Source organism: Gorilla gorilla, chromosome 13 (genome assembly GCF_029281585.2).
Source record: "Gorilla gorilla gorilla isolate KB3781 chromosome 13, NHGRI_mGorGor1-v2.1_pri, whole genome shotgun sequence".
Taxonomy (NCBI): Eukaryota; Metazoa; Chordata; class Mammalia; order Primates; family Hominidae; genus Gorilla; species Gorilla gorilla.
In genome coordinates this window covers 85,400,868-85,689,225 of record NC_073237.2, presented here as the reverse complement: position 1 = coordinate 85,689,225, position 288,358 = coordinate 85,400,868, and the positions used below count along the sequence as shown (strand labels likewise).

Sequence of the window (288,358 nt, the reverse complement as noted above, 5' to 3'; positions counted from 1 at the left end):
CTCCTTGACCAAATGCTAGTCAGGCTCCTCTCCTCTGAGCCCTCTTCCCAGCTAGTTCTCAACGTTTAGACTCCTGTTCTTCTTTGCTGCACTCAGTGCTAGCAATAATCCTGTCAAGTGGGTTTAGCCAGAACCCCTCACCCTCAATACCTGATCATTCTCCATATCCAACTGGGTTCTTCATCCTCCACCAGCCCTCAGGTCATGTGTGGTCACACCAGCCTGTCTTCTGCAAGAATCCTTTTAGGTCACTTTAGCCAGATTCCCCCATCACCCCTGATGTTCCCTCTTAGTCATTTTCCATCCACTGGACCCCATCCTGCTCTTTGGCTATAAACTCCCATTTTTCTTTATTGTATTTGGAGTTATAATTCGGAGCCCAATTTCTCTCTCCAATTGCAAAACCCCACTGTGGTGGTCCGTATACCTGCCATGATCGTTCCCTCTGAATAAAGTCTGCTTTCCCATGCTTTAACGAGTGTCATGAATCACCTTTTTCTTTACCCCTTGCTACATGTTTAGATGGATCCTGCACCTGGATACCTTCTCATGAATCTGGGCATGTCTAGCCTCTGGGGACAGGGGAGCAAAGCTGCCCTGAAGCAGCTCTGAGCACCTCTGCAAGTCCACTGGCCGTGCCCACACTTGTTCCAGTTCACTTGCTGGCTGGGATGTGGTGAGCCCTTTCTTATTTTTAAGTCTTGTTTTTAATGTAAGCCTGTGCTTACATTATGAAATTGTTTCTTCAGCTACTCTGTGGTAACATAGCTTGTTAAATTACATAGGTTTATGAATATGTGTGTGTTACTAAAGATTAGCAGTGAGCCCAAACAGGATGAAATAATGGAAGTGGAAGTCTCTGATGTTAAAACCTTCGAACTGATTTTTAAGACTTTGGAAATTGCTTCCTTCTGATAGAGCAATACTTATTTTGTGGGCTTTTTTTTTTTTTTTTTTTTTTTTTTATGGAGTCTTGCTCCGCCAGGCTGGTGTGCAGTGGCACAATCTTGGCTCACTGCAACCTCCACCTCCCAGGTTCAAGCAGTTCTCCTGCCTGAGCCTCCCAAGTAGCTGGGATTACAGGCATGCACCACCACGCCCGGCTAATTTTTCATATTTACTAGAGACGGAGTTTCACCATGTTGGTCAGGCTGGTCTCGAACTCCTGACCTCAGGTGATCCACCTGCCTTGGCCTCCCAAAGTTCTGGGATTACATGTGTGAGCTACTGTGCCTACCCACGTGGTGTTTCAGTGACAGTATTATCTGTTCCTTTAAGTGGGGAGAACAGTAAGACTATGGGTCAATGGAGATAATTTTAGTGTTTAAGTTTTTACAATTTGGTACATTTGTTTTAATTGCTTAGAAAGTTTACTGACTGGATGAAATATGAGGAAAATAAAAGCAAGTTTGTTCAGGGTGGATCAATGTTTTTCCCAGCTTCCTCTTTAGACATTCTTTGTCTTGCCTCTGAAGAGAGTGGAGAGGGGACCTAATAAGTGGGGGGCTCTGAATGCCTTCTGGGGAATTTGGACTTTATTTGATGTCCTTTCATGTGCCATTGTGTGTGTTTAATTTTCTAGTCCTGCTTTACATGAATTATGTTTACAACTTAATGAGGTCTATTTTTAGTGACTGCATCAGAACTTTTGTAGCCAATGATACTGACTTTCAAAGTGAAACTGCCTTTGCAGAATTATAATGAGAGAAATCTAACATGACTGACTCCGTCTTTCTTCCAACCTCACAGGCTAAACTATTTTTTTTGCATATTTTAGCACAGAGGCCAAGATAACCATAAGAGGAATGTAGTTTATAGTTCAACTTAGAGGCGAGGGAAACTGACCTGCCTCCTTGTCAGGAGGCTGAAGCCATTCATAAGAGGAGGTTAGAATTATGATAGGGCCTGAACTTTGCTAAAGAATAGGCAGCATTGAACAATGACCTGCCATTGCTAAGCATGTTTTCCTGTAAGTTGCTGACTGCCCTGGAGTCATGTAACTGGGGGTCACAAGATTCATAACTTCCTCAATTACTCCTATAGATAACATAATTATAGTGAAAACTAAAGAACTGGTCTTTGGGACATTTTTTCAGATTTAGCATCTTAGTAAACCAAGAGACACCACCTGGTCTTGAGAACCTCCCTTTCCCCTGGATGACTCAGCTGCAGGAAGACAGCTTTAGAGGCTCCTGTGATTTCATCCCCAGCCAATCCATTGTTCCAGTGCCCCAGCCCCCTGCTCGCCAAAGTACCCTTAAGAAACCCCAGCCTCTGAATCCTCAAGGAGACGAGTTTGAGAAATTTCTCCCTGTTCTCCTCGCTTAGCTGGCCCTGCCATTATTAAATTCTTTCTTTGCTGTAACACCTACTGTTCTCAACAAAACTGTGGTTTTGTTGTTGTTATTGTTTGTTTATTTCAGGGAATCAGGCAACAAGAACCTGTTGGGCTGTGACAAAAGTAGGCATTAGGGAAACTACATTTTTATTTTAATAATTTTTGTGATTTACCAAAGCATTTTTAGAACCAGCTAATTTTTTTCCATTCTTCCCTCTCCCCTCCCTTCCTTTATCACTTATTGAACATCTAGATGGTATAAAATGGATGTGGTTAATTTTAGGTGTCACTTTGACTAGGCTATGGTACCCAGATAGGTGGTCAAACACAAGTCTAGAAGTCACTGTGAAGGTATTTTTTTTTTTTTTTAGCTAGATTAACATTTAAATCAGCAGGCTTTGTGTAAAGCATATGGCTCTCCATAATGTGGGCAGTCCTCACCGAATCAGTTGAAGGACTTAAGAGAACAAGACCAACCGCCCCTGAGAAGGAGGAATTCTGCCTCCAGACTGGCTTGCTACTTAAGCAGCAGCATAACGCTTCCCTAGGTCTCCAGCCTTCTGGCCCATCATGCAGATTTTGGACCTCACGTTATAGGTTCACAATTGTGAGAGCCAATTCTATAAAATAAATCTCCCCCCCCTTTTGCTACACACACACACACACACACACACACACACACCCTGTTGGATCTGTTTCTCTGGAGAATGCTAATATAATAAATGAATTCAAGTCCATTAAGAAGCATTTGTTGACAACCTGATGGGAATGATCCTGACCTTTGTGCAAGTCCATGCAACCAGGGAGCAGACCATCACAGACCAGTGTGATGGGCACAAAGAGATATGTGTGTGGAGTGTCAGGGGAGACCGTGGCTAGAAGCGACAGTGTTGGCTTGGTGGTAGGATAAGGCTTTTTAGCAAAAGGCATGATTAGGGCTGGGTATTGAGTTGATTGATGCTCATGTCCTGTAAGAACACCAGTCATGGCCCACACCTGGAGGGACAAAGTGAATGAGGACTGAGGGGCCTCCAGGGGATTGAGGGGTGATTCTGGTCAGCACACAGAGCTTGGTACACACAGTGGGGAGAGTCAGTTGGATTGCTGCCTTTGGAATCAACCAAGCCATAAATCCTGACCCTCAGGTGACTTGACTGATGGCTTTTGCAAATAAATTTTCTCTAACTGTATAAATCCAGAGTATTAGGCAGTAGGCAGAGTTCCTGGGAGGCACAGTGGACCATGACTTGCTGCTACAACCAGGAACAACCAGGAACAGTGCAGCCAGAGAAATCACCCAGCAGCATCACGGGCCCTGTCCTTGAGGCCACAGTCACAGGGAGCAGATCCTGAACTCGCTCCCAGTCGTAGCTTCCTGGACATGCCAGCCTCATTTGCCTTCTTATGAGCGTTCCACACTCTGTACAGGGAAGGCATGACACAGGTGTGGGAAGACTACTGGGGGAGCCTGTCTACAGCAGGAGCCATGGTCAGCTGCTCAGAGTAAGCCCAGGCCACAGCCCTGCTCCTCTGCTCCTCTCATCTTTTTTTTTTTTTTTTTTTTTTTGAGACAGAGTCTCACTCTGTCACCAGGCTGGAGTGCAGTGGTGTGATCTCGGCTCACTGCAACCTTTGCCTGCCGGTTTCAAGTGATTCTCCTGCTTCAGTCTCCCCAGTAGCTGGGACTACAGGTGCACGCCACCACGCCCAGCTAATTTTTGTATTTTTAGTAGAGATGGGGTTTCACCATGTTGGCCAGGATGGTCTCGATCTCTTGACCTTGATATCCACCCTCCTTGGCCTCCCAAAGTGCTGGGATTACAGGCATGAGCCACCGTGCCCGGCCTTCTCTCATCCTTTAATTTCTGCATTCAGTACATGTCCTGCAAATGCCTGCTTAGCACAAGTCCTGGTCAAAGGAAGTTTTCCTTGGAAAAATAAGTACCTTAAGTTACACTTGGAAATAGGTTAGAAATGGTGTCACATTGTGCATCCCCAGTGTCCACTAGCCAGCGATCACTGCAGGCTGTTTCAAGGAAACCTTCTACAGCAAGTGGAGGGGAGACTCTCATTAGAGATGAAACTTCCTGCCAAATACAGCCAAAATACATGCTATTGAAGCACGGAACACTTTTGTCCCTAATTCTAAGCTATTTTCTTTATCTCCATTGATTATAAGTTCTCATTTTCTTTACAACATAAAATTTTAATACTATATAATTCTAGTGATTTAGTTATCACTAGAGAATTATTTCTATGAGTGTGTGTGATTTCACCTATTTTTATGTCTAGGTGGTTCAGGATTTACTTATTCTGTGAAAAATCACTTGTCACTGTGGTGCCATCAGGTCAAAATATAGTTTTGATGTTACAGATTTTGCAGCCTCATTGTGGTGGACGTCTGCCTGTGGACTTCCCTTCCTGAAATAGATTCCCAAGGCATTCCAGGTAATACAGGTTAGGGTGGTAAATCACACTTTCCCACCTTCCCCATGCCAAGGATGACCCGTGGCCTCAGTTGGCCCTGCCCAGCTCTTTTCGGGGATTGGTGTGGTTATTGGCGGAGGGAGGATTTTGCTCTTCTCCTTGGATGTTGTATATGGTAAACAATATGAGCCTGGAGTTGCCCCTGGCAATCTTTGCCCTCAAGTGGAGAGAGCTGGCCTGAGGTGAACGTGACAGAGAGGAGAGCAGCCCCAAAAATTGGAGAGGACAGGTCTCGGTGACATCATTTGAATCCCCAGGGCCAGCCACACCTGAACCCAGACTTATGCCTCTAAGCCAATGAATCACTTCCAGTTTTTCTTTGCTTAAGCTAGTTTTAAAAAATTATTAAAGTTAAAAAATTTTTAAACTGTGGTAAAACACACACAACATAAAATTTAGCATCTTAACAATTTTTAAGTGTATAATTCAGTGGCATTAAGGACATTCATATTGTTGTGCAGCAAACACCACCATCCATCCCCAGAACTCTTTTCATCTTGCAAAGCCAAAACTCTGTTCCCATTAAACAGCACATCCCCATTCCTCCTCCTGCAGCCTCTGGCAATCACCATTCTACTTTCCATCTCTATGAATGTGACTACTCTAGATACATTTCATATGAGTGAAATCACACAGTTTTTGGTTTTTTGTGATTGACTTATTTCACTTAGTATAATGTTGTCAAGGTTCACCCCTGTTGTAGCATGTGACAGAATTTCCTTCCTTTGAAAGGTTGAATAATATTTCATGGAATTGATGTAACACATTTTGTTTATCCATTCACCTGTCAATGGAGGAGGGTGACTTCCACATTTTGGCTATTGTGAACAATGCTGCTATGAACATGGGTGTATTATTATTAAACTTTTAAATTTTGAGATCATTACAGATTTGTTACAGTGGGTAGTCAGACACGAGCAGGGCAGGAGAGGGCCCCATCACCCAGGAATGTCAGGCGACCATCAGGTGATGGTCAGGTGGTTGTAAACTGTCTCTCTAAAATAATAATTGCTCTAATTGGTCACAGCCGGTGCCAGGGAAAGGCAGTCTCCTAGGAAACAGAAAAACACCTAAAGCTGGTGATCAGCAGCTTCCTGATAAGATCTCAGGAGTTGAGTGAGTGGGCTCAAGCATGTGCAATAAGAGGCAAAATGGCAGAGTTTAATTGGTATATGACCTTCCCCAAGGAACACTCGACTGATAAGGGGAAAACGCTTCAAGTGAGCATGTGTACAACTTCAGCAAACACACTGCACATGCAGCCCCTTCCACGTGCTGGCAGGTCACTGCACATGTGGACAGCCCACCCCAAGGGAAGAATTAGGGGAGAGGTAATGCAACCCTGGAAGCATGCCAACGTCTAAGACCCAAATCAAAGGTCAAACCATACCCTTGAATCTCTCAAGTTGCCTCTTGGCCCTCTTCCAAGTGTGCTTTACTTTCGTTCCTGCTCCAAAACTTTTAAATAAACATTTACTCCTGCTCTAAAACTTGCCCCAGTCTCTCACTCTGCCTTGTGCACCTTCGCCCAATTCTTTCTTCTAAGGAGGCAAGAATTGAGGTTGCTGCAGACCCATACGTGCCGCTGCTAACATACTTTGGTGCTGTGTGACTTGGGTATGTTCCCTAGTGCTAACAGATTCACATTGTAAACAAAAATAAAATCCTAAGCTCCTCAACCAACCAAATAGACACTTTCTGGGCCAAGGGAAACCTGAAAAACTAAATTTCAGGCCATAATGGGAAGGGAGAGATTAGACACCCTCATTATACCCCCTCACTTTTGGAGTCTAGGCACAGTTGACCAGCATTAATATTAAAATAGAGACCATAAGACTGACAAAACAGACTCTTTGGCAATAAGGTACCAAATTCCAACCTGACTCTGGTATAGCCTCACATACAGATAACAGGCCCTAAAGGAAATTAAAGTATTTCACCCCAAAATATATTTCTTTGACATATTTTGAAATGGTCCAGCAAAGCCGTGTGTTGTGGGGAAATTTGCCTCTGCAGAGAATTTCCTTTCCTTTCTAGTATTTCCTAGATCTAGGAGAGATTTAATGAAGAATCTGATACCTTTTCGGGTCTGAAAGGAAACATTTACCATGTACTCTCTCTGAAGCTTGCCACTTAAGAGGCTTCATCTACATGACAGCTTCATCTACATCTCAGCTCCCACAATGCCCCTCGTCTTAACTTCAAGCGTTTCTTTATGCTGACTTTACCTCTTTTGGCAAAGTTTAACTTTTCAACCATTTGCCAATCAGAAAATCTTTGAATCCACCTATGACCTGGACCCTTGTCTCTGAAATATATAGGCCGAGGCGGGTGGATCAATCAGGAGTTCGAGACCAGCCTGGCCAACATGGCGACACTCGTCTCTACTAAAAATATAAAATTAGCCAGGCATGGTGGTGCGTGCCTGTAATCTCAGCTACTCAGGAGGCTGAGGCGGGAGAATTGCCTGAACCCGGGAGGCAGAGGTTGCAGTGAGCCGAGATCACGCCATTGCACCCCAGCCTGGGTGACAAGAGCAAAACTCCATCTCAAAAAACAACAACAACAACAACAACAAACTCAAGCTATACCTCACCATCTCTGGTGCACTTTCTCAGGACCTCTTGAGACTGTACCCCAGACCATGATCATTCATAAAGTCTCTGATAAATCCCTTTAAGTATTTTACAGACTTTGGCTCTTTTGTCAACAACATGCAGTTGTAAGAAATAATAGAGATAGAGAGATCCTCTGTATTGTTTACCCAGTTTTTCCCAGTGGTAACATCTTGACAAAACTATAGTACAATATCACAGCTAGGGAAACTAATAAAAAAAATAGAGAAGATCAACAAAATTAAGTTTTTTTTTTAACAAAAGCAATAATGAAGGAAAATGTTGGCATTGATACAATCCACTCCTTATTCAGTTTTTTTTTCTGTTTTATTTTACATGTACTTGTTTGTGTATGTGTGCCTGTGTGTAGTTCTGTTACCAGAAAGAGGTCCTGATCCAGACCCCAAAAGAGGGTTCTTGAATTTTGCAAGAATTCAGGGCAAGTCCATAAAGTGAAAGCAAGTTTATTAAAAAAGTAAGGGAATAAAAGAATGGCTACTCCATAGGCAGAGCAGCCCCGTGGGCTGCTGGTTGCACATTTTTATGGTATTATCTTCATTATATGCTAAATAAGGGGTGGATTTTTCATGCCTCCCCTTTTTAGACCATGGAGGGTAACTTTCTGATGTTGCCATGGCATTTGTAAACTGTCCTGGCACGGATGGGAGTGTAGCAATGAGGATGACCAGAGGTCACTGTCATTGCCATCTTGCCTTTGGTGGGTTTTAGCCGGCTTCTTGACTGCAACCTGTTTTATCAGCAAGGTTTTTATGACCTTATCTTGTGCTGACCTCCTATCTCACCTTGTGACTAAGAACACCTTAACCTCCTGGGAATGCAGCTCAGTAGGTCTCATCCTCATTTTGTCCAGTTCCTATTCAAGATGGAGTTGCTCTGGTTTAAATACCTCTGAAGGTTTTGTGCAATTTTATCATATACGTAGGTCTGTGTATCCACCACCGCAGTCGAGATATGGAATAGTCCATCCCTACGAGCATCCCTGTGTTCTTCTGTCATGCTCACCTCTCACTGCCTCCCTCCACCTTCCATAGTGCTTGGCAACGACTAATCTGGTTTCCACTTCTATAATTTTGTCAGTTGGGGAATGTTATTAAATGGAATCATACAGTAGGTAATCTTTTGGGATTGGCTTTTTAATTTAGCATAATCTCTGGAGATTCATCCAAGTTGTTGCTTGTATCAATCATCCATTTAAAAAAATACTGAGTAGTATTTTGCACTATACCACACATACTGCAGTTTATTCACTCATTGAAGGACACTTGGGCTGTTTCCAGATTTCAGCTATTACTAATAAGGCTGCTATAAATATTCGTGTGTAGGTGTTGTGTGAATATAAGTTTTTATTTCTCTGGGATAAATGCCCAAGGATACAAATTATGGGTCATATGGTATTTTGCAGGTTTGGTTATATAAGAAACTGCCAAACTGTTTTCAGGGTGGCTGTACCATTCCATATTCCCAGCAATGTAGGAGTGACTCAGTTTCTCTGTATCATCCCCAGCATTTGGTGTTGTCACTAATTTTTATTCTGATAGATGTATATGTAGTGATATCCCATTATGATTTAAATTTGCATTTCCCTAATGACTAATGGCATTAGACTTATTTTCATGTGTTTATTTGCCATCTGTATGTCCTCTTCGGCGAAATGTCTGTTTACATCTTTTACCCATTTTCTAATTGACTTTTCTTAATTGTCAAGTTTTGCAAGTTCTTTGTTTATTCAGGATACTAGTCTTTGGTTAAATACATGGTTTGCAAATATTTTCTCCTGATCTGTAGCTAGTTTTTGCCCTCTTAAAATTTATTTTTGAGTTTTCAGTTTCTCTGGTGACTTTTTTTTTTCTCCCTCAATTTTTCCGAATTATTTTCTCTACTTCTAGTCTCTCTCTGGTTGTTTCTTCCTGTTAAGGTTGGTGGAAGGATAACAGGAATAGGGGGAAAGAGGAATACAACAGAGGGGGAAACTGAAATAGTAGATTTGAAAATTAAGATGAAGAAGAATTAAAATTTCTATCCCTGGAAGGAACCTCGGGGAACTGGTGACAGTTGGTGCCATTTGGGAGACAGGCTGGTAAGTGGGGCATACTTTCCATGATTGAATCTTTGATTCCTCATGATGTGTTACTTACTTGTAAACATCTCTGTGTCTCTTTTCTTTCTGTCTTAGCAAAAGCAGAATATAACTTCCAAACAAATACAGAAGAAAAAGAATAGGAAGAAAGGATTACCAATTTAATTGAAAGTAAACAGAAAACTAAATCAGATTAAATAACCAACCAAATATGTCTGTAATCACAAGGAATGAAAATGGAGTAAACACATCCAATAAAAGAAATTTCATTTGAAATAAGAAAAAACATTTATGTTCTATGGTTTATGAGAGAGACACCTAAAATATAATAAGCAAGATATGTTGCCAGGGATGTGGTATACAACTTTTTCTGATAGTAACCAAAAGAAAAATGGTAGAGAAATACAAAATTTGGATAAAGTAGACTCTGTCATTACTTGATGATGAAAGAATAATTTACCAGGATGACACACCAATCTTGAAATTATGTGACTTAATAACTCATCTTCAGGGTCTATAAAGCCCAAATATACAAAGACAGTGGCAGATTTTAACATCTCTTTCAGATTAATCAGACAAATATTTAGTAAAGATATAAAATATTTGAAGGGCAAAATTAAAAGCTGCAACTAAATCGTATTCTTAGAATCTTGTGCCAAACAAATAATTGCTAATATTTGTTGACTACTTACCATGTGTGAGGCAACATTCTAGGTTCTTTACATGACCAACTCATGCTAAATCAGAATGTAATGAGGAAACTGAGGCAGAGATAAGTTGAATAATTAACCCAGGCTTACTCAGCTAGTAAGTACAGAGCTGGAATCCCTACTCATCTGATTCTGGAACCCAAACTCTGGAATTAGAAAAATTAGATATTAATGAATCAGCCATTCAACTCAAGAAGGTAGACAAAGAGAATACAGTAGACCCAAAATAGTAGAAATAAAGAAGTAATAAATGTGAAAATGTAAATTAAGGAAATTGGACACTAATTTAAAAAATAGAGATGATCAACAAAATTGTTATTTTTGAACAAAAGTAATAATAAAGAAAAATACTTCGCTAACCAAATCAGGATACAAAAGACAGAAAGCTTTTAAACAATGTTATTAAAGAGAATGGGGCATAATTATTAATATAATACAGACAAAAAAGAGTAAGAGAATACAAGGATTAGGTTTGTGTCAATGAATTTAAAAACTTAGATGAAACTGGCAATGATCAAATAACCAAAGCTGACACAAGAAGAAAGAAAAAACTTTAATGGTCCTGTAATTGGTTAAGAAATTGAGTTTGTAGTGAAAGGTCTATCCATAACTTTCACCCTTCATCTTTTTCCCAGGGTCAGATAATTTATTAATGTGCTTTGTCAACATCAAGGAACATATAATCTCTATTTTATAATAGTTCTGGAGAATGCAAAATGAACTCTGGTTCCCTAAACCACGGGATTGGTATATAATATTTTTCTTAAAAAGATATAAAAAGCATAACTGACATACAATAAATTGCACATGTCTAAAGTGTAGAATGTGATTAATTTTGACATATGAATATGCCTGTGAAACCACTACGATGATTAATATAATTAACACATCCATCATTCTCCCTTCATAGTCTCACTCCTGCTGTTCCCCACCTCCCCTATCCCTAGGCAGCCACTCATCTGTTTTCTGTCACTGCTTATGAGTTTGCATTTTCTAGAGTTTTATGTAAAGGAAACTCCCTTTTTGTCAGCATCTTTCACTTCACCTGATTACTTTGAGATTTATTGATATTGTTATGTGTATTAATATTTCATGCCTTTTCATTGTTGAGCAGTATTACATGGCTATGCCATGATTTATCAATTCATCTGTTGGGTTAGTTCCAGTTTTTGGCTATTACAAATAAAACTGCTATGAACATTCATGTAGAAGTCTGAGTATATTTCTCTTGTGTAAATATCCTTCATTTCTCTTGTATAAATAGGAGTAAAATTGCTGGGTCATATGGTATATGTGTGTGTTTAAATTTTAAATAAAATGCCTCACTGCTTTTTTTTAAGTGGTTTTACCATTTTACATCCCCGCTAGCAGTGTATGAGAACTCCAGTTTCTCTGCATCCTCATCATCAATTGGTATGGTTTTCTTTTTAAATTGTAGATATTCTAATAGGTATGTAGTGGTATCTCATTGTAGTTTCAATTTGCATTTCCCTAGTGATTAATATTGTTGAACTTCTTATGTGCTCATTTGCCATTTTTATATTTTCTTTGGGTGAAATGTATGCTAATATTTTGTTCATTTTTTATTGAGATGTTTGTTTCTTACCTGCAAAATCATGATCAAAATAACATGATTATCTTTTTATACCACTAAGTTTTGGGGTATTTTTTGATGCAGCAATAATAACCGGAACAGCTTGTCAGGCTAGAGGGTGCAAGAGACTACTCTACAATTGGCAAGAGTGCAGGAGCCTGGAGTGCCTGACCACTGGGAGGACAATGGGCCTTCCCCTGGTGAGTCTGTGAGGGGACCACCAAAATCCAGGGACACAGCAAGAGCAGTCTGGGAGACAGGATGTGTTGCCCACATTCAGGGAGTTGCAGTAGGAGGGATCTCGCAGGGCCGCCACCTAACTGCTTCAAAAGGGCTTGTTTTAGGTCGGGCTGCTATAACAAAGTGCCATAGACTGGGTGGCTTAAACAATAGGAATTTATTTCTCATATTTCTGCAGACTGGAATTCCTCAATCGGGTGCCAGCATTTTTGGGTTATGGGGAGGGCTCTCTTCTGGGTTGCAGACTGCCACCTTCTTGTGTCCTCACATGGCAGAGAGGAGAGGCAAGCTGTCTCATGACTCCTGTAAGGGTACTTATCCTGTTCGTGAGGGCACCACCCTTATGAGCTCATCTAATCCTAAATACCTCTCAAAGACTCTCCCCTCTAATACCATCACGTTGTGGGGTAGGGCTTCAACATAGGAATTTGGTGGAGATACAGACATTCAGTTCCTTGCAGTGCTTCTCAGAGGAGGAGTTGGCATTTGATGGCAGCCAGTCCCAGAAAGGACTTAGTCGTTTTGCAATAGTTTCTGTCAGGTAAAGACTCTTGCCCCATCACCTTTCTCTGGCTGAGCCCAGGTAAGTCAGAAAGACTAGCCAGCCAGTGGGGGCGACAGTGACAAGCAAGAAGGAGGAAGCATGACAGCAGGTTCCTTCTGCAGCTCTGCTCAGGGAGAGAAAACAGGGCTACCTAAATGAGACTGCGCTGGTCACTTAAAATGACTGTAAGATTTTTTTTTTTTTAACTTGGAAGTGGTCTGCAAGTTTGGGGGCCTGCCCAGGCAGAGGCAATGTTGATGAACATCCTCTGCTGAGTAAATTTTTAAAGAGATAATGGGAAAGCAAAAACAAAGTTGTGTTTTTGTTACATTGTACCAGTTGAGCTTGTTGGGTGTGTTTTATAAACATGCACAACATATGCCTTTTTAAAGGGTCTGTAATATCCAACATGCAAAGGAATATTGAAAAGCATTTACTGTCTATTTAGGGCTGGCTAAGTAATGCACAGCAGTCAGCAACTGGTTGAAAATAATTTTTCCTCTGGCATTTCTCTATTATTGCTATTTATATGCAGGGCGTCTTTATTTTCATATGATATTGCACACCTATAGGAGGCAATGCTGGTTGCTTTTTCTCATTATACTGAGGTAGGGAGATGGAGAGTTGGGATATAAGTGGGTCACTAAAGGGAGCCTGGAGAGGTTGTCCTCAGGGAGGGAACAAGCACTGATTGCAGGAGTCTTTGGAGGAAGTGGGAGGGAAGGCAGGCAGAATGAGCCATCCAGATAGGCTCCTGGGAAAATGGTGTCTTCCCCGAGGGTCTGGACCCCACGCGCTGCACTCAGGGGAAAACCTGGGTCCAAGGTGGCAGAGCTTAGCCATGGGGTGGTTAATCTAGGTGAGGGCGGGCAGTTCCAAACACCCAGAGCAAGGAATGGATCCAGAGCTGGTAAGTGGAGCAAGTCAGTGCCCCCGAAGCTAAGCTTTCATACCGCATTGCACAGACTCACCTGATGTTTCCTAAGACCATTCCTTTTGAAAAAGCCAAATACTGTCTTGAGAGAATTAAGGTGAAAAAGGCAGAGACAAACAATGGTGGGGACCAGAAATCAAGGAAAAATCCAGAAGGGGAAAAAATGTTAGTGGTGTCGATCCCATCCTCCTCGCTCTGGCAACCACTTCCTACCTTTGGAATTTTGGGAACCTCAACGGGAAAAATGCTTTTTTTCCTCAGCGTCCATCCACTTAATTTTATGCTGTGTTGCTATTTCGTCCAGTGTTGAATGTTTATATATTAAGTTTTCAGGTGTTTAAAATTAATAGAGTTTATGGTACCAGAGATTCCTATGACAACATTGGAATGTTTCAAATAACATTGCTGATAAATATGCATGCAAAACTCATGTTTCTGTGGAAGAAAAAGTCTGATGGAGGAGTTTGCATTTTCATTCTCTTGCCTTGTGGGAAATCCAGAGGGAGGATGTCAAGTACGATGATAAAGACATGAGATCGATTCTCCCACACTTCACCTGGTGGCAGCCTCCTTCCTTCATAGTCACTCTCCACTGAAAATTCTGCTTTAACAGGTGAGGGGTGGGATGTTGTTATCTAGGTGCTATACCATCTCAGAAATGCCTCATTAGGGGATTTTGTTGTGGGAGCATCATAGAGTGTGTTTACACAAACCTAGATGGTCTAGCCTACTACACACCTAGGGTATATGGTTTGCTCCTGGGCTACAAACCTGTGCAGCATGTGACTGTACTGAACACTGTAGGCAATTGGAACACAATGCTAAGTACTTGGGTATCTAAACACAGAAAAGGTACAGTAAAAATGTGGTATTATAACCTTATGGGGCCATGGTCATATATGCAGTCCATTATTAACCAAGATGTTCTTTTCAGTGCATGACTGTATTGTAATTTGCAGGAATTTTATTTTATATTTGCAGTCCCTGTAACACAAAATTTGAATAAACGAACCAACTATATCAGAGCTGTTAAAAAGGGGCGTGAAGTAGAAGCAGCGTGGAATATGGAGTCATTTTTTCCCAGGAGAAACACTGAACAATGGAAGCCCACTGACAACTTCAGTTCCCTCCCCAGCACCGCCTCTCTTCTTCCCTTTTCATCTTTAAAAAAAGAAAAGGCAGATTTGGATTCATGCCTTGGGAAGCCCTTGCTTGAGCTCTTTATTGCCGAATGGTCCTTGCTAGATGATCTTTCTCTCTTGGGAGACGCGGTAACGAGATGACAGGACAGATCTCGCTGTGTCACAGTTCTATGTTGTGTCAATAACATCTACTTTCCCCGATGGGAAAGATGAGATTCGCTCTCAGTACCTTTGGTTAGAGCATTTCCGATTTCAGGGGTTTCTGTAGCCAGCGCTGTGGTTTTGGGCGAGACGAAGCGCACGCTCTTTGGGTTCGGTGAGGTCTCTCGGTGCGCCCCCGTGCGCCCTGGGCGTCCGCCGGCTGCTGCAGCACCCACGTGCGCCCAGCCTCCGCCGCTGCCTCCTCAGCCCGCAGGGTTTACCCTTGGGGAGAATTTGACAGAAATAGTCACGACTCGGCAGATTAACCCTATGCAGATCGGGCTCCGTTTCCATAACCACCCAAGTCAAACCGCTCCTGGAGTGCAGGGTGAGGGTCTAAGTGGCACACGTTCGCCATTAAAATGACAAAGACCCAGGGCCGAATAGGAATCGCTTATGAATCGGATGAGCTTCTCGGTGAAATTAAAATGGATTAAAATCCTCTTACTAATAAGAACTTAGAAACGATAATGCAGAAACAATTCATAGCCTGCTTTGCGCGTTGACATGAGCAGTGGCATTTCAGGAGATAATGGTACAGCAATGGGCGGTGGGGGGGGGAAGCAGTCAGATCTTCCCAGGGAAAAATGTCCTTAATTGGCTGCCATGGGTGGTGTGTATTAGCAACCACTAGAAAAGGCAGTACAGACTTAGAAATTGGCTTCCTTTTTTATTGTTGCCTTCTACCAAAATATAATTAGTACACTATAACCAAAGTACGTTTATACATAAAGTATATTGCTGCTATATGCAGGACTAAACAGTTCAAATTTCCTGCAAGTAATTTAACTATTTTGCATTCTCAAGTTTCTTTTTTAAAAATGAGGTTAGTGAAACCATATTCAACAATCATTTAAAAACAGACATGTTTTGTAAATGTATTTTAAAATATATGTGTAATGTCACAGTGTTCACATATAGTGCTGCAAATAGCTTTTTGAATTATTTGTAATTTCAAAAGACATTTTCATTTTAATCCTGAGGTTAGTTTGTTCATTAAGAAAAAACAAGTGATATATTAAAATAAGTATAGTTTAATAGAAGGAATGAAAGATGGTTAAATAAAAATATAGTTTACATAAAATTTAACCTTTTTAAGTAGACTATATGAAATCACATGACTTCCCTTGTCTGATCCCTCCATCTATGTTTAAGATCAATCCCTATTGAATGGAAATTTTTATTCTTTCCTCTTTTTATGACTTTTTATTTTGCCCACTCACAACATGAGAGGATTTAAAATTTTTTCACATTGAAAAAAATGTTCAAATATGATAACAGATCATTTTCTAAAGTGTGGATAAAAATATTTTTAATGTATTTAAGTATATTATGAAAAACATTTTAATTTTTAAAAATTTAATGCCAAAGTCTAAAACTCTCTCAAAATTAGCTGTTTAGACCTGGGAAAGTAGACACAGCAGAGATATTTGAGGTGAGAATTGAAGGATGAATAACTTTTCAGAGTGGAGTGGGCAGGAGATAGAGAAGCCAGCCTGTGTGCAAGAGCAGAAAAGAAGGACATAAAGTCTGAGTCTCATACAGCAAAAGGGCCACGGGGCATCAGACTCAGGTTTCAGAGTGAATCCTGTTTAACTAGCAGGTGACCCTGGTAGACAACATAGCCTTCCTAAGCCTTAATTGCCTCACACTAAAATGCAGAAAACAAAAGTAAGTGTCCCATAGGATTGTTGTGAGGACTACATGGGCATAATTACCTGAGGCTCATCCAAGGTGCTGCTTGACTCAGTAGCTCATTCCTTTTGATTACTGAGTTACTACTCAGCATGGATGTATCACAGTACCACACACTGAAAGGCACTTCGGTAGTTCCCCCTTTTTGGTTATTGCAAATGAAGCTGCTGCTGTGAACATTTGTGTACAAGTTTCTGCATGGAAATAAGTTTTCTTTCCTCTGGGGTAAATGTGCAAGAGTGCAACTGCAGGGTTACATGGTAAGTCCATTTTTAGTTTTGAAAGGAAAGGCCAGACTACTTTCCGGAATGGTTGTACCATGTTGTATTCCCACCAGCAACATATGAATGATCCAGTGTCTCAGAATCTTCATGAGCATTTGGTATTATCACTGTATTTTATTTTAGCTATTATAATAGGAATGTAGTGATAGTACCTTATGGTTTTAGTTACATTTTCCTAATAACTAATACAGTTGAACATCTTTCCATGTGCTTGTCACTTGTATATTCTTTCCAACAACATGTGTCTTTATATCTTTTGTCCATGTTCTGATTGTTCACACTTTTTAAGGTCAAGTTTTGAGAGTCCTTTATATATTCTTGAGATGAATCTTCTGTCAGATATGACACTTGCAAATATTTCCCCTATTGTAACTTGTCTTTTCATCTTGTTAACAGAGCCTTTTGCAGAGAAACATTTTTCATTTTGAAAAGGTTCAATTTTTTTAAAATCAATTTTTTCATCCATGCATTGTGCTTTTCAGGTCAAATCTAAGTACTCTTTGCCTAGTTCTAGTCCCAGATTTCCTCCTCTTTTTTTTCTAGAAGTTTTATAATTTTACACTTTAAGTTAATGATCCAATATGAGTTAATTTTTAAAAATAAGGTATGAGTTTTATCTGTATTCCTCCCCCAACTCCTTGGAAGTTCAATTACTCCAGTACAATTTGTCAAAAAGACTGTCCCTCCACCATTGAATTGCTTTGGTTTCTTTGTACAGACCTAGTTTGGAATTCTCTATTCTATTTCATTAATCTATGTGCCTATCTCTCTACTAGTACCACACTGCCTTGTAGATATAATCCTGAACATCAGGAAGAGTGATTCTTGCCTCCCTATTCTTTTTTTTCAGAATTGTTTCTGCAATTCTAGCATCTTTCCCTTGCCATAGAAATTTTAGAATAAGATATTATATATATATATACCTTTTCTGATAAGAATTGTGTTAAGTCTATAGATCAATTTAGGAAGAATTGACATATTTTCTATGATGAGTCTGCTGATTTATGAACAACACTATGTCTCTCCAAATATATATGTATATATTTTTTTGAGATGGAGTTTTGCTCTTGTTGCCCAGGCTGGAGTGCAATGGCACAATCTTGGATCACTGCAACCTCCACCTCCTAGGTTCGTGTGAGTCTCCTGCCTCACCCTCCCCAGTAGCTGGGATTACAGGCATGCACCACCATGCTCGGCGAATTTTGTATTTTTAGTAGAGACGGAGTTTCACCATGTTGGTCAGGCTGGTCTCAAACTCCTGACCTGAGGTGATCCACCCACCTTGCCCTCCCAAAGTGCTGGGATTACAGGCATGAGCCACTGTGCCCAGCTCCAAATACTTAGATCTTCTTTTATTTCTTTCATGAGGATTTAAAAAAAATTTTTTATCATAAATCTATGATATAAATGCAAGTGACTTTTGTGTGTTATACATAGATCTTATATCCTGTGATCTTAAGGATTTATTAGTTTAAGAAGGTTTTTGCAAATTCCTTGGGATTTTCTAGGTAGACAATTATGTCATTTGAAAGTAGGAACCATTTTTTTTTCCTTTTCCATCTGAGTGCCTTTTATTTCTTTTTCTTGCCTTATTGCAATGCCTAGAACTTCCAATGCTCTGTTGAATAAGAATGGTGAGAGTAAATATCCTTGTCTTATTACTGACCTCAGTCTTTCACTGTTAAGTGTGATATTAGCTGTAGATGTCTTTTATTGGTGCTCTTTATGAGGTTGAGAAAGTTTTATTTTATTTATATTTTATTTCTGACAAACTGAGAAATTTTAATTATGAATGAATGTTGGAGTTTCTCAAATATTTTAATTGCATTCATTGACATAATCATATCAATGATTTGTAGCCTGTTAATATGGTAGATTACATTGGTTTTCATTGGTAGATTTCACTGATATTAAACCAGCCTTTTTATACATTGTTGGATCCAATTTGGGTTGGATTCCAAACAAGGGATTTCAATTCATGAAATATTAAGGAGATGCATGAGAGATACTGGTCTTAGTTTTCTTTTTCTATGCTGTTTTTGTCTGGGTTTAGCTAAAACCCAGTATTACCCTAATGGTTAGTACTGGCCTCATAAAATGACTTGAGAACTATACCTTCCTCTTCTATTTTCTGGAAGAGAGTGTGTAGAATTGGCATTAATTCTTTACATGTTGGTAAATTACTCCAGTAAAAACATCTGACTTTGAGATTTCTTCTGTAGGAGCTCTTAAATTACAAATTCAATTTCTAGTGGCTATAGGACTACTTAGGTAATGTATATCAATTTGGCTGGGTTTTAGGTTTTTTGTGGTTTTTGAGGAATTGGTACATTTCTTCTAAATTGTTGGCTATATGAATGTAAAGTTGTTCATAGTAATATTCTCTTATTTTTATTTTAATGGCTATAAGATCTGTTGTGATATCCTCCATTTCATTTCTCATGTTGGTGATTTATATCTTCTCTTTTTTATCTTTGTCATTTGCTAGAGGTGTATCAATTTGATTGATTGTTTTCAAAGAACCAGCTACTTGTTTTGTTGATTTCCTCTATTGTTTTCCTGTTTTTAATTTCATTGATTTTTTTCTCTTCACTTTATTATTTTCTCCCTTCTGCCTTCCTTGAATTTGTTTTCCTCTTCTTTTTCTAGTTCCTGAGGTAGGAACATAGATATCTGATTTGAGACCTTTCTTATTTTCTAATAAAACTATTTAGTAGTATAAATTTAACTCTTGACACTATGTTTATTTGCATCCCACAAATCTTGGTAGGTTGTATTTTCTTTCTCATTTGATTTTGTGTTTTAACATTTCCTTTGAGGCTTCCCCCTTTGACCCATGGATTTGACCCACACATTTAGGACCGCTATGTTTTTTGCTGGATGGATCATTTTATTATCATGCAAGGTTCCTCTTGATCCACAGTAAGTTTCCTTGCTTTGAAGCCTACTTTATCTGATATTGATATAGCCATTCTTATTTTCAATGTTTGCAGGATATATTTTTTTCTAGCTTATGTTATTTATTTGAAGTGAGTTTCTTATAGATAGCATATAGTTATAGTGTTTTTTAATCCACTCTGCTCATCTCTGTATTTTCTTTTTTTGTTGTTTTTGTTTGTTTTGAGATGGAGTTTCGCTGTTGTCATCCACGCTGGAGTGCGATGGCACAATCTTGGCTCACTGCAACCTCCGCCTCCCAGGTTCAAGTGAGTCTCCTGCCTCAGCCTCCCAAGTAGCTGGGATTATAGGCATGAGACACCGCACCTGGCTAATTTTGTATTTTTAGTAGAGACAGGGTTTCACCATGTTGGTCAGGCTGGTCTCAAACTCCTGACCTCAGCTAATCTGCCCTCCTTGGCCTCCCAAAGTGCTGGCATTACAGGCATGAGCCATTGCGCCCAGCCCACCTCTGTGTTTTCACTGGTGAATTTAGATAATTTATGTTTGAACTTATTATTGATAGTCTCAAGTGTACTATTTTATTATTTGCTTTCTGTTTATTCTTTCTGGTTCTCATTCCTCTGTTTCTTTCTCTCTTTCTTTTTCTCCTTTCTGTGGATTACTTGAACTTTTAGTTTCATATTTATTTATTTAAACTAGAGTGTTTTAGTATATTGCTTAGTACAGTTTACTTGGTGATTGAGGTAGGTATCACAATATACATATGTAACTTATTACAGCCTACCGTTACTGACATTTTACTAATTCAACTGAAGTGAAGAAAAACTAATTCCACTGAGATCCCTTTATTCTCTGCAATTTCTAAGCATAATTGTCTTAAATATTTCCTCAACATACATTGAGCACTGCATCAGATGTGTTATAAGTTTTGCTTCAATCACAAAACATAGTTATGGAAACTCATGATGTAAGGACAGGCTATCATATTTACCTCTAATTTAAGCCATTCTGTTGCTCTTTTTTTCATTTCTAAGGGCCCAGCCCACTTCTGTTGCCATTTTCTTTTGTTTGGAGAGCTTTCTTACCTATTTTTAAAGGGTAAGTCCTCTAACAACAAATTATCTTAGTTTTCTTTCACCTGAGAATGTCTTTATTTTCCCTTCCTTCCCAAAGGATAGTCTTTACCAGATATTGAATTCACAATTAATAATTCTTTTCTTTCAAAACTTGAAAAATGTTTACTTCCTCTGGCCTCCATGGTGTACTATGAGGAATCTACTGGCATTTGAACTGGGGTCTTTCTATAAGTAATATGTCATTTCTGTCTGCTATTTTTGAAGTTTTTTTTGCCTTTATTCATCGGAAGTTTAATTATAATGTGTTTTGGTGTGGATTTCTTTGAGTTTATCAAATTTGGATTTTGCTCAACTTCATAGGTATATGGCTTCTGCCAAACGTAGGAAGTTGTCACGTGTTATTTATCTGAATACTTTTTGAGCTTTACACTCTTTTTCCTCTCCTTCTGGAACTCCAATAATATGAAGATTAGATTTTTGTTGTTGTTGTTACTGTGTCACAGATCTCCAAGACTCTGTTTATTGTTATTTTTTAAGTATATTTTATCTCTGTGGTCCTGGCTAAGCAAATTCTACTGATGGGTCCTTACGTTCATTGATTGTGTCCTGTCATCTCCACTCTACTACTGAGTCAATCAGTGTGTTATTTAAAAATTTCAATTACTACATTGTTTAGTTGTATAATTTTCATTTGATTCTTTTTATAACTTCTAATTCTTTGCCGAGATTTTCTATTTTTTAACACTTGCTTTGAGATAATTTGTAATTGTTATTCCCAATTCTTGGTAGGATGAATACTTTTCAATTGTATTGGGGCATATGATTTATTATGTTAGGGGGATCTGTATTTATTATTTTTATAGATTTAGGGGTGTGAGTGCAGTTGTGTTACATGGATATATTGCATCTGGGCTTTAATATTCCCATCACCTGAAGAGTGTGCATTGTACTGAATAGGTAGTATTTCATCTGTTAGGAGACTGTTGATCCTATTTAAGCCCTCTATTTTGGCAGGTAGTTATCCTGTTTAAGTTTTTAATATACCGTATACTTTTTAAATGTCATATTTAAGTTTAGTGTGTAGGTTCTAGTCTACTTTCATGGGCTATGGATGGCAGGTGTTTTTTCAGAGCTTTTACAATGTTATCCTGATCTGCTTCATCTTTTGGTGCTGCCAGAGCTCCTACATGATCCTGCTGTTGTCACCTGCAGGAAAAGAAGACTCTTCCATGGGCTGCCTGGTGTTGCTGGCCACTTTTGAGGCCACTTTGTAGGGTAAGGAGCAGGCTCTGCTGGGCTTGGGTTTCCTTCCCTGGCTGGAGGGTCGAGAGATGCTGGTCTCCACTGTTGCAGGCCCTGCAGGTGGACTGTTCCAACTGCCTGTGCTCTGGTTGTGGAATTGTGTTTGGGTTGCCTGCTGGGGCTCTGAAGCTGCCACTGGGTACAGGATCAGCCAGTCAAGGCCATCAGGTCCCTGTTGGAGGTCCCTACTAGGTCTCTTGGGATCTTCTTTCCCTTGTCCTTTGGTGGGGGGTTGGGAGGTGGCTATCTTTATTGTTGGTTTTATTTTGTGGTTGTTTTATTTCCTTTTCTGTGTTTTTCTTTTTGCCTATACCTGTTGCTTCCAGGTTGCAGATTTTTTCAAGGCCTATTCTGAGATATATGAGAGTTAAAAAGAAAACCCAGGGAACTCACCACATTGTCATTCCTCAAGTCCTGAAGTCCATAGTCAGTTGCTTTCTTTATTCCTGCTTTCAAATTCCCTTTGTCATTATCTGCTGAGTTATTTCCAGGGTTTTTAATTGTATTTACAGGGGAGGAACAGGGACAACTGAGTCTACAAGATCTTCTTCTGGAGCCAGAAGTCTGCAACTGACATTTTTAAAACCTAGATTATTAATTTTGATAATATGTGTCCAATTGAGCTGAGGGTTTTTTCCAAGCAAAAAGATCATTGCAAAATAGTAGATTTCTCTGAAAGGTTTCCAGAGCTTACTTCTAGGCTCAAGGTAGGGCAGAGGTCCAGGTAGGTGGGATGCCCAGAGTCACCAGGAAATTCCTCTGGGTGGGAGGCATGGCCTGGTTCTGGTGCTCCACTGTTTCCCGACACTCGATGAAAAGCAGTAGAAAGGCTTTTTCTCCTTTCAAGAAAAAGAGGCAGTGGTGCATACACACATATTCCTCACTTGTAGGTATTTTATTTTTGAACTTTTTCCTCTATTATTAGCAGTTTTTGATTTTTATGACAACAGCCTACATACTGAGAGGTCAAATTTCAGTAACTTTCATTAGTTAGAAAGGCGGGGAACAAAACTAATTGAACTTGCCCCCTGTGAGAAGTTCTGGGCCAGTTTAAACCAGTCAGTATAAATCAGAAGGAGGTTCACTGCATGGATGGAGAGAAAGAGAGCTCCTAAGCTAACAAGAAAGGGTCACCAGCAGACTTAGAAAAAGGCTGGTCGGTTGGCAGGTTTTAGAGAGGAGCAGAGGGAAGCAGCAGGAGATGCCCGGTGGGAGGAAAAAGGGTCACATTTTTCTGACTACAGGAGTGGTGAGAGCGAGTCTAGGGCTGGATGGAGCAAATGCTTGCTAGGTTTCCTGGGCAACAGGCCCCTCCCTTCTGGCAGTCTATTAGGCTCTGAAAGGCTACAGGCAGATAAAGCTACACAGTGATAGAAGAGCATGCCTGGATCAGCTGACTCCTCAGAGAAGGCCCTGGGAAACAGCATTTCAGAAAGGCGCCCATGAAGGAGGACTTGGGGAGACAGGGGACAGGGAGGCTGGGGGCCCACTGGGCCCTGCATGGCTGCTGCAGCTCCTTCGGCTTGGGTGCATGGATGTACACACAGACTGGGAATTTGTGAAGCCACTTTGCCTGGCTTAGCAGGGCTGGGAACTGAAAGCCACCCTGCAAGGCAGGGACTGCCATTCTCATTTGCTAAAGAAGGGTCAGCCAAGGCAGGATGCCTGCTCGTGGCTGCCCAGCCAGCAGGCAGCAGCGGGACAGGGCATCTTCTGGAACCTGTGGGGCTGCCTTCCTCTGGAAAATGGTGACCCAGGAGGAGAAACAGAGAAAGAGAAAAATCATAGCCTAATTACCAAGCGCTTTTGCATTCCACTCGGTAGGGGTGGCCCTGAATCCTTCATTCCGACCTTTTTCTTTCCTGCTGCAGAGAAGTCCAGCCTGGGCAGTTGAGGGATGTTTCAGACAGCATGGATTAAAAGCAAGGGAGGAGGCCAGGGGCTGCAGGAGGCAGGCGTCCAGGAGGAATTCTTCCAAGGGGAGGTTAGAAATATCACTGCAAAACAATGTCTGTGTATAAATTATAAAGTACTGTGATGTCAGAGAACATGGAAAGTGCCCTGTATACTGTTACAGAAGATGGTTGACTCTTTAACATATTTGAGAGAGATTCACACCCTCAAAGATAAATACAAAAGTAGAACCCAGTATTCATGCCTGATACCTTTTCTCCCATTGTGTGGCCTTTGGGGGTAAATAAATAAAATGTGTCCATTTCTTCTGTGGAAAATGTGGCAAATCAATGATGAAATCATAGCAGTAAGGTCCCCAGAACCCGTCAAAAATGTCATATGTCCAGTCAGTATGAGAATGTGGACTCTACTCACCAAGGAGGCTGTTGTGGAGAGGGCCACAAGAGCAAAATGGCCCAGAGTCACGTGGTTTTTTGAAGAGTGGGGAGAGTCTCTCTTTGGCATTCTGGAATAGTCCTGCTCAAACCATGTGGTTTATGTGGCACTGGTCCAGCCCTGGATAAGCAGATGTGTGTCCTTCGGGCACAGTGATGGGCTCAAGGTCTGGCCTGTCACTCATACCAGACAAATCATTTTTCCTGGGAGTTTAGCTCAGAAAATCCCTCACTCTCTCTGGATGGTGATGACAAAAGGAATCCCATGCATCAGGAGCCAAAGGAGCATCTTGCTTCCACCTGGAGAGAGAGTACCTACTTGAGAATGAGGCCAAGGAAGGCCAGCAGGGAGGGAAAGACAGAGAAGAGAGAAAGAGGAGTGCTGATACCACTTGAACACCTGGATCCTGCCGTGTCTGATGCTAGATACACCCGCTTTGGATTTCCCAGCCACACAAGCCAACACATTTCCCTTTTTAAAAAAGCTTATTTGAATTGGGTGTCTGTCACTTATAAATGAATGAGTCCCGATGAATACTGTTAGTGTAAAATATAACTGTTGTGCCAGAGTGGTCTGGAATTCTCAGCTGGGTTGCCCCTAAATGGATTCCACTGTTAGACTAAACACACGAACCTTTCACGAAGGCCTCATAATACTCTTAATAGCTGCTCAGTTGGCTAACTAGAGTGAAGATGGCTCTGATCACCAGCTAGCAGCAAGAGGGCCACTGCCTTAAACCTAAATAGTGAGGTGCAGTGCACTGAATTGTATCCCCCACAATTCAAATATTGATGCCCTCGCCTCCAATGTGATGGTATTTGGAGGTGGGGCCTTTAGGAGGTAACTAGATTTAGATGAAGTCTAAGGGTAGAACTTCCATGATGGGATGAGTGTCCTTATAAGAAGAGACAAAAGAACTTTCTCAGGTCTCTTTCCCTTCCCTACATCAAGAAGGTGGCTGTCTGTAAGCCAGGAAGAGAGCCTTCACCAGAACCTGACTATACTGGCACCCCAATTTTGGACTTCCAGCCTCCAGAATGGTGAGAAATAAATGTCTGTTGTTCATGCCCCACAGTCTATGGTGTTTTGTCATAGCAGCCTGAGAAGACTAAGACAAGGGACTTAGAGAAGTCCCAGGAGTGGGAACTGGCCTCTTCAACTCTTGACGTGCTAAATTCTTTCCTTGGGAAGTGTAGCCCCACACCTCAGAGGGGAGGCTTCCTTCAGATGGAATATGACTTTAGCGCAGTGGTGTGAGCCATTTCTTGTTAAGCTTCATCTACTGACCATTCCCTTCCCCTGTCTTCCTTGTGTTTTTCTTCCTGAAGACAGAGAGAGGAGGAAGCAGGAGCCAGCACCATCAAGAGGCACTCGGAACATTGTGGAGGGAGGGAGGGAGGGAGGGAGGGAAAGAACTGAACTAGTGGAGAACAGCCTGTGACTTCTATCAAATGATGAGGCCCATAGGTCCCCAGAGACGAGAACCTCTGCCTTCCTACGCTGGAGGAGCTCACCCAAACTTCCTGTGTCCACAGTGTGCATTTGGGCTGTGAAGTGCACTGGGAACAATCCATGTTCAGGGCTGACTCAAGGATCTCTCACGTTTTCCATGGAGACGTCCCTCCACCAGAGATATAGAATCAGTGTCTACCCTGTTTGCTTGGGCTACAGAAGAGACCAACAACCTTTTTTTTTTTTTTTTTTTAAATAAAAAGGCAGATGGTAATATTTCAGTCTTGGCAGGCCATGCAGTCCTGTCATAACCACTCAGCGCTGCTGTTGCAGTGTGGACAGTATGCAGACAGAATGTGAACACATGGGTGAGGCTCTGTGCCCAGCTGCCTTTATTCATTAGTTTGATTTTCATATAATTTTCATGTGTCATTAAATGGTATTCTTTTGACATTTTTCTTCACCATTTAAAAAGGTGGGAACCATTGTGTCACGACCAAATTCATGACACTTTTGAGACTTTCTTCTCTTAGTTTTGGTCATTTCCTCGAAGTTGCTTCTTCCTGTTAGTCTCCTGATCTTTCTTTAGGAAGAGACTTGCCCCAGATGCATGTGGCTGCTGCTCACTTTGGGGGAAAGGCATTGCAGAGGTGGTTGGGAGCTTTGGGGCTTGTTCTGGGCATGTCACTTGCATATTCTGCCACATGGGGATTTAGGGGGCCTTCACAGGGGACTCCCCAAGGTCAGCGCCCTTTGATTTCCTCTTGGGCCCCTCTTGGGACAGAGTGCACACAAGGTTAGTTTTCTGTCAGAGGATCCCAGCCTGGCTGCCAGTTTCTGGGAGCAAAGTGGAAGAAGAAAGCTGGCAAGTTCCCCACAGTTAGGACTCAAGCATTCCTTAGACCCCCATTTTCCCTAAGACTCCCCCCACCCTCAACCATACCTGGCACATGCCAGCCCAGAAGCCTCCAGAGAACTACCCTTCAGTCTTGTGTTGGGTTGGAGAGGAGGACAGCTGGGATCTAGTGGGTCCTGTCCTGCCAAGCCATCTTCCTCTTCAGGCCACCTGTTACCTCACTTGCAGAGGTCTCTGGGGCCTCCAGTTTCTGAGCCTGTTAGGTGCTCTATAGTGAAACTCAGGCTGCTGCTCATTTCTGCACAGCCAGCTTAGAATCCAGCTCTCCTGGGCCTGCAAAACCAGATGCTTGCCAATGCCCCCAGTTCTGTTGCTGTTGTCTCTCTCCCATTCTCTTTTATCTTGTAGATTTGTGCCTTAAAAAAATCTATTTATTATTGCTTTAGCATAGTCTTGGGAGGGGATGGAATTAAAGGCATGTGTTTAATCTGCCATCTTTCCCTCAAAATTCCAGTGAGTTTTACTGAAATACTCCATGTGCAAAATGTTTATAATTAACACCTGACTATAAAGTAATGAGACTGAGATAGCTTATGAAGTCTATGTTTTTACTTTATAAGCATATATGACTTAAAAAGATTTTTGTAAGTCTACCTATTGGGTGATTGGGCCAATGATCTATTTACCATCTATTTCCTCATCTTCTTCCTCATGAGCACTCACCATCTGAGGCAGCATTGTGCAGCCAGTGTGCTGAATTTTGCAGACTCCCTTGTGCCGGAGGTGGCTCCATGGCACAGTGTTGGCCCTTGAGACATAAACCTGCTGTAGGTTTCTGGGAAAATTTGGCTAGCCTTTCTTCCTTGTTGCTTCCTTCTCCTTTCTGAGTGGAATGTGGAAGTGATGGCTGGAGCGGCAGAGCCATCTTTCACACTTGACTTGAGAAAAAGACCACGATAATACATACTCTTCTGCTCCTTGACCTACTGATATAATGCTAGGACTGCGTGGCTCCTGATGGCTTTTTGTATAAAGAAAAAATAACTCCTAATTAGTTTAAACCTTGGTTTTGCTAGGTTTTCTCTTACAGCTCCAAATACATTCCTCAATAATATTTTTGATGAACACAAGACAATATGGAAGTCTTCCTTAGAGCCTGACTGGGCTCTAGTTGCCTGCCGGCTGCTGCTATTGTCTGTTCTCCTGAAGTCAGCTGCTCTCTAGTATCTAACATCAATGTAAAGAACCTAAAATGATGCTCTATGGCTTTCAGAGTCTTCAGTAGCCTAGAGAAACCATAACGGATAATGTTTTCCCTGGGGGAAAAAAAAGAGTGTGGCGATTAAAATCTGCAGTGGTCCTTTCTGTCCTCAGGGAGATGATAATGTCTGGGAATGCAATGGCCTGACAGGGACAGGTGAACTGTGTTTCTGAAGCTGATGCAACTGGCTGTGATATGGTACTCCAGTGTGTGGGAAAGACAGCACCTACAGGAGGACCTTTCTGTTCTGCAAGTTACAACTTAACCCTCCCGAAAGGGCAGTGATCGTACACTGGAAGCAAGTATTACAATGGTAATTCTTCACCTTAATTTTAGGATAAAAGGGGGAATAACGCCAAAATAAAGCTAATGTATGGAGCTTAAAGACAAGGGAAACTCAAGATTGTATCTTGGATGGCATTCATATTTACAATAATTTCCCATATCATCTACTACACACATCAGAAGGGTTAATTATGACCATAGCTGGAGGAAATCATTCATCACAATAATACTTAATCACACTTTGTAATTTTTATTTATTAAGGCAAGGGAGTTTGAAACACATTTAAGAAAGTTTTTCATGAGAAAGAATTGTAAAAAGTTTTATAGTTTTACTGCATGGCTCTGCAAATGATTGAGTAAGGCATCCAGATGATCCCTGTATTCCTTTGCTGGGGCTGCCATGACAAAGCACCACAGACATTTATTTTATGGGCTGGAAGTCCCAGATCAAGGTGTCAGCAGGGATGGTCTCGCTCCTTGGCTTGTAGATGGCATCTTCTCTTGTGTCCTTACATGATTTGCCCCTCTGTGGGTGTCTGTGTCCTCATCTCCTCTTCTTATGAGGACATGGGTCATACTGGATCAGCACCCATCTTAATGGCCTCATTTTACCTGAATCACCTCTTTAAAGGCTCTGACTCCAAATATAGCCACATTCTGAGGTAATGGGGTTGATGCTGGTGTGGGGTGGGGTGTGTGTATGTTTGCATGTTTTGTGCAGGTGTGTGCTGCGTGGTGTGTGTGTAGTGTGTGGTGTGTGTCTGTGGTATGTAGGGTGTGAGTGTGGTGTGTAGAGTCTGTATGTGTGTAGAGTCTGTATTTGTGTGTCTGTGTGACATGGAGTCATGCACATGGCCTGAAGACATCATCCCTGGACAAAGGAGGCGGACATGGTCCTGGGCCATCTCTATTTAGGGAAGGAAGGGCGCACTGACTGAACATGGAGAAGTTGGATAAGAGTGGATGAGATTCTCACCTTGGGTTGTGTGATGTGCATTGCGGTAGAGATGGGGTCCTGTAGCATTTTGCCTCTTCAGGATGAGTCAGCCCTCAAGAGCCAATCTTCCTATTTTGGAGTGGAGTTATAAGGAAGGTGGTCGCCTGGGGTGGGGTGTCTCCTGGAGCCGCTGACTCAGTGCGTCAGAGCCAGCAAGTTCACTTCTTGGCGTCCCCTCACCTATCCCTCATCAGGAAGTTTCCTTGGCCTCTCCATAAGCCACCAGATGGGGTGATGACTGCCTTTGGGTTTGTGAGAATGCTGTGGAGCAGGCCTGTGAAGGGCTTGACAGCCCACCTGCCACGTGGTCAGTGCTTGGCAAGTGGCTGCTGATTTGAGTTTTTGTTTTCCAGCCTTGGGGTTGTAGAAACAGGGAGGGCCATGGAGGGGCAGGTCCTAAGACCCACGCACACTCCCCCATCACCAGCCCTCATTCCCCATCAAGACAGGCCAGCTTCAAACCTGTTTCTGTGAAGCTCGGTCCCTCTGGCTTTTCATTGCTCTGCTTTTTCTGCAGGGAAAGTTCATTGGTTGCTTTTTAACTGTCCTCACCAAGGTCACACACAGCAGCTGCTGGGGCCAAGCACAGGGCTTCCTCCAGGTTTTCAGAAGCTGACCTGACCAGGCACGCAGGGCCAGGGCCAGATGTTCACCCAACTTAGGCCTCGCAGGGGCTTGTCAGTGTGACAGCTTTCCCACAGTCATGAAGTGAAACTGTTTTTCTTTCGCAAATGAAGAAAGGGCCAGTGAATTACAAGGGAAACACTTGGGCAATTCATTTTCACTTTTTTCCACATTCATTTTTCATTTTGCAGATATTTGTATTTCGAATCTGAATGTTGAGATACAGTTTCTGAGTGAAACTGAAGGCCGACTGCACAGGAATAGCCTGGACTTAGCCAAGAAGGAAGGTTGGGACTGATGATAAAACTGTCAGCTCTACAAGGTGCATATTCATTCATCAGCATGGAAACCAGAAGAGCTTCAGGGGACATAGGGTTCTTTGGAATGGGGAATTTCAGGTGCACTGTGATGGCTGGTCATCCTGAGGCAAATGCCCTGACCACTAGCTCTCTTCTCCACACCTTCCCCTGGTCCGGGTGAGTGTTGAGAGTGCAGGAATAGGTCCAAGGCAGCCGGGAAGGAGGTGGGGCAGAACAAACCCCCCAGGAGTGGGCATTCATTCTGGGCTGGATGAAACTCCACGCTTACACCCGCCTGAGAGTTCCTGGGTGGCTAGGCTTGCCCTGGCCAGTTGTGGCTGCCTCTCCTGGCGCTTCAGCATCCTGGCTTCTCGATTTCACCAGGTGGCCCCAGAACAGGCCCCCTGGTGGGGATCGGCTGAGGCATTGAGAATTGCATCTGGCTGGTACTTCCCTTTCGTCACCACACATGTAGCTGAAGGGTTGGAGATTTGGTGTCAGCATGGCTCTTCCAAGGCAGTGGGTGCCCAAGGTAGCTAGGAAGGCCTGTCTCCTGATGCAGTACGTTTTCCCAGTTTGCACTGGATGAGTCCCGCATAAGGTTTTCAGGGGTTTTCTGATCAAAGACAACCACCATAGTATGAACAGGAAGGTCCTCTTTCATTATACAGAGTCAGGAGCTAAAGAAAATGCAATCAGGAAATGAGCCACTTTAAGGAATTATCCCTTACAATAATAAAACTTGTCCCTAACAAATAACACAGTCCATGAAAGTTGACTGGGTGGAAGATTCTGGATTCCAATCAGGATTTCTGATGAAATGTTACACAATCTGTTTGCCAGAATACGATTTCAGAGACATTGAAAGGGAGACTCCAAAAATATTTTGATTTGCTTCATTTGGGGCTTTCTAAACATTTACTGTTTAATATCTTTCAGATTAATGATTCAAATGCTATTTATTTCTGACAACTTATGTTTGGTTTATACTTGCCATTTATAAACATTCAACAAAAGCAGTCTCGTGGCATTTTAGTAGTGTTTGTAATTGCTATTATTGTTTCCTCTTATGATTCTAGCGTCGCTAAGTCACAGGACGATGGTGAACAGGTTCTAAAAGGAAGGTCGATGTAATCGAAACAGCATGAAAGCTCAGAGGATAACCTAGGAAGTGGCCATAGTTCTCCTTCTCACAGGGACAATCTCTAACAGTTTCTGGTGAATGCATTGTGAGTAGATGAAAGAAAATGGCACTAAATTAAATCTAAATATTCCAGCCAACCTGGCTTCTTGGGCTAACACCATCTCAATGCTGCAGATAACACGCTGATGTACTTACAGGGTCCCCCCTTAGCAACAGAGTTGCCATGGAAACACATTGTGACTCGCTGAGAGGAAGCAGACATAAGGAGACAAGAGGAGTTCGCAGGAATTTCTCATTGAAATAATTACAGTAGTTCTCAGCGTGTTTAAGAAATGAATGCAGCATGTTTTTTTAAAAAAATTTTTTTCAAAGCCTGCTTGTGACATTCTTGCATCCAAAGAATTTTGCTCAAATGCTTACTATTTTAAATCTAAATCATAATGTATTTTTTGAAAAGCATGATTGAGAAACAATTGGAGGGCAATTATTTTTTCTAGAATATGGAGAGACATATGTGTTTTAAATGTTTACCTAGATATGAAAATCCCATGGAAGGGGCTGGCTGTGTTTGTGCACAACAGGAAGGAGGTGTATGGTGCCGTTTGTTTGCTTGCTTTGTTTTTTGTTTTTGTTTGTTTGAGACTGAGTCTTGCCCTGTTGCCCAGGCTCGAGCGCAATAGTGAGATCTTGGCTTACTGCAACCCCCGCCTCCCGGGTTCAAGTGATTCTCCTTCCTCAGCCTCCTGAGTAGCTGGGATTACAGGCATGCACCACCATGCCTGGCTAATTTTTGTATTTTTAGTAGAGAAGGGGTTTCGCCACATTGGCCAGGCTGGTCTTGAACTCCTGACCTCACGTGATCCGCCCGCCTCGGCCTCCCAAATTTCTGGGATTACAGGCGTGAGCCACCACACCCGGCAGGTGCCACTTTTATAACAGGTTTGTCAAAGAGCTAACTGGATTTTGTGTTCATTGAGCCACTATGTACCATTTGTACTTTTGCTTAAATACTATTTATAATGAGTGATCACTTTTTGTGGTTGATTCCATTTATCCCAGCATAGGCGGATCATGTCAGTGCTGGAACTAGGGTTGACCTTCAAAATGTCTGATCGTTTAAGAAATTTTATGGTTGCTATGAGAATATACAATTGAGTCTAAATCCTCTACCATTTAGGGATCCTGGGTGTGGTGGTTTTAGTTCACTGTGTTAACCACAGCAGCATTTTAGCTGAGAGGTGCTGTGTCCACCTGCCCCTGGAGCTTCTGTGGGCTCTGCCATCAGAGTATCATACCTTGGTCTAGAAACCAAAGACCAGCTGGAGTCAAGGCTTGAAAATCAAGTAATGGTACAATTCTAACTAAATCTAGTTAACCAATGGCTGGGTTCCTTTTTCTGCAAAGAGACTTTGGAAGCTGATTGTGTGACTGTGGACATCTTAGAGAGTCCCTTGACCATCACTATGTACTGCAAAGAAAGTGCTTGAGATACTTTATTCTTTTTTCATATTTACCAGCAACAGGATAAGGGAGGATTTTTAAAAACTGTTTTTGTATTGTGATAAAATATACACAACACTTGGCATTTTAGTTGTTTTTAACTGTACAATTAGTGGCATTAAGTACATTTACAGTGTTGTGTACCCATCATCACTATCCATTTCTGGAACTTTTTCATCATCCCAAATGGAATCTCCATTCCCATTAAACACTAACTCCCCTCCCAGCCACCATTCTACTTTCTGTCTCTGTGAATTTGACTACTCTTGGTACCTCATATAAGTGGAATCACACAGGATTTGTCCTGTGTCTGGCTTATTTCACTCAGTATAATGTTCTCAAGTTTCATCCATGTTGTAGTGTGGGTCAGAACTTCCTTCCTTTTCAAGGCTGAATAATTTTCCGTCACATGTATGTCCACATTTTGTTTCTCCATTCATTTGTTAATGGACATTTAGGTTGCTTCCACACTGTACCTATTGTGAAAAACAGTGCTGCTATAAACATGTTTCTACAAATATTTCTTTGAAACCCTGCTGTTAATTCTTTTGGGTAGATACCCAGGAGTGGAATTGCTGGGTGCTGTGGTAACTCTGTTTAACATTTTGAGGTACCACCACAATGTTTACCACAGCAGCTGCATGATTTTACATTTCCACCAGAAGTTCATGAAGGTCCAATTTTCCCCCTACCTTTTTGATGGTAGCCATCCTAATGGGTATGAAGTGGAGGGGGAAATATTTTTAGGAGAAGGTGGTTGGAGTCGGGGCAGAGACCCAATGGCCAATGTGGCTTTGCCCACAGGACCAGCTCTCCCTCATTCTGGAACAGACGAAGGACACTGTCTATCCTCCAACCCCTGCCATGGCCATGGGGATAGCCTGGCTCCCCTTCTCATGGAGAGCCTCCCCTTCATGTTTTCACTTATCTTTTTGAGCCAGGGAGGATCACGGTAGGAAATCATAGTTTTATGTCTGGGTTAATTGAGTCTATACTGTGAATAAAAAGAAAGTGTTTGTATAGAAAAGTGTAACTTTTGAGAAAAGAAACTGAAAAGCAAACTCAAGTGGCGTGCCCCTCTGCTGTGGATGTGGATGGAGATTTGAATGGCCACAGCCCCTACTATTCACCACTGCTGCCATCTGTCCACACTACCCTCGAAGAAAGAGACACAAAACTTAGCAAACTAAACTCAGTGCTGACTCAACTCCTTGAAGTCTTTCCCAGGCCCTTGGTCAGTTGAGAGTCAACATTGGATTTCTAATATGGTAAACATCTAAAGGAAAGGACCCCTCTGGAGTGTTTTCATGAAGCTATTTGTTGAGTTCAGATGCCACCCAAGGGGAATTGTCCTGAAAATTCCTAGGAGGAATGTGTTACAATCCCGCTTCATTTCCTCCAGAACCTCCTGGGTTGTAAAACCCTGTTTTGTTTCAGAAATCGCAATCACTTGTGGGGAATGGCTGCTGTTTATGCAGGACCTTGTGGGGTTAATGCTGGTCTAGACTGAGAGGAAAAAGCCCTTGTTGGAAGTGCTTTCATGGTGTCAGCAGAAATTTTGCCTTGTACCCTTTTAAAAGGCTGGAAGAAACAGAGGCTTCACAAATTTTACTAGGGCTAAGCGTGTTGGCTGGCTCATCTTCCTGCTTCACCAGGTGGAATGCCGCAGGTTCAGGGATCGGGCCCCCCTTTCCTTTTTGTTACAGAACTCTGAAGTGGTGCTCAGCATTTCTTTAAACACTGTCGTTTGGACAACTGCGGCCTGGCCTATCTTCTGCGTCCCTGTCTTCCACTCTCAGGGAAGCTCAAGCCCTACTCTTGATCTTCTCTCCTTGCTGGGCTCTTCTTCTACATCCTTCCTCTTGGTACACAGAACATCTGCCCACTCACACTCTGAACCTGTCCCTTTCTCCATCCTCACCACTGAATCCAGCCCTCCCTCCCTATCACCTGGCTGCCCCTCCACGCCTCAATCCAGTCTTGACCCAGCACTCAGAGGGACCCTCTGGAATGCAAATGACAACATGGCAGTGCTGGGCTTCATACTCTTCCATTGTCTCCACTCCCAGTGCCCCTGCCTGGGAAGTCTCGCTTGATCTAGTCCCTGGCCTCCTTGCCTCCTGGTCACCTGCACACTCATTCCCCACCAGATCCAGCAGAGCACCCATCTCCCCTGCCTCCAGCAGTTGCTGGGGACGCCTTTCCCCCAACCTGAGGGGCTCAGTGGCAGTTAGAAAGGCAAGTCATTGGAAAGGCCCCCAGCCTCGCCTGGTAAAACCCGAGCCTCGAGCCTCACTTGCTATTCTCCAAAACCACTCCTCACTCTCATATTGTTCCTCAGCATTCCTACCACAATGGTGGAATTACATGCTGATGTAAAAAGTTTTTACTTCCTCCATTCTATTATCTAAATGTTGCATGCTAAATATATTCTATCTTGCATTTTTTGGGGGAATTACTTTGTATTTTTGTCTGCATTTAATTTTCAAATGTTTGATTGTACTTTTAATTTTGATAATTAAAAGTACATGATAATTGTGGATTTGCATACAATTGTAAGAAATAATACTGAGAGATTCCATGTACCCTTTACCCAATTTCCTCAATGGCCACATCCTACAAAACTGTAATAGGGTATCACAGCTAGAGTGCTGATATTGATACAGAACATTTCCATCACCACAACATGATCTCTCATGTTGCCTTTTTTTTTTTTGAGATGGAGTCTAGCCGTGTCGCCCAGGTGGAGCACAGTGGCACGATCTCGGCTCACTGTAAGCTCTGCCTCCCAGGTTCCTGCCATTCTCCTGCCTCAGCCTCCCCAGTAGCTGGGACTACAGGCACCCGCCACCACACCCGGCTAATTTTTTATATTTTTAGTAGAGATGGGGTTTCACCTGTGTTAGCCAGGACATGTTGCCTTTTTATAGCCATGCCTACTTCCTTCCACTGTCGTCCTCTCTTTAACCCTGGGGCAAGCACTAATCTGCTCTCTATTTCTATGATTTTGTCATTTCGAGAGTGTTACGTAATGAAAACATACAGTATGTAATGTTCCGAGATTGGCTTTTTCACATAGTATAATTATCCAGAGATTCCATCCAGGTTGTTGGCGTGTATCAACAGTTTGTTATTTTTATTGTTCAGTCGTATTCCATAATATGGACACACCAAATTTGTTTAACCATTCACCTGTTGAAGGACACCTGGATTGTTTCCAATTTTTGGCTATTACAAATAAAGCTGTTATAAACATTGGTCCACAGGTTTTGTGTGCACATAAGTTTTCATTTCTCTGGGATAAATGCCCAGGAATGCAATTTCTGGGTCATGTGGTAGTTACATATTTTGTATTTTAGGAAACTGCCAAGCTGTTTTCTGGAGTGGCTGTACATTTTACATTCTCACCAGCAATGTCTGAGTGATCTAATTTCTCATTGTGGTTTTAATTTGCATTTTCTAATGGCTAATAATGCTGAATATTTTCTATGTGCTCATTTGCTATCTATGTGTCTCCTTAGTGGAATGTCTGTTTATGTCTTTGGTCCATGTTCTAATTGGATTATTGGGTTTTTCCTGTTGAGTTTTGTGAGATCTTTCTATACTTGAGCTAGTAGTCCTTTGCTGGATATGTCATTTGCAAATATTCTCTTCCAAACTTGCCTGTTCATCCCTTATTTTCCTAAATGTCTCCTTATTTGAATGTAAATTCTATGAGATTCTAGGGAATTTCATGAGATAGACCCATGTCACCTTAGTCACTACAATGTCTCAGTCACCAGAGACATGCCAATTAAATGAAGAGTGAGGAGTAAATGTAAAAATGGTAGAATGCCTTTAATGAATTTTATTTACCTGAAATCATTGTACACATGGTTTTTTAAATTTTGTTTTGTTTTGAGACTGAGTCTTGCTCTGTTGCCAGGCTGGAGTGCAATGGCGCGATCTGGGATCACTGCAACCTCCGCCTCCTGGTTCAAGCAATTCTTTGCCTCAGCCTCCCAAGTAGCTGGGATTACAGGTGCCCGCCACCATACCCAGCTAATTTTTGTATTTTTAGTAGAGATGGGGTTTCACCATCTTGGCCAGGATGGTTTTGATCTCCTGACCTCGTGATCCACCTGCCTCGGCCTCCCAAAGCACTGGGATTATAGGCGTGAGCCACTGTGCCTGGCCATACACAGTTTTAAAAGTGTTTTTATTGCTTTGTTTCTGATTGCAGATAATGCGTATCAGTTATAGAAATGTGGAATGTGAGCATAAGAAAAAGAAATGATTACTTGTGACACCATCATCAGAGGTAACTATGTTTGTATACATATACTAACGTACAATACATATACATATTTGGATCTATGCATATGTATACAAACATTACATAAAGAGATAGTTGGGTCTGGCATTTGATTTTATCCCTGTTAGTCTTTTGTGGATTCTGACAGTTGCTACAAGACTTCTAGGTCAGAGACAACATTATTACTCACAGCACAGCAAGCAGCCGGACTATCAGCATGTTTGTGTCAGTTCCTCTTGCTCCCAAGTCCCATGAGGCTGACACAGTGAACCCACACAGCACTTGCACAGGCAGTGAGTTGCACACAGGAGAAGAATGCAAGCTTGGAGGAATCTGTTGCTTTTATAGCAAGCAGTAAGCAAACCTGCTCCTTATTCCAGAGGGAAACATGATCTCATCCTTCAGTGCAGCTTGCTGCAAACACAACCTTGAGAAGTGGCCTTGGCAAAGAGTATTTAGGGCCTCTTTTTTTTTTTTTTTTGAAATGGAGTCTCGCTCTTTTGCCCAGGCTGGAGTGCAGTGGTGCAATCTTGGCTCACTGCAACCTCCGCCTCCCGGGTTCAAGTGATTCTTCGGCCTCAGCCTCCCAAGCAGCTGAGATTACAGGCACCCGCCACCACACCCAGCTAATTTTTGTATTTTTAGTAGAGACGGGGTTTCACCATGTTGGCCAGGCTGGTCTCAAACTCCTGACCTCAGGTGATCCATCTGCCTCAGCCTCCCAAAGTGCTGGAATTACAGGCGTGAGCCACCATGCTCGGCTTGGGGCCTCCCATTCTTGTCATACCTGGTAAGATGTGTAGAAGCATGAGAGATGCATACAGGACTGTCTCTCTCAACACATACATTTCATATAAGGAGCATAGTTCATAACGTTTTGTAACAAGATTATTTTCCATGTAGCAAAAATATATTAACATTTTGTATAAAATGCATACAACTATAATATACATTACATGTACACGTCTATGTATATATCACTTTAAATATTTGAGATCAGAGTACTTGATGTTTCCTTTTTTTCTTTCTTTTTTTTTCTTTTTGAGACAGACTCTCGCTCTGTCACCCAGGCTGGAGTGCCGTGGTGTGATCCTGACTCACTGCAAGCTCTGCCTCCCGGGTTCACGCCATTCTCCTGCCTCAGCCTCCTGAGCAGCTGGGACTACAGGTGCCCACCACCATGCCCGGCTAATTTTGATATTTTTAGTAGAGGTTGGGTTTCACCGTGTTAGCCAGGATGGTCTCCATCTCCTGACCTTATGATCCGCCTGCCTCGGCCTCCCAAAGTGCTGGGATTACAGGCATGAGCCACCGTGCCCGACTGAGTACTTGATGTTTTCTGATGTGCTTTTTAACAAGATACATTAAAATAATTTATAATTTTTAAAGATTGCATATTATTGCAAATGAGTATGCTGTAGTTTATTTAAATGAATTTCTATTGTATGTTTAAATTGACAATACAACTTTTATAGAAAATTTTCTTGATCATAACATGATTTTAGAATAGGAACTAGCTGGGAAGTTCTACCTTACTTTGGGGTTGTTAATGAGACAGGATGGGTTGGAGGTTAAAAGCATTGGGTCTGCAGTTGAACATACATGGGTTGGAATCTGGCCACCACCTACAGCTGTGTGGCCTTAGCTATGGTTTTAACGTCTTCTGAGTCTATTTTCTCATCTGTAAAATGGAATAACAATTCCTACAGGTCTGCTGTGAGGCTTAAAAGAGATTGTCTTTGTAAATTCTTACCTCAGCTTCTGTGCTATGGACTGAATGTTTGTGTCCTTCCAAATTCATCTGTTGAAATTCTAATCACAATGTGATGGTGTTAGGAGGTAGGGCACTTGGGAGGTGATCACATCATGGTGTGTCTGGAATTGGTGGGTTCTTGGTCTCGCTGACTTCAAGAATGAAGCCGCGGACCCTTGCAGTGAGTGTTACAGTTCTTAAAGGTGGCGTGTCCGGAGTTTGTTCCTTCTGATGTTCGGATGTGTTCGGAGTTTCTTCCTTCTGGTGGGTTTGTGGTCTTGCTGGCTCAGGGGTGAAGCTACAGACCTTCGCGGTGAGCATTACACCTCTTAAGGCAGCATGTCTGGAGTTGTTCGTTCCTCCTGGTGGGTTCCTGGTCTCACTGACTTCAGGAGCGAAGCTACAGACCTTCATGGTGAGTGTTACAGCTCGTAAAGGCAGTGTGGACCCACAGAGTGAGCATCAGCAAGATTTATTGCAAAGAGGGAAAGACCAAAGCTTCCACAGCATGGAAGGGGACCCCAGCAGGTTGCCACTGCTGGCTCTGGCAGCCTGCTTTTATTTCCTTATCTGGCCCCACCCACATCCTGCTGATTGGTCCATTTTACAGAGAGCTGATTGGTCTGTTTTACAGAGAGCTGACTGGTCTGTTTTGACAGGGTGCTGATTGGTGCATTTACAATCCCTGAGCTAGACACAAAAGTTCTCCACCTCTCCACCAGAATAGCTAGATACAGAGTGTCGATTGGTGCATTCACAAACCCTGTGCTGGACACAGGGTGCTGATTGGTGTGTTTACAAACCTTGAGCTAGATACAGAGTGCTGATTGGTGTATTTATAATCCCTTAGCTAGACATAAAAGTTCGCCAAGGCCCCACCAGAGTAGCTAGATGCAGAGTGTCCATTGGTGCATTCACAAACCCTGAGCTAGACACAGGGTGCTGATTGGTGTGTTTACAAACCTTGAGCTAGATACAGAGTGCTGATTGGTGTATTTGCAATCCCTTAGCTAGACATAAAGATTCTCCAAGCCCCCACCAGACTCAGGAGCCCAGCTGGCTTCACCCAGTGGATCCCGCACCAGTGCTGCAGGTGGAGCTGCCTGCCAGTCCCGCGCTGTTCGCCGGCACTCCTCAGCCATTGGGTGGTGGATGGGACTGGGCACTGTGGAGCAGGGTCGTCGGGGAGGCTCTGGCTGCACAGGAGCCCACATGGGGCGGGGGTAGGGGGGAAGGCTCAGGCATGGTTGGCTGCAGGTCCCAAGCCCTGCCCTGCGGGGAGGCAGCCAAGGCCTGGCGAGAAATCGAGCACAGCAGCTGCTGGCCCAGGTGTTAAGCCCCTCATTGCCTGGGGCTTGCGGGCCAGCTGGCCACTCCGAGTGCGGGGCCCACCGGGCCCACGCCCACCCAGAACTCGCGCTGGCCCGCAAGTGTGCACGCAGCCCTGGTTCCTGCCTGCGCCTCTCCCTCCACACCTCCCCTCAAGCTGAGGGAGCCGGCTCTGGCCTTGGCCAGCCCAGAAAGGGGCCCCTACAGTGCAGCGGCGGGCTGAAGGGCTCCTCAAGCGTGGCCAGAGTGGGCACCAAGGCCGAGGAGGCACCCAAAGCGAGTGAGGGCTGCAAGGGCTGCCAGCACGCTGTCACCTCTCAATGGGGGCAGAGCTTCAGGAGGGGATGAGGACCCTCATAGGCTAAAGAAACCAGAGTGCTTTCCTTCAACCATGTGAGGACACAGTGAGGAGGCACCATCTGTGAACAAAGAAGAGAGCCCTCACCAGTCATGGAATCTCTGAGAACCTTGATGTTGGACTTCCAGCCTTCAGAACTGTGAGAAAGAAATGTCTGTTGTGTATAAGCCCCCCAGTCTGTGGTATTTTGGTATAGCAGTCTGAATGGACTGAGACAATCTGACATTTAATAATACATACTTGCATAGTTGAGAGGAATCAAGCTTCTTGAATAGAGCAAACAGCTATGGACTATGCTTGCCTCAAACAGAAGCTATTGTTGATTGGACCCATTCATTCTTGCTTTTGCTAAACTACATTTTCAAGAAGTTGGGAAACATTGCAGATGCATCATCTGCTTGAGTGTAGAAAAGATTTTGAACTAGGAAAAGGTGCAAAACCTGCCAGGTGAGAGTCACAGTAATGTGGTGTGTTAGTCCGTTCTCACACTGTCATAAAGAATCGCCCAAGACTGGGTAATTTCTAAAGAAAAGAAGTTTAATTGCCTCACAGTTCTGCATGGCTTGGGAGGCCTCAGGAAACTTACAATCATGGCTGAAGGGGAAGCAGGCACATCTTACATGGCAGCAGGTGAGAGAGTGTGTGAAGGAAGTGAAGGGGAGAGAGTCCCTTATGAAACTATCAGATCTCGTGAGAACTCACTCACAGTCGTGAGAATAGCATGGGGGAAACCAGCCCTATAATCCCATCACCTTCCACCAATTCCTTCCCTCAATACCTGGGGATTACAATTAGATATCAGATTTGGGTGGGGACACAAACCCAAACCATATCATGTGGTCCTCCCTAGTACTCAGCAAGATTGGGAGACAGGTGACTGAGGAGAGCCTTCTGTAGCTCAAAGTCTTCATCAGTACTGACCATTTCAGCCCAGTGCTCAGGAGAAATTCAGGGAACTGTTGAAGCAATGAAGACCAAGAGATAAAAGTGCTTCTGTGGAAACCTCTGTCACAAGGGTTGGAGGCTATGGGGATTTGCACAGCAACACTGTGTGACAGAGGAGAGAGGATATGAGGGAGCAGCTGCCAACGTTCACAAAGATTGCCATGGATGGGGTCATCTGCTCAACACATTCTCTAGGTAGAGAGCACATCTGTTTTTGAAAGTGAAATGGTAGTCCTTGTTTCAGAAAAGAGAACAAGAGTTTAGCATTTTTGAGGGATCACCGCCTTTGGTGGAAGTCATCTGATATGAGTGAATTTGGACCTGTGAATAATGGAGATAAGCCCATTCCAGAGCAGGGCATGGGGTGACCATGTGGAGGAGATGACAGTGGATTCTACTTCACAGGGTGGACCCAGGCTTGCCTGCACTGCTCTGGCCTTTGCCACCTGGATGCCAGGCACCTTCCAAATAGCTCATGGTGATTCCTAGCAGGCACTCAGTTCACATTTGCCAAGAACCCAGCAAATGGAAGGAGTGCTTCAGCGTTTCCTGCACTTTGAAAATATCACTGTCCCTAACTCTGGCATTCTTCTTGAAGAAAGAGAAAAAACTTTGCAATCCTCCATTTAAATTTAAAACTAGGGGTATAAACATTAAAAAAGAGAAAAAAAGAAAGGTCAATATGAACCTCTTGGTTTCCTGGAGGCAAAGGAGAGCAGGAAGATTCTCATATATTGTATAGATAAGGGTATGAGGATTAAAAATGCAGTTGTTGTCAATTGCTTTGTAATTTACAAAGCACTGTCATAGTCACTGTCCTCATTTAGAAAAAAAAATGGCTGTATGGAATGGAATGGTGATTCTCATTGTGTAAATAGAGAAAAAGTTTAGAAAGGTGATAAAACTGGCACAAGCCCACCTGAGCAGTGGCAGATGGCCAGTGGGTGCTGGTAAATGCTTAATAACCACTTTACTGGAAAGCAAACCAACCAACCATGATCAGTAGTATTTGTTGATATCTGTGGTATAAATGCCCTACTGTGGCCAATTTCAAACTACTGATGATTCAACATGAAGCTCACGCAGTCAGTAAAAATTTAACAATTGGCTCTAATGAGATGATACAGGCTGGCTACCTCATGCCACTGGTTGGCAAAGAACTTGAGTTCGTGCATGTCTGTCTTTGTCCCAAAAGCTTCCGGTGACACCTCACTGCCAGGGGAAAGTTAAGAGTAATAATTTGCATCCAGAGGAAAGAATGAGGAAGGGCTTAAAATTGATAAGAAATTTTGCATGACATATGGTATTGCATGAACCAGTATTTGAGACCACCTTTGTAAAAATTATGACAATGAGAGAAACCTGACATAGCTGACTCCATCTTGCTTCTAACCTCACAAGCTAACTGTCTTTGCTCATTCCTGGGTGTAGGCCAAGCTAACTGTAGGAAGAATTTAGTTTATAGTTTAACATTAAAACAATGATAACAGTCCTTTCCCAAAACTAACCCCCTCCATGCTCAGGGACTGAAACAACCTTTGTAAAACTAATACATTAGCCACAAGGTTAGAATTATGGTTCAGGAGTCATGTAGCTAGAGGTCACAAGATTCGTAACCTCCCCAATTGCTCCTATAGATAACATCATTATGGTGAAACCTAAGACTGGTGTTTGAGGTACTTTTCAGACCTTGCATTTTGATGGGCCAGCTGGGGCCACCTGAACAGGTAATCCTTACCCAGGAACTGACCCAACTAGTCCTGTGACCCCCACCCAGGAACTGACTCAACATAAGATGACAGCTTGAACCCCCTGTGATTTAATCCCCAACCCAACCAATCAGCACTCCCCATTCCCCCTCCCGCAGCCTGCCAAACTATCCTTGAAAATCCCTAGCCTCTGAATTCTTGCAGAGGTGGATTTGAGAATTATCTCCAGTCCTCCTTGCCTGGCTGGCCCTGCAATTATTAAACTCTTTCTGTCCTGCAACACCTGCTGTTCTCACTGCATTGGTTTTTAAGGGTGGTGGGCAAGCAGAACCCATCAGGCTATAACATCTTTCCTGAGCCTTTGGATGTGGAATTCTTTCTACTTGCATTCTAAGGCTGAGCATCAGTTCATTTACATGAGTTGTGTTGTTCCTCCCTTTAGTGTGATGATAACACAGTCGCTGTATCTACTGGTTTCGTGGCAGACCTTGGTTTTTATCAGCCCAACTATATTTCTCACATTTCTGCAAGACCCCCACAGCCTTCACAGGTGGGAAGGGAGTGGCTGGACCTCTTGTGAGGCTCCTGTGGCAGATTTTCTGTGTGTGTTGAGCTGCTGTCCATTGTGTTTGGGTTTATGGAAGGCATGAGAGCGTGTTGCTAAGGAGACAGCCTTTCAGGGAGGGACCCAGTGGGAGTCATTCCACAGAGTGTCATGGCTGGGGATGGCTGCACATCCTGCAAATGCAGGGTCTCTGCTACCTGATAATGCAGCAGGAGGTATTGCCAGCGCAAGTGGCAAGTGGCCCACCACTGTGATAGTGGTGACCCTGCTGCATGAACGAGATGAGGCTACACCAGATGCTGTACCAGGGAAATCTCCCATCCTCGCTGTGGGAAAATCAGTGTGCCATCTTCTCAGGGCTTTGACCGTTAGAAACATAATTTGTAATTTTAAAGTCATCTCAATCCCACCTGTGCCCTTTAAGGAAGAAGATAGAGGTAGTTAATTACTAACATTGATATTTGCAGTTAACCTGGATGCAGAGTTTGGCTTCCTGACTATAGGCTACTCATCAGCATGCAATTCTGTTGGAAAAATAGTTTTTTCGGGCTTTCTGGTAAAATAGACTCACCCCAGAGTTAGAGTGTTGTGGAAACATGGTAGCTATATTAGTTAGGGTTTTTTGGAGACACAGAACCAATAGGATATGTGTGTGTGTGTGTGTGTGTGTGTGTGTGTGTGTGTGTGTGCATGTTCTGTCTGGCTGAACTCCTGGTGGAGGCACCCCAAAAACAGTGGCAAGGGAGTTCCCATAAGCGACTGCCCCATGCTGTCCTGAGATGGGACTGATTAGAGTTTCTAAGAAAGAAACACTAAATGCCCGGGTGATAAGTCTAAAGCATGAATTGGGGGAACTTACATACAAAGTGCTTCCATGATCCTCACAATGTACGGCAAGAAAAGAGATGTTCTACCTAGATATGTATACAATGAGGGAATAGGGTTATGCAGTTTATATGAGAGTTTAAGGAATCTGACTCAGGGTAGAGGGTTCGTTTTTACATGTTTAGCAACATGTTTGATCTTTTCATGTTTTGGGCACAACCTTAACAACTTTATCAGTGCCTGGGAACATTCAAAGTGTCCGCATGAGTTCGAGCCTGCAGGAGAAAACATGCAGCCAGCTGGGTCACAGAGTGGTCAGGCCTGTATTTCTCAGTCAATACAAGGAGAGGAAGTAGGGGAAAACTGAGAGGCCCTGCAATATGTGATGGGATTTATTACAGGAACTGGCTCATGATTACGAAGGCTGAGAAGTCCCATGACATGCCACCAGCAAGCTGAAGGCCCAGGAAAGCCCATGGTATAATTTCAGTCTGAGTCTGAGGCTCCTGGTGGTGTGGAGCTCCAAAGTTTGAGGGCAGGAGAAGACAAATGTCCCAGCTGCTCCAGGAGAGACAGAGAATTCACTCTTCCTCCACCTTTTTCTTCTATTCAGGCCCTCATGTGATTCGAGGGTGCCCAGGCTGGTACGGGTAGATCTCCTTCACTCAGTCTACCAAGTCAAATGTTAACCTCTTTCCGAAACACCTTTCCAGGCACACCTGAAAATAATTTTCTCAATTAGTTCAAAGGCACCTTTTCTGTTTGCTTACATTGGGATCACCATGGCAAATTTTGGTGGGGGATGAGGATAATTGCCCCTAATGAAGTGTGACTGTCCGTTAGAACATGACAGACCTTGGAGAGTGAACTCTCACTCTCCTCTCCCCAGCCTGGACTGGACTTGAACCACAAACCCAGGTGATTCCTTTAGATCCCAAGTTGCGATTCACGTTTCCCTCCCTGTTTTTAATTGATGATTGATAATACCTCCATTTGCTGAACAAGCTCTGTAAGAGTGTGCAAAATAGTAGTGTTCTACACAGGTAAAGAATATGCATGCCACTTTCATGCTCATCATTGGTGTTTTTGGATCTTATTCAGGACTTTAAAAAATCCTCAGAACTTTTTTCATTTTTCCGTTTTAGTGTGGGAATGAGGCATCAGAATTGGGTGGAGAGACTGAATGAAAGTCTTCAACTCTGATTAAGTTAGTATTTTAACCCTAAATAGATTCACTTTTTTTAAGGGAATTGTTAAATTTTTCTTCTCTTATATATTTATTTTTAAAATAAAAATTGTGTATATCTAAGGTGTCCTATGTGATGGCTTGATATACCTAAACAATGTAAAACAATTACTATAGTCAAGCTAATTAACATATCCAGCACCTCACATAGTTACCTTTGTTTTTGTGTGTGGTTACAACACTTACTACCTCTCTTAGCAAATTTCAAATGCATGGTACATTATTATTAACTATAGTCACCATGCTGTTCTTTAGGTCTCTAGACTATTTATCCTACATAACTGCAACTTTGTACCCTTTGATGTCTCCCCTGCCCTGCCCACTTGCCCCTGGTAACCCCATTCCATTTGGAATTTTTTTGTCTTTTTAAATTATAAAAGTAATACAATATACAATACAGAAATGATGGACTTGGGTTACACTTTGCTGGCTGACTCTATTGTCTTTTCTCACTCTGCCAACATCCTTGTTCTGCACTAGCCTCAAGCATCAATGAGATGGCCTCTCTCCTCCCCACAACTGGAAGATGCAGGGCAATTCTGATGGTGGCCGTATACGAATAAGAATATGTAACTAACCTGCACATTGTGCACATGTACCCTAAAACTTAAAGTATAATAAGAATAAAATAAAATTAAATAAATAAAAAAAAGAAAATAGAATGAGAGAAAGTCGCAAGAAGTACTGTGAAAGCAATTAACTGAAGCCCTCAGGAATGGGCTTAGTCCCCTTATTATAGAGGTCCCATTGAGCTCCCTCACCCCTTCCTCCATGTGAAGACACAGTGAGAAGGCGCCACCTATGAACCAGGAAGATAGCCCTCCCCCATCACCGAATCTGCCAGTGCCTTGGATCTTGGACTTTCAGCCTCCAGAATTGGGGGAAATAAATTTCTGTTGTTTATAAACCACCCAGTTTTTATGGTATTTTGCTATGGCAGCTGGACTAAGACACCTTCTCTTCTGCTCCCCCAGGCCCCCAAATTCTAAGAAGCCCCAAACCGGCCTGCCAACCCCTATCTCTTAGGCAGCATAATTACTCTATTTGTGCTCATCATCTCTTAATTCTTACCATTTATTACATTGTGCCAAGCTGGCTGTATACATGGAGTTCCTGCTTAGATTGAAAGGAAGTGTATTAGTTCTCATGCTGCTGATAAAGACATACCCAAGACTGGGCAATTTACAAGAGAGAGGTTTAATGCACTTACATTTCCAAATGGCTGGAGAGGCCTCACAATCATGGTAGAAGGTGAAAGGCACATCTCACATGGTGGCAGACAAGAGAAGAGAGCTTGTGTAGGGAAACACCCCTTTTCAAAACCACCATCAGATCTCGTGAGACTTACTCATTACAAGAACAGCACAGGAAAACCTGCCCCCATGATTCAATTACCTCCCACTGAGTCCCTCTCACAACACGTGGGAATTCAAGATGAGATTTGAGTGGGAACACAGCCAGACCGTATCAGAGAGGTGCCTGCTTTCATTACCATTGTCATTGATTAGCATACTGCAGGGCACGTGATGGAAGCACTAGGAAGCTTTGTATAGGAATAAAGTTTTAAACAAAATCTTTTGTGTCACAGTGTATAAAATGTACAACTTGGTGCTTTTCCCTCCTTTAAGCAAGCCAAATATCAGGATGGGATAATGCTGTAGCCTAGTCCTCTTTAGGCAAATTTAATGTATGAAATCAGCACTAAAAATGCTTTTCAAAAAGAATCTCGTGTTACAACTATGATTTCTTAAAAATGAAGGATGTTCTGGTGGAGAAATCTGGTGGGCATATCTTTCACCAAAAGCTTAAACTTAACCAATACTGGGTCAAACGAACATGATGAGATGCTCTAGGGATGACATGGCACCCTTGTTATTGGGAAATGCATGGAGAGAGTTGGGGGTGAAGTGCCATGATGTTTGCAGTGTGCTTTCAAAGGGTTAAAAATGTGCTTAAATAGGAAGACAGCAAGCGAATATTGCAGAAGGCAAACAATTGTGAATCATGTGAAGGACACATTCCTCTTTGATCTACTCTTCCAACCCTTCTCTAGGTTTAAAAATTTTCAGAATGGAAACTTGGGGTTGGAGAGGGTGGATGGAGAAAGCTGCAGGGAGACTGAAGCCTCTGATGGGGGGGGGATGCCCAGGAAGCTCTGACTTGGAGAATGTATCATGACAAGGTGTCTGGCCTTTGGTCTGCAGACCAGGCGTTTCATGTGGTAATGACACCCAAGTTCTTCTGTCCATCCAATCACCATCTCTCATCATGGGAGATGGCAGGGGGCAGACATTTCCGAGGGGGTCATTCTGCTTCCAGTCTCACCTGTCCAGTCTATTCTCCATCCTACTTTCCAATGCTGTAAACCTAGTCCTGTGACCTGATGGTTTATCATACTTCCAGAGGTTCCCCCTAAACCAAAGAGTTAGTGCAGATCCTTAGTTCTGCCTGAGGGGCTCTCTAGCCTTCTCTCTGACTCTCCTCCAGCAGGCAGATATCCCTGTGACTCGGACTCAACATCTAGCTTACAGGCTTGGTTAGCCTCCAGTCTGGTGACCTTCTTGTCACATCACCTTGAGGCCTCTTCTGGGTCTGACCTTGCCCCAACCAGCACAGTTGTGTCCCCTCCTCCATTCCCTGTGCTCTGTGAAGCTCTGATGCAGATGCCCACTCTCTGCAGTGCACTCACCATGCCTTACCAGTCTCCCCATGTGTACCCAGGCTACCTGTGTGAAGGCAGGCTGTGTGGTTCCCCATACGTGGTGTAGTGCCCAGTGAGGACTGAAGGGAAGACACCTGTAGGTCAGAATCCTGACTAGGTAATTTACTGGGAACTACAACATGCAGTTCAGGGTTCTACCAGTGCAGAGTTCCCCAGGCCAACACATCCTCCTCCTACAGGAAACAACACAGTGACACTTGGGTTACTTCCACTTGGAGCAACTGTGTTACTTGAAGGACACTTGGGTTACTTCAACTTTGGGCGACTGTGAATAATGCCGCTGTGAACACGGGTTTACAAATATCTTTTCAAGTCCCTGCTTTCAATTCGTTTGGGTATAATACCAACTAGTGGAATCCTTAGATCATATGGTGATTCTATGTTTAATTTTTGGAGGAACTGCCATGTTTTTCATGGTGGCTGTGTCATTTTAAATTCCCAACAACAAAGATTCCAATTTCTCTATATCCTTGCCAACACTTATTTTCTGAGTTGTTTTTTTTAATAGTAGCTATCCTAATGAGTGTGAGGTGGTATTTCATTGTGGTTTTGATTTGTATTTCCCTAATGATTAGTGATGTTCAGCATCTTTTCATGTAGTTATTGGACATTTGTATATCTTTGGAAAAATGTCTTTAAAATTCCTTTCACCATTATTTTTATTTTATTTTGTTTTATTATACTTTAAGTTTTAGGGTACATGTGCACAACGTGCAGGTTTGTTACATATGCATACGTGTGCCATGTTGGTGTGCTGCACCCATTAACTCTTCATTTAACATTAGGTATATCTCCTAATGCTATCCCTCCCCCCTCCCCCCACCCCACAACAGGCCCTAGTGTGTGATGTTCGCCTTCCTGTGTCCATGTGTTCTCATTGTTCAATTCCCACCTATGAGTGAGAACATGTGGAACATGCGGTGTTTGTTTTTTTGTCCTTGCGATAGTTTGCTCAGAATGATAGTTTGCTCAGAAGTTTCCAGCTTCATCCATGTCCCTACAAAGGACATGAACTCATCATTTTTCATGGCTGCATAGTATTCCATGGTGTATATGTGCCACATTTTCTTAATCCAGTCTATCATTGTTGGACATTTGGGTTGGTTCCAAGTCTTTGCTATTGTGAATAGTGCTGCAATAAACATACATGTGTATGTGTCTTTATAGCAGCATGTTTTATAATCCTTTGGGTATATACCCAGTAATGGGATGGCTGGGTCAAATGGTATTTCTAGGTCTAGATCCCTGAGGAATCGCCACACTGACTTCCACAATGGTTGAACTAGTTGACAGTCCCACCAACAGTGTAAAAGTGTTCCTATTTCTCCACATCCTCTCTAGCACCTGTTGTTTCCTGACTTTTTAATGATCACCATTCTAACTGGTGTGAGATGGTATCTCATTGTGGTTTTGATTTGCATTTCTCTGATGGCCAGTGATGATGAGCATTTTTTCATGTCTCTTTTGGCTGCATAAATGTCTTCTTTTGAGAAGTGTCTGTTCATATCCTTTGCCCACTTTTTGATGGGGTTGTTTGTTTTTTTCTTGTAAATTTGTTTGAGTTCATTGTAGATTCTGGATATTAGCCCTTTGTCAGATAAGTAGATTGCAAAAATTTTCTCCCATTCTGTAGGCTGCCCGTTCACTCTGATGGTAGTTTCTTTTGCTGTGCAGAAGCTCTTTAGTTTAATTAGATCCCATTTGTCAATTTTGGCTTTTGTTGCCATTGTTTTTGGTGTTTTAGACATGAAGTCCTTGCCCATGCCTATGTCCTGAATGGTATTGCCTAGGTTTTCTTCTAGGATTTTTATGGTTTTAGGTCTAACATTGAAGTCTTTAATCCATCTTGAATTAATTTTTGTATAAGGTGTAAGGAAGGGATCCAGTTTTGGCTTTCTACATATGGCTAGCCAGTTTTCCCAGCACCATTTATTAAATAGAGAATCCTTTCCTCATTTCTTGTTTTTGTCAGGTTTGTCAAAGATCAGATAGTTGTAGATATGTGGCATTATTTCTGAGGGCTTCATTCTGTTCCATTGGTCTATATCTCTGTTTTGGTACCAGTACCATGCTGTTTTGGTTACTGTAGCCTTGTAGTGTACTTTGAAATCAGGTAGCTCCTTTCACCATTTTTAAATCAGATTGCTTATTTTCTTTGTTGTTCTTGAGCCATAGTATTTTTTAGAAAAGTAATCTAGATATTAATCCCTTATCAGGTGTATCATTTGCAAGTATTTTCTCCCATTCCATGGGTTGCCCTTTTACTACATTGATTGCGTCCTTTGATGCACATAAGTTTCTAATTTAGATGCAGCCCAATTTATCTATTTTTTCTTTCATTGACTGTACTTTTGGTGTCGTATCCAGGAAATCATTGCCAAATCCAACGTCCTGAAGTTTTTCCCGTTTTTTTTTTTTCTAAAAGTTTAATAGTTTGAGGTCTTATATTTAGGTCTTTGACCGATTTGGGGTTAATTTTTGTATATGGTGTAAAGTAAGGGTCCAACTTTATTCTTTTGCATGTGAATATCCAGTTTTCCCAGCACCATTTGTTGAAATGACTGTCCTTTCATCAATGAATGGTCTTGGCATCATTGTCAAAAATCATTTGACCATATATGCAAGAGTATATTTTTGAGCTCTCTATTCTGTTTCATTGGTCTATATGTCTGTCTTTATGCCAGTACCACACTGTTTTGATTACTGTAGCTTTGTAATATTTTTGAAGTAAGAAAGTGTGATATCTCTTTTTTTTAAATTAAAAAATTTTTTTATTTCAATAGCTTTAGGGGTACAAGTGGTTTTCACTCACATAGATAAATTGCATAGTGGTGAAGTCTGGGCTTTTAGTGTATCCATCACCCAAATAGTGTGCACTGTACCAAACAGGTGATTTTGTATCCCTTTCCAACCTCTCTCCCTCCCCCATTCTGAGTTTCTAATGTCTGTTATACCACTCTGCATGCCTTTGGGTACCCATGGCTTAGCTGCCACTCATAAGTGACAACATGAGGTATTTGGTTTTCCATTCCTGAGTTACCTCACTTAGGATAATGACCTCCAGTTTCATTGAAGTTGCTGCAAAGACATTATTTCATTCTTTTTTAATGGCTAGGTAGTATTTCATGGTATATATATATATATATCACATTTTCTTTATCCATTCATCTGTTGATGGGCACTTAGGTTCATTCCATATCTTTGCAATTGTGAATTGTGCTGCAATAAACATATGAGTACAGGTATCTTTTTAAATATAATGTTCTTTTTCAAGAATACTTTGGCTATCAGATCTCTTAATATTCTGTATGAGTTTTAGGATGGACTTTTCTATTTCTGCAAAACAAAACAAAAGCACCATTGAGAGTTTGATGAGATTGCATTAAATATGTAGATTACTTTGGGCATATTGACATTTTAACAATATTAAGCCTTCCAATCCATGAACATAGATGTATTTTCATTTATTTGTGTCCTCTTTATTTTAGTAACACCTTGTAGTTTTTAGTGTTCAATTCTATCACTTCCTTGGTTAAGTTTACGCGTAAGTATTTTATTATTTTTGATACTATTATAAATGAAATTGTTTTCTTAATTTCCTTTTTGGATTGTTCATTTTTAGTGTACAGAAACACCACTGACTTTTGGATGTTAACTTTGTATCCTGCAACTTTTCTGAATTTGATTATTAGTTCTAACATGTGTGTGTGTGTGTGTGTGTGTGTGTGTGTGTGTGTGTATAATCCTTAAGATTTTCTACATATAAGATCACATCATCTGCAAACAGGGATAATTGTACTACTTCCTTTCCTATGTTTATGCCTTTTATTTCTTTTCCTTGACTAATTTCTCTGGCTAGAACTTCTAGTACTATATTGAGTAGAAGTGGTGAAAGCTGGCGTCCTTGCCTTGTTTCTGATCTTAGAAGAAAATCTCTTAGTCTTTTATCATTGAATATAATGCTAGGCGTGGGCTCCTTGTATATGGAATTTATTATGTTGAGATTGTTTTATTCTACTTCTAGTTTGTTGAGTGTTTTTTTGTCATAAAAAGGTCTTAAATTTTTTTGAATGCTTTCTATGCATCAAATCAGATGACCATGTTGGGTTTTTTTCCTTTCATTTTGTTTATGTGTATATTATATTGATTGCTTTTCCTATGTTGAACCATTCTTGCATTCTAGGAATAAATCTCACTTAGTCATGGTGTATAATCCTTTAATGTGCTGTCGATTTCTCTGTGCTAATATTTTGTTAAGGATTTTTTTCATCAATATTTCTCAGATATATTTATCTGTACTGTCTTTTTCTGATTAGTGTCTTTGGCTTTGGTATCAGGATGATATGGTTTGGATCTGTGTCCCCACCCAAATCTCATGTTGAACTGTAATCCCTAGTGTTGGAAGTGAGGCCTGGTGGGAGGTGATTGGATCATGGGGTCAGTTTCTCATGGTTTAACACCATCTGCCTTGGTGGTGTGGTGAAAGTGAGTTATCATGAGATCTGGTTTTTTAAAAGTGTGTTGCACCTTCTCCACTCTCTCTTCCTCCTGCTCTGGCCATGTAAGATGTGCCTGCTTCCCCTTCACCTTCTGCCAAAATTGCAAGTTTTCTGAGGCTTCTCTGAGCAGATGCCTGCCTCATGCTTCCTGTATGGCCTGCAGAACCATGAGCCAATTAAGCCTCTTTTCTTTGTAAGTTACCCAGTTTCAGGTATTTCTTCATAGCAATGTAAGAACAGACTAACACACAGAGCAATGCTGCCTCATAGAAGAGTTTGGAAGTATTCTTCCTCTTCTAATTTTTGAAAGAGTTTTAGGAGAACTGGTGTTAATTCTGTTTTAGATGTGTGGTAGTATTCTTGGTAAACCCATTTTGCCCTGGGCTTTTCTTCACTGGGATGCTTTTGAGTATTGATTCAATCTGATAACTAGTTATAAGTTTGTTCAGGTTGTCTATTTCTTTATGATTCAGTATAAGTAGATAGTGTGTTTCTGGGAATTTATCAATTTCATCTAGGCTTTCTAATTTGTTGATCTATAATTGTATAACAATTATGTATAATCCTTTTAGTGTCTGTAAAATTGATTGTAATCTCTTTTATTTCTGATTTTAGTTATTTTAGTCTTCTCTCTTTTTAAATCTCAGTGTAGCTAAACGTTTGTTTTGTTGATTTTTTTGAAGAACCAACTCTTGATTTTGCTGATTTTTCTCTGTGGTTTTTCTGGTCTCTATTTTGTTTAATCTCTGCTCTAATCTTTTTTGTTTTCTTTCTTGTGTTAGACTTGGGCTTAGTTATTTTTCTTTTTCTAGTTCCTTAAGGTAGAAAGTTAGATTGTTGATTTGTAATTTTTTTGATTTTTAAAGAAACAGCGATAACTTTTAAAATTTTCTTTTTAATTGACACATAACAGTTGTACATATTTATGAGGTACAGCGTGATGTTTTGATACATATATACATTGTGTAAAAATCAAATCTGAGTATGTAGCATATCTATCACCTTATACATTTATTATTTCTTTGAGGTGAGAACATTCAAAATCCCTTCTTATAGCTATTTTGAAATATACAATGCAATATTGTTAACTGTAGTCACCCTACTGTGCAATAAAACACCAGAACATTTTCCTCCTATCAAACCAAAAGATAGTACCCACTGGCCAGTCTCATCTTATCTCCCTCTCCCCTTCCCAGCTTCTGATAACCACCATTCCACTCCCTACTTCTATGAGATCAACTTCTTTAGACTCCACATATGAGTGAGATCATGTGCTATTTATCTCTCTGACCCTGTTTATTAAACTTAATATGACGTCTTCCAGGTTCATCCACATTGCTACAAATGACAGGATTTTACTTTTTTTTGTGGATGAGTAGTATTCCATTGTGCATATGTACCAAATTTTATTTATCCATTCATTTGTTGATGAACTCAGACTGATTCCATATCTCGGTTATTGTGAATAATGCTACAGTAAACATAGGAGTGCAGATATCTCTTTGACATACTGATTTCATTTACTTTGGACATATACTCGGTAGTTGGATTGCTGACTCACACATAGTTCTATTTTTAATTTTTTGAGGAGCGTCCCTACTGTTTTCCACAATGGCTGTACTAATTTACATTTCCACTAACAGTATATAAGAATTTTCCTTCTTCATATCCATGCCAGCATTAGTTATTTTTTGTCTTTTTGATAATTGCCATTCTAATTGGAGTGAGGCGATATCTCATTGTAATATTCATTTGCATTTCTCTAATGATTCATGGTGTTGAGCATTTTTTCATATATCTGTTGGTTATTTGTATATCTTCTTTTGAAAAAAATGTCTACTTAGGTTTTGCTATACTTGGGATGTTTGCCCCCCCGCCCCGAAACCTCATGTTGAAATTTGATCTTTGGCCAGGTATGATGGCTCACACCTCTAATCCCAGCACTGTGGGAGGCCAAAGCAAGAGGTAGGTGTTCAGGAACAGCCTGGGAAACATAGAAAGACTCTCTCTACAAAATATAAAAAAATAAAATTAAAGAAAGCAATTTGATCCTCAATATTAGAGGTAGGGCCTAATGAAAGGTGTTGAATGGCTCATGAATGGCTTGGTGTCATCCTTGAGGTAATGAGTGAGTTCTTGATCTATTAGTTCCCATGATTGCTGGTTGTTAAAAAGAGCTTGGCACCTCCTTTCTCTCTCTTTTTCTTGCCATGTGATCTCTGCATATGCCAGCTCCTCTTTGCCTTTGGCCTTAAGTTGAAGCAGCTTGAGGCCCTCATCAGAAACAGATGTTGTAGCCACGCTTCTTGGCCTACAGAACTGTGAGCCAAATAAATCTCTTTTCTTTATAAATTACCCAGACTCAGATATTCCTTTATAGTAACACAAACAGAGTAAGAAAGATCTTTTACCAATTTTTAAATTGGATTTTTTTTTTTTTTTTGCTATTGAGTTGTTCAAGTTCCTTATATGTTCTGGATTTAACCACATGTCAGATGCATAGTTTGTAAATATTTTCTCCCATTTTATAGATTGTCTTTTTATTCCATGGATTGTTTCCTTAGCTGTGCAGAATATTTTTAGTTACATATAATCTAATTTGTCTATTTTTTGCTTTTATTGCTTGTGCTTTTCAAGTTACTGAAAAAACTCTTGCCCAGACTAATCTTATTAAGCATTTTCCCTATGTTTTCTTCTAGTACTTTTAGTGTTTCAGGTCTAACATTTAAGTCTTTAATTCATGTTTAGTTGATTTTTGTATATGGGGAGAGATAGAGGTATACCTTTATTCTTCTGCATGTGGATGTCCAGTTTTCCCTGTACCACTTACTGAAGGGATTGTTCTTCCTTCATTATGTGTTCTGATGCTTTTGTGGAAAATCAGTTGGCTACAAATATATGAATTTATTTCTGTATTCTCCATTCTGTTCCATTGATTTATGTGTATATTTTTATACCAGTATCATGCTGTTTTGGTTACTGTAGTTTTGTAATATATTTTGAAGTCAGGTAATATGATGTCTCCAGCTGTGTTATTTTTGCTCAATATCACTTTATTTGAAGTATTTTGTGTTTTCACAATAATTTGAGAACTGTTTTTTGTATTTCTGTGAAGACTGTAATTGGTATTTTTATAGAGATTATATGCAATCTGTGGATCACTTTGGGAAGTGTGGGCATTTTAACAATATTAATTCTTCCAGCCTATGATATGGAATATCTTTCCATTTATTTGTGTCTTCTTCAATTTCTTTCATTAGTGTTTTGTTTCAATATGAAGATCTTCTACCTCCTCAGTTAAATTTGTTTCTAAATATTTTATTTGTAGCTCTTGTCAATGGGATTGTTTTCTCAATTTCTTTTTCATATAGTTTGCTATTAGTGTACAGAAATACTACTGATTTTTGTATGTTAATTTTGTATCCCACAATTTTGCTGAATTTCTTTAATAATTCAAAACTGCGTTTTAGTGGAGTCTTTAGGGTTTTCTACATGCAGGATCATGTGGTCTGCAAATGAACAATTTAACTTATTTCTTTCCAATTTGGATGCCTTTTATTTTTTTCTCTTGCCTGATTACTTTTCTTTTTTTCAAATGTAATCATTTACAGGTATACATTTTCCTCTTAGTACTATTTTTGCTAGACCCCATAAACTTTAGTATGCTGTGTTTTCATTTTCATTTGGCTCAAGATATTTTCTTATTTTCCTTATAGTTTCTTCTTTGACCTATTGGTTATTTAAGAGTGTATTGTTTGATTTCTTCATATTTGTGGATTTTTCAGTTTTTCTTCTGGTATTGATTTCTAGTTACATTTCGTTATAATTAGAAAAAATACTTTATATGATTTCAGTGTTTTAAAATTCATTAAGACTTGTTTTGTGGTCTTACGTATTGTCTATCCTGGAGAATGTTCCATGTGTACTTGAGAAAAATGTGTATTATCCTTTTGTTAAATGGAGTGTTCTCTATTTGTGTGTTAGTTGATTTAGTCTATAGCGTTGTTCAATTACTCTCATTCTTTATTGATCTTCTGTCTGGTTTTATTCATTATTGATAGTGGAGCATTGAAGTCTCCTACTATTATTTTAGAGCTATTTCTCCCTTCAATTCTGTCAATGTTTGCTTCATTTATTTAGGAGTTTTGATGTTTGGTGCATGTATGTTCATAATTATTATATCTTTTTGATGAATTGACCCTTTTATCGTTATATAATGTTCCCTTTTGTCTCTAGTAACAGGCTTTTGACTTAAAGTCTATATTTTTCTGATGTTAGTATAGCCACACCTTCTTTCTTTTGGTTACTATCTGGATAAAATATCTTTTTCCAGTATTTCACTTTCAACCTATGTGCATCCTTAGACCTAAAGTCTCCATTATGTAGCATAGTTTTAGACAGAATACTATCTTAAAATAAAATTTATAGAATTTCAAAGGCAACCAATTAAGTTGTCCCTCAGTATACATGGGTGCTTGGTTCCAAGACACCTCCCCTCACAACCTCATGGATACCAAAATCCACAGATGCTCAAGTCCCACAATCTGTCTTGCTAAACCTGTGGATATGAAGAGTTGGCCTTCCATATCTATCAGTTCTGCATCCCTCAAATAGTGTATTTTTGATTTGTGATTGGTTGACTCTGAGGATATAGAGCTTGCAGACATGGAGGGCTGACTGTGTATGAAATGTAATTATCAATATTAAAAAACATGTCATATACTAATATAGATGCTTCTTTATTAATTCATAAAATATCCAGATATAGTGGTGGTAATTATTACTACTATAATTTTGGGGGAGTAAGAAACATAAATGATATTTTAAAAGATATGTAGCAACTGTACTGTGATAACCAACTACTGTGGCTATTGCCTGCATCTATATGTTATTGAAATGCTAAATTACAGTTAATGACTCATTTTCCTCCCACTGACATTCCATGGACCCCAGGTTAAGAAGGTAGCTTTCTTAGAAAAATGTCCTTTGGTAAGGTCAAATACTCACAGTATCACTAAATGAAAAAAATGGGAAATGAAGCCATGTGATTTTATTCATGTGGAGAAATATACTCAGAGAATAAAAGAGCAGACAATGTTAGCCATGGTTTAATTTTCTTCTTTATGTGTGCCTGTATTTTAGGTGTCTATTTAAATGATCCCAGAAGCCCTGTTCTTCTCGTTTTATAACACGTAATTTCATGATTACCTGTTCTACATTTATCTTCTCACTTGGTCATGGGGCCATGTGGGCAGGCCCCGTTGCTCTTGAGCATGGTAGGTGGCATTCCTTCATAGTAAAGGCTCTGGGCCTTTCTTTAGTCAAGCTCTGGACTATGTGGCTTTAGGATTTATTGTTCTTCATTCATTACCATACATTGGGGTGGTCTTTCCTGGGATGTGAATGAGCTTGTAATGTGTTCCAGGTAGAGCTGAGATGATGAAGATACAGAGATGCTTAGGGCAGCCTAGCCAGTAGACATGAGTGGCTGTGGAACACTGCATTGCCATTCACCAATCATTGCTCTCCCTCCCTGGAAGGATTGTGTAGCTCCACCCTGCTGTACTCAGGCATGGCCATATGACTTGCTCTGGCCAGTGAAATGTAAACAACTGTGATTTATGTTGCTTCCTGGTGGAAACTTGAAGGGCTGCATGAGCATTGTCAGCACTCTTTCTTTTGCACACAATTGTGTGCACAAAGTCCAGATAGAGTTTACTTTGTCTGCTTCATTCCAGAGAGTAGACAACAGGGGACAGAGCCCCATCTGACCAGGGATGGATGTGTGGAGAGAGCAGTAAATGAGCCATGGAGATGTTGAAGTCTTTTGTTGCCATAGTATAACCTAATCTATCCTGAAAATACCAAGCCAATCACATGTTGACCTATAGCTTTATTCTGCTATCAATTAACATAGTCATTACAGGTGGCGTGGATACTAGGTAGTATTAAGTAACGGTTGTTCTAAACCCCCATTTGGAACATTTGGATTTGAAAGGCTGTCTCCTCCTGGAACACAGCCCTAGAGCCCTAGAGCCAGTGTCTAATGCAGGGAGGGAAATACGAGACCTATAATCACAACTAAATATTATCAGACAGTAGCCTGCAGGCTCAGGGTATGAAAATGTTCACATATATATTACAGATTATATATCACTCATATATTATTCACGTATAGCATTACAGATTACTGTGGTATTACAGATCATTATCTATCACTCATGTTTTATTATATTATTCATATGTAGCATTACAGATTATTATCAATCAGTTCTCTGCTATTCTCTGTCTTTGAAAGGGAGATTTCAGGTGATGCTAAATGCAGTCATCTCCTTTTAAATCCATCCTAACTCTTTAAAGATATTATACTTTTCTGGTTTGATAAAAGCTGCCAGGAAAACCAAACACAATCAGCAAAACCTGCAAGAAGGTCACACAAAAATTGTTCAAGTTTTTAAACAAATGACTTTTTAGGGTAGGTCATGGATTAATATTAGGCACCAATTTTCATTAGTTTTTGTGCGAATTATTCTCTCAATGTTATATTTTTGTGACTATCATTCCACATTTGCACACTCCAAGACTCTCTCCAGATGGGAGTCAGTCACACCACCACTGACTAACCTTTAATGTTGAGAAGTACCCTAAGGGAATAACTTCTACTGCAAAATTTAATGTCATGGGTACAGTTCCTTCAGAGAAACCTCAAAGTATAGGGCACTTAATTTCAACAACTTAATAATTATCTCTCTTTTGCTAAAGTTGCAGATCCTTTATTTTGTCAGATCTCTTTCTCCCTATCTCACGCCAGTCCACCCCAACAGCTACGCTGCTAGCAAGGTGCAGGGCAGCTGACTTGATGTAACATCTTGTATGAGAAACAAATGATTATAAGGCCTAGCCCATAATATCACTGGGAGAATCACAATGGAAATGGTTTTATATAAAGTAATATCTTAGTTTCTGTTTTTTATAAATATATTTCCACACACCTTTTCTTAAAACAGGTTTTTTTCAGGCATGAGTTACATGCTATAAAATTCTCTCATTTCAAATGTACAATTCAATATCTTAGTAAACTTTCAGGGTTATAAAACCACCACCACAACCCAGTTCTAAAATGTGTCCTTTACCCTTTGTCATCAGTTTCTGATCCTGCCCTGGACCAAGCCTCAGGTATGTACTGATCTGCTTTCTGTCTCAATAGATTTGCCTTGTCTAAACATTTCATAGAAATAAAAGAAATCATACTGGTGGTCACCTATGGCCTGGATGTGTAGAGTGGGAAGGGGACTGGGGAGATCAAACTGCTTTTTAAACAGGCTTCCATCCAAGCCTCCTCATTTTAGCACCTGCCCTGCTTTTGCACTTACTTCCCAAGTACCCGGTGTTACTCACTCCTAAAGCTGCAGAGGTCAGTCATTCACAGCTAAGCCTGGAGTCAGAGTGGCTGGAGCTGAGTCCTGACTATAGCCTTAACTGGCTGTGACCTTGGCAGGTTACTTAGCTGCCCCATGCCTCAGTTTTCTTATCTGTGAAACAGGGATAATGACAGTACCTACATCATTAGCGTGAAAACACATTTAAAGTACTTAGAAGAGTGCCTGGCACATATTTTTTGGCTATTCCTATTATTTTGAGGGGTTCTTGGTTTAAATTCTTGGCTTTTTAAATTAGGATGTGGCCAGGGCTGGGAACTCTGTTGCAGAGGGACTTTGCGTCACGGGGTTCTCCTGAGCTCCACGAAGCTGCCGTGTCAGGAGCTCCGCTAGGATTTTGTCTTGCTAGCCCTCTCAAGGCTGACCATCTTGCTGTTCCCCAGATTCTGGGCAGGCAGATATGTTCAGTCTATTCTATCCTATGCTTGGAATGTGTCCAGAAATTTTATTTTCAGTTTGGAATTACAGAATTTCCCAGTGGCTGAGCAGTCAGAAGGCCTTGTTTAGGTGGGAATCAACTGAGTGTCACTGCCATCACCTGGGAGCCACCCACACCTACTGAGTCAGGAACCCTGGGGTGGGACCAGCGGTCTGTAGGTAAAGAGCTTGCTGGAGCGTTTGGAAGCTTGCTTAGGTTTGAGAACCACAGAACATGGAATGGCTGCTCGTGGCTTGTAGTGGGAAACACAGCATCTTGGTGGTCTCTGCCTCTCTAAGTTCTTCAGGTAGGGAAGGCCTTTCTGGAGTGTCTGCTATCTACAGACTGACGCCCCTGTTTCACTGTTACTGATTCTTATATGAAAGACAAATAGAACATATGTAAATATTGTACCAATGTAGGCTTTCTATGCATATGAATATATAATTATGCACATAAATTAACCACATGAAAGTAAAATAATACATATAATTAATTTACATAAATATTATACCAATATAGGTTATGTGTAAGTATATATAATTATGTATATATCCTAATGCATAGCATGTTATATATGTATAAATTGTATCACATAATGTAACTATATTATACATAATTATATGTGCAAAAATATTTATCAAGAAAGATAAAAATGGTAAATATTTGACAACTGTAGGGAAAGCTCACATAGAGTCCAGCAGAAATGATCTAATTAAAAGTAGCTTAAACATTACTGTGTCTCCAGAACTGAGACTCAAGTTTAGAGCAGGCCACTAAAATTTTTTTTGTATTTAAAATAATTTAAAATACGTATTATATAATTATAAATTAATATATGTTTATATAATTATAAATTAATATATTTATTCACATATATAATATTATATAAATATATACATAAATTTAGAGGCAGGCTGTCACTCTGTCACCCAAGCTAGGCTGCAGTGGGGCAATCATAGCTCACTGAAGCCTCGAACTGCAGGGCCATTTGTTGATGGAAGGTGTAGGTAAAGTTAAGCAAGGTTCAAGTGCACAGGCAGACTGCCTCCCACTGAGGTCTGGTAAATCTCTACACTTTTTATTTGGAGCCAACCAGTCAGAATATAGTCAGAAAGTTGACATTCCTTCCACCAATCAGAAGCCACAAATTCTTGAATAACCATATTACAACTACTCAATATGAAACACCATTTGCAACTATGAAGATAGCAAAGATAGCAAAAACCAAAGCTGCTGAGGTTGCAGGAAAATTCATATGCTCCTAGTGATTACTGCCAGTGGTGAAAACTGACAAAACATTTAGCAACATCAATCGAGAGTTGTAGAAATGTTCATTTCCTTGTGAATTAGATTCAGAAATAATTCAGTGGATATAATACAAGCTGCATGCGCAAAGGCTCTCTTTTATGTCAACATTTGCAGTACTGATAAGTTAGAAACAACCAAGTGTCCAGTGATAGCAGAGGGCCTAAGGGAATGATCATGTCTTGACACCATGGACTATTATTCAGCTGTGAAATGTATTTGTGGAGATTATATTATACAACAAAAAGTCTCTAAAAGTAGGTCTTTTAGAGGGAAAATGAGGAAACAGTAAATTGTTTCTACATAAAACCAGATAACGCATATAGTCAAGGAACTGAAAGGAATACAGAGTCTCGTTTAAATTTTTCTAAATGAAGCAATTCTTCTTCAGGAAAAGCTGTAATTTATTGTTTTACAAATGACATAAGGTTCTTACATATTTCAATTCAGCAACTATTTTTGAGCACACAGTGGCCTCCTAGCTATACCGTATAGTGCAAACTCTTGTAATTCCCTCTTCTTTTTCTGATGAATTGTCCCTCGGGATTCTCCCTTCTGAAACAAGAATTGATTTCCTAGCATTGTCTGCTTTACAGTGTTTCTGTTTTCTTCCTCTCCTCTCGTATCTCCCCTAACTAGGCCAGCATGGGCCTGGGGATGGACTTTTCCCGAGATTTATTTCATCCCTTTTCTACATATGAAGTAGGCAGCGACTTAAATGTTAAATATTTGAGGTAGTGGATATGTTGTCTAGCTTGATTGAAATATTCTACATTGTTTTCATAAATCATAACATCTCTTTGTGGCCTGTACATGTATACAATTATAAATTATTACTTTACAGTAAAAAAGTAGGCAGTGACATGTTGATCTTTCCCCAATAATAATAAAAATACCTCATGCAGAGCCCACATGGCTCTTGTGTTCTGCTGTCTGATAACCATGGCAACAGTGTAAGGCAGTGGTAGGCTGTGTTTTTTTTCTCCCTTCATAAGGGTGGGAACTGAGCAGTGGCAGAGCTGAAATGAGGACCCTCTTTGTGTGTTATTTTTGTGGGAGCACTGGGTCAGGCTGGCTTTGGTGTGACTCACTGCTCTGTTGCCTGCTAGAAAGTCACCTGGTCCCTCCTGGCCCCATTGTTCTCATCTGTAAAATGGGGTGATAATAGGACTGTCATCGTAGGGTCATGAGGAATAATGGACCCACAGGAAGTGCTCAGCATGGTGCCAGGCCCAGTGAGCAGTAGCCTTTGAGGAACTGTGGCCCCCACCCCAACTCTCACATGTGTGTGGGGAGTTGAAGCTGCTTGGAGGGAGGGATGATAATTTGAAACTTACATCATTGGAACCTTAGAAATACAGAATATGGAGGGCGATGAGGGCTGGTGAGCCAGCGCTCTGACCCATCCTTGGAGCTGGCTGAGGCTCAAGGCCCTTCTCTGAGGACAGGAAGCCTGGCCCCGGCCTCCAGTTGTGAGGAACTCTCCTTGGTGCTGAAGCATTGGGTTCCACTGTTGGGAGCCCTGTTCCAGATTATTCTTAACCACAGGTATTCCTACATCCAGTCCTGCTCTCCATTCTCACAGCAGGGAATGGGCATGTGGTCCCCTGAGGGTCCCTGCAAAGAGTACGTCTGCCCCTCTGCCTTGGGAACCCCTCCCTCTACTGTCAATACGAGGTGTGGCTCTTCTGTCTTCTAAACAACTTGTGCCCTCATTTGCTCTTCCCTGAGTGCCCAGCCATCTCACCCTTCCCACATTGTCCTGGAGAAGCTCTCTTCTGTTTCAGCCTCCTCCCAGGATGACTCCAAACTCTGGCTTCAACAAAACTGGAACTCCCCACCCCCCAACACTGTGGTGAGGCTGATCCTTCTCCCCACCTACACCTCAAGAGGCACCATTAGGGACCTGCTTCCATGCACCTCTCTGTGATGTGCACCCCAAGGCCCCAGGTTGCAATCTTCCCAGGGCCTTGAGAGCACTGTGCCTGCATTTGATCCTCCTTCAGTGGCCATCCTGTCCTTCTCCACCCCACATCCATTCCTGACTCCTGCTGGCTGTGTCCTCCAGGCCCTCCCTCCTGTGCCTTCATCCTAGAATGGACCCTGTAGCTAATGATTCACTGTCTTCCATTTCATACACAGGCAGATGGATGCCCATATCTGGGCTCTCTATGACTGGTTCATGGTGCCATGCAGCAATCCCTTGCTTATCCTGACGCATTGGCAGCACCTTTCGCCCCCCTCAGCAGCCATTCTGTACCTTCAACTGCAACTCAAATGCCTTACAGAAATGAAATCCTCTCACTTTTTAAGTACAGCCCTGCCTTTTATTCATGGTGAAAATCAGGTGTAACGTCCAAATCAGACATAAAAGCTTTGAGCTTCCTACCATCGCCACAGACAAATTGACGTGCAGGCACACTCAGCATGCACTTCCCCTCAGCCTTCCAGTCTGCTCTGTGCCTGGGGGCTGCCTCTCCCCATGGTCCCATCACCAAGCTCCCTGGACCTCTGGCTTCCCATGGATGTGGCCAATGGGAGGCACCAACAGGAGATAAGAGTAGGGAAAGAGACAGTCTGGGTATTTCCTCTCTCTGGCCTCCTCTCTGTCAGTAACTTTTGCCCTCTGAAACTTCAGCTGCCTCTGACAACCTCCACTCCAAAGTTCCAGCTGGGATTCTACTGGCTCCAGTGACTCAATTCCCTTTCTGTTGCTTTGGTCCTAGAGCTGGAGATGGCCTCTGAGTCTTGTGACTCAGAGGTGATATATCCCTGGTATATCACCATCCTTTGGGGCTATGTTAACCTCATCTTTATGTCTGTTATATTAAAGTCTCTGCCTTTGAACCACTTCAGAGGGGAGGGACTCTTGTTTCCTACTTTGGACCCTGAATGGTCTGCTCATCAAGTCCTCCTTCCCACCAGAGGATGAGATATCCCACCATCCCCACAGGGCAAGAGCTACCCAGGCTCTTGACCTGTCTCCTTCCTGCATTGATTTCTCCCACTCTGCTCTGCTCCCTGCCCCTAAACACACTCCTAACTCTTCCATCCCCTGCTTTGTACTCTTCTGCTCTACTGCTGGCTACTACCCTATGTCCTACCTTTCATTTCATTCCATCTTTTGGAAAGTATGATCTTTTCATTCATTTCTGGTCTCATTCAGCTGGCACCATCCTGCTACCTAAGTGGAAGCCTCTCCATCCCCATTGTTAAGATGTCGGGTGATGGCTGATCACCACCTGCCAAGGATGGGTCTCAGCAAGTACCTTACACAAGCTGTCTGAATAGGGGTGATGCTGGATCATGAACGTGGCTTTGGAGTAAGACTATTCTGTCAGTTCCTCACTGTATTAGTCCATTCTCACACTGCCATAAAGAAATACCTGAAACTGGTATTTATAAAGAAAAAAGGTTTAATTGGCTGACAGTTCTGCAGGCTGTATGGGAAGCATGGCTGGCGAGGCCTCAGGAAACTTACAATTATGGCGGAAGGTGAAGGGGAAGCAGGCACATCTACATGGTAGGGGCAGGATGAAGAGAGAGCAAAGGGGGAGGTGCTGCATACCTTTAAACAAGCAAATCTTGTGAGAATCCTATTATGAGACAGCACTGGGGGACAGCTAAACCATTAGAAACTGCCCCCATGATCCAGTCACCTCCCATTAGGCCCCACCTCCAACACTGGGGATTACAATTCAAGCTGAGATTTGGGCAGGGACACAAATCCAAACCATATCACTCACCCAGTGTGGCTCTGGCACATTTTGTAACTCCTCTGATTCTTGGTTTCTTTTCATTCAAAACAGGCTGTAAACCATCTATCTATATCTCTCTATAGCAGGCATGCATTGGTGCCTAGGGACACTCAGTCAAGGTGGTTATGACTGTCATCATTACATTTGTTAACTATCACTGGTTTTTCTCTTGAAACTCTCCTCCATGACATTCATCAAACCAGGTTTCCATATTTATCCTCCAAATTCTGACCATTTTTTTTTCTTAGCTCCCATCTGGGAAGTCTGGCATTTGCAAGTTTCCACTTCCAGCCCTGACTGCTCTTCGGCTCTGGCCATCTCTACATGGAAGATCCCCACCCCTCACACACATTCAAAGCCCAGCCCTTGCCTTTCCCCATGACCTGCCTGTCATGGGGATGCTCCTCATCCTCATGGCCAACACTCAGCTCAACCCAATGGTCCAAGTTAGAAACGTGGGCTTTGCTTGGCATTCCTTTCTTTGGGAGAAGCTGGGCTGCAGGGTGCCATGGGCACACAGCCTTCACATCAACTTTTTCTGGGGGTGCTCAGCTGCAGGGTGCCACCTGCTGGAGGCTGTTCCTCCCTGGGCAGCCCACACTAAAGAGGTGAATGTGGGAGAGAGTGAGGGAGTGCGTGAGAGTGAATGAGGAGCCCTGCAGGCCAGGGGATACTCTCTGTGGATGGCACTCTTTCTCCAGAACTCTTGGCAGGACGAGGTGTGTGGGGCCTGGGTCACAGCCCATTTCTGCCTCTGCTCCATTCTGCAGCCTCCTCTGCTTTCTGTGGAGCTTGATCTCTAATAAGCATCTTGCATTCCAAACTCTGTCTTAGCTTCTGGCTGCAGACAGCCTACCCAGCCTCGCTCTCTCTTACACTTCTCATCACAGAGACAGATCCTTTACCTTCCCAGCTATCTTGAATCCATCCCTCTCTTTCCAGCTCCACTGCTCTTGCTTTCATCCAAGCCCTTGTTCTTTTTAACTTGTCCTGTTGTCTCCTACCTCCTCTAAACTTCCCAGAGCCACCCCAAGTCACTATCAAAGTGGTCTCCATAAAAGGCAAACCTGACTATGTGACCCTCTCTCAAGCCCCTTGTGTCCATTTGTTCTTGCATTGCTAAGAAGGAATGCCAGAGGGTAATTTATAAAGAAAAGAGGTTTAATTGGCTCATGGTTCTGCAGACTGTACAGGAAGTATGGTGTTGGCATCTGCTTGGCTTCTGGTGAGGGCCTCAATTGTGGCAGGAGGTGAAGGCAGAGCAGGAGTGTCACATGGCGTGAGCAGAAGCAATAAAGAGAGTGAGAGGGGAGGCGCCACATTTATTTTATTTTATTTTATTTTATTTTATTTTTATTGTTTTTGAGACAAAGTCTTGCTCTTTTCGCCCAGTCTGGAATGCGATGATGCGATCTCGGCTCACTGCAAACTCCTCGTCCTGGGTTCAAGCGATTCTCCTGCCTCAGCCCCCCGAGTAGCTGTGATTACACGGGCCTGCCACCATGCCCGGCTAGTTTTGGTATTTTTAGTAGAGATGGGGTTTCACCTGTTGGCCAGGCTGGTCTCGAACTCCTGACCTCAGGTGATCCATCACCTCGGCCTCCCAAAGTGCTGGGATTACAGGCGTGAGCCACCACACCAGGCCGCCATATTCTTTTATCCAAGCAAATCTCATGTAAGCTCAGAGCAAGAACTCACTTATCACCAAGGGAATGGTGCTAAGCTATTCATGAGGGATCCACCCCCATGACTCAGTCACCTCCCACCAGGCCCCACCTCCAACACTGAGGGTCACATTTCAACATGAGATTTGGAGGGGACACACATCCAAACCTCATCACCCCTCTAAGCCTTTTTGAGTGCCCAGCCTCCTGACCTCCTCACCAACCCAACCAACCTACCAGGGATTCTGGGAGACTCTGGACTGCTCAGGCCTGGAGCCCTTGCCCACACGGTTTCCTCCTGTGAAGTCCACCTGGAGGATGCCTCCACTGGGATCAGGAGTCACCTCCGCATCCTCAGGACAAGCTCACTCCTTTGGTCAAGTTTTTGTATCTCACACATATTACAAAATTCACATAGTCTTAACTAGGTTATAACATTAATTCCAGATCTTCTGCCTTCCAGAAGGCAAAACCACTTTCCCCAGGGCCCAGCTCATGGCACCTTCTCAGAAATTTATGGATTCTCCCTCAGAGCCTCCAGAGGAACCAGCTCTGCCCACACCCATGCTGGATCCCAGCATGACCCATTTGGACTTCTTACCTACAAACTGGAAGATAATAAATTGTGTTATTCTAAGCCATTGATTTTGTGGTCATTTGTTACGACAGCCATAGAAAGCAAATACGTGTTTAAGCATTGATTTAAAAAAGAAAAACCACAACATACTGGAAAGGCTCTCATTGTAAATTGCCCCAGACTGCCTGGCTTTGGTGAATCTCAAGGCTGACTTTAAAATGGAGTTTTTTTTCCTGCTTCCTTCCATGGCTATCAAGCAAGCCAGCAACAGAAAATTTCATTTACATTTAGCATTTTCTGTCCTAGTGGTCTCCTCTCTCATCTGTCTCTATGTTGATCAAGAAGATATGTGGGCTTTCTGGTACAGGGTCTAAAATAAACATGAACAGCTCCCCAGAAAGGGCAAAGGGTTTTCTCATGAGTAGGGTGTGTGAGCTTCTGTGTGGGCTGCACAGCCTCCTTTTGATGCTGAGAGGCCTTCGGGTTTTTCTTTTTCCATCTTTCTGCTACATTCCAAAATGTTGATACTATTTTCCAGGTAAGTGAGGTTTTACCGTACTACTGTGTTCTTGGAATATTAATTTCTGTCTTTGATTATATATCTTTTCATATATAGTAAATTTATGTTGCTATTTATATTTTAAAATGACCAATTTCCCTCCACTGGCCTCATAATAAAAGAAATAAAAGTCTCCTGTTGGCTAAACGTTAAGTACATAGCTTTGGATTTTTTTTCCTCCCTGGAGCCTCAGAACATGTACAGGTGTCCTACATGCCTTTCACAAAAAAAGAATCAAGGGCTAGGAACCTAGGTTTTGAACGTGCATTCAATGTACATTCATAATAAAAGCTGAACGACTGGCACATTCATGGTTGCTCCTTGATGTAAATGAACGGCTGAATGAAAGTTTAGGGGCACAGCTCACCTCCAAGAGAGACCCTCTTCACACTTAGACCTGACCAAGGGATCTTGAATTCCCTTGTAAAACTAGCTTTTCCTCTCCATAGCAGCTGGCCTCTTCCTCCCGGTATCTTTGTAATCCGGCTGGGTGTTTTTTTTTTCTTTTTCTTTTTTTTTTCCCACACTGCCGTTGGATAAAAGATCCCGCCTTTGATTGAAATGGAATCTTCCACTATTGAGCAAGCCTTTGTTGAATGAGTCATCGGGGCGGCCGCTCATTGGCTGAGGCCGCTGGAGCCCAGGGGATTGCCTGGCACCGGCTGCAAGGCCCTGCTTCATTCACAGAAACGCTGGCTCGCTCGCTAGCCTTTTCATTCACACAAACAGCATTTCATTCACATTTTGCTGTTTTTGTCTGCATCTAATGAAGATCTTGCTTTGGGAATGATAGGGCTGTTTCGCTACAGATCTGGGGAGGACTCTGATAACCATCAAAATCATCTATGGGGTGTGCAATTGCTGTTGCTATGCAAGCTAGGGAAAGGGAACAAATGAGTGCCGTGTGGCTGTTCTGCTAGGGCTGCGGCACAGGAGGCGAGCCGTGGGGACGCGTTTCCTGTACCGGGGACGCCGCGGCTCCTCTGCGCTCTTGCGTCCTAGGGGTTGGCCTCACTCGCTCGCCCGCCTTGAGTGGCGCTTATTAAACTCTGCTCCGTAGAGCAGGGTTCAAGACTCAGGACCTCACGTGCCCCACATGTTCGGTCATGGGAGTGAGAGGACTCAGGGTGACCTGAGAGTGTGCTAGAGCTGAATTTATTCGCTTGCTCAGAAGTTGCGGGAAAACTTTGATAGTGAGTGTTTCACTGTGGAGCAGGTGATCCTAATGCATGAGAAAGCCTGGCAGAGCCCACTGAGGTCAAGAGTCAGAGGGCTTCAGTCTCGGGCAGACCTCTGGGGACAGCGAAAGCCTTGCTCTCCTGAGAGGAAGAAGGCCTGTGCATTTTACTTGCAAGCCCGAGCCTGACTCCTGAAAAGAAGGCATATTTTCCTCCCTGTGGATTTGATGTGCAATAAGAACAGCTGCATTTTTTCCTTCCTGACTGCAGGGTTGCAAGCAGCAACTGAAGGAACATTGAAATGTATTTGTAGCATTTCTTAGGCGTTTTTCCAGAGCTTAAACACATTCAGTAGGATTAAAGCTTCAAATGCAGCCCCTTTTTTGGAATGGATTTCTGGAGCCTGTTGCCACTCGTGAAAGAAGCACTCTTCTTTTTTGGAAGTGGATATTCAACTTAACCCTGGCTGAGAAAGACTGCTGTAAATGAGCAGGGAAGACCCCTTGATTGGCACTGTGCAGAAGTTCATATGCAGTTTTTTTTTTTTTTTTGAGGAACTGCACTGCCACAAAGACACTTGTCATCGCTGCTCTGTTAATTTGAAAAGAAAAAGCAAAACCCAGGAAATTGGTATTTTACAGTCACCTGGGGGTGAATATCCTTTTTGTTTTTTTCTATTTAAAAATTCCTGCTGCCTTCCAAGTCAAGATTCATCAGGATTCGCTGAAGATCTGATTCTTAAAAAGCCTTCGTCACATTTTAACGCATCGCTGTTAGACACTTTTACAGGCTCACACAGATGGGCTGAGCAGGGACGAGCAAAACCTAACAGAATAATGGGTTTCAGAAAGTTCATTTGACGATTTGAAGGAACTGGATTGGATTTACCTTTGGCACAAATGCAGATTGCAGGGGATGCGAAGGTGAAAAATCAAAGGTTGGAAGGAAATATCTGGGAAGGTAGAAAAAGGAAATTTGAGAATTGATTGGCTATAGTGTGCTGTCAGCGGGTGGATGTCGTTTTTTTCTTCTTTTTTTCCTTTTTTTTTTTTTCTGCTACAGGAAGTGATTTGCAGTGCTCACCGAGCCTTTGTTGAGAAGGGTCTCCTCTCAGAGTGAGTCATGCTTTTGCTGTGAGCAGCCCCAAGCAGCTGGGCGCTCCATCAGAGGCAACTATGACTTTTGCAAAGCAAACGTGCAACCCCAAGCAGCGGTCTCCCGGGCCGGGGCTGCGCGGCCGCCGCTGTGCTGGCTTTTAATGGTGGGAGGGCACCATCCTCTTGCTCTGCTCTCATTCTCCAGAAGGCTGTCCCGGGGCCCCCACTCTCCGTCCCGCTCCGGGGACAGTGGCTCGCCTGCTATGCGCGGCAGCCCGCGCCGGGGCCGGCACCAGCAGCGCCCGGGCGGATGCAGCGAGCCCACGGAGGGGCATGCTTCCACGCACCAAGTACAACCGCTTCAGGAATGACTCGGTGACATCGGTCGATGACCTTCTCCACAGCCTGTCGGTGAGCGGCGGCGGAGGCAAGGTTTCGGCGGCGCGCGCGACCCCGGCGGCGGCTCCCTACTTGGTGTCCGGCGAGGCGCTGCGCAAGGCGCCCGACGATGGGCCCGGCAGCCTGGGCCACCTGCTCCACAAGGTGTCCCACCTGAAACTCTCCAGCTCGGGCCTCCGCGGCCTGTCGTCGGCCGCCCGGGAGCGGGCGGGCGCGCGGCTCTCGGGCAGCTGCAGCGCGCCCAGCCTGGCCGCCCCGGACGGCAGCGCGCCCTCGGCGCCCCGCGCCCCGGCCATGAGCGCCGCCAGGAAGGGCCGGCCCGGCGACGAGCCGCTGCCCAGGCCCCCTCGGGGGGCGCCGCACGCCAGCGACCAGGTGCTGGGGCCCGGAGTCACCTACGTGGTCAAGGTGGGTGCGGGCGCGGGCCGCCCTGGGGGTTGGGGGTTCTGGGGCCAGGGAGGGGGCCAGTTCGGGTCAGACTCCTTCATTCCCTGAAGCCCGGGGTGCGGGGCGCACCCGCGACTGTCACGTTAGAGGCAAGCAAATGCGCACTCCTTAGCAATCAGCTCGCTTGACAGCGGTGAGGAGGGAACTACAAATGCGCTTTTCCCGCATCCATTGGGAAAAGGTTTACCACTCGGGTGAACCGCTCCGTCCCGGTTTTCCCTAGGCTCCACTTTTTTGGCACGCCTTTGCCACCTGGCTTACCAGATGTCTGACCAGTGTCATGGGCGCCCAAACCTGGGCAGCGGGGGTCCGGCCTGCCTAGTATCTAGGAAACGCGCTGGGGAGACCTGGGCAGCCCCCGGGAGGAGAGATGCACGGAGTGGCGGCCCTACTCCTGCTGTGTCTTCCCCGGCGGGAGGGTGGGTATCTTGTTGCCCCCCGCAGCAAGAATTCCCAGCTCCTTGCAGAGCAGGCCAAATGCTGTGCTGCTTTCTCTTCGACGGGCTTTACTTTCTCACCCAGGCCAGGTTTTCTTGGGGTTTGTCTTTCATTCCCTAAGGAAAGGTTCTGGTTTACAGCAGCGGAATGAGAATTCTGGGACTATTTTTCCGGTGACTGTAGTCTTCCATTTAAATGTGCTAAAAGGGAACTAGGGCGCTGCGCTTGGAGCCACAGGCTGGAAAGGAGTTTTTTTCCTCCAACACAAAGATGATAAAATCACGATGTAGTCAATAAAATTCCACCTTATGCAAGCATGTTATGATATTTAAGGAAAAATGCTCAGCACAGTTCAAGTAATCTGCCACGCGGTTATTTCCTTCTGCCGGTTGGGCAGCTCAGAGCTTTAACAGCCTCCACAGCCGAGCAGACAGGGGTTAAGGATGGAAGTTGCAGTATTTCAATCCTGCCACTCCAAGGCATGGCTTTGTATTGAGAAAGAAATGAGACACAAACTCTATCCCCACGGTGTCCTCAATAACACTGATAAACCCCCAGGATGTCTGTTCCGTAAATATTGGCTGCAGATTACAGTGTAAAAATTAAATAGAACACATCCTCAGGTAAAATGCAGTGTCTGGTAATTTCGGAACCAAAATATTAACAGAAATACTTAACTTTGTGGATTGCCTTTAACTATATAAAAAGTACTTACAGATGAATGTGGCCATTGTTGTTAAAAGAGGGCTTCTTCACCTTTTCAGTCTGCTTTTTAATTTAACCTTCAAACTATGGATTATTATATTTTACCAAAGGGGTATAGATGAGCATAATATATGCATATTTGGTTGAGTTTATTTTAAGAGGTACTGAATATTCTTCCTGTTTTGCTTATTTAAATTATATAACCAGGGGCCAAAAAAAAAGAAAAAAACAAACCAAACCAAAAATCCCTGACAGCTTTGAGGTTGTGTTTACTTCTGGGGTGTTAGCATAATTGCTGTTTTAAAAAGCCTACATTTCAAATAGACAAATAGACCTTGGCAAAGCTTTTTCTACCTGTCATATTAAACAGAGTAGTTTTCAAATTGAGGGAGAATTCTCAAACTTATGGCTTTAAATTTTTGTTTTAAGCACTTTGCTTAGAACTTTGCTTTTGCTTTTTAAAGAAGGAAGGCCAGCATCCAGTTTGAAAGGTCAAATGTGGCAAAATAATGATGAATGTACGAAAATAAGACGGCTCTGCGTCGACAATCTGTTGCTGTAAGGTTTGTGACTTACTGGGAGCATCAGCAGTAGTATTCATAGTCAAAGGGCTGGATCTGCACAGAGCTTGTCTGTGTCTTGGGGTTACTTTGTGTTGCCTCAAATTTAAGGGGTTGCAGTGATGGGTTGAGGGGTGCATGGCATGACTAATTAGGGCTCTGTACCATCCATGTTTTGGTTCCTTGTTCATTAGCAGCCATGAATGGTGCTGTGATGTGAACATAAACGCAGGCATTGTCCTCTGCTGTCCTGGAGAAGTTTGAAATCACGCAGAAAGAAAACCAGATGCTAAAGTGTGTGTGCATGTTTGATTCAAATTATCACATGGCCCTCTGTTGGCGCACATGTGCAAATTTCTGCATTGCCCATGTTGAGTTTAAAACCTCGAACTTATTTTACTGAAAAATTGTTAAACTGAAAACTATCTTAATTTGGCGTTATTTAGAATTTTTGAATAGTTCTACCGGTATCCTTACTTTAAAAGATTTCTGGTAGATAGAAATGGGCCATCTTTATCATATGACTAGATACCAATAGTAAAATCTAAAGGTTTAGGGTTTGGGAAAGGATGCATTATTCTCTTTGATGTAATTTTTTCTAAATTAAAAATAAAGCCCCCAAATGTTTTCTAGTTTCCTGGAAAATTTATATACTGTATTATAGATTTTCCCCCTCAAAGAAATACCTACTTACAGGTGATATTAGGATATTGCACATATGAATTATAATTCAAAAATATTTCAACTTAATCTGAGAACAGGGACTGTAAAATACAGAAGTCTGGTGAATTTTGATCATCTAGGAAACATTAAACTATTTGAGCAACAGCTTAGAATGTGAATTAATGAAGGACTTAAAATTTAAACATGGAAGAAGTTCCTGAGCAACAGTAGAATTCAAAGCTCAAAGCATGTCTAATTGGTCCATCATTGAGTTTGCTGCTAAATAACAGAATGGAGCTATGCACACAGAAAGGCTGCAGCTTACTCTGCCTAGAGGTTTATATTCTTTTCAGCTGGGCCTCATTGGCAGCACCTTTTTACTCCCCTAAGTATCTTGACATTTCCTTTTTTCTTTTGGTGACGTAAAAGAAAGAACAAGGAACTATGCTCTTGATAGAAAAGAAAAATCCAACAGCAAAGAACAATGACTATTTTCATTAAATTTCCATTTTAAAAGTATTTGATATTTGGACCTAAAAGAAATACAGATGAGTATTGATTACGGTGCTGCCCACCTTTAAATTATCTTATCCTAAAGTCAAACCTGGGTAGGACCCCAATCACTCAAGGAGGCTGCTGGTCTTTAGCAGGTTGAAAAGGCAATATCCTGGTCCTCCACCTTCTCTGTCCTCAGATCCACGGTGGGGAAACTGTAGGAAGGAATATGAACAGTGCAGGGGACAGGAGGCAGGGGTTCAGTTTTTAAAGAGCCAGTGGGCCATCTGAAGACAAGCACAGCCTTGACATTCAGCTCTGAAACTGCCTGCTGGAGGGGCGAGGCTGGAGCAGGAAGCAATGCTGTGTGGGCTGCACCGGGTTTGCCTTTGGCCCCAGCGTGGTCCCCAAAAGACGGGCTCCTTCTTAGAGCACATCACAGCACAGACTTCAAAAGGATAAGAAGTGACCATATTTAGAAATGACCCAAGTGCCAAGGGCAAGAATCAGGAGGCCCAATGTAAAAGCAATGGTTTTAGGTGCCAACTGCTCAGAGCTATTCCAACAGCGTCAGCATTCAGTGAGCCAGCAGATTACGCCATTCATAAACACCTGTGAAGGCTCCAGCGAAGTTATATAGATTTCAGCTTGTGGAGTGTTGTATATTTACTGACAGTGAAAATGGCGAGCTATTTATAGGAGATTTAACGATCAGAAAAGTACTGCATTATTTCCTGATACACTGGACCCTTCCTGATATGCTTCCCTTTTGGAACAAAGCTATGTTTTTACAAGGACTCTTTAAAAATTATTTTATTTCTCCCATTTGTGCATCTAATGATATTTGGGGTGGTATAAATCATTTGCTTTATTTGTAAATCCTCTACTGCCTTTTATAGGTGGTCTTCGTAAATTACATTTACTCAAAAATTTATTCTTAATTTTTTTCACTTGACAAAGTGTATAAAAATATCTTAAATTTTCATTTTCTCAGAGCTGTATTCTTTTGGTAACTGTGAGCAAAGATCATACAAAAGTTATTTTAACTATATTAAAATAACTATATCAATTCTACTATAATATTGTAGAATTTTATTTTACCTCTAGACTGAAAAATTGATTTTGATGTGGAGTTGAACTTTAAAAAGTTGATTTTTTTCTCAAAATTCTTTCGAAATCTTATGATATGGATGGCTTACATGTAAATATCTAAATGGTTTGAAAAATAGTTTAAGAATTTCTTTTGACATTAATATATAGTTATTAATTTGATCTGGATAGTGAGTTGTCTCTTTTTATGTGACACAAACATAGATGTGTTAAAGGCACACACACACCACACACATACACACAAACCACACACACACCTCACATATACACACACATATGCACATACACACCATGCACCCACACACGACCATACAGACACTGCACACACACAACACACACACCCCACAGCCCACAGGTAGATGACTTGTGATGACTTTGGATGGGGGCTGTTTTCTTTCTTGTTAGAAAATAGGAAATGTCATATTTCTAGAAATACCCAATTATCTCAGTCATTTCTTTTATATTCATGTTTAAGAAAAAGATAAGCTACGACAAAACTTCCGTCCTATAAAGAACAGATGGCTGCTTCTCTGCCTCCGCACGGTGTCTTACCTTTGAGTATATGTCATAGTTTTGAGGAATATATGATTACTATCATTAAAGCAAAGTCCTGGGAACAGAAAGCCTGGGCAGCAAACACGTGAACCCACTTGCAAGACTGGCTTTCCAGCCAACAGGCTGGCCCTGCAGGATGTGCCGGTGCTGCTGGCCTGCAGTGCCTGGCTTAGGGTAGGGGACATTAGAGCAGACACCTGGCCTGGTGAAGGTCCTGGACTGGTGAAAGGCAGGACACCTGGGCTGCAGCTCCACCGCCAGCTTAGTGTGGGGCTAGAGCAGTCAGCTCACCTCTCTGGACCTGGCTGTCCCTGTGCAGCAAGTTGAAGGCAGGGTTGTGCTGGGGTTGGTCTCTATGGGTTGGGGGCCTGGCCGAGGCAGAAATGGTGGCATCTGTATTGTTTTTTGCACCAGCATCTAATGTAATTGGAAGAGACGGGTCCAGGGAAGCACACTGCAGTATCAAGAGTGTGCTTACCTGATGGACACCTGCTGGATCACTGGGGCCAGGGCCAGACCCTGCAGTACAAGGATCCAAGTCCATGGTGGGGCTCAGAGGAAAGCAACAAGGAGGAGCCAGCATGTTCAATGAAAATACCCAAGGGCAGTAGAGTTAGTGAATTATTTAATTCATAAATAAAATGGTTTCAGATGCAATGGAAAGAAATGACCAGTTATGTGTGTTTCCTGGGTAAAGGACAAGAAAACAATTTTGCAATTTATCATAAGAGTTCTATAGTATGTGGTGGAAAAATAATATCTTTAAGGTGGGAGGCAGTGAGCATAGGAACAGCCTACTGAGTGGGTGGACGTTGACCATCGTGTGTGTGTGTGTGTCTGTGTGTGTGTGTGTCTGTGTGTGTGTGTCTGTGTATTTGTGTGTGTGTGTGTCTGTGTGTGTGTGATGGGGTGTGGGGATGTGCAGCTGCACAATATGCCTTACAAGTTGGTTTTGGTCTTACAAGTTCATAATTACTCATTTTCTGTTGAGTTAAAAACAAAACAAAACAAAACATTTTGACCCCACTGTGATTTTGCCTCTCCCCTCCCAACCAAAACAACAACAGTGTGACAAGGATCCACCGAGGGTCCACTGGGAGTAATTAATCCATGTCTCCCAGTGCTAGAATTGGTGAATTTTCCCTGAGTGGCCATGTCAGAGTTGCAGAGCAGTCATGGTTATAAATAAGCAGAGTGGCACCAGTTACACTAGGATGAGAGGGATTAGGCATCCCTATTTGGACCACTTGACCCCCAGTGAGACACCAGGGGCCAAAGGCCATGTTTCCATGGTTACAGGCCATGCTGATCTTCTTTGTCTTTGTGAGGAGAGTTGGTGAGAAGGTGCCGGATATACCTCAGCCCTCCTGTACCACCTGACATGACTGGAAGAGGCACTGCTCTTCTTGGCTGGCGAGCATCTTCTCAGCTCTGGATGGCACCTCTGGCTGGGGTCTCTTTTTGAGGCAGGTGGCAGCAGTTTAGTTAGATCCATGGATTCTATGATCTGTGGATTCTGGGTTCAGACATGCCTTGCTCTGCACCTCAGCTGGTCTGGCAGATACCACTGCCATCTAGTGAAGATTTGGGTTTCTAGCCATGAGCCCAGGTGCCTGTGAGGATCTGCAGTGAAGCCTAGATGCTGGAAGAAGCTGCAGAAAAGGGAAATCGAGGAGACAGCTCGAGCAGGTGCCTTACCCTGTCCATTGGAGCTTCCAGGTGCCTGATGCCTCAGCAGCTGTCTGGATATCTGAAGCTCCTCAAAACCAAGAAGAAAAATGTTCAAAGAGCTCATTGTTATAATGCTGCTTACTTGAGACTTGAAGCCATCCTTGGATATCATCTGAAATGCATGGTTTCCCCAAAGTGGAGAACCCCTCAAAAGAGGCTTTGCTCACTTTCGTCTATTGAATAGGCAGAAAAAGAAGCAAACAGTCCATTCCAAATTTCAAGAATTTAAACTCATATGAACCCTTCAAACTCTGGAACTTGGTCTTCACCCAGCCTCACATCAGAAGTGCTCTCTACTCTGAGGTCATTCTGACAAACTTCATTTTATCAAATTCCATTAAATATAATTGCTTGGCAATCTACTGACAATAGTGCTTTTTGCTTTGCAAACATTAAAAATTTCCACTGCCACCTGCCTAAATAGAAACTTTCTGTTTTTTTCAAAAAAAAAAAAAAAATCAAAATATGGTTCTAGCTCTGTTGACAAGGAATTTACCCCTAAGGTGGTATTTAGCAGAGGTACTGTATACTCTGGGCCTCTTACAGTTTACTAAAGTAGGAGTCACAGATGGCTTTTATTTCTTAAGATAAAATGATGAAAACCTAGTTGTTTTGAGTGTTCTTTGCCTGGAAGACACAGCCCTTCACAATGACTTATTGTCCCTCTGGAAGATGGACAAAATGTAAGTGAATTATGAGGGGTTTGTGTACAATCATCCCTTGAGATCTGAGGGGGATTGGTTCCAGGAACCCCATGGATACCAAAATTCGAGCATGTTCAAGTCCCTGATATAAACTGGTGCAGTATTTGCAAATAACTTATGCACATCTTCCATACACCATATATTATAAATGTAATATCTCTAGATTACTAAAATCTATTATAATGTAAATGCTACACAAATATTTGTTATACTGCATTGTTCGATTTGTGTTATTTTTAATTTTTGTATTGTTATTTTTATCATGTATTTAAAAAAATATTGTCATGAATTTGGAGGGCCAACTGTATTCCATTATTCCCTAGCATATGCACTTGTTTATTTCTGAGATGGAGTCTCGCTCTGTCGCCCAGACTGGAATCCAGTGGCATGATCATGGCTCACTGTAGCCTCGACCTCCCAGGCTCAAGCGATCCTCCCACCTCAGCCTCCCGAATAGCTGGGACACAGGCACACACCACCATGCTTGGCTAATTGTTTTACTTTTTGTAGAGATGGGGCTTCCCTATGCTGCCCAGACTGGTCTTGAACTCCTGGCCTCAAGTGATCTGTCTGCCTCAGCCTCCCAAAGTGTTGGGATTACAGGCATGAGCCACTGTGCCAGGCCTACATATGCATCTTTCTAGGATTAAAGTGAGTAGTGCAGGTGTCTCTTCTGGCCATGGTGGGCCCTCCCTGCTGATTTTGACTGCATGAGCTATGCTTCAGGCTGGCAAAAATACAGGTTGGCCCATGCCAGGCACATGGTTTAGTTCCTGGATGTGCCCCTGTGCTGTACCATGTCGAATCCCAAACAGGAGCCCCCTCACCACCCAGGGTTTAGTGCATCCCTCCTTGCTGCCTCTCCCTCTTGAGTCTTGGTTTGGACGCCTCGGATCTTCCCAAGGAAAAGGCCTCCACAACCCACTCAGCAGGAAAGGCCCCTAAAAACTGGCAGCAGGAGAAAGAGAGCCTTGAGCCCATTTGTCCTGCCCATCCCTGACCTGGCAGGAGGGGTGAGGGAGCCTAACCCGCCTCACACTGATCTCCACCTCCTCTGCTTGCAGCCCTGCCTGTCTTGCAAGGTCACCTGCCAACCTTGTAACATGCCTTGTAAACCACCCTTTTATGAAATTTAAACATTTATTATGAGGATTTTAAAACATACATCATCATAGGAAACACATAAACACAACAAAATAGAGAGAATGGTAAAATGAGGCCCCAGGGACACATGGCCCGCCACCCAACTTCAACAGCTATCAGCTCAGTGCCATCTGTACCCCACCCCCGCCTTGCACTATTTAGGAGTGGTTTCCAGACTTTCGGGTTTTGCCTGTTGCTCTTCTGTGGACTTGTGTGGGCCTGCCTTTGCCCTGGTGTGGGTCAAGCAGTGGCCTGGATGTCCAAATTCCTTCTAGACATGAAGGCCCTCCTCACGCAGTGGGAATGAGGGCCTCAAGTTGGCACGTGGTGACTGTCCTTCAGGAATGAACTTACAAATGTGTTAGTGGAGGTCTAGAATTGTGCAGGTCTGGGTGGTGCCTCCGCCTCAGTGCTTGGAGAGCACACCATGTTCTTGACTAATAAGTTGTAGCCTTGGGCTTAACAGTGATACCAAATATGGCCAAGTGGTTCAGGGTCCCGTTATGTGCTCAGATGTCCTGGATTTGACTCTGTGGTCCCTGAGAAGCACTGTGAGCTGTGAGGAGGGGCAGGCCTCCTAGTCCTCAGGTGGGGAGGTGGGAGTCACACCTCCCAACCTCCTCTGCTCAGTGTCCGGCAGGGCCTCTTCCAGCATCAGAGGAGCCTTCTGGAAATGGGTGTTCTCCTAAGTTGTTTTTAATAGTATTAGTCAGGGTTCTTCAGAGAAACAGAACCAAGAGTTTCTTATAATAAAAGAGATTTATTATAAGGAATTGGCTTGCATAATTTTGGAGGCAGGCAAGTCCCAAGATCTGCAGGGTGGGCCAGACCCAGGAAAGCTTATGGTGTCAGTTCCAGTTCTGATGCTGTCCTGCTTGAGACCCAGGAAAAGCCAATGTTTCAGTCTGATCTGAAGGCGGGAAAAAATAGTGTCCCAGCTTGAAGACAGCCCAACAGGAGGAATTCTCTCTTATCCAGGGGAGGGGTCAGGCTTTTTGTTTTATTCAGGCCCTCAACTGATTGGACAAGGGCCACACAAATTGGGGAAGGCCATCTGTTTATTCAGTTTATTACTGATTCAAATGTTAATTTTATCAAAAAGGAAAAAACTCTCACAGACACACCAGAATAATGTTTAACCAAATATCTGGGCATCTCATGGCTCAGTCAAGTGGACATATACAGTTCACCCCCGAAATATACATAAACTCTAGAAGTATTTTCTAGAGTGGCCACTAGCTGACCTGAACCACTTGTAGGGATTTCTATTTCTTAACAATATGGAAATATGGGATAAGGAATGATCAAATAAACTTGCCTGAAAGAGTCTCAGATTTTATTACTATTCCTGTGGGCATCAAATAGAGAAACTTTTTTTTTTTTTTGAGACGGAGTTTTGCTCTTGTTGCCCAGGCTGGAGTACAATGGTGCAATCTTGGCTCACAGCAACCTCCGCCTCCCGGGTTCAAGCAATTCTCCTGCCTCAGCCTCCTGAGTAGCTGGGATTACAGGCATGCATCACCACGCTCAGCTAATTTTGTATTTTTAGTAGAGACGGGTTTCTCCATGTTGGTCTGGCTGGTCTCGAACTCCTGACCTCAGGTGATCCACCTGCCTCAGCCTCCCAAAGTGCTGGGATTACAGGCGTGAGCCACCGTGCCCGACCCAAATAGAGAAACATTTTTAAATTCCTCAAATGTTTGTTTAGGGTTTACTATAGATGGATGCTAGAGTAGGGGTCTGAGCTACAAGATAGATAAACTGTGACTCTGCCCACAAGGAGAGCTGTAGGTAGGTCTTTATGGGGCTAAGTGGCAAGGGCCCATGGCTGTGGTTCGCAAGCTGGCTCAGGGTGTGGGGGCCCGGGTGGCCGCCTGCCCCTGGAATCACACCTGATATGGTCCCTCGAGGTGGGGGCAAGCCCAGCAGCAGGACATGTAGCCACCTTACATTGGTGCTTTTGAGTCACAGCCAGAGGCAGAGGCACCCAGGAGGGGAAACACGCTTCTGTATCAAGGTGTTTCACCAGTAAAATGGAAAAGCCATGGGGTTTTTCCCCCTAATTTGCAAACAATAATAGCATAATAAGAATTTATAGATGTGATTTTCTCAATTTAAGATTTGCCGTCATGGAAGTTCTAAAAAGTATACTCGTGCATGTTTCTATTTGGGTTTGACCAAATTAAAGAACAAATAGCAAGTAAGTACTCTCAGAAAATGGAACTAGGCAGGGCGGTGCCTCTTTTGGGAAGTTGGGCTGAGAACAGAAGGTCACGGTCAGGTGGGTGAGCTGGGAGGTCCTGGGACCTGGCAGGTGCCCCTGATTCCCTCCTGCTTCCCACATGCTGAGAAGCCTCCTTTCATCCTCTGACTTTCCACGTCCATATGACTGATGGGATCATGGTACCCCTTGCTTGGTCAGCCCTCCTCTCCCCTTCCTTGGGCTGAGTTCTCCAGGTTCTCCTCTGGTCTCTGGGATAGAGAAACTGCTTTTTAAAGGATTGTTATTTGTAAGAAGGTGATGGCTGCACTATCTAGAGAACTGAACTGTGACTTTTTTCACTGGAAGTAGCAACTCCTGTAATAGATGAGAACCTCATTTGCAGAATGGCTTATTAACTCAGGTGAAAGGAGAAAATAAGACTCACAAATAACAGCCAGAGGGGAGAATTCTGATGTCCGGGTGTTGACCACAACCCCTGTCCCCCTCATTGCCCTCCCTCCCTCCCTCCTGCTGGACCCCCAGGGCAGGGGTGTGCTGGCCAATGGTTAACATCTGGCTCTCAGGACAAAAAAATCATGATTTGAAGTTTTGCCAGCTTTCGTGCTGTGAAGAGCCACTGCCCTGCTGCCACTGGGAGACAGGAAGAGGAGTGCAGTAGCTCAGCTGGTAGAGTCTACACCACACAGTACAGTGGATTCAACCTCAAGGTGCAGACAACAGCAAAGTGTAATACAATCATTAGAAGGTGCTGCGTTTTTAGTACTTATTACCTTCGCCTGTCTTATAATTACATATACAGGGAGAGGGACACACTCCTGAGGTCTGTTCCCCACTAAATCAGCCTTTCCTGCATCCTGCCTCCACTTGAAGCCCTCTCTCTTCCCTTGCACATCCTTTCCTTCCCACTTCACTTCCTCTCTTCTTATTCACATCAACATGCAGTGATCGGCTTCTCCCAGTCTGTGGATAGTGATCTGGAAAAGGTTCATTGGTGCCCCCTCGTATGAAATCTAAACCCCTTTTGGATTCTTTTGCCGCCTGACCTCCCTCCCCGCAGAACCTGATGCTGTTGGCTCACAGCCTCTCCCTGGAGGACTCCCAGTCTCGGCCTTGAAGCGTTTTCTCCTTTGGTTCTTGTGCAGTCCTCTTGTCTTCCCATTTTTGTTTCTGGATTTTTTCCAGTCTTGCCATCCCCATCCACCCATTCACTAGTGTATTCCTTCATCAATTTTTAAATCAATTGTTTCATTCAACGGGTATCTATTGAACCCCTATTCTGTGCTAGGCCTGTGCTAGGATTGGGGATAGAGTGGTGAGTTTTTTGCTTCCTGCTCCTTCAGGGCCAGTTGGGGAGACGGAGGAGAGAAAATACCAGGGGCCGCACTAGTTGTGGTGACATGGAAATCAAGGATGGCTTCTCCCAGGAGATGATACTGAAATGGAGCCCAAATAATGGGTGGGATTATCTGGCAGGTGGATGGGACATGTGTGTGTAGGTGTCAGTGCATGAGTGTGTGGGCCCATCTCCAGGAGGCGACAGAAGCAGAGTGCGCCTGCGTGGCTGGAGTGTGTGGAACCAGACGGGGTGTGAGGTCAGACCTACAGCTCACTGGACTTTGGCAAGTATGGTGGGAAGCCACTGGCAATTTTCCAAAAGATTATTCTATCTTCTGTGTGGAGAAACCATCGGAAAAGTAAGAATGAAAGTAGAGGCAATTAGAAGACAATTAGGAGTGATGTTGGAAGCTGAGACAAGCGTCATGGGCTCAAGACTACTGAAACATCTACCCAGGTCTGTGTCGCTAACTGGTGGTGCAACCTGCCCATCTACCGTTTCGGAGGCCTTTTAAGTGTAGCATGTCTCAAAATAAATTCACAATTTTTCCCTCTGGCATCCGTTTCTTGTTCATGTGTCACTGCACTGTTCATCCTCTCCCCAAATCTGAGACCCCCCCAAGTCATCACTGAACACTTCCTTTTTCTAAGCCTCTTACATCTGTTGTCACCAACCTCTCATTTCCACCTCTAAAGGGTTTCAAGTTTTTCTTCTTTTCCCTTCCTTTTATTCTGATTCATGCCCTCGCCATTTTTTTTTTTTTTTTGCCTTGATGATTGCAATAAACTACTGATCTTGCCAGAAAATTGCTTTGGGAAATACTTTTCTTATTAAATTAGAGAAAAAAATGATACAGCCTCTCTGAAATGTTTCAAACAATACACAAATGTTTGGGGTGAAAAGTGAAAGTTTCCTCTCAGTTCTCTTCCTGACACTTACTAATTTTATTCTTCTCAGAGATAATCCCCAACAATGATCTGCTACTTATATTTCCAGGGTGTGTGAAAACACACACACACACACACACACAAACATGTCTTTTTCTTTTTCTTTCATCTTTTCTTCTTTTCTTTTACACAACATGAAACATTCTACATATATTGATCTGTGACTTGCTCTTCTAACTTTATATGCTTTGGAGATCTTTCAATATTAGTACCTATAATTCTGTCTCTTTTTTTGGCATTCACTTCGCAGTCAAATTATGGGTGAACTAAAATTTATTCCAACAGTTCCCTATTGTTAGACAGGTAGACAGTTTCTAATTTCTCGCAAATTATAAAATAGTGAATATTCTTCTATATTCATCTTTCCACTTGGAGAGATATTTTTCACTCTGTGTATACTAAGTTTATTCCTTTCCTTCTCTTATTGCTTTGGCTGGGGTTTTGAGTACAGTTATCAATTCTATTGGTGAAGGCTACTTTGTTGCTCCTGGCTACAAAGTGAGCTCTTCTGTATTCAAATATCAACAACATTTACTATTATATACATTTTTACAAGTTAAGAAAATTTTCCTATGATCCTAGCTTTTTAGAAATCTGAAATGGTTGCTGAATTATATCAGGTTTTTTTCAGCATCTAGTAAGATAAATATGCATTTTTCACCTTTTTCTGTAAATGTGGTGAATTATTTATCTTTCTAAAATACATGTCTGTCATCTCATCTGCCTAATTAAAAGCTCTCTGCTGCTTGCTTGCCTTGCTTACAGAATGCAATCCAAATTCCTTATTATGAGTGTAAAAACTTTCAGTTTGGCTTCATCTTACTTCTGGAGCCTCATCTCCTGTGCCCCTACCCCCCGATACTCCAACCATATGGAGAAACTTGTTTTCTCCCAAACCAGTTGCACTTTTGGGCTTAGCTCAAACTCTTCCCCTCTGGGCCCCTTCTCTCCTTCTCATCTTGGCCTAAAATAATGCTCTTTGTCCTTCAAGACTCAGCTCACATAAGCAAACAGTTCTGTCCTGCCTCTCCCATTCAGGCAGCTGGTGCCCTCTGCTCAGGGTCTCCAGAGCTATGTAGCTTTCAAGCGAATCCATATGAAGTGAGACTCTATCAGATGCCCAATGCTGGAGCCCCTGAGAATCCAAGATGAATTGGATGAATGGTCCCACTCTCAGGGAAACCATAATCTAGGTGGGCTTACATGTGTGTGGCATCAGACCATGAATTTTGATATGTGATATGTTATGAACTGAGTGTTTGTGTCCTCCCAGAATTCATCTGTTGAAATCCTAAACCCTAATTCGATGGTGTTAGGAGATGAGGCCTTTGGGAGGTGATTAGGTCATAGGGGTGGAGCTCTCATGAATGGGATTAGTGCCCTTATAAAAGAGGTCCCAGAGAGCTTGCTTGACCTCTTTCTACCATGTAAGAATGCAGCAAGAAGACAGTCTTCTGCAACCAGTGAGCGAGCCCTCACCAGACACTGAATCTGACAATACTTTGATCTAGGATGTCCAGATTCAAGAATGAAAAATAAATGTTTGTAGTTTAAGCCACCCAGTCTGTGGTATATCTGTTATGGCAGCCTGAGCTGACAAGGACATGATGTAAGGCCATGGATTGTGGGACGGGTGTTCAGCCGATGTATTAGCCCATTCTCGCATTGCTGTGAAGAAATACTCAAGACTGGGAAATTTATAAACAAAAGAGGTTTAACTGGCTCTGCAGGCTGTACAGAAAGCATGATGTTGACATCTGCTAAGCTTCTGGGGAGACTTCACAGTAGAAGGTGACGTGGGGAGTAGGCATATGGCAGAAGCGGGAGCAAGAGAGAGAGAAAGAGGGCGCCTACACTTTTAAATGACCAGATGTCACGAGAATTCACTTACTATCGCGAGAACAGCACGGTGGGAATGCATGAAGGGGGTGGTGCTAAACCATTCATGAGAAGCCTGCTGCCATGATCGTATGGGGTCCTACGAGGCCCCACCTCCAACATGGGGATTATATTTCAACATGAGATTTGGGTGGGGACCAGATCCAAACTCTATCAGCCAGCCTCTCCCAAAGCTTCCCTAGAGCAGGAGCCCGTGTTAAATACTTAATATGCCACGGACGACAGAGGAATGGGAGCAGCTGCAGGGCACTGGGGGATGTGCCTGATCAACAGCGACTGGTCCAGAAGGCGACCTGGAGCCTATTTGTATACTGCTGGGGTTTAAGAACATAATTCCATGGAGGCACATTTTGAACTCTGTTCTATTAGTAAATTCCTTGGTAATTGTTCCTTCCGTGAACTATGTATGCCACAGCCCACCCAAAATCTTTAAAGGCTGTTTGGTAGTTGGAAAGCATTATTAGCAGACCCTTGAATTCTGTGTTCTCCTGTCCTTTCTCTTGACAGCTAATTACAGAAAGGTTTCCGTAAGAGACTCAACTTTAATGACAGCCATGAGAGATCATTATTAAGTTAAAATATTGTATAGCCAAATTTTACGAGCACATTTCCAAACAGAAAGCTAAACTCCTTAACACTTTCACTTGACCCCACCTCTGATTAAAATTACATGGATTTATGAAAAAGAAAGGGGGAAATGAATGGATCAACAAGTATTTTTTGAAAGCTCAATTACACGTCTTGTTCTGTGGAAGGTATTGCAGGTTGTTAAAGAGGCGCAGGGTGGTTGCCTAAAAGGAACTTTTAATTCAGTTGAACGGGGAAAAAAAATCTATGTTCTAAAAAGGTGTTAATTATGTGGTAAGAGATCAGTGGTGGGCTGGGGTTATCAGAAAATGCCTCGCCAAGGAGGTGGGATTTATTCTGGGTCTGGAAGGACTATCCAGATCTGGGTAGGTGGAGGAGTAGAGGGTGTTCACAGCAGGAGAATCAGAGTGAGAAGCTCTTTGGAGGTGGGAGGGTACACAGTGTTTGCCAAGGGGATGGGGAAGATGTGCCACTGAAGGATGGCTGTAGTCAGGGACACCTGACACTACATATCAGCTGTCATTTGTCTGTAACATGGGTTGTAGCCCCTTAGAGTTGGAATGCACTCAATCAGTGTTAAAATCCTTGGGAAGCAGGGTCTGTGCGAAGTCCTCCCATGGCCGGGATTTCCCTATTAGATGAAGTGACCAGTGTGTTGCTGGCCATTGAGCCTTGCACTCCATGACCTCTGTGATGGTTAATACTGAGTGTTAACTTAATTGGATTGAAGGATGCAAAGTATTGATCCTGGGTGTGTCTGCGAGGGTGTTGCCCAAGGAGATGAACATTTGAGTCAGTGGGCTGGGAAAGGCAGACCTTAATCTGGGTGGGCACCATCTAATCAGCTGCCAGCATGGCTAGAATATAAAGCAGGCAGAAAAACTTGAAAAGGCTAGACTGGCTTGGCCTCCAAGCCTACATCTTTCTCCCGTGCTGGATGCTTCCTGCCCACGAATATCCGACTCCAAGTTCTTCAGTTTTGGTACTTGGACTGGCTCTCCTTGCTCCTCAGCTTGCAGGCAGCCTATTGTGGGACCTTGTGATCATGCGAGTTAATACTTTATAAACTCCCCTTTATATATATGTATCTATTCCATTAGTTCTGTCCCTCTAGAGAACGCTGACTAATACAACCTCCCTTCATCTGGGTGACATTTGCCCTCTCAAGCCCGGCAGAACGGAGCTCCTTCCTTACCAGATGACAGTCCTTGAAGTAGCTAAAGAGGTGTTTTTCCTTAGCCTTCTCTTCTCCAAGCCAAACATTTCTCACTTCCTCAACAGTTGTGATCCCACTGTATCTAGATTCTCTTATTGTTTACATTCTGGTTTGTAAATTAAATTAAAGACACCCTGCTCATAGTAAGGAATAAGGTTGAGTTACTGTGTTGGCCACATTTGGCCTATATTCTATCTGTAGAGTTTTGTCCTATCCTAAGAATAATTTGGTCTTTAGTTCATGTGCCTACATGACTAAGAGATAATTTAATCTTTGTCTAAGGTATCACTACTGTTTTTTAAAGAAAAGATGGTAGAGCTTTCTTTATGGCTTATTATGACCTACAAGCAGAATTATTGATGGTTTTCAAAGTCACACATTCTTTTCTCAAAAGGCTCAATACAGACTCATGTCTACCCTGCACACTTCTACCCCCTACTATATGCTATGGTCCACTTAACTACTATGAGTTTCCAACTATCAGCCTCTGTCATCAAAATTCAGGCTTGTAATTGAGAAAGCCAGTGGAATTTTCACTGAGGATTATGTTGCCCACCCAACAAAGCAAATGTCACACTACAGAGTGGTAGGGTAAATTCTGGTACATTTACACTATGGAATAGTACTATGTAGCCATTTCTAAAAGTGAACTAGAGTCCTATTACAGTTGATTTGAAAAGATTTTTACAAGGAATTGTTGAGTGAGAACAGCATGGTGAAACAAAGCATGTGTATGAACCCATCCTTGTAACAGAAGCAATCACAAGAAAGCATGTATATATCCACAATTATAGTTGGAGACTTCAACAGCCCACTAGACAGAATAATCTAGTAATTGATACCACTAGCCATTGATGGAACTACTAGACAGAAAATCAACAAGGATGGGCAAAAGCTGAACAAAATAATCAACCAACAGGATCTAATGGACATACATAGAGCCTTCCACAAAATCACAGCAGAGTAAACATTCTTTTCAAGTGTTCATGAAACATTCACCAAGATATACCATGTTTTAGGTCATAAAACAAATCTAACCAAATTTAAAAGAATTAAAGTCATACAGAGCATGTTCTCTGATCACAATGAAATTCAATTTAAAATGGAACTAAATTAATAATTGATAATAGAAAAACAATAAGAAAATCTCCAAACTTTGAAATTAAACAACATGGCTGCAAATAATTAATGAGACAAAGGAGAAGCTTCAAAGGAAATTCAAAAAATACATAGAATTGAATGAAAATGAAGCCACAACATGTCAAAATATATGGGACATAGCAACAGTGCAAAGAGGAAAATTTATAGCACCAAATGCTTACCTTAGAAAACAGAAAAGTTCTTCAATCAGTAATCCAACTGTCTACCTCAAGAAACTAAAAAAAAAAAGGGTTAAAGCAAGCAGAAGGAAGGCAATAACAAAGATAAAAGCAGAAATCCATAAAATTAAATATAGGAAATCAATTGAAAAAATCAATGAACGCACAATCAGATTTTTTGAAAAAAAATTGATAAAATTGATACACCAGCCTGGGCATGGTGGCTCACACCTATACATATCCTATGGACTTTGGTAGGCAAAGGTGGGAGGGTCACTTGAGGCTCAGAGTTTGAAGCCAGCCTGGGCAACATAGCCAGATCCTATTTCTGCAAAAAAAATTTTTTTTAAATTAGCCTGGCGTGGTGGCAGGATGCCTGTAGTCCCAGGTACTCAGGAGGCTGAGGCAGGAGGAGCACTTGAACTTGGGAGTTGGGGGTTGCAGTGAGCTATGATTGCACCCCTGCACTCTATCCTGGGCAACAGAGAGAGATCCTGAATAAAAAAAAAAATTGTTAAACTTAGGAAGATTGACAAAAATTAAAAAAACATTTTGGCAATATATTAGTTTCTTGTTGCCAATCTAACAAATGACCACAAATTTAGTGACTTAAAACAACAGAAATTTATCTTACAATTCTGGAGGTCAGAAGTCTGCCCTGAGACTTACAGGACCACAATCAGGGTATCTGCAGGGCTCATTTGTTCTGGAGGCTTCGGGGGAGAGTCTGCATCTTGTCTCTGGAAGCTTCTAAGGCTTCTAGCTGTGAGAACGCTTTGGCCTGTGGCCACATTAATCTCTGCTTCCATTATCACGTTGTCTTTTTCTCACCTGTGGTCAGATTTTCCTTTGCTTATCTCTCATAACGACCCTGTGGTTATATGTATGGGCCACCCGATAATCCAGAATGATCTTTCTATCTCAGGATGTTACTGAACTGAACTGGGGTCCGCTCACCCAGTGCAGTAGGGCCAAATATTTATTGAGGTTTGTAGTGGGAGAAAGGAGGGTGTTAGTGGGAGGGTATTTAAGTGTAACCCTTACTTGTAGGGTGCCAAGTAAGGAGAATTGGGTTGCTTACGCTTGAGACCCGACCTCCCAGATGGCTTAAAGGTAAGGGTTTATGGAGGCAGGGAGGCATAAGTTATAGGCAAGGTCATAAATCAACACAGGGAGGCTATACATTGGTTTGACTTAAAAAGACAGGACATCTCCAAGCAGAGGCCCACAGGTCATAGGTGGATTCCAAGATTTTCTGATTTGTGATTGGTTAAGGAGGCAAAGCTTTGTCTAAGAATGTGTGATCAGCAGAAAAGAAGGTGAGCTCTGGTTCGTAGGCATGACCTTCTCCAGGCCCCTCAGGAAGAAACTTAGAACAAAGAATAGCAATCAGAGTTGAGTCCTCAGCTTCTCCTTATCTGAGATCTGTGTGCCAGTGGCTCCATTTGGTGGGGTCTAGGTTTCTGGAAAACAACTCAGGGACATATTTTAAGATGTTGTCTTTGGTTTTTACAGGGAACCAAACATCTTGTGACTTTAGTTTGTTTGGCTATTAAGTTTTTTCTTGTTGTTGTGGTTTATTAAGTTTTTATTTACTTTTTTAGGACTAGTTAAGTGCCTGGAATTTTTTTGAATGCACCTAAGATTAAAAAAATTATGTCTGTGGGGGCCCACAGGCTCCTAAGAGGGGTTCCTGCTCTGTTTTAAGGATCCTTAACTTAATCATATCTATGATGTTTCAGTTCAGTTTCAGTTCAGGGTCTTCCCTGAAGTTATTAGATGTCAACTGGGACTGTAATCGTCCGAAGGTTTGACTGGGGCTGGAGGGTCCACTTTAGGATGGTGAACTCCTACGACTGGCAGGTGGTATCTGGCTATATGCAGGACGGCTCAGTTCCTTTCTACATGGCCCACTCCATATTTTTCCCATAGGGATTCTTGAGTGTCCATATGACATTGTGGATGGCTTCCCCCAGAGTATGCAGCAATCAAGGCAGTAATAGATTTTATGACCTAGCCTTGGGAAGCACACACTGTCACCTTCACAGTATTTTATTGGTCACATGGGTCAGCCCCATTCAATGGGGGAGGGCACTCTATAAGGGCACAAATGCCAGGAGGCCTCGGAAACATAAATGTTTTTGCTATGGGTATAGATTCGTGGGTTTTAGGCTGGAAGAAACCACAAAAATACCCTGGTTGACAGTAAGAATCAGTCCCATTGATGATAAAAGATGGAATTTAAAAGCTTAATGGGACAATTTTCTTCTGCAAAGAGGTAGATGGGGTGGCATGAATTTCTTGTGTTAGAGACAGTTTTAACAGATGAACCCTCAGGTGCCAAGTCAGTTAACCAGAGCTGGGTTGACAATCAGGGATTTAGGAGGGAAAAACCCAAGGCAAGGAAAGTCCTTGTGAATGTGACCAGGTGGAGAAACAGGTAGATGACGATTTGCCAACTCCATGTTCAGGGGCTGAGCTGAGGCCAGAGTCGGCAGCTGGTATTTCTTCTCCAATGGGCTACTTAGGGTGGCTTTTTGGGCTCAGTGGCACTCCAGAACAAGTCTAGCATATTGGCTGGTGGTAGCAGGACCTTACTGACATTCCATATGGAATGGAGCTGGAAGCAGTCCTGTGAGGTCTGGGTGACACTCGCACATACTGTAAGGATGGAGAAGCAATGGACTAGGGAGCTGAGACCCCCAAGACCATCATTCTTGCCCAGGCTTCAGAGACAACTGAACTTCTTGGTCATTCACACCAGACTGGAGATGGCTGAACGGTTGTTCCGTAAGAGCAAGCAGAGAGAAGCCGGCTCCGGGAATTAAGGGCGTGTGGCATCGGGTAGAATGCAAGCCAAGCATTCAGAAATGGTCCAGTCCAGTGAAATGGAGGCTTATATTGAGACTGGGGCCCAAGGCTGAGAGAAGGCTGGCTCCGTCAAACCAGAAACAGCACTGAGAACCTGGCTGGTGGCACCGGCTTCAGCTGCACAGAGAGGGGGTCAGCAGGCCACACAGGGTCATCCTGACCAGCAGTCTTTTTTGTGGGGTGTGGTGAAGAAAAGCAATGTTCAAGGGTAGATAACGAATTTTCTAAGACCAAGCAGCCAGCTTAGTGGCAGAGTGAAAATGAGAATAGAAGTGGAAGTACACTGGAATGAAGATGGCTGCTTAGTTTTATCTGCCTCACCCACTAGCTAGAACGTGGCTTTAGCCATAATACCAATATGTATATTTGGAACATTCCTTTGCTCTTTTCCTTTGACTTTGGATGGCAGATGTGGTCTATTGCATTGCTGTGATTTTCAGATGAAATCAAGCACAGTGGTTTACTTTTAACCAAACCCCAGTCATACTTCCTCTCTCTGACTCAGCTTCCTTGTCGTACGTAAGATTGATGACACACACCACCAGCTCACATTTACAAAGGCGTTCTAGGTCTTTTGATGAACACCTATATGGCATTTATATTAATATAATTTTCTCTGTGAGAGGAGAGATTTAAATGAGAGTTGTCTTAGTAGCTGAGGAAACAGATACATGATTAGGGGAATAGCTAATTTCTTGCCTGATGTAATGTATGGAAGCTGAGAAAAGCCTGGAAAAGGAGGTTGGAAAACTGAAAGTGGGTGGACACCATTTTCACACCCAACCCTCTTTCCATGCCCAAAACACTGTGGGGCATCCCCTCCTCACAGGTCCTGTGTGCTGGGCTGCACTGACATGCATTCCGGCTCAGAGTTGGCTTCACCCTTAACAGCGGGTACTGGGACTCTGTGGACACATGGACAACTTTACTTAACTCTAAATCGGGGTGTCCAGTGTTTTGGCTTCCCTGGGCCACATTGGAAGAAGAAAAATTGTCTTGGACCGCACATAAAATACATTAACACTAATGATAGCTGATGAGCTAAAAAAAAGAAAAATCACACACAAAAAAATCTCATAATGTTTTAAGAAACAGAACGGCTTCCAACCGGTTAGTAACCTCCCAGGGGTAACCATTATTCAAAGCCGTCCTGGGCCACATATAGCCCATGGGCCAAGGGTTGGAACCAGCTTGTTTAAGCCCTCCACTTCTCTTGGATGATGCCTGTCATATGGAGGTGCACCTGCACCTCAAGTTGTTTATCTGTAAAATGGGTGTAACGGCAGCACTCTGTTTATGAGGTCGTCAGGAGGAACGAAGGGAATGTCTGTGAAAGGCTCTGCGGAGTGCCTGGCAGGTGGCAGAGGCTCACTGAAGGTCCGCAGTCTGAGCCATCCCCAGTCCTACTGTTAAACCCAGAGCTCACTTCTCCAAAGCCCCATGAGTCAGGGCCAACCTCGCCTTTAGTCATATTTCCTTTATTCAAGAGAGAGTACTGTGATATCACATGATAGTGACTCCAGCCGTGTGCCAGCTCAGCCTTTTAGCTCAAGTGAAATTTGTTCTGCTGAAGGTGATGTCGTGGCACCGTTCTTGCCACCCCCGAGGTGGACAGGAGGTTGAGACTTGCAGGGGTGAAAGCTGGAGTGACTGAGGGGCCTCCCTGGCCCCAATGAGGGTTCTCAGCTTTACAGCTTTGGGAAATCACTTTTGGGGCCACAGCAGTAACAGCATGAGCCAATCACAGAGGGCAAAGGACAAGGTGATAACCAGGGAGGAGTTTTGAAATGCTCTGAGTGAGAGCAGCGTGGATGAAACGCTGTGAGTGAGAGCAGCGTGGATGTTGGGGTAGGTGATGTTTGTGGTGTTAGTGCTGAAGTAGGCGATGTTCATAAAAAGCTCCCAGCGGCCGCTGCCTTATAAGTAGGGCATCAGACAACATTCTCATAATACCAAGTTATTCTGGGGGGATTGCCTATGAATGATTTTAACTTTTTGATGCTTGTTTGTATTTTCCAAAATTTTCTGCAATGAACATACATTATTTACTAGGAAAAGGTGAGTGTTAGAAAGAAAATAATTTCAAGGACCCCTTAAAATAAATGATTTTTAATTCTTTTTTACTGAGCACAACATACATAGTAAACCACAAAACCTTAAATAATCAGCTCAACGAGCACATATTTATACACACATCACACCAGTGCAAACATCAACAGACTAAGATCTAAAGCAAATTTCCAGTCCCACCCCCTGAGTTCTTTTGTATTTGATACCTCCCAGGGGTATCCACTATTCTGACTTCTGTCACCATTGATTAGTTTACGGCAATTATCTTTTAAATTAAACAATACTAATAATATTTGGTCAAATTAGCACTATTAAGTATAGCCCATTTTTTCTAAGTATGGATTGTATCTTTTAAATCAATTCAAGGTATTATTTAGAAGAGAGTTCATAAATATATAACTTTGATGGTGCAGAATCCTAAAGTACATTAGACAAATTAATTTATGAAAAGTAGTTTCCCTTTGCTCAAATACATATAAATGCTTGTAATAAATCATCTTAATTTTAACATTACTGAATCAAGTCATTTTGGAACTTCACATTATTCCAATGCCAATATCAGACGGATGTGCCATGTTATATAAGCTGGAGAGTGGGCAGTGGTTGACTTTAAAGAATTGTGAGAAGGTGCGATTGCACACAGGCATCTAGAACATGTGTGGTGGACTTGCTAAGACAGTTGGACATAGATATTGAGGATGTCTATGGTGGACCCACTAAGATGGCCAAGCCACAACTAACTTGAGCAATTCTGAAGGATTTTGAAAACGTAAATATTCTGGAGCAGAATTTTGCTTGAATTTCAAATGGTCCTGTAAATTGATTTCATTTGACCTCTATTTTTTACAGTACATGGTAATTGATCTATGCCCAGGCCAACTGGCCACCACTGGGAGAGGAAGAACAACCCATAGGATTCGGCTTAAAGAGATGCCCAATTCACAGGACTGTGGATTCTCCCGTTTTTATCAAGTGACAATTCACTAAGTCAGAGTTAAGACTTAGGAGCTTGATTGCAGTGTTAGTTTACATCCCATATCTTTAACTCTAATTTTCCAGAGAGCAATATGTAACATATGGCCACTTCCCCTGACATAATCTGCTACTCAGATTATGCAAATGTGAGATCAGGCTCAATGATTCCCCAAATTGTTAAATATTATTGGCAGACATAATTTTTAATAGCTGCATAATATTCTATCCTGGAATATGTAAAGAATACTTACAACTCAACAATAAAAAGAAAAATAACAGAATTTAAAAACAGCCCCAAATTTGTCTTAGTCTGTTCCTGCTGCTATAACAAAAATACCTTAAACTGGGTGATTTACAAACAACAGAGGCCTGAAGTCCAAGATCAAAACATCAGCAGATTCAATGTCTAATGAGGGCTTTCTGCTTCATGAATGGCTCCTTCTCATGTCATTCACACATGGCAGAAGGGACAAGTGCTCCCTTCAACCTCTTTTATGAGGCCACTAATCCCATTAATGAGGACAGAACCCTCATGACTTTATCAGTTACCAAAAGGCCCAACCTCTTTATATTATCACATTCAGCAGCAGATCTCAATGTATGAATTTTGGGGGGACACTAACATTCAGACCTTATGAGGATTTGAATAGACGTTTCTTCAGAAAAGACACACACCAGCCTGGGCAACATAGTGAGACCTCATGTCTACAAAACATTTTAAAAAATAGCCAGGCACCATGTCACATGCCTGTAGTCCCAGATACTCAGGAGGCTGAGGTGGGAGGATTACTTGATCCCAAGAGGTTGAGGCTGCAGTGAGCAGTGACCACAGCACTGCACTCCAGCCTGGGAAACAGAATAAGACCATGTATCAAAAAAAGAAAAAAAAAAAGACATGCAGATGGCCAATAATCACATGAAAAGATGCTCAACATCTTTACTCATTAGGGAAATGTGAATCAAAACCATAATGAAATGCCACTTTATACCCTTTAGGGTATAATAAAAAAAAAGCTATAATTCAAAAAATGGACAATAACAAGTATTGGTGGAATTGAGAAATTAAAACCCAGCTTAAAATACACAGCTGGTGGGAACATAATATAGTGCAGCTGCTTTGGAAAACATTTTGGCAGCTCCTCAAGTTAAATACAGAATTACCATAAGACCCAGCAATTCCACTCACAGGTATATATCCAAGAGAACTGATAATGTATATTTACACAAAAACTTGTACACAAATGTTCATAGCAGCTTTATTTACAATAGCCCCCAAATAGAAACAACCCAGATGCCCATCAATTGCTGAATAGATGAACAGAAGGTGGTATATACATACAACGGAATAGTATTCAGCCATAAAAAGGAGTGAAGTACTGACCATGCTACAACATGGTGAATCTTGAAAACATTATGCTAAGCAAAGGAGCCAGACACAAAACGGCACATATTGCACTATTCCATTTACATGGACTGTACAGATTTGGCAAACCTATAGAGACAGAAAGTAGATTAGTGATTACCAGGGACTGAGTGTGGGAGAGGATGGGGAGTGGTTGTTAAGGGGTATGGGGTTTTTTTTGGGATTATGAAAAAAGACTATAGAATTAAATGGTGATGGTTGTACAGCATTGTGAATACAATAATCTCCTCTTATCCCTGGTGGCAATGTTCCAAGACCCCAGTGGGTGTCTGTGATCATGGATAACACTGAACCCCATACATGCTATGATTTTTCCTGTACATACATACCTTTGATAAAGTTTAATTTATAAAGTATTCACAGTAAGGGATTAACAACAATGACTAATAATACATCAGAACAATTATGATGACAAGTCAGCATCACTACTCTTGCACTTTAGGGCCATTATTCAGTAAAATAAGGGTTCCTTGAACACCAGCACTGCAGTACCATGACAGTCAGCCTGATAACTGGGATTGTTACTAAGTGACTAAGGGATGGGTAGTATAGGCAGCCTGGAGATGCTGGGCAAAGGGATGATTCACGCTGCGGGTGGAGCAACTGGGGCTTCATCGTGCTGATCAGAAGAGTGTGCAACGGAAGACTTATTAATTGTTTATTTCTGTAATTTTCCATTAATATTTTTGGACCCCAGTTGATTGTGGAGAACTGAAACCACAGAAAGTGAAACTACAAATAAGGGGGAACTACTGTATACTCAAAATCACTGAATTGTACACTCTTAAAAGGTGAATATTTATGGCATGTGAATTATACCTCAATATAAAATACTTGTAAAAAGTACAGCTATATTAAATGAAATGAACCAGAGGTATGTGGGAATTTGACTTCATTAGAGTCTAGGGTCTAAAGGTAGGTAGCAGTTATCCAGATGAAGAGGGGAGGAAAAAAGACTTTAGACGACAGGATCCTAGTGTGAAAAGGTCTTAGGAAGAGGGGTGCAGAGAGATTGATCATGCCTCTTCTTCATGCATTTTTGATTGTTTCCCTAGATTAAGTGAAAAGGATGGGACATTAAAATTTAAATAAAATCTAATTTCTGAAGCATTTTATAATGCTTTATTTTACAATGAAGTTCATTGTAAAAATTATAATATTCAGAGAAGTAACAAAATGAAAAGAAGCCACCTTGTAGTCACATCCTGCAGAGCTGGCAGAGGAAGGAGAAGGAGCCCTAGTGCACTATGAGTGGATGTGTAAATTGATGCAAGTTTTAGGAAAAGTGAATTGAAAATCCTTACCACACCAGTGTGCGGTGGAGACTAGTCATTGTTTAGAATGCAGCATGTCTGACTTGCTTTGATTATGCACACAGCGATGCCACTTGTCCAAAATCCATGCCCTCTCATGTAATTCTCACCATACTTCATTCTTCAGGCAAGTAAACAGAGACTCCACAAGCTCAAGTAATTTGCTGAATGTTCACACATAACATTCCATGAAGTAGGCCTTTAACTGAGGGCTGTATGACTCCAACTTCTATTCTTTTCTTACTAAAAAGCAGAACGCAGAAATACATGCAAGTTTTATAGGGCTTTGTCATATGCCAGCCCAGGGAAAGTGACGTATGCCTTTCATAAATCTGTAGTCTCAGGCTTTTAAAAGAACAAAAGATAGAGTGAAATTTGGAGTTAGTGACTTTTTCTTCTTCTATGTGAGTGCTTGGCACATAGAAACAGTTAATCAATGTTGAATGGTGTAATTGTGGTAAATTCAGCTTAAAAGTGTACTACCAGGTAATATTTACACTTAGAGATTAGGTCATTAACTTATAGAATATCCATTCATCTTATATAACCTGTGATTCAGTTTGGAAAATGTCAACTTATTGATCTATTAGGAAATACATCTGAGCCCCAGTTGAAAGTTACCTGTATCCTTTTCAGCGTATTGCTCTAGACAGGAAACAATGGGCACCCAGGTAAACTGAGAGAAAAAGTTGAAATTTATAGCAATGGTGCTATAGTAGTCTTCTTTTCTCCCCCAAAATCTGTGCAGTTTTTTCAACAATGTCTTTTAAAATAATTACAGACTCACAGGAGGTTATAAATAGAATGCACTTTTTACTCCTTTCTTTCTTTGCTAAGATCAGATTCCATTTTTTTAACCCTCATTGTTCTTGAACTACAATGTACAAGTTCTCAAACATCCACTTGAATTCATATAGCTGAGGGGAAGGCCTATTTAATCGCGAAATATCGAAATTCCAGACTGATTTCACAGAAACACAATCAGACAATGTTCAAGTTCATTACAAATTGCAAACCAATACAAATTGGTGCTAATAAGTGAAATAAAAAGTTAATGAAGAAATTATGATTCATGAGATTCCTGCATTATCAAATGAAGTACTATCAGCTTTCTAGTCCTACTCACTAGGGGTTTATCAAGAGCGTCTTTAACTTCATTAGCCCTTAGTGAATACATTCAACAACATTTATTTTGTACCCATTACATGTGAGACCTTAGTCATAGGCAGAGGAGCGAAGGCATAGCCTGCCTATGTGAGTGACAAAATATACACCTGGGTTCTGGAGCCTGTGCTGGGTGTCTGGGTGATGGGGCAAGGCTGACACCGACTCAACATTTCGGAGGTGAGCTGGGGTGTCAGGCTATCATCAGGGAGGAAGGGAATGTCAACACCAGAGAGCCTTAAAGCTTTAGATTTCCTTTGTTTTGAGTTTCAGCAGCATGATTTTCTTATATCCTCGGTGCCTAGCTTTTTGGCGTAATAAAAGGGGAAAAAGGCATCGTGCAAACTGGCAAAGAAGTCAATGTTAACAGGACACAGAGCGTTCTCTTTCAAGATCAGAAAGGTTTTTACTCGAGGAGTGAGGAGGGCTTTCTTGGCCACATGATATTTGATACAGATCATTAAGGATTGAAGAGATCTGAGAAGTGGAGAAGGGGAAGCGGAGAGGGAGGGAGGGAAGGAAAAAAGGGATTCCAGGAAGGAGGAATCGCATATGCAGAAATGGAAGGGGCATAACGTTGCTGAAAATTCAGTTTGGCAGGAGGATGGGTGGGGAGTTGGCACAAGAAGGGCAGCAGGTGGGTGAAGCCAGGCTGGTTATTTATTCATGTTTATTACCTACTTTCCTGAGCAAAGTGAATTATCAGTGAATGTAGAACCTCACTAATTTTGTTCACTGGTGCCCTACCCAGCACCAAGATGAGTGTGGCACAGAGTGAGGCTTGGTCAACATTTACTGAATGAATGGTGAGGGTTGAAGGGCTTTTTTTTTTATTTTTTTTTAATTTTTTTTTATTTTGCCAGTTACAGAAAGGCTGTTGCATGCAGTTGAGGCTCTTCTATTCTCATTTCTATGCGATATTATATTTCATGAACATATCACAATTTGTTCATTCATTACGCTGTTGATGGATATTTGCTTCTTTTCCAGTTTGAGGCTATTATGAATAATGCTGCTATGAATATTTTTATACATTTGTTTTGGTGGACATATGGGTTAATTTCTCTTGGAGTGGAGCTGCTGGGTCATAGGACATGCACATGTTCAGCTTTGGAAGAAAATGCCAAACATTCGGAAAATGGTTTCCAAAGTGTTTACCCAAATTTATACCCATGCTAGCAGTGAATGAGAGTTCCTATTACTCCACATCCTCAACCACACTTGATAGTGTATATTTCACTTTACCACTCATGTGTATTTTTGCCACTACAAATGACCTTAAGTTTTAATGCACACGTTTAGACTAGTATTTTTCTGGCACTAGTTCTGACATCTGAAGGTAGGCAGGATTCCAGCCCAAAGGAGATGAGGGCCTCTGCCTCCTTTCCCTTCCCCTCATTGCCATTCTCCCTCTCCCATGTTCACCCCACCTTCTAGGTTAACATGGGATTTTACTTCCAGTCTATTCCTATATTAAAACACAACCACAGCACTTATTTAGACCTAATTAATTTCATTGATTATTCAACATTGCTTCTTGCTTTCCATTTCTTTTTCTTGGATTTATGTTAATTCTTGCTTGAGTACAGCCTCAGTTAATTCTTTCAGGGAGTGTTTCTGGGTGGTCAGGGTTTTTTTTTGTTTTGTTTTGTTTTTGGAGACGAAGTCTCGCTCTGTCACCCAGGCTGGAGTGCAGTGGCGCAATCTCAGCTCACTGCAACCTCCGACTCCCAGGTTCAAGAGAGTCTCCTGCCTCAGCCCACCAAGTAGCTGAGACTACAGGCACCCACCACGACCCCCAGCTAATTTTTGTTTTTTTAGTAGAGACGGGGGTTTCACCATTTTGACCAGGCTGGTCTCAAACTCCTGAACTTGTGATCCGCTCGCCTCAGCCTCCCAAGGTCACCTTTTTGAATCTGAAAATGTTCACTACTTTCCCCTCATCCTTGCAGTATATTGTAGCTGCATGCTGAAGTCCAAGTTCAAAATTCATTTTCCCTCAGAATTTTGAGGATGTTGCTTTATTGTGTTTCGTGTTTAAAGTTGCTGATGAGAAGTTTGTTGTCCATGTGCTCATTCTTTTTAAAAAAAGTAATATATATTTTAAAACTGTGGTAAAGTATACATATAAAACTTAACAGTTTAACCATATTAAATGTAAGTTCAGTGGCATTAAGTACATTCACATTGTTGTCTCGTTCTTTCTTACTTTATCTAATACTAATTCCCTATTCCCGAGGACTTTAGAATGTTCTCTTTATCAGTGTTGTTCTAACATTGCACCAAGAATGGAAGATTATTTTCATTTATTTAAAAAAATCTTGTTAGGCACTTAGTGCAACTTTTCAAATGAGGACTTGGGTCTTCAGTTCTGGGAAAGTTTGTCCTATTACTCCTCCTGTGTATTCTTACTTCTGTACTTTGTATTTGATGGACACCGGAACAGCCGAATCTATCTTCATATCTCTTACATTTTCTTTTACTCATCTTATCGTTTTGTCCATTTGTGCTGTTTAGTGTTCACTGTGGTTGATTCGTCAAGGTCCATTTCCCATTGTGTAGCAGTAGTATGTTTTTGGAGTTGTGCACCGTCTCTAGGGGTGGTCTTGATTACTTTAAGCGAATCATTGTAATCACTTTCCCCTTGGAAATAATTGGTTCAGGAAGCAGAATGAAGTCCATCTATACAAGGCATTCTCTTGGCAACTTTTACTTTCGGTCTCTTAGTGCTCTCTGTGCTAATGCGTCAGTCCTCTGATGTATGCATGGTGTTTGTGAATTTCCTATTCAGTCCTATCCTGATTGGCTTTCCCTTTTTCAGGGATGCCTTAATATAGCTGGTCCACCAACATGCCACTTCTTCTGTTTTAGGGATTTGCTTATTCTTTACAACTCTTCTGTACTCCTGGGGATGTGGGTGGAGGGAGAGGCTGCTGTGTGCATGGAGACTGCCAACATCATCCGGAACCTTCAGTCAATTTTTAAATGGAAAAAAAAAAATTCTCTCCATCATGATATACATGTATTTCCTTCTTGATTTCCTTGGGTTGGTGAAACCTATTTGTATTTTAGGATGCTGCTGTTTGTTAAAGAAAGGATATATCCTCGCCAGCCCTGTATGGTGTGGAGTGAGAGGGCATCCCCACATCCTGGAGTCCTGTTCAGATTCACACCAGAGTTGTCATCTTGGGGATACACTGCACTGAGACCAAAAAAAAAGGCTCGTGACATAATTTAAAAAAGTACCAAAGCAATAAATACTTAACAACTTTGAAAAACTACAGAAGGCATACTTGTAGGACTTTCAGGATGAGTTGATGTTATATTTAAAAATCCAATAAATACATTAAAAATATATTTTAAGAAAATGATCAGAAACCAAATTCCCCTTAATTCCGTCACACAGAAGTAGCCCTGGTCAGCAGATGGTCGAGGTCAAGAGTTAGGTCTAATGTGATGTAGTCTGGGCTCAAATCCTGGCTCCTCCAGTGAAACCTGAAGCTCAGAATTCCACCTTTCTAAGACACTATGTGGCCTCTGACCAGATCATTAGCATTAGGCTCTACCCAGAGCTACTGAGTTAGAAATTCTGGGGTGGGGCCTAGCAGCCTGCATTTAACAAGCCCTCCTGGGGTGCCAGTGCATACTCCAGTTTGAGAGCCATCCTGTTAGGCATCAGTTTCTTTTACTTGTTCTTTCTAATTGCATAAGTAACACATGAATACATTCCTGTTGGAAAAATTTAACACTGTAAGACATACATAGAGTAAAAAATCAAAAGTCACTCTTCCCCACACCAGGCATGAATCCTTCTGATGGTCAGTGCAGTTCCTAGCCTGGTGTCTGTCCTTATAGACTTTTCTGTGCGTATGCACACATATTTTATTATGACTTACCCTACCATTTCTCAGGTTCATGGAACTTCAACCTATACTTTCTCTTTCTTTAAATAAGACCTTTTATGTATAGATCCTTGTGAAAACTCAGAATCAGGCCCTGATATTGAAGAGTGAACACTAGGGCTCAAGAGACAAACCACACCACCACCCTAAGGCCCCCAAGAAGGGTGCAGGACACTTTGATGGAGTCCAGACATATATCAGTGGCTTAAAGGTTTAGTGGTACTTCCCTCTCGCCTGAAAATGAGGGATATATGTTTTGAGTATGAGCTTACAGTTTACAAAGCACACTGACACACTAACCCTGAAAAAGGCCAGTCTGCCCCTTGGGTCCCTGGAGGTTCCAAGCAACAGGCAATAGCAAGATCAATTTCAGAGCGGCAGCATTCATTCAGCCCTAAAAGCCATCTCTGACCAACCAGTTCTCCTGTGACTCACCAACACAAAAAAAATGTGTTATACTTGGACCCCCGTCCCTCTGTCTCTAACTTTTCAGATTCTATGGAAGCTTCTGCAATTCTGCCTACAATGATGTGTTTCCCAACTCCCTTCACCTTCTGAAACTCCTGGGTGGAAGTGTCAGAGGCATTTGAACCAGAGCAACTCCATCTTGAATATGGGCTGGATAAAATGAGGCTGAAACCTGCTGGGCTGGATTCCCAGATGGTTAGGCATTCTAAGTCACAGGATGGGATAGGAGGTCAGCACGAGATACAGGTCATAAAGACTTTGCTGATAAAACAGGTTGCAGTCAAGAAGGTGGCTAATTCCCACCAAAACCAAGATGGCAATGAGAGTGACCGCTGGTCGTCCTCACTGCTACACTCCCACCAGTACCATGACAGTTTACAAATGCCATGGCAACATCAGGGAGTTACCCTATGTGGTCTAAACAGGGGAGGCATTAATAATCCACCCCTTGTTTAGCATATCATCAAGAAATAACCATAAAAATGGGCAACCAGCACCCTCTGGGGCTGCTCTGTCTACGGAGTAGCCGTTCTCTTATTACTTTACTTTCTTAACAAACTTGCTTTCACTTTTGCCTATGGACTCACCTCAAATTCTTTCTTGTGCGAGATCTGAGATCCAATATCCCTCTCTTGAGTCTGGATCAGGACCCATTTCTGGTAACATCTTTCTGGTGACCATGGAAGGGACAATACTGAGGAAACCCCCAACCCAAAGGCTAATTTGGGGTAAGTGGTGGGGTCTGGTAACATCTTTCTGGTGAACTCCAAAGGTATGATACTGAGGAGACCCTCGACCCGAAGGAAAATTATCTGTACACACACCAATTGGCTGACTTTGGGTAAGTGGTGTGCATATACGTGAGTAAAAGATGGGATTGGGTTAGAGACCAACTTAGGGGCGTTACAATCTCTCCTAAGACAGAGTGGGTAAAAGACACCCCCCGCCTTTTTTTTTTTTTTTTTTGACAGAGTCTCACTCTGTCGCCCAGGCTGGAGTGCAGTCGTGCGATCTCACTGCAACCTCCTCCTCCTGGGTTCAAGTGATTCTCCTGCCTCAGCCCTGAGTAGCTGGGATTACAGTCGCCCACCACCACACCTGGCTAATTTGTGTATTTTTAATAGAGATGGGGTTTCACCATGTTGGCCAGGCTGGTTTTGAACTCCTGGACCTCAAGTGATCCACCTGCCTTGTGGGATTACAGGCACCCACCACCACACCTGGCTAATTTTTGTGTCTTTAATAAGAGATGGGGTTTCACCATGTTGGCCAGGCTGGTTTTGAACTCCTGGACCTCAAGTGATCCACCTGCCTTGGCCTCCCAAAGTGCTGTTATTACAAGTGCAAGCCATCGCACCCAGCCTTAAAGGCCCCTCTTAATAAAAGGCAAGGAAACTCGACTGAACTTGGGTTCAAGGCCCAACTTAAGAAGGTTAGAGTCATTCCTAAGATTTAGGGGGTTGGAGGAGCCATTTAGTAAAGTCCTTCTGGGCTAAGAACGGATTTGGCACCACGGGATGTTAATTCCTATTCTTTTTTAATTAATCTGTCTTACACTCTTTGCTGACGGCTGTGGGGGACAGAATTAGGCATGTACAGGATGAAGGGACATGGGGAGCTTTTTTCTCCCTAAAGGGGAAACATGAGAGCTGATGGAACTGCTGGAAAAGATCCCTCCTATGACCGACAAATGGCCACCTGAACTTTTCAGTGTTGCTGCAATAGATGGGTCTTTCTCTGGCCTCCCTGACCTCTTCGCCTTCCCCACCCTGCTGCAGACAATGCATTTCTCTCTCTATTTTTCCTTTCCTATATTTTTTATTATTCAGGGTGATCATCTTGCCCTGTGACCGCAAGTTGAAACTGCTGGTCAGAGGTTGGATTAATGATGACAGGGCCCAATCAGGAGCAAGTTTGAGCCATAGTAGTTTGACATTGGGTGCTAAGCAGGGCAGCTAGTGTCTGCTTTGTCACATGTATTTTTCTCCGGCCAGAACAGAAAAAGACAATTTTCCTTTATAATGTGGCTTGGCCCCCAGGGCTGTGGTGCAGCCCACAGGTCACTAGGGCTGCTCACTAGGGAAAGGGAACCCAGAAGCCTGGCATGCTGGCAAAAGGGTAAAAATTTCTTACCAGTCAGACTTCTGGCCTCTCTCTCTGTGCAAACCAGTTGAATGAATGGTAAAAATCACTGTTTATCTCCTTCATAAAGTTTTGATTAATGGAAAAAAGATTTGTGAGGCTAGTCTTAAGCTGTGGTGAATCTGGCATGATTTGTGTGTCTTTCTGTATTGTTCTGTCATAAAGAAGGGTACCGTAGGATAGAACACAGCCCTGGGACTCCACAAGCCCGCTGTTCAAGACAGCCCAGCAAACTGGTCAGTTATGTCCTTGGGAGCTTGACCTTGTAAATACGTGGCAGTACTTTCTCTTGGTCTCTGCCGTTACAATGGCATCCCAACTTCAGGGTTCAATTCCCTGCTTAGGGAATGAGTTCTTTCTTGTTTGATATCTGCATGACCATTACCATTTGTTATTCTCTTCTCCTCCAAAAACTGTCTTGTATTTTCCTTTCACTGAGCCAGAAATATTGGCCGTTTGGCCTGGCTCAAGTCTGGTAATAAGAAATTTACCATGACTTTTTAAAAGAGCACTATGGTTAAAAATCAGCTTAATTAATTTAAAATATGGATATCTAAACTATATATATTTAAAAGGGCTTTATCTTTTTCCCCTTCTTGAATCTTGTTCTTTCTGAAAAAAGTTTTTCTCCTCAGTCGACTGAACTGTTTTTCTTCATTTTGTCTTTTTGCCACTGTTAATGCCGACATAAGAGAACCTGAGATAATTACTAACAGCCTAGAACTCCTGGAGAAAAACAGAGGAAGTGCCACGGACCCTGTTTTGGGAAAATTCTCTTTTTTTTCCTCATGAAACCCCAGGAATTAAAAGCAGTTAGTTTCCTCTCAAAATCTAAGGCTTTGTTCTGTTTTGCATTGCCATATCTGATGTTTTTGACTTTTGCAGGTATCAGAAATTGTTTTGCATTATGAGAGAGTTTGGTGTGTAATAACTAGGTAGGAAATATACTTTTGGAGATGGCTAATGGCAGTTATTGGGAAATACTCAGCTGTGCATGCTTGGATAAGAAACACATGCTCTTGGCCACCTAGGAAGTATGGAGATGCCCCCCCCCCCCCCCCCCGCCCACCGCCACCACCACTGAGAGATAAGACTTCCATGGGGAGGGGCTGATTCCTTCTTTTTGGGATCCAAGATCTGGTATAAAAGCAGGACCCTTAATCGGGTGGGGGGGATCTGTTTGCCTTCCAGCTGTCCCTGCTTATTAGCCCTAGAAAATGCACGCTTTCCTGGCTCTGGGCTCCACCCTGAAGCCAGTAATCCAATTAAGAAACTGGTAAATGAAAAATCTTACAACTACTGGGTCTTCTTCTGTCATGTATTTATGTGTGTTGTGTGTTTGTGATATAAAAAAAAGCTTTCATTGGTTTAAAAATAATGACTGCTTAAATCAAGCATTTTGTCAGAAAAGTAAAAAGTCTAATGGCTTTTAGTTCATGTGACTTTAGTACTCTTCAAGAAATGACAGTTTTAAAAATTATTGGTAAAATTAAAATGTCGTCAAAATTTAAACATTTGGTCTAAATTACTCAGGTCAGATATTAGGCTTGCTAAATGCTTTAAGGTAATAAGCTGTTTCTTTAAGTTTTGAAAATTGTTCAGTTTACCTACTTTAGAGCATTAGATTCTAAATAAGGCCTAGGGACATATGGAGAGCCATGCTCCCAGCTAGGCTCAAGAGTCAGCCTTTATCAGCCCTTTTGCAATAGGACAGAATTGGAGAAACTGGTAATTTTACCAACGCTTTGACTGTAATGGTGTTCTTTCCTTTAAGGAATCAAACTTGATTTGTAAAGCTAATAAAAGCCCCTTGAAGAAACTGGCCTCATGCCTAGTCTACAGCAGTCTCTGTACAGAATTCCTGACCTGTGTGATAAGTAAAGAATGGCACTTATCTTAGGCCCAGGAGCCCCAAGTTATCTTGGGATTTCAAAAGGAAAGGAATTGACACAACTCATAGGTATTTGAGGGTACAAACCTATGGCAGGGCTCAGCTTTATAAAAGTCTTATCTGAGATTCCTTCTATGGAACAGAGTTTCATAAAAGCCAATTTAAAAACAGCTTATGTGAAAAATAATTATTCTTACTGCACTTTATACAAATAATCAGGCCAAGTGTAATAAAGCAAAACAGTCTTACCATGATTTGTCCTTAGTAACAATGGTAAACTGGATAGAGAAAGATTATGTTTCAAGAACTATGGTACACTTGTTATTAGATTCTAGTCTCATTGGTTGTTTTTGAGTTTTTTCTTCAACTTAGGCTGATCTGGCTCATTCCTGTGAACCAACCAGCAATCTCTGACTGCTGCTCAGAAGAAATAAGAGGGATGGGTAATGTAAAAACCATCTGGATAAAATCAATATTCTAATTCTGGGTGCATTAGAATCAGCTAACAATCCCATATCAGCCTGGTTCCAACAGTTTCCCAATTCATGGAAAGACTTCTAGTTTAGTTTACTTGAAATAATTGTACTTATTTTGCTTTACTGTTGTGGAATGTATTACTGTTGTACTCTTCGTGTAGGAATGCAGGATAAGCTTACTCAATGTTTTCTTAAATTGAATACTTATTAATCTTCCAGATACCACCTTTTCTCAGAACTCAAGAGTCATGAATGACCCTTACTATACTGATGCTTCCTGACAGAGCTCCTTTCTATGCCTAATATAAGAGACCCTAATAGGCAGGAATATCATCACCTCTAATCATCCTGAAGAAGTTACAGAAGATGGATCTTTGTCCCTCCGCAACCCTTAGGATTAAGGGTTCTCTTAGAAAAGGGAGGGGGGAAATGTCAGAGACATTTGAACCAGAGCAACTCCATCTTGAATAGGGGCTGGATAAAATGAGGCTGAAACCTGCTAGGCTGGATTCCCAGACGGTTAGGCATTCTAAGTCACAGGATGAGACAGGAGTTTGGCACAAGACACAGGTCATAAAGACCTTGCTGATAAAACAGATTGCAGTCAAGAAGCTGGTTAAATCCCACCAAAACCAAGATGGCAATGAGAGTGACCTCTGGTTGTCCTCACTACTACACTCCCACCAGCTCCATGACAGTTCACGAATGCCATGGCAATGTCAGGAAGTTACCCTATATGGTCTTAAAAGGGGAGGCATGAATAATCCACCCCTTACTTAGCATATAATTGAGAAATAGCTATAAAAATGGGCAACCAGCAGCCCTTGGGGCTGATCTGCCTATGGAGTAGCCATTCTCTTATTCCTTTACTTTCTTAATAAATTTGCTTTCACGTAGTTCTATGGACTTGCCTCAAATTCTTTCTTGTGCAGATTCAAGAACCCTCTCTTAGGGTCTGGACTGGGAGCTCTCTCCACCAATAGGACAGATCTGCTGTCACCCTTGCCCTCAGATGCATGTTCTTTGTCCCCCAAGTCTCTGTAGCTGGCAGCTCACGGCTTTCCAGGGCAAGGCGAGAAGCATCAGAGTCTACAAAGGGTGACATCTATGACTAATCTTTCCCAACTCTGGTTTGGCTTCCTACCCTTTCAGTGCGTTTGCAGCCTGCACAGACTCATAGTTGCAGAGGAAAGTCTTTGTGAAGACTCTGTTACAAAATAATGGCTTTGTCTTTGTACTATGGGCTGTTATCGTTCTTTTCTTATGGATTGAAGGAGCAACGTGTTTCATTTATTTTCCTCTTGCTCCTGATGAATTGAGTCTGCTTTTGGGGTCTTTGTAAGTTGCAGCTCTTCTGATAACTCTGATTTCTTGCCTACACACTCTCATTATTTCTTTGAATTCTTTAGCAAGCTAGCTCAGTTTATTCTATCACTGACATTCTCATTTCTGTTACAGGAACTCTGTCTCCACCCCTAGACGTTTTTGCTTTTAATATTTCTCATTCAGAAAGCTAATTTTATTCTGTGCCCTTGAGTTATTATTTTTGATAATAGTGCAGTTTGCTAATATTCCTGTTTCCCAATAAAAAAGTTTCAGAAACTTGATTGGAATTTTTTTATCATGAACTTGGGTTTTCACAGTCTGTCTGCCACAATTGTACCATCAATTTCTTAAGATTTGGGATTTTTTGGATGTCCTAATTGGAAGTTGTGTATCTAAGGCTTATTGCAGTTAACTGGAGGTGCCAAAAGCCATAATGTGTTGAGATCCTCAAGGTAATCTTGAGTTTGAGAAATAAAACACACTGAAACTTAAGACATTTTTAGCTAAGTGTGAACTGTTGCTGAGCCCTTAGCCATGTGTATAAAGATGCTCCTGAGAATCTGGACTAAAGTGGAAAAACAATGGTATCTCCATGACATGGTTTAGCTTTGTGTGCCCCCACTAAATTTCATGTTGAATTGTAATGGGACCGGGTGCAAGGTGATTAGATCCTGGAGGTGGATTTTCCCTTTGCTGTTCTCATGATAGTGAGTACATTCTCACAAGATCTGGTTGTTTAAAAGTATATCCACCTCCCCCTTCACTCTCTCTCCATCCTGCTCCAAGCATGTAAGATGTGCCTGCTTCCCCTGTACCCTTCTACCATGATTATAAGTTTCCTGAGGCCTCCCCAACTATGCTTCCTGTACAACCCGTGAAACTGTGAGTCAATTAAACCTTCTTTCTTCATAAATCACCCAGCCTCAGGTAGTTCTTTATAGCAGTGTAGAATGGTCTAATACACTCCAGCCATATTGTTACCTGAAAGTGGTCCCAATCCAGACCCCAAGAGAGTATTCTTGGATCTCGCACAAGAAAGAATTCGAGGCAAATCCATAGAGTAAAATGAAAGTAAGTTTATTAAGAAAGTGAAAGAATAAAAGAATGGCTACTCCATAGGCAGAGCAGCGCCAACGGCTGCTGGTTGCCCATTTCTATGGTTATTTATTGATAATATGCTAAACAAGGCATAGATTATTCATGAGCTTTCTGGGAAAGGGGTGGGCAATTCCAGGAACTGAGCATTCCTTCCCTTTTTATATAGGGTAACTTCCTGACATTTCCTGGCATTTGTAAACTGTCATGGTGCTGGTGGGAATGTAGCAGTGAGGAGGATCAGAAGTCACTCTCATCGCCATCTCTGTTTTGGTGGGTTTTAGCCAGCTTCTCTGCTATAAGCTGTTTTATCAGCAAGGTCTTTATGACCTGTATTTTGTGCTGACCTCCTATCATATCCTGTGACTTAGAATGCCTTAACTTCCTGGGAATGCAGCCCAGTAGGTCTCAGCCTCATTTTATCCAGCCCCTATTCAAGATGAAGTTGATCTGGTTCAAATGGCTCTGACATGTTTCTCCTCTCCTTTTTCTAAGAGAACCCTTAATCCTAAGGGTTGAAGAGGGACAAAGATCCATCTTTTGTAATTTCTTCAGGCTGAATAGGGGTAATGATATTCCTGCCTAACTACTGGGGCTCCTCAGGGTAGAGAGGAGCTCAGTCAGAAAGCATCAGTTTGGTGAGGGTCATTCATGACTCTTGAGCTCTGACAAAATGTGATATCTGGAAGATTAATAAGTGTTCAATTTAAGAGAATATTGCATAAGCTTATCCTGCATTCCTACACAAGGAGTACGACAGCAATATATTCCACAACAGTAAAGCAAAATAAGCAAAATTATCCCAAGTAAACTAAACAGAAGGCTTTCTATGAACTGGAAAATTGTTGAAACCAAGCTGATATGGGGTTGCTAGCTGATTCCAATATATGCTGAGAATTAGAATATTGATCCAGATTGTTTCTACATTACTCATCCATCTCAATTCTTCTGAGCTGCAGCCAGAGATCACTGATTGATTCACAGGAATAAACAGAGTCAGTCTAAATTGCGGAAAAAAACCCCTCAAAAACAACTGATGAAACCAGAATTTTATAACAGGTGTACCATAGTACTTGAAACATAATTTTTTCTCTCTCTCTAGTATCCCACTTTTACTCAAGACAAATCATAACAGACTGATTTGTTTGCAAAAATAAGCCTTAGTCTTATACTTGACCAGATTATTTGTATAAGGTGCATCAAAAATAATTTTTTTAAAATATGCTTTCTAAATTGGCTTTGATGGAATTCCTTTTCTATAAAAGGAATCTTAGATAAGACTTTTTTTTAAAGCCAAACCCAGCCATGGGTTTGTACCCTCAAATACCTGAGTTAAATAAATGCTGCTTCTTTTGAGGTCTGAAGACAACTTGGGGCTTCTCAGCCTGTCAGAAAGCGACATTCTTTACTTACCACAGGTCAGGAACCCTGAACAGGGACTGTTGTAGAAAAGGTATGAGGCCAGTTTTCCCAAGGGGCTTTTGTTGGCTCTACAAGTCAAGTTTGATTTTGTAGAGGAAAGCACACCGTTCGAGTCAAAGCCTTGGTAAAATAACCAGTTTCTCTAAATGTTTCCTGTTACAAAAGAAAACATGATTGTTGTACTTATGCAAATATTTATATTGCCATAAATTAAGATTACTCAAAAATAATTTCTAAATTCTGGGGAAATCACATAAAGAGAAACAAATATGCTCTGAATTTTGTTTACAGGAGTATACTTTACTCAATTGCTAAAGGCTGTAAATACCTCAAAAGAAAAGTTTCCTTAACTCTGGAAAACAAAACAAAAGATCAGCTACATTTTAAGCAAAAGTCAGAAAGATTACTTCAGTCTTCTATTAGTTCAGCCCATGCAGTTAATTTCTGTTCTGCTTGATATTAAGAAACATTTCAGCTCTCCATGAGAGCCCTTAAAGATTTTTCCTCTATTCTAATGTTACAATCTCCAAAGTTATCAGAAACCTGCATTCGTTAGTACCTGTCAAATTCTATAGCTGATTATAAGCCACCTTTTGAAGAGGATCAACACAAGAAAACAATTGTCTGTGGATGGCAAAGAGTCTTACGACAGCCACTATTAAAGTCACAATTGACAAGGAAATTTTGGTTACATCTATGGCACACAATAATTTAACATAACAACTATAATTATTAGACAAATCTATTCAATCTTAATCAGTTCAACTGTAAGGCAAGATTCTTATAAACCCTTTATAATCCCTTACAATTTTCAGTAAAGAGCAGATCAGTGCTCTGAGAAAATCCTGTTGTGCTTTTATTTTAGTGTTCAACTATTATTCAGAAAAACTGAATAATACCCCCTTTAACTCTAGATAATATGTTCACACAAAGAATCTTTTTAACAGTTAATTTTTTAATAAACTTTCCACAACTTGTTCAAACCTTTAATTTTTTCTATCTCACTTTAAAAGAATCTTTTTACCCTTTAAACATAGGCAAGAAATCCACATTCCCAGGCCTTCTTATAATCTTTTACCAAAAGTATATTCTACTTTCCTTACACTCCTTGCATATCATAGAACTGTTTCTTTAGTAGTCTCAAACACATATTGCACTGTTAACTTTTAGCAACTTTTACTTTTGGTGAAAAACCTGGTTCATAAGTGATTATAATTATGTGCCAGGTGTGGAGCCTAGGACACCAGACAGAAGTGCTGTAAGAGCTGACTCTTTCCAGCATGGCTAAGGGGCATGGCACTTCACATGTCCCCAGGCCCCATCTAGAATCTAATGCTTCAAAGTAGATATTCTGAACAATTTTTTTATTATACTTTAAGTTCTAGGGTACATGTGCATAACATGCAGGTTTGTTACATATGTATACATGTGCCATGTTGGTGTGCTGCACCCATTAACTCATCATTTACATTAGGTATATCTCCTAATGCTGTCCCTCCCAGCTCCCCCCACCCCATGACAGGCCCCGGTGTGTGATGTTCCCTACCCTGTGTCCAAGTGTTCTCATTGTTCAATTTCCACCTATGAGTGAGAACATGCAGTATTTGGTTTTCTGTCCTTGTGATAGTTTGCTCAGAATGATGGTTTCCAGCTTCATCCATGTCCCTACAAAGGACATGAACTCATCCTTTTTTATGGCTGCATAGTATTCCATGATGTATATGTGCCACCTTTTCTTAATCCAGTCTATCCTTGGTGGACATTTGGTTTGGTTCCAAGTCTTTGCTATTGTGAATAGTGCCACAATGAACATACGTGTGCATATGTCTTTATAGCAGCATGATTTATAATCCTTTGGGTACATACCTAGTAATGGAATCACTGGGTCAAATGGTATTTCTAGTTCTAGATCCTTGAGGAATCGCCACAGTGTCTTCCACAATGGTTGAACTAGTTTAAAGTCCCACCAACAGTGTAAAAGTGTTCCTATTTCTCCACATCCTCTCTAGCACCTGTTGTTTCCTGACTTTTTAATGATCGCCATTCTAACTGGTGTGAGATGTTATCTCATTGCGGTTTTGATTTGCATTTCTCTGATGGCCAGTGATGATGAGCATTTTTTCATGTGTCTGTTGACTGCATAAATGTCTTCTTCTGAGAAGTGTCTGTTCATGTCCTTTGCCCACTTTTTGATGGGGTTGTTTGATTTTTTTCTTGTAAATTTGTCTAAGTTCTTTGTAGATTCTGGATCTACAGAATCTACAGAATCTACCCTTTGTCAGATGGGTAGATTTTAAAAATTTTCTCCCAGTCTGTAGGTTGCCTGTTCACTCTGACGGTAGTTTCTTTTGCTGTGCAAAGGTCTTTAGTTTACTTAGATCCCATTTGTCTATTTTGGCTTTTGTTGCCATTGTTTTTGGTGTTTTAGACATGAAGTCCTTGCCCATGCCTATGTCCTGAATGGTATTGCTTAGGTTTTCTTCTAGGGTTTTTATGGTTTTAGGTCTAACATTGAAGTCTTTAATCCATCTTGAATTAATTTTTGTATAAGGTGTAAGGAAGGATCCAGTTTCAGCTTTCTACATATGGCTAGCCAGTTTTCCCAGCACCATTTATTAAATAGGGAATCCTTTCCCCATTTCTTGTTTTTGTCAGGTTTGTCAAAGATCAGATGGTTGTAGATGTGTGGTATTATTTCTGAGAGCTCTGTTCTGTTCCATTGGTCTATATCTCTGTTTTGATACCAGTACCATGCTGTTTTGGTTACCGTAGCCTTGTAGTATAGTTTGAAGTCAGGTAGTGTGATGCCTCCAGCTTTGTTCTTTTGGCTTAGGATTGTCTTGGCAATGCAGGCTCTTTTTTGGTTCCATGTGAATTTTAAAGTAGTTTTTTCTAATTCTGTGAAGAAAGTCGTCAATAGCTTGATGGGGATGGCATTGAATCTGTAAATTACCTTGGGCAGTATGGCCATTTTCACAATATTGATTCTTCCTATCCATGAGCATGGAATGTTCTTCCATTTGTTTGTGTCCTCTTTTATTTCGATGAGCAGTGGTTTGTAGTTCTCTTTGAAGAGGTCCTTCACATCCCTTGTAAGTTGGATTCCTAGGTATTTTATTCTCTTTGAAGCAATTGTGAATGGGAGTTCACTCATGATTTGGCTCTCTGTTTGTCTGTTAATGGTGTAGAGAAATGCTTGTGATTTTTGCACACTGATTTTGTATCCTGAGACTTTGCTGAAGTTGCTTATCAGCTTAAGGAGATTTTGGGCTGAGACGATGGGGTTTTCTAAATATACAATCATGTCATCTGCAAACGGGGACAATTTGACTTCCTCTTTTCCTAATTGAATACCCTTTATTTCTTTCTCTTGCCTGATTGCCCTGGCCAGAACTTCCAACACTATGTTGAATAGGAGTGGTGAGAGAGGGCATCCCTGTCTTGTGCCAGTTTTCAAAGGGAATGCTTCCAGTTTTTGCCTATTCAGTATGATATTGGCTGTGGGCTTGTCATAAATAGCTCTTATTATTTTGAGATATGTCCCATCAATACCTAGTTGATTGAGAGTTTTTGGCATGAAGCGCTGTTGAATTTTGTTGAAAGCCTTTTCTGCATCTATTGAGATAATCATGTGGTTTTTGTCTATGGTTCTGTTTATATGATGGATTACATTTATTGATTTGCGTATGTTGTACCAGCCTTGCATCCTGGGGATGAAGCCAACTTGATCATGGTGGATAAGCTTTTTGATGTGCTGCTGGATTCAGTTTGCCAGTATTTTATTGAGGATTTTTGCATCGATGTGCATCAGGGATATTGGTCTAAAATTCTCTTTCTTTGTTGTGTCTCTGCCAGGCTTTGGTATCAGGATGATGCTGGCCTCATAAAATGAGTTAGGGAGGATTCTTTCTTTTTCTATTGATTGGAATAGTTTCAGAAGGAATGGTAACAGCTCCTCTTTGTACCTCTGGTAGAATTTGGCTGTGAATCCATCTGGTCCTGGACTTTTTTTGGTTGGTAGGCTATTAATAATTGCCTCAATTTCAGAGCCTGTTATTGGTCTATTCAGGGATTCAACTTCTTCCTTGTTTAGTCTTGGGAGGGTGTATGTGTCCAGGAATTTGTCAATTTCTCCTAATTTTTTTAGTTTATTTGAGTAGAGGTGTTTATAGTATTCTCCGATGGTAGTTTGTATTTCTGTGGGATAGGTGGTGATATCCCCTTTATCATTTTTTATTTCGTCTATTTGATTGTTCTCTCTTTTCTTCTTTATTAGTCTTGCTAGTGGTCTATCAATTTTGTTGATCTTTTCAAAAAACCAGCTCCTGGATTCATTGATTTTTGAAGGGTTTTTTATGTCTCTATCTCCTTCAGTTCTGCTCTGATCTTAGTTATTCCTTGCCTTCTGCTAGCTTTTGAATGTGTTTGCTCTTCTCTAGTTCTTTTAATTGAGATGTTAGGGTGTCAATTTTAGATCTTTCCTGCTTTCTCTTGTGGGCATTTAGTGCTATAAATTTCCCTCTACACACTGCTTTAAATGTGTCCCAGAGATTCTGGTATGTTGCATCTTTGTTCTCGTTGGTTTCAAAGAGCATCTTTATTTCTGCCTTCATTTCATTATGTACCCAGTAGTCATTCAGGAGCAGGTTGCTCAGTTTCCATGTAGTTGAGCAGTTTTGAGTGAGTTTCTTAATCCTGAGTTCTAGTTTGATTGCACCATGGTCTGAGAGACAGTTTGTTATAATTTCTGTTCTTTTACATTTGCCGAGGAGTGCTTTAATTCTAACTATGTGGTCAATTTTGGAATAAGTGCAATGTGGTGCTGAGGAGAATGTATATTCTGTTGATTTGGGGTGGAGAGTCCTGTAGATGTCTATTACATCCACTTGATGCAGAGCTGAGTTCAATTCCTGGATATCCTTGTTAACTTTCTGTCTCGTTGATCTGTCTAAGGTTAACAGTGGGGTGTTAAAGTCTCCCATTATTATTGTGTGGGAGTCTAGTCTCTTTGTAGGTCTCTAAGGACTTGCTTTATAAATCTAGGTGCTCCTGTATTGGGTGCATATATATTTAGGATAGTTAGCTCTTCTTGTTGAATTGATCCGTTTACCATTATGTAATGGCCTTCTTTGTCTCTTTTGATCTTTGTTGGTTTGAAGTCTGTTTTATCAGGGACTAGGATTGCAAGCCCTGCTTTTTTTTGCTTGTTTGTTTTCCATTTGCTTGGTAGATCTTCCTTCATCCCTTTATTTTGAGTGTGTGTGTGTCTCTGCAAGAGAGATGGGTCTCCTGAATACAGCACACTGATGGGTCTTGACTGTTTATCCAATTTGCCAGTCTGTGTCTTTTAATTGGAGCATTTAGCCCATTTACATTTAAGGTTAATATTGTTATGTGTGAGTTTGATCCTGTCACTATGATGTTAGCTGGTTATTTTTCTCGTTAGTTGATGCAGTTTCTTCCTATCATTGATGGTCTTTACAATTTGGCATGTTTTTGCTGTGGCTGGTACTGGTTGTTCCTTTCAATGTTTAGTGCTTCATTCAGGAGCTCTTGTAAGGCAGGCCTGGTGGTGACAAAGTCTCTCAGCATTTGTTTTTCTGTAAAGGGTTTTATTTCTCCTTCACTTATGAAGCTTAGTTTGGCTGGATATGAAATTCGGGGTTGAAAATCCTTTTCTTTAAGAATGTTGAATATTGGCCCCCACTCTCTTCTGGCTTGTAGAGTTTCTGCTGAGAGATCTGCTGTTAGTCTGATGGGCTTCCCTTTGTGGGTAACCCGACCCTTCTCTCTGGCTGCCCTTAACATATTTTCCTTCATTTCAACTTTGGTGAATCTAACAATTATGTGTCTTGGAGTTGCTCTTCTCGAGGAGTATCTTTGTGGCATTCTCTGTATTTCCTGAATTTGAATGTTGGCCTACCTTGCTAGGTTGGGGATGTTTTCCTGGATAATATCCTGCAGAGTGTTTTCCAACTTGGTTCTCTTCTCCCTGTCACTTTCAGGTACACCAATCAGATGTAGATTTGGTCTTTTCACATAGTCCCATATTTCTTGGAGGCTTTGTTCATTTCTTTTTACTCTTTTTTCTCTAAACTTCTCTTCTCACTTCATTTCATTAATTTGATCTTCAATCACTGATACCCTTTCTTCCACTTAATCAAATCAGTTACTGAAGCTTGTGCATGTGTCACATAGTTCTCGTGCCATGGTTTTTAGCTCCATCAGGTCATTTAAGGTCTTCTCTACACTGTTTATTCTAGTTAGCCATTCATCCGATCTTTTTTCAAGGTTTTTAGCTTCTTTACAATGGGTTCGAACATCCTCCTTTAGCTCAGAGAAGTTTGTTGTTACTGATCGTCTGAAGCCTTCTTTTCTCAACTTGTCTAAGTCATTCTCCATCCAGCTTTGTTCTGTTGCTGGTGAGGAGCTGCATTCCTTTGGAATAGAAGAGGTGATCTGATTTTTAGAATTTTCAGCTTTTCTGCTCTGGTTTCTCCCAGTCTTTGTAGTTTTATCTACTTTTGGCCTTTGATGATGGTGACGTACAGATGGGGTTTTGGTGTGGATGTCTTTTCTGGTTGTTAGTTTTCCTTCTAACAGTCAAGACCCTCAGCTGTAGGTCTGTTGGATTTTGCTGGAGGTCCACTCCAGAACCTGTCTGCCTGAATATCACCAGCAGAGGCTGAAGAACAGCAAATATTGCAGAACAGCGAATGTTGCTGCCTGATCCTTCCTCTGGAAACTTCGTCTCAGAGGGGCACCGAGTTGTATGAGGTGTCAGTCGGCCCCTACTAGGAGATGTCTCCCAGTTAGGCTGCTTGGGGATCAGTGACCCACTTGAGGAGGTAGTCTGTCCATTCTCAGATCTCAAACTCCGTGCTGGGAGAACCACTACTGTCTTCAAAGCTGTCAGACAGGGACGTTTAGGTCTGCAGAAGTTTCTGCTGCCTTTTGTTCTGAACAATTTTTAAAAGTCAAAGTAGCAGTTTGTGACTTTAAAACCATTTAGCAAACCTAATATCTGACTTGTGTAATTTAGATCAAATGTCTAAATTTTGAAGACAATTTAATTTTACTAATAATCTTTAAAACTGCCTTTATTTCTCAAAGCTTACTAAAGTCACATGAACCAAAAGGCATTATATTTTTTCTTTTTCTGATAAAATATTTTATTTAAACTCTTATTATTTTTAAACCAATTAATCAAAGCCCTTTCATATGTAGACATCACACACACAACACATAAATACACTGGCAGACAGAAGAAGATCCAGTGGTTGTATTTTTCATTTGCCAGTTTCTTAACTGGATTACTTGTTTCAGGGTGGAGCCCTCAGAGGAACAGGGGCAGGAAAGCATGTAGTTTCTACAGCCTAATAAGTAGGCACAGCTGGACTGTAAAACAGATCTCAAAAATTAAGGGTCCCATTTTTATACTGGATCCTATACCCCCAAAAAGAGGGAATCAGCCCATCTCCTTTGGGAGTTCTATTTCTCAGTGGGGAGGGGGCAGTGGAGTGGGGACATTGCCATACCTTCTAGGTGACCAAGAGCATACTTCTCTAATACAAACATGCGAAGAGGCAAGTATCCCCCCATAACTGCCATTAGCTATCCCCCAAAGTATACTTCCTACCTAATTATTATACACCAAAGCCCTTTCATAATGGAAAGTAATTTCTGACACCCTCCAAAGTCAAAAACGTCAGATAACACAATGCAAAACAGAACAGATCCTCAGATTTTAAGCAGGATCTATCCACTTTTAATTACTGGGGTTTCATGAGGAAAACAGAGGTTTTTTCCAAAACAGGTTCTGTGGGGCACCTCCTGTTTTTCTCAAGGAGCCCCAGGCTGTTAGAGCTTGAATATCCACTTTAAATTAAGCTGACTTTTAACCATAGCACTGTTTTAAAAAAATTCTTTTAAATCTCTTATTACCAGACTTTAGCCATGCCAAACTGCCAATATTTCTGGCTTTTGAACTGTACCAAAGGTAACCTCCCAGGTGCTTAGAGAAAGGAAAAATTCAATAAGGGAAGCCAGAAGTTGTTCATCATGGAGGGGAAGAGAATTTAAAAAATGACAAAGGTCACACAGATATCAAACCAGAAAGGACTCATTTCTTAAGCCAGGAATTGAACCCTGAACCCAGGCCACCACTTTGAAAAGAAAACCTTTAGCTACTGAGCTACAGTACTGGGCAGTCTCCATTGCTTTTCCCAGAAGGAGTCTAAAGCGGTGAATTTTGAGCTTGCAAAGGCTTTTAACTGCTTAAGACAATTTTTAGGGCTAACTGTGATGTGAATTCCAAAATTCCTGTTCCCTGGATGGCAGAGACTAAGAGAAAGTACCACCACATGGTTACAAGGTCAAGCTCCCAAGGACATTACTGACCAGTTTGCTGGGTCATCTTGAACAGCAGGCTTATGGGGTCCCAAGCCCATGTCTATACTAAGGTACCCCTCTTTCATAGCACAAACTACAACAGATTCATGACAGCTTAACACTAGCCTTGCAAATCCTTTTTCCAATGAATCAAAACTTTACAGAAGAGATAAACGGTGATTTTTATCATTCATTCAGCTGGTTTGCACAGAAAGAAAAAAAGGGAAGGGAGAAAAATATTCCCTGCATCAAGGGTGGGGAAAGTGAGGACCCCAGGGAGACCAGAGAAAGACCCACCCATCTCAGAAATGCTGAATCAAGAGTTCAGGAGGCAACTTGTCCATAGCGAAGAGATCTTTTCCAGCAGTTCCATCAGCTCTCAAGTTTCCCCTTTTTAGGGAGAATAAAGTTCCCCATGTCCCATGATCTTGAACATGCTTAATCCCATCACCCAAGCCATCAGCAAAGAGTGCAAGGCAGATTAATTAAAAGAGAATAGCAGTTAATATCCCGTGGTACCAAACCCATTCTTAGCAGAGAGAGACTTTACCGAATGGGGCCTCTAACCCACTAAACGTTAGGAAGAACTCTAACCTTCCTAAGTTGGGCCTTGAACCCAAGTTCAGTCACTCATCCTTGCCTTTCATTAAGCGGGGCCTTTAACCCACTTTGTTTTAGGAGAGTCTCTAGCTCCTCTAAGTTGGGTCTCTAACCCTATCTCATCCTTTACCCAGGTATGGGCACTCTGCTTACCCATAGTCAGCCAACCGGTGTTGTGTGCAGATGATTTTCCTTTGGGTTGGGGTCTCTTTAGTATAGTCTCTTCCATGATTCGCAGGAAAGATGTTGCCTGAATGTGGTCCCGATCCAGACCCCAAGAGAGGGTTCTTGGATCTTGCACAAGAAATAATATGAAGCAAATCCATAGAGTAAAATGAAAGCAAGTTTATTAAGAAAGTAAAGGAATAAAAGAATGGCTATTATATAGGCAGAGCAGCCCCAAGAGCTACTGGTTGCCCATTTTTATGGTTATTTTTGATTATTTGCTAAACAATGGGTAGATAATTCATGAGTTTTCTGGGAAGGCGGTGGGCAATTCCTGGAACTGAGGGTTCCTTCCCTTTTAAGACAATATAAAGTAAGCTCGTGACGTTGCCTGGCATTTGTAAACTGTCATGGCGCTGGTGGGAATGTAGCAGTGAGGACAACCAGAGGTCACTCTCATCACCATCTTGGTTTTGGTGGGTCTTCTTTACTGCAACCTGTTTTATCAGCAAGATCTTTATGACTTGTATCTTATGCTGACTTCCTATCTCATCCTGTGACTAAGAATGCCTTAACCTTCTGGGAACGCAGCCCTTTAGGTCTCAGCCTCATTTTACCCAGCTCCTATTCAAGATGGAGTTGCTCTGGTTCAAACGCCTCTGACAATATGGTGTGCCAGGAGCTGTGTGAGATACTTAGACTTAAAATAAATCCAGGAAGTAGACACCACCATCACTGTTCTCATTTAAGAAAAATGAGGCTCAAGGAGACTTAATTGAAAAAAAAAAACTAACATTAAACAATTAAAGAACCAAGATTTGAACTTATCTGGCCTGAACGCAACACTGATAAGACAAAGAAAACTCGGAAATTTAGATGTCTCGTACAGGCAGATCTCACACTTGACTGGACATCAGAATTTCCTGGGAAGCTCGTGGGAGGTTTGGGATTTGTGTTCTTAACAAGCTCCTGGTTGATGTTGATGCTGCTGGCCTGAGCACTTGGAGACCCACTGCTGCAGACCCACAGCTCCCATGTAAGTTGTTCCATGGTACCCTTCCTTGAATCCCAGAAGTTTATCTCTAATTCTGGTTTCTGTGTATTTCTTTTGCTGCCCCACGTGTATTTCTTTTGCTGCCCCACATGATGACTTTCTCGGGCACGACTAGTAAATTCTAAGGTCTTTGAATGCAATGCAAGATTTAATTCCTCCCTACCAGAACATCCTAACAGGTGCAGATACACATTTATTGATTGAGTGATGCGGGAGATATTTTTTTCCTTTTTTCAGATTTCTTATTTTTTTTTAAATTTTACTTTAAGTTCTGGGATACATGTGCTGAATGTGCAGGTTTTGTCATATAGGTAGACATGTGCCATGGTAATTTGCTGCACCTATCTACCTGTCATCTAAGTTTTAAGCACCGTGTGCATTAGGTATTTGTCCTAACGCTCTCCTTCCCCTTCCCCTCACCCCCTGACAGGCCCCGGTGCATGATGTTCACCTCCCTGTGTTCATGTGTTCTTGTTGTTCAACTCCCACTTATGAGTGAGAACGTGCAGTGTTTGGTTTTCTGTTCCTGTGTTAGTTTGCTGAGGATGATGGTTTCCAGCTTCATCCATGTCCATGCAAAGGACATAAACTCATTCTTTTTTATGGCTGCATAGTATTCCATGGTGTATATGTCCCACTTTTCTTTATCCAGTGTATGATTGATGGGCATTTGGGTTGGTTCCAAGTCTTTACTATTGTAAATAGTGCTGCAGTAAACATACTTGTGCATGTGTCTTTATAGTAGAATGATTTATAATTCTTTGCATATATACTTAGTAATGGGATTGCTGGGTCAAATGGTATTTCTGGTTCTAGATCCTTGAGGAATCGCCACACTCTTCCACAATGGCTGAACTAATTTACACTCCTACCAACAGTGTGAAAGTGTTCCTATTTCTTTTTTTTTATTTTTTTTATTATACTTTAAGTTTTAGGGTACATGTGCACATTGTGCAGGTTAGTTACATATGTATACATGTGCCATGCTGGTGCGCTGCACCCACTAGCTCGTCATCTAGCATTAGGTATATCTCCCAATGCTATCCCTCCCGCCCCCCCACCCCACCACAGTCCCCAGAGTGTGATATTCCCCTTCCTGTGTCCATGTGATCTCATTGTTCAATTCCCACCTATGAGTGAGAATACACGGTGTTTGGTTTTTTGTTCTTGTGATAGTTTACTGAGAATGATGATTTCCAATTTCATCCATGTCCATACAAAGGACATGAACTCATCATTTTTTATGGTTGCATAGTATTCCATGGTGTATATGTGCCATATTTTCTTAATCCAGTCTATCATTGTTGGACATTTGGGTTGGTTCCAAGTCTTTGCTATTGTGAATAATGCCCCAATAAACATACGTGTGCATGTGTCTTTATAGCAGCATGATTTATAGTCATTTGGGTGTATACCCAGTTATGGGATGGCTGGGTCAAATGGTATTTCTAGTTCTAGATCCCTGAGGAATCGCCACACTGACTTCCACAATGGTTGAACTAGTTTACAGTCCCACCAACAGTGTAAAAGTGTTCCTATTTCTCCACATCCTCTCCAGCACCTGTTGTTTCCTGACTTTTTAATGATTGCCATTCTAACTGGTGTGAGATGATATCTCATAGTGGTTTTGATTTGCATTTCTCTGATGGCCAGTGATGATGAGCATTTTTTCATGTGTTTTTTGGCTGCATAAATGTCTTCTTTTGAGAAGTGTCTGTTCACGTCCTTCGCCCACTTTTTGATGGGGTTGTTTGTTTTTTTCTTGTAAATTTGTTTGAGTTCATTGTAGATTCTGGATATTAGCCCTTTGTCAGATGAGTAGGTTGCGAAAATTTTCTCCCATTTTGTAGGTTGCCTGTTCACTCTGATGGTAGTTTCTTTTGCTGTGCAGAAGCTCTTTAGTTTAATTAGATCCCATTTGTCAATTTTGTCTTTTGTTGCCATTGCTTTTGGTGTTTTGGACATGAAGTCCTTGCCCATGCCTATGTCCTGAATGGTAATGCCTAGGTTTTCTTCTAGGGTTTTTATGGTTTTAGGTCTAACGTTTAAATCTTTAATCCATCTTGAATTGATTTTTGTATAAGGTGTAAGGAAGGGATCCAGTTTCAGCTTTCTACATATGGCTAGCCAGTTTTCCCAGCACCATTTATTAAATAGGGAATCCTTTCCCCATTGCTTGTTTTTCTCAGGTTTGTCAAAGATCAGATAGTTGTAGGTATGTGGCGTTATTTCTGAGGGCTCTGTTCTGTTCCATTGATCTATATCTCTGTTTTGGTACCAGTACCATGCTGTTTTTGTTACTGTAGCCTTGTAGTATAGTTTGAAGTCAGGTAGTGTGATGCCTCCAGCTTTGTTCTTTTGGCTTAGGATTGACTTGGCGATGCGGGCTCTTTTTTGGTTCCATATAAACTTTAAAGTAGTTTTTTCCAATTCTGTGAAGAAAGTCATTGGTAGCTTGATGGGGATGGCATTGAATCTGTAAATTACCTTGGGCAGTATGGCCATTTTCACAATATTGATTCTTCCTACCCATGAGCATGGAATGTTCTTCCATTTGTTTGTATCCTCTTTTATTTCCTTGAGCAGTGGTTTGTAGTTCTCCTTGAAGAGGTCCTTCACATCCCTTGTAAGTTGGATTCCTAGGTATTTTATTCTCTTTGAAGCAATTGTGAATGGGAGTTCACTCATGATTTGGCTCTCTGTTTGTCTGTTGTTGGTGTATAAGAATGCTTGTGATTTTTGTACATTGATTTTGTATCCTGAGACTTTGCTGAAGTTGCTTATCAGCTTAAGGAGATTTTGGGCTGAGACAATGGGGTTTTCTAGATATACAATCATGTCGTCTGCGAACAGGGACAATTTGACTTCCTCTTTTCCTAATTGAATACCCTTTATTTCCTTCTCCTGCCTAATTGCCCTGGCCAGAACTTCCAACACTATGTTGAATAGGAGTGGTGAGAGAGGGCATTCCTGTCTCATGCCAGTTTTCAAAGGGAATGCTTCCAGTTTTTGCCCATTCAGTATGATATTTGCTGTGGGTTTGTCATAGATAGCTCTTATTATTTTGAAATACGTCCCATCAATACCTAATTTATTGAGAGTTTTTAGCATGAAGGGTTGTTGAATTTTGTCAAAGGCTTTTTCTGCATCTATTGAGATAATCATGTGGTTTTTGTCTTTGGCTCTGTTTATATGCTGGATTACATTTATTGATTTGCGTATATTGAACCAGCCTTGCCTCCCAGGGATGAAGCCCACTTGATCATGGTGGATAAGCTTTTTGATGTGCTGCTGGATTCGGTTTGCCAGTAATTTATTGAGGATTTTTGCATCAATGTTCATCAAGGATATTGGTCTAAAATTCTCTTTTTTGGTTGTGTCTCTGCCCAGCTTTGGGATCAGGATGATGCTGGCCTCATAAAATGAGTTAGGGAGGATTCCCTCTTTTTCTATTGATTGGAATAGTTTCAGAAGGAATGGTACCAGTTCCTCCTTGTACCTCTGGTAGAATTCGGCTGTGAATCCATCTGGTCCTGGACTCTTTTTGGTTGGTAAACTATTGATTATTGCCACAATTTCAGCTCCTGTTATTGGTCTATTCAGAGATTCAACTTCTTCCTGGTTTAGTCTTGGGAGAGTGTATGTGTCGAGGAATTTATCCATTTCTTCTAGATTTTCTAGATTATTTGCGTAGAGGTGTTTGTAGTATTCTCTGATGGTAGTTTGTATTTCTGTGGGATCGGTGGTGATATCCCCTTTATCATTTTTTATTGTGTCTATTTGATTCTTCTCTCTTTTTTTCTTTATTAGTCTTGCTAGCGGTCTATCAATTTTGTTGATCCTTTCAAAAAACCAGCTCCTGGATTCATTGATTTTTTGAAGGGTTTTTTGTGTCTCTATTTCCTTCAGTTCTGCTCTGATTTTAGTTATTTCTTGCCTTCTGCTAGCTTCTGAATGTGTTTGCTCTTGCTTTTCTAGTTCTTTTAATTGTGATGTTAGGGTGTCAATTTTGGATCTTTCCTGCTTTCTCTTGTGGGCATTTAGTGCTATAAATTTCCCTCTACACACTGCTTTGAATGCGTCCCAGAGATTCTGGTATGTTGTGTCTTTGTTCTCGATGGTTTCAAAGAACATCTTTATTTCTGCCTTCATTTTGTTATGTACCCAGTAGGCATTCAGGAGCAGGTTGTTCAGTTTCCATGTAGTTGAGCGGCTTTGAGTGAGATTCTTAATCCTGAGTTCTAGTTTGATTGCACTGTGGTCTGAGAGATAGTTTGTTATAATTTCTGTTCTTTTACATTTGCTGAGGAGAGCTTTACTTCCAAGTATGTGGTCAATTTTGGAATAGGTGTGGTGTGGTGCTGAAAAAAATGTATATTCTGTTGATTTGGGGTGGAGAGTTCTGCAGATGTCTATTAGGTCCGCTTGGTGCAGAGCTGAGTTCAGTTCCTGGGTATCCTTGTTGACTTTCTGTCTCGTTGATCTGTCTAATGTTGACAGTGGGGTGTTAAAGTCTCCCATTATTAATGTGTGGGAGTCTAAGTCTCTTTGTAGGTCACTCAGGACTTGCTTTATGAATCTGGGTGCTCCTGTGTTGGGTGCATATATATTTAGGATAGTTAGCTTTTCTTGTTGAATTGATCCCTTTACCATTATGTAATGGCCTTCTTTGTCTCTTTTGATCTTTGTTGGTTTAAAGTCTGTTTTATCAGAGACTAGGATTGCAACCCCTGCCTTTTTTTGTTTTCCATTTGCTTGGTAGATCTTCCTCCATCCTTTTATTTTGAGCCTATGTGTGTCTCTGCACATGAGGTGGGTTTCCTGAATACAGCACACTGATGGGTCTTGACTCTTTATCCAACTTGCCAGTCTGTGTCTTTTAATTGGAGCATTTAGTCCATTTACATTTAAAGTTAATATTGTTATGTGTGAATTTGATCCTGTCATTATGATGTTAGCTGGTGATTTTGCTCGTTAGTTGATGCAGTTTCTTCCTAGTCTCGACGGTCTTTACATTTTGGCATGATTTTGCAGCGGCTGGTACCAGTTGTTCCTTTCCATGTTTAGTGCTTCCTTCAGGAGCTCTTTTAGGGCAGGCCTGGTGGTGACAAAATCTCTCAGCATTTGCTTGTCTGTAAAGTATTTTATTTCTCCTTCACTTATGAAGCTTAGTTTGGCTGGATATGAAATTCTGGGTTGAAAATTCTTCTCTTTTAGAATGTTGAATATTGGCCCCCACTCTCTTCTGGCTTGTAGGGTTTCTGCTGAGAGATCCGCTGTTAGTCTGATGGGCTTCCCTTTGAGGGTAACCCGACCTTTCTGTCTGGCTGCCCTTAATATTTTTTCCTTCATTTCAACTTTGGTGAATCTGACAATTATGTGTCTTGGAGTTGCTCTTCTCGAGGAGTATCTTTGTGGCGTTCTCTGTATTTCCTGAATCTGAACGTTGGCCTGCCTTGCTAGATTGGGGAAGTTCTCCTGGATAATATCCTGCAGAGTGTTTTCCAACTTGGTTCCATTCTCCCCGTCACTTTCAGGTACACCAATCAGACGTAGATTTGGTCTTTTCACATAGTCCCATATTTCTTGGAGGCTTTGCTCATTTCTTTTTATTCTTTTTTCTCTAAACTTCCCTTCTTGCTTCATTTCATTCATTTCATCTTCCATTGCTGATACCCTTTCTTCCAGTTGATCGCATCGGCTCCTGAGGCTTCTGCATTCTTCACGTAGTTCTCGAGCCTTGGTTTTCAGCTCCATCAGCTCCTTTAAGCACTTCTCTGTATTGGTTATTCTAGTTATACATTCTTCTAAATTTTTTTCAAAGTTTTCAACTTCTTTGCCTTTGGTTTGAATGTCCTCCCGTAGCTCAGAGTAATTTGATCGTCTGAAGCCTTCTTCTCTCAGCTCGTCAAAGTCATTCTCCATCCAGCTTTGTTCCGTTGCTGGTGAGGAACTGCGTTCCTTTGGAGGAGGAGAGGTGCTCTGCGTTTTAGAGTTTCCAGTTTTTCTGTTCTGTTTTTTCCCCATCTTTGTGGTTTTATCTACTTTTGGTCTTTGATGATGGTGATGTACAGATGGGTTTTCGGTGTGGATGTCCTTTCTGTTTGTTCGTTTTCCTTCTAACAGACGGGACCCTCAGCTGCAGGTCTGTTGGAATACCCTGCCGTGTGAGGTGTCAGTGTGCCCCTGCTGGGGGTTGCCTCCCAGTTAGGCTGCTCGGGGGTCAGGGGTCAGGGACCCATTTGAGGAGGCGGTCTGCCGGTTCTCAGATCTCCAGCTGCGTGCTGGGAGAACCACTGCTCTCTTCAAAGCTGTCAGGCAGGGACATTTAAGTCTGCAGAGGTTACTGCTGTCTTTTTGTTTGTCTGTGCCCTGCCCCCAGAGGTGGAGCCTACAGTGGCAGGCAGGCCTCCTGGAGCTGTGGTGGGCTCCACCCAGTTCGAGCTTCTGGCTGCTTTGTTTACCTAATCAAGCCTGGGCAATGGCGGGCGCCCCTCCTCCAGCCTCGCTGCCGCCTTGCAGTTTGATCTCAGACTGCTGTGCTAGCAATCAGCGAGATTCCGTGGGCGTAGGACCCTCCGAGCCAGGTGTGGGATATAGTCTCACGGTGAGCCGTTTTTTAAGCCAGTCTGAAAAGCGCAATATTCGGGTGGGAGTGACCCGATTTTCCAGGTGCGTCCATCACCCCTTTCTTTGACTCGGAAAGGGAACTCCCTGACCCCCTGGCACTTCCCAGGTGAGGCAATGCCTCGCCCTGCTTCGGCTCGCGCACGGTGCACGCACCCACTGGCCTGCGCCCACTGTCTGGCACTCCCTAGTGAGATGAACCCGGTACCTCAGATGGAAATGCAGAAATCACCGTCTTCTGCGTCGCTCACGCTGGGAGCTCTAGACCGGAGCTGTTCCTATTCGGCCATCTTGGCTCCTCCCCCTATTTTATCCGAAAGTGTTCCTATTTCTCCACATCCTCTCCAGCACCTGTTGTTTCCAGACTTTTTAATGAACGCCATTCTAACTGGCATGAGATGGTATCTCATTGTGGTTTTGATTTGCATTTCTCTGATGACCAGTGATGATGAGCTTTTTTTTTTTCATATGTTTGCTGGCAATGCGGGAGTTTTTATATGTAATTAGGAAGCAAACACTTCTATTATTAGCTACAATTGAATGATTGCTTAAATATTTTAAAGTCATTTAAGAGACCCTTTTTGCCCAGTACCAGATGCCTAAAAGGCAAATTAGTCAGCATACTAACAATAAAATGTTCATATTATAATAGATTTTCCATCAGTTCTAACATGGATGACATTCCCATTCATGGGCCCTGCTTGGAAACAACAGGCCTGGGCACATCATAATTCCAAATGGACCTCAGAAGATGGCTCTAATAGATAGTGAAGGTAGAAATCACCAGGGTTAATTATCCATGAATTCTTACAAATTCCTCTGGCCAGGAAAGTTTGGTGGCTGAGAAACAGGAGGACAGAATGATGTATAGCTCTCTGAAGCTGGGTTTGACTTTGTCAAAAACAAAAAGCAGCCGGTACTCCAGACAGTTCTAGTGACACCCCCAGATCTTGACACACTGGCTTGGCCGGGATCACACACCCACCCCTGACCAATTCCTGAAGCCAGGAGGATGGATTTCAATGAGGAACATGGACAAGCCCACCTGAGACTTATTGGAGGAAGAGGGCTGGCTGGTCTCACTGCCTCCCCTTCCCTCTTCCATCTCTCATCAGAATGAGATGACCCTCAAGAGGATCATTGAGTGAGGTTCCAGATAGTTTCTAATTGGAGTCACCAGACATCTGTTGATTGCTCTGTGAGCAATTCTGATCACACCGTGGAGGTCCAATTTTATTAAGCATGGCCTTTTTTGGTGGAAAATATTTTTAGTTTTTTTATTATTTGAAGTTGTGCAAGTAATTAGTAAACACATTCTTGTTACAACATGTTTAAACAAAACAGAAGTATAACCACAGGACCAGCTGAAGCTGATTAACCATTGCTTAAGTTGTTAGCAATGGTGGAGAGCCAAAATTGCATCATATAGCCCATGCATGTGCAATAGGGAAAAGCTTCAAACTCCTAATTCGTAACACCACCCACCTGGCAGATTGGCTGCATTGGCATCACCTGGGACTAGTTAGCAATGCCATAAAAGCATGACCCACTCCCAATATGCGGAGTCAGATTTGAGCCTTGCCTCCTGTCTCCTTGCCAGTTGACTTGCCATAAAGCCTTTCTTTTCACAAAAGCTGGCGCCATAGTATTGGTTTCTATGCTGATCGGGAAGCAAGCCCATCCCTTGGTAACAGAAGTATTTAGAGGTAAAAGACCTCCTTCCCACAATTCCTACTCCCCCACCTGACTCCCCACCCTGGCAGCACCTGCTCTATCCAAGTCTCCTCTCTGCTCACTTGTCTCCAAAGGTTGACTCAGTGAGCCAAGTCTTCTCAGGTTCATACCCTTAGGTGGCCCTTTCCCATGAATCTGGCTGACTCCGTGACTTGCTTTAACTAATAGAATGTGGAGGGAGTGCTGGTGTCTTTTGGAGAATCTAAGTGTGCATCATTTTAAAAATGGCTGCATTTGGTCTAAAATCCCCAACATTTAATTGAATCCCTAAGCCACATGGTAGATTTGGAAATAGGTGTTGTCAAGCCTTCTAAAAGTGAATTTCAAGGTATTACCAATAAAGATTGTTTTTTTCCATTCAGCCCAATGCATTTGGTAGACAATTTAGATGAGTGGATTGGCCACATGATATGGCAATGACGACAATTTTAAAAATGCATCATTTCTCTGCATTGGCATTCCTGCGAGCTAGTGACATTCCAGGAGCTTTTAGTGAATTAAAGCTTCATTTGCCTGAAGAGGGTAGCAAAGTTACTGACTGCTTCAGAAATAATTATGTGCATGATAGGATAAGAGGACATTTATGCAATGGTATTGCTGTTCTGTTACTGGTATTATTTTCACCAATAATGGTCTGTGTATGAGTGCATGTGAAATGGATTTCCAGGTGTCCAAAACAACATAGAAGCATGGCTCAGAAGATGAAAAAATTTAATAGGGAATGCTTGTGTTGGGGTATATAGAATTATGGAAGAATTTCAAGAGCATCACCATGGAGAAAATGAATGTGAATTTATTCTCCAAGGAGAGCCATGACCTAAAAGAAAAAAGCAGTAGTTTCTCATGATGCAAGACTTCCAAATATAGTTACTGATAGTGAAAGTTGGCCAGCTCTTATGGACTACCTCTGTGCAATTGCTGTAATTTATCCTCATAATACACTTCTTCATGTCGAATTTTCTTTTTAGGTTTATAAAGTCCTTAAAACCTTTTCCCCCATTACTTTAAATTGTTAGCATTATTTGTTTATAATTTACTGTGCTATGCATTTCATCTTTGCATCATTTCCAATACTAGAAGTATAAATTATATAAGGACTTTTAGAGAGTTCTAATTCTTTTTATGCATTTTCATGCAAATTTGACTCTACACTAGTGCAGTATCACAACATTGACTGTGTGTAAGCATTGTGTGTGTACTTAAAAACATTGAAACTTCCAGCCAGCGCAGTGGCTCACACTTGTAATCCCAGCACTTTGGGAGGCCAAGGTGGGCAGATCTCCTGAGGTCGGGAGTTTAAGACCAGCCTGACCAACATGGAGAAACCCCATCTCTACTAAAAATACAAAATTAGCCGGGCGTGGTGGTGCATACCTGTAATCCCACCTACTCGGGAGCCTGAGGCAGGAGAATCGCTTGAACCTGGGAGGCAGAGGTTGCGGTGAGCTGAGATCATGCCATTGCACTCCAGCCTGGGCAACAAGAGCGAAGCTCCATCTCAAGAAAAAAAAAAAAAAATAGAAACTTCCTCCTTTTTGTACACTTGCATTGGTGAAAGAATTTCTTGATCTCAGTTCTTTGGGTGAGTGCATATGTGGTAGTGACACATCACAGTTTTTGATTGATCTCATTAAAAGACTTAGGTTGTCCATCACAATAGTTCATATGACAGCAGTCATATAAGCTTTAAGAATATGAATATGATTTGTAGGCCCATAACTTATGCCCAGGTAACTGTTGTTAGCATGCCTAAGTGTTTATGCTTGCAAAAATACGTATGTTATTATTGCCTACTTTATTGTGTAAAGTGGCCTGTGAAGTGTTCAGTGGTTTTTATATGTTTCTCAAATAAATCCTCTTTTAAAATGTAAATAAATTTCTTTTAAATAATTTTTAATTTTTATTTTAAATAATTTTTAGTTTTAAATAAATTTTATGTTTATTTTATTTTAAATAATTAATTTTTTCCAGAATTATATCTTTGGGAGTTTGATCTTTCTGGGATTTCAACATTTGGGGTTATGGCATTCCAGATTTTATCTCTCGGAATTATGGCCCAGACTCTAAACTTTCACTCTATATAGGAAAGAAAGTAACAAATATCTTTACGGTTTTATGCACTTACACATGAATAGAGTTCTACAAATAAAGTTAGTGGGTCAAAGGGCAAGTGCATCTTGTATATCCATAGATACTTCCATATAGTCTTCCAAGAAGGCTTCATCAAAGTACATTTGCTCGAAGAATATGTGAGAAGGCACATTTTCCTGTGTTCTCACCAAATTTGACCATTCTGCTGGGTGAAAAATTGTATCTTTTTCAGTGTTAATTTTAATTTCTCAGATTACTAGTCTTTACAGATGTATATTGGCCAATTGCCTTTCTTCTGTGAATTTCCTTTTTGTACCCTTTGCCTATTTTTTTCTATGGAGTTGATGGGCTGACCTAATGACTCACAGAAACTCTTTGAGTACCCTGGATATTAAAGGTTTTGTTTAATTTATTACATTTTTCTCAGTCTTTCACTTGCCTTTTCATGCTACCTATGTCATTTGTTTTGTTTTACAAAAACTATTGATTTTCATGAGTTCACTTATGGCCTTTGAGTTTTAGGTCTTGTTATAAAAATATTATTCTCTAGATTCTTATAATGCTTTTATATCTTGTTTCTTAGGTTTGGCTCTTTAACCATTTTAGCGTTTATATTTGTGTATGGGGTACGCTGGACATGCTGGGGAGAATATCCCATTCTACACCACAGTAACACACGCCTTACACAACCTTGCACAATGGCGCTGGGCTAGGCTGCGTTGCTCCATGGATTCTCTTCTTAATGTTCTAGCTAATCACAGCATCACCTTATGGCTCATCCTTTCTTCAGTGGTTCCCATGGACATGTGTGCTCTTTCTCCTGGACTGTCTTCTAATTCCTTGTATGACTCACCTGTTCCCACATTATTTTCACCAGTTCCTTTTTATCTTCTTCAGAAATTTCTTTGTGTTCTTAAGGATCATCTTTTATTACATATACTTTAGAATTAATTTCCCATGTTCTGGGGGAAAAGTGCTGTTGGAACTTAATTGTCATCACAGTCAAATTGTAGATTAATTTGGGGGAAGAATTGGCATGTTTTCTATTGAATCTTCCAATCCAGAAAGCATGACATGTCTTTCCACATAAGCAGGTTTTCTTTTATTCATTCATCTTTCATTAAAGTTTTCTTCTATTTGATTTTGTACATTTCTCATTAAATTCATTTTATGTTTTTTCTTTCTTTCTATTGTAAACAAGATATTTCCCCATATTAAACCCCTGTTTTCTTTTGCTAGCATTTGTCTGATATAGAATATGCTTTATATATCTAGTATTTCCTTTGTCTTCTTTTCATCACTTTGTTTAACCCATACATATTTTTAACCAGTGTGAAGGGCTTTGACTTTTAATTGGCAGGTTTGATGCATTTATGGTTATTGTAATTACTGAGGTATTGGGAACTATTACTGATGTTTATACTTTATCTTTGCCTTTCATCTGTGCGTATTCTACTTGTATCCCTTCTTTTTATTGGCTGGGCTATTTTTGTTTCTTTTGTTCTATAGTAGTTTGAAGGTCTCTTATTCTATTCTTATTTTTACAGTGATATATAATTTTTTACACACATATATAAACATAATTTTTTACTGTTACCTAGAACTAATCAGTTCCGGACCTACCTCCACAAAACTGAACAGCGCTTGGCATGCTATACCTTTTCTTCTCCCACCTCTCCTTGCCATTGTTCCCTTACCTTCCATATTTAGATCTCCTGAGATACTAGTTTCTGATCATTGTAAAAAATACATATTTAAAGTTACACATCAATAATTATTAAGGCATAAGGTGTATCTGCAACTTTTACTGATTCTTTTATCGTCATTGTTTCTTGCAGCCCACATCCTCCTCTTCTTTGTATTCATTGTTTTTCTGGAATAATTCCTTCAGAGTGTCTGTGGGTGGTTAAATTTCTGAGTCCTCGCTTTGCCCTCCTACTGGGATGCTAGTTTGGGTGCATACAAGATTCTTGGCTCAATATTTCTATTCTTCAGACTTTTGATGATGTTATTTGTCTTCATGTATTTGGTGCTGAAAGAGAACATTAACATTCCACACCTCCTTCCTTTTTAAGTAACCTGTCTTTTTTTTTTCCCTACTCCTGGAAAACTTTTAGAATGTTTCGCTCTTGATCTGTGTGTCTGAAATTAGGCAACTGTGGTCCATGAGTGCATCTTTCTTTGCATTTCTCCTGGGAGCCATGAAAATGTGACCAACCCTGTCTCTAACACTAAACATTTTGTTTTGCTGATATTTGAATATTTCTTTTCTTCTTTTTAAAATTTTCTTTTTTTGGAATTCCTATGAGGCAGATGCGTCTAAACTCTAACACTTTACATTTCCATTTGTGTTTCAGTCTTTTTGGCACTAGGAGATTTTCTGGGCTCCATTGTTTAGCTTTCATAATCCAGTTTTGTGTATCTCTGGAGCCCACTGCTTGAGTTTTCTCTTTTTACCCTAAGTCAATAGATTTTGTCTCTGTTAGCAAAAAAAAAAAAAAAAAATAGGTAGAGACGGAATGGAAAAAATTAAACTCTCACTCCCAGTGGTGACCAACGCTTTAAAAAAAAAAGTGCCTTGGAATACAATGTAGAAGAAAAGTATAGACTGTAATATGAAATTTCAATCAGAATCTAAATCATTTTTGAGGGGTAAGGAAACTTCACAAAATGATTTTAAATCTCTTCAGAAAAAAAATACATACAAGAGACAGCAGTTGACAAATGAAGAGAACAGAATTCAGGTAAAAGTCCACACAGAAATAGGTATTTAATATACTGTCAAGCTGGCACCTCAGTTCAGGAAGAAATGGACGACTTATTAAATAAATGGTATGAACATGAGTGACAGTCCATCTGGCAGCTAAATATCATAACTCTTCCCATATCCTATGTAGACAAATGCATTCCGAATGAATTGAAAAGCTAAATGAAAAACATTAAATAAAACAAATAAATGAATGCATAAATAATATTATTAAAATAAAAGTTAGGAGAATATTAGTAAGAACTTAAGGTTAGGAAGACCTTTTTAAGGAAAACAAGACTCTCAGAAGCCATCTAGAAAATGACCAACATATATGATTATTGTAATTACTGCAGTCATAATTTTCTTTTTTCCCAAAATACCTCTAACAACTGAAAGCAATAATTTTTGTCAGATAAAATGTAGATGCCACCAAAAGAAAAATGATTGAATAAGAAGTTAATATCAATTAATCTAAAAGAAAAAGATAAATAACTGAATTGAAAACTGGGCAGAAAGACATGAACAATCAAATAACAGAAAAAGAAATGCAAATGGCCAATAAGCATGTGAGAAAAATCACCTTATTAGATTTGAGGGAAATGCAAACTAAAACAAAATGAGTTACTTTTGCTCATCTTTGGCAAAGATTCAAAAAATTGACACTGCAGTACTGGGAAGGACAGAGACCACTATGCTTGCTTATGCCGGGTGATGAGAGGACAAATTGCTGCACATCCTTGAGAGGGCAATTCAGGTCTGCGACGTTGGTGCTGGTATTCACATTCACTACAAAGGTGGTGTTGCTGGTAATATAACTACAAGAAATTAGGCCCAGGCTACACATAACTCTGTAAAAGAAGTGGTGGTATTTACATAATTCTGTGACTATATGTTAGTGGGTGGTAACCACATCACTCTTCAATGTACATTGTGATATTTACATAAATCTGCAACCTCGGTTGTGATCTTAACATAACCCTATGACAGAGGAGCAGGGCATCATCCCGAAAATCTGTGATGCTGATTATGGTCATATTTACATAACTCTGCAATGTTAATTGTTATTCATGTGATAGTGGTGACGGTGGCACTTCCTTGATTCTGTGCTGGTGGATGTGGTATAAACAGCACTCTGTTGTGGTGTCGGTGGTACTTACATAACTGCAGTATTGTCATGGTATCCACATAATTCTGCCATGTTGTTCATGGTATTCATTTCACCTTGTGACACTGATGGAGGTATTCACATAATTCTGTGATGTTGATGGTGATATTTACATAACTCAGTGATACTGTTCATGGTATTCACATAGCTGTGACATGGGAGGTCATAGTATTCATATAACTCTGAGTGTTGGCATTGACAATTTTGCATCATTGTTTATGGTGTTCACATAACTGTGATGCCAGTTGTGGTTTTCACATCTGTTGGTGTTGTGGTGTTGGTGTTGGTGGTATTCACATATTTCTGCAGCTTTGGTTGTGGTATCCACACAACTCTGTGGCATTAGCCACAGTATCCATAAACTCTGTGGTGGTGATGGTGGTTTTATTCACGTAACTCTGTGATAGTGGTGGTGGTGTATCCACATCACTCTGTGATGTTGGTTGTATTCACATAACACCATGATGGTGGTCACAGACTGCAAAGTTTGTCATGGTGTTCACATAACTCTGCAACGTTTGTTGTGGTGTTGACATGATTGTGCAACACTGTGGTACTGTTAGTCTCATAACATGGTGACGTTGTTGGTGATGTTTATGTAATTCTCCACTCATGGTTGTGGTATTTACATGACTGCAGTATTGGAGTTGATGGTGGGGTTCACATAACTGTGAAATTTGTCATAATAGTCCCATACTGCAACCTTCATCACAGTGTCACGTAATTTTGCAACATCGATGGTGGTACACACATAACTGTGCTATGGTTCTGCTGCTGATAGTCACATAATTGTGACATTAATTGTGGTACTTGCCTAACACTGTGACATTGGTGGTGGTGGTATTTACATATTTCTGCAATGTTTGTGGTGCTATTCACATAACTGTGATATTGATCATTGTATTCACATAGTTCTGTGATGATGGTGGTGGTTGTGTTACTCTAAGTGCAAGAGTGGTGGTTGTATTCAGGTAAATCTGTGACATTGTCATGGCTGTTCATGTGACACTGCAGTGTTGTTGCTGGTGGTCATATAACTCAATGACATTACTCATAGTGTTCACACAATCTTTTGAAAGTGGTCCTGGTATTTGCATGACTCTGCAATGCTGGTGGTAGTAGGGTTGACATGCACTGTGCAGTTCATCATGATGTGCATGCAACTCTAAGATGATTGCTGTGGTATTCACAGAACTGAGATGCATCATGGTGTTAACATAATTATGCATTGGTGCTGCTGGTGGTATGCACATGGCACTGTGACATTGCTGTTGGTGGTATTTACATAATTCTCTATTGGTGGCAGTGGTATTCACATGAACCCATGACATTTGCCATGATAGTCACACAATCACGCCAAATACCACACATTGGCGGTTGTGGTATTTATAATATCTCTGACAGTGAATGTGGTGTTCCCATAACTCCCTTGCTGGTTATGGAATTCACATAATTTTGCATCATTTTTGTTGGTGGTATTCATGTAGCTCTGTGGTGTTGGTTATGGTGGTATTCACAATATTCTGTGATATTGGTCATGGTTGTAAACAGATAACTCTGCAAAGTTGGCTGTGTCATTCCAATAAATCTGTGAGGTTATTAGTGGTGGCATTGACATGACTCTGCAATGACAGAGAAGACAGTACTCATCTAACTTTGAGATGTCAGTCATGTTATTCTTATATTCTGTGAAGTTGATGCAGGTGGTACTCTACTCTGGTGGTCATGATATTCATATAACTGTGATGGTGGTCATGGTATTCAAATAACCCTGTAACTTGGTTGTGCGAGTCACATAACCCTGTGACGGTAGTGTTGGTGGTATTCCCATAACTGTGTCATTGGTTGCCTATTTACATAGCTCTGTCATGTTGAACGTGGCATTCATATCACGCTGCGACATCAGTGGTAGTGGTATTCACCTAACTTTATGATACTGGTGGGGATTATATTCACATAACTGCAGTGTTGCTGCTGGTGGTAGTCTTATAAACATGTAATGTTGGACGAGGTTGCAAATCATAACTCTGCAACAATGGTGGGGGTATTTATATAACTCTGCAACATTGGTCATAGTTTTCACTTAACTCTGTAATAATGGATGGAGTATTTGCATAATTCTGTGACTCTAGTCATGTTATTTATATAAATATACTCATCACCTAGCATCCACAGAGTGGTTTCAGGACCCTCTAGGATACCACAATCCACAGATGCTCAGATCTCTTATATAATATGGTATAGTATTTACATGTATCCTGTGCACAGCCTCCTTTATACTTTGAATCCTCTCTAGATTATTTACGATACCTAATATAATATAAATGCTATGTAAATAATTGTTACTATATTGTTTATTTGCACTACTTTTATTGTTTTTTTTTTTCTGTATTCAATCCACAGTTTGTTGAATCTGTGAATGTGGGACCTGCACACATGTAGGGCTAACTGTATATGTCCATGGTGGGACAGGTATTTTCAAAACTCTGTAATAATGGTGGTAGTGTTAACATAACTCTGAATTGTTCATAGTTTTCAAATAACTCTATGGCATTGGCATGATATTTACATAATTCCACAATGATAGTGGTAGTGTTCATGTAACTCTGCCACGTTGGTTTTTTTGTGGTATCTTCATAATTCTCATAATTCTGGAACAGCATGGTGGTGGTGGTATTCCCGTATTCCCACAATTCTATGACATTGATGTTCATGGTATTCACATAACTCTGTTGTCAGTTGTAGTATTCATATAACTTTGTGACATAGGTGGTGGTTTTCACGTAACTCTGCAATGGTGGCTTTGGTATTTGGATAATTCTGTGGCATTGATGCTGGTGGTATTCACATAACTCTGTGACATTGGTCCTATTATTCACATGAACCTGTGAGGTTGGTTGTTGTAATCACATAACTCTGCAATGTTGATGGTAGCCTAATTCATATTTCTCTGACATTGGTCATGGAATTCACATAACTGTGATGGTAGTGGTGCTATTCAAATATCTGCCTTGGTAGTGGTATTCTCTTAATGCTGCCACAGTGGTTGAGGTATTCAAGTAATTCCATGATGATGTTTTTGTGGTAGTCATATAACTCTAATGGTGTTAGGTATGGTAATCCCCCGAGTCTGCAAAGTTTGTTGTGGTCTTCACATATCTTAGTGACAATAGTGATACTGGTGGTGGTGCAATGGTGGGAGTAATAATCACATTTATGGGTGTATAGACAGGCTCAGATAAATTTAAAGTTATAAGAAGATATGACAAAGCCAGCCTCCAATTCACATTTTCTAAATAATTCAAATGCAGTTTTTTCTTTTTTTCTTTTTTGAGATGGAGTCTCGCTCTGTCGCCCAGGCTGTAGTGCAGTGGCATGATCTCGGCTCACCAAATGCAGTTTTTTCTGTACCATACCATGAGATCTCCTTCTGCTAAATCTAAGGCATTTATCTAAAACATCTGTATGTTCAAACTCCCCAAAGGCTTTGGAACATAACTATTGGATCTAGCTCTTTATCCATAACTTTAGCTATGTCCATATACTTACACATATATACATTTTCATGTGTGAAACTGATCAAAATTTAGCTATGCATTTAGATGTATAAATCTGAGCTTCTAAAAATTTATGATCATGCAGAAGATCTGGTAAACCAAAGTAAATCACCTTTGAGGGTAATCTATAGTTCATAGAACCCAAAATATGTTTATCAGATAATGACATTTAATGTTGATGAAAATGTTGGTCATATCATGTTTTCATTCTTTCTCTAAAAATTGTAAACCTGTAGAAGCCTCGTAAAAGACTAGAAATGCAATGTTGAGGTCTGGGTGGTGGTTTCATGGCAAATATATGTTTAAACAATCATTGAATTAAACATTTAAGATCGCTGGATTTCACAGTATATAAGTTATACTTCCATAAAAGCTTTAAAAAGTGTACATCCAAATAAGATGAAAATACTAACAGGTTTTAGAAAAATCCAGTGTAGTGCCAATCTAACCACTCCTGATATTTTCTTGTGGCTGTGAGTTATTGCTTTTATAGAAACAAAACAAAGCCTCACCCTAGAATTTAAAGTTAAAATGTGATTTAAGAAATGTGTATGGCTCCCAAAAATGCCCTTGTATAGTTAGGAGTTGTCTCTTTATCTCAAATCTCAGGGCTCACGATTTACATTTTTTCCCCTTGCAGTACTTGGGGTGCATTGAAGTTCTGCGCTCAATGAGGTCTCTTGACTTCAGTACAAGAACACAAATTACCAGGTAAGCCCTCTTGAAAATGGACTCCTGTGACTTTACTTCAGAAGGAAGGATCTCAGAGGTTAACAGCTGACACATTTTTAGAAGAAAAGACCGGCCCTTGGAGGGTTAGTGGCTGGTGACAGTGAGTCAGTACTGTCCTCATCTCAAGACATGTGCTTGTTAGTCCATGTTTGTGATGTATATCTCTCAACCAAAGTACCTTGAAGGACACTCTGCCCTTGCACGCTCTTTTTATAATTTAGCTGCAGACATATGGAGCAGCTGAGTATTTATGTTTGTTTCTTTAATGTGTGAAACTCTAACACAAGATTGGTATTTTAAAATGTACTGAACCATGTTCTTTTTAAAAAAGAAAATCAAGATGTCAAGAGAGACTTTCCAACAGTATACACAGAGAGTAAGATGCATAGAATTGGAAGCAGAAACAGCCATGGGAGTAGGTCATTCAGCAAGCAGACCAATTCTTTAAGGTGTCTGTGACTTTGAACAGGTTTTGTATATTCTCCACCACCAAGTAGAATCAAAACTTCTTCAGGGGCAGTATTTAAGCACTGGTTTTTTAAAAATAAAATCTTATACTCTAGTATAGCTCCTAGTAGAGCTTACACCTTTAGAAAAATGCCAGTTTCAAGCCAGCTTGAAGAGGAGAACTGGAAAGCTAGGACAGAGTCTGTGAAACTGCTACATTTCTGTGGTCAAGGAGCTTAGGTTCATTTGGTACTTATGCAGTAGCTTAATTTAAATAGTCACCTCAGAAAAATGCCTCGTATTTACTTGATTCAAATCATTCTATTGTATATGTTTGGATTAGCAAGCCAAGTCTAAAGATTGAGCTTTAGAAAGCAACTGGTTTAGTCATTAGCTGCTAAGAAACATACACACCTCAATTCTGTTGTAAGTACCATAATAATACCTCTTCCTCCTCACTGAAGAAATTCATGGTCAAAGAGTTAATGTTTTTTTTGTTTTTCTCTTTCCTAAGTGCCTTGAGACATGTAAGTTGTGAATGTACCAACATCAGTAATCTACCTGAAGGAAGGAATCCACCTCCACATATTTGTAGAAAATGGTTTATGAACATTTCAAAGACAATGGAATGGTGTTTTGAATAGACAGCACTGTGGTTAAAAGAAAAGCTTGAGTGTTTCTTAGTCAGTCATTTATTCACCTTACTCATGAAAAGGTATGCCAGTGGCATCACGGTGGGCAGAACACTGTGCCAGTGACTGGAGGAATATGGGAACTGTGTGAAATTGGTCATGTTCTCCTGTGTGGTGATTGTTCTTAAAGGAATGACAGTCAATTGGGAGAGAACTGTCAACCATTCCTACTGGGTTCCCTTTCTAGATGCTAGGATTTCTGAGGTGATTTCATACCATTTTAGTTCTCCTGATGTAATTATTAAGCATCTACTGCTGATTGTGCACACACAACACACTGGACAACGTGACTCTCCGGCTTTGCTAGGCCTCTCAGTGTTGGAGAACGGTGTATACATAAATGATTGAGGGGCATTTGAGGGGCACAGAACAAGTCCTGCTCCTTGGGGTAGTGGTGGGGTGGGGGAACAAGTGAATAATTCCAGTTTGCTCTTTGATGAGGATACAACTCCTGGGACTCTCTGTGGTAGAACCCAAATGGACAGAAGTAATAATAACATTGTAGAAGAAAGCAGTTGGAACAGACACTGATGGGTTTAGAGGTTTTGATGTCTTTCTTCAATCCCATTCCATTTAGATTTTTGGGAAGGTGAAGTAGCATAATGGGACAAGTGGAGCATTATTCTTGTACTTAAGAAATTTGGTGTTGAATTCTAATTGTGCCAGAATTGCCTTGGGTTTTATTAGACCTCTTGAAAGCTAAATTTGCTTGTCTCCATGATGCTTTCTGTCTCTTGCATCATTTTTAGTAGGTGACATGTTTCTTACTTTAGCTAATAGCTGGAGGTCACTCAAAGGAAACAATTTGACAAATCAACTTCAGAATGAAGCCCTTTGCATCCAGTTGAAGAATACACAGCAATGTCTTGCAGATGTAGCACACTGTGGAGCTTTTAAGGTCTCCGTGGTAACTAAGTGTTAAACATACCTGTGATTAAATTTCACTGCCATGGTTTACTTTATATACTAAAGAAATTCTTGGAAGTTTATAGGGAAATCTAATGTCCTAATTAAGTTATATTATACAGGCACCAGGAAAACTGGTTTCCAAAGGCACTCCAGTCACACCTTTTATTAAAAAATATTTTTATAAGCAGATAATTAATCCCTACTTATCTGTTTAATTTAAAATTTTGCCCCTACAGCTGGGCTTCACTCCCAGCATTTCACTTTGTATACACAAATCTGAGGACTCCACTTCAGAATTGAGGTGATTTGAAAACTCCCCAGGAATATGTATGAAATCTTCTTAGTTTGAAAGCCAAATCAAACTTGTGAAAGGAAAACATCTTTCTTTTGGAAAGGTGTTTCCTTTTTGTTCTTTTTCAGTGTATTGGCTGGGTTCTGAGGAGAAATTTATCACTCATGTCAGTGTGTGTGTATATTGCAGTTCAGAGTGTTGCTTGCTTACCTTAATGAAACAATGAGGCATAGGTATAAATGAAGGAACATGCAGATCAGCCGTCAGTGTATGAGTGGACTGAATGCTATGAAATTGCATACTTTTCTGTTGGATATTTCATGGGAGAGACTTTGCTTAGAAGTTAGCTGAGTAATCATGTGATCTTGGTATGAGTGTTAAGCATTCAGCATGGCTTTGAGTCTGAACAAAAGAGCAAACAAGCCCTGGTGAGATGAAGAAGGGAGCAGGAGCCTGGAGATGCCTGAAGATGTTGGTGAGAATCACAACCTGGAGTGCATGGGGGTGGTCTCCTCACCAACCTTTGGCACAGTGGGTTTCATCTTCACCTTGAAGGAGAGCAGGCCAGACAAGATCTCAGCACAGCTTCGCAACTGCATCCACCCTCTCTTCTCTTCTAAGAGTTCACTTGGAAGGCTTGGCAAAACTCAGCTCTCAGGTCACTTCTGGCTTCCAACATTCTATAAATGCTCTCAGAAAACAAAAGTCCAAGGTAAAAACTTTCACCACACAATCCTTTCACTCCATCATGTCTCTGAGCATCCTTGTCCATGTACATTCCGTCCCAACTCTATGTATGTATTCTGTGTGCATGAGCCTGGGTGTGCACCCTCGCTGGACTTCCTGAAAGGGAGGGGCCAACCAGACTGCATGCTGGGCACCATGACCCGAGGAGGGACCCCCTTCACCCATGCATTCTCTGTGACCCCTCTACCTCTCTCTTCAGACATTTCTGGGTTGCATGGACATTTAATCACAAGTTCATTTGGGGATGGAAACAATGCATATTGTGCAGTATTAAGACAGGCTGCATTTACTAACAAGATATTTGTGTTGTTTGTAGAGGATTTCCTATCCCCAGGACCTGGCCCAGGCTGAGAGAAGCTGTGTGGAGTGGAAGATGGACATTGAGGAAGAAGGGCAGGTAAGGTCAGGCCTCCTTGGAACCTCAGAGAATGTCAGAAGTCGAGGAATGCTTTCAAGGTTCCATTACACCTGCCCAGTTAAATGATGTGTATTCCCAGATGCAGGGCAGTGGGATCTGAATATTTTTTGTTCAGATTTTTTGGTAATAATTTCTTCTTTGAGAGTGGTTAGCACGAACTCTACTAAGTGGACATGAATTAGCTGCAGCTGTTCTATGCTAATGAAGGGCATTCTGTTAGTGTTAGGGCGACTTTCTCATTTTTGCAAACACGGGATGTAACTCTGAAGAGTCTCATATTTGGAAATCCATTGTATAAACCATGCTAAGATGTTTTTACAACTGGTGCAGGGTATAGAAATCAAATTAGATTTTTATTCATGGGCTTCCTTAGATCTGATAAGAAATCTTATCCATAAATTAGATTTCAATTAATCTTCAATTAGACTTCAGTCATGCATCAGGGATAGGTGTGTATGTGTGTATGTGTGTGTGTGTGTGTGTGTGTGTGTGTGTGTGTGTGTGTGTGTGTATGCATTTTTCTTGAGACAGTGTTTCACTCCTGTCTTCTAGCCTGGAATGCAATGGTGCAATCTTGGCTCACTGCAACCTCTGCCTCCCAGGCTCAAGTGATCCTCCCACCTCAGCCTCCTGAGTAGCTGGGACCACAGGTGCATGCCACCATGTCCAGCTAATTTTTTTTTTGTTTGTTTGTTTGTTTGTTTTGGTAGAGGTGGGGTTTTGCCATGTTGACCAGGCTGGTCTCTAACTCCTGGACTCAAGTGATCCATTCACCTCGGCCTTCCAAAGTGCTGGGATTACAGGCATGAGCCACCATGTCTGGCCAGGGATAGGTTCTGAGAGATGCGTCATTAGACAATTTTGTCATTGTGTGAACATCATAGAGTGCACTTAGGCTAGATGCTCTAACCTACTGCACACCTAGGCTGTATAGCATAGCCTATTGCTCCTAGGCTACAAACCTGCACTGCATGTGTGACTGTACCAAATTCTGTAGGCAATTGGAACACAATGGTAAGTATTTGTGTATCTGTCATATGCAAGCATAGAAAAGGTAGAGTGAAAATACGCTATTATACTCCTATGGGACCACCTTGATGTAGTTGGCTCATCATTGACTGAAATGTTTATGTGGTACATGTACTTGACTGTGATATTTCAGAATTCCTTTTTCACTGCAAAATAAATACCTTTAATGTTGATTTAAATTAAACATGCCAGGGAAAGGGAAAAGAGTGAATCTATTTTTGTAGATTCTCTGAGGCTGGTTGAATTTCGGAATTAGAACAGAGAGCAGTCATGTGAATTACCTACCACCCCACCCCACCCCCAACCCTGATCCCTGTGCATTTGGGTGGTGCAGAATGGCTAGCTTTTGGATTTTAGCCTTACAGGCTCTTACTAAATGTGCTTATTCCAAACATATTTCATGGCCAAGCCTCTCTCAGCCTGCACCTGCAGAGGGGTGAGGCCTGACAGGAAGGGGTTGATGCTGTCTTGGTTTAGAGTCCTTTTTGAAAACACCAGCTTGCCTGTGTGCATGTGCATCCCACCTTTGGAATAAAGTAGGCTGGATGCCTCCACTTCACTTCTGCACTATTACTCTGATTTTAACACCAGCTAGAATAATACTGTACCCTTGTGTTGGCTTCATGGGCATTTGTGTGCAAAAATGCACTAGACATAGGGGTGCAGGGATTATGAGTCCTCAGGGACCACAACCCAGGAAAGGAGCCCAGAGTCACAGGGCAAGGGGCCACATACTCACCGCAGTCATGGAATACTACCCCAGAAACATGGAAGAGGGTCCTTGCGGGCCTGGGAGACTTCCCAGAGGAGGGAGGGAGCACTTAAGCCAGAGTGAATTTCTTCCCCAACAATATGGCAGGTGTACGACTTGGGCCGAGTTCTCCAGCCAGCGCATCAGGGTGACTGGAATGTAAGTGGTCATTCCTGACAGTCCCTTAGCTGGTCCAACTCTGTGCAGCAGTTCTAATGCTTGCCAAAGAGTAGGGACCTGAGTGAGGCTCAGCGAAGGACCATGGAGACAGTCTGAACCCATTAGGCTGGAGCCTTCCTGCTGTTAGAACACCAGCAGAGCCCTGAAACAGGGATTGGGGCTCTGCTTCCTCCAGGCCTCATTCTGCTCTATTTTCGTGTTCAGTCCCTCAACCATAATGCATCTAGTAGGTTTATTTTTCATTTGTGAGGTTAAGCAGACATCACTGTGGAAAAGTCTGATCCAGCTGTGGTGAAGGGAAGGGACCCACAAGCCGTTTTCTTTGTTAGACCAAAGGTATCTTCAGTTGCATTCCCCCAGCAGCCCCTGAGACTTGGTGCCAGGAGGCTATTTGGGAGAATACGTAGGGAGCGGTGGCAGGGGTGGGCACAGCCAGTGGGAAGGGAGAACCACCCCCAGGACCATTTGGAGCAGGGTCCCGCTGTGGGCGCTGGGCCCTTTGAGGAAGTGTGTAGGAACTGGGGAAGCTAGGATGTCTGCTCACCGACTGCCTCCCCTCACTACTGAAGGACAGTCACCTGGTCCTCCAGGCTGCCCTGTGTAGGCTGAGAAAGCTGGAGAAGCCACCACTGAAGGGGCGGAGACTAGATGCAGGCACTCCCAGGAGCATGGCAGCATTTACGGGACTGTCCATGTGGCTCAGAGTGTCAGGGCCTACCAGGTGACAGCACTGGCTGGAGCCACATAGTGTCAGAGCACTTGGCTCCCATGTCTGACTCTCTAAATTAGAGTTTTTGGTTGAGGCACCTCTGAACAGCTGCCTGGTCCAGTCTTTGGACAGCAAACTCCTGACCCCTTGGAGCAGAGCCTGTTGATGTAGGGTGAGCTTCCTACTCTTAGGGGGCGAGGAAAGGGTTCCTGGGTACTAGCCCACACTAATACTCAGCAGAGACACTCATTCCACCAATGAGATTGACCTCTCCAGGGCTGGGGTCCTCATTCAGAGAACAGGCATGACACCCCCGCTTCGAGGCTTGTTGAGAGACATAGAAATGAGACCTGAAAGTGCTGTGGCTGCACCTGGCACATAGTAGATGTTCAATAAATCTGCACGGGGTTATTACCATGAATATCCTTTTGCTACTCACTCCTGATAAAATTCTGTGTATAATAATATCAATTGCTGATTGGTATCGTTATTATTAATATCTACCAATTCATTCCAGGGTGTTTTTTCTAACTGAAGGGAAAGATTGGTTTGATGCAACAAACTGAAGTTATTGAAAATATGTGGTGATGTGGCATTAATTTTCACTTGAGCCGATATTGTCTAGTATTTCATTCTGTGTTTCTGCTTTACTAATTCTAATGATGATGATGAGGATGACACTAGGATAGAATACTTACCCTGTTCCAGACGCTGCACTAAGGTGTCATTCATACATTCAACAAATATTTATCAAACACATACCATGTCTAGTCACTGTTTAGGTATTGAAGATAAAACACTAAGTAAGTGCTTACCTTCTGTTGTGGGGAGAGGGAAATACACAAACATATACATAAGTAGGATATCAAGGTGAACCATATGAACATGCCATTTTTATAGACGAAATGATCCAGTATCAGCAATTTTATATAGTTCAGCACGGTAATTTCAGATAGCAATGAGGGTGTGTGTGGTCTTTTCTCAGTAACCTTGGGAGGCAGATTGTGTGTATTTTGGGGATAAGGATACAGGATCCGAAAGTTTATGCAAATTGTCTGAGACCAGATAGCTAGGAAAGGGCAAAGTCAAGATTTGAGCTAGAACAGTCTGAAACCAGAGACTACAGTCAAGAGTAGCAGTTATACTGCTGCTTGAGTAAGGGGGCTCACATCCTTCAGAAAGGCAGGAGGACTGGCAAACCCCACAAGTACAGAGGGGCATCATTACAAGACCATCAAGATGCATTTGCTGACCACTGTGGTGTGATGGTCTTGAGCAGGGTACAAAGAAAATGAGTGTAAGGTTAGAGTCTGTAAGAGGCACTTGCAGTCGGCTGGGATGCAGTGGGCAAGTGCATGTAAGAAGGGTCAGCTGTGGGGGCAGCATTGCCTCTGTGAAGACTGCACTGCCTGCATCCACCTGACTGTGCTCATCTGGGGCATGGCGATGTCCCTCCTTTCTGTGCTTCAGAAACTCTTAGTTGAGTTTCCCCAAATAGTAAAAGGATATGTAACAACATAGAAATCTTCTTTAAAAATTGAATATGAATAATTTATAGAAAAGATAAGGCCCTCACTACCTCAAATAGCAAATGAAGGGTGGGATGGGGTGGGGAAAGGTTGGATTGGGGGGTGAGAGGATAGATAAACTGAGGAAGGATGGGCTTGGTGTGGGGATGAAATGGGCGACCCCCAAGGTGGTCCTGCTACCTAGCTCAAGGTGGTGACACCAAAGTACAGAAGATCTCTGTCATCACAGCAGAGGGAAAGCACTTCTCACCTAATGTGGGCTCCGCTGCAGCACAAATTCCTTTAAGAATCCATCAGGTTGGTTGCAGAGGGGCCACAGAGCTGGTCTGTGTTCTGTGGGCACTCTGACTTGGCACAGGGCCCTCAAAGATTTGCTACACATACTTAAATCATTTCATTTTTTAGAATAGTGGTTCTTGGACTGGAGCATACATACATCAAAATCACCTGCAGAGTTAGTTACAACACAGATTGCTGAGCCGACCCCACAGAGTTTTGTGATTCAGTAAGTCAGAGGTGGGGTGTGAGAATGTGAACTTCCAAAAAGTTTTCAGGGGTTGCTCATGCTGCCCATCCAGGTACCCCAGTTTGAGAACCAGTATTTTAGAGTTCTATTTTTAACTTTGGAACCATTTGCAACTACCATCTATGAAACCACAGCTTTGAAAACAGTCTGTTTATTTTTTTTTCAATTGATCCCACTCATCCAGAAATTTTAAAAATGGAGAACATAGATGACTTGGTGACTGAGAATGGTTTAAATAGAATCCATAAAATGAATCCGTGGTGTTCATTCCCCTACTCTCCTTGAGAACCATCTGGCATGGTGCATTTTTATAATCCTTATGCCAGAAGCACATTTGTGTCAAAATGTACCTCTCTGATTGCTCCTTTTCTGTCTTTTCCTCTGAGTTCACTTATCACCCAAACATATCATTCCATAGGGATCCCTTTGCTCTTGACAGAGGCAGCCTCTGGTAGTAGGTTTAGAGTCTGACTATCTGGGTTTTTGTCTAGGATCCACAGTTTTCCAGCAATGTGACCTTGTGCACATGACTTAAGTCCTCTGTTTCTCAGTTCCCCCATGTTTAAAATGGGATTCACAATGGCATCTCCATCATAGGGCTGAGAATTAATTGAGCTAATATCTGAAAAGCGTTTAACATGCTGCCTAGGAAATGCAAGAGCTCAAACATGTTGACAAATACTGATATTCTCATTTTTATTTTATCCTCTCCGTATTGATAATCTCATTGCTTCAAACAACACTTCCAGGTATATAAGTCACAAATCTCTATCTCCACATCCAGATTTTCTCTTAAGGTCCAGGCCTGGGCTATAGTAGCCTAGCCTCCTGGACATGTCTTTTTGGAGGTAGCCAAGCAGCTGCTGAGTCCTGAGTCCTGGCTCTGCAACATTACTTCTCATAACTTCACCCATTCTCCCCTCCATTACTGGGGTCAGGCTCGGCTCCCATCTCTGAATTCTTCTTGTAACTGCAATCCACGTGATCTCCCAAACTCAAAAGCTTGGAATCGGTTTCATCTCATCTTTCTCCCTGTTCAATTACGAATACCTGTTGATTCTCCCTCAGAAGCTCCCTTGTCATTTCTTTTTCCCGTCTCTCTCTCTCCCCTTCAGTTTCCTTTGTTCTTGTGAATAGGTTAACGTGCCTCAAACATATGACTCCCTATGAAACATTGTTGCTTATCCATTCTTTGCTGAACAAATGAAAACTTTCTTAACTTAGCATTCACTGTTAAGTTCCGCTTGCCTGGCTGCAGCACACCTTTCCAAACATTCCTCCCAACTTCCATTCAGCATATCCTCCACACTGAATTCCTGCTGTCCATTCTCCTGGTCCACAGTCCATGCCCCACCATCACCCTCCAGGCTAAATATTGAGCCACAGTTTGATTTACTTTTGTCCTGAGCTACAAGGCCACTATGTTCGTATTCATCTAGAGACTTTGATTTCATTGCACATCATATTGAACTTTTAAAGACACAGACCATTTTTCATCTACTTCTAAAGACAGTAAGTCCTCACTTAACATCATCAATGGGTTTTTGGAAACTGCAACTTTAAGTGAAATGGCATATAACAAAACCAATGTTTTTTTCTCACCAATGGTATAATGAAATGACTTTGCTGTACATTGTTTAGCTTAAAGCCAAAGTTTCCAAGAACCTATACATGACATTAAGTGGGGACATACTGTGTCATCTGCTGTTAAACACTTCATTATTTTACAACTACAAAAAAACCCTGCCAATTAAAATATGACACAATGCTTTCATATCACTGAGAATCAGTTCATATATATTGAAAACGCTATTTTGGGTTATTACAGACACAGACATATCATTATAACACTTGCACATCTCTTAAAAGGAAAATACAAGCAATATAAAAAACGTATTCCTAAAATTTTCTTCAAATTCAGAGTCTGAATATACAGAATCATTCCTTGATCCAGAGTCATTACCATCTGGTTTTTTCATAAGTTTTATTGTCCATTAGGTCATTTGAAGAGCATTGGAAATGAATAAATTTGGAATCTGAGAAAAGATAGAGGAAATATTGAAAACCAAAGGTGGTTTTTAAAAAGATCAATGCCATGATAAACTGCTAGTTAGATGGATCAAAAAGAGAGAGAGAAGTTCAAATGACCAATATCAGGAACAAAGGAAAGGCCATCATCCTTTTAGATGCTGTAGACACTGAGAGAATAATAAGGGGCATTAGGTTAAACTTGATGCTAATGAATTTAACAACTTAGATGAAATGAACAAATTCTTTGAAAGATACAACTACCAATGTTTGCTAAAGAAAAAAAGAGATAATCTGAATAGGCCTATATCTATTAAATAAATTAAATGATTGTAAAAATATTTTTAGAGAGAAAACTCCAGGGTCAGGACCACTAGTGAATGCTACCAAACATTTAAGGAAAAAATAACATCAATTCTCCGCAATCTTTTCCAGAAGATAGGAGGGAACACTTTCCAGTTTATTTTAGAGGCGGTATTATTCTGATACCCAAACCAGACAAAGGCATTACAAGAAAAGAAAATTTATGAACCTAGACACAAACCCTAACAACATATAAACAAATTGGATCAAGCGATATGTCAAAAAGAAAATAATGCATTATACCCTGTAGGGGTTTTCCAAGGATTGTAAGGTTGAGTCAACATTAAAAAAAATCAGTGTAATTCCCCATATTGGCAAATTTAAAAAAAAATATATATATATATGAAAATCTCAACAGATACAGAAAAGCCTTTGACAAAATTCAACATGCATTCGTTATAAAAACTGTCAACACACTAGGAATAGAAGGAAAGTTCCTCAATCTGATAACAGGGCATCCACTAAAAATGTACAGTCAATATCATAGTTAATGGTAAAAACCGAATACTTTTAAGATCAAGAACAAGACAAGTCAATGCAATAAGGCAAGAAAAAAATAAAAGCCATTCAAATTAGACAAGAAGTAAAAGTATCCTTTTTTTCATATAACATGGACATCTACATAGAAAATCCTGACAAATCTACATGAAAGCTATTAGAACTAATAAGTGAGTTTAGCAAGGTTGTAGGATACAATGTCAAAATACAAATATCAATTGCATTTCTATGTACTAACAAAGGTGAATTGGAAAATAAAATTGAAAACTGACCATTTACAATAGCATAAAAACATAAAATATTTTAGTGTTACATTTAACAGAATATGTGTAAGATTTATATGCTAAGAACTATTGAACATTGATGAGAAAAATTAAAGAGCTAAATAAATGGACAGATGTACCGTGTTCATAGACTAAAGACTCAGTATTGTTAAAATGTCAAAACCTTTCCAAATTGATTTATAGATTTAACACAATTCCAATAAAAGTACCAGTAGGCTTTTTGTAGAAATTGACAAGCTGATTCTCAAATCTAGAATAACCAACAAAAGAATTTTGAAAATCAGTTCAAAGAGAATTCACAGTGTAGAATCAGCATAAGAACAGACTTAAATGAAATAATTCTGAGCAATAAAAACAGGTAATATGTACAACAATGTGGATGGATCTCAAAAACACTATGCCAAGTAAAAGAAGCCAGATACAAAAAGCTTCATACTATGTGATTCCTTTATGTGACATTCTAGAAAAGGCAAAACTATAGAGAAAGAAATTAGATCACAGGTCGCTAGGATCTGGAGGTGGGGAAAAGGGATATTGGTTACAAAAGGGGCATGGAGAAACCTTTTGGGGATAAAAGAACTATTCTATCTCTTGATTTGATGATAGTTACGTGACTATATGGGTTTTTCAAAATTCATAGAACTAAGGATGGGCATGGTAGCTCCCAGCACTTTGGGAGGCTGAGGCAGGATCACTTGAGGCCGGGAGTTTGAGACCAACCTGCGCAACATAGTGAGACCCCTATCTTTGCAAAAAATTAACAACAACAAAAAAAAACCCTCATAACTGAACATCTAAAAAAGGTTTATTATACCTCAATAAACCTGACTCTTAAAAAAGTTCTCAACCTTTTGGAATTCTCTTTCAAACTAATGATACCCGTTCTGCAAGCTTTGATGCATATGTGCAGGAAGTGGTAACTACCTCATGACTGCTGCCTGGCCCACAGCGATTTCAGAAATGTTAAAATATGAAAAAAAATATGCATCTTGGATCAGTTCTAAGTGGTACCTTCTCTTTCTGACTGGACTTTAAGACCCTTGATGGTACCATCTGAGTTTGGCTTTTCCTTATGTCTCATGAGCTTTTAATTAACGTTTATTGGGTCAATTCATGAATTCTACAGCAGAAAAGCTCCTTAGACCTGAACTAATAGATGGATAAGTTTGTGCGATGGGAAACATAGGAAATGCACGGATAAAAATCAGGCACGAAATTCAGAGAAAATAACTATGTCTTGTGAATCAAAATGTATTCATTTTTTCTGATTACAAAAACACGAACAAATTAATAGGTGCTTATTGATACAAAATTGGAATGACCTCCCATCCACAAACTCAACGCTGTTAAGATTTTTAAATATCACATTTTAATTCCAAGATGCACCCTTTTCACATGTTAATATCTCTGAAATCTGGATGCATTTTATATTCACGGTGTCTTCACAGCTGCTTCTACCAGGCCCATGGCAGTTGTGTGGTTGCTCTCAGTCCTTGGCATGGGCACACTTGAAGCTGTTTGTGTCGGCAGAATTAGGTCAATGATCAGTACACCAGCATTTCAGGGAACGACAGTCCTCACTGTTGGCCAAAGTCCTTTCCCCAGTCCCTTCTGGAAAGGTCAAGCATTAAAGCTTGCAGGATAGGCTTCAGTGGCTTGGAAGAAAATACTGGAAATAATCATGGAATATTCTTTTGAAAAGCTGCTGTATCACCTACATTCCTGATGGCTCAGAGGATGATATTCCATAGAAAAGCACAAACGTGAACAATTCTGAATCAAAGGGTTCAGAAGTGTTGAAATTGGCATGTGAAGAAGTTGGAGGATAACTTTAACTTATTTCACTTACCTGTTTGTTTTTATATGTACAAAAGAGTGATATAGAATAAAAATTGATGCATTAGCAAGTCTAAAAGAGTTCTCTAAAAGTGTAAAGAAAAAGCCTAAGTGATAGGAAAGTGTTGTGTTATCATCTTATTGGCTATATTTTTTCTTTACTTGTGAAACATAAAATATGATCTATTTTACAATCACTTGCTACTTCAATTCTATTAAATATAGCTTGTAATTTCTTCATTGTTTCTGTGCATTTTCAAACTTTCTATATGATTTTAAACTAATTAAAAGGATATAAGAATATGACAAAGGAATCCTGCATATTTCTTTTTTATTTAATTAATTAATTAATTTGTTTATTTATTTTGAGACAGAGCCTTGCTTTGTTGCCCAAGCTAGAGTGCAGTGGCACAATGTCGGCTCACTGCAACCTCTGCCTCCCAGGTTTAAGCAATTCTTCTGCCTCAGCCTCCCGAGTAGCTGAGATTACAGGTGTCCACCACCATGCCTGGTTAATTTTTTTTTTTTTTTTTGAGACGGGGTCTCACTCTCACCCACGCTGGAGTGCAGTGGCGCAATCTCAGCTCATTGCAAGCTCCGCCTCCCAGGTTCACGCTGTTCTCCTGCCTCAGCCTCCCAAGTAGCTGGGACTACAGGCGCCTGCTACCATGCCCGGCTAATTTTTTTGTATTTTTATTAGAGACAGGGTTTCACCGTGTTAGCCAGGATGGTCTTGATCTCCTGATCTCAACTGATCTGCCCACCTTGGCTTCCCAAAGTGCTGGGATTACAGACGTGAGCCACGTGCCCAGCCTAAATTTTTTTCTGAACTATTTGAGAATAAGTTGGAAACATCATACCTCTTCAACGCTAACTAGTTAAGTGCACATTTCCTGAGGACAATGTTATTTTTCTACATACTCACAGCACAATGATCAAGTCAGGAATTTTAACACTGACAGAACACAATTACCTAATTTAATAGTCTAAATCCAAATTTCATCAATTGTCCCGTAATGTCCTTCATTGATGGTTTTTTTTTCCCCTCATTCCAGGATTGTTTAGAATCACACATTGCATTTTGTTGTCACATCTCTTTCATTTCCTTGAATCTGGAATAGTTCTTTAGCCTTTCTTTGTCTTTCTTGACATTGACATTTTTTGAGAGTGCATGCTAGTTACTTTATAGAATTTCCCTCAATTTTAATTTGCCTATTGCTGTCTCATGATTAGTGTCAGATTGTGCATTCCTGGCAGGAGACAATAGAAATTGTTGTGTCCTTCCCAGTGCATTATCATGGAGGTACATGATGTCACTGTGGCCCAATACTGATGATGCCAACTTTGATGATTTAATTAAGATGGTTTATTTTTATGTGCATCTTTGATATAATAGTGTTCCAACTGTATAGAAAATGTCGGATTCATCTTTCTTCCTTTAGAATCAATCATAAGCATTTTCTCATCATTAAATGCTGTTAATATTTTTTATTTATTATTGAAAAAGCACAAAGTCTAAAGTGTCTAAAAGAGATGGAGATTGAACCCCATTACTTGGCAAACTTGGGTTTGAGATTCCTTGATGAACCCTACTGGGAGGCATCCTCTGGTGGCCCACAGAGGTGACAGGCAGCCCTCAGAAAAGGCCTGTGGGAGCTCCTGGCCCAGCACATAGTAGGTGCTCAATCATTATTTGTTGAAATCTTAAATTTTCAGGAATCCAGGGGAATGACTAAAAATGAAGCAAGCTGCTAAGAGCACCAGCTCAGAAGATGTGACTCATGAGACAAACTCCATGTGAAGAAGTTATATTCGATAATTCCTCCTTCCTTTCTGCCCCCAGGGCCTTTTAAAAATGAAGATTAGTACATCTGCATCTGCTTAGTAGGATGGAAGTCACTTATTTTAGAAAACACAGCTTCTTTTGTTTGGCATAGTGCTTTTGTATAAAGTCCTTTCTCTTCATGTTTTCATTTTACTGCTTATAACCTTGAGAAATGAAGACTTGTTATATAAAGATTAGGAACTTATAGTTCCTTTTGAAGTAAAGCCTTTGAGCACTGAAAATTAAATTAAATTGGCCAATGTGTAATTTCCTATAATTTAGTTAAATGCACTTTAATACCTAAAATATCTGCTAAGAGAGATGTGCTTTGTTGGATGTTGGATCTGATCCCGCCTCCTCTGAGGAGATGGCTTGTGGCCTTGTTTTTTGGTTTTTTTTTTTCATGAGAGCAAGCACCTTCTGGGCGCTGCCCGCTGGTGTCCAGGGCTGGCTGGTGGCCTCCTCGCTGCTGAGATCCTCTCCTGACCTGGTGTCTGCAGCGCCCTCTCTGGCGGACCCTGGCTGGTCCAAGTAGTTGAAAACCTGCGTGGATTGAGTCCCTACCTCCCATCACGCATTCTCTCTGGTACTTTTATGAGGTTCTGCCCATTCTGTCTTGCTCTCTTCTGTTTAAACAAAGCAATCTTAACTTCCCCATCTTGGCATGGTCGCCCTTTGGGACCAGCTGTCCTGTGCATTTTAGGATGATGAGCAGCCTCTCTGACCTTCACTCTCTAGATGCCAGTAGCACGTCTCCCCCTAACATTGTAACAACCTTCAGACTTTGCCAAATGTCCGCTGGGGGTTAAAACAGCTGCGCTACACTAACCTACATTCTTTAGAAATAAATTATATTGCATTATAAAAGTAATATATACATATGCACTAGAGAAATTTTAGAAAACAAAGAAATGTACAAAAAGAGGGCTTGGAGTTTTCAGTTTATTTTCCACATATTTGCAGTCACACTTTATACAAAAATCTCGTGCCCTTCATTTTTCTCTTATGAGTAATATTAAGCAATCATGTCAATACATTAATTTAATTGTATGTTGTATGCATATATGAATATTATCACTGTCTACCCCTCCAATCCATTTGCTTAGTGTTCCTGGAAATTAGCTTGTAAACTCTTGTACATTTAGTGGGAGCTGAGTCAAAGCACAGATCTCCCTTGGTGGTGCATTGGATGGAGCCTGCCTCATGTCTCTGGGCTCCTGGAACCCCAGGGACCAAAGCAAGTAAGGATTTCCTGGCTTTCTAGGAATCTCCAATCATCTCATGCCTACTTAGTAGAAGGCAAAATTTTAACATGTTTGGTTAAATTCTTGTTTTTATCTGAACAGGTCTCTCTCATGCGTATTCAACGTTTGTGCGGGTAGTTGAAGAGAACTGGGTCCTTGGAAATCTATGTGCATAGCTCTCTATGTGTTATTTATTATTTTTTAGCTGTGGTTTGTTTACATCTGAGGCAGCACTTTCTGACGTGTGGCCAGACGCCCACAGAGCCTTTTAATAGCTGCGGAGGACAGGGAGTGCTGAGGGATGCTGCCTCGGGTGTCCCACGAGGAACATGTTATCATCCAGGTTTGGAAGTGTCTTAGCTCAATTATTTATAGCCTCAGGCAGGAATTCTATCATTACAGGCATGAAAATGCACCGCAAAATGATGATGAATTTGGAATACTGGAGGTACTAATTTTGCCCAGAATGAAGAAAGAGAGGAAAATCAATATGAAAGTCAGTTTGTCTGTCCCTGCCCTGGAGGTGGGGGTGTCAGGCTGCAACTGAGCCCTGTGACTGTGCCCATAGCTCTCAGTGTGTGGCTTTCCCGGGAATAATTTTTTTTTTTTTTGGCTTTTACTTAGTTGCTACTTATTTTTAAGTTGTGGTAAAATATATACCACATAAAGTTTACCATTGAAACCATTTTTCACAGTGACATTAGGAACATTCACATTGTTGTGCAACCATCACCACCCTCCATCTCCAGAACTTTTCATTTTGCAAAACTGAAACTCTGTCCCCATTAGACAACAACTCCCCACTTCCCCCTCCCCGTCCCCGTCCAGCAACTCCCACTCTGCTTTCTGTCTCTATGAATTTGACTGCTCTAGCATCCTCATCTGAGTGGAGTCATACAGTATTTGTCCTTTTGTGACTGACTTATTTCTGTTCGCATAATATCCTCAAGGTTTATCCATCTTGTAGCATGTGTCAGAATTTCCTTCCTTTAATATTCCATTGTCTGCATGGACCACATTTTGTTTGTCCATTCATCAGTTAAGGATATTTGGGTTGTTTCTACCTTTTAACCAGTGTGAATAATGCTTCCATGAACATGGTGTACATGTATGTGTTTGAGTCCCTGCTATCACTTATTTTGGGTATGTACTCAGAAGTTGGGTTGCTGGATCATATGGTGATTATATGTTTAATGTTTTGAGGAACCGCCATGCCATTTTCCACAGTGGCTGCACAATTGTATACTCCAACCAGTTCCTATTTCTCCACATTCTTGCCAACACTTGTTGTTTCCTGTTTTTTGTTTGTTTGTTTGTTTTTGTTTTTTTGTTGTTGTTTTTGTTGTTGTTAGTGGCCATTCTGATGGGTGTGAGGTGATATCGCATCATGGCTTTATCAGGAATGATCTTTTGCACTTGAATCATGTTTTGCTTTACATCCCAAAGTCCCTGGGCATGCAAGTTGACATTGGCTCTCCTCTTGAGTGGTGGGTGTTTGCTCATGACTGTAATGCCAGGCGTCCCAAACTGACCTCATCATCTTCCTTCCAGTATGCAGGGCTTCTGTTGCAAACACTCTCACCCCCACCTCCCTACTGTGTGACCTCAAACAGGCTACTTACCCTCTCTGGTCTCAGGTTCCACTAATGAAAAGGAAATCATAATGATCCCTACAATATTAAAAGATTAATATGTGCAAAGTTGTAGAAAAGGGCCAGACACTTAGTAAACACTCTATAAATGTCAATTGTGGCTGTTATGACTTCCACAATCTTCCTACCTTTTGCATGTCATTGAGTCATCATCTTCAAATTGTGCGTGCTCTTCTTTGAAATGTTTCTTGGGCCCCTGCCTTCCTTCCACCCAGCCTTAGGCCTTCCCAGGCCTTGTCACTTCACCCAGTGGCTGATGCTCATATTCATCCCCTGAGAAGGTGGCCAACTCTTCTTCCCTGACCAGGGCTTCCTGAAAAAATGGCCAATTCCTGTTCTGAAATCACTTTCAACGTATTTTTCCCTAGCTTCAAAAGCTACAATGGCTCCTAGTGACACAGCAAATTACATCCCAAGCCTGCTGCCTGGTGTTTTTTTTTTCATTTTGGGATTTAAATATGAATTTGTTGAGGTCTCATAGAGTGCACAAATCTTTTCTTTTTGTTGTTTTTTTTTTTTTTTTTTTTGAGGCAGAGTCTTACTCTGTACCCTAGGCTGGAGTGCAATGGTGCAATCTCGGCTCACTGCAACCTCTGCTTCCCAGGTTCAAGCAATTATCCTGCTTCAGCCTCCTGAGTAGCTGGGATTACAGGTGCCGCCACCACACCCAGCTAATTTTTGTACTTTTAGTAGAGATGGGGTTTCACCATATTGGCCAGGCTGGTCTCAAACTCCTGACCTCAGGTGATCCACCCACCATGGCCTCCCAAAGTGCTGAGATTACAGGCATGAGCCACCGCGCCCGACCAGTGCACAAATCTTAAGTGTGTTGTTCATTGGAGTTTTATGTATGCATTCACCAAGTAATAGTCACCCAGATCAGAATATTCCAGACCAAAGAAAGCCCCTGTTCCCCACCCCATCAGTAACACACCCCTCCCCCAAGCCCCTGTCCTTTCCTTTGAGTGCTTTTGTGTACCTGTGTACCAGAAATGTGAACACTTTTTCACATCTATTTGCTGGCTGGTTTAATTTCCTTTGTTATGAATTATCTGTTCACATCACTTACCGTTTTTTTTTTTGGAGACTCTACTTTCTTATCAATTTGTGGGAGCTTTTTACATATTTTATATGTGCTGGAAATATCTTGCCTTATCATTTTAAAGATGTTTATTAGACAGTAACCAAATTCTTGATTCTTGATTGCTTCATCCATGCAGTCAAGAACATTTCTACCACTCCCAAAAATCTCTTGTGCCCTTTTTCAGTCAGCAGCCTTTTCCAAATCTCCCCGAGGACCTTTCTGGCACTATTATTCTGCCTTTTCTAGAATTTCCTATAAATGGAACCATTCTATGCAATTCTGTACAAATGGAATTATTCTGTACAAGATTTTATGTGTCTAGCTTCTTTCACTTAGCTTAAGGTTTTGAGGGCTACCTGTGTTGTGTGTTATTGCTGGTAGGAATGTGAAATTGTACAGGTGCTTATGAAAACAGGTGGACAGTTTATTATAAGGTTAAAGATAAATCTACCATGCTATTCAGCAATAAAAATGTATGTCCACAGTATGTCCATGTTCATAGAAGCATTCTTCGTAATAGACTCAAACTACAGCCCAATTATCCATCAACTAGTGAACAGATAAACACATTTTGATATGTGCATGATACAAATACTATCCAGCAATAAAAAGGAATGAACTACAATGAACTACCAATGCATGCAACAACATGAACTAATTTATTTTTTTAAATTAAAACAATAGATGCTTTTCATAATGAGTCAAACAAGATAAAGGTATAGAAAGAAAAGATAAAGATGACCAGTGTTAATAGCTTTCCAGATTTTTTGGTATACACACACACACATACACACACACACACACCTTCCTTCTTTTGTGTTAGAAATGGGAATCATACCATCTTCATCATTCCATAATCTACTTTTTCCTTGAATGGATCAGTAGATTGGGGCCTAAAACCTGATTTTTTTTTTTTTTTTTTTTTTGAGACAGAGTCTCACCCTGTTGCCCAGGCTGGAGTGCAGTGGTGCAATCTTGGCTCACTGCAAGCTCTGCCTCTGGGGTTCACACCATTCTCCTGCCTCAGCCTTCCGAGTAGCTGGGACTACAGGCGCCCGCCACCACACCTGGCTAATTGTTTGTATTTTTAATAGAGATGGGGTTTCACCGTGTTAGCCAGGATGGTCTTTATCTCCTGACCTCGTGATCGGCCTGCTCGGCCTCCCAAACTGCTGGGATTACAGGCGTGAGCCACTGCGCCAGGCCAAACCTGATTTTTTATAGTTGCAAATCATATGGCTATATGATAATATAGTCAACAATTCCTGGTTTTGCTTTGTTTTGCTAGGCAAAACAATGCTGTGAGGACCCTCAATGTCCCTACACCCTTCTGTGCTGAACCATACTCCAACAGGTGGGCCACTGCAGATGACTCCTGAAATTCACATATCACATGCAATTTAGGAAAGTGGCCCTTTCTTCACAACTATGCAGCACTGAGTGCTAATATTGCTATCAACCAGTTTTATCATCAAAACAATAGTTGCTATTGTTTTCCTTTGAGTGTTTTTGCATGCAGAAATGTGAACACTTTTTCACATCTATGTGCTGTCTGGTTTCATTTTCTTTCTTATGAATTACCTGTTCACTTCACTTACCCATTTTTTTTATTGGAGTCTCTTTACTTTCTTATCAATTTGTGGGAGTTTTCTGCATATTTTGTATGTGCTGGAAATATCTTGCCATATCATTTAAAAATGTTTATTAGACAGTAGCTGAATTCATGAAGACAGAAAGTAGAATAGAGGTCTCCAGGGGCTGGTCAGATGAGGCAGTGGGGAGTTATGTGGAGTTATTATTTAACGGGTACAGAGTTCAGTTGGGGAAGATGAAAAAGTTCTAGAAACAGGTAATGGTAATGGTTGCACAACAATGTGAATGTACTTAATGCCACTGAACTGCACACTTAAAAATGGTTAAAATGGTAAATTTTATATTAAAAAATGTTTTATTAGAGTGCATCCATCAGCCATTCCTTTATGGCTTGTAGTTTTCCTGTCTTGACAATCTCCTTCACTGTAGATCAAACTAATCTTCTAATATTTTCATTTATTTTACTTTTTATGTATGGATTTTTAGTTTACCTGTAATAAGATAGCCAGTTAGGCCCAAATCTCCCCGCTGTGTTGAAATGCCATTGGACTGTATGTTAAATTACCACACACTCTGTTTCTGAACACCTAATTTCAGTCCACTGGTAACATTTGTTTTCTGCTGATGCATTTGTTTGTGTGCCATTAACTTCTGGTTCTGATTTTGGTTGTGTTATAGTCATGTTTTTCATCTGGCAGAACATATTTCTCCTTGCTATTCTTCCTTGTTGTTTTAAAATTTTTCTTCACAATTTTTGAAATTTTTTACGCACTCTAACATATTGTTCAGTGCAAAAAGATATCAATTAGGATGACAATTATAATTCAATTAAATTGATAAATTAATTTAGGGAGAATTTACTTCATAATAATGTTTCATCCTTATCTCTGGGAACATAGCATGAGTTTTCATGTGTTCAGATCTTGCTTTACGTCCCCCAATACAATGCTATGCTTTTCTTCACGCAGGCTATATCTGACTTGTTATGCCATGTCTTGCACAGTTTTGTCCTAGATGTGCCTGGGGGATCCCCACCCCCCGCCCTCGTCATTTCCATTTCTATTAGAGGGAAAAGATTCTTCCTCATTTCGCTCTGCATCAGCAAACCCTCATATTCATTTCCTTGTAGTTTTCACTCCTTAAATCTTTAGGAAAGTCCTCTCACCCAGCATTCATGATACCACCCATGTTGATTTCTTGCCTGTTTTCTTGGGTTCCCTGTTGTGGGTCCTTCTGCAGGCCACTCACTCCCCTTTCTCTGTGGCTGCACCCTGGTGCACCCCCAATCCGCATGGGCTCAACTGACCTCTCTCTTCATCATTTCTGTGTGCTCAGCTCACACTCTCCTCTCTCAAACCTCCTCAGCCTTCAGGGCCCTGTGCAGCCTCACCTCCTGGGGAAAGCCTCCCATACCCACCAATCCCCTGGAGTGACAGCAAAGTGGCAGTTATTGATCACACTGACCTCAGCATTCTACTTAACAGAGCAGCTGGCCAAAACTACTGGGGTGGCAGTCAGCTTGCATTCAGGTGCAGAATTACTTCCCAACCATAACCTTACACTGGGAGGCCATGGTCTTGCTTTTCTCCAAAGCTGTTGGCACATCAGGTGGCATGATCTTTGGCTGGATAATCTTTGTCACTTCTCTCCACTGTGTGCATCTAGTCTCATGTTCTCATGTCACAGAGAGCCCAGTTCAAGAGCTTTGTGGTCTTGGCCAATGTCCTGGACTCTCTTTGCCTCTGGAGGAGAGAGAAATGGGAGGAGATAAAATTTTATATATAATATGTGGGTGGAGATATATTTTATCTCCACCTTGGAGTAAGGGCAACATCCACATCTCCTACTGTCATAGAAATCAAATGAGATGCTGTCTGCAGGGCCTCGCTGACCGTGATTTATTCATGCTGGCGCTCAGGGCTCCGTGTGTTTGCTCGTGGGCCTGAGGATGTGCATGGGTGGTTTTTAAAGGCAGGGCAGGTAAGTTTAGTTTAGTGTTTTTCCTCTAGAGCTGGCGGCCCTGCCCGGCAGGCCTCTGGGTGACGCACTCTGCCTTGCCTGAGCCGTGGCCCTTGGGGGCTTCCTACTCCTCACTCCAAGAAGGCGCTGGCTGTGGTGTGACCTCCTGGGTCACTGTGTGGACTGCTGAAGTCAAAGCAGTCAGGGGCTCCTGTGGGCTCTGACCCCTCCCCGTCCTCATGCCCCCAAGAAGACTTGGGACCTGGGAAAAAGTGGCTCTGAAGCCTGGAAGAGCTCAATTCAGATTTTGACTCCACCAATATTGTGTGATTCTGGGAAGAGTTAAGAACCTCCTCTGCGTTTATTTCCTTTAATTTTGGTTTACTTTTCCCAAATAGGAAGGATCACTCCTTTGTCTTAGGTATGGTGGTTCAGTGTGTCGGGGGGCATAAAACCCAGCAGCTGCCCCCTTGCCTAAGGGCAGTGCTGGCTTCTGGTGGTGTGTGAGCTTTAAGGTCTGGAGCTGGTTCTCAAAAAGCTGGACACTCTGCCCCAGGTCCCAGTTCCCTCCTGCTCCACCCCCTAGGCTCCAAGATCAGCGTTGCACATGGCACCTAACTCCAAGATCAGCGTTGCACATGGCACCTCCAAGATATACTTCCTAGAAATTTTATTCTGTCTCACTCAGGCCCTTTCTAAGGTTTCCTCTTTCTTTCTCTCTTCCTCCAATTCTATCAGTGGGGCTTCTTTTCACATGCACATAGAAATACACAAATATTGATAGAAAGAGGTCAGAGATAAGGACTAAGATGGGACAGCCAGCTTCTGGTGCACCCTCCAGTAGAACTGCCCTGGAATGGACAGGCTCTGTCCAGTGATCAGAAAGGGGAAATACCTCTCGAAGGCAGATTCTGCCACAGAACAGTGCCACCGAGTCGATAGCACCGTCTAAATAAATACTTGCAGGAAGTGCACCTCCAGCAGGAAGCTTTGCAGATGAGGAACACCATTCACAGTTTGTGAAGAATAAACCAGCATCTTCTCTCTTGCCTTGCAGGTGTGGTCTCACCCAGAATGGTTCCTGCTGCTTCTGCGGTGCCCAGGCTTTTCTCACGGCCTCTGCTGGGTTCTCCCCTGGGTGCTGTGGATGCATCCTGCCTGCTGGAAATTCTGTGCTCTCTGTTCCCATCCCTTTGTTGTGGTAATGACCGTATGCCTCTCCCCTGTACCCTCCTCTGCCTGCTCTCCGTGCAGGCCCCTCTCCCTCTGGTTGTCCCATCAGCATTTCCCCACAGCTCGTTGTTCCTCCTTCCTCTTTTCTGGTGACCTTTCTACTGATTGCATTGTACCTCTTTCCCTGATATTAAAGATGTTTTTAAAAACAACAGACCCCTTATGTCCATGGAGTTTTTATTTCTAAAGGCTTTATGTTGATTTCTTGTATTCTGTGTTTTTCATCTTTTTGACAAAAACAGTCAAACTCTGTAAAACATTTGAAGAGGTTTTTTTCCTGAGCCAAATATGAGTGACCAAGGCTGGAGACACAGTTTCAAGAGGTCCTGAGAATATGTTTTCAAGGTCATTGGGTTATAGCTTGATTTTGTACATTTTAGGGGAACAGAAGTTATAGGGAAACATCAATCAATACAAGTAGGGTGTACATTGGTTCAGTCCAGAAAGGCAGGACAACTTGAAGCTTCTAGACCATAGGTGGCTTCAAAGATTTTCCTGATTGGCAATTGGTTGAAAGAGATATTATCTAAAGACCTGGAATCAAATGAAAGGAGTGTCGGGGTTAAGATAAGGGGTTGTGGAAACCAAAGTTCTTAGTATGTAGATGAAGCTTTCAGGTAGCAGGCTTCAGAGAAAATGGATGGTAAAGGTCTCTTAACCAACCCTAAAAGGTGCCAGAATCATAATTAAATCTCTCCTGGGTCAGGAAAAGACCTGGAAAGAGAAGGGGATTTTCTACAGAGTGTAGATTTTCCCCACAAGAGACAGCTTTGCAGGGCCATTTCAAAATATGTCCTAGAAATGTAATTTGAGGTAAAATACTTTCATTTCCTTCAGGGCCTACTATCTGTCATGTTGGTATCTTATTGCTACAAAGAGTCTGATCTATCAGTCTTAAGGTCTCTGTTCTCATCTTAATGCTGGTCTGCCATGCCTGAATTCTAAGGGAGGAGTGTATAATGAAGCATGTCTGATCCCCTCTTCCCATCAGGACCTGAACTAGTTTTTCACGTTTACTTTGGAAACTTCTTGGCTAAGAGGAGAGGTCAATTCAGTTGGTTGGTGGGCTTAGAATTTTATTTTTGGTTTATATCATCTAGAATTAGTATATAATAATAATAGTCTGTCATTGCCTTATAAATGCCTAAAATAAAATGTCAACAAGGGAGGAAATTTTTGAATGAGCAAAGTGGACCACCACAAGAAGCAGGCATGTGGGATCACCTGGCCCTCCCTCCCACACTGATTGCCTGGGCTCTGTGGTGGACCTCATCCCCCTGCAGGCACCCCAAGAGCGGGGGGAGGACATCACACTTCTGTTTTCCTCTAAGCACTGCTTGGTGAGGGGAGGGGGAAGTTCTGATTCGTTCTGATTTGCTGTGGTTAGTCTCACAGAGTATTTCCACTTTAGTTTCTCCTAATGTAGGGGCCAGTGTTGGAGAAATTATGCTATGGCAAGGTGGTCTTCACCCTAGGAATCAGGGAAACATAAGTTAGGCTCCTTGGATGAAAGAACTTCTGGTATTTTCTGATTGATGATGTTTACTATTATGTGTTTGACTTTGTTGCCATCAGTTTCCTTGATTGGAAAATAGGAAAATTAGTTTTAATTCCAGTTCTCCTGTGGACTTCCTGAGGGTTTGTGCCTCATAGCCAAGGACATCTGGAGTCCCTTGATGCACATATATGTGTCATGTGGGCAGATGGGTGTGCGCATGCACGGTGGAACCCATGGTAGTGAGGAGGATGCGCAATCACCCCATGGGCCACGTATGTATGTGTATATATTTATTGTGTATATGTGTATATATTTATTTGCATATAAGATCTATCTTAGGATCAGTGCATGTGCCCCCAACAACTGAAAGATAACATGCACAAGCAGCTTTGATATGGATACTGTGTACTGTGAAATATGCATTTGGTCTTTGTCCTGTTTGCTGGCATACAACTAAAAGATTCTAAAATCCTTGGAATCTTCAAAGTAATGTGTCTTTTGTATGCTAATGAGGTGACTGATGGCTGGGGGCTTGTCACAGGAAAAATCAAAGCAGGGTTAGAGGTTGGGACTTCCAGCCCCATCCCTAATCTCTGGAGAGGGGAGAAGGGCTGAAGATTAAGTGATCACCAATGGTTAATGATTTAATGAATCTTGCCTATATGATCAAAGCCTCTATAAAAACCCAGTAAGACTGGGTTCAGTGAGCTGCCAGACAGCTGAACATGCAGAGGGTCCTCTCTAGGGCGTCACATCCTGGGAGGGCATGGAAGTTCCACGCTCCTTCCCCCATACTTCATCCTATGCATCTCTTCATCTGCATCCTTTGCAATATCCTTTAGAATAAACCAGTAAATGTGTTTCCCTGAGTTCTGTGAGCCATTCTAGCAAATTAATTGAACCCAAGCTGGGGGTGGTAGGAACCCTGATTTGTAGCCAGTTAGTCAGAAGGAGAGGTAAAATAAACTGGGACTTTATTTTACCCCTGTGGGATTGAGATTGGCATCAGAAGTGGGGCACTGTCTTGGGGACACTGAGCCCTCAGCCTGGGGATCTGAATTGGAGGACACCCAGCTGGCATCTGCAGAATTGATGGCTTGTTCAAGCGGTGGTGTGACAGCAGAGGAAAACAGTTTTGTTTCTTCCATGGAGATATTGATGATGGTAACATTAATGGTTAACTTGCATGTGCCCCATGCCAGGCTCTATTAATGCTAAGTTGTGTAGATTCATAGATGTGTCATTTAACCCTCACAGAAAGCCCCCACTGCATGTTTGGTTGTTAATCACTCATACAGATCCATGGCTGGTGGCCTGGGTGGAAGCCACTGTGCTGTAAATCTGGAAATGTAGGATCCTGAGGGTTTTATTCAGGAAGGAACTCGTGTGGCTGCTCACTGGGCACTCCTTGCCAGGTTGATGAGGAGGCGTTTGGAAAGCATTTCTAGAACTCTAATGCCTTGAGGGTTGATGAGCCCTGTGTCCTTATTTTGGAGAGCCAATGTGTGTCTTTGGGAGGTGGGTTCAGTGTTACCTTCTGCAGGTTTGTGCCCCAGGAAAGCCTTGTATGAAGCTGAATTAAACAGAAACTGGATGGAAACCATTAGGTCCCGGAGTGGAACAATTATGGACAAAATGTCTGTGTGGCTCAGGACTGCCCATCAGGGCTACATTCGGAATTCTATTGTCTCAGCCTATTTTTAGTGGCCTCTGAGACCTGTGTCTGTCTACCTGCAGAATCCTATGGAAAAAGACTTTATTGGGAAGCTCTTATTGGCACATTTCTTCACTGCCTCAGGGATCTGGCATGGGGAACTGCGAGAGCACGGGAGACAGACTGGCCTCTTCATCTTAGAGCCGTCTGACTGCCTTGGCTGAGGAAGGCACCTGAAATGATTTAGCTGCCATTTTACAAGGAAAAGTGAACAGAAGGCTGAGGGAAGAGACCAGGGATTCAGCCCAGGTTTACGTGGTTCAGTCAAGACTGGTGCAAAAGGGAGACGCTGTGATGGAGACTTGCCCTGAGCTTCACGGGATGCATGCATAATGCCTTCAGAGCACTTAGAACAAGTCCCAGCCTGGTGTCAGGCACCACAGTGGTCCCCTTTTCTTTTGTGTGTGTGTTTCCAAAGGGCAGAAGCTTTGGGGCCAAGTTTGCTCACTTCACCTGTATTCATGCTTTACGACTAAGGAAGCAGATTTCAGTGGAACTGAGATCTTTAAAGCCTGTGGTATTTGATCTCACAAAATGCATCTTTCCCAAAAGATAAGTAATTCCTAAAAACTGGCAGTGAAGACAGGTGTGTGCAGGGTTCCGTGGGTCTCTAGATTCCACACTGTATTGGGCAGCCCCATCCAACCCAGTCCAGCCCCTCATGGGTCCAGCGCCTTGGTGGTCCAGCTTCTTGATGGCTCATCTGAGAGACATGGCACCATCTCCCTCAGGGTGCAGCACAGATTGGAGGCTTATTCCTCATTGCCTGAAAACTTGGCTCATTTACAAAATTGTGGGAAAACTGAGGAGTGTGGATTTCTCCCCTTGATTGGCATATCGGCATCAGGAAGCAGTCAATTTGAGAGCAGAAGGCTTATTCTAACCCAACTGTTAGAATTCTAAAGGAGAAAAAATAACTCAATGAAAGTGTTTATAAGAATAAAGCAAGTCTCTGATCTGTCCAGTGAAGATGCCTGTGACATGACCTGTGACCTCAAGTGAACTTTATTAATTAGTTACTTAAACCATGGAAGGAAAATTAGCCTCAATTTTGTCTCTGTTGGGCTTTACTTTTTTGGTCAATACATTCTTAGTAATCCCAAGAGCTTATCTTTCACTTTGTGAGATCTCTTTCAGCTTGGTTTAGGAACCTCTTTTCTAGTTTCATTATTTGGGCTTTTATGTGAATATATAGGATACTTTTTTTGACATCTGTTTAATAATTACCAACCAGTATTTATTTACCCCTGTGTGTATATTTAAACACCTTTCTGGAGTAAACCAAAGGCTGAGGCACAGAATGAGGTCTCAGAAGAATGCTGGGATTATAACGGCACAGGTGAACTGCTAAGGTGTAAGGGAAGTCAATTTCTCCAGGGGTGTGCAGATTCTGAAATCCATGGCTCTTTTGTTATGTCTGCAACATACAAGATTAAAGTGATTTCAACACATCTTGGTCAAATGACTTTTTAAAAAATCGGGTTTATGGTATTTTTGATGCCTATGATTTCTGACTCTCAGTTTCTCCGAATGGTTTGGTTATGTATGGCTGGATGCTTAGTGTGCTGGAGCTGGGAAACTAATCTGCTTGGCTGTGGATGAAACTGGGAAGAAGCCATTGGTTCTGTGTCCCTCTGCCCTTGAACTCTCACTCCTGGTGCCTGGGCTCCTATGTGCCCTCGGCCTAGCTGGCAGCCTCCCAGCTCTGTCCCTACTGCAAATCCAGCTCTCAGACATGGCCCACCTGGAGTCAACAGCTTCGGGATGGAGAAAATGACCCATGAGAAAAAGAGAGAGGCCGTCCCCAAGATGAAAGAGTGAGTCATCTGTGGGACTGCCCTCAGCAACAGTCTCCATAATGAAGCAGGTCTGTGGGCTTCTTCTCCAAATGGTCTTCTTTTCGTTTTCACTCTCACCATCCAAGTCTGGCCGTCACAACATCAGTAACTTCCCAGCTCATCTCCCTGCCTGCAGCTTCTCAGCCCTTTCTGCCTGTCTACACAGCGACACTATTTCTATCATATCAGGGTCTACTAAAAAGGCATTGGTTGCTTCCTGCTCCTTGGCATACCCTGAAATGCCTCTAAGACCTGAATCAGAAACCTCCATGGTTCTGCCTTATCCCGGGATTCTGTACACCTGGCCCCAGCCAGCTGGCGCTCCTGCACGTCCACTGTCCTGCTGTGCTCCTTCCTGGTCTGGGCTCCAGTTTGTATTTTTATAGGATCTTCCTCCACTCCTCTTTCAGCACCTGCTTCTTTGGCATTGAGGCTTCTTTGCTGACCAGGTAACTGACCTCTTGCTCCTCTGAAAGGTAGAATTGCACACTCCAGTCCTTCATAGTACACGTGTGACTGTGTAATCCTGTCTCCTCCACTACTATGAAGGCTTCTGGGGAGTGCAGCCTGGCTCACCTTCCCCATGGAGGCAGGGCGGTGATGGGTTTGGTGTGTGGCTGGTAAGGGAGAGACCCAGGACTGCCACCTTGTGTGGGGTGAGAGACCCAGGACTGCTACCTTGCTGCTGGTTGGACCACAGTGCTGTTTTCTGTCCTGGGAAGGCTGGAGAGAAATATTATTGGTGGGAAAAATTAAGGCTGGGTTTGAAAACTTCAAGTTTGTGATGATTTTAAGACACTGAAGCGGAGCTAGCAATTGGGTGTGGTATCTATCTATAAAATTCTGGTACTCGGAGATGAGCGGGCCAGTGGGGAAGGTGGGTGAGCCGCCTGCTGCTGAAGCATTCAGAGTCCAGAGACTGTGAGGTCCCTTCAGACAGGAGGGCGGGAGGCAACCGCAGGTTAAAATGGGACTCTGGTTAAGTTTGCCTGGAGTCCGTGGGGCATAGGAGGACTCCAACAGTTCAAGGGAGGGCTGGCCCTCCTACAAAGGGTTTGGGAAGAGGGGTGAGAATCTATTTTGCTGCACTTTGCCCAACCCTCACCCTAAAGTTATAAAGAGAATAAGAGCAAGTCCTTAGTGGCCTCTGAGTCCTCCCATGGAGGAGGGGCGATGGTTCCCTCTAGCTTCAGAGTCAGTGAGGGGCTTAGGAGATGACCAAGACTTTGACACATGTCACCAGGGCCTAGGTGGCCCAATGGACCAATGTCCAACTCACACAGGGAAGCATGCAGCAGGAGTGGCTGTGTTTGAGGAGCAACTGCCCTCCTGCTACAGCCTGGCAGAGGTGCTGGTTCTAGGGAGGGGTACCTATGTGGCCCAGTCAGCTTTCTGCTGATGACAGGAGCCATGTCACCAGCAAGAAGCTGGAGCTTCCCACTGGTGTGGATGCTGGGAGGGAGCGGGTGTGTGGGGTGAAGAACAGACACTGTCCATTTCACCCATGGGTACCTCCTTGCTCCTGGGGAGGAGTCTTCAAATAAAAAAGGAAAGTGTCCCTGAGAGGAGAGGGGTTGGGTGGAGCCCTGGAGGGGAGGTGCTCGCCATGGCTTAGAGGCTGGAGATTTAGTCTCAAGAATCTCAGAGGAGACAAGTAACTTACACAGGGCATGGGGGTGGGAGGACATCCAGGAGCACCAAGGGGGTCGCCTGTTTCCCTGCAAGGTACTACCAACCTGGCCAAAGGGCTCAGCACTGGGACTGTCAGTGTCACCTCTCCACCCCTGACCTCTCTGTATCCACCCCCTGCAGTCATCCCTACCTCACCAAGGGGTCAGGAGCTGCAGCTGAAAGGTTAGGAGGCACTTTCTTCCGTGGCCACCTGGAGGTTCCCTAGGCAGGCCTTAGGGAGAGAGGAGGGGAGGTTTAAATGAAGGTCAGGGTTTTTACTGTTCTGCTGGGCCTGGACATGTTTATTACTAAAAATGGATAAATAGGGTTACACGTAAGTGATGGAAGACTTTTTCTTGTGTGGAGGCGAGTGGATTAGATTCATGGCCCTGTCCAGCCCAGGGAGGAGCAGGGCCAACTGAATGCATTGAATTAGAAAGGACTGGGGTGGTGGGATATTCTTACTGTACCAGCACACATTCACTCAGGGTTCTGGTCACACAGTGGCCAGAAGAGGGGATAAGCAGGGGGAGGTTCAGAGGCTGGAACTTTAGAGTCTCAGGGTTCTCAGAAGAGGCAAGAAACTCACTCAGGGTGTGGGGGTGGGAGGGTATTATGGAGCACTGAGAAGGGTGCCTTCTTCCCTGCAAAGGACTGTAAAGCTTCAATATTTGGCTATGAAAATAGAATTTCAGTATAGGCTTTAATCTGCATTCTGGTTACCATTAAAGTTGAGTATGTGTGTTTTTTGGAGCCATGTGTATTGCCTTTCCTGAGAACTCTTTATCCATATCCTTTGCTCCGCCCTCTATTGGGCTTTTGATAGTTTCCTTGCTGACTTTTATTAAGACAATTACTTTGTTGACTGTGAAATGTGACATATTTTCTTGTCCATAAATTCTTTATGCTATTGAGTGTGTATTTTTCTTTTATGGCTGCTGGATTTTGTAACATCCTTCCACTAAAAGATAATTTTAAAATATTCTTCCCAGCCAGGCGTGGTGGCTCATGCTTGTAATCCCAGCACTTTGGGAGGCCGAGGAGGGCGGATCATAAGATCAGGAGATCAAGACCATCCTGGCTAATACGGTGAAACCCCATGTCTACTAAAAATACAAAAAATTAGCTGGGCATGGTGGCCGGCGCCTGTAGTCCCAGCTACTTGGGAGGCTGAGGCAGAAGAATGGCGTGAACCCGGGAAGTGGAGCTTGCAGTGAGCTGAGATAGCACCACTGCAGTCCAGCCTGGGCGAAAGAGCAAGACTAAGTCTCAAAAAAAAAAAAAAAAGTGTATATATATATATATATATTCTTCCTAGTATATATATATATATACTAGTATATATATATATATATATATATATATATATTCTTCCTAGTTTTCTTTTACTACTTTCATTGTTTCATTACAAATGATTTCAATTTGTGACCCACCTGTAATTTATTTGCATGTAAGGCAAGAGATAGGAGCCCAACATAATTTTTTCCTGCGTAGCTGCCCACTCACTCAAATGCTGCTTCTTAGGTATCTCTTTCTCTACTGATGTGCATTGATCCATGCCAGTCACATAGACCATTCCTTGTGGGGCCTTGGGATGGGCTGTAGTGAGATGGATGAGGAGGGAGAAAGATGCTACTACATGATTTCAAAGAGTTCAGTTCTGAAGGGAAGATGGTGAAATCATGAGGACAATGAGGGTTCACATCTGGCGGTTGGGCTGGCTTCCGAGACTTTCAGATGACCACAGAGGTTGCCAAATGTCCCATTTTCAAATTAGCTGAGTTCTGAGGTCTTGATTTGGCTCACAGAAACAGGGTCATACTGAACAGAATGTTAAGAAGCAATCCCTATGATTAAAAACAGGGCAAAATTGGTACCTGAGACTCAAATGGGGATTAAGTGGAATTACATAAAGCTAAATAATGATTGCTAAACGAACAAATTGAAACAGTACTGCTTACCAAAATGTACTACACTTAAACAGCAAGAAGGGGAATTGAGAATAGTTACATTTAAAATTAGATTTTGGAGTTAAAGTAACTCATTCCAGGCATCTAAATATTGCAGTTATTAATAGTTATGCTGCATTTCTATTTCAAACAGAAATAGATGCCATCAGCGTGGTTGAAATGAGAATTCACACACACGTGTTATCGTATGAGCATTAGGAAGGAATTTATGCCAATGATGAAAAGAGAACATTTTTCTAAAAAGCAGTTTCATTTGAAAACTCCTTTGGGGATTCTAAAGACTCACAAGTGGGATCCTTAGGATTTTCCCTGAGTATATGAGCTCTGAGAAATTTTTGGAACTTCTTCTATCTGCGAATGTGCCCTGAGACCTGTGCATTCCGTTCTGTGTGAAAAGGTATTGGAAAGAAATGTTAACTGTTTTCAGAGCTTTGTAATTCCTTCTAACTGGTGATGCATAGTTTCTACCTCCCTTCCCCAAAAGTAGCACAGAAGCAGCTGGGTCCTGTTGCAAGCTCCAGGGCCTGACTAGATGAGACATTTGATACTATGTGTCTTTTTGGATAACTGTCCTTGGAGTCTGATTTTTTTCTTTTAGACTCCATGTTGGTGGATGGTAAAATAAATACGGTGCTTATTAGGAATATTTATGGAGTGATTAAAGGGAGACACTTCTGCATGTAATATCTTTCTACCCTGCTGGAACCATCAGAGGTTTAGCTGCCTTGCTCAACTAAGTATGTCACTTAATATAAGAAATACAATGCAGAGATTCACTGTACTGGTTTTCTAAAAATTAAACAGATAAAATATAGATAATGGGTTTATATAGTTCTGTAAAGAGACAATTTGACCTTCTTTAATAAGAAGTTAGCTTTTAGAAAGTACTTTAGATGATACGTGATTGGTCACTTTGATGGAAACACAGTTAGAATATTATTATAAAATGAATAAGAGTAAGCATAAACATCAAAAACATTTGTTTCTTGCTTCACTTTTTCCATGTCATGATGATTCATTGCCTACGGTTTTCCTGGCATCTGAGCTTTTAGGAAAATGTTTCCTTCCCTGCTCTCTACAATGAATTGAGTGGCAAATGGGAAGCTTGTCCTGATAGTCTGTTGCGTAACTGATATGGACATATTTCTCTTCAAAGCACTGTGTTGTTATGGTGATTATTTTTCGTCCACATGGTAGAAATTAATTTGAAGAAGTATTGAGCTCAGAAAGTTTATAGAATGTTTCTGAGGACCTATTATCTTCTCTCATTCACCGTGTCTCCAAGTCCCTGTTGATTTTTTTCTATGCACTAGTATTTTCTCCTCCATGTGTGAGTGGGAAGGGTCACCAGCTCCTTTCTGGACCCCTGACTTGAAGCCACCTTTGCCCACCTCCCAGGCATTTCTCACTTAGGCTGGGTCATGAGGTTGAGCTGTGTTTCCTCTCCAGCATTCCCTTCCTGCCACCCTAGCCCTCAGCTGCGACCATCCTGTCTTGCTTCCTCACCCTCTGAGGTCCTCCTGCCCCATGCAGAACCACGTGTTGGACTCTTGCCCCCTGGCCACTCAGCACCAGGACACTCTGCCTCCTCCACCGGGACCCATGCCTGCACGTCCCAGCAGCCTCACCAGTGCTGTTCCATGGAACTACCCTGCACATCACCTCACTGCCGGCTTCTTTATACACCCTGCAGTTCCTCTTCTCCTTCCAACCCCTCTTGATTTTGTAATATTCACTAACCGCAGAAACTGGGAATAAAACTCAGATGACCATGTTTCTTTTAATTACATTCTAACTCACTTAAGAAGGATCTGGATCAATCAAGGTGGTTGATTAGGTTTGGGCCTGATGTCCTGACCAAAGCCATGGAGATAGATAGCATCACAGTGTCGGGAAGAGAATATTTTAGGGTGCTGACTTACAAAAATAGAATCTTAGCAAAATGTAAAAAAAAAAAAGTGTAGCATTGACACAGATGACATTGTTAGTATCCAGCCACCACAACAAAGAGAACTAGAATATTGCCAGGAGAGGTTTTACGATGACCTGTTTGCGTTTTGTTTAGTTTTGTGTTTTAGAAGAAGAATCGGATGACTCCCAAATTGGCAGGTCTGTTTTCTATACTGAAATAAACAGGCAGTTATTTTCTTTGGATGTGCAAGTGTAGCATCTCTGGGTTCCATAATCCCGACTGACACGTAATAAAATTGCTTTTTCTTCCTGTCCTAAGGGAAGCCATCAGCCGTGTCTGTGAAGCTGTGCCTGGTGCCAAGGGAGCCTTCAAGAAGAGAAAGGTACTGTCCTCAATGCTCTGTGTCTAACTGTGTCTCCTCTACTTCCTCTTTTTCGCCACTTGGTATCTTCAGTCACACAGAATATTCGTTGTCCTCTTTCTGTGGCCCGGCACTTGCTACTTCTAAAAGCAGAAAGGGCTTAGATTGCTTTCTCTCTCACATGGTTGAGGACGGTTAGCTGTCCCTGTCTCAGAAGTAGACACCCTGGTTACTCACTCACTGTGGCTTAAACTCTGAAGATAATGATAACAACAGACACTTAAAACAGCGTCAGGCTTTCCTTTAAGCACTTTCAATACATCAATTTACTTAACTACAACAACTGAGGTAGATATCCCCAGTGGTGTGCTGGTAAATGTTTAACAACCAGCTCTCCAGGTTGGGCAGGGGAATGAAAAAGAGAGTTTGTAGCATTTTCTGATTTGTGTGATGTCAATACTTCTACTGTGGCCAATTTCAATTTCTCAAAATTATATCCCGTGAAAACAGAGTCGGGAAGAGATATGTAGTAGCTCATGGTTGTATAATGTTTCCGCCATACGGGTACTGTGGGCATAAATAACTTGAAAAACAGTTAGTAGTTAATGCAGCAAAAGAATTAGGAAGTGATGCATGTTGAGCATTTATTGTCTGGTTTTTTTTTTTTTTTTTTTTTTTGGGACAGAGTCTCGCTCTATCCCCCGGGCTGGAGTGCAGTGGCGTGATCTTGGCTGACTGAAATCTCTGCCTCCTGGGTTCAAGCGATTCTCCTGGCTCAGCTTCCCGAGTGGCTGGGATTACAGGTGTGCGCCACCATGCCCAGCTAATTTTTGTATTTTTAGTAGAGATGGGGTTTCACTGTATTGGCCAGGACGGTCTCGATCTCTTGACCTCGTGATCCACCTGCCTTGGCTTCCCAAAGTGTTGGGATTACAGGTGTGAGCCACCATGCCCGGCCCTATTGTCTGTTTTTTTAAAGGTAATTTATTTAATTGTAAGTTTACATACATTCATTTTTAATAACAGCTGTGATTAATAGTCAGATTATAAAATTCTGAAAAATTTAATAATTGGCTCCCATCAGCTGGGCCAAGCCAGCACTAGAATACCACTGGATATCCCCGTATTAAGATGATGACAACTGTGAACGGAGGGGAAAGGCCACAATGCAGGTAGATGTTGTCTGAGAGCAAGCTCAGAGGGCTGGGCTCCACAGGCTGCATGTTCAAACACTGCACTAGGACTTTTCATCCTGAAGATATTTGAGTCAGAAGGAAAAAAAAAAAAGCCTGGATTAGGAGAAACCATGAAAACCTCTTCAGTTAAGTTGTCTAGTGAATACCCAGCTAAATCCACAATCAAGGCTTTTCTATGCCTAACCTGAATTGTGGAGAAAGCGTCCTTCAAAGAACCTCTGAATCTGCCCTGAGGTTGCACATTCCTGATTCCAGATCATCTGGGCAGCTGCATGTGTGGCTCTGCTGATCCCAGACTCAAACTTGTTTCTGTCTTCAGAGCTTGGGGACTTTCACGCACCCACAGGGCAGCTGGGTTTCGGAAGAGAACGCTGAATGAAGACTCAGACGTGCCAGCCCATGTTCTGGCCAGTCCATGGGGAACCAAGTAAGGCTCCAGAGTCTCCACTACAGGAACTAGGACGGCAACTGAGAACAAAGAAGGGGAATCTCATCTTCCAGGTCCCAGCTCATCCTGGGGCATCCTCATGGTTCTCTTGGTGGAAACGATGCCCGTTTCTCAGCTCCACCCAGAATCTCATGGGTGGGGCCTCAGCATCTCTGTTTTTAAATAGCTCCTTCAGGGGATTAAAAAGGGTGTGCACCTGGTTAGGAACTAATTAGCATATCAAAAGAGAGAGTGTTCTAATCCAAAAAGAAGGGATGGGTTGGTACAAAAGGGCATTGCCCACCCAGGTACCTAGGAAGAAGGTCCCTGGCCCCAAAACACAGCTGTCAGTCCCCTGTAAGGACATTTCTGACAGGGTAATGGGAACTGTATACCAGTTACAGCCAGGCCATGTCTATCTATCCTTATGCTGGCTCTAGGCCCATGGGTTTTTAAGAGGACAGTCCATGAGAACCTTGACCAGGGAGAGTGTTTGCTCCAAAAAATTTGTGGTCCATTCCCTTCAGCCGCGAACATCCTTGCATCTCTCTGGGATTCTTGTAATCCCCTAGAGCTGGCCTGCTTTAGTCTTCCTCTAAGTTAGTTTGACTCTTCCTCTGAAGTAGGTGTGATGATACCAGGTTGCTGAGCCTACAAAATGCGATGGGCTTTCCCCAGGTTTACATACGAGGACTTCTCCATGAGACACTTCCCAACAGGGCCAGAGAAAAGGCCTGGAAGACTGATGCCTCTGCCTGCCTGCAAGAGTTCTCACCTCAGCATTTGCATATTATATGGTTTATAATTTGCATGTTGCATATTCTAAAATTTGCTTATTAGCTTCGGATCCCCCTACTCCCAGCTTATTCATTTCACATTTTGTCTTCCTATGCCTAAGGAGGGAGGAACAGTTAGTGAGAGTTTGGGGGTATGGCAAACATCCACATCCCCACCCTTTGAGATGGAAATGAAACAGCTAAAATAATGCTCTTTAATTTCACAGCCTCCGAGCAAAATGCTGTCCAGCATCTTGGGAAAGAGCAACCTCCAGTTTGCGGGAATGAGCATCTCTCTGACCATCTCCACGGCCAGTCTGAACCTGCGAACTCCAGACTCCAAACAGGTACATGGGTGCTCAGATCCCCTGTCCCTGCCCACAGCCCCAGGTGATGAGTGTTTCGCAGGCTTCTTCCTTGCAGCTTTACTGAGCTCACATAGCGTATTTTGTGTCAAATTTTTACTAGAGTATGAACTTTGGCCACTTTGAAGGATCACCAAGAGAATGATAAATGAAATTGGCTCTCTTTAATTCTGCTTTTTATTTCTTTGGAGGATAATGCACAAAATCATTGGTTTACTTGCAATGTAAAAAAAAAAAATGATGTGTGTGCAAAGTCTCTTCTTAATGTCCTTGCCCTTATTCTTTTCTTTTACACCATATTTAATTGGTTTTACAGGCCATATTTTATTTTATTACCTTTGAAGTGGGCGGCATGTCATGGTCTAATTGGTGATTTTTTTTTTTTTTTTTTTTTTTTTTTGCTTTAGTGGCACATTGTTTTGGAGCATCTTGTAGTACATAGTGTTGTAGGGGTAATAAGAAGTGGTGTTGTCTATGGAATAGCCAATGTGGAATGAATTTGGAGCTGACTGAGACACCACAGCCACAGTGTTAATTAAGGCTAATTTTATTGAGGATGGTTGCGTTCCTGCACAGTGTCTATCTCTTAGATTTCTCTGATCTAGTCATCATTAATTTCTTTAGCTGGAAAAATAGGTGTTTGAGTAGCTATTTTAGCTACCAACAAGGCACTTCTGAAGGTCAAATGAGGCGCAGGAGGTGAAATGCTTGAGCAGTATCCAGGGGGATGTGGAGTGTGGACTCTCCTCCCTTGCTGTGCCCCGGCTCAGCTTCTGGGGCTGGCAATAGGAGCTGGAGCTCGGATGGGACCTCTCTATATAATACTCTACCTGATTCCGACATTGTCACCAGGGATGCCCGCAGTGACCTTTATGTTACTATACATATTTCTATTGATTGACTTCCATATTCCCCAGGTTAGTGAGCAGCATCTCCAGCTTCATTTATTCCTCCACCTGCCACGCAAGATGTTGAAATAAATCCTGGATCTAGCACAGAAATGGGAAGCAAAACCCAGGCTTTGTGTTAACATAACTAGATACCACTTCTCACTGCCTCCTTTTGTCCTCACAGGACTGATAGATACTTTCTTGTCTTTTTTATCTTAACTTGTCTAAGGGACTAGTTCACTAGCTCTGGAGGTTGTGGATTCTGAATATTCACCAGGCTCAGCCTTTCTCTGGCATGGTCCAAGACTGTGCTGTTCATGAAGGCTTGTTGGCTGGGCTCACCTCTGCACTCTCCTTCATGCCCGGAGCTGTTCCTTTCCTATGTCTCCTGGACCTTTTATTTGGTCCTCAGACTTCTTAAATCTGTGGGATCTTCTCCCTGAACTCCCCTCCCACCTCAGTAAAATAGAAAACAAACTAAGAGCAGCGGGATGAGACTGGGCTGGCCCTCTCTGTCCTGGAACACTGCAGCCGAAGCAGGTGTCCAGTTCATGTTTTCCTGCCCTTGGTTTGGGCGGATGGGGCAAAGTGGCAGGTTCTGGACACCCAGGGGACTGGTAGTTTGGTTGATGAGTGTGTGAAGGTTGGGTGGGGGGCAAGCACACAGGGTTCTGACTCTCCCTTCCAGCTGACTTTTGGGCCCAACTGTAGCAAATTGAGAACAGCCTGGCTAGACACTCCCTTCTCCATCCAGTGAGACAGCAGCAAGACAACAGCCGCTCCCCTCTACAGAGTTCCTAGTGGAAATGAAATGTAACACCCTCAGGGCAAAACACGTGATTTAGGTCAATTAGCTCTAATTTTCTTACCCTGGTTTTCAATTTCTGTCTTACTCAAAGAGATAACATGCAATCACACAATAAGTCTCACGCATCACGTCGACCAAATATGACTTTCATTTTTTTTTCCAAATCACAGCTTCCAATTTAATTTCCAAACTCCAGTTTTAGACCTGCCTTATAAGCAAAAATTAAATAAGCAAAAATGTAAAACTTTGAGAGCCGTAGTTTATCATTTCCTAGTGATTGCTATTTCCTCATTATTCTCTTAGGAGCCCTCTACCTTTGTGCCAGAGGGAAGATTCCAGAGAGCTGTAAAGGCCACTATTTTTAGTTTAACTCAGCTGGGGCTTGGGTGCAGCCTCTGTAGCCAGACTCATTTTCTATTCACTTATGTACTCAGGGGTTTCTAGATCCTGAGGTGTTGTAAGTGTCAATAACCAAAGTAGGCATTTAAAACTATCTTATTTTCTATTATAATTCAATTATATTTTATTTCAAGTTTCACAGGAGTATGTTTGGACAAATCCCTGGGATGTATGATTATAGCTATATAAATCCTGACTGCCTGCCCGAGGACAAAGGCCCGAGGGGACTCTGCAGAACTAAACCTGATTATGTTGTGTTAGAGATGAGCTCTGTTCTCACCCCCGGAAATTTACTTCAATGTCATTACATTGTCTTTAAAAAGATAAAATTAGCATGGAGGACTTATGTAGCTTTTTAAATTTAGGGCAGCTTCTAATTTACTCAGTGTCTACTAAATTCCACTGTACGCTGCAGTTTATAAAGCTAATGGAAATTTCCCATTTTAAAATTAACATGGATTGTCTGCTCTGGATTTTACATTGATAAATTACAAGAGTGCTTTACATGGCGCCGAGTTGGAATCTTGGATGCTGGCTTTCTAATGGGATAAAATGGAAGATGGGCCACATTTCCCCCCATTCTAGCTGTGAGTTCTGTGTCGGAGACCCCAGTGTGTTTTTGGAAACATAATCTATAAGTTGAGATGTTTTGGTGTGTGGGTGAGACAGATTCCTTCTGGAAGAGGCATGGTTGTTAAGACCCTGGCCTCGGGGTGGGCCTCCCTGTCATAAGCAGCTCAAGGTCAGACATAACCAGGTCCATGCACATTTGTGTCTCTCCACAAGGTCAGACTTTCATTGATGCTATTTTAATAATAAAAACCATGAGCTACATGGAGCTCACTCTGTATCAGAGCTGTGGGCACACAGACTGAAGCCACTCCACAGGTCAGTCAATATTGCAAACCATACATAAGAGTATATTTAATCAGTATATAAATGTTACAGATTAAACATTCCACATCAAACCAAGTAACATTTAGCATCAAGAGAAAAAGAGATAGGAGTAGGGATTAATAAACCAGTCTGGGGCAAGTGATGTGGACAAAGAGAGTGTCCTGGCTTGATCCAGATGCACAACAATGTCTTGCAAGGAAGAGTCTTTGATGTGGGCAGAGCCTTCGTTGGCAGATGCTGGCTGCTCATCACCAGTGACAGCAAGACGGTGTCTGTTAAGAAGGCTGTTTCAAGCTGGTGAAGTCCTCCTTTTTATGACCAGAGTCCTCTGGTGAGGACTGATAGTAAAAGAGTCTGCCTTTTTATGTCCTTATCTTGTTGGGTGCCATCTTCATTAATTAGGCAAACTTCTGGTACCTGTTGGCATGTTGCTTCTTGAAATGTAAGATGGAGTCTTTTTCTAAGATGGAGTCACTCATGTTAAGGGTGCTCTATACGCCCCCGTGTTAGATCACAGCTCTGCTAATCACCAGCTGTCTTAATTTGAGCAAGCCACTTGACCCCTCTGGGTTCTGGCTCCTCACCTGTAAAGTGGGATGACGATAGTTCCCACATCACAGGCTGCAGCGAGGCTTCACGGACACTATTCTGGCAAAGCAGCTGGACAGCAGCCATCAGATTTTGAAAGGTGATCTATTGCTATTACTTTTATAATCATTATTTTTATATAGATACCAATTTTCAGGAAAACATGTCAATGTGTAATGCCTGCCAACAGACAGTTGCTTTTCCAAAATGTGGAAAGGGCGATAACAGCACATCTCGTTTCTTGTTTTGGGCCTGGCAGATCATAGCGAATCACCACATGCGGTCCATCTCCTTCGCCTCTGGGGGAGACCCGGTAAGTACCCTTGGGGTTGGTCTCTTGCTCTTGTTGGGAATTTCTGAGAAGGGACCCCTGCTTCAATAATATGCCTTGCAAGACACTGTAAAAAAAGTTAATTGTGATGGCAACTAACTTCCCCCTCCTGATTTCCATAGAAGATCTTCTTGGCCATCATTTTATTTTTAGGGGTAAGCTGTGACAAGGACCCCACCATTAGTTTTCATTTCATTAGCCAAAAGCTGTCAAAAATCCTGGAGGCACTGGCGTTCTTACCAGGTGATGAAATAGTCCCCCTGGCCCCAGAGTTGCCACAGGCTTCTCACGCTGTCACTCGGCTCTTGCCCTACTTTTTGTTTTTTTATTGGACTTCCATATTAATATTCTAAGTCTGCCTGAAGAATGTGAATTTACTTAGTCTGCTTTATTCATAAGCATTTAAAATCAGCATTTTTCTCTCCCAGTGTAATACTGCAGCCTTTAATAGTTTGCTTTCCCAACAAGGAGGGAGTTGCAGAGAGAGAGAGAGTAAGAAGGAGACTCGAGAACAGAATGAGAATGTTCTATTTTTGCTTCACATCTTTAATGAAGAAGGTGGAATAACAAGGGAATTTGCTTCCCACATTTGGGCGGGAATGCTACAATAGGATGTCAGCATCCAGCTTCAGAGTGGCCATGTCATCTAAACTGTACTGTCACGAAGTTGAACTCAGAAAACCACCTCCCGCTCCCGGGGCAGGGCGGAATCCACACACAAATTGGCTGCTCACTGTGGACAGCCTGGGCCTGCAAAGAAACCAGGCAGGAAATTGGTCACAAAGGAGTGAGGCACAGAGGGCAAAGGGAAGAAAGCCAAGTCAGCCCTTTCCAGAAGGGAGGGGGAAGAAGGCTCACCCTCCGGAAAGTTCTCATCTTAATTTTTATGCGTCTGGGTAAAGTTTCCACCAGTTTGGAGAAAACTTTTAAAATTAGGATGATAGAGTGAGTTTTTCCTGGAGCTAAATTTATTCAATTGAAAAATGATCTTATATCCTAAGAAGCCATCTTTTATACTTTTTTAGTGTTCAGTAGCCTTTTAATATAAAATAATGTCCTAGAGGTGGTGTTTTTGTTATTATTGCTATTTTGCATTCTTTAGCCAAATTATGAGTAGGCAATCTTCAGATGTTACATAAAGGTTTACTGGTCCAAGATCTCTTCATTTCAAGGTTGAGGACCCTGTGTTTTACTAGCACAAGTAGGAACTTTTCCCTGTGACTTTTCTACCTTTTCTTCCCATACCCCTTCTACCTTGGAAACTGGATTAGAAAATTGCTGTTGGCACATTGGAAGCCAAATTGAAGGAGCAATGTCAAAGGTAGACTCCAGAGCCTTGACATTTCCAAAGGACAGTACAATTGGGCCACCAATCTCAGCAACAGGGAAGTGGTACTTCTCCCTGCCCTGCTGTGGCAGCTGCCAGAGGCAGGCATCATGGCCATTCTGGGCATCACTCCTGCCTGGGCCAGCACGAGCTGCCGTGGAGAGGCTTGGGCCCTGCTGCTTCTCAGCGACCCCATCTCAGACCCTTGAGCCAAGGGCACTCTGCGGGGGAAGGTATTTGCCCACCCAGCAGATGGTTCTTTGCCCTTATATCTCTGCTTAATTGTCAAAGGATGGTCAATGCACTGTTTAGCCCTGAGATCTGCCATTCCATAGGGTCAAGTGGCTTGGGCCTTTTTTTCATACTTTAGATCTTCTTGTCAAAAGTCAATCACAATGGCTTTCTCTTCTTTTTTTTCTTCCCTTCCCTTGCTATGCCTTTCCTTTCTTTCTAATCCTTATAATTTCTTACACTTTATTGTAAGATGAAAGTCCTCATTGAGATGCATATTCAGAAAGTGGAAGTCTTCCCCAATTGAACTCATCCACCGCTACTGGGAAGTGAGGAGCCCCTCTGCCCGGCCAGCCGCCCCGTCCGGGAGGGAGGTGGGGGGTCAGCCCCCCGCCCGGCCAGCCGCCCCGTCTGGGTGGGAGGTGGGGGGGTCAGCCCTCCCGCCCGGCCAGCCGCCCTGTCCGGGAGGGAGGTGGGGGGGTCAGCCCCCCGCCCGGCCAGCCAACCCGTCCAGGAGGGAGGTGGGGGGGGTCAGCCCCCCGCCCGGCCAGCCACCCCGTCCGGGAGGTGAGGGGCGCCTCTGCCCGGCCGCCCCTACTGGGAAGTGAGGAGCCCCTCTGCCCGGCCACCACCCCGTCTGGGAGGTGTACCCAACAGCTCATTGAGAACGGGCCATGAAGACAATGGCAGTTTTGTGGAATAGAAAGGGGAGAAAGGTGGGGAAAAGATTGGGAAATCGGATGGTTGCCGTGTCTGTGTAGAAAGAGGTAGACATGGGAGACTTCATTTTGTTCTGTACTAAGAAAAATTCTTCTGCCTTGGGATCCTGTTGATCTGTGACCCTACCCCCAACCCTGTGCTCTCTGAAACATGTGCTGTATCCACTCAGGGTTGAATGGATTAAGGGCGGTGCAAGATGTGCTTTGTTAACCAGATGCTTGAAGGCAGCATGCTCGTTAAGAGTCATCACCACTCCCTAATCTCAAGTACCCAGGGACACAAACACTGCGGAAGGCCGCAAGGTCCTCTGCCTAGGAAAACCAGAGAACTTTGTTCACTTGTTTATCTGCTGACCTTCCCTCCATTATTGTCCTGTGACCCTGCCAAATCCCCCTCTGCAAGAAACACCTAAGAATGATCAATAAAAAATAAAAAAGAAAAAAAGAAAAAAAAAAAAAAACTCATCCAACAGGGTCTCATTCTGTCACCCAGGCTGGAATGCAGTGGCGCCATCACAGCTCACTGCAGCCTTGACTTCCCAGGTTTAAGTGATCCTCTCACCTCAGCCTCATGGGTAGCTGGGACTACAGGCACACACCACCATGCCTGGCTAACTTTTTGTATTTTTAGTAGAGACAGGGTTTCACCATATTGCCCAGGCTGGTCTCAAACTCTGGGCTTAAGTGGTCCACCCACCTCGGCCTCCCAAAGTGCTGGGATCACAGGCATGAGCCACTGCACCTGGCCCAAGGTGCATTTCTTCAGATGCTGTCTATATGTGTATGTCCACCTATTTGCTACCTAATTTGCAGTGGTTGTCTAATTGCTTGCCCCTTGTGATGTTTGGAACCATAGTTTCTTAAATTTGGAGGATAACCCAGTTTGACATATAAAAGGCAGATGTCTTGTACATCTGCATTAACAGCTTCCTTCAAGAGCTCTTCTTAAACCTGTCTTAATGTTGACATTATGAGTGAAGACACACATATCTAGATTGTTGGGAGCCAATTACATTGGTTTGTGTCAAAACTATTTTATTTTCAGGATGCACATAGGACTATACATTTTTTTTTCAGATTTCCTCATCACATCTTATTTTTTTTAAAAAAAATTGGAAACATTTAGTAATCCTTAAAGTAATCCACAACCTTTTATATTTTCTGTGATTTCTTTTTTCTGGTTTATAAAATGTCATAACACAGGACAGGAAGCCTAGTTACTTTCCATTTTAACCAATCCAAATGCATTTTATATTGTGCATGAGATTACATTCCAAATTGATTTGTAACCATGAATTTAGCACATTATAATTGGTAGACATTTTTAATAAAGCTGACAATTCTATATTCTAGTCCTTGTTCTCCTGCTAAGTGTACATGTCACTTATTGCTTAGTGCCTCAGTTTACCCAGTAGGAAAATGGTATTTTGAAATAGCAAACAAGATAGACTAGAAAACTTTATTAATTCCTCTCTAAAAAGGGCATGCTGTGATTATAATCTACTGTAATTAGCAGTGTTAAAAGACCACCACAAAAATGCCAGAACAATGGCCAGGCACAGGGGGTCTTGGGGAGTGGGAACAGGTATAGAATAGATGCAGAACAGCACTTCGCAGCTCTGTCTTTGGAACTTAGTGTGCTTCCTGATGACAAGAATATTGTTTTGGATGGTAATATATTTGCCTGCTCTGCCAGAAAAGGATCAATATTGGCATCAGAAGAGCTTGGCCATTGACCATCTGAGAGACAGGGACATATTATGTCTCTCTATTCTCCCTCGTTTCCCAACTTTGAGCCAGAGTAAGAATGTAAAAAAAATATATATTTCTTGTATTCATTACTAATGCTGACTCTAATTTTGTTACCTGAATATGTGCAAAAACAAATTAAAAATAAACTTCTTTTATTTATACTTTTTATTTAACTCTCCCCCTACTTAAATTTGAAAGTTAAATACAAGTAAACATTGTAAGGCCAATGACATTCAATGTAATATTACTTTGCTATGATGGACAAAGTTCGCTGAAACTAAATCTCCATCTGAATGTGATGCTGGCCTGGCCACCATGGGGCAGAATTTGTTAAGTTCAATGTCTCTTCATTACCATGGGCACCTGGATGACTCAATTCTTCCACTAATTTCTTCTATTCAAGCAGAAACTTCAGTTGTACATCATGTACAAGTGTAATGTCAATTTGCTTTATGTGGGCAGAGAAATCTACCCTGTGTCCTTTTCTTTCTAATTCTTTGAAAACCTAACAATCATAATGTTGGAAATCCAGCTGCAAATCCTGGCATTGAAATTGTGTGCAGAACTTGATAACATAGTGGTCATCTAAATGATCCCAGTTACTCTTATATTAATTTTAAGATAATCATGGAAATGAAAATAAAAATTTTTAAAAATGCTGGTGACACCTCAAACACTGGAGAAGACACATGTCCAACCCTAGGGTTCTATGAATTTCACCTTGAAATCTAATGCTATCTTAGATGCTCTCTAAGGATCCTTCTGACATTCACGTCTTGTGAGTTCAGGAAGTGTCTATGATTACAAGCTGTTATCCTTGTTTTTGCCAATAACTTCAGATTCTGACTGGATCCTCCTTGATGGAAATGACCAGAAGCCAGTTTGACCAGGTGGATGATCTTTCATTTCCTTTCCCTAGTCAGCCTGTGAATACACCAGGGAACAGTGTCCTGAGCAGAAGAGAAAACAGCTTAGCTGAGCCACACCCTGCAGAATGACCGGGGAAGCAGCACCATTGTCTCAAAAGCTGCTGGAAGAATGCTACACTGGTGTGGTCTTGTTGGGCTGTGTAAGATCCAGCGGGATGGGGTGTGGAAAAGTGCCCAGCACCACCCACCTGAACCTACAGCAGATGTCCCACAACAGTGACATGGCCACCCCATACTCATTCTCTCCCTCATCTCTCTCTCCTTGGAGAGCTTTTGTAGGGCACTGTTGAGAGAGAAGGAGATGTCTCCTTTGCCCATAGAGAAAACAGTGGAGCAAGTCACGACAGAGCATTTTAGGTGCTGGCAACATCGGGAGCATATCAATAACCTGGAAGCCCTTCAAAGCAATGACATATGGGAAATGTCTGCCAAAATGGGGTAGACTTTTATCAGTTGCCCCACGGAGTCCTGAATGCCGAAAATACCAACTTTGCAGAGGAGTCTTTTCTGCTTTCAAGAGTTAAGATAATTATTGGTTTCTCCGCTTATTTGTTTATGAATTAAAATGCACATGGTTGCCGTGGTCTACTTTTGAGGTCATCATTTTCCCTATGCACTGATTATATGAGAAGGCAGGCAAAGAAACTCACATTTCATATGGAAGGATGAGACTTCTCAATAGAGCTCATATTTTTAAAACATATTAAAGTATTAAGATCATTATTTATGTCCAAGAAGAAAATAACCATTATATCTCATCCACCAGGAAGGCAGCATTTGCAGTCAGCCTTTGAACATCCACTCTGGTTTTCTTCTAGCCTAGTGCTTCTCAAAGTGTGGCCCCAGAGCAGCAGCAGCTAGAAACTTGTCAGAAATGCAAATTTTGAGCCCTTACCCCAGAACTACTACCAAATTAGAAACTCAGGGGTATGGCTTAGCATTCTATTTTAACAAGCCCTGCAGGGGATTCTGATACCAGCTCAAGTTGGAGAACCACTGGTGTAGACAAAACTGAGAGCAGTGGTTCTTAATATGTGGTTCACGTTACAGTCATCTAGGGAGCATCTAAAAACTAATGCACAGGCCTCACATCCAAACCAATTAAATGGGATTATCTGCATGTTGGGACGCAGGTATCAGTGTGTTTAAAGCTTCTCAGGCGATCCAACATGCCTTTTCTCCTTGCTGCTCAAAGTGTGAGTGGACTTCTAACCAGTTCCGGTGGGATACTGAGACACTGCAGCCTCAGTATACATGGGAGCTGGTTAGAAGTACAGGACCTCAGACCCTACCCCTCACCTGCTGAGTCAAAGTCTGCAATGTGAGACCTCTGGGTGGTTGCTACCCACATTATATAGCTTGAATCTTCTGGGGGCTGTTTCTTAGGCAGCATTTGATTCTTTAGCTGTTTGGTGCTAAACAGCTTCTAACCTCACTGGTTTGTGCCCTGTGTCCCTGACTGTGTGGTCTCTCACTTGTGATTAGTGATATAGACATCTCTTTTTTCTTTAACAGGACACAACTGACTATGTTGCATATGTGGCTAAGGACCCTGTTAATCGCAGAGGTAAGCGGTGCTTGACCCCTTTAATCTCTCGTTTGTGTACAGCCAGGCTTCACATTCTATACAAGCTGGTCGTCATTATCTCAGCCCCCTCCCAACAAATGAGTAGTGCCATCTTGTATTACTAAGGATGAATGAGGTTTGCAAGGGTTGTAGATCGCTTGGCTGAGTTAGGAGGTACCGGACTTCTCTGACCACCAAACACACACTTGTATCCAGATAGCTGGTTTGGTACAATTGATTTACACACAAACAGCCCCTGCCCATATTCTGACAGTGGCCTCGGTTACTCCTGGAAGACCACCTGCTGCCTGTCCTCCTGCCCAGCTTCAGCTCCTGGTGTGTGCCCAGTGCCCACTAAGCCACCCCTAGCTACTTCACTCTGCCCTGCCAGCCCTAGAGGCTAGTGTCTGAGCTCAGGCGCTGTCTGATTATATCCCTTTCAGCTTCTAAGTCTTCAGGAACAGGCTGGATGGGGGGAGTCATTTATAAAACCAAAGCCCATTGGATGGTAGCGTACCTGGGGTGGCTGGGACTGACCAAGGTGCACTACCCTGGAGTTCCAGGCAGCTATTGATGCACCACACCACAGCTGCAATTTAAAACTCATTGATGAAATAACAAATGGAATTAATAACGGCACAAAACAGCACTTCCTTTCACTACCCCCCTACCCCGGGTACCAACTAAGATTTTCTAGTTTGCTTTGCATAATGCTTATCCATATACATACCCTCTCTTTTTAACATTTTCATACAAATGAGATCCTAATATTCTGTTTTGCTACCTTACCCTCCAATGCTATACCTTGGATATATTTTTAAGATAGCCTATACGGAAGAGATGAACTGATCCGTGATGCGGCCTTATGGAGAACCGTCCCCCACGCCACTGCCTGGGGAGCTTAAAAAAACCTCAATGCTCAGGCCTCAGAGAGTGGGGCCCAGACAATACAATTTTCTAAAAGCTCTTCAGGTGATTCCAAGGTACCGCCAAAGCTGGGAAATAAGGCTTAGGTCCAGATCCTGAAGGAGTTTAGCCCCGAGTCATTGACTTCATTTCTCAGGGGCAAACCAAGAGTACTTTCTGCCCACAATACAGTTCCTGTCCAGCGACATGGGAATCAGGATCGATTCCACATGTCCCGTGGCTGCCTCACCAGGCTCTCTCAGGTTTGCATGTGGTGATACTGTGAAGACAAGTGCCAGACCTGTGATGCAGAAAAAGATCTCCACCATTTTTGGTGCTTGAGGGCACCACCAACACAGGGGCCCTCTTATGGACTGAATATTCACGTCACCCCCAAATTTATATGTTAAAATAGAAACCCCCAATATGATGGTATTGCATTAATTAAAGGCCCCAATTGAAGGTGATGTCTTTGGGAGGTCATTAGGTCATGAGGAGGAAGCCTTATGAATGGGTTTGGTGCTCTTGTCAAAGATACCTCAGAGAGCTCCCTCACCCTCTTCCACCCATGTGAGGACACAGCAAGAAAGCGCCGTCTGCAAACCAGGAAGAGGGCCCTCAGTAGACACCAAGTCTGCTGGCACCTTCCAGCCTCCAGAACTGTGAGAAACAAATGTCTGTTGTTGAAGTCACCCAGCCTGTGGTGTTGTTACAGCAGTCCTGGCTGACTAAGACAGGCCCTTTGTTTGAGACAGTTAGTGGGATATACTCACTCTGTGTTCCCACGTATCTATTGCCTGTAACAAACTACTTCAAGCTTAGTGGCTTAACAACAACCATTTTATTATAATAGAATGTGGGTCAGGAATTCAAGCAAGTGTCAGCTGGTCAGTTCATCTGCCCAAGTGGCATTGACAGGGGTCATCGAGTGGTCTTTAGCTAGAGAGTCTGGGCTGGACTAGGAGGTCCAAATTGGCTTTGCTTCCATGCCTGGGACCTTGGCAAGGATGACTAGAGGCTCAGCCCTCTCCATGGAGTCTCAGAGACTCTCCAAGTGGCCCCTTCATCCCTCTGGGAAGTAGGGCTTTCTGTATGGCAGCTCTAGGTTCCATGAGACCCAGAGTAGATGTGTCCAGCGCTCTGAAAGGCCAGGCTAAGCTTCACTTCTGCCATAGATTTACTAGTCACAGTTGTCAGCCAGGTGTGGTGGCTCACGCCTGTAATCCCAACACTTTGGGAGGCCGAGGCGGGCAGATCACGAGGTCAGAAGACCGAAACCAGCCTGGCCGACATGGTGAAACCTCATCTCTACTAAAAATACAAAAATTAGCCGGGCGTGGTGGTGCGCACCTATAGTCCTAGCTACTTGGGAGGCTGAGGCAGAAGAATCGCTTGAACCTGGGATGCAGAGGTTGCAGTGAGCCGAGATCGCACCACTGCACTCCAGCCTGGTGACAGAGCGAGACTCTGTCTCAAAAAAAAAGCTGTCACAGCCAGCTCAGACTCAAGGGGTAAGGAAGCCACATATACCCTTCAAGGAAAGAATGTCAAGGAATTTGCAGCCATCTTTACCCCTCAACCCTCCTTTCACCATGTATGAGGAGGCCCAGCCTACCGGATGACAGTGTGGGCAGGGAGGGTGGATCTAGCTGCATCCCTCCAGCAGCCCAGCTATGAGCATGTTCTGCTCCATCTCATCAGTGTCCTTACCAGGATGACTTCCTCCATGAAGGAGCCAGTAGCAGGGCTTTCTCCCAACTGCTCTGTTTTCTTTCTTCCTCCCCTATGCCATGTACAGGGGTTAATTTAGGAAGATTGGCCTCTACCACTGGGCAGAGTAGCAAGAAATTCTGGGTGTGAATGTTCTTATTTGGGCTCTTGAAAGTCCCCACGCTGGGGCTTCTAGGCCTCTGTGTATGAGCAGACCTTGTAGTGTTGTGGCTGCAGGCACAGCCCCTAAAGACCATCAGGGACAGAACGCATCCCAGAAAGTCTTCTGTAAAATTTTACGGTTACGGGTTCAAGTCCCTCGATGCTGTTACTGTTTGTCTTTTTCCGTGCTGATTCTTGCTTCTATATTCTTATATGTGTTTGTGGTTAATCTAGAATAATTCTAATGAGAATCTGTATTTGTCTCTCTGGTATCAAGAATCCATGGCTTCTATAGTTAATCCAATGAAAGGACAAAAGGTTCCTGACCCAAGTCATTAAGTTGGATGGTAACCACCACCACCACCATCTCAAAGAGATAAGGGTGGAAAATGAGCCGTGTCTCACAAGGTTGGTAAATTATAGCTAAAAGTCAGGACCATAGGAGGCCTAGGCAATGACTACTGGCACCTGTAGGGATGCAATTCCCAACAAGTCAGGCTTTGCTAAATTCTAACATATCATTTTCTTTTTACATTGGAACTTTCATTACTACCGGGTGACTCCCATGCCCTGCAACCTTATGTATATATTAGACAGTTCCAAATGGACTGTTTAGGTCACAAAAGTAGCTACCAAATGATGCTCAAATTAGGCATACGACTGCCTACAGAAGGCATGTAATTCGTATACTTTTTATAATTGTAATAGTATCCCTGGCCAGGCGCCCTCTGGTACTCCCTGAACCAAGACATGGAAAGTTGTTTCCTATATAGTAGTTCCCCCTTATCTGTGGGGGTATGTTCCATCCAAGTCCCCCAGTGGATGCCTGGAACCACAAATAGCACCAAATCCTACACATACTATATTTTTTTGATCTGATAACTGAGTCAGCTACTAAGTGAGTGCCAGGCACGTAGCATATGCAGTGCGAATACTTGGGACAGAGTGAGGATTCACGTCCTGAGAAGGACTGGACAGGATGGCATGAGATTCCATCACACTACTCACTCAGAATGGCGTGCAATTTAAAACTTATGAACTGTAAATTTCAGAAATTTTCCATTTAGTGTTTTTGGACTGAGGTTGACCATGGGTAACTGAAACTGTGGAAGGCACAAACTTCGGATAAACCGTGATGACTATGCTTAGGTGCTGCTGACCCGATGGGAGAGAAGCCTACGTATCCAGCCTGAACAGCGGCTCCTAAGACATCTTGCTGCTCTTTTCCCAAGATTTTCTGAAGAACAGGAGGTCTTAGGAGCGAGTGGGCTTGAGTGGGAAGCCCACATGGGGAAGACAATGCTTCACACAGCCAAGCTTGCCTCTTCTGGGCTTGTTGAATATGGTGGTTTCAACAAAAGGAGTTTCTGTTTCGTTTGGCCCTGGACTGCTGTAGGCCCCAAGAGGTGACTTTCTAAAAGAGGCCTTAAATATTTTGAACTCATTGGTGGAAGTAACACAGCACTGCTTCTGACTTTTCTTTCCCTTGGCAGCAAAGCCTCAAGTGTATAATGGGTGAAAGCAATGGCTTATTTTTTTTAACCAGGTGGTTAAATATGCCATCGAATGACACTGTGGCAGGAGGTGAATTTTCTGATGGTTGGATGTTTCCCACATTTGGCTGTTATGAGCAGTGTTTTTACAAACAAAGCCAGGCTCTGTGCTTTACATACCATGCCTGGGCTGAGAATGCTGAACATATTTTTCCAGCCCTGGCCTCTGCCTGAAAGCCAGCTCTGTGTCTCCACTTGGGAGTCTCATAGGCCTCTCAAACATAGGCAGACACAGATAGGTCCAGCACTTTCCTCCTGAAGAGCACCTGCTGGTCTCTATCAGCCGCAACCCCTTCCCGACTTCCCCAGTTCTCTGCCTTCTTTCCTTCACCTGCACCTGCCGGCAAAGCCTTCCATCTTACCAGTTCTTGCCACTGCCCTGCTGCCCCCTGACAGGCTCCATAATCATCAGTCACTCTGTGCCCGCTCTTCCACTCTAAAGTTTTTTGTCCACATGGCAGCCAGAAGGATCCTTTTAAAATGATGCAATCTTGTTCCTCCTCTGCTCACTCCAAATAAAATGTCCCATTCCCCCAACACCCACAGGACCCCTCTGTTAGCTCACTCCCACTCCATCCCGTCTCACTTCCTATGATCCCCTCTTCCTGCCACTCCAGCTACACTGGCTTCTGGGTCTTCCTTGACCCTGACCGTGCCAAGCAAGCTCTTGCCTCCTGGGCCCTGTGCCTGCCTTCTACCACCGGCCTTCCTGGACTTCTCTCCCTGACTCGCTTCAGGTATCTTCTCCAGTGCCGCCTCTAGGGCCACCTCCCCTGATCATCCTGTGTACCATCCTACACCAAGCATCTTCCAGCACATCTTCCACCACCATCCTCCACCACGTCCTCTACCACGTCCTCCACGACCGTCCTCCACCACTGTCCTACACCACGTCCTCTACCACGTACTACACCACTGTCCTCCGCCACTGTCCTCCACCATGTCCTCCACCACGTCCTCTACCTTGTCCTCCATCACCATCCTCCACCACATCCACCACGTCCTCCACCACCGCCCTCCACCACGTCCCACACCATGTCCTCCACCACCGCCCTCCACCACGTCCTACACCATTGTCCTCCACCACATCCTCCACCACCTCCTAACACCATCATCCTCTGCTACTGTCCTCCACCATGTCCTCCACCACGTCCTAACACCACCGTCTTCCACCACATCCTCCACCACCATCCTCCACCATGTCCACCACTAAATCCTCCACCATCGTCCTCCACTGCGTCCTTCACTATGTCCTCCACCACATCCTATACGACATCCTCCACCACTGTCCTACACCACCATCCTCTGCAACGTCCTCCACCACCATCCTCCACCACATCCTATACGACATCCTCCACCACTGTCCTACACCACCATCCTCCACAACGTCCTCCACCACCATCCTCCACCACCATCCTCCACCACATCCTCCACCATGTCCTCCACCACGTCTTCTAGAATGCCCTCCACCACATCCTATATCATATCCTCCACCACCATCCTCCACCATGTCCTCCACCACTGTCCTCCACCACCATCCTCCATGTCCTCCACCACCATCCTCCATCACGTCCTCCACCACGTCCTCCACCACCACCCTGCACCACGTCCCACACCATGTCCTCCACCACATCCTCCACCACTGTCCTCCACCACATCCTCCACCACGTCCTAACACTATCGTCCTCTGCTACCGCCCCCACCATGTCCTCCCCCACGTCCTAACACCACTGTCCTCCACCATGTCCACCACTAAATCCTCCACCATCATCCTCTACTGCATCCTCCACTACGTCCTCCACCGCATCCTCCACTACATCCTCCACCACCGTCCTCCACCACCATCCTCCACCACGTCCTCCACCACCATCCTCCACCATGTCCTCCACCACATCTTCTACAATGTCCTCCACCACCATCCTCCATCACATCCTATATCACATCCTCCACCACCATCCTCCACCACCATCCTCCACCACCATCCTCCACCATGTCCTACACCACTGTCCTCCACCACCATCCTCCACCACATCCTCCACCACCATCCTCCATCACGTCCTTTACCACGTCCTCCACCACCGCCCTCCACCACGTCCTCCACCACGTTCTCCACCACCGCCCTCCATCACGTCCTACACCACTGTCCTCCACCATGTCCTTCACTACTGTCCTCCACCATGTCTTCCACCACGTCCTCCACCATGTCCTAACACCACCATCCTCCACCATGTCCTCCACCATGTCTTCTACAATGTCCTCCACCACCATCCTCCACCACATCCTATATCACATCCTCCACCACATCCTCCACCACCGCCCTTCACCATGTCCTACACCACTGTCCTCCACCATGTCCTCCACCACCGCCCTCCATCACGTCCTACACCACCATCCTCCACCACGTCTTCCGCTACTGTCCTCCACCATGTCCTCCACCACGTCCTCCACCACGTCCTAACACCACCGTCCTCCACCACATCCTCCACCACCATCCTCCACCATGTACACCTCCACCATGTAAATCCTCCATCATTGTCCTCCACCACGTCCTCCACTACATCCTCCACCACTGTCCTCCACCATCATCCTCAACCACCATCCTCCACCACATCCTATACCACAGCCTCCACCACTGTCCTCCACCACATCCTATGCCACCATCCTCCACCACCATCCTCCACCATGTCCTACGCCACCATCCTCTACCACCATCCTCCACCATGTCCTCCACCACCATCCTCCACTGCATCCTCCACCACCGTCCTCCACCACCATCTTCCACCAAGTCCTATGCCACCATCCTCTACCACCATCCTCCACTGCATCCTCCACCACCATCCTCCACCACCATCTTCCACCACGTCCTATGCCACCATCCTCTACCACCATCCTCCACTATGTCCTCCACCACCATCCTCCATCTTCTTTGTTTCACATTGTCTTCCTTGCTGTGTTCATTTCCTAGGGCTGTTATAATAAAATGTCACAAACTAGGTGGCCTGAAACAACAGAAATTGATTCTTTCACCATTCTGGAAGCCAGGAGTCTGAAGTCAGGCAAGCGCAGAGCCATGCTCTAGGGGAGACTCCTTCCAGCTTCTTGTGGCCCAGCCATTCTTTGGCTTGTGGCAGCATCAGTCCTCTCTCTGCCTCCCTTTCCTATGTGTTTGGGCCCCTCTTCTCATCTATTATAAGGACACTTGTCCTTGGATTTAGAGCCCTCCCTAATCCAGGATAATCTCATCTCGAGATCCTTAACTTAACCACACCTGTAAAAACTCTTTTCCACAGGTTCCAGATGGTCAGGGGGCATGACTTTTGCGGGGAGGAGGGCACCCTTCAATCCGCTACAGAGGTATATTTTTATTTATTTATTTTCAGTGTCCACTGAAACTCTCCCTAGATCCTAGGGCAGGGCCTTGTGCACAGTAGATGCTCAAAAAATGTCTGCTAAATAAAGTCTTCAGTAAATATTTTGTATATTTTTTGTGTGTGTGTGCTCTCGTCCAGGAATTTCCCTAGGCTATGTACCTGGAGGCCAAATCACTGTTTTGGACATCCTCAACTTTTCTGAAATGGTCATTTTACTTTATAATTCCACGGGTAGTATATGAAGTCTCCTTTTGTTCAACAATTGGCATTTTTAGACTTTTAAATTCCCACAAATCTGATGGGTGCAAAATGCTATATACCCTTATTACTTTAATTTGCCCTATCTGGGGCTAGGACATGTACTGAGAAACTCATCATAGCAGGGTGGCTGAATGTTGGATTTCTTACTCTTCTCTGATTAAAAAAAAAAAAAAAAAAGAAAAAGGAAAACTGGATCAATTCAGAGTGCATGGCTACATTGAATAAACAAACTAAGGTTGTCTGACCAGTCAGAGATTGAGGAGCCCTCGTCTCTCCGGTAGAATTCATTAGTTTTTGATATTCCTTTTAAGGGGTGTGGGTTATCAGCTCACTAAGATGAAAAGACAGCCGTCCTTGTTGAGCAGGACTTTTCCTCATTTGAGTAATGACTGCGAGTATCTCCAAGGTTCCCCATGCCCTGGCCAGCTGCTCTGGAATGTGGCTGGATCAGAGGCTACTGGTGTCTGGATGAGCAGCCACTGGAGAACCCCAGATGGACTGTGGGAGCCAAGCCACCCTGGAGAGGCTGATGGACAGCACCTGGGACCCGTGAAGTGTGAGGCTGGGGTGTGGCTTCCTGAAAGTGGGGCATGGATCTCGATAAGTTTTTTGCCTTGGCTTGGGCAGGGTCTCACTGTTCACGCAAAGCTTGCCGAGGCAATGGCCTATGCCAGAAGTGTGCAAACAGCCCACTGTGTGGGACATGAAGGCTGGAGCATTGGTTCACAGTTCTAATCTGGAAACTGAGGATGATCTTAGCCCATAATAGCAGAGGAAGGGCAGGATGGCTGCACAGCAGGCAGGGCTCTCTGCTGCCAGCCCATGTGCTGGGATGTGGGGTGCAGCGGCGAAGCAAGGTGGGTTCTCAGCTGTGTGAACTAGTTTTAACTGAACTAAACCTCTTGGAGAGAAACTGTACATTAGGGATTACACCCATCATGGCAGCTCAAACAAATAAGAAAGAAATGGAAGAGGTGGGTGGGTATGGTGGCTCATGTCTATAATCCCAGCACTTTATCACTTGAGGCCAGGAGTTCGAGACCAGCCTGGTCAACGTGGTGAAACCCTATCTCTACTAAAAATTAGCTGTGTGTGGTGGTGGGCGCCCGTAATCCCACCTGCTCGGGAGGCTGAGGCAGGAGAATGGCTTGAACCCAGGAGGCTGAGGTTGCAGTGAGCCAAGATCGCGCCATTGCACTCCAGCCTGGGCGACAACAGTGAAACTCCATCTCAAAAAAAGAAAAAGAAAAAGAAAAGAAATGGAAGAGCTGATAACATTTACTTCCATTTTGAAAACTTCACAGGCTGCATTTCACAGTAAAAACACTGATCATCTACTCATGTAAGATAAGAAATCAGCCCTTCCACATTCAAGATGATTAAGAAATGTACCTCCAGGATGGAAAGATGAATTTTTATCCATCATAATAACAATAGATCACACCTAATGTGGTTGTGTCTTGAGATACTGACTGACAGAGTAATGCTTTCACGGCTAACAAGACAGTTTAATTTTTATTTTTCTCTTTATTTTATCCTTTTTGAAGACAAAAGATATCTTTTAAAAGATGTTTTTATGATACACATAATATTAATACAGGAATGCACGTTAATAATTTACAAATAGACACTTATTGGGGATGCATGGTTGGAAAGTTCTTTGTGGTAGGCATGAGTGAGAAGCAGCATGGATAACTGTGACTTAGAGAAGGGGTTCAGTGGGTGTGATGGGCATTCCTAATATCCTGCTCTCCTATCCTTCCAAACTTGCAAAAGATGGCATCTGCCAGCCCCCTCCTGCTTGGGAGAAGCCCATGACAGTTCTGTGTGACGGGCTAAGAGCAGAACAGAAGGTGCATTTGGTTCTGCTGCAAGGCCCTGCTGTCTGTTTCTTCTGCAGGTTGTGGGAAAGGCCTTGCGTTGAGTTGCAGGATCAAAAGATCAAACCAGCCTGGGCCACTGAGGCACCACGAGAGGATGGCTGCCTTAGAGAGGTGCCCAGAAATGAGTGAGCAATAATGAAATGGTTGATTTCGGCCAGAGACGTTGGGATTGTTTCTTACTGTGGCATAACTTGCCCACCCTGACTCACAGAATAGGTGTCACAGTTAGGGTGTTGAGAGTGTGCTTAGATGAACAAGCCTCACACCAGTTTACTGGATGCCCTGTTGCAGCAGGCAGATGGCCGGGGGCCAGCCCTGAGCGCCAAGCCAGGAGCAGCTACTAGCCTCTGGGCTTATTTGGGGAGAGGAGGAAGCTGAGAACTGGAAGTCTGGTGGATTGGGATGCATCTAGGTACTGCCTTCTCATTCACCACTGTTAACCATTCTTCAGGGAGCGGGAGATGTGAGTGGACATGCCAGGAGCTACCATATGGCTGAAAGCCACCACATCCCCAGCTACTACAGTGAGACTACAGAGCCACAATACATTCCTGAGGGAGTGGTTTGCTTTCAAGTTGCCCATCTCAGTTATGGAGTAGTCCTTGTGATGTGAGTTCGTGAGAGTCCCCTTGCTGATGTCATGGCTCAGGTGGCTGCTCCGGGGCAGCTTGGGCTAGTGCTCTTAGAGAGTGGCTTCAGCTTTTTTTATTGGCGGGGCTAAATAAGAGAGAAACCAGTGTCAGCAAAGGATCCCTGCTTTTAAGTAAGTGAACTATTGCAGGCTGTTGGTACGAGTTTCCCCAATGGGCAGTTTCCTCAAATGAGAAGGACTGTGGAATTCCCTGTCTTGCTGACCTTGTTTACATTGAGCTATGTTTTAGATTTTGCGTCATTTGGAATCTCGATTCTGTGCACGAATGGGCTGCGTACCTCTCTTGGTTTCTTCTCCATTGCTTGTGAATGACATCTTTGGTTTTGTTGTTTCCTCAGGGAGAGGTGAAGCCCAGCAGGCTGAATGACTGCCTTTGGGGAAGGCCTCTTTATTTAGTGCACACATCAAATCACACAGGGCAGGCTAGAAGACTGTGGCTTTTGGCTAAGTGTCAATACTCTCAGAAGAAATACCAGGCCCAGAGAGACAAAGTCCAGGTTTAACTGGATTTGGAGTGAGTTTCTGGAACATGTAGAGGCCATTTTATAGAAGGAATCCTCAGACCAAAGCAACAGGTGACTTGTTTTCTCCATTCATTGAGGACTCTGCCAGGTGCCAGGAGCTGCAGGCATGAGTTAATTCCCGAGAGTCCATGGGTCTACTCACAATCTGCAGGGCCTGCCCCCCAATTAGTCACTTAGAGTAACATGCCCATTTCTCAGCATGCTAGAGTGCTTTTACCTCAAGCCCTGACCTGCTCCAAATGTCCTGGACCTTTCCCACAGAGGCCCCTTCCCAGGCTTCATGCTCTCAGGTGTGTAGAAGGTTAGTAGCACGTGGATGAGATTGTACAGCCCACTCTCAGTAAATCGTATTCTTCGTTCTTCATCTTAAAGGCTAGGATACCTATTTTCTCCTTAAAAAAAATAGGCTACCCTTTCTGACCCTTTTCCAGTCTTTTTTCTCATTCTCCAAAACACCGACCAACCAGTCCTGTTGGCTGGTGCTGATGCTGGACAGCAGGGCCAGGAGGGGCATGGCACAGGACAGGTCAGGGGAACGAGGTATCTCACTGGCTTTCCCTTGCTCAGGCCTGGACTCCTACTTCCTTCTTAGCTGGAAAGATGGTTGCATTTGTATCTGTCAATGACCTGCACAACTGTAACAGCTGCTTGGCATTGCTTTGTGACTACCTGGGGGCAATACTTAGTAAATAATAATGTCAATACTAAAATAATATCAATAATTGATCATCAAAAGACAACCAGGATGCCTGAACCTTTGTAGACACATCTCTTGGCAATATCTAAAATAACACTGCTGTATCCAAGGGGATGCATTGCCCCCCAAAGCAGAAATACATTTGTACTTGCTCTTCCAAGGAAATACATTTCCTGTGTCCACAGAAGTCTCCCTGCCCTGGAGTCTGGGAGAGAAGGAGCTGAGGCCCCAGGGCCTAGCTGGCTGCCTCCGGGGTTAAGTCCCAGTGCCGTGTTATGCTGAGAGGCTCCACACTGTGCAGAGGCATCCGTGTCTGTCTCTCTGTCTCCTCCCTGACAGCTTTCATCTTTCCAGTATGTACTGGCTTCTCCTATAGGGAGGGCACAGTTCAGTGTCTCCCTAATCACTGCCAGGGCTGGGGAATAACAACTCATGAAGAAATGCATCCTCCTCACTGCAGGGACCAACGCGGCTTTTGGAGGAACCCTCCTTGGCATACGATTGTCGGCAGGAGAAAGGTGGGGTGTGATAAAGGCAGCTGTCATCCTTCCCAGGAATTCCTGAGAATTCCTTTATCCCACTGGTAAAAAGATCATGCTAGGCTCCTCATGGTGACAGCCCTGTGGCTCCTTCAGGAGGGACATGTGGACGCTTATGGTAGGGCACGGTGGAAGTGGGTCTGGAGAGTAGAGGTATTTTCCAGTACCCTGGAGAAAAACTACTACTTCCTTATGAGGCAGAGGCTGGCCCTCTTTTCTCTGAAGGTTTCACATAGATAATTCTGCAGCCTTGCCACTAGGACATCATGTCCTTGCGTAACAGCTGGTGCCTGCTTCAAGCATAAGGACTGCTCCAGGCCTTACCACCAGCCTCGGAGTGGCCTCATTTTGGCCTACCGCCACCCCTAACTTTTATCTACTCTTTACACAAGCTGCTTTTCCGAGAATCTGCATGAATAACCAGTCTCAAATTTACGTAGATGCATGTGTCATGTTATTGGCATGGTCACACTGATAATTAATATCTCTTTATATTCATCTTCAAAGGTTTCCTTATTGTTTTGAGTGGCCACATATGGTGGTCAACACTTTACCCCCACTAAGAAGCAAATGAACTACTTGCTCTAAGTCCACTGAATAAATCAAGATTCACTCAACAGATGCTGGTTTCAGTCCATTTTTTAAGGCCTCATGGGTTTGAAGGGACCTAGTTCATGTCAAGATCAGGCTCTATGTCGTGCTGAAGTCTCCTTCTAAACAATTTTTCCCTATTGATGTCAGAATTGATGCTTTATAGACTAAAGAAATTGAAGAACATCAAATTGAACTTGAAAAATCTTTAATTTATTTAAAAATGAAACCTATAATTTTGTAGACAATAGGCTATTAAGAAATGCATGCCTATTGTGAAATGTTATAGCTGTAGGATTCCCTACCTGGAGATAAAGCTGTGGTTGGATCTGCTAGGACATATTATGGAAGAAGCATGCACCTCTCTGTCCCTGTGTCCTCAGCAAGGGCTCTTTGTAGAGGAGCCCAGGTAGCACCAGTGTCTGTCTCTAATAGGCCCATGTCACTTGCTTTCCCAGCTTGTCACATTTTGGAATGCTGTGATGGGCTGGCCCAGGATGTCATCGGCTCCATCGGACAAGCCTTTGAGCTCCGGTTTAAGCAATATTTACAGTGTCCTACCAAGATTCCCGCTCTCCATGATCGGTGAGTAGTGCTGTGACACCATTTGCAATAGCCTATGTGGGTTTTATGACCTTTCCTCTTAAAACCACATCCCTGAGCTGTGTTCTGGACAGGCACAATTAATCACAGGGCTTCCTGGGCTCAGAGACACCTGGTCGGTGCTGGGATATGGCACAGAAAGCCAACAGATGGAAGCCAACATATGGATGATGCTTTGAATGTGTAGAAAAACATTTTCTTGAAACTATAGTGACAGTCGCCAAGGTTACAGAAAAGCGACTTCATTATAAATTTTTTTGTTCTGTTTCCTCTGCAGCCATGTGATGCTTCCATATGTCACCTCTTTGGGTCTATGTCACCACCGGTTCTGTGTGTCCCCATTGTCCTTGTCGTTACGATTAGCCAAAGTCGTGCTGCAAGAGGTCCCCTCCGTGAGGCACTGTGCTGGCTACCAGCATAGTTTCGGCTTTGCTGGCCTTTGCAGCTTAACAGCTTGGTAGTTTGTTTACCTTCCAGGTGGCCCTGAGCAAGTTCTGTAAACTCCTTGAGTCTCAGCAGCTTTATCTGTGAAGTAGGAATAAGAATGGCACCTTAGGTTTTTTTTAAGTGTTCAACAAAATAGTGAGTGTGAAGAGGAATTGGGAGATGTTTAGTTTATTATAAAAAATGTTCAGGTTCTATCACTGAGTTTCCTTAGGATGTAAGAATATTCCATACAGCATCAAGCATTAAAAGAAAAGTAATATGGGGCATATTGGTCATTCAGTATTCTGTCCTTGATTGAACTTGCATAATGAAAATCTATTCTAATGTTGTGATCGCTAGAAACAAAACTTTACTGTTCCTAAATTTACTCTATACTTTTTTCAAACTTCTAAAGCCACATTCTTCTATGCCTTAGTTCTAGAGTCAGACTCTACCTTTGTTCTTATGATTATGAAGGCTTCTTTCATCTCCCTTCTCAGTCTTTGCTGTTCTTCAAAGAGACTTTTCATTTCTTTTCCTCTTTCCCTGGAAAATTCCGTTTAAGACATTCATTTTGGAGGTGTCTCTGCAGGACCCACCATTTCCACATTGCTAGAAACTTCACTCCAGAGGCTGAAAATGCTAGAATTCAATTCTCCCTTATGGCCATCATATTAAAAAAAAAAAAAAAAGAACAAAAGAAACTTCAGCAAGCTGGGACAGGAGGATGTGTATAGAAGAGTTAGAGGCAGACAGTGACAGCAACCCAAATGTAGGTAGGAGACTGAGGAAACAAATTTTTTATTTTGTGTAAAATGGGACATAGTAGTTAATAAGAATTCACCAATATACATGTACTACCAGCATAAATCTCAAAATTTATAATGAAATAAAAAAGAGCAAGTTACAAAAGGATATGAACCATTTATGAAAATTTTGAAAACATAAATGATTGCATATATAGTATATGGATAAATAAATGTATGGAAAGACTATAAAAACATACACAAGGCCGGGCACAGTGGCTCACACCTGTAATCTCAGTACTTTGGGAGGCCAAGGCGGGTGGATCACCTGAGGTCAGGAGTTCAAGACCAGCCTGGCCAACATGGTGAAATCCCGTCTCTACTAAAAATACAAAAATTAGTTGGGCGTGGTGATGCATGTCTGTAGTCCCACATACTTGGGAAGCTGAGGCAGGAGAATCACTTGAACTCGGGAGGTGGCGGTTGCAGTAAGCTGAGATTGTGCTGCTGCACTCCAGCCTGGGCGACAAAGCAAGACTCCATCTCAGAAAATCAAACACACAAACAACAACAAAAAAAAATGCAAAAATGCTATCCACAACTCCAGGATATCTGAAGACAGGACAGAGGTGTGGGTAAATGGGTTGCATTTGACTGTATTTGTCAAGCATATACCCCCTACACCATTTTATAATAAAAATGTTCCAGTATACACAAAGAACTGTATAGACAACATCTAGCTTCTACCATTAACATTTTACTTATAATATCACATATCTATGTATCCATCCAACGTAAGTTTGACAAATTTTATTAAAAAGGGAAGCATGTAACTGATAAAAGAAAAATTTCAGCCGAATTAAATTTAAAGGAGTTTAATTGAGCAATAAACAATTCCCAAACAGAGCAGCCTCCCAGCCAGAGTAGACTCGGTGACTCCAGGGCAGCCACGTGGTGGAAGAAGATTTATGGAGAGAAAAAGGAAAATGACTTACAGAAAATGGAAGTGAGGTTCAGAAATAGCTGGATTGGTTACAGCTCGGCGTTTGCCTTGTTTGAACACAGTTGGAACAGTTGGCCGCATTTGATTGGCCAAAACTCGGTGATTGGCACAAGAGTAGGCTACGGTCTGTTTACACCTCCACTTGTATAGTTCAGGATTTACAGAGAAAGCTTTAGGCAAAACTTAAATACGTAAGGAGGTAGCTTTAGGCTAAACTTGATTTAACATAATAGATCAAAAGGTTAACACTTATTTAATCTCCATGGGAGATGCGTAAGTATATTTCATATTAATTATTATGCTAGCCTTTGTTTCTGAAATGTTGAATAAAAGCCAAATAAATGCTATTAAGATAATACACACAAAAATGAATGGAGGGAGTTAGTTTAACTACCATACTTCTCTGGCAGTGTACATAATGTATGAAGTTCTGTATGTGTTTGTATGTAGTGAAGTTTGAAGGACTTTTGGGGAAAGAAAATGTAGTAGACAGGATCTTATCCACTGAGAAAAATGTCGCCTCCAAATGCAAGTGTTGGCATATCATTTCTGGTTTTTGTTTTGTTTTGTTTTGTTTTTAAGAGGGAGTCTGGCTCTGCCACCCAGGCTGGAGTGCAGTGGCGCGATCTTGGCTCACTGCAAGCTCCACCTACCGGGTTCGCGCCATTCTCCTGCCTCAGCCTCCTGAGTAGCTGGGACTACAGGCGCCTGCCACCACGCCCGGCTAATTTTTTGTATTTTTAGTAGAGATGGGATTTCACCGTATTAGCCAGGATGGTATCGATCTCCTGACCTCGTGATCCGCCCCTCTCGGCCTCCCAAAGTGCTGGGATTACAGGCGTAAATCACCGTGCCCGGCCGGCATATCATTTCTAAAGCAGAGCAGTGACAAGGGGCCCTGCCTGTAGCTTCATACTGTCGGTGACCTGACACCCCCCTCACCTTATCCTGCAGAGGCTCCTGGTGTCCCGCAGGGTACTGTCCGAGAGCGGGGCGAGGGGGATCTCCTGAGCTTGCCCTGCCTTCCGTTTCAGCTCCGCTCCTCCAGCAGGGTGCAGCCTGGGAACATGAGAGAACCCACACTGCATCCAGCTGTTCCAGCGCCATTCTCTGGGGACACTGAAAAACAAATCAGATGCCACTAAGACTCCATTTATTATTATTTTTAAAATTGATAATTCATATGTAATCAAATTGCTCTTTTAAAGTTTACAATTCAGTTGATTTGTTATATTCAAAAGTACAATTATCACCATTAATTCCAGAACGTTTTCATTACCCCCCAAAGAAACTCTATACTCATCAGCAATTACTCCCCATTCTCCACTCCCCACTCTCCCACCAACCACTAATCTACTTTCTGTCTCTATGGATTTGCCCATTCTGGACATTTCCTATAAACGGAATCATACTGTATGTATCTGGCTTCTTTCACTTAGAAAAATGTTTTCAAGATTCACTTATGTTGTAGGATCTGTCAGTATTTCTTTCATTTTAGAGTTCTTAATAATATTTGAGTGTATAGGTATATGACCTTTTGTTCATCCAGTCATTAGTTTATGGACAGTTGGGTACTTCTACCTTTTTTTTTTTTTTTTTAATGGAGTCTTACTCCATTGCCCAGGCTGGAGTGCAGTGGCACGATCTCGGCTCACTGCAACATCCACCTCCCGGGGTCAAGCAATTCTCTCGTCTCAGCCTCCCGAGTAGCTGGAACTACAGGTGTGTGCCACCACGCCTGGCTAATTTTTGTATTTTTAGTAGAGACAGGGTTTCACCATATTGCTCAGGCTGGTCTTGAACTCCTGACCTCATGATCAGCCCGCCTTGGCCTCCCAAAATGCTGGGATTACAGGCATGAGCCACCGCACCCGGCTCTACCTTTTAGCTCTTATGAACAATGCTACTGTGAAGATGTATACAAGTTTCTTTGTGGACATATGTTTCAATATTCTTATGTATATACCTGGGAGTGAAATTCTGTGGTCATATGGTTATGCTGAAACTGCAAAGCTATTTTCTAAAGTGGCTGCACCATTTTACAGTCCCATGAGCAATGTGTGAGGGTTCTAATATCCCCACGTTCTTATCAACACTTTTTCTTGTCCATCTCTTTGATTATAGCTACCCTAGTGGGCATGAAGTGGTCTCTGGTTGTGGTTTTGATATGCATTTTCCTGATGACTAACGATGTTGAGGATCTTTCCATGCACTTATTGGCCTTTTGTGTATCTCTGGACAAAAGTCTGCTCAAATCCTCAGCTCATTTTTAAGATCGGGTTGTCTTTTCATTGTTGAGTTGTACGAGTACTTTATATATTCTAGATACATGTCTCATTTAAGATATATGTTAGCAAATATTTTCTCCCATTTTGTAGTTTGTATTTTTACTTTCTTGATAATGTCCTTTGAAGCACAACAGTTTTTTCAAATAGCAGAAGGGAGAATTTTGAGAGGTTCATATTCTACCATTTTCCCTCATATCACTAAATTTCCATTTTGTAGTTGGTTTTGTTTGGGATCAATTTCATGGCTTACAAAAATGTGTGCTGTCCCTTGAGGAGCTGGCTATCCTTAGGCATAATTTCTTTCTTAATTAAAATGTACTTTTACAAAAGGACATCCTTCAAACATGATTGAAATGTTCCAATGAGTGAAACTCTGAATATGGCAGAGATATTTTGCTAAACCACTCATCTGCTTTTCATCTATGCATGAGACCTGGATGGCTGAGGAGGCACTGACTAAACTCTCTTTTCTTAATAACAGGCGCTAACATTAGATTTGTTGATTTTGGCTGTAAGTTCAACTTTTGGCTAAAGCCCTTGGAAATCTTCCTTTAACAGAATGCAGAGTCTGGATGAGCCATGGACGGAAGAGGAGGGAGATGGCTCAGACCACCCATACTACAACAGCATCCCAAGCAAGATGCCTCCTCCAGGGGGCTTTCTTGATACTAGACTGAAACCCAGACCCCATGCTCCTGACACAGCCCAGGTAAGTCTTATACTTTTTTTCTTATATAAGGAATGGAGGCTAACTCTACTTTATTTCCTTTTGTTTTCTTTGGTTTTATTTCAGGCTGATGTTCTGTTTCATTTTTGACACAGTAAATCATGAGCTTTCTCTCACTGGATTTCATGAGGCATGCAGATGAAGAGAGGCTTTGGGTTAACATCATAAAGCATTGGCCAAATGCTTTGGAACTGTGTGGTGATTCCTGGGATATGAGTCTGGGGGTGTCCTCTGTACCCTCAGACATATTCCATCATACTGTGAACTCAGTGAGGGAAAGAGAGAATTTAAGATTTTAAAAAGGCTTGGGAGGCATTGGGTTCTCTGAAAAGGAGTGAATATAGACCCTTAAAATGATGAGAATTTTATGAGTTTTCTATTTTATTCATTCCCTTGTTTTATGTTCAACTCAAAATTCTAGTAAGGCAATTGCTTTCTAGAGTTATGATATTTCTGTTTTGTTATAGGAAATTTTTTAACGTTACTACCTTATGTGAATGATAATGACACCACTAAAAATGGCAAAATAACATTGAGCTCAGGGATCTGACACTGAGAGGGAATTTCCTGATTTTTTGAAGGAAATTTCCTGGTTTACAGAGTGGACTTGCCCAAGTGTGAACGATCATGGGCGTATGTGTTATGTGGGAAGTGTGTTCTGACACATAGATACTCTGTAATTGAAATTTATTTTAGGACATACATATGGAAGAGCTTGATTTACAGTCACACTTCGGGAGGGGTGGGGGGGTAATGAAAACAAGGGGGGGGCATGTGTAGTTTTGATGGAGATGCAGCCTTTTCCTCACACCCACACAAACTTATTTCCCAAATCTTAATGCCAACCACGAGGCATGAAGGGAAAATTGGGTGTAACAGAGAATGCGAACCACCTTAAGGATCAATTCGCCGACTGTCTTGTGGCTTTCAAAAGTGGGGAAATGAGAAGAAAATAATTTTTTCATTCTGTGTATTTACATGTGTCTATAGTTTGCAGGAAAAGAGCAGACTTATTACCAGGGAAGACACTTAGGAGACACTTTTGGCGAAGACTGGCAGCAAACACCTTTAAGGCAAGGTGAGAGGCAAGGTGAGGTGGGTGAGAAACACAAAAGACACTTTTCAAAAGTAACAAGCTCACCACTGGGTCGCCTATTTTCTGTGGACTGACAGAGTGACCCCTGGATATATGTGCTGTGTGTGTTGCTATAGAATCCTGACTAGACTATAGAAATAGAAGCAACGGTGTGGTCAGGCGTGGTGGCATACGCCTGTAATCCCAGCACTTTGGGAAGCTGAGGCGGGACGATCACCTGAGGTCAGAAGTTCGAGACCAGCCTGACTAACATGGTGAAACCCCAACTCTACTAAATAAAAAAATTTGCCGGGTGTGGTGGCGGGTGCCTGTAATCCCAGCTACTCAGGAGGCTGAGGCAGGAGAATCACTTGATCCCAGGAGGTGGAGGTTGCAGTGAGCCAAGATGATGCCATTGCACTCCAGCCTGGGCAACAACAGCAAAACCCCATCTCAAAAAAAAAAAAAAAAAAAAAAAGCAACAGTGTTGCAGACATCTCCTGGCACCAATCAGGTGGTGCCTCCCTGCAGCTCCAGGACCATTCACACCCCGTCTGCAGTCACTGCCTCATGCCCCTGAGACTGTACACCTCCATGCTGGGAGAGCTTCCGTGCCCAGGGGTGCTGAGAAGTTGACATCTCAGGCGCACTTCACCCCAGTTTCCTATGGGAACTGGTGAGGCAATTCTAAGGTTGAGGTTGAGCCCCCGTGACTCCTACAACAAATTGTTGCCTTTCCTTCCTTGTCTCGTTCTCCTTCCCTTTACTCAGGGTCAGCTTCAGGGGGGATGTGAAGCCCCCTACTCTAAGCTGGGGATTGAGGCAGAGGTGGCACCAGGGATATACGTCTGTCACAGGCCCTGGATACTCTCAGAGAACACTTCTGCATCTTACAATCATAATAACATGCACCTACATCACACATTAAAACTAATGTCGATATAACTGTCTATAAGTCAGATATCTGCAAATAATTCAAATATATTTAGATACAGCCATAATAATTTAGATACAACTATCTAAGAAGTAACTGCTAATTGCTCACATAAGTGTTTATTCTCTAGACAGTTATATATACACATACAAATATGTATGAATGTATTCATATCTCAATCTAATCCTTTAAGAATGTCTTTTAATTTTAACCTTTTTCCCTTCTCAAAAACATTTATAACTCTTTCACTAGCTCTGGGATCCTGGCTACTAAGTCTATAAGATCTGAAGGGGATGGATGCAACTGATGCTTCTATGTATCTAAATTTAAACATTATTGGTTTAATGTTGAGGCTTATTCCTTCATTATAGCTATTTATGCCAGGAAGCAAATGACAATACATTTTTAAAATGTCCTCTGTGTAAGAGAATTTCGTCTCGCCTGCCCCAGATGCAGGAAGACCCACAGTGCTGGCCCAGTCAATAAAACATAAGGCCTGGCAGAAGCCACCACATGTTCTGCCTCAGAATAGGCTGGAAATAGCAAATCAGAGTCATAACTTTGCCAGAGGGACATTTTCATTATGGGCTATTTATCCTTGTTCTACATACATTTAAAATGCATTTCCATAACGTGTGTGTGCATAGACATATAATAACTGCTAAAGAATAAAGGAGACACATTATTTCTCTTAGATATTTACCTTATTGTAAAATATGTCAGGTTTATTTTAAAATAGGTCTTGTTTTTGATATATTCAAGTTATTCCAGCCAGATCGAGAAGAGATGATGTCGCAGAATGAGCTCCTGGCCTGGAACTTGAGACTCAGAGCTCTCAATAAATTTCCAGCTCTTCTTTGAAAACAATAAATAGGCAGGGCATGGTGGCTCACGCCTGTAATTCCAGCACTTTGGGAAGCCGAGGCGGGTGGATCACCTGAGGTCAGGAGTTCGATGCCAGCCTGGCCAACATGGTGAAACCCCGTCTCTACTAAAAATACAAAAAATTAGCCGTGCATGGTGGTGGGCACCTGTAATCCTAGCTACTCGGGAGGCTGAGGCAGGAGAATTGCTTGAACCTGGGAGGTGGAGGTTGCAGTGAGCCGAGATCATGCCACTTGCACTCCAGCCTGGGTGACGGAATGAGACCCTGCCTCAAAAAAAAAAAAAGAGAACAATAAATATCTTTTCTCACATAACAAATTAGAATGTCACTTATTAATTTGCTGGCAGATACTGTCCCCAATGGAAGTGAACTCCAGGTATCACGATGGCACGTGTCCTCCTGCCCCAGCTCAGCACCTGCTGTCATCTATGGTGGGAAAGGGCAGTCAGGAAGATTATGCATTTGGGCTCTTGATCTTCTCCTTTTAAAATTTTTTTATGAAATTCTTTTCTAAAGGCTGATTTGTTTGCAATGTACACAAAGGTGTAAACTGCAAATAGCTGTCACTAAGCAAGGATGCGTAATCTGACTAGACTCTTCAATGTAGAAAGCATGTTGAGAAATAGGAGAGTAGAAACACAGTCCATGATGTTGCAGGTGGTGCTCCCCAGCGAGGGAATGTTAGCACGACACTTCATTCTCACACCTACAGCCTGGGAGACAGTGGTGTGCTGGCAAACGTCCAGCCACAGGCTCTTGGGAACGCTTTTTAAAAAGCCCTGAACCAACTCCTGCCAGCTGGATTGAGCTGGCTTCAACACACCACCGCCCATAGGGTATGAAAGACACCCTCTTTCCAGAAATGTGAATACCACAGGGTGTTCTTGCGAACATGTTTACGTAAGAAGATTGGAGACAGGGCGCACACACAAAAAGACTCCGAGAAGGATCTGAACAGGCGTTCTCCGGCAACTAGGTCTGGGTGTCACTTTCACCCAGGGTCTGGGTGACAGAACAGCCCGGGCCCAGCCTCAGCACACCCACTGGCTAGCTGTGAAGTCCTGTCAAGGCACTAGGTCTTTCACACTAGGTCTTGGTGACAGAACAGCCTTGGCCTAGCCTCAGCACACCCATTGGCTAGCTGTGAAGTCACATCGAGGCAGCATCACTGCCTCAGCAGAGGGGGCTCTTCACTTGCACACCCACCCTGGGCTTCCTTCACAGACCCAGGGGCAGTAACTGCAGCCCTATTTTATAAGGAAGGAGTCTCTCTCAGTTCCTTAGGAGGTACAGAGCTTCTATTGTATTGCTTGAATGAAGTTAATTTATAAAGCATTTGCTTATATTTAAAAAGAAAACAAGAGCAATTAATATAAGGCTTGTGGTCCTTCTGCTCAGTTATTTGATCTTGGAGCATTTGTCAAGGAGAGGAGGAGACCAGGCATGTTCTGCCTGCCAGGCTCCTGCCGTCTTGGGGCAGCAAGGGCCAGAATCTTTGCTAAGGCCATCACAGTGGTGCCATCAAGGTGTCCACCCTGACATTGGCTGGCAGACCCCATACTGATATGAAGGACTGGAAAACATCCTAGCCAGGTCACAGCAGTGTGTGGTGACAAGCTCAGAAGAGGAGAATATCCCCCATAGGAATCCGAAGGAGGAGTTTTCCCATTTGCAGGCAGAAGAGCTTCTTTGTGAAAGGCTGGGTGGCTTGAGTAGTGTCACCATCATAAAAGAAAAGGGGCTCACTTTCTTGTTGCAGGGTCCTCGGACATCTACAGCACGCCAGAAGGGAAACTGCACGTGGCCCCCACGGGAGAAGCACCCACCTACGTCAACACTCAGCAGATCCCACCACAGGCCTGGCCGGCTGCGGTCAGCAGTGCTGAGAGCAGCCCGAGGAAAGACCTATTTGACATGAGTGGGTTTCTGTTTGTCTCTGGTTTTCTTTTCTTTTGAGGTTGCTTTTTATCCTGCCTTTTATCTGAAATCTGTGTAATTGCTGAATTTTCTGATAGCAGGGTTTTGGTTAATGGTGATGATTAGCTGTACTTTTCTGGGTGATGATTTGGTTTGTTTAAGCCTTTAGGATTATAGCCCTCTCTGTAGTCAAGAGACAGAGCAATTTCCCCCTCTTTTTGGAATTGACGTTCCTCTTGAAGATCTGCAAATATATTGAGACAATATACATACACAAATGTTTATTTATTCATTTAAATAGTAATTGGCTATTATGTGCCAGCTACTGTATTAGTTGCTGAGGATGCAAAGATGAAATGGCATGGCCCGTGTTTCCACAGAGCTCTAGGTCCATGAAGCAGACCAACATATAACATATAGGCAAGAAATTGCAACACACCTCTCTCTTATGAGGGTTTTCTCTCTCTTTCTCCTCTCCTCCCACTTGTGCTCTCATTTTTTTCTCTCATTTTTTCTCTCTTGCTCACCTTTTACCTCTCTCCAAATATTTACTGAACACTTACCATTTGTCAAATACTATTCTACTTGATGGAGATATACAGGAAAACAAAACCAGCAAAGTCTCTACCTCGTGGAGGTATCTATTACCGGGTAGTGGTAAATGCTCCTCAGTTATGAAAACTAAACAGGATAAGGAGAGTAATAGGAATCTATTGCAGATAGCAATATAGTGGGATGTGTACCACAGACTTTCTGTTTGTCATATAGACTGAGGAAATTAAAACGTTCATGAACTGATTAATGAAAGTGAAAATTTTTGTTAAAAAATTTTGAAAGAGCATCACAAGCTCACAAGAGCTTTATATGCTAAAATTTGCTTTTCATATTCCTCGAGAATTTTATAGGCTGAAGAGGGAGGGAATGGAGACTAGTTCTGAATGATTTTCTACCATGTGCTAAACACCTATTTTTAAATTTTTACAGGTAGGTATTATGATAACTACTGTTATCTTTATTTTACAGAGGAGGAAACGAAGAATCCTAGAAGTTAACTAACTTTATCATTTGTGAAAGGCAGCCTTGCTGGTCCAATATCTGTGATTTGTGGTATTTTGTATGAGTGAGGACGGTGTTAAGTGGCTTTATAATTAGGCAGCCTCATGAAAACAACACTGTTTCTCCCCAGCAAATTTGACTTCCCAGACACACTGGACCCCCATTTTGACTTACAAAAATAATCTAAGCAAGAACTGTAGAATCTTAATGCTTGAAGCCACCTTCAATGCTAGATCACCTAATTCAGTCCCGCCAGTGCCTTTATTTTTAAAAATGTGAAAACAGCTTAAGAAATGTGAAGCCACTTTTTCAAGATGCAAAGCACAGTGGTGGCTCTCCAAGCTTTTGCTGGAGTTCTTATAGTACCTCCAAACTGCAGTTTAATAGTTCCATGTCTGGTTAGACCATTTTTACTGTTTAATATAGTCAATTTACCAATGACTCCTGGACACAGACCCTAAGGAAAGTTAGATTGGCTGGTGTTTGGGATGAAAAAATGAGAACCAGAGCTACCCTTTTCCCATCAGTTAATTTCTCCTCCTGCTCTCAAAACCTAAGGAGGGGAAACAGAATGTAAAAAGAGCCTTAGAAAGGCTGGTGCCTATTGAAAAGTATGGAACTAAATAAAGCCAGCACTCTGTGTTCTTTATTTTGAACCAGTAGATCTAAATATAGCGGTGCTGATGTGATGATGGTGGTGATGATGGTGCTGCTGCTGATGGTAATTTTGATGGTGGTGGTGGTGGTGATAATGATGGTGATGGTAGTAATAGTGATGATGGTGCTGATGGTGATGGTGATAATGGTGAGGTGATGATGGTGGTGATGGTGATGATGATGATGATGGTGGTAGAAAGATGGTGATGGTAGTGATAGTGATGATGGTGCTGATGGTGATAGTGATGATGGTGCTGATAGTGATGGTGATGATGGTGCTGATGGTGATGGTGATAATGGTGGTGATGGTGATGGTGATGCTGCTGCTGCTGCTGATGATGACGATAGTGGTGGTGGTGACAGTGATGATGATGGTGATGATGATGGTGGTGGTGATGATGATGCTGCTGATGGTGGTGGTGTTGATGGTGATGATGATGGTGATGATGGTGGTGGTGATGCTGCTGCTGATGGTGCTGGTGGTGGTGATGATGGTGATGGTGATGATGGTGGTGGTGATGATGCTGATGATGGTGCTGGTGGCAAAGGTGGTGGTGATGGTGATAATGGTGGTGAGATGGTGGTGATGCTGATGGTGGCGGTGGTGGTGGTGGCAATGGTGATGGTGATAGTGCTGATGGTGCTGATGGTGGTGATGCTACTACTGCTGCTGTTACTGCTGCTGCTCCTGTTGCTGCTGTTACTGCTGCTGCTCCTGTTGCTGCTGGTGACAGTGATGGTGATGATGATGGTTATGCTGGTGACAATGATGGTGATGATGATGATGATGACAGTGGGGATGATGGTGATAATGGTGATGATCCTGATGATGCTGATGGTAATGGTGGTGGTGATAATGGTGAGGGGATAGTGATGATAGTGTTGATGGTGGTGATGCTATTGCTGCTGCTGCTGTTGCTGGTAGTGACAGTGATGGTGGTGACAATGATGGTGATGATGGTTATGATGGTAACAATGGGGATGATGGTGATAATGGTGATGATGATGGTGACGATGGCGGTGATGCTGATGGTGGTGATGGTGCCAATAAAAGTGAATGTGGGGATGGTGGCAATGTTGGGGATGATGCTGACGATGTTGATGATGTAGATGATAGCGAAGGTGGTAATGGTGTAGAAACAGTATAAAACAAATGACAATTCCAGGTAATCAGGAAAAAAGTCAGATGAAAAAGAACTTCCACAGACATAATTTTTGCCAATGGTTCTAACTTATTTTTATCTCCAAATCTGTCAAAGATTAATAAGCATCAAAAAGAGCTAATTTTAGTTTCATTTACTCACCTCACTTCTGCCCACGCTGTACTAACATCGAATAAGTTTGGCTTATTTTACAGCATCTGTTGACTATACTGAATGACCTCTGTCCTAGGAGCAATGCTGGGCTCTGAGGGTGTAGTTATGCTCAGGAAAGAACCATTCCTGTTCTTGTGCTGCTTATGTTGTATGTATGTGTATGCTTATGGGTAGACAGCGTAGTCTGAAATAACCATCGCACTACCTTCCACTTGCATAGCACTGTGCATTTTTCAGAGTCCTTTCATACACACTACCTTATGTGAAAATCGAACATCGGGATTTAGTTAGACATGCCTGGCTACTTCTTTTGCTGCTGGTATTTATTGTTAGAGCAGCAGTCTCACCATTCACACATGCCTTGCACTGAGAAGTGTGCTCTGAAGGGGATGAAACCAAGTATGGTCTCAGGCAGTCATGTGAGAGCCTCGTTCCACAGGGAAACAAGTGAAGGTTAAGGGAAGGTGGAGCTCCTAGCCTGGGGCAAGTCACACAAGAGGAACCCAACACCCGTCAGCTTTCTCTTTTAAAAATTTGCCTGATGCAAAGATTTTGAAATAAACCTTTGGTGGATTGGGCTCAGGTTTTGCATAAAATCAAAGCTTTGTAGCTTGTCTTTCCCTTTGGTATTGGCAGATTTTTGTTCAGAATTTGTTAAAGAGGCTGGCTGAAGTTCCAGAGAAAGTACATGACATGTGATATTCATGGCCTCTTGCAGCATGCAAAAATGAAGTCATTCCAGCTAACTAGACAAAGGGTGTGCTTGACTCCTTGGCACACAGCACAACTCCCAGCTGTCTTGGGAAAGCAGACTCATCAGAAAGTCATGCCAAAATTTGGGCTGTGCTTTTCAATGCTTGTTATGATGGCTCTTGTTATATTACCAGCCAGTTAGTTTTCTCCATTGGTTTTTGTTTTCCCCTTCTGGAGGAGTTGCCTTTGCATTTCCATCTCTCTCACTGTATTTTTTTTTTTTTTTTTTTTTATCATTTGCTCTTCTTGGGATTGACTTGTTGCTGGTCAATATTGTTGATGACAGAACCTTTTGAAGATGCTCTCAAGAACCAGCCTTTGGGGCCCATGTTAAGCAAGGCAGCCTCCGTAGAGTGCATCAGCCCTGTGTCACCTACAGCCCCAGATGCCAAGATGCTGGAGGAACTGCAAGCCAAGACTTGGTACCAAGGAGAGATGAGCAGGAAGGAGGCAGAGGGGCTGCTGGAGAAAGACGGAGACTTCCTGGTCAGGAAGAGCACCACCAACCCGGGCTCCTTTGTCCTCACGGGCATGCACAATGGCCAGGCCAAGCACCTGCTGCTCGTGGACCCAGAAGGCACGGTGAGCACCCAGTGGGGGTGGGGCCGGACCTGCCAATGGGCGCAGACCTGCCTTAAACAGTCTCCACTTTGTCAAATGCCCTCCACATTCCCACCTCTATCCACAAGTGCCTACCGAGTCCTCCAGGGGAACGCAGGGACAGACAACTCCTGTCATCATGCCAGAGCCAGGAGCCAGGAGCCAGTGGTCAGGGCCCCACACAAGTTTTAAAACTTTTAGAATTATGGCCTAGGCTGAAAGCCTTGACTTTTATGTCCTTTAAAGTAAATAAATACAGAAACTGAGAGCATTTTCCTTACAAACACATTTCTAGTAGACAAGGAAGTACAGGCTCCTAGGCTTTTAATATTTATCTTGAATGCTTATCTCGAAAAGTTGAATCACTGAGGATTTTGTTCTAAGGCTGTAAAATGTGATGATCAGTAAATGAAACCCCCATTGCTAAGTCTCTTGTTTTCCCATTTAGAGAAGTAACTCCTACTGATGTTGGCCATCCCTGGCACTACAGCTGTATCTGAATAATCTCGTAGGTTTGGCTGAATTTTTCATCTTCCCGTCAAGAAAGACATTCATCTTTACCTGGCGCATAGTCCAAGAATTGCTAAGTTTAATAAATGCAGTTAAATCAACCTAACCATTGAGTGAAATTCCAGGATTGTTTAAAACCTTTTATCCAGTGAAAACAACAAAGCAGGGTAGAGTTATTTAATAGGGGTTAAGAACATTGCATTTTCTGATTGACAGGGAGGGATGAAGCCTTTGTCTCAGTTGGACTGGAACACAATTAAACTGCATGTGTTGGGGGTGGGGGTGTTACCCAAGACAGTTTATTACCTCAGGTGCCAAGACTCAGTTGCCTGAATACCCCAGCTCCTGGCACTCTGAACAGTTCCTCTTTCTGTCTCTGCAGAAGCAGCCACTTCCCACTTCCAGCCAGTAGCTGGTTCCTCTTTCCCTTCCGCGGAGACAGCCACTTCCTCATGAATGTAACCTATCTCCTTCCGATCCACCTTCTTTTTTTTTTTTTTTTTTTTAACATATATGTACTTCTGAGAAAACATATTTTGTGCTTGTGCCTTTTAGAAATTTGCAAATTAGCCAGGCATGGTGGCGACTGCCTGTAGTCCCAGCTACTCAGGAGGCAGAGGTGGGAGGATTGCTTGAGCCCAGTAGGTCAAGGCTGCCCTGAACTGTGATCGCAACTACTCCACTCCAGCCTGGGTGATGGAGAAATACTCTGTTTCAAAAAAAGAAAAAAGAAGTTTGCAAACATGTTATTGTTCCACAAATCCCATTTTGTTTCTTCCTTTTCCACCACTGTATATGTTGTTGAGATCTGTCCATGGTGGTTTCTGTTTATCAGATCATTACTGTGGTGGGCTGCCTGGGGCCCGTCACGTATGCAGTCCACATGTCACTTACTGAGCTCTCTTGAGAAGGATGACTAAGCTGCTACAAACTCTCACGCATGTTTTTCTCTGTACCCGGGGACGGTATCTCTGGGACAGGAGCCAAGAGTGGCGTTTTGGTCACAGGGTACACGTACATTGAATTTCACTAGGGCTTGCATTTGCTTTCAGAATGGCTGAGCTACTAAGGCGCACACCAGCAACATCCTTGCTCTTCCTTGAGAGAGTCTCTAGGTTTGCTAGTTTGTGGGAGTAAGGAGAAAGGGAATACCTCATTGTTTGATTTGTAATTCTTTGGTTGCACTTCATTAGTAAATTAGCAGATTCTTCCTGTAAATCTTATGTTCTTATCTTTTCTCCATGTTTTTCTTTTGACTTTCAGATTGGGCTTTCTTGTTGAGGTTTTCAGCAACAGAATTTTCATATGTATTCTCTTGCTTTTTTCATCCATCTGATAATTTTGTCTGTGATACTCTTCATCAAATAGAAGTCTTTCATGGGATGCATCCGAATCCATCAGGTTTCCCCCTTTGTGTTTGATGGTTTTGACTTTTAAAGTTTTTCTCCCCCACAAATCACAAATATACTGGATTTGAATATATATTTTCTTTTGTTAGCTTTATAGTTTTATCTTTCACATGTAGGCTTTAATTCCAACTGAAGGTACTTTTGAATATGAAATGAGATAGAGACCCAATATACACACACACACACACACATATATATATATATTTTTTGTTTGTTTGTTTTTTGCTTATTTTTGTATTTTTAGTAGAGACAGGTTTTCTCTATATTGGCCAGTCTGGTCTTGAACTCCTGACCTCAGGTGATCCACCTGCCTTAACCTCTCAAAGTGCTGGGATTACAGGTGTGAGCCGCCACACCTGGCCAAGGCTCAACACGTTTTTAAATCTCCAGATAGTAAGCCAGTTTTTCTGTCACCATTTACTAAATCATTCATCTCTTCTCTGCTGTCCTGATGTTCCTTCTGAAATATACTAAGTTCCTTGCATCATGGTCTGTTTCTGGATGCTGGATTCTATTCTACTGATCTGACTGTTTAGTCCTTGTATAAGTACCATGCTATTTCCGTCCTTATGGCTTTGGAACTCTCCTAACATCTGGTGGTGTGAGTCCTTCCTCTTGATTCTCCTTTTTCTAAACCGTTTTACTGAGCTTCATATATATATTCTTCTTTATACTGATTTTAGAATCAGTTTTTCAAGTCACCAACAATACATGCTGGGATTTCAATAGGGCTTGCACTGAATGTATGTAGATTAATTTGAGGAAGAACAGACGTTTTTGTTGGGGAGATCAGACCCAATGCCAGGTCGTGGGGGTGACAAAGTCCGGCAGAGTCAAAGGATTGAGAAAAAGACAGTTTGAGAGAGAAAGGTGGGACACCAGAGGGCCATCGCAATTGTGGAGGTTGCAAAGGCCCCGAGCTCTGGGAGCCCGCGCTATTTATTGGTAATCCAACAGAGGAACAGGTGGTGAGAATGTGGAGGTCAAAATGACACGTTGCATTAAGCACATGATTTACAGCTGTGATGGTTTAACATTTATATGGAACATGTTCTGCTACTTGAGATAATGGGAATACAATCGATCTAGGAGCCTAGGAGGGCTAGAAGCAAGGAGCCAGCAAGTCTAGACACATTCCCAAGGACATCATGCAAGCCCTGCCTCAGTTTCCCTCCCAACATTCAGCTTTTTCCCAACAATTTTTCTGTATTAGATCAGCACAACCATGAACATGGCATAAGTCTCCAGTAACTTAGTTTTTAAGGTGTCTTTTGATAGAGTTTTAAATTTTTTCCCACAAATTCTTCTGTCTCCTTTATTAGATTATTTCCTACAGTGTCTAGATTTAGCTCCTGTTATAAGTGGCATGTTATTTTGAGTTTCTTTTTCTCGACGATTTTTGCCGGAGAGAGAAGAATGTGGTGTGATCTTGTGCCTGGACACTTTGCTTCTTCCAGTAGTTTTACAGGAACATTGGTCCTGCCATTGCAGACCTGGACAGTTTCACCTCCTGCCTTCCAGGGCTCACCCTTATGTGGTATTTCACCCCATTGCTCTGACTAGGGGCGCCTACAGAGGCTGACCAGGGGAGAGTGTCCTTGTCCACTCCAAACCTGAAAAGGAATGATTGCGCTGGTTGCAGTAGGCTTTGGGGAGATTATCTTTTAGATGATTGTCCTAAAAAATTTCATTCATCCATTTATTCATTCATTCAACAAATACATACTGAATGCCTACTATGTCCAGACATTGTGTTTTGGCAGCTGGGATATGTCTAGGAATCTGTTTAAAAAGAAAATCTCTGCTCTCATGGAACTTACACATATTATTTAATTACTTTGATTATATATAGGTGTTGAACTTTATCAACTACTTCAGCACCTTTTGAGATAATAATTGTTTTTTAAATTGTTAATATGGAGAATTACACAGCTAGATTTTTCTGATGTTGTAATCCTGTCATAAACTCTACTTCACCTTGACATAGTTCTTGTGAAATACATTATTGGATTTGGTCACCGAATGTTTTACTTAGGATTCTGTTGAATCTCTGTTTGTAAGTAAAACCTGTCTTGTCTTTGCTGCCTTTGCTTGCATATGCTCATCTGGTTTTGGTATCAAGATTTTGCCATTTTGCTCACCTCTTAAGATGAGCTAGGCTTCCTACACATCAGAGAAGTCTTTTCAGAGAAGCCTTCCCTAATCTTTTTATCCCAAATAGGATCCCCTCTATACCCCGTTTCTGCATTCTGCTTTGTTTTTACCTTAAAGCACTTACCACAAACAAACATTCGTTTCTTTGTTAATTTCTTCATTATGTGACTAGTTTCTTCTACTAGACTGTATTCCCCATGAGGGTAGCAAACTTGTTTAGTGCCATAGTGCCCAGTATGTGGAGTAGTGCCTGGCACATAGCAGTATTCAACAAGCATTTGATGAACAAACACAAAGATTGGCCTGGGCTTTTACAGGTTAAGAGCTGAGAGCCTGTGAAGGTGATGGGGTGCTGAGGGTTACATGCTACTAGCAGATGTAGAATCAGAAATGAAATTTTTAGAATCAGCTCATACTTCTTCCTGTTTGCATAGACTAACAGTTGTGGTTATCTAAAAGAAAATAGGGGAGAAGATACCCAAGCAATTCTATGAGAATATAAATATTTCAGTTCAAAATTTTAGGTATTTAAAAAAACAAAAAGCTAAAATCTAGTTAAATATGTCATCTTATAGAACAAAGATTATTGAATTTGTTCACTTTGTATAGATCAAAGAATGACTTAAAAAAGAGCTGTGTACTCCTAATAACATATTTATTATACATTAAAAATCAGTATCATAATGTAGCAGATAAAGAGGGTATGAATTTGTGGAAATACAATTAAACCAGGTATCCAAGCGAGCCAATGTCCAAAGCTGTGTTTACCATACAATTTTAATTTTGGAGGAGAAACTTGTAGTACTGCTGAGAAAATTTGTCAAGTCATACCTACTAATGACTGTTCTTTGGGGGGGCTTTTTTGTTGGATCTAATTTTTTAGTTAAATTGATCCTATGGAGGACAGCTTTAGCTGAAAAAGAAAATGGAAATGAAAGACTTAATTAAAAATGTAACATCGCATTCTTGCTGTGGGGACACCAAAATAGGCAATGAACACATTCTCTTCAATATTTATTCATCTGATTTTCATGGTAATTGGTTGGTCCCTGACTATAAAGGGGGAAACTTGGCAGAGAACAGATTACTCAGAGAAATAAGGATGACAACAGTTCTGCGTCTAAATTTACTCCAGAGTATACTAACCTTTGTGCCTTCCCACCGTCCACTGAGATCACTGGAAACGTGGTGAGACGCTGCCTGGGGCATCTTCTGAGCCCTGTTTGTAAGGTGTCAAGAATATTGACTCTAAAATAGTATCTGGAAAGTGCCAGTAGCTGGGTCTCTAAGAGAAGCCTCAGAGATGGAGTCTGGAACACTTTACTTTTCAACATCTTCAGAATTGTTTAGTCAATGCTCTTATGTCTAAAATTATTCCCTGAGTCATTTATCATTGATTCATCTCTTTGGTCTTGAAGGACCAGCTAAGTGAGGTGGGCACTGTGCTTGCATTTGAATGCGTTGCTACCGCTGGTGGGTGGGTTTCCTGTGGGCGCGATTCACATGGTGTCTGGTCATTGCACATTTAAGAGCACATGCTGGGAATTTTGTTCATAAAATCACAAAACATTGATGACAATCCAATGCCCCCACATTCACTAGTTTTTAAAAGTAGTTTTTAAACGTTCCCTAATCCTCACTTTATAATGCCCTGTTGTTATTTTTAAATTCCCTTTGTACCAGCCAGTCTAGGCTGTTCTGCAATAACAAATAAAATCTGGATTCTCAGTGGTTTAACCCAGCAGAGCTCAGTCCCCCGCATGCCAAGTCACGTGTGTGTTGTGTGGCTCTCCAGTTCCCGCAGGTCCTTGGGTGACTCAGGATCCAGATGAACTGTTGTCTATCTCCTGGGCTCATCTTCTCAACACGGGAGCTCAAAGGAGAAGAGAGGCTGGAGGAAACTCGTGGGCTCTCAATGGCTGTGCTGTGGAGGGGACTCACGTCAGCTCCCTCTAGTCCATGAGTCCCAGCCTCACTCCAAGGAAGCTGAGAAATGCTGAGAAACATGGAGCATTTGATCCAAGAGCCTATCTCAGCAACATACCTTTTACATTTTTATCAATGTAACACTGAAAAATATAAACAAAGGAGATATAACAGAAGGCTTTTAAAGAAAAACACTGATCTCCCCCAAACCATTTCCACCCTCACCCTATTCCCACGCAAAAACTTGTGCACACATAGTTATAGTAGCATTATTCATAATAGCCAAAAGGTAGAAACAATTCAAGTGTCATCAACAGATAAATAAGAAAGTAAAATGTCGTATATCCATACAATAGAGCATAATTCAGCTATAAAAAGAATGAAGTATTGACACATGCCACAACTTGGATGAACCTTGAAAACATTATGCTAAGTGAAAGAAGCTAGTGACAAAAGACCACATATTATTCTATTCATAGTAAAGTTCAGGATGGAAAAATCTACAGAGACCGAAAATAGATGAGTGATTCCTAAGGGCTGGGTGAGAGAAAGGGATGGGAGGACAGGGAGGTGATAGCTGAAAGGTATGGCATTTCTTTTTATGGTGATGAAAATGTTCTAAGATTGACAGTGGTGATAATGAATGTATCTGTGAATATACTGAAACCCATTGAATTGTACACCTTAAATGAATGTGGTGTCTAGATTATATCTCAATGAAGCTGTGTAAAAAGAATCTCTGTATCTGCCAGTTTATAGAAAAATACAGGTCAGGTGTGGTGGCTGACATCTGAAATCCTAACATTTTGGGAGGCTGAGGTGGGATGATCGCTTGAGGCTGGGAGTTCAAGACCAGACTGGGCAATATAGTGAGACCCCATCTCTAAAATAAAAAATTAGCTGAGCATGGTGGTATGCACCTGTAATCCCAGCTACTTGAGAGGCTGAGGCAGAATTCAAGGCTGTAGTGAGCTATGATCATACAACTGCTCTCCAGGCTGGGTGACAGGTGACTCTGTCTCAAGAAAACAAAGAAAAAAAATTACAGGGGACAGAGGAACAAGTATACAATGCCATAAGGAAGCAAAAGCCAAATCATAAGGTGGGGTATTCCACAGACAAATATCTTGTTTTTCAAACAAATCACTGGTATGGAGGAAAAATGGAAGGAAAATATAAATAGAATAGAAGAGTGTTAAGAGAAATAATGAAATGCAATGCAGACTACATCTATTTGGGTTCTGATTCCAACAAACAGGTAATAAAAAGAACATCCTTGAGACAATTAGAAAAATTTGATGTTCTGTTATTAGGTGTATATGTGTTTTTAACTGTTGTGTCTTCCTTATGGAGTGACCCTTTATTAGTATGAAATGTCCCTCTTTATCTCTAGTAAGTTTTTTAAATTATGAATTATCTTCACTTGTTATAGGTCTATTCAGATTATCTATTTCTTCTTGAGTCAGTGTTGATATTTTGTGTCTTTCTAGGAATTTGTCCATTTTACCTAAGTATCAAATAGGTTAGCATGTATAAAGAATGTCGTTGGGTGGAGTTCTTTATAGATATCTATTAGGTCTAGTTGGTTTCTGGTGGTACTCAAGTCTTCTGTTTCCTTGTTCGTCTTTTGTCTAGTTGTTCTATTCATTATTAAAAGTCAGGTATTGAAATGTCTATTATTGTTGAATTGTCTGTTCTCCTTTTATTCCTATTAATTTTGCTTTATGTATTTTGGTGTTCTGTTATTAAGTGCATATGTGTGTATAACTTTTGTATCTCCCTGATGGATATACCTTTTATTAATATGAAATGTCCCCCTTTATCTCTGGTAACATTTTTTGCTTCTTTTGTTTTAAAATCTATTTTATCTGGTATTAGTATATGTACTCCAGCTTTCTCATGGTTGCTATATATGAGACACATTCTTTTCTCTCCTTTATTTTCAATCTGTTTGTTTTATTTTAGCCACTCTGAAAATCTCTGCCTTTTGATAGCATTTTTAATCCATTCATATTTAATGTTATTTATGTTGTAGTATGATTTATAGCTGCAATTTGACTTTTTGTTTTTTAATGTAATATGTATATTATAGTTCTATATGTTAGGCATAACATTGCATTACATATGTACTTTTTTATATAGATGCTTTTAAAATCAGTTAATCTTGAAGTTTCTAATTGCCCTATTCTTGAGAGAAGACAGCTATGTTTTCCTCACAATGTCTTTACCCTTAACCAGTGCCTTGCTCATTCCATCTGTTTCTTAGGACACACAGACAGATGGACTTCCTCTTCTAAGGTGAACTAATAAATTTCCAGGGCAAACTCATCATCCCAGGGACATATTTTCATTGGACTCTTGGACTCGTATCCTATATCTTCCTCTTTCTTGGCTTTCACTCACTTTTTACCAGACTGCTTCCTTAAGTGCCTTTCTTGGAAGAGGTGCATGAGCATAAATTTTCTCATCGTTGCATGTCTGAAAATATGTTTTTCAGTCACTTTTGATTAAAAGTATGGTTAGTTGTAGTATGACTGGTGTGATTCTTCATCCCTTATGGTTATTTTTTTCTATAAATTTTTAATTTTTTCTTTTATCTTTGTGTTCTGTAATGACATAGGCATGAATCTACATGTGTGTCTTTTTCTATTCATTGTTCTAGGAACTTGATGAACACTTTCATTCTGAAGACTTGTGTTTTCCTTTAAATCAGAACAATTTTCTTATATAATATTTTTGATAATTTCCTGCCTTCTATATTTTTTCATCTCAGAACTCCTGGTTGAGGGGGTACACCTTCTGGATTGACCTTGTCTCTTGTCTTTCCAAAAAGTTTCCAGTTCTTTGAAATTATGTTCTATGTTCTGGGAGCTTTTCTTGACTATCATACAAACTTATGTGTGTATAATATAGATATAATCTAGATCTATATATAGATTATCTCTCTCTATAGATATCTATATAGATATCTATATCTATATATATATTCTGCCTCAGAAGATAATTTGGAAAATGAAAAAAGTTAAAAAACTTATATTAATAGATGTAGATTATATCTATATAGATATAGATTAATAGATATAGATTATAGATATATATCTAATCTATATATAGATATATATTACACACATGTTTGTATGTATATATGCTATATATAGATATAGATTATCTCTATCTCTCTATATCTATATAGAGAATATATATCCATATATAGAGAGAATATATATCTATATATAGAATATATATTCTCTCTATAGATATATAGAGAGAATATATAGATATAGATTATCTCTTTATATAGATATCCATATCTATATATATTCTATATAGATATCCATATCTATATATATTCTATATAGATATCCATATCTATATATATTCTATATAGATATCCATATCTATATATATTCTATATAGATATCCATATCTATATATATTCTATATAGATATCCATATCTATATATATTCTATATAGATATCCATATCTATATATATTCTATATAGATATCCATATCTATATATATTCTATATAGATATCCATATCTATATATATTCTATATAGATATCCATATCTATATATATTCTATATAGATATCCATATCTATATATATTCTATATAGATATCCATATCTATATATATTCTATATAGATATCCATATCTATATATATTCTATATAGATATCCATATCTATATATATTCTATATAGATATCCATATCTATATATATTCTATATAGATATCCATATCTATATATATTCTATATAGATATCCATATCTATATAGAGAGATAATCTATATCTATATATAGCATATATATACACATAAACATGTGTGTAATATATATATCTATATCTAGATTAGATATATATCTAGATATAATCTATATTAATCTATATCTATATAGATATAATCTATATCTATTAATATAAGTTAACTTTTTTTTCTGTTTTCCAAATTATCTTCTGAGGCAGGTGTTGGTTTGCTCATCATGATCTTTCTCTTCATGGTGCTGCTGTTTTTAAGATGTCTGGCATTCTCACACCATGAGATTTCAGAACTAGAGGCTGGATGGATTTTCCTGGGGTTGTTTTCTTCTGCTGTGATACATATAGTTCTCTTTCCCTCTAGTCTGTCCCCAGTATCAGAAGACTGACTGAGATTATGTGTGAATTGTGTGTGTGGAGGTGATATGGGCAGAGGATAGAGGGAATGACATGTGTGGGCGTGGTTTTGTCATCTGAAGTTTAGACTTTAGGTTGAGAAGAGGAGGGGGCTTGGACTTTTAGCCTGGGTGCCTCCCAAGAGTTCTTTACTTAGGGTCACCATCCTCTTCCTACTGCCTTAATTCTCCCCAGGCAGCATGTTTAATTTCTTTGGATAAATGTTCCCTAGACTTCTTCCCCAAAGGCAAAATGCTAGTTTGGCTGTAAGGAGTTGGGAGCAGCGGGAGCTGCAGGCTCAGTTACTGAGGAGTGGTCTTTCTGCAGCCTGGCTGCCCTCCCTCCCACTGTTGCAAGGGTCCCTCTCCTCCACTGCAAGACTCCCCTGCCATGCATTCTAGGCTGCCCTCCTCCTCACTCTCTTTTATCCTTCAACATACTTCCATCTTTTCTGTTAGTCCGTAATGTGTTGAGATCACTGCCTCCTTCCCTTTTGTTTTTAGAAGTTGTTAATTCCTGCACTATCCTTTTTCTGGGTTCGGGGAAGGTGGGATAGGGCAATTCCTGTACTCATCCTAACTGCTATAAAAAAAATCAGCATTTCGGCCGGGCACAGTGGCTTATGCCTGTAATCCCAGCACTTTGGGAGGCCGAGGCGGGCAGATCACGAGGTCAGGGGATTGTGACCATCCTGACTAACACGGTGAAACCCTGTTTCTACTAAAAATACAAAAAATTAGCCGGGTGAGGTGGCAGGCGCCTGTAGTCCCAGCTACTTGGGAGGCTGAGGCAGAATGGCGTGAACCCAGGGGGCAGAGCCTGCAGTGAGCCGAGATCGTGCCACTGCACTCCAGCCTGGGCGACAGCGAGACTCAGTCTCAAAAAAAAAAAAAAAAAATCAGCATTTCACCCATCACTAGTTGTCTACTGTCAAAAACTTCAAAATCAAGAAAAATTAAAGAAATGACAACACATGGGTAAATTTTAGCATCATGCTCACTTAATAGCTGGTAAGGAAGTTCCCTCTCTTTTCTGTGTAAATACACAAATGACCAGGACAATGAGTCTAGCCCCAGGGGAATTCAGAGCTGTGTCCACAGCTTCTCTGACCAGGCTCGGAAGAAATCCTGACTGGGAACAATTTCCTACACATTTCCTGTTTGGTCACCACGGTCAGTTCTCTACCATTTTTTCATTTCTATTGTCAAGAACAGACTTTGCTGACTCTTGGGCAACCTTGGAGGTGACAAGGGGCTTCTCAGTAGCTTGGAACTAGGAAAGGAAGTGAGATCCAGAAGCAATAGGGCCAGGGAAGACCAGGAGTCTCCTCCTTTCCCTGGACAAGGCTAGTCCAGAAAACCACAGGAGCATGGAAGAGAGGACTTGTCCAAGGGCCCAGGTGTGCAGGGATTCAAGGTCAGGCTCACTCCTCAGGTGGAAAGTGAGTGCTCGCCCAGGCAAAGGGGTTGCTTGTGGGCATGTAAGCCCTGGGCGGACAGGGTTCCAAGCTGGGCTCTTGGCATTTGTAAACCAAAAAATATCTGAGACAAATCTCAATCATTTCAGAAGTTTATTTAGCCAAAGTTAAGGACATGCCAGTGACACAGCCCCAGGAGATCCTGAGAACATGTGCCCAGGGTGGTCAAGCTGCAGCTTGATTTTATACATAAGATATTAATCCATACATGTAAGACGTACATTGGTTTGGTCTAGAAAGGCGGGACAATGTGAAGTAGGGGGCTTCCAGGTTGTAGGTGGATTCAAAGATTTTCTGATTGGCAATTGGTTGAAAGAGTTTATCTAAAGACCTGGAATCATTAGAAGGGATTGTCCGGGTTAAGATAAGGGGTTGTGGAGACCAAGGTTTTACCATGAAGATGAAACCTCCAGGTAGCAGGCTTCAGAGAGAAAAGACTGTAGATGTTTCTTTTTCTTTTCTTTTTTTTTTTTTTTTTGAGATGTAGTTTCACTCTTGTCACCCAGGCTAGAGTGCAGTGGCGCAATCTCAGCTCACTGCAACCTCCACCTCCTGGGTTCAAGCGATTCTCCTGCCTCAGCCTCCTGAGCAGCTGGATTACAGGCATGCACCACCACGCCCAGCTAATTTGGTGTGTGTGTGTGTATTTTTAGTAGAGATGAGGTTTCACCATGTTGGCCAGGCTGGTCTCGAACCCCTGACCTCAGGTGGTCCGCCTGCCTTCGCCTCCCAAAGTGCTGGGATTACAGGCGTGAGCCACTGTGCCCAGCCAATGTTTCTCATCAGACTTAAAAAGGTACCAGACTCTTACTTAATTCTCTCCTGGATAAAGGAAAAGACCTGGAAAGGGAAAGGGATTCTCTACAGAATACAGATTTTCCCCACAAGAGACAGCTTTGCAGGGCCATTTCAAAATATGCCAAAGACATATTGCCAAGGACATATATTTTAGGGTAAAATACTTTAATCTCTTTCAGGGCCTGCTGTCTGTCATGTGATGCTATGCTAGAGTCAGGCTGGAATTGGGTGTCTTATTGCTACAGAAGTCTTAAGGTCTCTGTTTAAATGTTACTGCTGGTCAGTTGTGCCTGAATTCCAAAGGGAGGAAGATATAATGAGGCATGTCTGACCCCCACTTCCCATCATGGCCTGACCTAGTTTTTCAGGTTAACTTTGGAATGGCCTTGGCTGAGAGGATGGGTTCATTCTGATGGTTGGGAGGCTTCAAATTTTATTTTTAGTTTACACATTGCAGCCCTGGGGGCTGATGTGGGCCCAGCTCTGTGGCTCAGCCTTCAGGTTTGGGGTGGACCTGGATCACATCTTAATTTCAAATGTAGGAGAGGCTTGGGCAGCATGTCTGTGTCTGGGACAGGTCTACATCACACCTGGGTTAGGCTGGATCCAGGCATGAGCCTACAAGCCTGGAGGTGGGGTGGGGTCTCTCAGTGGATCCAGCAGAAGTGAGAAAGTGGGCAAAGGTCAGCCCCTGTGTGTGTGTATATGTGTGTGCGTACGTGTGCGTGTGTGTGTGTGTATGTGTGACCTGTTCCAGGATAACTCATATTTTAATCACAAGATGTCCCCATCTGACGGCTTTGCCTCTTCTAGGAATGTGACCCTTTAGAAGGGGCAGATGTAATCATTTTGTCATTGATGGAGTGTCGTCATTAATGGAAAAATTTTAACCAGTATTTCTAACTGCCCACAGGGCAACTCCACTTACACGTTTCCCAGGCAATTGAAGCCCATGGCGTCTGCAGTGGAAGGTGTTGTCCCCACCTCCTCAGCACCAGCTGCCCCTCCTGGGTTCCCCGCCACACCACACCTCTCTTCTCATTACTCTGCATTCAGATGCTGAACAAAGTCCCCTAAATATCCCTGTAAGCTGCCTCTTCCTCCTGACTCACCTGGACTCCCAGTGACAGCCCCAGCCCACCCTGCAGGAGGCTCTGCTGATGTCCATTCCCTGCTCAGAATCCTTCTGGGATGCCATCACCTCCAGTGTAAGGTTAAACTGTGCAGTGTGGTTAAGAAAATAGGAATAGCAAATGTTCCCCAGCATGTCCTTGATGCCATGCACTGTACTAACTACTTCACTTGTATTAATCCTTTCATTCTGAAAACGGTCCTGTGAAGCAGGACTCGCGATAGCCATCTTACAGAGAGGTCAGTAACTTACTATAAGGAGTGTCATTAGCAGGTGGCAGGCCAAGTTGTGGCAGGTGCTCAAAACTGTCTTCTCCTCACTTGTCACTGCACTGGACTGAGCAGGACAGGCAGTACTTAATAAGGCACACAGGGAGTGGTGGAGTGCACCTGTAGTCCCAGCTCCTCAGGAGGCTGAGGCAGGAGGATGGCTTGAGCCCAGGAGTTTGAGGCTGTAGTGAACTATGATTGTACCATTGCACTCCAGCCTGGATGACAGAGTGAAACCCTGTTTCTAAATAAATAAATAAAAATAAACAAATCCATAAATAAATAAGATGCACAGGATGCTGCTTGTGCACCCAGGAGAGAAAGGGCTTCAAGGGTAATGGCTTGGGATGACCATGCCCTTTACACATCAGGGGAGCATCCTGAGAGGGGCTGTTTGTTTCTGATTGGACAATAAGAGGGGGCTGAGTGAACTGGGAAGGCATTGTTGCATTACAGGTAACTTACGAATCACACCCACAGCTCGAGCTGCTGTTCTAGGCCAGCCGTTAATCTAGCAGCTTCAGCATCAGAGAGCTTGCTTAGAAACGAGATCCTCGGCTCCCACCCCAGATCTGCTGAGTCAGGAACTTGGAATGGGGCCTGGATGTGTGGGATGGAGATGAGGCAGTAGTCTGAACTTTCACAAGCCCTTCAGGGGCTAGAGTTGGGAACCACAGGTCTAGGCAACAGACCCTTTTAAAAATGAGGAAGGATATGTTAGGTAACTTGTCAGGCAAACAGAGCACATTAGCAGTAGAAACAGGATTTGAACTGATGACTTGTGATATCTTGACCAGTGGTTTTTCTCTATGTGGTCATACCTTCTGATTCTGTTCTGCTGTCTATGGCCAGTTAAACACAGAAGTGGATCATCTAGACGCTTGGATGAATAAAATTTGAAAAATTAATTTCTACTGAATTTCTGGAAAGTATGTAAGAATAGATGGTAAAAGAAGTAGCCAGGAAGAAGTTCCACCTCCCCCAAGCCAAGCAGTTTTCTGGAGGTTGTGGCAGAGAAGATAAACAGTAAGATTGGTTATGGCCTCAATGGCAGATTTGGGAAACCAGAATACGCTGCATATTTCTTAACGATTTTAATTTCCCACACTTCTGAGTTGCTTCTCAGGCTCCCAAGCATCCTTGGGCCTAAATAAACCCAGCCTTTCTGAATGCATGGAGCTTGATTCCTTCCCACTGAGCTGCTGGCAGCTTTGATCTGTGGGATCTGATTTTCTTCTACTCTTAGACTTTCTCAGATGATTAAAAATATTGTAAGCAACTCAAAGAGACCTTGTTGGTAAGGCTTATCAAGCTGGCCTCAGAGTTTATTCTGGGCTGCTGACTCCTGAAGGGCAATCAGCTCTCATGCTAAGATCAGGCTAGGCCTGAGGCCCCAGGCTGACCTCTCTCCCTGAGTGTTCGCTTCTCATAGAGGAAGCCTGCGCCTGCCCTCCCTTCCAAAGAAGGCAAGGCCAGGAGTGGCTGACTCACTCAAACCCATCACATGCCTGGAAAAACCTTCCAAGCTGTTTATGGTTGTTGTGAGACCTCAGTTCTTGTCTTCTTGATTTGGAAGAATTTGAGCAAAAGACAACACAGCAAGGGAGATGCAAAATAGTGCAATTTATTACAAAGGAGAAAGAATATTTTGAAAGTTAGGTGCAGAATAGACAGTACACCGTAAGAGAATTCAGGGCAGGCTTCGGGGTAAGGATGAGACAAATCCATAAATAAATAAGATGCACTTATTTAAAATAAGTGCACTAGGCACTTATTTTAAAGACGGGCACTAGGGGAGACTCCCTTTATGGGAGGCTTTCATGATTATTCATAAGGAGGTGTTGCTATAAGCATGTTCGGATGGTCCTCTGGGTGCACATGCGCAGTAGCTGTACATGCTTGTTCATAAGTCACATCTCATTAGCATCTTAAATCTCCACCCAGGGTTGCGTTTTTTCGCTATTATGATGAGCAAAGGGTCATTCTGAGGACAAGTAAAATTAAAGTGTGCATGCTCTCTAGAGGGGGAAATTCCTTACTGAAGATAGCTGTGCTTGAATTAGCTGGACTACAATGTGAATGCTGAGGCTTATTGTGTTGACTGTACGTCCCATGGTTGCCACGTCCCAAAAACTTCCTTGACTACCTATCCCGCCGCAAAGCCACAGGTGACGGTGGCCAGACTGGTGGAGCAGGCTTTGAAGAAGGAAGTGGAAGGTCTGAGCTTTCCCTACTGTAGGAATTTCCCCCCTCCCCCAACCCTCCCTTCCTGCACTGAAGTGTCCTTGAATCTCCTTCTAGGCTCCTGGAGCCCCGAGGGGACCGCCAAAGTGTTTAAATAGTGCCCGAGGCTCTTCAGGTTCCTGCCCTGGGTCTTGGCTAAGATCATGGTCCAGCCCTGTTGGGATGTGGGGTCGGGCGGAGTTCCCTGCTCAGCAAAATGAACTGAGGCCTCAGTTCTGTTTGCTGGAGGACCAGCTGACTTCTCTCATTGACATTGTGCCTTTGTTCGCTACGAAGGAAATATGGAAATTACGCAGCCCATTCAGTCACCTCTGGCTCGGGCAAGTCGTGTGACTTACCCATTCCGTGGAAGTTCTGAGTGGGAAAGACCACCCCGTAGTCTTGCTCTGGAAGCCCCCAGGGGCAGGCAGAGTCCTGAGAATGCTCCAGGGCCGACCTCCTCCCATTTTATTCCCAAGTCATATATCCTGGGTATCCAGGTAGGGCTGTGTGTGACAGAGTTGTTCCATGGCTAAAAAAGAAACGTCTTAGAGGGCAGCAACAGGCAATGCGGAAGGAGCCCTCCAGCTCTCAAGGTTCCGATTCCTAGCACTGTGTTCTACTGGCCCCGAGGGGTGCTGGAAACCCTCAGTTTCCACCTGGTGCAGGACAGAGGAGCCTCACCTGGGATGGCCCAAGGCAGGTGAGCCCCGGCATCCAGGCAGGGTTCAGGGAGAGCCACTGCTCACTTTCCTGCGGTACTTCCTTCTCTCTCTCTGCTTTGCTTCTGGTTTGTGGGTTTTTACATAGGTTTCAAGTTAGTTTTGTGGGTCAGCCGTGGTTTCCCAGAGGTGACCTGGGCCTAGGCCTTCCACTCTGTGAGCCGATCTGGTGCTGTCTTTGGTCACTGAGGTCATGGCTGTGGGGACATTGAGTGCGGTGGTGTTGGCCTCCCTACTCTGGCAGCTGAGTGAAGACTTCTTTGTGGTTTCTGGAGCAGTGACTCATCAAATGCTGTCCTGGAGGTTTCATGGAGATGGCACAGTTCCCAAGGTAGCCTGGGCTTTTCCCTGAGGCAGGAGACTACCCCTCTATCCAGCTGCAGAGCTCCTGAAAAATCATTTTTAAGGTAGAATTGGCAGTGATGATAGTCAATACTAACACGAGTGTACTTTCCATACAGTTGGAACAAAAGTTTCAAACCTGATTCTGCTAGAATATTAGTGTTCCAGAAGGCTGGTGCAACTGGCGGGCATCTCCTGTGTGGGCGCTGAAGCTCAGTGCTAAATGTCCCTGTGAGGTCAAACTGGGGCTGCAGCTCAGCAGATCCCTACAGCTCCCCTGGGCACCTCCCCAAGCCCTGAGTGTCGTCATGAGGCCCATGTGTGCCACCATAGGGCAGGAGGCTCTCCCCTGCATCCTTCCACCACTGGGCACTTTGGAGGATCACCAAGGTACCGCACCCAGTGGCAGAGCTCCACCCAGACACACAACCCTGCAAACAGACATTTGTGCCCAGCTTAGTCACTGCTGATGGAGGAGACATGGAGAGTTGGTGAGGGGGACTCACCTGTGTCCCCTCCCCTATGCCTGTACATTCCACTCACAACACCCACATACTGAGGTTGGCCTGCCCACTTTGCTCTCCTCCTGGGCCTGCATCTCCTACTGCACATGAGGGCGGTTTTGTGCCAGCCCCTGCAAGGGCTTCTGTAAGGATGATTTATCTGTCTCATTCTGTTGCTGGTGATAGTTTAGTGTCCCCCTAGATCCTGGCACCAGAAACTGTCCCTGTTTTGTCCTGCTTTGACTTGGACGTACGTCACAGCCAGAGGAGGAGCCCTCACCTTCCCACCAACCACCTGGGGACCTGAAGGAGGCCCAGAGGGAAGGATGAATATGACAAGTCAGACCTGCTGTTGTCCACAGACCACAGAGGCCCCCACACCCACAATGTGGCACAAAGGAGCCTGCCCCACAACTGGCACCCCACCTCCCTGCCCTGCTGCCTCTCACCCTCCACCTTCACCTCTCACCCCTACCCTTCCTATCTTCCACCTTCCAACCCCCTGTCACCTCTCCCTCTTTCACCCCTTAACCTGACCCCCACTCTTCTTACTTTTGGGCACTGGGGGTGATGCCTGCTGACCACAGGCCACACAGAGCTGAGTGTGCATTTCTGCCCTAGCCTAGGGAAGAAGCATATTTTAATTAAGCTGCTGTGAAACCTTGGGGATCTCTACCTAAAAACAATACACATTTTTAACAGTAAAGGTCTACAAAAATCAAATCAAAGAAGTAATTCCTTACTATGAACCATTCCAGAGGCTCCAAAGTGCCCTTGTTTTAGGAGTAGATGTTGCTTTCGTTTCTTTGTAAAACCTCACTTCCTCCAGCTTCTCTCCCTGAAAACCGAGTCCCACCCAGTGCTCTCAAGCTGAATATTCATTTATTATTTTTGTTTTTAAATAGACTGTATTTGATATTATTTAATAAATATTGTAAAGAACTGACACCTTGACAATATTGAGTATTCCTATCCATAAATATGAAATATCTCTTCATTTATTTAGTTCTTCTTTGATTTCTTTTATTGGACTTTTGTAGTTTTCCTCATATAGATCTCATAGCTATTTTGTTAGATTTATACCTATTTCATTTTCAGGGGTGCCAATGTAAATGGTATGGCATTTTAAATTTTAAATTCCACGTGCATTGCTGATACATAGAAAAGTGATTAAATTTGTATATTTATCTTATGTCCTGCAACCTTACTATAATCACAATTAGTTCAAGGAGATTTTTTTTATTCTTTCAGGTTTTCTTCTAGACAATCATGCCATCTGTGAACAAAGGCAGTTTAATTTTTTCCTTCCCAATCAGTATGCCTTTTTTTTCTTTTCTATCTTACTGTCTTACTTTTGGACACTGTAGGTGAGGCCTTCTGACCACAGGCCACACAGAGTCAAGTGTGCACTTCTTCCCCAGCTTAGAGAAGAGGCATATATTAATTAAGCTGCTGTGAAACCTTAGAGACTTCTACCTAAAAATGGCAACACATTTTTAGCAATAATTGTTTACAAAAATGAAATCAAAAAAGAAATTCTATAGGTTTTCTTTGGAATATTAGGACTTCCAGTACGATATTGAAATGGAGTGGTGAGAGGGAGTATCCTTGTCTTGTTCTTGATCTTTGAGTTCCTCAGTATCAGATATAATGTTAGCTGTAGGGTTTTTTTGTAGATATTCTTTTTTTTTTTTTTTTTTTTTTCTCTGAGAGAGAGTCTTGCTCTGTCGCTCAGGCTGGAGTGCAGTGGCATGATCTCAGTTCACTGCAGCCTCCATCTCCCAGGTTCAAGCGACTTTCCTGCCTCAGCCTTCCGAGTAGCTGGGATTCCAGGTACCCACCAAGACGTCCGGCTAATTTTTGAATTTTTTTTGGTAGAGATGGGGTTACACTGTGTTGGCCCGGCTGATCTTAAACTCCTGACCTCAAATGATCCGCCTGCCTTGGCCTCCCAAAGTGCTGGGATTACAGGTATGAGCCACCATGCCCAGCCCATAGATATTCTTTATCAAGTTGAGGAATTTCCTCTCCTACTTTATCAAGAGGGTTTTCTTTAAAAAAAAAAAAAAAGAAAAGAAAGAAAGAAAGAAAAAAAAACTACTTTATCAAGAGTTTTTTTTTAATAACATTTTTAAATTACAGTTTAAGTTCTGGGATACCTGTGCAGAACATGCAGGTTTGTTACATAGGTATACACGTGCCATGGTGGTTTGCTGTGCTCATCAACCCATCATCTACATTAGGTATTTCTCCTAATGCTATCCCTAGCCCCCCACCCCCTGACAGGCCCTGGTGTGTGATGTTCCCCTCCCTGTGTCCATGTGTTCTCATTGTTCAATTCCCACTTATGAGTGAGGGCATGTGGTGTTTGGTTTTCTGTTCCTGTGTTAGTTTGCTGAGAATGATGGTTTCCAGCTTCATCCATGTCCCTGCAAAGGACATGAACTCATCCTTTTTTTATGGCTGCATAGTATTCCATGGTGTATATGCCACATTTTCTTTACCCAGTCTATCATTGATGAGCATTTGGGTTGGTTCCAAGTCTTTGCTAATGTGAACAGTGCTGCAATAAACGCACGTGTGCATGGGTCTTTTTAGTAGAATGATTTAAAATCCTTTGGGTATATACCCAGTAATGGAATTGCTGGGTCAAATGGTATTTCTGGTTCTAGATCTTTGAGGAATCACCACACTGTCTTCCACAATGTTTGAACTAATTTACACTCCCACCAACAGTGTAAAAGTGTTCCTATTTTTCCACATCCTCTCCAGCATCTGTTGTTTCCTGACTTTTTAATGATCACCACTCTAACTGTCGTGAGATAGTATCTCATTGTGGTTTTGATTTGCATTTCTGTAATCACCACTGATGATGAGCTTCTTTTCATACGTTTGTTGGCTGAATAAATGTCTTCTTTTGAAAAGTGTCTGTTCATATCCTTTGGCCACTTTTTGATGGGGTTGTTTTTTTCATGTAACTTTGTTTAAGTCCTTTGTAGATTCTGGATATTAGCCCTTTGTCAGATGGGTAGATTGCAAAAATTTTCTCCCATTCTGTAGGTTGCCTGTTCACTCTGGTGATAGTTTCTTTTGCTGTGTAGAAGCTCTTTTGTTTAATTAGATCCCATTTGTCGATTTTGGCTTTTGTTGCCATTGCTTTTTGTATTTTAGTCATGAAGTCTTTGCCCATGCCTTTGTCCTGAATGTATTGCCTAGGTTTTCTTCTAGGGTTTTTATGGTTTTAGGTCTTACATTTAAGTCTTTAATTCATCTTGAGTTAATTTTTATATAAGATGTAAGAAAGGGGTCCAGTTTCTGTTTTCTGCATAGGGATAGCCAGTTTTCCCAACACCATTTATTAAATAGTGAATCCTTTCCCCATTGCATGTTTCTGTCAGGTTTGTCAAAGATCAGATGGTTGTAGATGTGTGGTGTTATTTCTGAGGCCTCTGTTCTGTTCCATTGGTTTATATATCTGTTTCAGTACTAGTACCATGCTGTTTTGGTTACTGTAGCCTTGTAGTATAATTTGAAGTCAGGTAGTATGATGCCTCCAGCTTTGTTCTTTCTGCTTACAATTGTCTTGGCTATGTGGGCTCTTTTTTGGTTTCATATGAAATTTAAAGTAGTTTTTTCTAATTCTATGAAGAAAGTCAATGGTAGCTTGATGGGGATAGCATTGAATCTATAAATTACTTTGGACAGTATGGCCATTTTCACGATATCGATTCTTCCTATCCATGAGCATGGAATGTGTTTCCATTGTTTGTGGAAAAAAAAGACCTTTTTTTTAAAGAAAAAATCTCTTGGTAAGATTTGTTGGATTTTGTCAAATGCTTTGTCTGCATCCATTGATATGATCATGTGATTTTTCTTCTTTAACATGATGGATAAAAGCAATTGATTTCTGAATATTGGACCAACTTTGCATACCTGAAATAAATTCCACTTGGTTGTGGTGTATAATTCTTTTTATACATTGTTGGGTTCAATTTGCCAATATTTGTTGAGCATTTTTGCATCTATGTTCATAAGAGATATTGCACTATAGTTTTCTTTTAATGTCTTTGTTTGGATTTGGTATTCAGGTAATGCTGGCTTCATAGAATGAGGAAGTATGTTCTCTGATTCTATCTTCTGAGAAAGATTGTAGGGAATTGAAATAAATTATTCCTTAAATGCTTGATGAAATTCACTAGTGAACCCATCTAGGCCTTGTGTTTTCTGTTTCAGAAGGTTATTAATTATTGGTTCAATTTCTTTAATACATATATGCCTATTCTGATTGTTTATTTCTTCTTGTGTGAGTTTTGGCAAGTTGTGTCTTTCAAGGAATTTTTTAATTTAGATTATCAAATTTATGAGCATAGAGCCATCCATAATACAGATGTTCCTCAACCTAGGATGAGCTTACATCCCAATAAACCTAGCATATATTGGGAATATTGTAAACCAAATGCAAATAAGATCCTGATAAACTGGTCACAAAGTTGAATTCCGTTATTCCTGTATTTCTTTATTGTCTTCTTAATGTTCTTGGGATCTGTTGTGGGGTCTCCTCTTTTCTTTCTTATATTGATAATTTGGGTCTTATCATCTTTTTTTCTTAGCCTGGCTAGAGGTTTATCAATTTTATTGATATTTTCAAAGAACAAGCTTTTGGTTTCATTTATTTTTTCTACTGATTTGCTGTTTTCAGTTTATTGATTTCTGCCCTAATTTTTATCTATTATTTCTTTCCTCCTGCTTACTTTAGATTAATTTGTTCTTCTTTTTCTAGTTTCCTAAGGTGGAAGCTTAGATGATTAATTTTAGACTTTTCTTAATTTCTAGTATATGCACATTTTAGTCTCTTCTGTAGCCTGACTAGAATGAAGGCTTTCATCTTGATTTGTATTTCCTCTTTACGATGCACAGCCTCAACCAGTTGTCTGGGGTTAACATTCCATGTGTCTTCACTGTGGCAGAATCCTTGCAGGTGTGTCTGGAGTCTGAGTTTGTCCTGGCTGCCCAGTGGTTTTAATCAGCCATCAGAATTTCTAGTGCATAACGGATGGGTCCACACAGAGAGTTCTGTTGGCTATAAGTTCTCTGGGCAGAAGCCAGACTTGAGTATTTACGGCAATGAAGTGAACTAGCCTCTCTATTTCCTTAGTCAATAAATACATATATGTGTGTTTATGTTGGCCAGCCTGTATACTGAAATATGCTAACTGGTGGTTCTCAGCTTTGGCAGCATGTTGGAATCACTGGAGGAGCCTAAGACACTTGGTGTCCAGGCTCCACCCTGAGCTCCTTATGGAATTGGCCTGGGGCCTGGGCTGTGGCTACTAAAAGGTCCTCAGGAGTATTGGAGGTGAGACCACATTGAGACTATTGTCTCAGACACTTCCCTGCCCTAAATCACTCTTCACCCATTCCAGTTCACCCAGAACTTACGTGAGTGTCAGTCATTAAGGAATGAGAGTAAGGAGTCAATGTTAAGGCAACACCCCAATACTGGTCTCAAGCTGAGTTCCTGGGTGCCCCTGGCTTCCAAATAAGTATGCTTCTTGAGTTACTCAGGGGGTCTTTCTGGGGCAGGAATGCTGAGGAGCCCCAAGAGAATTAAACAACCTCAGTAGAAAGATGCTGGGAAGTCTTGCAAAAAGCTTCCTTTTGAACTTGCCCAACAGGTTACATCCTTAGTGAGGCTTAGTGCCCAACAATCAGGAGACCCTCTGGTCCTGAGAGCTCTTCTCCCTCTGGTGCTTACAGAGATGGGGGGAGAGGGTTCCTGCAGGGGGAAAACATTCTAATTTCAAAGTTTTTCTGTTCCTTCAGGTGCTAATTGGTAGAGCCATGAGCAGATGGTATGAACTTCTCAGAGCACCTTGGGTGGGGATTTCCAATATGCACACCTGAAGTATAGATTTGGGATGGGAGCAGGATGGGGGTTGAAAGTCCAGAGGCTGATGTTTCTTTGGTAGGTTGATGGAGGGGGAGGGGCAAGAGTGGCCACATTAGTGGAAGCAGGAGTCACAGTGAGAATTTGGGGAAAAGAGAATATTGGGGAAAACAGGAGAATGAACATTGCCTCAGGAGTCCCTGCAGGAGGGCGAGGAGAGCTGGGTGTCCCATGAAAGGATGGGCTCCTGGAAACTCATCTGCACACACTGATGGAGAGGAGACCACTGCTAAGGCTGGAGAGCGAAGCCAGGGAATTCAGCTGACCCTCGAGCATAGCCGCGAGGGTGGCCTGTGAGGGTGAATGGACCTAGCCAGGTGGCTGCTTTCTGCCCCCATCTCCCACTTATCAAACATGCAACTCCCAGGAGATTGTGTCCAGACCTCCTCGAAAGATTGCTCCTGACAGGCCCCACCCCACCTTTTTCAAGTGTGAGTGATATCTGTGAATGTGCCGGCTCAGAGTGGAGGCGGCTGATGGACCCCAGGGACCACAGTGCAGGCCAGCAAGCAGAGCAGAGTGTTCAACCTCCTCTCCCCTAACATGGCATTAAAAGTTTATGGGCAGGCTGTAGAATTGAAAGCCCAGGAACACGGAGCCTGTACCTCTGACCCAGCCTGGCTCACACTCCAGTGGGGGACTGCAGGGGCAACAGGAGCTCCTCTGGGGAACTGTGAGGCTTGCCCCTGGTGGGTGCCCAGGATGTCTGGAGAGGAAGGAAGGCTGCCTGGAGGTGCTGGCATTGAGGTAGGGCCAGGCTCAGGTGGAAGACACTAATTCTGGGCCGGGAGATGTCCATGCAAAGGCCTAGAGGTGGGAGGGTCATGGGAGCCTGCAGAGCCCAGTTCAGGGCTATCCTGAGAGGGCCAGGGAGGGAGCAGGAGGGACAGGTGAGGTGACCTTGGTTGGTGAAGGTGGAGGAGGCCATGCCTATAGGACAGTGGGCTGGGACATTCCAGAGCTGAGTCCTAGGGGCCTGGGCTTATGGTTACTGAAAGGTCTTCAGGTAGTTTGGAGGTGAGCCCAACCAATGAAATGGATTGGCCATTGCTCTTTGCAGACAGCATCTCTAAAGTGGTGGAAGCCCCTTGTCCCCTCCTCCTTTCCTTCTGGGCCAGTTCAGATGGTCTGGCTGATTCTGAGCAAACCATGTTCTCTTTTTGCTGCCTGTGAGATGTGCTTAACCTTTCCTTTGCTTCATTCATAGATCCGGACAAAGGACAGAGTCTTTGACAGTATCAGCCACCTCATCAACCACCACCTAGAAAGCAGCCTGCCCATTGTCTCTGCAGGGAGTGAGCTGTGTCTCCAGCAGCCCGTGGAGAGGAAGCAGTGACCTGGCCAGCACTGCTCCCAGCACTGCGCACCAGGTCAGGAGGACCTGGAGTGGGCTAGAATCGGGGCTGCTGGAACTGGGACAGCTGCCTGTGGCTCAGAGCCTTCTTCAAAAGCTTCAAAAGGAAGGCTTCCTTTAAGGTCAAGTTTCATAAACTTGGTTCTGAATTTCTCATATGCATATTAAAGGTGTACATACCTATACATCCTGTACAAATTATCCCTCTATATTTATATTTTTTAAGACTAAGAAACATGTAAGACTAATGTTCTGTGCTGTATGTTTTTAATGAAAAAAAAAATAAGTTTAACTGTAGTTGTCCAGGCAAAAATTTAATTCAACTGACCCATCCCACCGGGAAATGCCACTAGGAAGGTGTAGCCTGCAGTTTCACCTAATAAGCACAACTGGAGGGGAATAGAAACACAGAATTGTGAGGGAATCGCAAGGCATGCTGCTCAGAGCATGCCTAGCCCTGCACTGAAAGCAGTGAGATACTGGTTCTGAGGCATGGCTGTGCTTGCTGGTGGGAGCGGGCATCCTCCCTTGGCCTCCCTGGGACACCTCCTGTGCTCCCTGCACTGCACTCCACGTGCCTGGGGTGTCCAGCACCACACAACTCGCTGCAGCTTCACTAAAGAACAGGTGGCACTCCAGCTTCTCCAGGTCCTGCTGAGCACAGGGCCCTGCCACCCTTGACCCCAGTTGTGCGAGGAGTACTTGGGAATTCATTTCATGCCAAAATGGCACAAAATAAGCTTCACCAACCAAGATTTTGATTGACAAGTGCTTCCCTGTTCTCATGTATCTAATGCTAAAATGGGTATTTGTAGAAGGGTGGTCGGGGCAAATTCCTGGTTTGTGTCTCCCTCTAGTCAGCGGTTGACTACAGGCTGCTTATGGTAGTTGCTAGTAAAGTCCCCCGCCCGCCTTATACAACAGGGGAGAAGCCTGTGTGACAGCAAGAGCAGGCACCCATCCCAGAGCTCAGTCCCGAAGACTCAGGTATTGAGGCTTCTGGGGCTGCATGTGCCAGAAACCCAGGAGTCACTGGAATCCATTTGAGGTACTGCCTCTGGCATGAGGGATGGGGGAAAGGCCTGCTGTCCCAACAACAAGGTTTCTCAGTCGCTTCAGGGAAGAGCATGTGCCTGCCCCCACTCTTTGTCTTGACTCCCCTTCTTCCAGGTAAAATACTGTCATTTCCTGAGGAGTCATTTGGTGTTAGAAAGCTGGCAATGTTTATACCTTTCAAATACTATCTGGGCTGAGACTGCCCTGTGATTTTCACAGATGCCCTTTAAAGAATAGATGGATCCATTTGCTTGCTGGCAGCTTGGCTCTCGTTCTGGTGAGACCCCACAGGGTACAGCATCCTGTAGGGTATGGGTCAGCAGAACAGAAAGACACACTAAACACGCTTAGAGTTGGATAGTGATAAATCTGATCCTGTAAGGAGAGTTATGAGGAGACTGAAAAATCTGGCAGATAATAATACTGCTAAGTTCTAATGCCAATGGTATGAGCCCCATTTCTGCCTTGGGGTGTGCGTGTGGCCAGATGGAAGGACAGGTTAGAGCTAACCAGTGAGGATGAGTCAGGGCAGGCCCCAGCCTTCATACATGGCCTTCTAGGGAGTCTTTGCCTTTGAGGGTCCAGTGAATTTGAGATGACAGTGAAGTCAGTGTTCTAGAATGTTCTGCAGTGGATTGAAACTCTGGAGAGTCTGACACTACTGTAGACTGCACTGCTGTTTCCTGAAGTGGTTTTGGCTTCAGGCATCATGTGGATACTCTGCTTAGTGATCCAGAAGCAGACGGCTCCACGGGGATGCTGGCAGCGGCTGCATCAGGCTCCTGCCCCAAGACAGCATAGACTTGGGTGCTCTGAGAGCTGCCCTGCACATCTGTCCTCTGGGAGGCTGGGAGCCCTGGAGAGACACACACAGCTCTGACCCACCTGTGCATGAATGTGCACCACATAGAAAAATGTGCGAAATGACCTTCTTTCTACATTCATGCATTCCCCACTTGTGACAGGTCAAAATGCTATTATAACATTCAGGGACAATAGCAAAGTAGGAAATGCAAGTTAGGAGCTGTGAATGCTGTAACATTTGATTTACTTTATTTTTCTCTTGGGGGGACTTGAATGGTAACCTGCAGCTTTAGTAGCTCTTGCTGTGAAGTCAGTGTCTAGTTCGATGGTGATAGAAAATATATATAATATTTTTTGCATGAGAATCAATTTAGAAAACTTAAAGTATTGGAGTCGAATTTTTTCTTTTTAATATTAATTCAAAATATACATTTTTAAGCTCAGATTATATATTGGTTACACTAGAATAGTGCCAGTGAAGTGAGCAGGCTTCAGACATAGCAGATGGCAGCGATTTTCTAATCTTTGTTCCCTCCCATTTGTAAAGTGGGTTAGAGCACACATTAGTTATCCCAACTCTTCCCTCCAGCACTGTGTGGTGGGCCATTCCTGTGAGCCTCACAGACACATGGGGAAACTGAGGCTGGGGCTGGTGCCACACCTTGCTGGAGTCCATGTTGTCATCTGGCTGCAGAGCTCTTCTGCTCACTCAGCGTTTCCTGAGCCCTGCTGTGTGCCAGCCTATGCTTTGAGCTCAGGATTCCAAGGCAAAAGCAATGGAGGCTCCTCCCTGTCTAGCCTGGGCCCCTCTTCCCCACACTTTCTCAGGCCACATCTCTGCCTGGGCAGGGCAGGGAAGCTGAACAATGAACGCAGCGGGAATGGCATTAGGCCTTGCATTGCAGGGCCTCAGGCTTCCAGGGCACAGTCGCTGCTGCTGTGCTGGGCCACCCTGGTCCTGCAGAGTGCACCTGGGCCCTGCTGTCCCTCCAATGGGCACCCCCAACACTTAACCCCAAACTCTATGTCTTCTGGGAGTACAAGGTGGGGGCCAGCAGTCCTAAAACGGCCCCTCTGCCCTTACCGAGTGGCCCTAGAGACCCCCACCCACCTCCCCTAACCCCACGAATGAATCAGCTGTGCTTCAAATGACATCTCTGTCCCACGGAGGCCGGCTGGGCCTCTCATGGGGGTGCTCATTGTGGTTTAAGTTAGCTTTGATTCTTGACCTCCAAGGCTGCCTCTGAGTAGCTAACTGGAGAATCGGGTGGGGAGGTGAAAAACACCGCAGTCAAATGACTCAATCTTTAATCCTGTGCTTAAGACACCACTGTTGCTGTTTTTTATATTTGAAGCGCCCAAAGACTGGGCGTCCGCTCAGCCTTGGTGAGCGAGCGGCTATTTTGTCAGGCCATCTATGTTGTTGGGATAATGGACAAAGGCCTGATTGGGCCATATATGGCCTTCTTTAGGGCCTCCTGGAGGTGGAGGAAGTTGTGGGTAATTTCTAATAAAGACAGGAAATGACAAGCCGTGTGTGTAGGTAAAGGCCTAACTTAAAAGGAAGGACAGGCCCAGGGAAGGGTGGACCCTAAAGGGCCCATGTGCCAGGGGAACAGTGGACATGTGTGTCCAGCCCAACCTCCATGCCTGGTGCTGGGATTCTGAAGGTGGCCCCCAGCTCCCAAAATAAAGCTTTCCTTTTCAGTAGCGTCCGACACTTGGGTAGCTTCTTTCTATAAGCAATGCTTGAAGATGGATGTCTGGGTCCTCATTTCCTCCAAACTGGCTGCCACCTGAAGGCAGTCACACATTTCTTTTCTGTTGGGCTGAGCTGGGCAGAAGCCTCGGACTATAGGCCTTTCCAGGGCAGAGGCAATGCGGGCCACGAGTAGATACCTCCATCCAGCCTCCACCCTGGCACACCCAGAACGGCGTGGACTCAGGCGGGTTGCTGGATTTCTCTGAGCCTTGGCATGCTCTACACTGCAGGGCTATACATGTTCCCAGCTTGAGGGCGTGCTGGGGATTGACAAATATATGAAACATATAAGCGCAATGATTTTCTAAAATTGTGCATTCCCAGCGTGCCCATTGGTTCTCTCTCACTGGCCCAACTTTGCGTGCTGTCCATAAATCCCTTTCTGTGGACGGTGACAGTAGGATTGGGAGTGAGTGGGAAGATTGTGGAAAGATTGCAAAGAGGTCATTGCAGGACTCAGACAGGCCTTGCAGTGGGTTTCAGAGTAATACTCAGGTTCTCCCGTGGAACTTTCAAAGCTGGCTCTAAGAAAGATGAAGAGGACAAACCCACTCCTGGACATAGTGCCAGCCTAGAACTGTCAGCTCCGCACAGGATCACAGGGAAGGGAGCTTGGTAAGACAGCCCAGTAGGGGGCCCTGCTTTTCAGAAGAGGAAACTGGAGCCATGCAAGGGGCTGGGGATCAACTTAGGAAACAGCACAGGACTCACAGTCCTGGGCCTGCACGTAAAGCTAGCCCCCTGCCCCATGGAAATGGCAAGCAGTGCTTCCCTCCAGGGGTTCTACATCTGTGCTCCATCTCAAAATGCATAAAAGCCTGAGTCATTCAGATGGGAGAGACAGTGTTTCTATTTCCTCTTAGTTGGGGTTCCTCCAGAAGGAGACCCTGAGAGAGGACTTGAGGGTATGTAGTTTATTTGAGTGAAGATCCCGGAAGTAGGGAGAGAAGGAAGCTGACGAGGAAGGCGTGCATTATCAAGTAGGTTACCATCATGTGCACTACTGGAGCTGAATCCCACTGGGGAACCCTGAGAGACAGAGCTGACACCCCAGAGTTCACCCAGCAAGGCGGGGAGACAGCTGGGGTATTTATTCACCAAGTCTATCACTTATGAAAGGCTGTTTCTGGAAACAATTTCTGACTGGCCCTGCACGCACCTGAGCATACTTCCTAAGCTGGGGATGTCCCTGGGCTGAGACAGGCGTTCGTGACAAGCAGACTTGGAGTGGAAGGCAGGCATCAGAACCACCCTGTGAGCTGGTTCAGACAAAGATTGCAGGCCCTCCCACCCCCCTGGCCCCGCCAAGTTCCTGACTCCCTAGGTCTGGAGTGGGGCCCGAGAATTTGCATTTCAAAAAATCTCGAGGTGATGCTGGTGCAGCTGCTCTGAAGTCTTGACTTTGAGAACCACTCACTAGTGAGAGTTTCCAGCCCTTACCTGTCTCTTATTGATGGCTTTCCCCCCTCTAATTTATAATTATGTTTTCACACCACTTCATGTCACAGATCCCAGGGTCCGTGCTGTGAATTTAAAAGTGGAGAATTAATAAGCATTTATAACTCCATGCAACCATTGCTGGCAGCTTAAATGCCATCTGCCAGCCACAATTTATTTATAATGGGGTTTATACATATTTATAAGTTTGCAAGCAACAAATGCACAGTTTTAAAACTGGCACATTTTATAGCAGCCAGAAAAATTGCAACTTTATACCAGGACTTGTGAATGTGAATTGCATATGTATATACATATACGCATATACTTACATTGATTAAAAACGGATCTGCATCTCTGTACACACGCAGATTGGCTCTGTGTTGTGCACCTTGGGACTCCTCCCTGGGCTTTGGTTTTACAGCTAAGTAGGAAGTCAAACAAACGTGAAGAATTTGGGAATTGGCAGGCTGTGGCATCAGCCATGGAGAATGGTCCTGGATGCTGTAGGATGTGGGATCCAGCACAAAGGGAACAAGAACAGGACATGAGGACCACAGGGGTTGGGGGAACCCACTGTGGGAAATGACAGAGAAGCCAGCGGGGGAAGACAAAGAAAGAAGAAGGTGGAGGCAGAATAAAGGTGAGAAGAAGGGAAGGGGAGGATAAAACAAGTCTAGATTTAGATCTTCCTTCATGCAGCCATGCATAGCTGTCTGAAGCCAGCAGGGAAGGAGGAGAAAGGGAAGGTGTGGTGGAGGAGGCTGTGCTCGTGATGTCATGCTTTCGTATATTCCCAGGTGCAGCTGCATATACTTGGCACAGTTTCTTGGGATTTCTAGCCAGCTTCTTGGCCTCATTTGTGCATTAGTTAATATGTGGCCAGCCCTGTACTGGGATGCTGGGATAGAGAAGTGAATGTTTGAGGCCTCTGCCTGAGTTTATAACCTAGAAAGAAATAAAGACACACACACACAAAGGTGTTGGAGTGTGACAAGCCTTAAGGTACCCGTGTGTCCAGGTAAACTAGAACCAGCAAGCGTGGAGTGCCCAGGTCAGTCTGGGGACTCTGGAGGCTTCGCACTGCAGGCGTCAGATACTGAGTGTTAGTGGCATGGAGAAGAGTGTGGAAGGCTCAGGATGGGGGTGGACAGCCTGGAGTTGTCACTCTCAGTAGAGATGCTAGAAGGGGCGGGAGGTGATCCCAGCCTCCCTTCTTTCCTCCTCCTGGCTGTCACAGATGCTCTGAATTGATGAATCCTTCAGGCCAAAAACACACAGGCTCCTTCCCTAGGTCTGGAAAAATGGTTCTTGCTGAAAAAGCACCAGGAATAAAATCTCATACAATTTTAGGTGTCTGTTTTGTTGTCTCACCTTGAAATACTGCAGACAGAAAAACATGCACATGGGGAGCTGTGGTCCTGAGCTTTGAGGTAATGAATTCCCACTCATGTGATCATTTTTACCATAACCAAAGTTTCTAACCATCAAAATCAAGTGACAATTAAAACAGGCATTAATGGATAACTCCGTCTTTAAATATTAATGGGGTTAATTTTGTTAACAACTATGTGTTGGTTGCAAGTGGAATGTTCTCTGTTCATTTGACTTTTGAGTATAACTTGTTCCAGAATATTGTAAAATTAAGTATGTGAATGTTTCTTTGTATTCAGAATTAAACATTTGGTGTTAAAATCCCAGGATTAGGAGACAACTCCATGTAAATTTAATATGTAATAATAAGATAATAACTTTTTAAAAAGCATTTGGATGGCAAATTATACATACTGACAAATGAATATTATCTGAAAGTTGTTTTGTTTCCATTAACTTTTGTGAAACAAAAAGAATTACTGTAACAGTCTATGTCTTGGCGTATTGCCAATTCACCACTTTCTACTTTGTGCTGGAACAGAACCGGCTTTTTTGACGTCCCTGAGGAGTGGAAATGCAAAACGAATTTCAAGTTCTCTAATCTTTGTTCTATGACAAATGAAAAAACCTAAGTTATCTGGTCAATGTTTTGGAGATTTGACAACACAGCAGGTGAAGAGAATTAGCTTAAATTCCCTCCTCCCTTTCCTTCACTCTGTCAGGAAATGGTGTGGTTTCCAAGCATGAGCCCTTCATGATCTGTCTGGTGCATTTCTGTGCTCCTGGGATCGCCAAGTGCAGGCACGGCATCGCATCCCCAGGTGTCATCCTGTGACCCAGGAGGGGAAGATGACCCACCCAATTTAGGTAATGCTGCACTTCTTGTTATAATTGGTTATTGGAAAATGTGCCTTTATTATCGGAACAGTGGTGTGCGCATTTCTGATTATGGAGCTAACTTTTGGATATCTGACTTAGATACTAAAAACATTTGGGTGTTGCGGTTTTGCACTTGTAGATACAACTTAAAAGCATGAAACTGGTGATTTAATTAGATGTTTTCTATAAAATGCACCTTGCTACATTTCTGTGAAAGGGTCTTACCAGCGTGGAATAACTGGCTCAAGGGTTGAGAGAAACAACCATTTTCTAAACAGTTAATTGTTTAAAGGACTATACATGTAAGTCTGCAGGCAATAAAGGCTGTTGTGAAAAGTATCTTTCATTTGGATGATGGATTTTGTATTGCCTCACAAAAGAGAGGAGGGGAGCTTGAAACTTTTCTCTAAGAAGTAGGTATTTTCAGTGATTCCCTGGGGGACTGCTTAAAAAACAGTCACAACAAAGCCTCGTCCCATTCATCAAGGCTGCGGAATGAAAATGCATCCTGGCAGATGTACTCCTAGAGGACTCACCTTACCTTCTAGCTCTGGGGTGGGCAGCTGCGTCCTCACTTGCGTTGGGACATTTCATCATGAGTTGTAACAAGCATCGCTACCAGAACAGTTATGCCAAGCACTGGCCTCCTCTTTACATAGCAAGTGGGACAGAGAGGCTAAAATGGACCGTTTGTGTGGGAGAAAGCTAGTGTGCAAAGGTTGGCTCTGACCTATTCTCTCCTGCTGCATAAACAACAGCAAATGCGGCAGGACAAGAGGTCCCATGTCTTTGAGCTGCACTTTTATTACCATGGGTCTTAGAAATTTCTCCCTCTCAAAAGACCATTCTCAAAATAGTATGACCTACCAAAATCGGTGTAAATAGCACCCAAGGCACAGAAGCTTCATTAAAATACCACCTATGATAGTGGGTAAGAAGAAAGGGGAAAGGTTATTTGGGGTTCCGAATGTGGTTTAATTCCTGAAATGCTGAGAAACACAGGTGGGTAGCAAGCCTGCAACAACAGTGCGCACCCCTGCAGTGGGGAGGGCACCCGGTGAAAATGATAAAACAATCCCATCACACAGACTACGAAGAGTGGGTTTCCACAAAGGCTTTTGGTTTTATTATTTTTTTTTTAACAAACATACATTGGAAATAGTAAAGGTTTCTAATTGAAAAAGAGACCTAATGCATAATTTCTCTGCAGCATAGAAGACCACCTGTTTCCAAACTTCAGGGTTAGCGCTTTGAAACATTCGCTGCTAAATTATCTCCAGCTGGCTAGCTAGTTAGGCATATTGGTGCACATTGGTATCAAAGGTGATTATTTTTTGCATTTAGCAAATGAGCGCTATTACTTTTTTGATGTATTTTTAATTCAGATTGCTCAAAAGTCTTGTTATTTCAAGGGAGCCTTATGTCATACCACAAATACTGATACCTCCTAGTGGAAATGGTGGCTGTGGGCTCCCTAGTAGAGTTAATGGATGAAGGCTGAGATACTTAGATACTGGGGACATCAGGGTTATGGAGCAAAGTGTTATGAACAATAGCTACAGAGAGCTCCAAGGCTCCCAAAGCAACTCATAACTATAACACAGATAAAGTTCCAAAGTCATTTCATCACCTATGTGAAAATGCAGTACTGAATGTTTTGGCTCTCTGATGCATTTTGTTGTTGTTTTATTTATTATTATTATTATTTTTTGAGACAGAGGGTCGCTCTGTCACCCAGGCTGGAGTGCAGTGGTGCGATCTCGGCTCACTGCAATCTCCGCTTCCTGGGTTTGAGCAATTCTCCAGCCTCAGCCTCCCGAGTAGCTGGGACTACAGGCACGTGCTATCGCATCCAGCTAATTTTTGTATTTTTAGTAGAGACAGGATTTCACCATGTTGGCCAGGCTGGTCACAAACTCCTGACCTCAGGTGATCCACCTGCCTCAGCCTCCCGAAGTGCTAGGATTACAGGTGTGAGCCACTGCGCCCAGCCTGTTGTTGTTTTCTTAATCCAGTACTTTAACGTTTTACTGTCCTAGAAATGCCCTGGGTTTTCTCATGCTATTTCATAAGAGAATATGCTACTTTTCATTGATGTCAAGAAGGCAACAGAAATGCTCCTGGGGAAGATCTCCTTACAAATAGGTTTCATCTCATCAGTAACAAAAATTAGAAAAGTCTTTGGTCAGCCCATGGAGGTGAGTTACCCTGAACCTATGAAAATGTCTCTTTTGCTCTTGCAAATTGCATCAGATGACAAAACAGGAATCAATTTCTCTTAGAAAAAGTTAGTAATGTGTTAAGACTACTCTTTTAGGTTTTATTCAGGCAAATGCTCACTGAACCTAAAATACTTTAGGGGACTCTGATGGGAGGTTCCTTTGAATGCTGGTTGGTTTTGTCCTTGTTTTTAAAGAGAACTCAACACAGCAACTGTGTGCTTATGAAAGTTCTACAAACGTGTTCACTTTTCTTTCCATCTACTTGTATAACATGTACAATCCTTGGGGAAGAGCATGTACAAAAATGTCTTCTAAGTAATCCCTTTACAAGGTAAACAGACTGCTACGGGTTCAACTTATGTTGAAAAGTAAAATTACAGCATCACATAGGTATTATTACATTACTCTGAAGAATGCATAAACTGCCAGATCACATTTTCTAACCTGAAAATTAAACTTCTTTCACTGATAGTCACGATCAGTGCCAGCTTTCAGGACGCTGTGAAACTGCCGGTGGCCACAGCTACTTAGCTGTGATGCCACGGGGGATTACTGACTTGCTGCTTTTCTAATATAGAAACAAACTCAACATAGAATCAAAGTGCTGTCTTGTGAATCTCTGCTCATTTCCTGGACACCTTCCGTTTCCTGAAGCAGACCCCTGCCCCACTGGCGTGGGAAGGTGAGCCAGGCCAGCCGTCCGCTTCTGCTTCTCCTTCATAGGCTCTTTCTTTGGCCCATCTGGGGGCACAAGCTCTTGGGTGATCTTGGCTGGCTCTTCTGTGATTTGCAGAAACCTGAAAACCATCACATAATTGGCTTTGGAATATGATTAAAATTACGCAGGGACAAATGACTGAAAGGACAGGACACAGGGCTGGTGTGGGTCAGACCCACACATCTGGGACCAACCTTGGACAAGCCTTTTTGGGGAATTTGAACTTTAAAAACTTGGTTAACATGAGATTCATGTCAGTCTAAGGAGACCAGGGATGGCATGTCCACCTAGTTCAAAACAATGTCCTTGTACTGGGGGTTCAGTCTGAACCCACTTGTATAACCTGTTACCTAACTGTGTGTTGTATGGAGATTCTATGTAGGTACCACATGGCAAACACCTGCAACACAAATTCTGTGTAACATAGAGATGTACGAATATACAAGCATCCATTCTACGCACAGGAAATGTAGTGTAAAATCATCAAAACACCAGTCAGAGGCACATGGAGAATCACACAGCATTGTGTGGCCCACGACCTTCCCTCTCTGTGAACAACAGGGAGGGTGTCTAGGATGCAGCAGAAGGCGGTGGATGATGTCAGCAGCTTAGTACATCTGAAAGACTCTGGAGCCCAAAGTGGACAAGGCACATTGTTTACACTGAAACGGGGTGGTGATTCCTTGGGCCCCCTCTGTAAGAGACATCCATACTGGGCAGGCTGTTGGTCAAAGTAAGGTAGCTCTCCCGAGTCACAGCTCTCGAGGGGCCCCTGTGGAAGCGACGCATGCAATAAATAAGAACACAGCCGCAGAGCAGGGCGCATGGAGACGATCAGTTGCAGAAGATCCCATTCTGAAGTGCTGCGTTCTTGTCCATGATGCAGGATGAGGGGGCTGTGTGGGGCAAGTCTTCCTTGAACTTCGGAGAGTGGCTGCTATTGTTGCTGCTGCTTGATTTACTTCTGCTTGGGTCGAGCGCAGGCTGGATGGGTGAGGCACGGGCCCCCCGTCCCCTGACCAGGCAGTTGCAGACCAGACGGAAGAAGGCCCGCCGCATCTCCTTGCTGGCCAGCGTGTAGATGACCGGGTTCATGGCCGAGTTGAGCACAGCCAACACGATGAACCACTGAGCCTTGAAGAGGACGGGGCACGCCTGCACCCTGCAGGCCACATCAATGAGGAAGAGGATGAAGAGTGGGGACCAGCAGGCGATGAACACGCTCACCACAATCACCACGGTCCGCAGCAGTGCCATGGACCGCTCCGAGTTGTTGTGGTTGGCCACCTTACGGCTGCTGGACTTCACCAGGAAGTAGATGCGTGCGTAGAGGATCACGATGGTCACCAGGATGGCCGTGAAGATGCTGATGCAGAAGGCGATGTACTTCTTGGAGTAGAGGGGCAGGATGGTAGAGCAGTCAGGGAGATTGTGCAGGCAGTTCCAGCCCAGAATGGGCAGGGCGCCCAGCGTGAAGGCAATGAGCCAGCACATCCCGATCAGGAGGAAGACGCGGTGCCTCTTGTTGGCGTCGTAAGGCCTCATTTTGATCATTGTCAAGTGCCGCTCGATGGCGATGGCCAGTAAGCTGCAGGTGGACGCCCCGAGGGCCACGAACATACTGCCCTCCCTGAGGAACCAGACCGTGGGAGACAGGCTGAACGTCTTCTTGCCAGACATCAGAATGTTGACCTTGTAAGCGATGCCAGCCAGCAGGTCGCAGAGAGCCAGGTTGCCAATGAAAAAGTACATGCGGTTGTGAAATTTATTGTTTTTCCAGATGGCAATCAAAACCATCAGGTTCTCCAAGACGATGAAGCTGCAGATGACCAAGAAGAGCACGGTGGTGAGCGTGCTGCCCTCGGAGGCCTCCTTCAGCCTGCCCGCCAGCTTCCCCACGTACTGGTAATGCTCCCGCAGGGTCTCGTTCCCCCGCACAGGCTGGAGACGCGGCGGGAGGGCAGTTGCCATCACTTGGCATTCACAGACGATTAGCTCCAAAATCCACGAGAGGGCGCCCCAGGAACATTCATTTCAAAGGGAAGCGGGGCTGAGGTTCCGGCTTCATTCAGCAAGGCGTGCAGGCCAGACTCCAGCGAGGGCGCTGAAAAAGGGCTCCTGCCAACAGATAAAAAGAGGGAGCGACCATTGATAAAACGATCGCCGCCTACGGGGCCACGGCAACGCTGTTGGAGAAACGCATGAAAAACGTGGAAGTACTGGGATGGCTAGCCACGTCAGGCTGCAGAGAGGGTCTTTAGACACCGGCTAAATTCCTAAGTGATTGGGGGACACCATGGGAAGCGATTTGGTGTCTGGAGTTGCCGGGAAGGGAAATTCAGTGCATGAATTATTGAATCCTGTAACAAAGATACACAGACCCAAGTACAGCTTCCATCTGGAAATCTCCAGGCACTAGAAAATGCTAACTAGTCCTCATCTAGGGCATGGGAGCTGGTGACCCATTATCCCAGTTACTCAGGGAAAAGCAGGATTTTCTCAGGACCAAAAAGCAGGATGGAATCTGAATGATGCCGGCTCAATTTCTAAAACCTCCCTGGTGAGTTTCACAGGGACATCGTGGGAAGCTCCCGCACTTCCCAGATGGCGTACCCTGGATCCAGGCCCAGAAATTAGGTCTGTATGGGCTGTAGGTCGGCCTGGCAGAGAGCCCTGAGGCCTGACCATGCAGCCATCGAGGGACCAACAGTGCATGTCTGGGCAGTGCCCATGCAGACACCGCACTCGTGAGCAGTGAGTCCAGAGCCCAGCGAAGACAGAACATCAACCTGCAAAAACAGGACCCAAGTCTACAGTTGATAAAGGAAGGACAGGAAAGCAGTGACAATCACACTGACTGAGTCTGGCTTGAAATTCAGAGCCCTGAATATCAAATAGAGCATGGGTGCATGTGAGCCAACAGAAAAGTGGCACATTTGGGAACACTGCGAGAGAGGGAAAGTGGTGAGTGAAAGCCTCAATGGATTCTGAATTCCAAACTCTTCCCCCACGAGACCTCAAACACTTGCACTCAACCACACCTGGTAATATCGATCAGCCTTCTGTGATGTCGATGATGCCACACACCCAACTATCAAGGTAGAAACCGCTTTCAGTGGACTTACTTATTTTATTTTATTTTTTATTTTTATTAAAAAAATTTTCTTTTGAGACGCAGTGTTGCTCTGTCACCCAGGCTGGAATGCAGTGGCACGATCTCAGCTCATTGCAACCTCTGCCTCCTGGGTTCAAGTGCTTCTGCTGCCTCAGCCTCCCAAGTAGCTGGGATTACAGGCACCCGCCACCATGCGTGGCTAATTTTTGTATTTTTAGTAGAGACGGGGTTTCACCATGTTGGCCAGGCTGGGCTCGAACTCCTGACCTCAAGTGATCAGCCTGCCTCAGCCTCCCAAAGTGCTGGGATTACAGGCATGAGACACCGCACCCAGCCATCATTTATTATTTGAGTATTTAAATATGTAATTAAGTTCAAATGAGGCTAATTTAAAAGAGCCTACTGTGTGTATCCAGTGAATTTTTTTTAACTTTTACGATGTTTGAACCACAGCCCTAAATTTGCTTCAGAGACACATGAACAACTCACCAATACTATGGGCTCTGCATTTTAGGGTGTGATCGACTCTGAATCTCATCCACGCATGAGTTTATTCCCAGGTACAAATCAGTCCCTTGAAGATCCAGGGCTTGCCTGGGTGGGGCTGAGAAGCAGAGGTGGCTCCAAATGGTTTCTGTATCCTCATGACCCTCTGGAGTGCTGAATGCTGTCAAAGCCCTCCTCTCCCTACATCAATTTGGGGGTCCTGGATTTTCTGAGATGGCCCCTTGCTTCTTTGTAAAGATTTTTTTTCCAGTGTCCTGGAGCTTGGTGGTGTTGGTTTTTCTGGAAACCCCGGGGGCGGGGGGTTGGCGGGGGGTAGGATGTCTGAGCTGACGTCTGTGCTCTGCCTGGAACTGCCCTGACCCTTCCCAGCGGCCGCCTCCTGAAGTCACAGAGGCCTTGGGTCGAGGTCAGCTGGAATGCCAAGTGCTGGCAGAAAGGCTTATGTGTTGGCCAAGGCCCTCTGCTAACTGCAGAAAGAAAAAGCAGCCAAGTTCCAAGTCCAGGCTGATGATGCAGGATGAGAGGAGGTTGCCTGCCCAGATCTCTCCCATCACTCATGAGCCATGACAGGCAGTGCAGGGCCCTGGGCCTGCCTCCTTGAGCTGTGGCTCACCCATGCCAGCCCTACTTGGCTTCCCATTCACCTGAGAAGAGACCATGTCTTGCCTGTAGGTTCTCCTGGAGGCAAACAGGACAGTCCAGTGGGCAGCCTTCCCCCCAGCCCCTCCCTCTCTACCGTTTCTGAATTTTATTTAAATCTTGCCCATCCTTCAAGCCTCAAGTCAAATTCCACTTGCTCTGTAATATTTTCTGGAATCATCCCAGCCCCTGGTGACTTTTCTCTGAGGCTGCATGCCACTTCTGAAAAAGTACTGCAAACTGTCTCTTTAAATGGGGCAATACCATAGTCAGCAGCATTTTCTGAGCATTGAGCTTATCCATTAACACAGGGACTTTCACCATGGGTAAGTTCACAGTACCCTCCCCAGCATCCTGTACACTGATGGGTGCTAAAAAGATACTGTCCTTTTAGTTGTTTTTGTTTGTTGGTTTTTTGTTTTGTTTTGTTTTGTTTTGGGGATGGAGTCTCATTCTGTCACCCAGGCTGGAGTGCAGCGGCGTGATCCCGGCTCACCACACCCTCCGCCTCCCGGGTTCAAGCGATTCTCCTGCCTCAGCCTCCTGAGTAGCTGGGACTACAGGCGCCCGCCACCATGCCCGGCTAATATTTGTATTTTTAGTAGAGACGGGGTTTCACCATATTGGCCAGGCTGGTCTTGAACTCCTGACCTCAAGTGATCTGCCTGCCTTGGCCTCCCAAAGTGCTGGGATTACAGGTGTGAACTACCACACCAGGCCTAGTATTGCTTATTATTTCTTTCTTTCTTTATCTGTGAACAGGGACTGGAGAATCACTATTTCTGATTTTCACTTTGCTGGGTTTCCACCCCTAATCAGGGGCCTCTCAGGGACACATGTACTATGCCCGGCATGTACCCTGGCATGAAGCCGGCTATGAGGACAACCTGGGCCATCAGGCTGTCTCCTGCCACCTCCAGTACCACTGCACAGTGCTGATGCGGGCCACGAGGGCTCTGCCGTTTCCCACATGAACAGCCACTCATGCTCATGGAAAAGGCATGGAGCAAAGGCAGTCTGTGAACAGTGCCCTGTGCCAGCATCCTCCCTCCCATAGCCACTGGGGCCAGAGCCCTCACCATGCTGCCAAATGGATGACCTGCCCGGCTCACATTGCAACCAGAGGGGCCATCACCTGGCAGACAGCCAGCTATCCATGACACCACAGTGTCCTGGTTTATCCTACAGATCGCTGGGATACCCACTCCAGTATTTTGGGTTTCTGTCCCAGAAACCGACAAGCTGCAGACAAACCTTGGTTCCAATGTCAGTGATTCCTGAGGCCCCTTTTCCCCAGCTCAGGTAGGGATTCAAGTACAGCTCCATGTTCCTCATCCTTTTAGGCAATACCAGCATGTCATTATAATTCAGACTGTTCTTGTACTAACTCAGCTTGCCTCCTGTGCCTCAGTTTCCCCCATGACAACCTGACCCTACCATTTTATACATGTCCTGTCTCCTCTGAACCTTCTCCACACCTTTGCTTTGGCCATGCATCCAACAGCCAGATCTGGACTTGCTCCCGGGAATGGAGAGAAGAGGGTGAATAGACCCACGGCTTATACAAAAATTGATCAGAGCAGAAAACAAGCAAACAATTAAAAACTAATAACCAGCAATAAAATAACCCCAATAAACATAGTATAAGATTTGCCAGAGACCCATCAAAATCATGAATCTTGAGGGCAAACATATTTTCCCATTAATGTTTGATTTATCATTTCCCTTATAATTAAATATTCATCCCTCAAGAAGCATATTTGTCCAGAACATCTTTTGTTAAATATGATTCTCTGCATTTTGCCTAAGTGGAAGATATCTGGCTGTCTTTGGAATCTAAAAGCTCATTTTCTCTGGATTATCAACATTTACAAAGCAGGCCTCATCCCAAGAGTTAAGTGCTGGGCTAAAGGCCAGATTGATTTTGGATGCGTCTACACATTATTGCGCATGGTTAAAAGCATCTCATGGACGAGAGTTCCCCTCCGCTCCTTAGGGGTACCAGCCACAGACCTCAAGTTTGCTAGAAGAAAGCTCAAAGCCCACCCTGGCCTGAGGCTCCTGGAGTCAGCAAGCCCTACTCAGGGCAAGAGGGGAGTCAGTCACTCTGGCGGATTGGTACTAACACTGCCAGGCACGGCAGGAGTGCTGGGCACTGCAGGCACCAGCAGGCCTGGGAGGCTGACCTGCCCCACCACACAGAGATCAGTGAGACCAGCACCCAGGCCAGCAACAAGATGGGCCAGACCCTGCAGCCTTCCTTGTGCCCCTCCTAGTCACCACCTGTCCCCAAGCATGACCACTACCTGGGATAGGACTCTCCCCTAGGTGAGTTTAGCCTGCTTCTGACCTTCACATGAATGAAACCCTACAGGATACAATTGTGTCCATTGCTTTCCTCTCCCCATGATGCTTGTACGAGTCATGCACATAGATGCACCTGCATGCTGAATATTCTTGCTCTCATGGTGTGGGTAGATACACTACCCTCTATTCATTCTTGTTTATGGACATGGGATAATTTCTTCCATGGCCCATGTGTTGATTATCATCAAGTAGCACTGCTGGGATTGATTGAGGATGTTCTCTTGGCGAACACACGTCCATGTTTTCGCAGGGTCGATGCTGATTTGTGAGCGGTGTATTGGTGTCTGAGATGGGCTTTAACCATGACTCGGAGGCACTGGGTTTCCCAGACCCCAGCCAGCCCATCTTGCAAAACTGGTGTGGGGAGAAGGGGTGGCCCCTAACAGAGGGCAAGACTGATGCAGTATTAGTGTTCACTCTTTGCTTCATTCCAAAAGTAAGTGTCCAGAGCTGGCAGTGACGTTGTAAATTTGATCGCGGCTTAAATTCCACCTGAACACTTAGAAATAAAGCCAGATGCTGAGACATATGGCTCTTTGCAGACTAGTTTTGTGTATATTCAGAGAGCTCGGCACATTACGGAAGACACAGGAGTACAGACAGCTGCAGGGTGGAGACGCTCCTTCTCATTAGCGGTGGTCTTCTAACCAGTACGGATGCTGACACTGGGCTGCTGCCACTGCCCACCTCCACGGCACATCCTTGCCTGGTCGTTCCACTCTCTTCCAAGTGCTACACTAACACATCTCCCTGACCACCTGGGAAGACCCCGCCCACCACCCAGCTCTTCAAGAGACTGAAGTATTTGATTGTCTGCATCTTCAGTCTTTCCATGTTTACTGAGAGACACTGCTCACGTCTGAACTTACCTGAGTTCTACTCAATAAAGACCCCATTAGCTAAGGGTTTTCGTGTCATCCTCACTAAGCTGGGATCATCCAGCCTACCTCAAAGCATTTTAATACCAACACATTTTTTTTTTTTTTTGTCGAGGAAGAATAAGACGCCTTCTGGAAGATGAGCATGCAGTGGATGACCCCAAGTTAGACCCTGCCAAGGTCAGAGGTGCCTACCTTCCCCCAACTTCCAAGGAGAAACATTGCTGGGAGGAGGGTGAGCCAGAGAGAGGAGGCCGGATGGATTCCAGATGTGCTTTCTATACTAGCGATTCGCTTTCTCTACCCATGTCAAGTTGAAAAATAAACAAACTATAAAAAGAAGAAAAAGAGAAAAAATAAAGAAAATATTTCCACAGTCTGGTCTCCTTCCCAACACCCCCCTTTCTCTCTCCGCATGAAAGATAGGCACAATAAGATAGTAAGATAGCATCTTGGTCAGATGCAGGATGCTATATTTTTAATAGGCATGTACTCCCAGGGAAATTAACTAGTTCATCCTCCAAACTGAATTAAAACACCAAACATATGCCAACAAGCAAAATTTCTTGGAAAGCAAGATGTTTTTTCAAATTTCATTTAAAATAACTTGGAAAGGAAATAATGAGTCGGCCGTTACAAGGCTCCAGCAAAATTCCTTTGCTAATGAGTATTTTCCCTTGCTCTAGATTTCTTGGGTGACCTCGCTCTGCTTTTGGAGACAGTCCATTGCAAAATGCATGCTTCACACACCCAGCTGCACAGGCTTGGCCCATTAATGCAGCTCCCCTGAGAAATAACAACTGTTACAGACAAACCAGGTGAGGGTTTTGTATCTTTTCTCCCTTCTCTTCTTCAAAGCATGCAAATCAGTGCACTTCCCTGGTTAGACTTACTGCTTCCCGGTGGCTTTTCCCCAAGTCCTTCTCCATCACAAATAAGGCTGGGACATTATGAGCTATCTGGGCATAGTCCAGGGAACCCCAGATATGGAGGCTGTGCCCCAGGAAACTCAGGCCCCGGCCCCGAGCATCTGCCTCCGTGAACACCATCCTGAGCTTCCAGACTTGTGTGTGGGAAGGCAAGTGCATCTGAGCTAGGAGGTGTTTGACCGCTTTGCCTGTCCATGAGTCTTTTTAAACCTTCTCCATTCTGCTGCTGCTTCATGACGGCATAGGATAAATGATTCTCAAGATTTCCACAGGGATGAATCCACAGGGATGTGGAAATAGGCTCTGTGAGGTGGCTAAAGACACATTCAAATAAGAGGCATCCTGCCCACGAAGGCTACCAGAGATCCTTCCTATCCCTTCCCAAAGTGGCAGTCTCACCTGGTGACTCGGCATGCGTGCCACCTTGCACCATGGACATAGCACACGTGGCCTCATGGCAGCATCTGCCTTCTGAATGTACACAGGAGGAGACCGAGGCTGGGGGAGGGGGGGTGTCACTTGTCCTTAGTCACAGAGCTTGGAAGGGGCTGGGCCGGTGTCCGTGCCATCTGATTCCAGGATGTCACATTAGGGATGAGCTCTTTGGGAGGCTGCCACCTTGCCACTGGTTCTTTGCCTAGGTAGTGACAAGAGATTCTCTGGCATGCTTTAGAGACAAACTGCCTCATGCTCCCATGCCAGCAGAATGTTAGCATGTCATTCTGGGGGCACTGAAATATCTGGAAAATTTTGAAGCCAGGAAAATGGAGCGGCATCTGCAAGGCCGAAGAGCACCATCCACTGCTTGAGGAGCGGACCGTCACCTCGCTGTGTGAGCTGACCCCAGTTGGGCCTGTGAGCAGTGAAGATCCACTCACTGGGCACCAATCTGCACTGGACAATCTCGTCACTGATTTAACCCAACTGGCCTACTGTCTCTTACAGACACAGCTTCAATTCCTCAAAAATAGGATTCAAAAAAGGAAAGGAGACTTCATGCCCAGTAGCTATAACAGTAACATCAACTGAAACTTGTTATTAACTGAAACTAGATACGATTCTACTCAGTCTATTCTTTTTCTTTTTTCTCAAACATTATATATTTCCAAAAGCTTAAGGAAAATCTTAAGGCAATTAATTTGGCAGAAAACATATGGCAGAGGAATAATAGGAAATGCCTCCAAAACTGATAAGAAAGGAATTACAAAGCCAAATATGAAGAAACAGAAAGTTTCATAGAACCCACAGCACAGCACCCTGGTTCCAGCTAAGGTAAACAGACTGCATAAGGCTGGCGGCCTGGCTCTGGTAACACTTGGGAAACAGTACAAAGTCCTGGCAGTTAAAGGGTTCTACAGCAGGGCAACCTCAGATTTTTCAAGATTGTGGCATGCTCAAATTCTCTTTTTTTTGGTAATAAATATATACCTACAGTATATAATAAAAATATACATACAGCACAGGTATTGAGGAAGATGAAAGAGATACTATGAAATCAAGTTAATGTCATAATTTCCAGAAAGAGGAAACCAGTTCCTGAATTTTGAGAAATAAGATCCTTCGGCCACTATGTGAAGTTTCTTCTATAGGAAACTGTAGTCTCTACCCTTTGCATATGGTAGAAAATCAGAGACCCATGCATTTGAATAAAAATCACAATGATAAAGGGGGAAATGGCACTTTCAAAGATGAAAACTGGTTGAGAAATCGTTCTCTTTAAATCTTAGGGGGAGGCTCTTAAGGGCTAGCTTCAGTTTGTATCTCTGGTGTTAGGTGATGGAAGTGACTTCAGAGGCCCAAAGTGAGTGCTTACTGGTTTGCTAATGAAAAAAGCCTGACGTGTGGTTCTTCTTCTATGGCAACAAAGTTATTCAACCTAGCATTAAGGTCTGCATCCATGAAATAATACTTTACAGATATGAACACTTCCACAACTCCTCAAGCGCGCGCACACACACACACACACATGCCCCGCACCATCACCACCTCCTCAACCAACACCAGCCCTGGGCATGGCCAGCTATCCTTGTTAGTCATGTATCTGCAGAGCATAATCCTTCCCTTGTACTTTCTAGGAATTATATTTTTCTTAACCATGCCTGCAAGATTTTCGTCTATGAATAAAAAACATTGAAAAGATAAATTATGAATATGTGGTTATATACAAAGTCTGTGACTTCTAATGTCCAGATTTTAGAATGATGCCTAATTCTGGAGGTCTCAGAGGTCCAAGTGGGAGTGGGTACCATGAATGGGGGGGGGGCTCCATTTAAAAGTAACCTTCTAAAGAGCTCTCTGTTCCTGTAGCTCCCCTTTCCTTATTGGAAGGGTCAAAACGAAGTGTGTTCCCTTAAAAATCCAACAAGAAGTTCCTCTCTTATATCCAAATATAAAAACACCACAAAGAAATATGCCATTGGGAGTGTCCAAAGCCAGAAAGTCAGAGGAAGAGAGAGAGAGAGAGAGAGAGAGAGAGAGAGAGAGAGAGAGAGAGAGACTGACTATTGGGAGACTCAAAAAGCCCAAAGCCCCTTCTCTAGCTGTTATCTCAGTTACGAACACAACGTACTGATTTTCCGTGGGAACCTCATTATTGCACTGTGGGGACTTCGTCTTTCAGCACCGATTCTGACGGCCCTAATTGCCCTGTTTGAGAAATGTTAGGAAAAAACTAATTTTCCGGCGAATATTGTTTAAAAGAATGATTTTCCCAGGCTAACGACCACAACCCTCTCCCACGTCCAGCGTCCCCAGGCCCTGGCACTGCGGAAGCCTAACTTGTTAATTGTCCAAGGAAAACGACTGATGGAACTTCTCCACGAACAGCCTCTCCACTTTCATCCAGGTATTCAGCTCCAGCCCGTTGTAAACGCTCCGGGTGCGGTGGAAAAGGCCTCCTCCGCGTTCCTGCAGCGGCTCTGGGGGAGGGGTGCTGATGTGGAGCGCTCCGGCCGCCGTGGCGCGCCCAGGTCCCCGTCGCGCCCGGGATCGGTGGGGATTTTGTTGGAAAAGTGGGTCCTTCGGCCCCCAGCCCCCCACCCTGGTTCTGCGTCCGCGCGCCCCGCCCGGGCCCGCCGCTCACCTCCGTCGGCTGAGGGCGCTGGGGCCACCGGCATCCTAGCGGGTGGCGCGCGGCGGTGCCGGGGCGCCCGGTCCTGCGCTCGAATGCCAGCTGGGCTGGGAGGCCCGGCAGTCTCGGCGCTCGCGACGTCGTTCCCGGGCCTGGGGTCCTGTTTGGTCGCGTCCTGCAGCCGCCTTCTGGTCCCTGAGTCCCTGTTCCCCGTCCCCCGAACCGGCTTCCTCGGCCTCTGCCCGAGCGAGTCAGAGACTAAACTTTTCCAGCAGCCCGCCGGGGCGGGACCCGCGCTCCGCCCCTCCCTTCGCCGCCCCCGACTCCCACCCCTCTCCCCGCCCCTCTCTCCCCGTCCCCCGCCCGCGAACCCGGCACTCCTCCAGCTCCCCACCTCCCGCTCAAGCCGCCTGGTCTCCGGGCGCCCCGCCCGCCCCTAGCCTGGACCCCTTCTCCCCGACCCCACCAATCCCCTAGGGTCCGGCTCGCCCTTCGGCCCCTGTTCCCAGGCCGGCCTCCAGACCCTGTCCTCATCGGGCGAGCTCCAGGTGCAGAAACCGGGCGCCCAGAGACCCAGCGGGAACAGGCTCGGAACCAGGTCCGAGGTCTGGGCTTGGGTGGGCGCCTGCCGCCCTGACAGCGAGGATTTGTTTGGGCCGATTCTTAATAGGATTAATACTATCATTATCGTTGTCCAGATCCTGCCCATTTCTTTTGTAACTGGCCGAGCACCGGCTTGGGCTTGTAGGTGGGCGCCTGGCGCCGGACAGCGTTTTTGTTTGGGCTTCTTCCTTCTCGGCGCGGGTCCCCTCCGGCGCCTGCCTGGTCTCTTTCCGCGCTCTACCCTCAGGCACGCAGAGGCTTGGGCTCCAGGCGGGGGCAGCACTCTCCCCCAGCCTCTGCTGGTGCACCAGAGCCCACTCCGGCACAGAGCAGCGCCCCTCCTAGACCGGCAGCCAGCAGATCTCAGCCGACCCCCATGCGACCCCCTTCCTCACGCGGATTTGCCCCTTTTGTGTGGCAAAAAAATAAAAATAAAAATAAAAATAAAAATAATAATAATAAATCCATATGAAGGCTTCAAACAGAAGAATTCCGAGAGAAGGAACTGCCAAATTTTCAATCAATGCCAAAGGCCATGATTGAGCGAACACAGAAACAACTGTAGAAGCTTGGGGAGAAAGGAGAAAAATAAAGAAAAAAGGAGGAGGAAAAGGAGAGAGGAGAGAAGCGGGAGGAAGAAGACGAAAAAGCAAGGAGAGGCCTGTTATCCGACTGTGCATTCCTGGGCCGGCAGGACTGGGCCGCAGGGGCCGCTGCAGAGAGTTGAGGATTCTTTGTGCAAAGGCCGCTCGTTACTTTCTGTCTTTTGCCCTCTTGCCTCCAGAGGATCAGCCCAGCGCATCCTTCTCTTGGAGCAGGGTGCATATGCTTATTTGGGATGCAGTTTGAGCGGTGAAGGGCACCAAGAGTGGAAGTCGGCGGCACTCCTGTTCCCTGCAGAGAAACGCAAGCCCTCAGCAAATGAGCTGAAGTAGGCCAGTGACTCTGCCTGCTGAGGCTGCCGGCCCTAGAGGCTCTGGCCCCCGGGAGCTGGGGGACTTCCCAGCCTTTTCGCCTAAGCCACTTTGCCTGTGCTACTGTGGAGTCTCCCGGCACTGTAGCCTTCCAACTTGTTCAAAGTGCCTGGTGCACGGCTCTGAGAAGCCACTTCTGTCCCAAGTTTCATGTGGGCCTGAATGTGCTTCCCTTTGTTGGACTCCTACAGCATCAAGTCAAGAAAAGAAGGAAACATGCTCCTCTGGCATTGGTCACAACCAGGATAACAATACAGCATACTGTGGCCACTGTGTCTATATTACCTCAAAGTGGTCAGTAGGTTCATCACACCTCTGTTCAATTAGTTGCTTCCCATGATGAAAAATTTACTGCTAGGGTACTGGCTGAGGGTTGTTTTAAGGGGCACCCAAGTCTCCGTTCCTAGAGAAAGTCGGTTACCCTGATATAACAGAGCAACCTTGAGGCGCGGTGATGCCTCCAAAACTAGTCTGCGGAATCGGAGCCCAGAAGCCCTGAGGAGTAATGTGGCTCTCATGCTTTATGGCAGGTTTCCCTAAGAGAGACCCAGGATCTGACCGATGGCATCACTGAAATTCCTCTTTCAGTGAGGCTCCGTTTCCCTAAAGATCCCTGTCCTCAGTGGGTCTCCCCACACACGGGCCTCTCACTCACCCACTGCCCCACCCCCATCTGCTGGCCTCTTCCTGGGCCTTAAAGCTCAGACACCAGACTCTGACAAGGAGCCCTCCATGCCCCGGTAGAGACCATCTTCTCTCACCACTCCTTTTGAGAGAAACAGCCCTCCCTACAATTCTGTTGAATAAGTCTCCTCCTCTGCATCCTGTTTCACAAGTGAAAGCAGTTTAACAGAAGAATGCCAGCTCATAAACGTAGAAATGGGAGAATGAGGAAATCCCCATTCTGTAACCCTTAATGAAATAATTAAATCAGGCAGTGTGCACTAGTGGGTGTCAAACCCTTAGGTGAAAGTGTGCAGGCGAACTGGTGCTAATTGGAAAAAAAAAAAGAAAAAGGTTTTCCATTTTCCATTTTTTTATGGAGACATCTGGCTGTACCTTACAGGAAGATCAAACTCAGTGTCACTAATACTGGCTCAACCTGGCATTATGTGATGCAAAAGAAACACACAACATCATTGTTGCTGTGTGCTTGCCAAAGATGCTTCAATTGAATCAATTGCAAAGCCTCTAGACTTTACTGCAAGTTTACAGGAAACGGAAGAGTTTGAGCCATGAGTTAAATGACAACATGGGAAAAAACTGGACTACCAGAGTGTGGGCATTCTGCAGTCCTGAGCTCTTCCAAAAAAAATCAATGTCAAGAAAAAGGGGTGAAAGATTCTTCTGGTATAAGAACAGCTGAAAAGAAGAAGTATAACAATAAGTACAAATCCGGATTGACTCCCAGCTGGACAAATCAGCACACACACATGCACACAAAAACATTTTGGAGGAAATTACAAATTGGAGGGGATATTGAATGATAGTATAGAATTATTGTTAATGTTTTTAGGTGTGATAATGGCATAATGTTTATTTAGGAGAATGGCTTTAATTTTAGGAGGTGCTGCTGAAGTATTAAAGGGTAAAATGTCTTCATGTCTAAAACTTAATTTAAATTGTTCAGCACAGTACGTGCACATAAGCTGATATGACAAAAGGTTGGTGATTATTGGTTCTAGGTGGTGGATATAGGGAAGGGGTTGTACAATCTGTTCTCCTTCTTTGTATCTTTGAACTTTTTCCATAATAAAAAGTTGGAGAAAAATAAAATGGCAGGTACTAAACAACTAAAAAATTTCTCTACCTTTGCGCTTAGACTTTAAATCAAATCTAGGCTTATGGGAATAAAATTGAAAGATACTATGAGTTATATCTGTATACTTTTGAAAATCATGTGGCCCCAAACTTAAATATGATTTGAATAAATGTATTATATATCACAATTATGTAATATAACCTTACATGCTTTTTTAATTTAAAAAATGAAATATATTCACTTTCCCAACAAATTAGTGTCCACAGCCTGGTGAGCAGGTACAGTGTGGTTAAAGGACATGCAGTTTTAAGATTCGAACTCAAAGTGAGCCCTTTCTCCAGCAGAACCAGTGCACCACAGGAGAGCAGAATTGTCTCAGAAGAGCTGAGTAAATGCACCTTCTTTCTCGGTCCCCTCTGCCCTCCCAGCATCTGCTTCCAGGATCCCAGGGTGCCTCCCCAAGTTTCTGGGTCTGAGTTAATCTGCACTATCTCTACTCTTAGCTCTGTTTAGCATAAAGGCTGCAACAGACAGTCATTATCTGAGTAAATGTGCATGCATGATTTTTTTTTGTTTGTCTGAGGCCTCTTCTCAGGAAAATGTGTGTTGGTCACAGTTTGCACACATGAGCTTGACACCTCAAGTCCTGAAGGTTTCCAGAGGAGGACTGCCCCCTGCAAGGTGGGGTCTAACAGATAGTTATGATGGTTAATTGTATGTGTGAACTTGACTGGGGCATGGGGTGCCCAGATATGTGGTCAAACATTATTCTGAATGTGTCTGTGAGGGGGTTTCTGGATGAGATTGACAAGTGAGTCAGTACACTGAGGAGAGCAGATGGCCCTTCCTAGTGTGGGTGAGCCTCGCCCAATTAGTTGAGGGCCTGAGTAGACTGTTATTGAAGACAAAAAGCCAACACTCTCCCTAGTTAGAGAGAAGTCTCTAACTAGGAGAATCCTCTTAGGACTGGAACTGGGACCTTGGACCTATAGACATTGGATGTGTTAGCTTCCATAATTGCATGGGCCAGTTCCTTATAATAAAGCCTTTGTGTATGCTATAGGTATACCTCCTGTGGATTCTGTTTCTCTGGAGAGCCCTGACTGATGCAGTGGCCCCAGGGAAAGGGCAGAACCTCACAGATATGGCCACTGTGGTAGAAGGGAGCCCGGGGCTACAGTGGGGACAAGCGGCTTGTGGTCAGTCCATCTGCAACTTGCCAGATATCTCAGAGCCATTTCTTCTCTGTCAGCTTGCTCTACACAGAACTTGGGGGAAATCACTTTAAAATATTGACCCCGATATGGATTTGTAGAATGAAACTTGGCTTTTTGTATAATAACTCTGTCTTGACCCAAATGAAGCCTTTGACTCACTGCCAGAGCTCTTTAGGGAGGCGTGTTCATTTGGTGACAGAGATGTCTTCCAATGCTGAATCTCAGCACTTCAGTTGTGGCTCCACAGTGATTACATCACTGTGTCCCATCATTAAGCCCTTAATGTGTTCCCACTTCCAACCTCATGGTCAGCCAGAAATCATCAGAAGCTTCAGGAATTGTTCCTTTTTTTTTTTTTTTTAAGACGGAGGCTTGCTCTGTTGCCCAGGCTGGAGTGCAATGGTGTAATCTCAGCTCACTGCAACCTCCGCCTCCTGGGTTCAAGCAATTCTCCTGCCTCAGCCTCCTGAGTAGCTGGGATTACAGGTGCCCACCACTGTGCCTGGCTAATTTTTGTATTTTTTAATAGAGATGGGGTTTCACCATGTTGATCAGGCTGGTCTTGAACTCCTGACCTCGGGTGATCTACCTGCCTCGGCCTCCCAAAGTTCTGGGATTACAAGCATGAGCCACCGGGAATTGTTCTTTGTACATTTCATATTTTGTAATGATGTTTGTAATATTCAGAAACATAAGTAGTTTGTGTGTGTGTGTGTGTGTGTGTGTGGTGTGTATGGTCCGTGTGTGTGCATGTCTCTGTGTGTGCATGTTTGCATGTTTGTGTTTACTGGAGAGGCAGGGAATGTGTCTGTCCCTCTGTGGAAGATGCAAACATGGCCTCTGAGGCCTCTTTTGGTCTCCTGCTTGGCTTTCTGCTTGCTCTGAGCTCTGCCTTCTCCTTTCTTTCCCTGGTTACATCTTGCCCAGGGAGAGTTCGTGTTACCCTCAGGCGCAAGTTACACAGCACATCTGAGTGGGAAGCACACACCCACACCAGGTTCATGAACTTCTAGGGGCCTTAAGTCATTGTTGATGAAAAATATATTAGTACCCTTAATAACCAAAAGGCGAACTCAAACAACACAGCACTTTTCTGGGTGAAATATCTCCCCCGAATCCCTTCCCTTGGCTGGTAACAGAATGGGAATTCACCACCACCTTGGGCAAGTGATGACTTCCTTTCCTTTTTCAACCATTATATAGTAAGATGAAACTCTCAAACGACCTGAAAGTGAGATGAAAATCACCTCAAAAGAACCAGTATTATGAAACAAGTTTAAATTAAAAACAAAGAATATTTCAACAGTCTGTCTTCAGCATATCCATGTGATGAAAGCAGGTGGCCCCACTGAGTGTGGGTGGGCCTCACCTAATCAGTTGAGGGTTTGAAAAGCCTTCACTCTATCCATCTGAATTGTGAGGACTCAAGTGCAGTTAGACATACGAAATGAAAGAATTATAATAAATGGGATAACAGGCAGGTTTAGCTCTTTTAAACATAGAAATAGTTGTAGAAAGGCCATATGGATATGGTGGGGGCAGAGAAGGAATGCCCACTGAGCTTATTGGAGACCATGCTAGGGTTGCTTCATATACCCTTTTATGAAGCAGAGAGGTTGCTGACATTGCAGCAATGAGAAAATAAAGGCCTGGAGAGGGGACCTCATTCAAGTCTACACAACCCATAAGGAGGAGAGCCATTGATTCCTATAGAACCACAACCTGTCTCCTCTCTCCATTCTGTTCCCAACCTCTTGCCAGTGATATTGATGGTAAACATGCTGTTTAACCACAACGTGAAAGGCACAGGAGCAAATATCCAAATTATTGCAGCAAACAGCTGGCAGGAGACATTTGCTCAGAGATGCCCCATCACTATGAATTGAGCATTGTTATCTACAGTGCATTCTCGGAGAACATACGTCAAACTCAGAGTTTGCTACCTGAAGCATCACTTTAGGATCTGGAAAAAAATTAACAAATTATTCTGGCATGAGGAATCGGACTTCCACTGGGCAGGATGTAGGGTTTTCAGATGCAGTGGGAGCAGACAGGGAAATAGGAACTCAGCTGGCAGAGGTGATGAGGGTCTAATATGTTCTTGCACATGTGTTTTTGTTAAGAGCCTGTACATTCTGAGAGCCAGGAGAAAGGTTAGAAGACACACTGCTGGGGGGAGGCACTCTTGATTCCCTCTCTACTGTTTTGACTGAGGCTTACTGGAGGCTCATAGTGAAGCCTGCATCTGAATTCCACAAACAGGCAGTGCCATCTTTAGCAGTCTTGATGCTCTGAGTCAAATTAGTCCAAAAAACTTTCTTGTCTTTGTGGATACCACACCTGGGGGGTGTGGTGGGGGCTGGCTCGCTGGAGGAGTGCTCTTCACTTACAAACTGTTTATACACACTGTAAACTGTAAGTCAACAAAAGTGCCCAGTTGTGTTTGAATCGTTCATTCAATAGCATGCAGTGGATGGGGTGGTTATGCACAAACCTGTTTGCATTCTGCATAGACTGGTTCGGCGTATTCCTCCCCTGCCCCTGGCTCTTTGAACAAGTGTCGACAATGTTGTGGAATAACTTTTCTTCTTCTTGGCTACCAAAAGGTTTACTTTATGGTAGGAATGGAGAGAGAGGGTGGAAATGAATATAAAGGGTAATTGCCAATTTCCTTATTCTTCGGACATCAAAGCCAGTGGATTTTAAGCAGAGAGGACTGAAGGAGTTTTGATGGGGCAATAAGGGCAAATGCCAGCCAGTACTGCTGATCTAGTGCTTATGCCATGCTGGGCACTGTTCAGAGAGCTCTACACACAGAGACTCACTTACTCCTCATAGCAACCCTGTGAGACCAATACCAATATCATCCCATTGTTCGATGAGAAAACCAAGGTACAGAGAAACTTTATACATTTGCTCAGAGTCGCACGGCTGGTAGGTGGCAGAGCTCTGAATTGACCCTGGATACTGTAAAGATGGCTGGGGTGCCTTGTCCAGTTGAAGTTTGTTGATGCATTTTAACCCTTTGGAGGTTGCAACTCCTGAAAGACACTGGGCTGACTTTTTTTTGTGCATGAACACCACCCAGGGTGCCTGCAGAGAGCCAGGGGGTCTGGCTGGAGCCCAAGGACAGAGTGGGGAGGACAGATGCCATCACAGACCCTCAGTCTTGCCACTCCCCACATCTACTCTCAAATCTGGAATACCATGGGCTGGTTTGGGTGAGACTGGATGGAGCCCACCCAGATTCCTTTTGGACAGCCCCAGCTGCAGACCTTGAGGACAGCCATTACAGGCTGGATGCTGCCGTGGGAAGAGCAGTGTGGGGGTGGGGAGAGGGGAGAGGGCTTGCTTCTTGTCTTGCTTTCACCATAACTCTTGGTTAATAAAGAAACTACTTAACCTTTGGGTTTGTCCTCATCTGAAAATGGTACACTCTAGCGATCAGTACAATGTTAAATATTGGGGCATTTAAAAGAATAGTAGGATTCTACAACTTTACACAATATACACATGAGTGAAAAGTTTTTTTTCCATATTAGTTGAATTGAAATCATGCAAAACCTTACTTCTTAATTTAAAAAAAAAACTAAATCTGAGGTTTAAGAGAGAAAATGTCTCCATAATCTAAGCTCTCACCTCAAGAAACTAGAAAAAGCTAGCAAAATGAATGTCAAGCAAGCAGGGAAGGACACAAGAAAGATAAAAGCAGAAATTAAATTAAAACAGAAAAAATCAATGAAACAAAAGGTACATCTTTGAAAAGATCAATAAATTGGCACATTCTAGCAAGACTGACAAAAAAAGAGAGAGAGAGAAGGCAGAGATTACCAATATAAGGAGTGAACAGAGGCTATCACTACATACCCCACAGACATCAGAAGGATACTAAAGGAATACAGTAAACAATTCAACACACATACATTTTATGATGTAGATGAAATGAACCAATTCATTGAAAAGCACAGCTACCACAGTTCTCGCAATATGAAATAAGCAATTTGAATAGCCCTATTAACTATTAAGAAAATAGAATTTATAAACTCTCAAAAAAGAAACTCAAGGCCCAAATTGTGTCACTAAAAAAGGCTACCAAACATATAAAAAATTTAACAACAATTCTACACAATCTCATCCAGAAAACAGAAGAAGTAGAGATGCTTCCTAACTCATTTTATGAGGTAAGTAGGATACTTACTCCAAAACCAAAGACAGTACCAAAACATGATACAGACCAGTATTCCTCAAAAATATAGACACAAACATTCTTAAGAAAATACAGCAAATATAATTCTACAATATACAAAAATAATTATGTACTATGATCAAGTTGGGTTTATTCCAAAGATAAAAGGCTGGGTTAAAATTTTAAAAATCAAGCCCTATAGTCTACAATACTAATAGGCTTAATGAGAAAAATTATGTGATTATATCAATTTATACAAAAAAATTTGACAAAATTCAAGGCCCATTTATGATAAAACTCTCAGGAAATTAGAAATAGAAAGGACCTTCCTCAATGTGATAAACAGCATCTGCAAAAAGCAACAGCTATCATCATAGTTAATGGTGAAAGACTGAATGCATTCCTTTGAGATCTGGGAAAAAAACAAGATGTCCCCTTTCTCTACTTCTATTCAACATAGCACTGGAAGTTCTAGCCAGCACAATAAGAAAATAAAAGAAAATGAAGGCATGTAGATCTAAAAGAAAGATACAAAGTGTCCCTATTGCAGATGACATGATAATCTGCATGAAAAATCTCAAGCCATCTACAAAAACAAAACAAAATAACACAAGGCAAAACAAACAAGCACATGAATAAAAACCTCCGAGAACTAATAAGCAAAGTTGCAAGATATAAGACCAACCCAATAGTATTTTTATACACTCACAATGAACATATGGAAACTGAAATTAAAAATACAATATCTCATACAATCAGTAACACAAAATAAAGTTATCAGGTGTAAATCCAACAAAACACTTACAGGATTTGTATGCTGAAAAAGACAAAGCTGAAAAGAAAAAATAAAAATAAAGACAGACATACCATGTTCATGGATTGGAATACTCAACATAATAAAGGTGTCAATTCTTCCAAATTGGTAAACAGGCTTATCACGATTACTATCACAATTTCAGTAAGATTTTTTGTGAACATAAATAAGATTATTCTAAAATCTATATAGGAAAGCAAAGGAACTAGAATGGCTAAAACAATTCTGAAGATAAAAAATATAATCAGACCTATCAGTTTATCAGACTCCGATACTTAATATGTAGGTACATTACTCAAGACTCTGTGCTACTGGTAGAGGGAGAGACACATTGATCAATAGAACAGAATAGAGAGCCCAGAAATAGCCCCACACAGGTGTGGTCAACAGATTTTTGACAGAGGTGCAAAGCAGTCCAATGAAAGAATGATAGTCTTGTCAACAAATAGTGCTGGGTCAGTTGGATATCCACAAGCAAAAAAATGTACCTTGACCTAAACCTTACACTTAATACAAAAGCTAACTCAAAGTGGATCACAGATTAAAATGTAAAGGGTTTATACCCCCTTTACATTTAAATGAAGCTTTTATATTTAAATGAAATACCCCTTTACATTTAAATAAAACTTTTACAAGATAACATAAGAGAATATCTTTGGGACTTAGGGCTTGGTGAAAAGTAATTTAAAACGATAGCAAGGTGTGATCTATAAAAGAAAAACATCAATAAAGAGGACCTCATTAAAATGAAACCTAGCTCTGCAAAAGACACTATGAAGAGGGTGGAAAGACAAGCTATAGACTGGAAGAAAACATTTGAAAACTGCAGATCTGACAAAAGGGCTCGTAACTAGAATTTGTAAAGAATATATTAAAAACTTGACAGTAAGAAAATCAAACAATTCAAATAGAATATGGGCTAAAGATATGAAGAAGACACATGGATAAAGGCACATGATCAGCCATTAGGGAAATGCAAATAAGGTCATGATGAAATTTCACTACAGATCTATGAGAACAGCTAGAACAAAAGATACTGCCAATGCCAAATGTTTGTAATGATGTGGAGAAACTGGATCACTCTAGCAGGAATGTAACATGGTACAGCCACTTTGGAAAAGAATTGGGCAGTTTATTAAAAAATTAAACATACAATACCAAACAACCCAGCAACTGCTCTCCTGGGCATGCATCCCATTGGAATTAAAAATAAATTCATCCCTGTGGAATTCTATGGAATGTCGACAGAAAACCTGCACATGATTGACCATAGCAGCTTTACTTGTAATAGTCAAAACCTGGAAACAGCCAAAATATGCTCATTAGGTGATTCACTAAATGGATGGTGGCCATCTACCAAGGAGTTTTACTCAGCGATATAAAGGATCCACTGTTGATACATGCAACAACTTGATTGAATCCCAAGACTATTATGCTGAGTAAAAAAACCCAAAATCTGTGTGATTTTTGTGGCAGGCCAGGTCTCACTGACAACCGTTTCAGTACTGACTGAGTGGTTAAGTTAAATATTAGAAATCAATGCCCTTATACAAAGGCTGGGATGTAACAAAAGCCCATTAGGAGTTTGGCCTAGGCTTTTCCTGGGCCTTAAAGCATGACAAAATAATGAAGGAATTCTTAACAGGGCCCATTTAGGATTAAACAAGTCTTATTGTGGGTCTGAAGAAACTCCCCAGGCCTCCACAAACAAGTTTACTGGGGGTCTGAAGGAACTCCTCAAACCTCCGTGATTTAGCAGGAGACAAAATAAGGGTAATCACCTCAGCACCTGGACCCATTTAGATTAAGTAAATATACTGAGGCTCCAGAGGAAGGTCTTCAGGACTCAGACCTTAGTTACAGATTAAAATAAGTTAATCACTTAGCCTTTAGATGAATGCACACTTACACATAGATATATAGCTTAGAAGGTATATAAGCTCTGAAAAACTTTGTAATTTTGAGTTGGTCTGGTGATAATTTACAGGCCTTCTCCCCGTAACTGGTTATAGAAATAAAAACTCTCTTCCTCCCCAGTTCATCTGCATCTCGTTATTGGGCCACAAGAAATAGCACCCCCACCCCCACCCCCACACCCCCACCCCCCACCCTGCTCAGTTTGGTCCATGAAAAATTTCACTTACATAATATACATGGAGATGGGAAACAGATTAGTGGTTGCCAGGGGCCAGGACTGAGGGGCTGGTAGTGAGAGAGAAATGGGTGTAAACATAAAGGAGACTAGGGAGATCTTTGGGCAATGAACTTGTTCTGTAACTTGATTGCAGTGATGGTGACATGAATCTATGCATGTGATAAATGGCACAGAACTACACACATCACACACATACACACAACATGCTGTGCAATGTCAATTTCCTGGTATTGATATTACACTTATGTAAGGTGTAACCATTGGAGGAACTGGGTGAAGGGTACATGGAACTCTCTGTACTATCTTTACTTATACTTGCAAATTCCTGTGATTCTACAATTCTTTCTAAATAAAAAATTAAACATTTAAATAATTAAAAATCAGAAAACCCACTTTTGTGTCTGTGGGTGTGAAAAATTTAACAAGAGATGTCCCTCTGTTCCACTAGGCAATTTAAAGGGTAAATGTGTTCTAAAGCCCATACCCAAGTATTGAAGAGTAGACCCCTCCATGAGAAGGAGCTGGGTTATCCTCTCATTAGGCAAGTGGGGCGGCAGGAAACTGCACATAGAAATACCATGGACTTGGTTTGGAATCATGTTGCTGTTCCTGGAGCCTGCGGTCTCAATGAGGAATGGCTTTTTTCTAAACTATTCTCTTTCCAGACAATGCAAATACAGCACATAGAACTCCAAAACCTTGAGCCACAAATCCCAGGATCCCTTGGGGAAGCTGGAGGAAGGCTGGGGGCTGCAGGCTCTCTGTATCCAGAGAGACGTGCTCAGTGCTGGTGGCCAGCTTGGCCATTTCCTGCTTCATGGATCTGAGCTTGGCACCAGCACTTCTTGCCATTTCTCAAGTGGCTCATTGCCCTTAACTCTGACTTTTAGATGACCACATGGCTCCCAGCTGTAGACTTTATTTTTCCTGAATTTATCCACTTATCTCCTCTTGGTTAGCCTGAGCATCTAAACTTAAAATCATAATGCTACAAAATTTTTTCCTTCCTTTTTTCCCTTTTATTTATCCTTAAATGCCTATGTGCCCATTATAGTCAATGAAGCCCTGGTACATCCCACAGTCCCCACAACTTTTATTGAATGGAATTAACTGTATTCCTTATGAATTACAGATGATTTTTTCTAGCACGGTGGCATCTATTTTCAGGTGATTATAGAGGATTCTGAATTACCTTTGGGGCTTCAGACAACAGGTTAGGCCCTGCAGGTAGGCGTTTTTCTGGGTTTATCATTTACCTCTGCTTTTATCTGGTTTTGCAAAATCCTAAAGCCACAACTAGGGTCTTGCATCTGGGGGCTTTCCTAATTAGAGATTTCAGTCCTAAAGCAAAGATCAGAAGCTGTCTTAGACTTCTGGAGTTGAAGGACTCTGGTCATTTTGTTACTTCCCTTTTTGTTTGGGACAGCAAGAGACAAGAAAGTCGTGGGGAAGGGAGGCTGGGATGGTGTTGATGGGCTTGTGTGCTGGGTTTATGAAAGACTGAGGGCATTTATAAAGAAGAGCTTCAATGTTTCTTAAGTACAATTCTTATTAGGCGACTATATAAAATTCCATTTTAATCATTAAAAATGGCGGTGCAGGTGGTCATTTCACATGGCTCAATGTAACACATTCTCCTGGGAAACAGCCTTTCTTCGTCTGTCCTTTCCCTACCAAAAACACACAGTCTTCTTTCCTCTTTTTGTCCCTCGACACCCTCTTCCAACAAGCCTCCTCTCATCCCAGCACTTCCATCCCAACCAACCACAATATTTACCGGTTCCCAGGAGACAGCCGTATTTGATGTGGTTTGCAAACATCAGCATTGTAGACCAAATGGGAATGGGCTTGACAGGAAGCTGATGGGAGAGAATTCTCCTGGTGTGAACCCTTCAGGATTCCCAGTGGCAGTAAAATGAGGAGGAGGAGGAGACGGGGAGATGATCATTAATGAGCCTTCTGCATAGCTTCATCCTGAGATTCCAGCTCAGGCACCCAGGGATTTGCTTTCCTGTGCTCCTGAGTCAAGTTTCTTATACCCAGGGCCCATGTTGTTCCCTTTCTTGGTTCTGGAGGGAAATCTAGCAAGCTCACTGTCAGCATCCTCCTCGGCAAGTCCGAATTGCAGCCTCTTCCACTTTGCTAAGCCAGTTTCCACCCCTTCATCCACTTCTCTCCCAAACGCTTGCTGTCTTTCTCCCTAATGTCGCTGGTCCAGCTTTCTTCATCCCTTTGGCCTTCAAATCTGGTAAATTTATTGCCACTAGAGTGGAGTTTCAGGAGTGTGAGAAGGTAAGTGTGGTGAATGCAATATATTCAGGTGGAAAACGCATTGGGTTTTAAGCACAGGGAAATCATCTCGTTTTAAACAATAATAACAACAGCACAACGTTTCCTTAGACAACTTCATCCTCCTCCTGCCCACAGCTACCATCTTTCCTCATCTTCCTAGAAAAGTAATATTTCCTCTCTTTCTCCTCAGCTCTCTCCCATTTAGCTTGAATCCATTACTGCAAGCAGAACACCTCCTGCTAACGCTGCCCAGGTCCTCGGTGCCTACACCACGGCCCTTCTCCTCCACCGTGACCACCCAGCCAACTCTGCCAGTACGGATCCTGCTTTGGGGCAGTTGCTTTTCCCTAGATCATCTGTTGATTCTCCTGTCTGCTACTCCTTTGCTCTACTTTGCAGATGCCTCTGGTTTTACTCAGGGCTGCACCTGGGGCCTTCTCATTTCTAATTTTCTCTTTAATTTCCGTAATAGTCATGCATCGTTCACAACTTCACTCTTCCCAATTCATGCCTCACACTGTAGCCAAAGGGGTCTTCTCAAAATGCCCCTCTATAGCTCCTCAGCTCCTGGGGTGAAGTCCACACTCTTGCACGGCCTACGTGCTCTGTGTATCCTGGCTCCAGCCATCTCTGCCTTGTCACACCAATACTCTCTCGGCTGTCTCCTCCCCACCTTCAGAAAGCTCATTCTTGTCATGCTGCCTCCTGCCACAGGGCTTTTGCCGTCCCCCCTCCTTAAGCGTTTGCCTCCTTGCTTACCACATTAAATCCCACACATGTTCCAGACAAGTGGTCCTTCCTGCAGGAAGCCTTCCGTGATATGTCTGATTTGCTCCATATTACCTCCTGGCCATTGAAGAGGTAAATCTCCCCTAATTCCCCTTCCTTCACCCCAAATTGGATTCTGCATCTGCCTTCAGACCTTGCTCCCCATTCTCCAGAAGGCTTGGATCTCTGTTACACTTGAGCAACACATCTGTGAGATTTTTCCTTCATTCAAGCCAGTTTCAAGGCATGATGCAGAGGGTTGTTTCTGTCTTCCCACGTGGTAGAAACATAGTTTTTACTCACTTCTGCCCACTTTGACTTGATGGCAGTTCCTGACCTTTCTTGAGGAGGGGAGGATTTATCTTTTTTCAAATTACTCACATAAACTGATCTTTTTATTTTTAAAATTCACTTAATTAAAATGCACATTAACATTCAGGATGTCTAGACTATTTTCAGTCTCACCCTGGCATGCCACAACCACCCCATGCCAGGATCTGGCACTCAGGAGCCCTGGAAGATCTCCTGGGGAGTCCTGCATCCAGACCTGCCTGCTTACCTGGGGGTATCAGCTTGATGACCCTCCTGGTCAGGGCTGGAGCTGTAGAGGTGGCCAGATGTGCCCAGCAGAGCCACAATGCAGAGAAAGAACAAGGTTTCATCTCACTTACAGTCTTCCAGGGTCAAGAGATTTTTATTCACCAAATTAAAATGTTCGACAGTTGGTTGCTTAATACAAGTGGGCAGGAGGGACCAGGGCCCTGGGAGAATAGACAGCCACTTTGGCTAGATTCCAAAACCTGGAGACAGTAGAAGTGTAGGCTCAGCAACTCTGTGGTCCTGAAGCTCAAGAGGACCCTGAGAAAAGGGTGGAGAAAGAAACTGTGTGTGTGTGTGTGTGTGTGTGTGTGTGTGTATCTGTGTGTACAGCAGGGATTTCAGAACCTTACAAGGCAGTTTTCTGTAGGCAGGACAGGCTGATTTGAAGAGGTTGCCCTGTTTACCTCCCTCGGGCTCCTTGCTGATCAGTTGCTTCTGATGCCTTGGGGATCTGACAATATATTTGGAATGTTTTATGCCAGTTACCGCTTTGGTTACTAGTATTTTCCCTTCCCTTCCCTTCCCTCCCCTCCCCTCCCCTCCCCTCCCCTCCCCTCCCCTCCCCTCCCCTCCCCTCCCCTCCCCTCCCCTCCCCTCCCTTCCCCTCCCTTCCCCTCCCTTCCCCTCCCCTCCCCTCCCCTCCCTTCCCTTCCCTTCCCTTCCCTTCCTTTCCTTTCTCCTTCCTTCATTCCTTCCTTCCTTTCTTTCTTTCTTTCCTTCTTTCTTTTTTTGAGACAGAGTCTCACTCTGTTGCCCAGGCTGGAGTGCAGTGGCATGATCTCGGCTCACTGCAACCTCTACCTCCCGGGTTCAAGTGATTCTCCTGCCTTAGCCTCCCGAGTAGCTGGGATTACAGGTGCCCACCACCACACCCAGCTAATTTTTGTATTTTTAGTAAAGACAGCGTTTCCCCATGTTGGTCAGGCTGGTCTTGAACTCCTGACCTCAGGTGATCCCCTCGCCTGCCTCAGCCTCCCAAAGCACTGGGATTATAGGCATGAGCCACTGTGCCCGGCAGTTACTGGTATTTTCAATTCATTTTCTACTATGTTGGAAGAAAATTTAAGATGAAAACAGTCTTATTTTTCTCCCACTATCAATCTTATTTGATTCAGATGTCAAGAAAGCAAGGTGTTTTCTGTGTTAACCTAGAATTTTAAAATACTGCTGCTGGTATTATATTATGCTCTCCTAAATTTGCAGGACAATGGCCATGCTGTGAGCATCCACAAAGTGGAAGATTAGATCCACTCATTATTCAAGCAACATATATTTATATTCTTGTCACTTTTAATGAAATTTTCAACATAAACTTGCTACATTTATCAGTGTTCTTTCTGCCATGCACTCTGTCACATAGAGAGTAAATTCCAGGTCCCTTTAAAAAGAAACTAGAACATATGGTTTGGGCAACTAAGTACTTTCTGCTCTCCCTCCCTCTCTCTGTCCCTCCCATCTATCATTCATTGATTTCTGTATCTAATCCATTAACTAATGTTGCCATGCCAGGCCCAGAACTGGCACTGGGAGCACAGTGATGAATGGGACTAAATATCTGTCCTCAAAAAGCCTATAATCTAGGAGAGAGGGAAGAACAGAAGATAGAAGTGGCGACAAGTATGACAGCTGCTCTCATGGAGGGGCAGCAAGACTGGAAGCACGCAGGGTGGGGCAAAGGCCTCCTGACAGAGGAGGGGCTTGCCCTCCAGCTTGCAGGACACACACACACACACACTCGCGCGCGCGCGCACGCACGCACATGTGTGGCACAGACCCCAGCCCCCAGCTCAGGGGCGCTGGGAAATGGAGCTAGCCTGGAGTGTTCCAGCTCTCTGAGCATTGCCATCTGTGTGTGTGTGTGTGTGTGAGAGTGCATACACGTGTGTGTCTGTCTCTGTATTTACACGTGCATGTTTGTGCATGTGTGAGTGTGTGGGAATGTAAGAATGTGTGTAGAATGTGTGTAAAATGTATGTTTTGTGTAGTGTGTAGCGTGTGTGTGGTATGTGTGTGGTGTGTAATGTGTGTGCCTGTGTGTGTGGTGCGTGTATGAATATAAGTATGTGTTGTGTAGTGTGTTGTGTGTAGTGTAGTGTGTGTGTTTCTATGGTGTGTGTGGTGTGTTGTTTTTGTTGTGTAGTGTGTGCTTGTGTGGTGTGTGTATGTGGTATGCGTGTGGGATATAGTGTGGTGTGTGGTGTGTATGTATAGTGTAGTATTGTCTGGTGCATGAGTGTGTTGTGTGTGGTGTTGTGCGCATGTGCTTGTGTGGTGTGTGGTGTGTGTCTGTTGTACGTAGTGTCTATGGTGTGTGTATTGTGTGGTGTGCATGTGTTTGTGTGGTGTGTGTGTTGTATAGTCTGCACTTATTTGTATTTTGTGTGTTGTGTGCTGTGTAGTCTGCATGTGTTTGTGTGTGTTGTTTGTATTGTGTAATGTGTGTTGTGTAGTCTGCATATGTTTGTGTGTTGTGTGTATTGTATGTTGTGTAATCTGTATGTGTTTGTGTGTTGTGTGTGGTATGTTGTGTGCATGTGTTTGTGTGTGGTGTATGGGTGTGTTGTGTGTTGTGTAGTCTGTGTATGTGGTGTGCGAATGTGTGTTGTGTCATCTGTGTGTGTTCGTGTGTGGTGTGCATTGTGCAGTTTGTGTGGTGTGTGTGTGTGGTGTTGTGTAGGTTGTTGGGTGGTTGTGAGGTGTGGTGTGTGCATGCGTTTGCGTGTGGCATATGTGAGTGTGTTGTGTGTTGTGTAGTCTGTGTATGTGTGGTGTGAGGTGTGTGTTTTGTGTAGTCTGCATGTGTTTGTATGGTGTGTGTGTTGTATAATCTGCATGTGTTGGTGAGTTGTGTATGGTGTGTTGTGTGGATGTGTTTGCATGTGGTGTATGTATGTGCGTGTGTGTTGTGTAGCCTGCGTGTATTTGTGTGTGGCATGTGTTGTGTCATCTGTGTTTGTGTGTAGTGTGTGTGTGTGCGTTGTGTAGTTTGTGTGGTGTGTGTGTGTTGTGTAGGTTGTTGGGTGGTTGTGGGGTGTGGTGTGTGCATGTGTTTATGTGTGGTGCATGTATGGTTGTGTGTTGTGTAGTCTGCATATGTCTGATGTGCGTTTTGTGTGTGTTGTGTAGTCTGCATGTGTTTGTTGTGTGCGTGCTGTGTAGTCTGTGTGTGTTTGTGTGTGTGGTGTGCATTGTGTAGTTAGTATAGTGTGTGTCGTGTGGTGTGTGCATGTGTTTGTGTGTGGTATATGTGAATGTGGGTTCTGTGTTGTGTAGTCTGTGTGTGTGGGGGTGTGGTGTGCATTGTGTAGTTTGTGTGTGTGTGTTGTGTGCATGTGTTTGTGTGTGGTGTATGTCTTTGTTGTGTGTTGTGTAGTCTGTGTGTGGGGGGTGTGGTGTGCATCGTGTAGTTTGTGTGTTGTGTGCATGTGTTTGTGTGTGGTGTATGTGTGTGTTGTGTAGTCTGCATGTGTTTGTGTGGTGTGTGTGACTGTGTGAATGGAACGTGAAAGTGTGAGTGTGTGTCTGCGTTGCAGGGGCCGGCGGTGGGAAGGGAGAGATGCTGAGGATCCCCGCCTGGCTCCTGGAGGTATCCCGGCCTTTTTGCAGGCTTCACAGCTGGTGGGTGTCCTGGCCTGGGGGCATTAGACAAGCAAGGCTTCAATAATGAGGCTGGAGCGTCAGACTCTGTGGAATCAGGGAAGCTGGGGACCTTAGCTTCCTGAGGTGGCTCGATAAGACTTTGCTCACCCTGAGCAGTGGCACCTAGCAGAAGCAGGCGAGAGGATCCCAAGCGGACATTTTCTTTAAAGCTGGTGGTTAAGGTTCCTAGACAGGCACAGGGAACTTGTTGGATAAGTCCCAATCACCCCCACTTCTGCATATATTGGATCGGTGTCCCTGCATTGATGCTGTTGCAGCGTCCTCATTTTCCAAGCGCCCATGGCCTAAGAAAAGGCCAAACAGGACCTAACAGGTGTCTGAGGAGGCTGAGAAAAGAGGCTGGAGGCTGACTGCTGGTCTTGGAGACTCCCCCCGGCAGGGGGCTGAGCAGGGGCTGCGGGGAGCAGTGAGAGCTCTGGAAGCTGCACAGTGGTTCACAAGCGTGGCTGCACATTTAAATCCAGAGGAACTTAAAGCAGCACTTTCACCACACTCCAGCCCAACTGAACACGAATTTCAGGCTTTGTGGTTTTGATCCCCAGGTTATTAGGTTTGTGATCGAGGTTGAAGACCAGCATCTGCCTAGTTCCTAGTGTGGTCCTGGGATCACCTGTGTCTAGACTGTCCAAGTTACAGAGCTAGATCCTTAGACCTAACACAGACTTGGGGTCTGAGGCTATGGGTGGGCCTGGGAACCTGTATGACAGTGCAGTTAATAGGATATTTTTAGTTACACCCCAGTCAAACCAAACCGACTGGGCTCCACATAGGGCAAGGGAAAAGTAAAGAAAGGATGCTTGGCTGGCGAAAAAGGCAGGTGGCCCCACTAAGCATCAAACATGTGGCAGGGATAAGCCTGGGCTCTAGGGGGTGTATAGCGGTGAAAAGAGCAGGCTCTGCTGTCAAAAACATGTGGGAGGCAGACAGCCTAATTAACATGTACAATAAAGGGTGCAAATGCTGCATGTGCAGTGCAGCATGAAAATGATACATGTATGATGCAGAGTATATATGCTGCATGTGTGATACAGGATGTAAGTGAAACACGTATGCTGCAGGGTGTATCATACCCTGGGTGTAGACGATGCATGTATAATGCAGAGTGTCAATGCTACATGTATGATGCAGGGTGTAAATGCTGCGTGTGCAATGCTGGGTGCAAATGCTTCATGCCGTTGGGCCCTGGCACTGAGGTATGTGCTGGTATCTCCCCAGTGTAGTGATGTCTCAGAACCTGAAGGATGAAACATTGGTCAGAGTTCTTGGTTGCAGACAACAAAACCCACTTTAAAAAAAGAAAAAAACTGGATGGGTCTTAGTAAATTATATTAGTTGGCTTCCACAAGTTCTGGAACAGAGACCCAGCCTGGACACTACCTAGCCAGGAATCAAGCAGCCCTGAAACCACCAGCGACATCCAGAGAGACGCTCTGGGGAAAAGCTGTTGCTGCTACCTCTGGCCCTTAGCACCCTCCGCACAGAAGCCTGGTCCCCACCACAGCTTCACCCAAAGCAAACTAATGCCCCAGAAGCTGACCTCAAGGGCTCAGAGGCGGAGGAGCTGTGTGAGGGCCGCGGGGAGTCTGGAATGGCAGGCACAGGTTGGTTCTGGGCTTCCTGTTGCCCTTCCCTGCTGAGTTTGGTCAGTTACTTCACTCTGGTGTGACCAGGCAGCCTCTCCCTGGGGTTCCAGCGTGCCCACAGTGAGGAGGTGCTTCCTCCGCAGCTTCCATAGGGAAGGAAGGCAGAGGCCTGGGGAGGCCTGGCCTGGGCTGACCGCTGAGGCTGCTAGAAACGCCACCCTCTGGGCCCCTGGAGCTCTGCGCCAGGGACGGAGGCAGACTGTGGTGGGTGGACAACAATGCGCTTACTCTTGCGGAATGTTTTAGAAACCGTAGCTTCTTTGCTTGCTTTCTATAAACATGTGTATTGTCCATCAATGGCAAGCGTACTTGGAGGTCTTTTTGTGTGGACTGGCATGGGCAGTCAGGCAGAAACATGCTTTGTCAAGAACACAGAAGGGGAGGCCACAGTGGGGAAAATGGCGGAGGGGAGGGCGAGAGCGGAGAAGCCTGAAAAGTCGCAGCGAGCTGGAGCAGCCGGAGGACCTGAAGAGGAAGCAGAAAAACCTGTGAAAACGAAGACCGTTTCTTCTAGTAATGGAGGGGAAAGTTTCAGTCGCAGCACTGAGAAGGGTCAGCTGAAGGAGCTGCAGACCTCTCAACGGAGTCTACAAAGATCTCCACATTGGATTCGCCATAGGTAGTCAGATGATAAAGACATCAGCCATGGCCATCACACTCGGGTCAGGGAGTGAAGCGGAGGAAATGCCTCCAGAAGCCAAGCTGAGGATGAAGAATTTTGGAAGGGATACACCAACACCAGCCGGACCAAACTCCTTCAATAAAGGAGTTTGGGTTTTCTGATAACCAGAAGTTATGGGAGCAAAATATAAAATTTCATCTTGGAAATGTCCGTGAACAAGACAATTAAATGATGTGTTTTGAAATTGGGATGGGGGTGGGTGTAAAGTTAAAAGAAACAGTTTCCTTTTTTAAAGAATGGTATAAGGCCGGGCGTGGTGGCTCACACCTGTAATCCCAGCACTGTGGGAGGCCGAGGTGGGCAAATTGCTTGAGGCCAGGAGTTCAAGACCAGCCTTGCCAACATGGTGAACTGTCTCTACAAAAAAAATATAAAAATTAGCTGGGCATGGTGGCAGGTGCCTGTAATCCCAGCTACTAGGGAGGCTGAGACAGGAGATTTACTTGAACCTGGGAGGCAGAGGTTGCAGAGAGCTGAGATCGCACCATTGCATTCCAGCCTGGGCGACACAGCGAGACTGTCTCAAAACAAACAAACAAACAACAACAAAAAGAATGGTATAAGACATTTTGGGAGCAGCTTCACTTTTTTCGTTTCCATTTTTTTTTTTTAAAGATTGAGAGGTACACTAATAAATGAGAGCTTGAAATTAAAAAAAAAAAAGAACACTCTCTCTAAGGCCTTGCTCCTCAAAGTACCCACAGCAGACAGCACCTGGGAGCTCCTAAGAAAGGCAGAGTCCCTGGCCCCGCCCACCTGGACTCCTGCACCAGAATCTGCATTTTAAGGAGACCCCACAGGAGTTTCCTGGGAACACTGAGGTAGAACAAGCTCTGAGCTGGAGCTGTTCTCAGCCTGTGTGCAGAAACATCTGGGGAGCTATTCACACTCCTAGGTCCAGGGCACAGCCCAGACCAGTGGAACCAGTGTGCCTGGGGGTGTGGGGGAGGGTGAATTGCAGGGACACCTGTTAATTTTTCCCCAGTCAAGCAGGGCTGAGCGTCTGCTCTAGGCTCACCCACCAGCTTTAGCTCACCTGAGCCTGCATCTACATGTACCTGCATAGTTGCTAATCATGGTCTTTGCCTGACCTTCATCTCTGGACCCTGTGGATCCAGAAACTTCCACCCTGCCCTCACTCTCCTGTGTGGCCTCTGCAACTCTCAACAGAGTTGCATCTTGAAACCCTCCTGCATATACCACGCTCAGGCCACTCCACACCCATTAGCCAGCACCACTGGGTGCAGGCCCTGACAGTGTCATCTTTCAATTCATTCCTGCCACCCATGTGCTGCCATTGACCTCCCTGCACATCCTCACCTGCCATCCCCCCAGGTAAGAGTCCATCGTGCATTATCATAAACCCCTGTTGCCTGTCCCTGCTACAACTTACACCCTCCCTTCTCCTATCACCTGTGGGGTCCTTGGCAAATATTTGAACTTGGTTTAATCAAACTCTGTGCTTACTTCATTTCTGCCTCCAAGCAGCCCAGTGCAGGTGGAGGAAACTCCAGAATTCTTGCTAACTAGTCTCATGTTACACTCCCAAGTCAGCATAGCCCTGAGAGGTGACGACTTTCCCTGATCCCTTCATTCATCCCGCGCAGACACAATCACTTCACCTCTCCTTCGTACTCAAATGCCCTATGCCCTCGCCCTTCTCATCACTTGCAGCTGAGAACCTGGCTCATTTTTCGCTGGGAAAGTAGAAGATAACAAGAGGGACCAGTTACAGGCTCCCACATCTTGTCCACCAACCACTGGCTCTGTCCCAGACGGTGACTTCCTCCCTGCTGAAGTGGAGAGACTCCCAAAACTTCCTTGGCCAGGCTCACCGTGGGCTCCTGAGCCATCTGTCACTCTTGGTCAGTGGCCTGGCTGCTGTATGTCCCCTGCTCTGATGCATGGTCACCAGCTCCCTTTCTCCTGGCTGGATCCCGTTAGTGCTCAGCATGCGGGGGATGGCCCTGCATCTGTCTGTGGACAGTAGATGCTGCCGAAACCCCTGCTGCTTCTCCTCCATTCTCCCTGGGATCCGCTGGGGTCAGGCTTTGGTTCCCACCGTCCTACCAGACTGTCTGACCTGTCAGAGGGTTTAACATGGGTGGCCGTGTCCAGCTTCTGGAAATACTCTTCATGGATGGAGTGGCCCTCCCTCACCTTCCCTGCCTTACTGCAGCTCCTTCCAGACTCTTTGGCTGGATCCCTCCCTCATCTGGCTACTCCGCCCCTGCAGCCCCCGGGGCTCAGCCTCCACCTTTCTGTCCTCCACTTTCGTCCCTGGGCTTTAAACCCCACCTGTGTCCTGCCAAATGCTACCTAGAGACCCCCAGCCTCAACCCTCCCTGAACTCCAGACTCTACATGTCCAATGGACATCCCTAACTGAATAGACAACAGCATATATACATGCATTCAACACACGCATATGACACAGGTATGCATGAGTGCATACTTGTAAATTCAACATAGTCCTCTCAAACCGACATATATATCAATTTACTTAGGCACATAAGCTTCATACATAGGTACATACATCTGTCTATTTCAGTCCTAAAAATTCTGCTTACTGAGTAAAGATTGTGGGAATTGTTTTGCTTATTTTATTAAAATCCAGCTGTATTTATAATTATTTTTTTTCCTGCCCATGATTCTTTGCAGGCGTGTAGACTGATGATTATCATTTTCAAAGCAAATGAACAGAGCCTTCACTATGGGCTCTTTTGAAAGTCAAAACACTTCCCATGTTTAGTTTCCTGCTTCTCCATGCCGAAGACATGGTGAGAGAATACAGGGGGAGCTGAAGGCGAACAACATAAACTTATGTTTGAGAAGCACCTTTTACTCTATGAAATAAAGTGACTGTAAACAGTAAATGGAACAACAAGCTTTCAGAGTCAGTGCAGGGCAAGAGCTGGGGAGGGAAGAGCTGGCTGGTCAGGGAGGATGCACTGGAGAGAAAAACTGTCAAATTGGCCGGGACATTCCAGGACATCGGGGAGACCACACAACAGCCCACTGCATCCTGGGGTTCTGCTTCTTACCTGAAAGTCGTGGCAACAAGGGCCCCTCGGTGCTCCTGTGACTGCAGAGGACAATTTGCTTTTTGTTTGTTTGTCTGTTTGTTTTTTGAGACAGGGTCTCACTCTGTTGCCCAGGCTGGAGTGAAGTGGCCGGATCTCTGCTCACTGCAACCTCCGCCTCCCGGGTTCAAGTGATTCTTCTCCCTCAGCCTCCCTAGTAGCTGGGACTACAGGAAACTGCCACCGTGACTGGCTAATGTTTGTATTTTTAGTAGAGTCGGGGTTTCACCATGTTGCACAGGCTGGTCTCAAACTCCTGACCTCAGGTGATCTGCCTGTCTTGGCCTCCCAAAGTGCTGGGATTACAGGCATGAGCCACCTGGCCCAACCTGACAATTTGGGTTTACAGCTACA

The 288,358-nt window shown here is 43.1% G+C and overlaps 3 protein-coding genes and 1 pseudogene across 6 annotated transcripts; 2 read left to right on the top strand and 2 right to left on the bottom strand.

Moving 5' to 3' along the window:
* The first annotated feature begins 69,567 nt into the window (after positions 1-69,567).
* On the top strand, positions 69,568-249,462 carry SHC3 (SHC adaptor protein 3). 2 transcript variants are annotated; one of them, XM_019033376.4, is made up of 12 exons: positions 69,568-71,978; positions 140,962-141,032; positions 175,803-175,866; positions 178,472-178,591; positions 182,451-182,504; positions 188,996-189,047; positions 202,355-202,481; positions 207,521-207,671; positions 208,680-208,779; positions 212,344-212,502; positions 216,570-216,865; positions 241,663-249,462. In XM_019033376.4, the coding sequence occupies exons 1-12, from the start codon at positions 71,505-71,507 to the stop codon at positions 241,789-241,791; spliced, it is 1,797 nt and encodes a 598-aa protein (XP_018888921.2). In that variant the 5' UTR covers positions 69,568-71,504; the 3' UTR covers positions 241,792-249,462. The 2 variants fall into 2 exon arrangements, with proteins under 2 accessions (XP_018888921.2, XP_004048273.2); XM_004048225.5 differs by having other exon boundaries at positions 69,570-71,978; positions 208,680-208,767.
* LOC115935795 (uncharacterized) lies at positions 247,069-247,759 on the bottom strand. Its single transcript, XM_063696547.1, has one exon. It carries the CDS (start codon positions 247,726-247,728, stop codon positions 247,069-247,071), a length of 660 nt encoding a protein of 219 aa, XP_063552617.1. The 5' UTR covers positions 247,729-247,759.
* A 758-nt stretch (positions 249,463-250,220) lies between the features above and the next one.
* Positions 250,221-263,709, bottom strand: S1PR3 (sphingosine-1-phosphate receptor 3). Of its 3 annotated transcripts, none has more exons than XM_055350837.2 (3): positions 263,579-263,709; positions 259,763-259,897; positions 250,221-254,179 (listed from the first exon to the last, which is right to left on the bottom strand). In XM_055350837.2, the coding sequence occupies exon 3, from the start codon at positions 254,030-254,032 to the stop codon at positions 252,896-252,898; it is 1,137 nt and encodes a 378-aa protein (XP_055206812.1). In that variant the 5' UTR covers positions 254,033-254,179; positions 259,763-259,897; positions 263,579-263,709; the 3' UTR covers positions 250,221-252,895. The 3 variants fall into 3 exon arrangements, with proteins under 3 accessions (XP_055206812.1, XP_063552612.1, XP_055206814.1); XM_063696542.1 differs by lacking the exon at positions 263,579-263,709 and adding an exon at positions 263,066-263,234; XM_055350839.2 differs by lacking the exons at positions 259,763-259,897; positions 263,579-263,709 and adding an exon at positions 263,066-263,234.
* Positions 263,710-284,638: 20,929 nt separating this feature from the next.
* LOC101126674 (PEST proteolytic signal-containing nuclear protein-like) lies at positions 284,639-285,090 on the top strand (annotated as a pseudogene).
* Positions 285,091-288,358: the final 3,268 nt, after the last annotated feature.

What these genes read in the sequence shown, in the direction of transcription:
- S1PR3 (XM_055350837.2), bottom strand. Translation starts at nt 254,032, where the DNA reads ATGGCAACTGCCCTCCCGCCGCGTCTCCAGCCTGTGCGGGGGAACGAG.
- SHC3 (XM_019033376.4), top strand. Translation starts at nt 71,505, where the DNA reads ATGCTTCCACGCACCAAGTACAACCGCTTCAGGAATGACTCGGTGACA. An exon ending in ACAAGAACACAAATTACCAG is followed by an intron (nt 141,033 to 175,802) that starts GTAAGCCCTCTT and finishes TCCTGTCCTAAG; the next exon opens with GGAAGCCATCAGCCGTGTCT. An exon ending in GGACCCTGTTAATCGCAGAG is followed by an intron (nt 189,048 to 202,354) that starts GTAAGCGGTGCT and finishes TTGCTTTCCCAG; the next exon opens with CTTGTCACATTTTGGAATGC.
- LOC115935795 (XM_063696547.1), bottom strand. Translation starts at nt 247,728, where the DNA reads ATGAGGCCAAGAAGCTGGCTAGAAATCCCAAGAAACTGTGCCAAGTAT.